The following is a 258,655-nucleotide window of genomic DNA, read 5'->3' as shown; positions in this document are numbered from 1 at the left end:
GTGTGGCCCCTACAGGACTGTTACGGCAATTTTAATGATTCTGTGAAATCATATTTAGCCAGAAAAGGATCATATTGAGATGATCTTGGACATGAGAAGCACTGATGTGTCTCCTCTCAGTGTTATTTTATGAAGGAAGTGGGTTGCTCTTCACACACACACACACACACACACACACACACAGTCTCTCTCATACACACAGTCTCTCACACACACACACACACACACACACACACTCTCACACACACATACGCACACACACTCTCACACACACACACACTACACACACACACACACACACACACATACATACATACACACACACGCATACACACACAAGCGCGCGTGCACACAGACACACGCTCACATAAACACTCTCACACACACACAAACACACACACTCTCTCTCACACACACACACACACACACGCGCGCGCTCGCACACACACAGACACACACACATACATACACACGTGCGCGCACACACACACACACACACACACACACACATATACACACATATACACACACACACGTACACACAAACACACACACATATACACACACACACACTGGTTTCCATGTATTATGAGGACTCTCCATAGACATAATGATTTTTATACTGTATGAACTATAGATTGTATCCCCTAAACCTAACCCTCACAAAAAACTTTCTGCATTTTTACATTTTCAAAAAAACATAATTTAGTGTGATTTATAAGCTGTTTTCCTCACAGGGACCAACAAATTGTCCCCACAACATCAAAGATTTCGGGTTTTACTATCCTTATGGGGACATTTGGTCCCCACAAAGTGATAAATACCCGCATACACACACACACACACACACACAAACACACACACACGTGTGCACACACACACACATACACACACATATACACACACACACATGCGCGCACAGACACACACACATACATACACATGCACGCACGCACACACATACACACACACACACACACACACACACACACACGTGCGCACACACAGACACACACACGCATACACATACACACATACACACACACTGCCTTCAGCAGAATGTCATCACAGCCCATGTGAGAGTCGAGCCAGGGGCAGCAGCCGACAATTAATTTCTCTAAAAAGTGCTCTTTTAATTAAACAAATGGTCCTGAAAAATGGTGAGCGAGAACTAATGTGAGAATTCCCACATGTAGAGAAGTTCATTACTGTTAACAGAGCTGCGAGTTAGACACACACACACACACACACACACACATAATAAAATCTAGACTTCAGAAGTGTTTGCACTGAAAATCTTTAACAGGAACACAAAATTGAACATATTGAGAATCAGAATGAAATGATCAAATGGGTTATTCCTACTATGCAGTACATTTGCATGTCCCCGTCATATATGTTTTAATATACTGAATAAAATAAAAACTCATTTTAAGATGAAAATCTTATTATTTAGTTGTTTTTTTTTTATCACAATATCACAATGAAGTGAATATGGGTGAATTTCTAATCATTTCACTGCTTTGGTTTGAGTAGATGCTGATTAATGACATCATCCTGCAGGAAGTGACATCATTTTTGGTGGGAAAACTACAGCACAAACATTGCACAGAATTAACAGTGGATTTGATTATTTCTGTGTTGTTTTGTGCTATTAGTTGGTTTGTGTCACTTTAAAATAGTCAATCCTGGTTTATTAAATTACAGAAACTGGTATGATAGCATAAAATATATATATATATATATATATAATAAAAGTTGACACGCTTGTGTAAGCTAACTGTCAGTCCCTCACTGAACAGTGGTTAAATTAAGCTCTTTATTTTCATTCTGTTTATTTTCTTGCCATTTGTGCAAATACATTTATAATCAGTGCTGGGTAGATTACTTTTTAATTGTAATCTGGTACTGATTACAAATTACATGACTAAAATTGTAGTCAGTAATGTAATCTCTTGGATTACATTTTTTAAGTCAAGTCATTTTTTATTTGTATAGCGCTTTTCACAACACACATCATTTCAAAGCAGCTTCACTGATTATTATGCTGTCATAGAAGAAGAAGCTGTAATATAGTAATGTCTTCTAGTCATGATAGTGCAGTTTAATTTAAAAAAAAGCAGTAATCTAAAATAAAGCAATTTAATCTGATTTATTTTGGATTACTTTTGGATTACTTCTAACCTAATTCTTGTTTATTTGATGTCACATGCATTTGAGTAGGATAAACTTACCAGTAAATGCATTAAAAGAACATTCGCTCTCTATTTTTTGTGTCTGTTTCTGAGTGAAATAAGGCACTAAAAGTGTTCTTGCTCTGACAGTTTTGGCATAACTAACGCCATACATGTGTGTTAACAGATTAGACAAGTTATACAGTATTTGTAAATCAACTTCCCCCAAAAGAGTTGCAAATATATATTCAATTTTTGAAGCCAAGTACAAAAGCTATTCGCGAAACTAAAACCAACTTTACCGCACTAATGCTATTGGTTTGGCATTTATGTGTGGATAATTATGGCTGGTGGCTAGTATCAGGTCTGTGTGTGCAATTCCACCCCAATTCGAAAACACCCGAAGACTTACCGAACATATATCAGCTGTAGGCTGATTTAGAATGAAGAATTAGAGGGATCAATACATTCATATTTAATCAGGTAATCCATAAAAAGTAACTGTAATCTGACTATGAGTATTTTAAAATGTAATTTAATATAATTACAAGTACTTGGGTTTAGTAATCTGATTACATAATCCAGATTACATGTAATCCGTTACTACCCAGCACAGTTTATAAGTGGCTGAGCCTGACCAGAACATATTTCTAAAACGTCTGCTGTACCCTTTTATAGAAATAATTCCTTCAATTACACAGCATCATATGTTTTTAAAAGTTACAGAGGTCAAAAGTGTAACAGGAGTGACCCTTACCTTATTATTCATTGTGAGAGTTTAAACATTTGACATCCATTTGTTATTTTTTGAATTCAGTTTGAAAGGTTATTTATGCCTAAATATAACAAAATGGATAAAAACTTACTTCCTTGGAAAATGTATATCCGTCTCACAAATCTATTCCACAGCAAAGACGTTGTTTGTGTGCAGAATTTCAGAATCCTTGGAGAATAGCGATGTAAAGGTGTCACATATGTCAAGCAGCTGTTGACCAGATATAGTAAGTCGAGTTGTCTGATAAAAGCCTTGTTAGAGTCCTGAACGCTTGCTGGCAGACGGTAACAGACGGTGGAAGATCTGTGCAGAGCTCTGCTGTTCTATGACTGAAATACTGGGGAATTTGGGAAGGATATTTTGTCTTGGAAGTTGTGCAGTGGACAAAAGAACAGGACAATGTGAATCTATATATACATACAGTATACAGTATATATCAAGTTCTTTCCATTACCATTGATATAGGATTCACCCTAACCCTAACGCATAACCCTATGTTTAAAAATCTTAAGGCTAAAAGTAGCTCCTAACGCAGAAATTTAGGAGCAATTCTTAAAAATTAGGGGCGTGTCACTCCTAATTTTAGGACTCATCTAAGAGTAAATAAGTTGCTCATGAAGGATTTTAACACTAAAAGTTGCTCCTAAACCCACGACCGCTTTGAAGTCCTCCTGAGTACTTCTAAATCCTTAAGAGTGACTCATAAACGATTCGAAGCAAAGCTGCTGTCGTCAATCCACATTTAAAATAATATATTAGAATATTATTATGACACTGACTCTTTAAAAAGGTGATTCACCACTGAGTCGATGTATTTTAATAATATAATGTTATAAATATTATAATGTTGACATTCAATCGTTTTTATTATTGTAAAATTAGAGATGCAGTTTCCTCTCCCAAAAACTGAAACTCTCTGTCTGTCTGTCTATCTATCTATCTATCTATCTATCTGTCTGTCTGTCTATCTATCTATCTGTCTGTCTGTCTGTATGTCTGTCTGTCTGTCTATCTATCTATCTGTCTATCTGGCTGTCTGTCTGTCTGTCTGTTCTATCTATCTATCTATCTATCTATCTATCTATCTATCTATCTATCTATATGTCTGTCTGTCTGTCTGTCTGTCTGTCCTATCTATCTGTCTGTCTGTTCTATCTATCTATCTGTCTGTCTGTCTGTCTATCTGTCTGTCTGTTCTATCTATCTATCTATCTGTCTGTCTGTCTGTCTGTCTGTCTGTCCGTCTATCCGTCTGTCTGTCTGATCTATCTATCTGTCTATCTATCTATCTGTCTGTCTGTCTGTCTATCCGTCTGTCTGTCTGATCTATCTATCTATCTATCTATCTATCTATCTATCTGTCTGTCTGTCTGTCTGTCTGTCTGTCTGTCTGTTTGTCCGTCCGTCTGATCTATCTATCTGTCTGTCTGTCTGTCTGTCCTATCTATCTGTCTGTCTGTCTGTCTGATCTATCTATCTATCTGTCTGTCTGTCTGTTCTATCTATCTATCTATCTATCTGTCTATCTGTCTGTTCTATCTATCTATCTATATATCTATCTATCTGTCTGTCTGTCTGTCTGTCTGTCCGTCTATCCGTCTGTCTGTCTGATCTATCGATCTATCTATCTATCTATCTATCTGTCTGTCTGTCTTTTCTTTCTATCTATCTATCTATCTATCTATCTATCTATCTATCTATCTATCGGTCTGTCTGTCTGTCTGTCTGTCCTATCTATCTGTCTGTCTGTCTGTCTGTCTATCTATCTATCTATCTATCTATCTATCATATGTATGTATGTTTGAACGAGAACTCCTAGTGGTAAGATAAAAATCGGCCCAGGTAAACTTGTGTTTCAGTGGGTGTGCTGTATTATAATGTGAGTTTACTTAGCTATAATTTGGGGCCAAAACTGTTTTTAGAAGTCAGCTAAATCTAATAAAACCTCCCTTTGGAGTAGTAATAAGTAAAGTAAATATTTTGAAATGTGATTCTAAAAGCTGTTTTCACTGAAGGTTTGGGTCAAGGTCACTCTGTAGTGATTATAATTATTTTTTGTATAAAAACAACATAGGTCAATTGCGTGTCCTCTTTCAATAGCTACATAAAAGTGTGTGTTCTCCAGGGTTTGGCTCAGAGTTCTTTCGTAATGTTTCTCTCACATTAGCAGCATAAGGCCTGAGGTTTTTATCACATTACAGGTCGCAGCGGTCTGGCGACCCTTAGGACCTCCAGCTGTCTGTCACCCTTACACACACACACACACACACACACACACACACACACACACACACATTGGTTTTGCTATACTTGTGAGGACCCTCCATAGACATAATGATTTTTATACTGTACAAACTATAGATTATATCCCCTAAACCTAACCCTCACAAAAACTTTCTGCATTTTTACATTTTCAATAAAACATAATTTAGTATGTTTTTTAAGCAATTTAAATTATGGGGACACTAGAAATGTCCTCATAAACCACATTTATAGCATAATACCCTTGTAATTACCAGTTTGTAACCTAAAAAAAGTCCTCGTAAACCACTTAAACCGAGGAACTGCCGTCTTACGTGAAGCTGAAAAGTAAGTGCAGCTTCTTCTTTCTCGCGATGTTTTCGAACCTGTGCTTGAGTGGAACATCATCCGTCTGTGCACTTTGGTCAGAGTGGAAGAAATGCGATTGAAGTGTTTACATGCCAGTATAAAGTAATTAAAATAGGAGTACTCCACATATTTTACTGCAATTATCATTACTCTGATTATTAGCATAATAGCAATATATACAGTTTAATCGCAGTATAATCGCATTCTAATCGCATCATGAGAGTGCATGTAAACATAGCCATTGACTCGTTATGGGACCATAATTCACATATTCTACATAAATAATATATTACAAATAAGCAGAACCCTATAATGATAAATTATATAATAAATTAATAATAAATTAATTGAAAGTCAGTAACTGTAAATGTAACGTATTACACTACTTTTTTACTAAAAAGTCATTAGTTTACAGTAACAAGAAAGAAATATAGTAAGGCTGTCAATCGATTAAAATTTGTAATCGAATTAATTACATGGTATGCTGATTAATTAATTGAATTTATTGCAATTAATCACATATATAAATATTTGCCTCAAATAACAATAATTCAATATATAATGATAAAATAATAATTATAAATAGTTATATTTAAATAATTACAAATAATATACAGGTGCATCTCAATAAATTAGAATGTTGTGGAAAAGTTCATTTATTTCAGTAATTCAACTCAAATTGTGAAACTCGTGTATTAAATAAATTCAATGCACACAGACTGAAATAGTTTAAGTCTTTGGGTCTTTTAATTGTGATGATTTTGGCTCACATTTAACAAAAACCCACCAATTCACTATCTCAAAAAATTAGAATACATCATAAGACCAATAAAAAAAACATTTTTAGTGAATTGTTGGCCTTCTGGAAAGTATGTTCGTTTACTGTATATATACTCAATACTTGGTAGGGGCTGCTTTTGCTTTAATTACTGCCTCAATTCGGCGTGGCATGGAGGTGATCAGTTTGTGGCACTGCTGAGGTGGTATGGAAGCCCAGGTTTCTTTGACAGTGGCCTTCAGCTCATCTGCATTTTTTGATCTCTTGTTTCTCATTTTCCTCTTGACAATACCCCATAGATTCTCTATGGGGTTCAGGTCTGGTGAGTTTGCTGGCCAGTCAAGCACACCAACACCATGGTCATTTAACCAACTTTTGGTGCTTTTGGCAGTGTGGGCAGGTGCCAAATCCTGCTGGAAAATGAAATCAGCATCTTTAAAAAGCTGGTCAGCAGAAGGAAGCATGAAGTGCTCCAAAATTTCTTGGTAAACGGGTGCAGTGACTTTGGTTTTCAAAAAACACAATGGACCAACACCAGCAGATGACATTACACCCCAAATCATCACAGACTGTGGAAACTTCAAGCAACTTGGGCTATGAGCTTCTCCACCCTTCCTCCAGACTCTAGGACATTGGTTTCCAAATGAAATACAAAACTTGCTCTCATCTGAAAAGAGGGCTTTGGAACACTGGGCAACAGTCCAGTTCTTCTTCTCCTTAGCCCAGGTAAGACGCCTCTGACGTTGTCTGTGGTTCAGGAGTGGCTTAACAAGAGGAATACGACAACTGTAGCCAAATTCCTTGACACGTCTGTGTGTGGTGGCTCTTGATGCCTTGACCCCAGCCTCAGTCCATTCCTTGTGAAGTTCACCCAAATTCTTGAATCGATTTTGCTTGACAATCATAAGGCTGCGGTTCTCTCGGTTGGTTGTGCATTTTTTTCTTCCACACTTTTTCCTTCCACTCAACTTTCTGTTAACATGCTTGGATACAGCACTCTGTGAACAGCCAGCTTCTTTGGCAATGAATGTTTGTGGCTTACCCTCCTTGTGAAGGGTGTCAATGATTGTCTTCTGGACAACTGTCAGATCAGCAGTCTTCCCCATGATTGTGTAGCCTAGTGAACCAAACTGAGAGACCATTTTGAAGGCTCAGGAAACCTTTGCAGGTGTTTTGAGTTGATTAGCTGATTGGCATGTCACCATATTCTAATTTTTTGAGATAGTGAATTGGTGGGTTTTTGTTAAATGTGAGTCAAAATCATCACAATTAAAAGAACCAAAGACTTAAACTACTTCAGTCTGTGTGCATTGAATTTATTTAATACACGAGTTTCACAATTTGAGTTGAATTACTGAAATAAATGAACTTTTCCACGACATTCTAATTTATTGAGATGCACCTGTATATATGTATATATATATATATATATATATATATATATATATATATATATATATATATATATATATATATACAGTATTATAAAACAATATTCAGATAATTAAAATGCATTAAATTAATAATGCACAAAACAATTGTTAATTATTAATGAATAATTAATGATAATTAGCAGAGGAGTTATGCATTGATAAGACAATACAAAAAGTGGCTTTAGAATTCAATATATTGTTTATTTCCATATTATTGAACATAAGCCAATCATTGGGCTACAGTTCACAGCAATCCATTTTACAACTGAATTTGTTAATCAGTCCGAGATTTATTATAAAGGCTTGTCTAAGAACACGTCAATGTACACCTGCATCAGACGAACACTTTTGGAGCCTCTCACTTTGGTTGCGTTGCATCATGAACATACCATTTTTAGGTTGCTGTGTCAAGTTAAACATATTTTAATACTTAGGAAAAACACATCTTGAGATCCCTGCATTCGGATTTGCGCTCCATTAAGCTTTGTTTTGATCGCAAGAACACGTCCTCGTCAGGCACGTGCCCTGGCCTTTGAGATTATTAAACGCTGTGCCCAAAACGTGTTATACGGGTGAGTGTAATGTTGCGGAAATGTTATTGTTGCCTTAGAACCAGTGGCGGAGCTAGGGGGTGGCCAGGGGTGGCCGTGGCCACCATGGACCAAACCCTGGCCACCCCATTGACCACCCCACTTCTGATTGGCTTACTCATTTGGTAAGCATGCTTACCTTGGCCATTTGTAGTAGCGGGTGTGACTTTAAATAAAGGAACAGTGTTGAATGAAAGGGTGGTAAACAATGGAATCAGAGAAAGCATAACATAAAGCAGGGGTGGGGCCAGAAGGGTGGCATGGGGTGGCAGCTGCCACCCTAAAAATGAGCTTTGCCACCCCACTTGCCACCCCAACTCAGACCCCGCTCGCGTCCTGGAGACGGTGCGCAATGTCTTAATATGCATACATTTTTTATGTAATTAATCACACTGAATTAATGCATTATATCGACAGCCCTAAAATACTGACATTATTTTACATTTGTTGAGAGTAAAAGTGTTTTATTAAGTAATTAGTAATGTGATTACTTTTTCAGAGATGTCATTAGATTAGTAATCTGATTACAATTTTAGATAATTAATTAGTCATTTGTAGTGGATTACTATTTTAAGCAACTTACCTAACTGCACGAGTTCTTGTGTCTGTCTGCGCCTTTTTGAAATAGTTTTTCTATGTAAATATACACTAGATGGTTGTCTTTGAACACTGTGCCGCATCATTCTGTCATTTCAGTGTTTTGTGCATGATCGGCACGTTTTTAAAAGATGCTATGCCAAGAAAGAAGTTTAATTTTAAAATGCGTCTCAAGATCCCTGAATGTTTTCCATTCCAGTGCGCTCGGTCTAGCTGTTTTTGAATGCAAGAAAGTGTGCTGTGTAAATGGTCGATTAGAAATTGGCCAAAATTTGGTATCTTAGAACAGTGGTTCTCAACCAGGGGGCCAGGGCCCACAGAAAACTTCAGAGGGTGCCTCAAGATGACGTAAAATTATTTAAAATTGGTTATATTTCACATTCTAATAATACAATAACTTCATTTAGATGATGTAGGCCTACAACATACAAACTGACAGGGGTCCAGAGTCAAAAAGATCTTAGTTTTTGGAACAACCTTCACCCATGATGCCTTAAAATGCTGTCTAGGTAGGTGCTCACTAGGTTTTGGAACAAAGATGTGTACTCACACATCAACACTCACTTACACACTACATTAATCCATAATAACCAAAGACACTGCCGCAACTCACTCTAACTAGAAACGAGCAGTGCTAATGTTAGCGGTGAGAGTCGCGCCAATGTTAGCGGTTTATGAAGCTGCTGGCCGTGTGAAGTCGTTGTTTATGCAAGCAGCTGTGAGTGAGGAAGGTGCTGCCTGAAGATGCTCAGATTTGCTTTCACACAGCCAGAAGTGCATCAGAGAGAAAGACGGAGATGTCAGACATGCCTTCGCCACGCTACCGCTAGCGGTCTCGATACACTCTTATACAGACCCCCCGCACGTGTGCACACAGCTCATGGAGAAGTGCCACAGGAGCATGCAGTTAAGAATAGCAGAAGTCATGTCACATCAGATGCAAGTGCTGTGCATGTTTTGGAGGCTGTTTGGTTGCGACGCATAACTCCTTGGGTTCTCCTGTAGTGATGATCATGCTGTCACTATTCCTCACCGCTCTGTGTGGGAACTTTAGCCCTCAGGTTGACATAATCCCGCAGAGGGTCCCAATCGCAGAGCCTTTATTAAACTGATTCCGTTACAGCACGGGCGATGCAGTACAGCTGTGCTGTTCCTCACGGACTTTACGCTTATTGTGCAGTGGAACCATCTCTTCTTGTTTTATTTCTGTGTCTTTCTGTAAAATGTGTTTTAGGTTTATTGACTAAATTAGAGAAAGATGTAGGAATGTTCAGGCATAATACAGTAGAGGAATTCAGAGCTATCGTTAAATATTAATTTGCTCTTTAAGTGTAACACATCACATGAGCGGTAGGTAATTTAAGAGAACATGCACTAGCTTTGGTCTTGAAACATTCATAGATGGCAACAAATCAACGACAACAGCAAAAATCAAAACAACACAAATGAGATCTCTTTAATGTCTTCACAAAGAGCTATTGTGTGACTCGAGTTGTTTGGAATACTTTTACAGTGTTTTTGTTTATATAAGTTTAGGTTTAGGCATAGGGGTGGGTTTAGGTTTTCAAAAATATCTATATTATAGTGATAAAATATAATAATTGTGACCTGCCTGTTTCATATTTTATATTGTTTATACTGTAAGGTTTAGGGTGGGTTAAGGGATCTAAAACATATATCTGGTAGTACTGTGTAACTAAACTATTACCTTTATAAGTATAATGCAACGTATTGTGGCTAAACATGTGCAATAAATCTGAAAATTGCCGAGCCTATGATGGAATCATCCGAAATGAGGTGAGAACGGAATGACGTTTGCTTCAGTCTCCTGCTTCTAATTTGTTTCTCCTGAGAAAAAGTAATTACATTTACTTTTAGTCATTTAGCAGATGCTTTTATAGTAACCAATGTGAATTACAAATTAGAGAGGCTAACAAATTTGTCACAGTCCTGTAGTTTGCTTAACAGTAGTTAGGCCTTATAACCTTAACTTCAGTGTTATAGGCCTTAACACTTATTTGATTTGGTGAAAATGCTACTTTGTGATTTAGCGTTTTGTTCTTAGTCAATTGAAAGTATGCTGAAGTGTTTGAAAAAACTGCATTTTGATGATCTGTTGTGATATTAGTACTGAGTTTTGAAAATTTACCAATTGTGAAAATAGTACCAAAGTGATATAAAAGAAAGAAACCTGTATTCCACTTTGTTACTTCTGTTGCGTTCCCGATTAATAATGACCTGCCATTGGAAATGAATGTATAAGATTACAAAATACAGAAATATTAAGTGTTCAGGAGCATCCTAATCCTTTATATGAGCACATATGTGGAGTCCTCGGACATGTGCACTAGTGATGGGTCATTCATGAACGATTCTTTCATTTTGAACGAAAATGTTATGTGACTCAGAAGAACGAGTAGTCTCAGAGAGTGATTCGTTCATTTTGTGTTGACTGTGCATGCGCATTGCGCAACCTCCATTCATTTGTTACGTGAAAACCGCATAGGCGCCGTACAGGAAACAGAAATGATTAGTTCACTTTTCAACTCTTTTGGTCCAAGTTGTTCGTTCTTTTGTCATGTGACAGCCACATATGGTATGCATTGCTCACACAGGAAACAGAAATTATTAGTTTACCTCTCGAGTCTTCTTGTCCAAGTTGTTTGTTCTTTTGTCACGTGACAGCCGTATATGCTATGTCATCTGGTCCGAGTCACTATAGAGCATACGGCTGTCACGTGACAAAAGAACGAACGACTCAGCGGACCAGATGACTCGAGAGGTGAGCTAATCTTTCTGTTTCTCATAATTTGTACTTGGCTGCATTATATTTTTTCCTTATTGGGACTATAATCAAAGTTTGTGTAAGTAGACATGTTGGGGGGGATTTGGCTATTGAAAATGTAACATCTTAATTGAATTCTGCTCAAATGAACAAAATGACTTGAATAAAGATTTGTTCATTTTGCTGAACGAGGCTCAAAGATCCAAGTCTGTAAAATGATCCGATCTTCTCATCACTAATGTGCACAAACACACACACACACACACACACACACACACACACACACACACACAGTCTGGCCTGACTGTGCCTCCTCTGACTATCTGTTTGTCTTGTCTGAGTGTTTGTCCTGTGTTTGCCTTGTCTCTTATGCCCTCTTGTGTCTTGCAGGTGCCACGTTGATTTTGCCAGCTTCAGTTGCCTTAGCAACGGTCATTACTCCAATCCGTTGATGATCCGCGGCACCTACTCTCCCAATTACCTTTCCCTATATAAGCTCTCCTCGTGTTGAGTCCTTTGTCAAATCATTTGTATTGTGATTCTGTTTGTATCCAGCCGATTTTGTCCTGTTCCTGTTTTTCACTTTGTTGGTTTCTGGTTTTTGTTCGTTTTTCTAGTTTATCTTTCTGTTTCTGTTTTTTTCCCCTGGCAGGATTTTTGGTTTGTACCTCTGTTTTGTAAATAAAGCCCTTATCCTCGCCTCCCTGCATTTGGGTCCTGCCTTGCTCTCTCTATTACTGCGATTTGACCCAGCAGAGGAGGTATGTGCATTTTTCTCCACCTAGCTCCTGGCCAGAAGAAGTGGATCTCTCATGGTACCACCTTGGGTATGATTTTGCAGAACAGGCGTGGCTTGGCATTTATGCTGAGGAGTTGGTCCATGAGCTCTACAGGCTGTGCTATGATGAGACCTGTCTCAAACATCTTTTTCTGTTGGGTCTGGACAACCCGTACAGTGTTGAGGAGCTGGTTGAGATTTTTTTGGCCTTTTTGGGATCTCGTGGACCATGTCTGCCGACTTGCTGAAGTGAAGATCATGCTTCAGACAAGGAACTCGAGATCCAAGGACTCCTCTCAATCAGTGTCTTGTTCTACCCCGGGCTCTTCTCTGGCTTCACGCCATTGTAGGAGGAGAAGGAGCCTGCTGGTGACCGGCAAGAGGCGAAGGAGCCCGCTGCTGACCGCCAGGAGGCGGCGGCCATTCCCACTGCCAACTGTCATGAGGTGGCAGTCATTCCCACAGCAGTGCTCCTAATCATCCGGAAGAGGAGGAGGAGGAGGAGGAGCCTCTGCCCTATTCCCCTGCCACTGTCAGCGCTCACGGCCATGGTGGCCATTCCCCTGCTGCTGCCAGCACTCATGACCACAGAGGCCATTCCCCTGCCGCTGCCAGCATCCACGGCCACGGAGGCCATTCTGCTGCAGCTGCCAGCACTCACAACTACGGCAGTCGCCGCACAGCTTGTCCAGTTCCTTGTGGTCACTGAATCTGTCCAGTTCCCTGAGGCTGTCGACAAGCCTGTCAAGTTCCCTGAGGCTGTCGACGAGGCTGTCCTGTTCCCTGTGGTCATTGACGAGCCTGTCCAGATCCCTGAGGCCACTGACGAGCCTGTCCAGTTCCCCATGGCTGTCGACAAGTTTGTCCAGTCCCCTGTGACTGTTGACGATCCTGTCCAGCCCCCGGTGGCCTTTGACGAGCCTGTTCAGTCCCCTGTGACCATCAACGATCCTGTCCAGTCCTTAGCAGCCATCGACCAGCCCTTTGTTCAGTCCATTAACAAGCACCTGCCAGACACCAGCTACCAATCTGTTGCTCAGTCTGTTCAGTGACCAGCGATCGCCCACTTCCAGCATGACCCATGTCCAGCGGCCACCGCACAGTATGCTGCAGTTGTCCACAGCCCAGCTGTTGTCACAGAACATCCTTACTGTCCAGGAGCTGCCATGGACCTCACCATCTGAGCTGTGGCCTCCACTGACCTCACCCAAGTCCCTGTGGTTGCTTCTCAGTCTGTCCAGCCCTCAGTGGTTGCTCTCCTGTCTGTCCAGCCTGCAGCGGCTGCTCTTCAGTCTGACCTCTGCCCAGTGGCCGCTCATGTCCAGTTTGACCTCATCCCTGTCCCCTGCCTGCCTGACCCTTCGCCAGCGGCCGCTCTGCCCATCCAGTCCCCTCTGGCTGCTGTCCAGCCTGTCCAGATTCTGACCCTGTATCCTATTGCCTTACAGTCTGGTCTCTTCTATTTGAGTACACACCCCATCCAGCTGGTCCCTACTCCTCAGTCTGTCCACCCTACCTGCAAACCACTCCCTAGTTCCTGTCGGTTCCCTGGGCCTGCTCTCTTGTCTGCCTGGTCGGTCCCTAGTCCCTCTCCTGAAGTGTGCCAATCCCCTGACCATCCACTCTGAATCATCATCGCTCCATCATTCCTGAAGCCTCTTCCCTGGTCCCTCCCACTGGTTCCACCTTGGACTGCCCTGCTGGTTCTTTCCTGGTTTGCCTCCCTTCCCTCCCTTTATTTTGTTCTTTTTGTTCTGTGTTAGTACCTGTTCTGTTTGTCTTGTCTGTTGTTTGATGTTCCCCTTCTGGGACGCCAGGAGGCATCCCTTTGAGGGGGGTAGTGTCAGGATCCTGTCACTCTTGTTTTATGTCTGTGTTGAGCACATGGCTCAGTATTATTCTCCTGGCCATGTGCTCTTTCTGTCTTTGTTCTTGTCTGAGTATGGGCGCACGGCTTCGGGTTTGGTTCCTTTGCTGTGCACTCTTCGGTTAGTTTTGTGTTTCATGTCCGGAGCATTGTGTCGATTCTGGTGTCAGGATCCGGATACTCATGCTCCACTTCCTGTCTGTCTTCCCTCCCTCCCTGATCAGTTCCTTTTTGTGTTCCTTTTTGCGCTCTTTTGTGCATCATCTTTCCATGTACACTCTTTGAGGAATATTTCAAGATCTACTTATCATATTATGCTGTGTTTGGTCTCATATGAATCAAGATATCGTAACTTACAGTAGACTATGTCATTTTCTATGTTATATGTATGTTTCAGGAAGTAATTGGGAGAAACGTGACAAAAAGACACTCCTGTTTGTTATATTCATGTGTGTCAGTGGGAATTTCATACACTAAAACTCACTGCAGTTTGGCCTCTGAGTGAAACAAATTTGCTCATTGCATTTTACTAATTGAGACCTTCCAACGATATATATAACACATGGCTATCTTATTTTTTTTAATGGTTCTACCAACAATGAATATAATTGCTGTGATAGCAAATTTGCAAATGATGCACAAAACAGAATTATTTAAGAATTGATAGGATCAGCTATATCCATTGTAAGTCCAGATTGTAAGCTTTAAAATTACACCTATATTGTTTTAGAACAAGCAAGTGGTTATTAATTTATTATATAATTATTATTTATTTATTTGTTTATTTATTTTCTGCAGGGAGTGCCCCCCTCCCCCCCCCGCCCCCCCACTAGCCCTGTATAAGCTCAGTTCACTAAATCCTTCTATCAATAAAAATATATACATTTTTAAAAATATGTTTGAAAAAGGAGTACAAAACCTGTAATTACTGCTAAAAAAGTTGGTAAGAAAAGATATAATGCAATATCTTGTGATAATATATGCAATATGAGATTTATAAACAATCTTAATAGATCCGGTCATTTTTGACCAGGAACACAAAATGTGTCAGCACAAATCGAACACAACACAAGGGTTGAGTACCATGTAAATCATATTTGTAAGTAAAAGTTACTGTATTTACTAAAATGTTTAATCTAAATTAACTCACTCATTTAAATCAATATTATGTCATATGAAGTAGATTTTTTGTAACTTAATACCATTCATATTTTCTTAGAAAAACTGTGTGCAAAAACTTGCAAAATAAAAATTAAGAAAATCTTACTAGTCAGTTTTTTCAGTGAACTAAATGTCAGAGATCTAAATATGAACTAATTTCTCATCAAAACACATTATCTGAGCTATGATATGCATATTAATTTTATAGCTCTATACTCTTACTGTGTGTCGACAAAATGCTTCAGTTATCTTTTCAGTTTTTTTTTTCTCCAATCTCCAAATGATTTTTAGTAGAAACATCCGAGACAACGTTGATAACTCATATAGCATATAGCAGAGAACTCCATTAAATTTCCTGAGCTATGAAAGAGCAACCTCTGAGCAATAAATTTTCCTCTGGACTCTTGTGTGCCTTTAGGTGCACAGACTACGGCCCATTTCACAAAGAGCAGAGGCAATCACAGAGGAAAAAGATCATATCCAAGTCAACACAGAACGAGCAGAAGAATTATCATTCTCCAGATGTTCTCAGAGCAGGAGGGGAGAGACAGAAAGAGACTAGACTAAAAATGTAGCATTTTTTGTGCCACACAGGGAAACATCTAAATATGGAGACGATTTAAATAAAAAAGTGCCAGACAGGATGTAGAATTGGAATGATAAGGTGAGGAATTTACTAAATTACCATTCAAAGAACATCAAAACAGTCACACAACACAAGTTTTGTGACAAAATTAAACTAAATTCATCCTTAATTCTATGTAATTACGCCTAATTTATTCCTTGATTTTTTTTCTTAACTGATTTAACATATTTCTCTAAGACTTTACTATAAGGTTGTATTGGTTAATATTAAATAACTATATTAGTTAACATAAACTAACAATGAACAATACTTTTACAGCATATATTAATCTTAGTTAATTTCAACAAATACTAAAACATTTTTAATGTTAAACATTGTATATGTTAACTTTATTTAATACATTATGAACTAACATGAACAATTTTACATTAACCTACATTAATGCTGTAAAAAATATATGGTAACACTTTACAATAAGGTTGCATTATTTAATTTTGGTTAACTACATTGGTTAACATGAACTAACAATGAACAATATTTTACAGCACTTATTCATCTTGGTATACAAACATTTTAAAAATGAAAAGTTGTATATGTTAGCTTTAGTTAATCCATTATGAACTAACAATGAACACTTCATAAATGAACATTAACCTATTAATAAGTGCTGTAATAAAATATTTTTCATTGTTGTTCATGATACCTAATGCATTTACCTATGTTAACAAATACAGTCTGTAACACTTTACAATATATTTTTTACCTCATTAATCTTTGTTAATGTTAATTAATAAAAATATTTTTGTTCATCGTCAGTTCATGTTAGTTCATAGTGCATTAACTAATGTTAACAGCAGTTACAACTTTTCATTTTAAAAATGTATTACTATGTGTTGTAATTAACATTAACTAAGATTAATAAATGCTTAATAAGTGTTGTTCATTGTTAGTTCATGTTAGTTCATAGTGCATTAACTAATGTTAACAACAGTTTCAACTTTTCATTTTAAAAATGTATTACTATGTGTTGTAATTAACATTTACTAAGATTAATAAATGCTTAATAAGTGTTGTTCATTGTTAGTTCATGTTAGTTCATAGTGCGTTAACTAATGTTAACAACAGTTTCAACTTTTCATTTTAAAAATGTATTACTATGTGTTGTAATTAACATTTACTAAGATTAATAAATGCTTAATAAGTATTGTTCATTGTTAGTTCATGTTAATTCATAGTGCATTAACTAATGTTAACAACAGTTTCAACTTTTCATTTTAAAAATGTATTACTATGTGTTGTAATTAACATTTACTAAGATTAATAAATGCTTAATAAGTATTGTTCATTGTTAGTTCATGTTAATTCATAGTGCATTAACTAATGTTAACAACAGTTTCAACTTTTCATTTTAAAAATGTATTACTATGTGTTGTAATTAACATTAACTAAGATTAATAAATGCTTAATAAGTATTGTTCATTGTTAGTTCATGTTAATTCATAGTGCATTAACTAATGTTAACAACAGTTTCAACTTTTCATTTTAAAAATGTATTACTATGTGTTGTAATTAACATTAACTAAGATTAATAAATGCTTAATAAGTGTTGTTCATTGTTAGTTCATGTTAGTTCATAGTGCGTTAACTAATGTTAACAACAGTTTCAACTTTTCATTTTAAAAATGTATTACTATGTGTTGTAATTAACATTTACTAAGATTAATAAATGCTTAATAAGTATTGTTCATTGTTAGTTCATGTTAATTCATAGTGCATTAACTAATGTTAACAACAGTTTCAACTTTTCATTTTAAAAATGTATTACTATGTGTTGTAATTAACATTAACTAAGATTAATAAATGCTTAATAAGTGTTGTTCATTGTTAGTTCATGTTAGTTCATAGTGCGTTAACTAATGTTAACAACAGTTTCAACTTTTCATTTTAAAAATGTATTACTATGTGTTGTAATTAACATTTACTAAGATTAATAAATGCTTAATAAGTATTGTTCATTGTTAGTTCATGTTTAGTTCATAGTGCATTAACTAATGTTAACAACAGTTTCAACTTTTCATTTTAAAAATGTATTACTATGTGTTGTAATTAACATTAACTAAGATTAATAAATGCTTAATAAGTGTAGTTCATTGTTAGTTCATGTTAATTCATAGTGCGTTAACTAATATTAACAACAGTTACAACTTTTCATTTTAAAAATTTATTACTATGTGTTGTAATTAACATTAACTAAGATTAATAAATGCTTAATAAGTGTAGTTCATTGTTAGTTCATGTTAATTCATAGTGCATTAACTAATGTTAACAACAGTTTCAACTTTTCATTTTAAAAATGTATTACTATGTGTTGTAATTAACATTAACTAAGATTAATAAATGCTTAATAAGTGTTGTTCATTGTTAGTTCATGTTAGTTCATAGTGCGTTAACTAATGTTAACAACAGTTTCAACTTTTCATTTTAAAAATGTATTACTATGTGTTGTAATTAACATTAACTAAGATTAATAAATGCTTAATAAGTGTTGTTCATTGTTAGTTCATGTTAATTCATAGTGCATTAACTAATGTTAACAACAGTTTCAACTTTTCATTTTAAAAATGTATTACTATGTGTTGTAATTAACATTAACTAAGATTAATAAATGCTTAATAAGTATTGTTCATTGTTAGTTCATGTTAGTTCATAGTGCGTTAACTAATATTAACAACAGTTACAACTTTTCATTTTAAAAATGTATTACTATGTGTTGTAATTAACATTAACTAAGATTAATAAATGCTTAATAAGTATTGTTCATTGTTAGTTCATGTTAGTTCATAGTGCGTTAACTAATGTTAACAACAGTTTCAACTTTTCATTTTAAAAATGTATTACTATGTGTTGTAATTAACATTAACTAAGATTAATAAATGCTTAATAAGTGTAGTTCATTGTTAGTTCATGTTAATTCATAGTGCGTTAACTAATATTAACAACAGTTACAACTTTTCATTTTAAAAATTTATTACTATGTGTTGTAATTAACATTAACTAAGATTAATAAATGCTTAATAAGTATTGTTCATTGTTAGTTCATGTTAGTTCATAGTGCGTTAACTAATGTTAACAACAGTTTCAACTTTTCATTTTAAAAATGTATTACTATGTGTTGTAATTAACATTAACTAAGATTAATAAATGCTTAATAAGTGTAGTTCATTGTTAGTTCATGTTAATTCATAGTGCGTTAACTAATATTAACAACAGTTACAACTTTTCATTTTAAAAATTTATTACTATGTGTTGTAATTAACATTAACTAAGATTAATAAATGCTTAATAAGTGTAGTTCATTGTTAGTTCATGTTAATTCATAGTGCATTAACTAATGTTAACAACAGTTTCAACTTTTCATTTTAAAAATGTATTACTATGTGTTGTAATTAACATTAACTAAGATTAATAAATGCTTAATAAGTGTTGTTCATTGTTAGTTCATGTTAGTTCATAGTGCGTTAACTAATATTAACAACAGTTTCAACTTTTCATTTTAAAAATGTATTACTATGTGTTGTAATTAACATTAACTAAGATTAATAAATGCTTAATAAGTATAGTTCATTGTTAGTTCATGTTAGTTCATAATGCATTAACTAATGTTAACAACAGTTTCAACTTTTCATTTTAAAAATGTATAATTACGTGTTGTAATTAACATTAACTTAGATTAGTAAATGCTTAATAAGTAGTAGTTCATTGTTAGTTCATGTTAGTTCATAATGCATTAACTAATATTAACAACAGTTACAACTTTTCATTTTAGAAATGTATTACTATGTGTTGTAATTAACATTAACCAAGATTAATAAATACTGTAAAAGAATTGTTCATTGTTATTAGTACATGCTAACTAGTGTTGTTAACTAATGTAACCTATGTAATATTTTGAGCTATAGCCGCAATCATTCTGGGAGGTCATGTGTTCTTCCACCATGGTCCACAGTAAATAATAATAATAATTAAAAGTATGTTAATTAAATAGAAATTCACATAGGTGGCATTTCAAACATTGATTGTTAATTTCATCAAATGTTTTGGGAAATACTCCATATGTTGTGTGTATTACAACCTGTGAATATGTGTAATATGATTACAAAATATTTAGTTACTGTAATCAAATTATTTTTTTTATCATAAAAAGGAGTGTTACACATTTTAAGTTTTTGTAGGCTAATCATATTACAGTTACTGACTTTTTAATTAATGTTGTTACTTTTAAAAGAATGACTTTGGTTATACATATTTCTAAAATAATATTATTTATGTATAATGCATTTAAAATGTAAATTCATATGTTCAACTGTCATAGAAAAGTGTGTACGACAATTAATCATGTGAAATTATAGACATTATTTTGAATTCTCTGAGTGGAAAAACAAACCTTTCTGTGAAAAGTGTTTTAGAAAGTTGCTTAAAAGTAATTAGTAATGTAGTTTGTAGTAGATTAGTTTTTTGAATAACTTACCCAACACTGATCATAATGTCTTTATGGTTAATTCATACTGAAAAATGAAATGTATTATTAAAAACTACTCTTACCACAGTTATATTAATGGCCATGAATGTATATTTCTATGAATTCTATGAATTTAATTTCATTTTAATTCTACGTCCTTAAATTTCCATTTTAATTCTGCTCACTTTCTCAATTCAAATTCAGAATAAATGCTGAGTTTTATCTCAAGCAACCAGACTATACTCTTCATTGTTTTGAAGACATTTTAACACATTTATTTGTTTGATGTTGATGTAATTAAACTTTAGCTTACATTTCTATAAGCTATACCTTCGCAGTTATATTTCTGTGATCACACCCTAAAGAAGAACATCCAGACTCTGATATGAATGAATGAGAGATTTTCATTGAGAGCTTGAAGGACGTCATATTTTGCTGAGTAGAGTGTGTCCTACGATGAGAGTGTTGAGTGATGTGATTTCTTTCTTTCCATCATGTGTCTTCGTAAGCGCGTGTTGTTGTGTCATGACACGTGGCCTTGTCGACAAGCAGCTATCAAGGCCCAAACATACTCTACAAAAGTACGCGAATGCAGATGCACCTTGCTACGCAAGCTCAATTTCACGCATCGATGCGTTGTGAAATGTGTCAGCGCTCAATTCATAACCCAACGCAAGTACGCGCTGCATTCTCTGCGTTGCCACAAGGGACGCTAGAGTGGATTTTCTTCTTTCAGTCAACAACTGTCATGGCGGACTCGAGTGGCAATCTGGACTGAATCTTTTCGAAAAAAAATATACGACTTTTTGTCCCCAGTCCATTCAATCGAACTTGTTTTTTCTCCGTGTCTCTCCCCATTCCTCAACTATCGACTCATCTACCACATCCGGTTTCGTGGTCACGCCACGCGGGACCACGCGTTGGCCAAGCACTTGCATCTGCGTTTGCATACTTGGTGAAGTATGTTTCGACCTATAGCCTCTGAGCTAATTGAGGCGCATTTGGGAAGGTCTAGGATGTGATTCGTTCTCTTCAGCTCACACTCCAGACACACTCAAAAACGGCCCGAGACATGGAGGAGTGCAGTGTGTGTGTGTTAGTTTAATCAAGTAAATGTATATTTCAGCTCATTTGAGTTTTGATTGCAGACTTTGGTATCATGGCAAACCTCAGCACAGTTTGAGGCATTGTTTAGATCTCCTCTAAACTCAGTTTTTTACTATTACACACTGCTCAGTTTTACTTGCTTTCATATTAGATCTTAAAATTAATATAGGAACGACATACAGATTTTTATTCTCATAACAGTAGTTATTGAGAGGCAGTTTGACATGTGTCGGTCTTTATGTCGCCTCTGTCCTATTTTCTCATGGCTTGATGTAGCTATATAAGACTTTTACGATGAACAAAAGACACTGAATCTTTTCAATTAAAAGACACTGATTGAAAAAAGGCCATTTCTACAAACTTCATTCTTCATCAAGAATCCAATTACCGTGTGAAAGTGTAAAGAGTTTTTATTGAATGTAGTTGGTAATGATGGACTTGGAATGTAATAACTCTGCCAATTAGCCCTTTTCATTTGGTTAGGACTGACATTATGATCTCTCTCAATATCAATTACACGGAAAGCTTTCAAAGAGCTCTGTCACTTTGAGAGGAGTAGAGAAGTCTAATTAATGCATTCTACACAGTTTTTTATTCACGGGGTTAATTACCAAATCACAGATTCTAGGTCAAACACACCATGTCGACTGTCAATCTTTGATAATGTGGCTATTTTATATATATATATATATATATATATATATATATATATATATATATATATATATATGGGGGGGGGGGGGTAATGAGTGATTAAGAGTCATTGACAAATAAGCTTGGTTGAGGTAATAAAATGAGAAATATTAAAAAATATATATTCATAGAAATATTTATAAATATTTTTTATAGAAATATAATAAAAACATTTATAAAATTTTGAACAAAGGCCACCCCACTCACAGCCGCACCTCTCCGTCCCAGGTGTCACTGTATCCACTCCCCTTTGTTTTTGTACCACGCGCCTCCGACAATGATGCCCGCCCACAACCAACCCCCAGTCGGACAATATGACAATGATGACCCTCCCCCCCCCCCCCAGGGGCCAAGTGTTATTAACCGTTCTTTTATTTTGTTCTAACCGGTTATCATTTGGAAAGAAGGCTGCGGAACTTTTAAATAAATAAATCAAATCAAAATCAAATCACTTTATTGTCACACAGCCATATACACAAGTGCAATGGTGTGTGAAATTCTTGGGTGCAGTTGAACAAATACAGTTTTTGCTCAGAACGAACCGACATTGAAAGACATTTCGTTTTTAGTCCCTGTTCAAGTGTTTTTACTTTGAACACAGAAATTGAAAACATGTTCATCAGAGATTTTTCTAATGTGAATTTCAATGTAATATATTTTTGAATAACTTTTGATAGTTCTAGACAAAAAAAAAAAAAATGGGTGATCACGTCATTGACCCATATGCCACATTTATTTTTTTTATTTTTTTCTAAGGTGGTGTAGAAAGATGCTAACCTAACACTCAAAAAAAAAAAATGACTATGAGTAGGTAAGTGTGTGATTAGCGTCTGATCAGTACCCCAGTGCTCAGACCCTCACTTCTGAAACACTGCTTACATTGACTGATGGCGGTGTGTGTTTTGCTTGTGGAGTCATTCGGTCACACACTCACTCTGTGTTTTTCTCTCAGGTTCTGCTGAAGAATGATTGTGCTTTGCTCTGATGTAGGAAAATAAACCTTTCCAAAGTGACATGCTGCTCTGGCCTGAGGAAGAGAAAGGCCAAACAGAAATCAACAGGGCCTCGGCATAGCCCCCTCAGCTCACTCCCCGAGGGGCTATATGGTTTACACCACTGGCCAAAAGGGCCTAAAACTTCTCGAAGAATCAGACCGCGCACTCGCTGAGACGGGACAGAGAGGGAAATATTTATATTCCCAAAGAAACTAAGCATGGAGCTGGACTCTCCTTGAGATTTACTTTGAAAACATTATTTGTGGTGAAACCTTTCAACAGATATCATTATCTATGATGATACTTATTCGAGAAGATTATAATATACAGACTATATTGTCTCCTTTAACACTTGTTTTGGTTTTAAATAACTAGTTCACCCAAAAATGAAAATTCCATCATCATTTTTTCACCCCCATGTTGTTCCAAACCCCTATGACTTTCTTTCTTCCATGGAACACAAAAGGTGCATTTTTGAAGAATGTCCTAGCTGCTCTTTTCTATATAATGAAAGTGAATGGGGACTTGGGCTGGCAAGCTTCAAAATGATAAAAAAGCACAATAAAAGTATCATTAAAGGAATGTTCCAGGAACGTTTTCAAAAGTATAGCTGCAAGACGTAAACATTATACATGTTAACATGATTTTAATGTGATAAAATCAGGGATTTGCCAGCGTTCCTGTGTATAACTTTAACCAGAAATGGTTAGTAAGCAATTTTATCACACTAAAATCAAGTTAACATACATAATGTTTACATCTTGTGGCTATACTTTTGAAATAGTATGTATCTTAGCATTTATGGACTGGCCCCATTCACTTCCACTGTAAGTGCCTCACTGTAACCGGTTTGTTTTAACAAACTAAAGAGCAAGTCGCAATTCATTTATGTGGTAATCAACAGCATGCCAGAAATTAGAGAATAACTTTTTATGTTTTGAACCAGAAATTTTCCTTTAAATTTACCATTTTTTTAGGGTCCACTGAGCTTATCTCATTTCACTGACATCCAAAATGCAAACTGAAAGTGCAAATGGTTGGTTTTGTTTATTCAAGCAAAAGGTGTAAAAATTTGATCCATTGGTGTGATGTTGTTGGTCCCGACACCTTTCGCTCATACCCTTTACAGTGTAAACGACTGGTTTATATCACCATTCTCACTGTCCTGTATTTTTGGTTACTGAGAGACAGAGCAGACCAGCAGAAAAGTGGCAAAAATAGTCTATAAAATCGATGTGGAGTTCTGATTGGATGAGCTGCTTTTGAAGCCATTGTGAAAAGTTATCACACCTGTGAAAGCAAATATTATATTTTATACGGCTAGTTGCCTAGAAACTGTAAACAGCCCGCAGTTAGGATTATGACTTTAAAATACTCACATAACTAATCACATTACTAAACCTACATGTTTGCAAAATTATTTTTACGTGGCTTGTTATATGTATCGCAATAGTTTTCATGTGAAATGAACACTAGAGGTGCTACAACAACGACTTTTATTTACTTCCACACAAATCACAAGTAAAATGGCAGATTATCAGTTCACAAACACTTACTTTTCACCCTGTTCCTCACTACATTTATAAGCTTTTTCAAGTGTGATCAAATTGTGTGGTAGCCCGATTGATGTAACTGTGACTTTGATGTAAAGGACCGGGGTATGAGTCCTGAAGAGCACGCGAGTCGACACGTGAGCCCAAAATGTCATAGAAGCACCACAAAATCACGTGGCTGCTTGAGGAATTGTGTTTTTCATCTCACATTTGCTTTTTCTGACACTTTGGTTTAAGTTTAAGGTTTAGGGTAGGGAGGTCGGTTTTGTTGATTTAAAACTCAATAGAGCATTAACCTTAAAAACCTCATCTATTTTGGGAAACAATTAACTATTTTAGCGCCACATGGTGGACATTTCAGCTCTGCAAGATGTGTAATGAACAACATAATATCATTTTGCAAAAATGAAGTCACCATCACATAATTTTTATTGAGATCATGCTGAATGTTGCTGAATGTTTTGATGGAAGTTTGCAAACAAAAACGCACCACAGAAGTAGTCCATAAGACTTGTACACCAAATTTCAAGTCTTTTGAAGTCCAACAGACCGAAATTTAAGCCATAATTCACTGAATCTCTCAAATCTTATTTGCTGTTGTGTACATTCAAATATGTTGCATGAAGGTGTTGGTTGGCAAATTTTATAAATTATGTCAAACATCACTTTTCTACCATGTCACGTGATCAAACGCGTTGTGCCAAGTTTGAATATACAGAAGTGCAAACTGGATTAATGAGCTATATTAAGTTGCTCAGTTGCTTGACAACACTAATTTGCCTATAGTTAAGCTAACGAAGTATATATATTGGCGGACGAATTGCTTGATCCAATTATAAGTGTTATTATTAATACATTTATCTATTTAAAAAAAAATGGATGACTTTAATCATATTGCTGTTCCCGCCGTTTCTAGCGACCAGGCTCAATTTTGCGTTAAGTAAGTCTATCTCAGACAAATTAACAAACTTGATTGCTGTGGACTGTAGGCCAGTGATAGGCTTATGTTCAATAGTACGTAAATAAAACAAACAATATATTGATTTCTAAAGCCACTTTTTGTAATACAGTAGCAAGAAAAAGTATGTGAACCCTTTGGAATTACCTGCATTTATGTATAAATTTGTCTTAAATCTGGTTTGATCTCAATCCAAGTTACAATGAGCAAACACAATCTGTTTTAACTAATAACACACCAATGATTGTATTATTATTGTACATATTGAATACATCATTCAAACATTCACAGCATAGATTGGAAAAAGTATGTGAACCCCTAGGCTAATGACGTCAACAAAAGCTAATTAGAGTGAGGAGTTGGCAAACCTGGCATCCAATTAATGGAGGTGTGGGTTAGAGCTACTTTGACTTATAAAAAGCACTCAAACATTTTGAGTTTGCTATTCACAAGAAGCTGACGTGGACCATGCCTCACAAAAAAGAGATCTCAGAAGACATACAATCAAGAATTGTTGCTTTGCATAAAGCTGGAAAGGGTTACAAAGTCATCTCGAGGAGCTTAGATATTCATCTGTAGACAGTTGGACAAAATGTCTATAAATGGAGATGATTTAGTACTGTGGGTACTCTCCCTAGAAGTGGCCGTCCAGCCAAGATGACAAAAGGACACACCACAGAATGCTCAATGAGGTAAAAAATAACCCTAGAGTGACAGATAAAGACTTGAAGGAATCATTGGAACTGGTTAACATCTCTGTTCATGAGTCTACTATACAGAAAACATTAAACAGGTATGGTGTCCATGGCAGGACACAACGAAGGAAGCCGCTGCTTTCCAACAAAAACATTGCTGCCTGCCTGAAGTTTTCCAAAGACCACCTTGACACTCCACAATGCTACTGGGAAAATGTTTTGTCGACTGATAAAATTAATGTTTAGGAAGAACATGCAGCACTACATATGGCGTAAAAAGGGCACCACATACCAACATGAAAACATCATCCCAACGGTTAAGTACGGTGGAGGAAGCATCTTGATTTGGGGCTGCTTTGCTGCTTCGGGGCCTGGACCGCTTGCCATCATCAAGTTTATCAAGATATCCTACAGGATAATGTCGGGGTGTCTGTGTGCCAGCTGAAGCTCAGCAGAAGTTACAGTAGGTGATGCAGCAGGACAATGAACCTAAACATCGAAGTAAATCCACTACAGAATGGCTTCAAAAAAAGAAAATCCACCTTTAGGAGTGTCCCAGTCAGAGCTCAGACCTTAACCCAATAGAGATGCTGTGGAATGACCTCAAGAGAGTCATTCACATCAGACATCCTAAGAATATGGCTGAGCTGAAGCAGTTCTGTAAGGAAGAATGGTCCAAAATTTCTTCTGAACGTTGTGCAGGTCTAATCCGCAGCTACCAGAAACACTTGGTTGAGGTTATTGCTGTCAAAAGAGGATCGACTAGTTATTAAATCCAAGGGTTCACTTACTTTTTCCACAGCACTGTGAATGTTTAATTGGATGTGTTCAATAAAGACATGAAAGATTATAATTGTTTGTGTGTTGTTAGCTGAAGCACATTGTGTTTGTCTATATTGTGACTTTGATGAAGATGAGATCACATTTTATGACCAATTAATGCAGAAAACCAGCTAATTCCAAAGGGTTCACATACTTTTTCTTGCCGCTGTATCTATTCAATGCTTTTCTTGTGAGCCAAAATAATGTAATGTACCTTTATTTCAGGGTTTTTCTCAGCCAATATTGATATAAGTGATTATTTGCGATTAATTTGGTAAAGCAATCAGTTTAGCATGTATTAATTAAATGACATTTTTAAAATGGATTTATAACCCTACTTTCATTGAACATTGGTGGCTTTTAGCATTTTGCTTTTATCATTTGCGTAACGCAAGTGATTTTACCACAGTGAAGGGGATTTTAGCCCCCCCCCCCCCCCCCCCCCACACACATTTTCCCCTGCGGTCACATCTGCATGAGTTTGTTTTATAAAGACTGCCTTCTCTGTCTGTCATTACCATCTCACCCCGGGTTAATGGCGCCCTTTTAAAATTAATGACCCCTAAAGATATACAAGCTCTCCAGGTTAAAGGCATGATATATGATTTTTCTCTGGTAATTACCTTTAGCTGAGCCGCCTCCACCTGTGCATCCCCGTGCATATGAAGAATAATGTGCAAATGTGTTTTCGTAGAGTCTGGTGTTGAATGTGCAGGGCATGTGTGTTGAAAGCTTCTTCGCAGACGGAATGTTTGCTCTGCACTTTGTGCCTCGGAAAAAAATTAAATATTTTAACAATTCGAAGGGCTTTTGAACAGAAGTGGTTCAGTTATTCGGTCTCATGTGGCATTGATTCATAATACTGTCACATTAAGCTGTGCTGTGATATTTACCAGTGTCAAGAGCAGCACTTGCCTTCAAAAAGCTCAAGTAAAACACTGATCACAGCTTAATTTGTGTCATCAACAAATTTAACTGATTAACGATATGAAGGTCAAGAGGTCAGCTGCAGAAAAGACATCAAATGCTGTACTGAGGTTCAATATCGTTCCACAGAGTCAGATAAGAGAAAGTCTCCTCAAACTCTTTTTCTTTTTCAAACTCCGTCTGACATGTGGAAGAAATGCGTGCAGGCATCGGAAACGTGCAACTCGCACTTCTGACGTGCAGCCGGATTGATCTTCCATAATGCTTTGTGTTGATGAGACAATGAAAAATGCCCTCCGCCACCAGCGTGTCAATATGAGCTCAGGAGATGCGGTGGGTTTTTATTTAACCCATTTTTTCCATGAGATGATGCCTCTTGTTACATTTTCAATGCCTGCCTGTCAGCTTGACGTCGCAATATTCGCCGTCTCCCGTGCTTCCTGTTCGGTTTCATTTATTTCAAAACACCATTTCACACACGACTGACTTTAACAAGGCGTTATACAGTGTAGAGGGCGAGTCGAGGAGATAGAATTGTGACAGATACAACATTTTTTACCGTGAAAATATAGAATATTGTAAATAGCAGACTGCATAAATGTGGCGGAGCTTTCTGAGAAATGTCTTTTTGTTGGGTGTGGTTTCTGATGCCTCTATGTAGCATGAAATAATATCAGATATTGTCTGTTTTTTTATGGTTTTGTTTTGTGTTTTGCCACTATGAAATGAGCAGGGAAAGTACTTTACAGTTTGACAACTCGACTTGATCTTCTCCAATGAGTTTGCAAACAGATATTTCGGTTGCCGTTGATATAAATACAAATTTCCTTGGTCTTTTGGAGTTCAGTGTACTATGTAAACATACTGTAACTTTCAGAACTCAAAACTTCCCTCTTCAGTCCAAAAATGACCATCCGAACATCCACAACTTTCTGATGGTAGAATCCTGAATACGCTAACACATCAATGGCCCTTATTCTTTGTTCAGAAACTTTGCCCACCCAGTCAAGGTGGGGTATTAAAGATCATTGTTGTGAAAGAAGTAGTTAGCTACACTACAAGTTACTAACAAAAAGTATTTAATTACACTGAAGCTATAAAAAGAAAATAATTCTGACTGCAGAATTAAATAATTTCACCTGACAGATATATTCAGTGTTGGGTGTAACCCAATTACAAAGTAATTATTTACTGTAATCTAATTACTTTAAGTAAAAAAGTAGTGTAATAGATTACATTTTAAATTCTTGTAATCGGATTACAGGTAATTACTTTTAACATATTATTTTCTAATAAATTATGTATGTATAATATATTAATTATGGCCCTGTCACGAGTCACTGTGAAGGAGAAATGTGATATGCTGAGTGTATGACTTGTGTGTAACAATGATCGAGAAATATAGACATTATTTTGAATTTGTTGAGTGGAAAATTTTGTAAGAAAGTACACACTTTAATGTAAAGTAATTAGTAATGTGGTTACTTTTTCAATGAAGTAATTAGTAAAGTAATTGGATTACAATTATAGAGAAATAATTAGTAATTTGAGGTGGATTACTATTTTTAAGAAACTTACCCCAGACTGGTTATACATTTAATTTTGTTGACATTCTTTCTTCTGCTGAACACAAACAAAGATTTTTAGAAGAATATCTCAGCTCTACAGGTCCATACAAAGCAAGTGAATGGTGACCAGAACTTTGAAGCTCCAAAAAGCACATAAATTCAGCATAAAAGTAATCCATACGGCTCCAGTGGTTTAATCCATGTCATCTGAAGTGATACGATAGATGTGAGTGAGAAACAGATCAATATTTAAGTCCTTTTTTACTGTAAATTCTCTCCTGCCCAGTAGGTGACGATATGCACAAAGAATGCAAATCGGCAAAAAAGAAAATGAATGTGGAAGTGAAAGTGGAGATTTATAGTAAAAAAGGACTTAAATATTGATCTGTTTCTCACCCACACCGATCATATCGCTTTTGAAGACATGGATTAAACCACTGGAGTCGTCTTGATTACTTTTGTGCTGCCTTTATGTGCTTTTTGAAGTTTCAAAGTTTTGGACCCCATTCACTTGCACTTATGGACCTACAGAGCTGCAATATTCTTCTAAAAATTATTGTGATACTAACTTTTTGTCCTTTTAGATGTTCACCAAAGCAAAACACTGACTGAGTCTAATGGTTTTAATTTGGATATTGATGTCTGATGTACTTCACTTTGCATTGGATACTGTCATGATTATTCCTTCCTATCTCTCTTTCTCTCTCTCTCAATTTCTTGTTCTCCCTCTTAACTGCATGGCTGCTTTGGGTGAAACACGGCGTGTCTGACATATCAGTGCTGTTTATTAAGACACGAGTCTATCAGGTCTCATAAGCGGCTCACAGGCAGGGCTCATCTTCTGTTGCTTCAGCGCAATGCCATCAATCTTACACTGCCTGTCCTGATGCATGAGTGGAGATCACAGATACTGCTCCCTCTCTGTATGGGACTCGACGGGAGAGAGGCAGGTATGAAGAGGAGACTGTATGCTTCACTGAATCCAGAGCTCAACACATTCACACTGGACACATAAAAGTACTTCACTCTTACAACCCCGTTAAATCATTATATTTTAACTAGCTAAAGCTTATATCACACTTAAGAAAGAATGCTGGATTGTTTTGAAATTCATACTTTCAGGGCTGAAATGTGTCCTTGTCATATTTAACCCCGAATAAAAATAATAACAATAATGCAAAACACATACAAAAAATGTATAAAACTATAGTTTGCATAAAGAAAATATAGCCTACATTTAGGACCATTAAGATTATTTTCCAGATGCTTGAGCACATTTGACCAGTTCTCATTACCGTAATGCATCAGGACATTTTATTTTTACTATTCCCATTGCTTTCAATGATGATTCTCATTACTGTAACACAGTCAACATGTCTTTTAGTAAAAAAGATGCTCTTGCACGATGATATTTTAAATGCAAATAAAAAAAAAAATTAAAGGCAGTATCAACGAATACTACAATGATGTGTAAATATTTAACAATTTCAGTAATTAGGGATGCACCGATGTATCGGCCGCCAATATTTATCGGCCAATTATTGACCAAATTAAAACCAATCGGCATGCTGATAATGAGCATAAACGCCAATATGAACATGCAATGCGTTATCTATAATTAATTAGTAACTTTGTAAAAACTTCAGAAATAATAATCACCACAATATGTGGAAGGGTTGGCACTCCTAAGAACATGTAATATTTCATTTTTATTCAGTCTCATTCTCACATTAATGCAGATAAAAACATCATAAACAGACGTTACGGTTGTGAAAGGCTACATGATGAGGGAAACCATCCAAAACACTTTGAAACCAGCAGACTTTGACTTCTGAGATATCGGAACGATATCCATTAATGCTGCATGATTGATTGAATTAAGACTGAAATATTTCTATATTTTTTCATATCAGTCATCATGTTATCATATTTAGTCATTTTTTGTATTTGATGACAAAATAAGGTGAGTTGCAAAATATCGGTATCGGCCTATAGTTTTTTGTTAAAATCGACATCGTATCGGCCAAAAATATTCATGTTGGTTAATCCCTATAAATAATACATAACCTTTTTTTCCTGCATTGCTGTAATGATAATCGGGAGGTAAAATGTCCATAACTGTCATAAAATTTGATCAGGACATTTTCTTGACAGGTTTTGTGAGAATCACTTAACAGAAATTTTGATTTCCTGTGGCTTTTTTTGGCATCTTAGCAGCATTACCTGATTTTTAAAATGCATTTAGTGAATTTTAGAACTCCAGCCCAGTCCTGTGCTCGAGCCCCACCATTATGGACAGCACGCCAAATCCATTTATCTTAATGTGCTTTATGACTATATTAACCAGTGAACTTGTGAATATGTATCTACACAATTTTGCCCAAACTGATTTATAGTTGCAATTGATTCTCTTAGACAGTGTTCTGTCCTGTGACCGACAGGTTTGGCTCAACTTTGCTCAGATACGGAGAAAACGTGGTGTGAAAATAGCAGAAAATACAAAAGTTTTGGTGTTGATGTAGTTACTGTGTTTTACCTTTGTAGGGCAGTATAGCTCTTATATAATGCCCAATATATCACAATATCTTGTTCAATTGTACATATTTTTTTTAGGGCTGTCAATTAAATAAAATAACGTTTTAAAAAATTAACACAATTTATCACGTCCCCGGACCGTAATTCAAGCTTGTAGTACCACTTGTTTTCTTCAGGGGGCAGTAAGTGAAACTCTGTGTAGGCAACGTGCAGCTTATTCAGAGAACAAACCACACTTATGGACAGCAGACAGCACAAGATCAGGAAGGACACGTTCTTGTGTTCAAAACAGCTTGATGGAGCTCATTTCTGAATGCAGGGACCTCAAGACGTGTTTTTTTATGTATTAAACTACGTACAACTTGACACAGCGACCTAAAAACTGTATGCTTATGACGCAGCGCAACCAAGACACTCCAAAATCATCCGTCTAATGCAGGTGTACATTGACGGGTCCTTAGACAAGCCCTTATAATAAATCTATTTCGGACAGATTGACGAATTCAGTTGCAAAATGGATTGTTGTGAACTGCAGGCCAACGACTGGCTAATGTTCAATAATATGGAAATAAACAATATATTGCATTCTAAAGCCACTTTTTGCATTGAATTTTTGGTTACGCTTTACAATAAGGTTCCATTCATTAACATGAGTTAATGCATTAAGTCTCATGAATTAACAATTAACAATATATTTGTACATCATTTATTAACCTTTGTTCATGTTAGTTAATAAAAATACAGTTGTTCATTGTTAGTTCATGTTAGTTCATAGTGCATTAAACAAACACAACTTTTATTTTAAAAATGTATTATTAATGTTAAAATTAATATTAACAAAGATTAATAAATTCTGTAAAAATATTGCTCATTGATAGTTCATGTAAAATAATGTTAATAATTGTAACCTGTGTTACTGTCTTTTTACATTTTTTAATCGATTGACAGTCCTTTTTTATTGTACGTTTTTTGAATGTATTTTCTTGGTCAGCTTGCGACTGTGAGAGAAACTGTAAATAACCCTGTTGTGTTGAGGTAAAATTGAGCGAGGGACAGATAATGCCTCTGAAGTGTCATAACGGCCATGTAAATATGCCCGCTCCCCTGATCCGGGGAAATTGAGCTTCATTAAGCAAGTCAGGGCAGATTTATGTAGTGATGTGGGCTGCAGTCGTTTGCGTGGACACTGTACAGCACACCGCATGATGAATATACTACACTGCTCTTTGGCTGGACGCCTGAATACTGCTCTCTGCTGTCTACACACTCCGGAGGAGAGAGAATATGCTTCTTATTATTGTTTTCTCTATAATTTTTTTAATCATTATTAGCCTCACTGATATTTACAATAACAGCACTCTTGCTTGTGTGATATTGCTTATAGTAACACACCAATACTGTAAATAACTCACTAAAAACTTCTCATGTAAACAGTAGCAGATCCTGGCATAGGCGATATAGGCAGGCGCCTAGGGCGGCAACGCTCTTTGGGGCGGCACGACAGCGTACCTGATCGATCGCCCCTGCACAGAGCTCACAAGATCGCGATGGGAGAAAGGTGCCCTGAATTTTGCCACCCCACCCCCGCACAGAGCTCCCAAGATCGCAACGGGGGAAAGGTGCCCCGAGCTGTTCCTGACAGGCTACTCAGGCTCTAAATGGTTAGGATTATAGATGTTCATAATGCATTATTACATTCAGAACAAACATAAGATAACCACAATCAACAGTATAGGTACACCGTGACACAGGATCGACTCAGTGGTCTTGAGAAAATAAGTATCAACCATGTGATTGCTGGGCAGATATGTCAAAGTCATTGATGGTTTTGCATCAATGAAAACTAGGAGGGGAGGGTTAAATTTGAAATGAGGAATTATGTGTAATAGCACAAGCAGCAATCTGTAAGTATTCTGCCATTTTTTTGATTTATTGACTCAATAATTTAATTGTGCAGTTTAAGTTCTGTATATATAATGTACATTTGCCTAATATATATATAGACATTTAATTCATTTCTATATTCATTGCCTAGTTATACCCAAAAATGAACATTCTCTCATCATTTACTCACCCACATGCCATTCCAGAAACATGGCTTTCTTTCTTTTGCAGAATGCAATTGAAGATTTTTAGAAGAATATTTCAGCTCTGTAGGTCCATACAATGCAAGTGAATGGTGGCCAGAAACTTGAAGCTCCATAAAGCACATAAAGGCAGAATAAAAGTAATCCATAAGACTCCAGTGGTTAAATCTATGTCTTTAGAAGTGATATGATAGGTGTGAGTGCGAAATAGATCGATAATCCCTTTTTACTCTAAATCTCCATTTGCACTTTCAGATCTGAAAGTGAAACAAAACAGGCATCACATGTGACTTTAAGATGTGAAAATGGAGATTTATAGTAAAAATGACTTAAATATGTATCTGTTTATCACCAACACCTATCATATCGCTTCTGAAGACATGGATTTAACCACTGGAGTCTTATGGACTACTTTTATGCTGCCTTTATGTGATTTTTGTAGCTTCAAAGTTCTAACCAACATTTTCTTATATTGTATGGACCTACAAAGCTGAGATATTCTTCTAGAAATGTTTTCATATGTGTTCAGCAGAAGAAAGAATGTCATACACATCTGGGATGTCATGAGGGTGATTAAATGATGAAAGAATAAGGGGGGCGCCACGTCGGATCTCGCCTAGGGCACCAAGTAAGCCTGAACACTCCATATAACACTAAACAACAAAAAACCTGCAGGAGTAGTGAAATATTTGAACTGCATATCTGCATCTGTAAATTGATGCATGATTTACATCAGTTGGTTCGAGTGAGCAGTCTTTATTGTAACATCACGTTCAGAGACGAGTACTGTTCTGTCTCAGGGGAAATAAACAGGAATGAAATAACGGCCTTCCACGTCTGATTCAGATCCAATCAGAGGAGAAAGAGAGAGAGAGAGAGAGAGAGAAAGAGGAATCTGCTGCTCTGGTCCAAAGCAAGCGAGAGAAAATTTGAATCAATATTTCCCATTAGTGTGGCTAATGCTTAGACCAACAATAGAGCGTGCTCACGGCAAAACAGGCCTTTGTTTGATCAGGTGTTCAGGATAATTGAATCTGTCTGTGCCACTCTGATTAAACTGAATAAGAAAAAAAATAAAAATAAATACAATCAGATGAAGGTTATGAGAAGACAAAATCTCACACGTTTGAAGTGTAGAAAGGCAATGTGAAGTTAACACTGTTTCACAAAGTAACTTAAGACATGTGGTGTTTAAGGCAAACATCACTATTACTTTTTGAACAAATCCATAACCCTAAATATTATAATTCTGTCACAAACTTGTCCCGGCCATATTTGTGCTACAGACATAAATGATGCCTCAAATAATGCAGCTTGTTGAGAAGAAGTGTGATATACATTTTTAAAGTGATCAATCTAATGGCTTTCACCTGGAAGGCCATAAAACAGCAGACATCTCTCCAATCAGAATGGAGTGCATGAAAAAGTTACCAGTGAGAGAACAGAACAGAAATTAGAAAAGGTGATTAAAGAAAAATGAAAAAGGCTCAAAGAAATAACCAACACTATCATGTATCATTTATGCAAAGTCATTTTTATCCCTCCTAAAGTGTTATGTTGAACACTGAAATGCTTTTTTGGCTGTAAAATGTGTGAATAAGGAAATACATTTGCCAAAATTGCAATTAAAATCACAAAATATAAAAACAAATCAATTTCCTTTTGGTCAATATTGCACAGCCCTACTAAGCAGCCACTCAGAAAATTTAGAAACCACCCAGAACACTCTAGCAACCACCTAGCAATGCCCTAACAACCATCCAGAGCACCAAAGCAATCGCTGTGTAACCATCTATTTACTCCATAGCAACCAGACCAAGATAACCACCTAGCAATGCCTTAGCAACCACCCAAAACACCCCAGCAACCACATAGCTCCACCCACAACACCCTACCAACTGCCTCCCAGAACACTCTAACAACTGCCTAGCACTGCCCTAACAACCACCATGAACACTAGGGATGTCATAAATTATTGATATATCGATTATTGATTGGCACATTATTTTATCGATATATTTTTGAGGCATCGATATATTAAAATTAGCTGACATTTAAATTAGAAGCCCAATTTGTGTGCTTTCCAGTTCACTCAGTTGGCCTTCTGTTTAACAGTCTGGCATAATAGCGTTGGGATATCCCATTTACTAAAGCCGGTCGCAGTCACAATCACACACACAGGATGAGCTGAAGCAGTGCAGATGGCAGTCCAAAGTTACAAAGGTTTTTGTACTTCTTCAAGAATTTAACAAAGTGAAGGTTAGTGAAACTGGTGTAACTGCATGACGTTTATTATGCAATTTCTCTATATGTAGCCTTGAATTTATCTTTCATTCAAGCTGTCAAACCACAAAACAACATACTTGTAACTGAAAATACATTGTGTAGGCTCTATGAAAGATCCAGTTATACTAGAGTAAATAATCTTTGTTGTTTTGATAATGATTTGGGTCGAGTTTAATGAGAAACTATGCAAGCTGAGCTCCGTGGCACTGCAGAATGTTGATGCTGAGAGTTTATGGTGTGGTGCGTACATAACTTTGTAGAAAATAAATAATTGTTTCTAATTTTAAAACATGCCATGTCTTCCGCCAGACACGTCCAGTGTGCGACCCCCTTTAATTTACCCTGCAGCTCACACTTTATTAAAGTTGTGTTGAGAAACATGTCTAAAGAGATCAATACTACTGTGCAACGAGCAGCCCTATTTATATCTAAAAAAATAAATAAATCACAATATATATAGGTAATCATCGTGAAAATCTTCTGATTATCGATCTCTTTTTTTGCGCATCGATCCCAAGCCTAAGGAACACCCTAGCAACTGCTGAGTAACAATCTAGTTACTCCCTAGCGACCAAGCAGAAGACTAAAATAAAAACCTAGCAATGTCCTAGCAACCAACCAAAACACCCTACCAACCGCCTAACAACCATCCATAACACTCTAGCAATCATCTAGCTCTGCCCTAAAAAATACCCAGAACAGCCAAGCATCCGCTTAGTAACCATCTAGTTACTCACTAGCAACCAAGCAGGAGACCAAGATAACCTAGCAATGCCCTAGCAAACAAGCAACCACTAACACCCTACCAACAGCCAAGCTACCACCTAGAAAACCTATCAACCACTCAGAATATCTTAGCAACCATATAGCAATGCCCTAGCAACCACCAGAACACCATAGCAACTGCCTACAAATGCATTAGCAACCACTCAGAACATCTTAGCAACCATACGGCAACACCCTAGCAACTACCCAGAACACCAGAGCAAAGTCTACTAATGCACTAACAACCACTCAGAAGATCTTAGCAACCATATAGCAATTCCTTAGCAACCATCCAGAACACCATAACAACGTCTACTGATGGACTAACAACCACTCAGAACATCTTAACAAACATATAGCAACACCCTAGCAACCACCAGAACACCATAGCAACCACCTAGTAATGTACTAAAAACCACTCCGAATATCTTAGCAACCGTAAAGCAATGCCTTGGCAACCACCCAGAACACCATAGCAACCACCAACCAATACACTAACAACCAATGAGAACATCTTAGCAACATATGAATGCCCTGGCAACCATCCAATACACCCTAGTACTGTAGCAGGAAGTTTTGCACAGGCAAACCCCACTCACTCATTTTCTTTAGAAAATCTAAAATCTAGAAAGAGGATGTGTGCTATTTTGTGCATTGCAGTTTATAAGCAACCAATATGTGTAGAGTGTGTAATGAAGGTTCTGTGTGTGTGTAGTGTTGCCAGGTGTTGTGTAGTGTAATGGAGAGCGTGATAGGGATCAGCCAGGAAACGGCCGTTATGACGTTGACCTCTACTTTACCTTCCCTCGATCTGTCATACTGTCCTTCGGCTGACTTTTCACCCCTGCACTCTGAGTAACAGGAAACAGAACTGCACTACTGCCGCTTATTTTGGCCCCGTGAACACACACACACACACACACACACACACACAGGCAGTCAGTTTATTCATTTGAATTTACTTCAGTCTAAACCGTTTGTCTACTATATTAACTGTGGGCTCCAAAATATGAAACCTCTAGTGAAAAATGCTTCTATTTTGCATAGAAGATTCTATTTTTTTTATTACTAATTATTTTATAAGCATGTCAATTTTGATGAAAAATTGATTTGGAAAATGAACATGAATTTCTTTAGTTACTAACTTTTTTGTATTTGGTTTGTTCCCCTTTTGCTCTTAAGGCAGTATGCACTCGCATTTTTTTCCAGGTTTTTGAATGTCAGAGTGTAAATGTGGTCTCTGACTTTTAAACCCCACTGTATATGATTTCTCAGGCAAAACATTCATGTGCTTTTTTGGGATATTGAAGCTTCTGTTTCACTGAAACTTTCTTTTCAACCAAAACATTCAAATGTAAAGTTTTGCATTGATTTAGATATTTACGAGATCTTCTAGGTCACCAAATTACCAAAACCAGATGTTAAATTACACTTTTCTATTTTGTAGGTAAAGTAAACATTTATACACCCGCAAATAAAAATGCTATCAAGAGGTGTATGTAAAAGAGAACGAAACAAAAACAGAATTTTTCTTTTGTCAATATGTTTCCTGTTGATTTCCCCTGTATCCTGTGAGAGGAACCGGAACTATAACAGGAAGAATATTCTGTCTATAAAAGTGTTCAGAATGGAATACGAGCCCACTGCATACTATATTGCCTACTAGTTTTAAAAAAAATTGTTTGTGAAACAAAAAGCATTATGCAGCGATAAACGTTTCAAAGAGAAACTTTGCTATAATGTCACCGCATTACATTTGTCACATGACCTCATTGCCTGCAAGCTTATTTAGCGAGAAATAAAAACGTAAATTTTGCCTTTTTAAATCTTTTTAAAACGTCTTGAATTCCAATCACATAATGAATCAAGAGAACAAATATTGGCCGAAATTACTTTGTGTTCATTTGTCATGCAAGGTCAAGGCGAGCGCATTTTATTCTCGCATTCTGCATCCCATGCCATGAGCTCTGATACAGAAATTCATACAGAAAATGCTTATACTGTGCACGTTATACATTCTAAATACTACAGAATTAGTGCTGAATTTTAACATTTGAGTTAAAGGTCAATTGACAGCATTTGTGGTATAATGTATTTCAACCTGTCCCTCCTTTTCTTAAAAATAAAAAGCAAAAATCGAGGGTACAGTGAGGCACTTACAATGGAAGTGAATGGGGCCAATTTTGGGGGGTTTACTGAACACCCTCCTAGGCTGTTCAGTAAAGGCTGACACCTTGACTGTTCGCAGTCATTTTTGAGGTGTAACTTTATTGTATTTTTTTAAAAAGTGGCAGATACTCTTACACCCCTGTTTAAATACTAACATACAGTATAGTGGCATCATTGCAGAATTTTGACTGTTTTTTTGTTGTCCCACAGACACCCTACACCAACCCCTACCCCTACACCTAACCTTCCCTTACAAAATGTAATCATGGTTTTACTACAGTAAACATAGTATCACCATGATATTTTTCTAGTAAAATCATAGTAACCACAAAATTAAACATGGTCACTATTAACTACTATTAACAACATGTTACTGTAGTAACACCATGGTTAGTACATCAGAACTATATAGTTTCCACCAAAACACATGGTTACTACAATATTACTACAGTAAAACCATGGTTAATTTTATCTGGATCAAATCCTTCTCTCAACTCCCCGACCTTCACTGTGACCAAATCACTGCGAGGAATCTCTTTTATTTATTGCTATAAGTAGTACTATAGGAAATACTAAGAGTATAAAAAAAGTATGTTAAGGGGCGGGATTCAAACCCGGATCTCCGTGTGACAACACATACACATACCATTGATACACCCAGAGCTACTACAGCTGGACATCAGGGTGCAGTTTGTCGTAAAATCCTGTGTTTCCACCAGACTATTGGAGCGCAAATATTCACTTAGTTATCCAATCTCTTAATCCACTAAATGTCTAACCCGTTAACCAGTTTAATGTATCTGCCCCACTGCGAAAAATTCAAATATGCCCGCCTTCATTTGATCAGCAGTTGACCCCAAATAAATCTGTCTGGCTGTCTTGAGTTTGGTCTGAGCAGTGGTGGGCGTAGTTAGTGTAAATAACAAGATGGGCTATTTGCACTTAGTGTAAATAGACACTCTGATAAAATAAACAAGATTATTTAGATAATTTTGCTTATTTACTTGTACATTTCTAAATAACACCATTAATTTGCATATGCAAATAAGCAAATTCATGTTCACTTCAGTAAAAACCCTATACTTCTATAAGTTGAAACATGAAGAAAATATAAGAATGTGTCATGCATTTGGGGCAGATTGCTTACATCTGGTGTAAAAAAAAGAACAAATACATGACTTGATAACAATAATAACCAGTAGACGTCTGTAGAGACTGTGAAGTGTAAGTTTTTGCAATAATGTGACATAACTCTATGTTTACTGTCAAACCTGACCATGGTGTTACAAAGAGAAGACATGAGAGTTTTTATAATGTAAATTAGTTTTTTTCCCCATTACAAAAAGATACAGTGTTTTGTCTGGAAGGTGCAGCTCCCACACCTAAACATACATTGGGGTCAGACTCAGACTTAGTTTTTTGTTCCTTGTTCTGTGTGTGTGTTTGTTCTGCGTTCTGTCTTCTGGCTATGTCAGCCATCCATTTGTGTGTGTGTGTGTGTGTGTGTGTGTGTGTGTGTGTGTGGTTGTATGTGCATATTCTGCACTGTGAGTGTATTATGGTCTCACCCCTTCAGGTCTGTGTGTGTGTCCTGTATTGTGGCTGATTTACTGATTTTATTTGACAAATAAATAAAAAAATTGCTCTGTGTTATAGTCTCACCAATTAATTTGTATGTGTGTGTATGCTTTGCACTGTGGATGTTTTATAGTCCAACCTCTTAATTTCTGTGTGTTTATGTTCAGCACTGTGGCTGTTTTATTGATTTTATTCAACAAATAAATTAAAAAATTGCTCTTTTTTTGGTCTCTCACATTAATTTCCTAAGGTCGGTCAATTTTGACCGTGAACAGCAGAGGTGTCACGTTTTACTTTACAACCACTTAGACTCATTGAATCTCATCCAATTTCTTTGGTATGTGCAGATTGCAAGTCTAGGAAAAGTCACAAAGTTTTGTACCACACAGATTGAGGGAACCATTTTTATTAAGAAAACAAAACTGAAATCGGTCAAAAATGACCGAACAGCGCAGGTGAGTGAAAGGCAGAAAGGTGAAGCTTACCATTTTATAAAAGCACTCACATGAATTATTCTGTTAAAACTTGTGAATTATTTGAGCTGTAAAGTTGTTTTACGGTCATTTAGGGTTTAAGGGTTTATGGCATTACATAGTCATGGCAACAAAGTTATACAATTGGATATATATACATATATATGGATATATATACTTTACACAGAAAAGGTTAGAAAGTGATTTTATTGCACTAAAATCATGTTAACATGCATATTGTTTTATATCTTGTTGCTATACTTATAAAACAGTGGGTATTTAAACGTTTACAGATTTGCCCCATTCACTTCCATTGTAAGTGCCTCACTACAGTATAACTTTGATTTTGGCTTATTTTGGAAATACATTTTTGTGGTAATTAACATTATTCCACAAATGCTGTCGATTGAGCTTAACTCGTATTGAACTCAGTTAAATATTCCTTTAATGCTGGAGGCCAGATTTTTTAAAACTGCAGGACATTTCTACCTTAAAATATTCACGGCAGATTTTAAAGGTGAGTTTATGCAACAATGATGTGCATAATCTAAATGGCCTTGGCAATCAGACAAACTTTGGCTGAATAGAATTTAAATAATGTTGTCTCGTTTGTGGCCAGAGTAGTTTTTAAATGAGTCGACCTTGTTTATAAAAGAGTTTGGTGTGAAGGTGGGCGACTCCACGGGGAGCAGCCAGCTGCCACATTACCCAATCAAACCCCTCCAGTCCGTACACATAACACTTTCCTAACTTTAAAACTTAATCACACACTTTATGCTGTTTTTTATTTGTATTTGCTCGAGTTTACCCCCCACTAGCAGTGTGAAGCAAGTTTGAGGCGGTTTGTTGTTTATAATCATTTTTTCTGCTATTTTAGCTGTTGCATTTATAACTGACTGAAAATGACTAAGGACATGAGTTGTGTATCCCTATATGAATGTCACGCAATGTAAAAACAGGGACTTCATTTGATAAATGTGAGTACAGCAAGAGTTCTCTGAAGTTTGTTGTCATTTATTTCACAATCTTCCTGTTGTCTTGTCAGCAGGGTGAGTGAAAAATATGCTTGACTTTGGTTTTGTGGCTTTGTTGGTATTCTCTGCCATTTCGAGCTGTGAATTGGACAATCATTGCTCACGTCTCCATAGAATCCAGCAGAAGATCCATTACATGGATTAGATAAAAACAGTCTGAATTTAGAGAAGTTCCTTGCCCCAGTACAGTAAATGTGTTCTAGCTTTCTACACAGTGTTTTTGTTGAGATTACATAGTAATTTTAAGTTAAGAAAACTCATTTCAAACATGTGGAACCACTGTCCACAATTAAATCAAGTTCAGCCAAAGAACGACTTTTTTTTTTTTTTTTTTTTTTGGTTGATCAATAGTTTTGAGGTCATTCCATGTCAACCCAACCAGAGGTCCCAAACTCAAAATGTTGCTATTTTTTTTTTTTTTTTTACTGGTGCAAGAAATACATAATTGATGATGATGCCAGAATATTAAATTCCATGGATCAATACTTACAGAGTAATCCATGGGTCAAAATGAAAATTTTCACCTTTGATTTTGGAGTAAAACTACAGGTCAAAAAAATAACCTTAGAAAGATGTCAGAGTCATTATTTTATTTTTACACAGAGAAAAGTAGGTCTAATACTAAAATAAGTTGGCTTCAGTGCCCCTTATTGCATTATATGCCAAAGGTGTGAGTCCAAAAATGGGAAAAAACACTTGTTGTTGTGTTGATTTTCTAAAGTTGGAGTGCTTATAACTCCAGAAGTATTAAAGATATCTTAGCATCCTTTTAGATTCTGGTTCAGAACAAGCTTTCATTTTTGTATCTTTATTTTTATGATATGGTTAAATCACAGAAAAATGGAGCTCTCGGTGTGGCTCCATGCGTATAATTTTACCCATTTTCTAAGGTCGAAAAGCCAAACGGTATGAAGCTAGTTTTTCTTGTCCAGCAAAACAGGTCTAAAGTACAAATAATGTGGAAACTAGAAATGCACCTTTATTTATTCACATAAAAAACAAAGCTGTCAAAATCTCGTCCAAAAATACACTATTATTAACCTTGCATGGACGTTGTATTTGGGCTATATGCAACACATAATTTAATTTCATTAAAACTGACTGATCTTAGTTCAGGAGACTCTGTGCTTTCAGTGAAGGGTTAAAATTTAAACGCACTGAGTCATGTGATAAAACAACATGGCGCCAATCTCAGCGGAGTTTGTCTTTGGGAGAAATGGCAACAAAACTACATCTGGTAAGAGTCCTAATTACGTTTTTACACTGAAACCTGTTTGAGTCAAAAGATTAGAGTCTCTAGATTCATCAGGTATGCCATTTTTAAAATTTGAGTGATTTTGTCGCGAAACGGCACACTGACCACGTACGTGGACTGTATGCTCAGTTTCAGTTAAAATATCCTATATTCACTGTGCATTTTCACACTGAGAATTAATGTATTCATGCAAAAGCTGAAAAATGTGTCTTTCAGAGGCTTTATATGGAGTTAGGATGAAAATAAGGTGCATTTCAAACTGTTCTGAGACCAGTGCAGACAGACAGCACACTGGAGGTTAAGTCATTCACTAAATAGGGAGCAAGGGAGCATCCTATAGCTCTCTATGCAGTTAAGTGCATTCACTCCTAAAATCTGATCAAAAGTTCAGTTTCAGGCTGCAGATGATGTTTGGATCACTCAGCATGTTTGACAGACGTGAGACAATGATAATCAGTACATAGATTCAGAATTTATAATGTATCATTTTATTTTAACATGGTTGACAGTGATTGGATGATGCTGGACATTACTTTGAATCAGAATTAATTATGCTAATTTCTGATGTAATGTCTATAATGTCTCAAAAACATGAATAATCAACACTCCTGGAAACATAATGAACAGTTTGATGAAAAAAAAAATCAGACTTTCTATAGCTTGGTATTATTTAAAATTATTTAAAAGTCCCACTGTCCACATATGAGGACATCAATTTTTGGTCTAATTTTTGCATGTTTCTTAGGGGCTAGTGGTTACAAATCAAAAAGGGTAATGGAAAATGCACACAACAGTCACACTCGGGTCTCAGGAGGTTAAAATAATGGCATGTATAGTTTTTGTATTTCAGAAATGTACATCTGCAAAGCTCTGAAATGTGTAATTAGGGGTCCTATAACGCAACAAGGGGTGCTGAAGTCAACTTATTTTAGTAGTAGACCTACCTATCTCTGTGTAAAAATAAAACAATGACACTGCCACAATTCTAAAGTGATTTTTTTGACCTGTAGTTTTGCTCCAAAATCATTCAGAGCCCCTCTTTAAAACAATGGATCACTCGGTAAATATTGATTCATGGCATTTTATATTTTTGCTTTCATCATCATTTATGTTTTCTTTCCTCAGCAAAAAAAAAGTATTAATAAAATCAAGAATTTCAGCTTAGGGAAGATTCTGAAATTTGGTTGTTTTGATATGGAATAACCCAATAGGGATGCTTGCTTTAGCAGACACCAAGTCTAGTAATCGTATTTAAATATCAACTGGTATAAATTCAGTTGAAAGATTCATCATTTGGCCCAGCTGCATAAGTCATAATTCAGAATAAACCCTCATTATAAACCATGTTTTCCATAAATCTCTGCTGCTCACTCACAGAGATCAGCTAATCTGACAGAAGAGGTGCCAAGTGCCATGACTGCATTATTCTGGAGATGCGCTGTTGATTCAAGCTCCCAAATCCTGTCAGTCCCTCTCTGCATCTCCCTCTCTCAGCCTCTCAGCACCAGTGCTCCCGGATCCGAGAACAATCCAACCATTCAATTATTCCTGGAGCAGAGCCATTCTGCACTGGGACCGTGTGTGTGTGTGTGTGTGTGTGTGTGTGTGTGTGTGTGTGTTTGGGAGGCCTGCGCGACATGGCACAGAGATATTCGCCGTGTCTCTGCGATCAGAGGGTATTACTGTGCACCAGTGCGGGACGGCAGTAGCAGTATTAACTCTACATGTGAACGCTCATGCAGTCATCAGACCAGTCGCTGAAATGCAGAAAGGCATGTCTTATCAAACACATCTGTCAGTCACAGGGATGTCAGCACATGTGAAAGTGATGTATTTGCGAGGAGCGGTAAATAAAACACTAGAACATGACTGTGTCATGCCAGCGAGTGTTCACCGGAGACTCGAGAATAGATCTGTGTGCCAGATGGCACCAGCGCAGGATGTGGCATTGCTGCTGGAGTATTTTACCTAAAGTGTGTAATTTTTTTGTCTTTAGTATCACTAAATGAAATTGCACAAATAACTAGAGAACTAGATGTTAGCTTGACAAGGCCTTTGAACTAGTTTGAACTAGTTTTAAAAGTTTGAAGTTTGACGGTTATAAAGACATTACAGTAAGACAAACAGCAAGATATACAATATAGTCAGACAGACTGTCACATAGATAGTCAAAGAAACCGTCAGATAGAGAGAGTGCAATTTAAAGCAGATCAAAGGCCTTTTGTGGGTTTGTTTACATTTGAATTTTTTACTCTTGAAGTTTGAATTCACGAACATTCTGTTGACCATTTGAACATTCCGTCAATCTGCACACTGACTTGTCAACAGACTACATTTAAAACATTAACCAGTGTTACATTAAAATGTGTTATCAAAGACTACATGCTGCATTAGAATCCACACGAGATCAGTCATAGACCACTTGATTATGATTTGAAGTAGTATATATATATATATGCAGTAGATAATGTTTACATTCTGCTTTCATGGAGCTAATGCTAATGATAACACGCTACATGTGGCCTTAATTTGCACCGGTTACAATCTGTTATAATGAATTTTGTAAAAAGAATCACAAGATCATTAAAGGCTCTTAAAGGGGTAGTTCACCCAAAAATGAAAATTCTCACATCATTTATTCACCATCATGCCATCCTAGATGTGTTTCTTCAGCTGAACACAAACAAACCTTTTTAGAAGAATATTCTGGCTCTGCAGTCCATACAATGCAAGTGAATGGTGACCAGAACCTTTAAGCAAAAAAAAAAAAAAAAAGCACATAAAGGCAGCATAAAATTAATCCATACAACTCCAGTGGTTTAATTCATGTCTTCAGAAGTGATATGATAGGTGTGGGTGAGAAACAGATCATTATTTAAGACCTTTTTTTTACTATAAATCCACTTCCACTTTCACATCTAAAAGTCACATGTGGCCTGAAGGTGAAAGTGAAAGTGGAGATTGATATTAAAAATTGAGTTAAATATTGATCTGTTTCTCACCCACACATATATCGCTTATGAAGACATGGATTTAACCACTGCAGTCATATGGATTACTTTTATGCTTCCTTTATGTACATTTGGAGCTTCAAAGTTCTGGCCACCATTCACTTGTATTGAAAAGACGTACAGAGCGGAGATAGTCTTCTAAAAATCTTCATTTGTGTTCAGCAGAAGAAAGAAAGTCATACACATCTGGGATGGCGTGAGGGTGAGTAAATGATGAGAGAATCAGATAAGGTTAGTAGGCAATTGTATTGCACTGAAATTGTGTTAACATATATAATGTTCACATCTTGTGGCTCATACTTTAGAAACCAAGTGTATTTTAGCATATATGGACTGGCCGCATTCACTTCCATTGTACTGTAAGTGTCTTACTATAACCGCTTTTTGTTTTTAATAGACGAGGGGCAAGATGAATAATTTTTTTTGCGGTAATCACCATTATGCCACAAATGCTGTCAATTAAGCTTTATTTGTATTGAACCTGAATGGCATGAAATAGGTGTAAGATTGTGATCGTGGCTGTTGGGGAGAGTTTTTGATTGTGGTGTTGAGCAGATGAAGTTAAATAAGCGTGTGAGATCAGTGATGATTCAGAGGAGCGAAGCGGGTTTAATGATCAGTGATATGATGAGGCCTGAGGAAAAAACAATGTAGCAAACTTTATACTCTGACCTTTATGATAGCCGTGTGGATTTCCAGAAGTGCCGAAACCACTGCTTCACAATCACACATGAGCAGAGAAAGAATTTATCCTCGCCCATCACAGCACATTACTCAAAAGTGCCTTTTCAGTACCATTTTGGACACTTGGTTCCCAAGAAAACAGAACAAATGTTCATTGTACTCAACAAAAATAGCTTCATATATGAACTAAAGTATGTAGTATTTCACATTTAAAAACATAAAAAGTCTAGTCATTTAATCTTAAGGTTAGTCTAAGTTAATTATAATTATAAATACAACATTTAATTAATGTAACCCATGCACTATATTTCAAGTCTTCTGAAGGCATAAGAGGCAAAAGATCAAGATTTGTATAATGAACAGACTAAATTTATGTTGAAAATAGAACTTATAATCAGTATTAACCAATAGAAGTGAATGGAAAGTCCCCACTATGATAGAAAATGAACTGTGTGTGTGTGTGTGTGTGTGTGTGTATGTGGGTGGGTGGGTGTATGTGGGTGTGTGTGTGTGGATGTGTGTATGTGTGTGTGTGTGTGTGTGTGTGTGTGTGTGTGTGTGTGTGGTGTGTATGTGGGTGTGTGTGTGTATGTGTGTGTGTGTGGGTGTGTGTGTGTGTGTGTGTGTGTGTGTGTGTGTGTGTGTGTGTGTGTGTTTGTGGTCTTTTTTTACTCTATCAGCTCTTCTGTAAAACACTAACAACTATATGCCCGAGGACAGACCACGAGTCTGGTGAATGTAGCCCATTTAACTAGCTCAGCTCAGGGTGTGTGTGTCTGTGGCACAGGTTTGAGCTGGTTTAAGAGATTCATGCCAACTTCCAGTCTCAGAATATCACAGTGCCCCCAGCAGTATTCATCAACAGCAGAAACAGTGGTTAAAGAATGAGATACAACATGGAATATTCTATTTCATAAAATGGAATATTTCAGGTTCTGGGTCAATTACTTGAATACAACTCTTCTGTGAACAACATGCTTTCAGTTTCTACGTTCAAAGTCATTTGGGCCTTAAAGTCATATATATCATGCGGTGTAACCATCTGGAGACAGTAAAAAATAATAAAAGTCTAGTTAAAAGCTGTAATTCTTGTAAAAATAAATGTTGACATGAGTAGTGTAGAATTATCTTTATTAGTATTTCTTAAAAAAAAGAGAAGTGAAGCAATTTTGTTTTAAAATATTAGATTTTTGTTGTTGTTGTTGCTGTTGTTGAAAACTTCCGCCCAATCAAAGTCAGGTGGTGTAATTAACATGTACCGTAGGTAGCCATTCTGGTATCATGCGACCAAATAAATAAATAAATGAATGAATAAATAACAGAGAGGAACCCTTTAAATCCTCATGACTGCGTGTGAAGTTTTTAAAATTTGACATTTTTTAGGAAAAGCCTAATTCTGTTCAGGTCAAATGGAGTAACCCTGAAAAAGTTTTGAAATTAATGATTAAGTTATTATGTATTATTTATTTTTGTATTATTTCATATAGTATTTATTCAATAATGCACAATAAAATAATACATAATAACTTTCATTAATTAAAAAAATAAATAAATTCACAATTATCATGAATTTTTGAGTCAAGAATATCAAGAAGTTTTCTCAGGTTTACTCCATTTGACCTGAACAAAATGAGGCTTTTCATAAAAATGGTAAATTATATCAAAATAACTGATTTTTTAATTTTTTTTTTATAAACACACAGTCAAAGGGGTTTAAAGGGTTCCTCTCTGTTTTTATTTATTCATTAATTTATTTAATTTTGATCATATGACAACACATATTAGTTGGAAACAACATGCGGGTGAGTAAATGATGACAGAATTTTTATTTTTGGATTACTATTTATTTAAAATGTGTTTTAAAGAAATAGTTAATCCATAAAAAAAAATAAAAAATAAAAATCTGTCAACGATTACAACCAGTATGACTTTCGTTTCTCTGTGCAACAAAAAAGGAGATATTTTGCTAAATGTCTGAGCTGCTGTATTCCATACAATGAAAATAGACAGTGATATATATATATACATTTTTTTTTTTTTTTTTTTTTTTTTCAACTGTCAAGCTCCAAAAAGCTAAAAAGTCACCATAAAAGTAGTCCATAGGGGTTTGGAACACTTGGGGGTGAGTAAACGATGACAGAATTTTCATCTTTGAAATAAATTTGAATGATCTTGCCAAAAATAAAAAATTGGCTTTGAAACGACATGTTGGTTAGTAAATGATCACAGAATCATTATATATATATATATATATATATATTTACTGTATATATTATTATCACTGTTTTATATTGCTTGTCTAGCGTTCTGAATTACAAATGAAGGTGGAATACTTTCCTTGAAAGTAGTTCGTCAGGTTTTGTTTTTCTGCAGAACAGAATGAAGTTGATAAACTACGCAAGTTTCATCAATCATTCGAAGAATGGCAGATTTCGGTCTGGTGGCTAATTTCAGCACAAATTAACGTGTGAAACAGGAGGAATTTCTCCCTGCAGCATTTGGTGCACAGTATCAAGCTGTTCACATCTGCACACACACACACACACACACACACACACACACACACACACACACGCTAAAGTAGAAGTCTTGCATGGCCTCAGGAGGGTTGAGTCGCATTCTGTCCATCCTTCCCTCGCTCGCAATCTCGCTGCACTCTTCGGGGACTTCTCCTGTTAGTTTAGCGTTTTTCTGCACAATGCGCGTCTGCTTCTCCATATGTGCCCTGTTTGAGAGAGAGCTGAACTGCACTCCATGTCATACTAGAAGTTGCTGAATTATTAAGTTCTCCAGATTTTCTGTGTACTGCACATCTTTGATCCATCTGTTGGAAAGACGCTCATCGCTGCTGAAGTGTGCTGTACCTTTCCTCTTGCTCGCAAGCTGTCGCCGATCAAGTTTGGAAGACGTAAATTCATGTTGCAGTGATCTAGAAGTTTGACATGCTAGCATGCCAACTCTTGCTCTGACCATCTATGGGTGTTCCTTCGAAGGATGGGTAAAAATATTGATTTTCCAATTAATTGTGATCTAAAAATCCAAGATCTATCTTTTGCTCTATGTGGCAACTCTCTACAATGCGTGTAAATCACTTGCATGTGCGACCAAATTTCGCACTATTTGAATAAATCATGTCTGTGATTAACCAGTAGCTGGTATATGTACAGATTTTACTTGCCAGTGATCGAGTAGTAAAGTGACGAAGAAGTTCAGCACCGAAATCCTTTCACTGCATGTTGAGAGTAAAAGTTTGGTTTGAATCGTTCCCTGTAATGTGCGTCCAAAGACAAAATGCACACATTTTATTTACCATTGAATAATGTCTCTTTTAATATGCTTTTTGTTTTTTCCGGTTAGTTGTTGATCAAAAATAGCAAATATAAAAACTTTTTTTTTTCCCAATCTGGAATGCCCAACTCACAATGCACTCTAAGTCCTCGTGGTGGCGTAGTGACTCGCCTTAATCTGGGTGGCTGAGGATGAATCTCAGTTGCCTCTGTGTCTGAGCCTGTCAATCCGCGCATCTTATCACGTGGCTTGTTGAGTGCATTACTGCGGAGACCTAGTGCGTGTGGAGGCTTCACGCTATTCTCCGCGGCATCCACGCACAACTCACCACGTGCCCCACCAAGAGCGAGAACCACATTATAGCAACAATGAGGAGGTTACCCCATGTGACTCTACCCTCCCTAGCAACCGGGCCAATTTGGTTGCTTAGGAGACCTGGGGAGTCACTCAGCACGCCCTGGATTTGAACTCGCGACTCCAAGTTTGTCAAAAATAGAAACGTAATTCTAATCACACATAGCACGGATGCAAAGCAAAACTACGTGCTTCATTACAGGGTTCCCTGCAGTTTCCCAGTAAAATGTCCAGTGAGGGGCAACAAAAGCAAGTGAAATGGTGTCGTAATCAGACAAGGCTTTTCAGGTGAATATTAGATGGAGGTTTTATGAGTAAAACGTACCTCCCTAACCTAAAACTTTAACCTAAACCTAACCAAAGGTGTACTAAAAGCAAATGAAAGGTAAACAAAACAGACATCTTTACCCTAAACCCAGCAAATTTTCTGAAGCAACCACGTCATTTTGTGTTGCTTTCTATAACACTTTCGTCTCACGTGTCTGCTTGCGCTAATTGCTGGGCTTGAATCGTCTCCCGAGTCTAAATTCCAACACTATCAGGTGAGCTACAGCACAGACAATTCACATTGGAATAAGTGTGTAAATGTAGGTGGGGCTGTAATACAAGTGGTAAATGTATCGTTTTTCAAATGATGCGTTATAAGTAAAAGTGTTTCGATATCATAACAAATTAGTGTGTGAGTAATAATGAAAAATACGTGTTTTTAAAGTCATAGTCAGCCGGTGTAGTCGTGATTTGTGTGAAAGTGAATAAAACACACAGTTGTTGTAGCATTAGCGCCTCTAGTGTTCATTTCACCAGGAAAATGCGGCGAAACTTTGTCAGTTTGCAAAAAAGTCGTGTGTATGTAAAGTCTTGTGAATGGTATACATGAGCACTTTTTGTGTGAATGGTTCCTAAGTCTATCTCAGAAAAACTTGATAAGCATAACCCAATTGGCACACATAGTGTTTTTCCTATTACCCCAATTTTGCTTTGCATGCAAACACCTTTACAAGCGTTCTTACCGGCTTATCCAATGTGTGCAAGTGTTGTGCACATGACAGTTTACTCCTTAACTTCTTTAGTTTAAATCTTGATACAAACTCCGAGTTGGTTTTCACATGCATAACCTAGCAAGAGTCGTGCTCATGGATAGTAAAGCGCAACATGAACTAACAACCGTTAACGTCACTGCAGAGGGAGTTAGTGATATTCACCGTGAAGCAACAAGCTGAAGATGTCTCGCTGCGTGAGTGTCAAAAGATATTTATCTCACCAGCAGTCATCAAACCATCTCAACAGGAGCATCAGTGTGTGATTACAGTTATTTTATGACATGGCAGAACTCATTCTGATGTGAGACCACAAATGAAGATGTTCATCTCTCAAACTGGCTGAATGCATGTTAGACTCAATTACAGCTGTAATATTTTAGGGTGCATTGAAGAGTGTTTCTTTTTGCCGAATGCATGAGACAACATGAAGATCCCCACAGTTTAATCGCTTTAGCCACAAACAACATCTGAATTTCATTATAAAGTTTAAACCTTGCTGTAAATGTGTGCTCTTTTGTGCTTCAGAAATGTAGGGTTACTTTTCATGGTTGTCAAGAGGGTCTCTAATACGTATGTCGAAGCCAGGGTGCCACTTTTTGCCACACTTGCCAATGGCATGAGAATTGAGAATATTTAACATCCAAGACACCGTATGTATAATGCATTGTTTTTATTCCACAAATGTAGTTTTTTCCAATGACAGTGTAATAATATAGCTGTTTTTCCTTGTGTACTAGTAACATATTTATTAGGCAGGTCATAAGTGTGGTTTAAGTGTGTCAGGGGTGTAAAAATAGAAACCTATTAACAGTTTAATCACATCTTATATATGGGCTACTCACAATGTAGAAGGGACTGTATATAACAATAGCCAAATGGGCTATTTTATATCCATTATTATAATGTGTCATTCTATTATCTCCTGTGCATTTAATTTAATTGCACCTGATAATTGATTCCTGAAGGTATACTCGCCGAGATATGATGAAAGTTAATGAGGACTGGAGCTTTCAAGCTACAAAATAACAAAAAAAAAGTATCATAAAAGCAGTCCAAACGACTTGTGTGCTATATTGTAAGTTTCCTGAAGTTTTACAAAAGCTTTGTGTGAGGAACAGAGAATTTAAGTATCTTCTTCTTCTTCTTCTTCTTATTTAATCTTGATGTATGCTTGAATTTTCTTTCCTGTGTTGACATATTTCCTGGAAGTTGGGGCGGGACACACTGACATTTACATTTAGTCATTTAGCAGACGCTTTTATCCAAAGCGACTTACAAATGAGGAACATAACAAGCAATTTGTTATACTTTTAAATAGCCAATAGCCTTTAGTTTACGTCACAGCCATGAACCCATGCTTTGCAATTTGCTAGTCAGAGGCAGGTGGTATCGGGGGAGGGACTTTCTCATTTTGGAGAGCATTTGATTGGACAAAAATTTTGATACTCCCATTAGTGCAGGATGATGTCATCATAATTTTTGCTGCATATTTCAGTAAGAAAAAACATGACAAGGTTTTCAAGTCATGTTATTTATATATATAAACCAGGCACCGCTCATCACCTGGCCAATACCATCCCTACAGTGAAGCATGGTGGTGGCAGCATCATGCTGTGGGGATGTTTTGCAGCGGCAGGAACTGGGAGACTAGTCAGGATCGAGGGAAAGATGAATGCAGCAATGTACAGACACATCCTTGATGAAAACCTGCTCCAGAGTGCTCTGGACCTCAGACTGGGGCGAAGGTTCATCTTCCAACAGGACAACGACCCTAAGCACACAGCCAAGATAACAAAGGTGTGGCTCCGGGACAATTCTGTGAATGTCCTTGAGTGGGCCAGCCAGAGCCCAGACTTGAACCCGATTGAACATCTCTGGAGAGATCTAAAAATGGCTGTGCACCGATGCTCCCCATCCAACCCGATGGAGCTTGAGAGGTCCTGCAAAAAAGAATGGGAGAAACTGCCCAAAAATAGATGTGCCAAGCTTGTAGCATCATACTCAAAAAGACTTGAGGCTGTAATTGCTGCCAAAGGTGCTTCAACAAAGTATTGAGCAAAGGCTGTGAATACTTCTGTACATATGATGTACATCGTTTTTTTATTTTTAATAAATCTGCAAAGATTTCAAACAAACTTCTTTCACGTTGTCATTATGGGGTATTGTTTGTAGAATTTTGAGGAAAATAATTAATTTAATCCATTTTGGAATAAGGTTGTAACATAACAAAATGTGGAAAAAGTGAAGCGCTGTGAATACTTTCCGGATGCACTGTATATTTACATGTGTTGTGATGTAATTTTTTTCCTTTTTAGATTATGGAATACACACATAGACTCTCTGTTTTGGTCTATTTTAGACGTACATCTTCAGCACACTACTTATCTTTTCAGTCTGTTTTGTCTTTTAATCTTACTGGTGTTTGGGCTCCCTTGCCGTAGTGTTGTGTCGTCTCGGCCCTGTTGCCTTGGTGACCTTTGCACTTGACATTTGCATGATTCGCATGTGTGGAGTGACATGCAGCCTGAGGGTCAGGCAAGCCTTTAGTTTAGAGAGAGAGAGACACTATTATTCATGGCGTTTCTGTGCATCTGAAATTTTGTACATTCAATATGAGTTCCATGTTGCCCATATTTTTTTTTTATTTTTTTTTTTTACAAAATATTGCTTTATTAATAGTAAACTGTTAAAATTTTCCACCATTTACAGGCGGAATATTTCAGGCAGTTAGTATGTTTCTTGCATGGCATAAATAATCGAAATACTGTAAATGTAAAGGAATAGCAGACTGTGGATTTGTATGGCTGCATGTATGAGGCTGCAGCTCAGCTGCTCTTTATAAATAATAGATATATAGAGTGAATGAGAAGAGCAGAAAGCAGTCAGAAGAGGGTTGAGTAGAAACTAGACGGGGCCCAAAGCATGACCATCACATGAGAAGAAATACAAGTAGGCCAGAGATGAAGGCATGTTGTGCAAATAATAGATTGTGTGTGCTCGCAAGGTACAGAATAAAGTGTTAACATGCATCTGTGTGTGTGTGTGTGTGTGTGTGTATTTAAGTGCTTTCCAGTGTGACCGGGAGACATGTGACATGACGTTCAAACATGAGAGAAAGCAAAAACTAGATTTTATAAGTTCCTTTTTGAACTCAGTCTCTTCTTTGCACTCTGGTTCTCTCTCAAAGTTTTGCTACAGTTCTGTTTCTGCTACATAAGAGACTTCAGCTGCAAGACTGTGTATATCATTATAAAAAGAGAGAGAGCCTGAGCTTTGGTTTTAACAAAGTGGACGATCAACGGTGTTAGCCTATTCCACAAAAAACCCTGACATTGCAAAAAATCATTTTCTTCATTGTCTTAAGCCCAAGCACCATTAGAACAACATTAATTTACCTTGAGAAACATAGCTGCAAGTGGCAGTTATCGGGGTCCAAGGCAAGCTGTGTGGAAAAGTAGTGAAAATTACCAAAATTGCTAGTTACTTTTGTAGGTATGGGGCTCTATTTTAGTGACCACGCTAGGAGCAGCACTAAGCGCAACATCCATAAACGCAAGAACCAAATTCTTATGAATGGGCTGTCTTCATTCATATCGACCTTGCTTGACATATATAATAGGATGCAGGCGGTGGAATAACTGGAGAAGAACCTCAGAATTAAATTGCACTTGACACATCCCATTAGTGCTTTGCGCAGGCGATTTCACCAACCTACTTACACCTAGAATTAGTGAATGCTTGCACAAAAACCTAAAAACTTTATGGCCATTCTCACTGACTTCACGCATGACGTATCGCATAGCACTGCACTTAAGGCATAGCGCTCTTAAAATAGGGCCCCTAGTGTTTGCAGACTTAGTGAAACAAAACGTGTATCTCCCATTTCATTTCCATCCGCCATTATGAGTTTTCCCGAAAAAACTACTTTTTCAAAATTCTCTTTGACCGTTTGTCTGATTTGCACAAAATTTTGTATTATCTAGAGACCCTTGTGACAAAAAATTAGCAAAATAATTTTTAGGCTACGTCCACATTAATCCGGATAAATTGGAAAAAGGAGTTTTCATTTGTCGAAACTTTTGCTCGGCCACACTGAAACATCTGAAAGCGCTTAAATCCCCTTACTGTGCATAAAAAAAAAATGTAAATGTAAGAATGTTGCACTACGTCATTTCCATATATGGTCGGAAACGCAATTGTTCCGCCGCTGGACAGCAATAGAGGGCAAAAGGGCCCGCCCACTTTTTCAGCCATCTGAGTTCCAGAAGTATTTTCTCCATTCATTTCTTCTATAGACCTTTTATAAAATCCTCCATAAAAGAGTTGAACCAAACCAACCAGCTCCGAGGTGAATCACAACATCACAAACTTTGTTTTGAGACAAAAAAGTATTTGAAAATTGGACATAAAGACAAAGGTACAAGGCTGTGTACTTACCGTCTTTCATAAGGGCACAAACTACAATCCCATGAAGCATTGCAAATGATGTCATCGAATATATTACAATGGGAATATATAAAACTATTGATTTTAGGTTGTTGATTATAAGTATAGAAACGATATATTTTACGTTTATTGCTAAATATTCCAATATGTACAAATATATAAGTAGTTTAAGGGTGAATGGAGACTCGATTACGTCATTCGCAGTGCATCAGAAGAGTACGCGGTCACTCAGAGGCGCGCTTTTGTGGGTTTCGTTGGCCGCGGTTCTCTGATTGGTAGATCTTTCTCTGCTGTACCATGGGTAATGTAGTTGTTTACCATGAATTCCGCTGTCAAACACAATTTTTAAACAATGAAGTTGAGATAACGCAGACGGATGGCTTTAACAGAAGCATAAACCATCGATAAACGACCTCGTAGCTCACGGTAGGTCTGTCTTTAAAGATTTATAATTTATTGCTGAAAATCAATTAGTCTATGGTATAAATTAATGGGATTTTTACTTCCGGAACCAGACTGTGGCACTCTATTCCAAGTAAAGTTCTCGTTGCCTTTGAAGGAATGCAATGTGAAGGTTCTACAAAGTAACGTTTATCTTAAAAAAAATAAAATAAAAATGTATCCCCTTTTCTCCCAAATTGGAATGCCCAATTCCCACTACTTACTAGGTCCTCGTGGTGGCACGGTTACTCACCTCAATCCAGGTGGTGGAGGACAAGTCTCCGTTGCCTCCACTTCTGAGACAGTCAATCCACACATCTTATCACGTGGCTCATTGTGCATGACACCGCAGAGACTCACAGCATGTGGAGGCTCATGCTACTCTCCATGCACAACTTACCACGCGCCACATTGAGAGCGAGAACCACTTAATCGTGACCACGAGGAGGTTACCCCGTGTGACTCTACCCTCCCAAGCAACCGGGCCAATTTGGTTGCTTAGGAGACCTGGCTGGAGTCACTCAGCATGCCCTGGATTCGAACTCACAACTCCAGGGATGGTAGTCAGCGTCAGTACTCACTGAGCTACCCAGGTCCCCAGCAACGTTTATCTTTAACAACGCTATTAAAGTGGATAGCAGGCACAACAACACTGCTACAACATGAGCCGTCATCTTGATTGTTTTGGATTGAATGGATCACATGACTGCGTCACATGACACGAAATACGTCATCGTTTTCAAATATCTCCGTTTTCCCAGTCCACACTACAACACGATGACAGCGTTTTCAGATTTACCCACTTGGGAGAACGTTTTCGAAAAGCTCAGTTGTCGCTGTCTCAGTGTGGACAGGAGGCTAAAATGTAGCGTAATAAAAGCGCTTTCAAATGAAAACGTATTTGGCCTTATTCGTCACATCGATTAGAAGATATAAGCCAATTAATTTTTTGCCAAAGCCCATAATCACTTATCAAACCCATCTTCCGAACGGTTAGACAAATCAAAACTCTTGATTCTAGCCCAATAATGTTGAGTAGATATTAGCGAAAACGTAAAAGTGCTTATTTTAGCGCCAGCTGTCCATATTGATATTCCTGCAATACTAGTATATTTATGTGGTGTACTATGGTAAAATACTGTATGTACACACTTTTGTGCATTGGATAACAACAAGGTGCGCATGTTGTCTGCAGTGGTTTGTACCAGAGCAAACTTGCGAAGTCATGTTACACAGAAACTGTGTATTAATTTACAAAGGAAAGTAAAATGCTTTCATTTTATAAACAGAAACACATGATGCTTTTTTTTACATGAAATAGCTAAATTCAGTTAACTGTGATCACTAGAATATTGGTTTATTCAGCAGTCTCTGAACTTTGGCAGGGAAATATCCCTCCCTACTGTTAAATCTATGCCCATGGTTACAAATGAAGATCTTTTGCTAGTTTTTCTCCTACTGTTGTAAAATTCCCACGAACATCAGCGATGCTACTGTAACTGCTCCATTCAGAGACCACAGAATCGCTCTATGGAAACAGCAGTCGAGATGGATGCCTGTCAGCAGAGCTGCACACACACGGTTCCCTAGGCCATTGTGTAATATCCTACACAGAGTACTTCAGGACGTATTGACCCCTGCAGACACTGTAAATCTGTGTGCTGACAAGCTGCCAGGAAAAGAGCGAGACAAAATCTGTGTTTCAGAGACCTGGATTATTCTGTTGTTGTGCTACAAAGCCATGGAGATGTCCGTCGCACACTGTTTGGCTTGCCAAGAACCCCTCGGGGCGCTCGTTTAGCCACTGCCATTTAGTCAGTGTCCAGTTGTAAACACCGAGGAGCTGAAATAGTTACGAGAGCATAAAATTTAGTAGTCCCCCTTAGAGAAGTTCCTCCACTGTAGGATTAATGGCTTTGTGTTTCTCTTGCAGTTTATATGACTATCACTTTGTCTTTTTCTTAACAGAGACCCTTAAAAGATGTCATAAAGAGCTTGTTCACTGGAGATGGATCATTTGCAACTGGAAGAGTGTTTTCATACTGTTGAGAGTCGTGACATAATGTTTAATGGGGTGAAACAGTTGTTTACTGTGGCAGGGCTCTGCTACGCTCTTTGTGTGAAATGAAAAAGCTCACTCAACATGTGAAGAGATTTTTGGGGGAAGCGTTCACACAGGACATGTTCTTGTGTATTTTTAAATTGTTGATCTACTGTATATACATGTCTCACTGTGTGAACAGCCTCTTAGAAAGGAGCTCTTTTTTTAGCTGCCTACTTAGACAGTATTTTAAGGCATCATAAGCACAATCCTGAGTCCTGAGGCAAAGGATGTTCAAAAAAGTTGGGTAACAGGGCAGTTTTAGGGTTAGTGGATATTTGGGGCTTCGCCCAGACGTCTGTGGATATGTCTGGAACCATCCATTGATTAAATATTGGAATATAATACAGTTTATAAGATAAAATGTAACATTTGTGAGTATGGATGTCCCAATGCCATTTTTTTTGGAAACTTCCTTTTCAGTACTTGCTTATATGATACCTGTTTTTTTTTTTAAGTTGCAATTTTTTAAAATAAAATACTGTGGGACTGATGGTTTGAGGACAGCGTGTTTATTATTTTTCAGCAACTATTACTCAAAAGACATCATCAAAAAAGTCATTTTTAGCTGTCATAAAATTATCAAAAATCACAAACAAATTTAACTGAAAAAAAAAATATATAAAAATAATCACTATATAATCATTTAACCAAGAGAGCTGATCTGCTGTCTTTATTGGTTTTAGCAACTGTAACTCAAAAGAAATTATTAGTAAGTCATTTTTAGCCCTCACATTGTCAAAAATGGTCAAGAATTTCAAAAAAAAAAAAAAAAAAAAAATAATAAAACATGGCTGCGTATCAATAAAGATTATTTTGCAAATGTAAGGGGCAGATTCTTTTTTTTTTATATATATAAACAGAAGAATCTCTGCAAGTTAACATATCCAATTCATTGTTATTATTTTTATTACATTTTTTCTGAATTGCATATTTAACAGTTGATTTTAATTTTATAAAGTGCTTCACAACAGAGCATCACAAATGTGAGATATTGCCTAAATATTATACAATTATTATTGATGTATTAATATTATTATTAGTAGAAATATTAGTAGTAGTAGTAGTATAGTGAATATTACATAACTATGATATATTTAGTGCTATATTTCTGTCATACTTTTTTCCTTTTATATAAAGCTTTTATTTTGGCAGCAGCTTTTATTTTAGAGTGAAACCCTTTCCGTTTCTGTGTGTTTTTGATGGTATCTTCTCACCTCCAAAAAAGTAGGTCGCTATGACCCAGTGTTGATTTTATTCAGTAAATATGTAGTCTGTATGTGCTGTGAATTACAAAGTGAATGAGCGCTCTGCTCGCTGTCATCTACTACACACCAAAAATGCACGTTATGCTCATAATATGTTTTAAGTGTAGTCAAGTCATTTTTATTTGCATAGCGCTTTTCACAACACATATCGTTTCAAAGCAAAATTATGCTTTAACAGAAAATGAAGCTGTAATATCTGTAATATCATGTGCGTATGAGCAGCCGACTTCACACATACACTTTGAAGCGTGCAGCACATGCAAACTATATACAGTATTTATCTAATTAAATCGCAGCCTTTGCGGTTTATTAACCACACTAGGACATATCACAATTTTAATTTGTGCAATGACATTTGCACCTCAGGCGGTCTCGGAGCATTTTTACAAGTACAAGTAAAAGTACATGAGTGTAGTATCGGACCCAATACTATTAGTTTAACCATGGTGTTTGTAGTAAAATCATAGTATCCACAAAATGAACCATTGTTACTATACAATATCACTATAGTAAAACCATGGTTGATTGTATCAAAACCAAGTTTTTTGCCAAAAAAACAACAACAACAAAAAAAAACATGGTTATTACCATCATGGTTGCTACAAAATTACTACAGTAAAACCATGGTTGACAACATTAAATTGAACATAAATTTATACTTAATATAATAAAACTAGAAAACACCCTATTGTATATAACAGAATTGGAATATAGTGATAAACAGCATAAATAAACGACTACTGGTAAATATTTTGCTTAAAAAAGAAAACAAAGTTCCTTTAAGGCTACGCGGGTCTTAAGTAATTCTGTGAATCATTTATGTGAACTAGTTCATTTATATGAACCATCCGAAATAACTTACTCACTAAAATGAATCTTGAGTTCCCTACGGTAAATAGAATGGAATCGTTTATTTCAACTGGTTCATTTACATGATTTGTTTTGGCCTTCCGTCCACACTGAAACACCATTTTTGTCCAACAGAGCTTTTAGAAAATGCTCTCCCAAGTGAATAATTTGGAAAATGCTGTCTTTGCTATGTAGTGTGGACTGGGAAAATGGAGACATTTGAAAGCGATGACATATTTGTTGTCATGTGATGCAGTCATGTGATCCATTCAACCCAAAACAATCAAGATGGCGGCTCATGTTGTAGCGGCATTGTTGTGACTGATATTCACTTTGATAGCATTGTTAAAGATAAATGTTACTTTGTAACGCCATTACATTGCAAGGCAATTCCTTCAAAGGCAATGGGAAGTTTACTTAGATTTGTTCACTGGCGGTGGAACAGTTGCATTTTAGCTCACACATGAAAATGACGCAGGGCCACACTTCTTACATTTTTTTTTTTTTTTTTGCATTTTCAGACGTTTTAGTGTGAACGAGCAACTTTTGGAAAAAGTTTGAAAATGGCAGTGTGGGGGTCCTGGGTAGCTCAGCGAGTAAAGACTCTGACTACCACACCTGGAGTCACGAGTTTGAATCCAGGGTGTGCTGAGTGACTCCAGTCAGGCTTCCTAAGCAACCAAATTGGCCCAGTTGCTAGGGAGGGTAGAGTCACATGGGGTAACCTCCTCGTGCTCGCTATAATGTGGTTCTCACTCTCGGTGGGGCGCGTGGCGTGTTGTGCGTGAATGTCGCGGAGAATAGCGTGAAGCCTCCACACGTGCTGTCTCCGCGGAATGCGCTTAACAAGCCACGTGATAAGATGCGCAGATTGACCGTCTCAGACGCGGAGGCAACTGAGATTCGTCCTCCACCCTCCGGATTGAGGCGAGTCACTACGCCACCACGAGGACCTAGAGCGCATTGGGAACTGGGCATTCCAAATTGGGGAGAAAATGTTCTCCGTCCATTTAGAAAATGATAACGCTGTTTTCAAATTTATCCTAATCAATGTGGACGTAGCCTAAAACATCCGTCTAACAAATGTTTACATAAACCAACAATAGAATATGGCCCCCTAGAGCGCCTACACACTAGGGAAACCTCTGACTGAGCATTTGGTGCATAGGAACGTGTCAAGAGCCGTGTCAGTTTTACATCAAGCGGGAATACAGAGAATTGTATTTCTGTAATCACAACTGGACCCGCCTCCTGAGATTCTCATTGGATGTCTACGTCAGAGTGTGTTGCGGCAAAAGTTGAACTTTCCTGTTCACTTTCGAAAACCCCTGTGTTAACTGTTAACTCTGGTGTGTAGGTGCCCTGAGAAGAAAGCTGCCTATGTAGACAGTAGTTTTGGAACAGAGCTAGGGTTGTGTTTTTGCAGGGTTTACAGGGCATCACATCTTAAGCTTGCTGTGTCATGTTTGCGAGAGAAACACCCCCTCTTTCACACCCAAATTCTTCTGCCTTGGGACCTGTAAAAGTTTGTTTATGTGTGGGCGGCACAGCAATTAGTTCTGATCACAGATCTGTGTTGTTCCAGGGGTGGGCCCGTGTTAATGGGTTTACGTTGGCTGTTCATGTTCAGTTCCAGTTCATGACAGCAGCACAGGTCTCTTTTTCAAGGTTAACCAAACCCAGCCCAGTGACATGCCGTTGGGGTTTACGAGACCCACGCCGCGGCGCATGCCATGCTAAAGAGCCCATAATAATGACACCAATTACAGCATTCCGCTCAAACTAACGGCAGGCTACACAAACCTAATCACGCTCGCATCTCATCGGCGCTAATGAGATAAAGACTCCAATTAATCCTGTGCTAATTGCTGTGGCTCATTTTCAGAAAGCGTTCAGATGCGAGCACGGTAATGAGAGGCAGACTGCGCTTTACTCTGCGTCCCATCGCCCAGAGCCGGATGGGCACAAATTACATTTATTACACAAATCAGTGCACTGCTTACAGTTTCGTTCATGCCACAGCTGCCAGTGTAGTGCGCATCAGTGCAAACAATCTCAAATGGATTTATACAAACGAGTAGACAAGTGTATGTACTAAAACTCACATGTGCATTCAAGCTCTGCACTCATGCTGTGTAGTCTAGAATATCTGTTTAGTTATTCACAATTTAGCTGACATTTTGCTCCCAGAACTGCAGGGACAGCAAACTTTGGTTACATGACTTACTTTAAAGACTACATAAAAACAAAATAGACCCAATGCACTTTAATGTTCCTGGTCTTACTGTACACATCAGTGCACATTATTCTAAAGAAAAAGTCTTTGTAATATTTCATTAAAATTTAATAACTGTCTCCTCCTCTGAATTGACGTTTCTTTACTAGTGACATAACCTACAGGTCGTGTGGGCGGGGACAAACAATATTAACCAATAATCTTAGAGCCTTCCTTTCACAATCCAATCAAACCCTGGTGGATAAAAATACATCCCAGCTTACATTATTTCCTGCTGAATATTCTGTTTTACTGGGAAATATATCACATTACATAAGGCAAAGGATTTGTGAAGAAGATTTTTTTTTCTCTCTTTTTATAATTTGTTTTCAAAATTTTCCTTTTTGCTTTTGTATTTCATGTTCACATGGTGTTTTTCAAATAGTTTTTCACAATTTTTTTGTTAAGTTTGAATATTGCCCTTACAAGATAAGATTTTTTTCCATTTTATTATTGTTTTCAAATAAAAAAATTAATTAAAAATTAAATCATTTTCCTATTTTTTCACTTTCTTTTTCATTTTTTTTTCTTTTCATTTTTTTATTTTTAGAATTTTTATAATTTTTTTCATTTTCATTTTCCTATTTGCTTTTGTAATACATGTTCATATGGTGTTTTTCAAATCATTTTTCACAAGTGCATTGTTAAGTTTAAATATTACGCACAAAAGATACAGGCCTATTAGTCATTATGGGCCACACCCAAAAACATATTGGCTTATATATTCCAAAAGATAAAAAAACAAAAAACAAAAACAACAACTATTTGACAATTTCTTGATAACATTTTTTTTATTTTCATTTTCCTATTTTTTTTTTATTTTCTTTTAAAAAAGAATTTCTTATTTTTTTTTTTCATTTTCCTATTTGCTTTTGTAATACATGCTCATATGTTGTTTTTGAAATCGTTTTTGAATGTTTTTTTAAGTTTGAATATTGTGCTTACAAGGTAAGATTTTTGTCATTTTTTCCATTTTAAATTTTTTCACATTTAAAAAAAAAAAAAATTATTTTCATTTTCCTACTTTTTCTTTTAATTTTTTTTTCTTTTTTTAATTTATTTTTTCTTTTAAATTTTTTTTTTTTACATTTTGTTTCATTTTTTTCATTTTCCTATTTGCTTTTGTAATACGGTGTTTTTCAAATCATTTTTCACAAGTGTTTTTTTTTTTGTTTAAATATTGCGCACAAAAGATACAGGCCTATTATTCATTATGGGCCACATCCAAAAACATATTGGCTTATCCCAAAAGATTAAAAAAATATATTTTATTTTTTTAATGTATTTTTTATTTTCATTTTTTTATTTTTTATTTTTTCTATTTGCTTTTGTTATACATGTTCACAAGGTCTGTTGTCCGTGTGTACTAAGTTTTGTTAAGTTTGAATATTACGCTCACAAGATACAGGCCAATTAGTCATCATGGCTTATATCTTTCGGAAGACTTAACTGATAATTATTGAAAAAAATCTCTGTCTTTTTTCTACATTGTTTTATTTTTTTTATTTTTAAATTGTGTTTCATTGTTTTTAATATCTTTTGATCACCTTTTGTCATGAGGTCTATACATGATCTGTACCAAATGTCGTGCGAATCGGACAAAAAACTAGGTTTTTAAAAAATCGATCAAATGTCTGCAGAGTTATGACAGTGTTTTAGTAGTAGTGCTACCTATGGGCAAAATGTTACAAAAATTTTAAAAAAAAAGAAAAAAAAAAAAGAAACGTTTATTAATCTTTCATCAAAATGTAATAACTTGTGCTACATTCTGGTATATAAAGCCCACTTTTTACAATTCTGACAATTCCGGATGGATAAAATCAAGTCCTACATTTTACCTAATTTTATTTTCAAAAGTCAAATGGGCTGTAAACAGCGTTTTGCATTGACTTGAAAATTATGCTATGCATTAAAGTTGTAGAATTTCTGCACCATTAATATCACTAAACACAACTGCAAGAATAACGACTCCTCCAGTCTGCCATTTTTCAGACAAAAAGACGAAATTCATGCCATATGAGAAGGTATTGTAAGACCCTTGAAAAGATGAGAGTGCACATGCATGCATGATTCTATCTTGCTGAATTCATTCGTGATCATTTTGTCCCATCCATTTTTGAATCTCAGTAAATGATCCCTCGTTAAACAGTAACAGATGAATGTGAGCAATTGTGTAAAGTGTGCGTGATGATGAGAGGTCAAAGGTTAAGAGGGTTTTCTTTGACTACTCGTCAATGTAACTGAGCAGGTCAGACTCTAATGGCCATGAACGGAGTCTCCATTGGCACAATGACATTCATAGTGACCTCATTAAGGTTACAGGTTATGATGCCATTAATGCTTCAGGCGTGAACCCTGCGGCACACGACAGGTCGTTCGTGAAATCACCAATATATCCCGATGTAAGCCGCCCATCACGAGTTCTCTGCCCTCTTTAGTTCTTCAGGCGTCTTCCGCTCATTTTTCCAGTGCTCTGTAATAATAGCACTCATATTTTTCCACTTTTTCTTCCCTGTGTTGACACGTTGTAATGGCATGTCCGCTCAGAGTGGACGCACGTTGCCTCTACCATTAAAGAAGCCATTTTCATCCGCTGTGACGGAACGTTGGTCATCTCTAAATCACCTGTTTATGTAATTGCTCCATACTTAGCCAAATAGCTCCGCTCTTCGCTCTTTGCCCGAGTGCATTAACTTGGGTGATCTGTGGAACTGTGGTAAGCTTTCAGGAAAATCTGTCAGAAAGAAAAATCAAAAATGACCATCATTACTCGCCCTCATGTCGTTCCGGATGACTTCCTTTCCTCCGTGGAGCATAAATTGAGATGTTTTGAAAAATGCTGATGCTGCTCTTTTAAATAAAATGAAAGCCTATAGTGACTAAACAAAAAGGCACCATAAAAAAGGGTCGTGTTTTATTTTCCAAGTGTTCTAAAGTCATACGATAGCTTAGTGTTGGGAACAGCAACTGCAAAACCAGAAAGAAAAATCACAGATGAGATCTTCTGCTGGTGGATGAGAAGATTCCCCTGTTCACTGTGTAAAGCGCTTTTAGTGTGTGTCGGAAAAGTGCTATATAAATGTAACATTCATTCATTCATTCATCTTTAAAGACACGGTAACATGGTTTGACGCAATGTTAATATGTAATTTTTTTTCGTTTCGTTTTCGTTTTCGTTTTTTGACGAAAATGTTCTTTTAAATGTACTCAGTATTTCATCTAAATGCCATATTAATGTCAGATAAGTTTAGTCAATGAAAACAACACAGTATTTTAGTTTATGAAAATGTACAATATGGAAAAAACACGTGCAAAACTTTAACAGTCCATACTTTAATCAAATATTTGGACATTTTGAAAAATGTGTAAACATTTATTAATTTAAACATGCATTTAAAACACAACAAAATACAAATGTCCTTGTTGTAAAAACCCAAGCTCCTGAAATAATAGCATAACATCAATATTCCAATATTCCAATATTCCAAAGTATTAGCTACTTTTCAAGCTGCTGTGTTCTGAATTCTTCATGCTTGTTAAAGCCTGACATTTGAAAGAATTGTTTTTAGTATCATTAGTCAAACTATAAAAAGAAATTGTAAAAAAATATATATATATATCATATTTGATACTTTAGGTTTTAAATGTCATTATCCTCCTTAGGCACAGCAATTCATTTTTGTGTAGGACATTTGTTATTGAAAGTGGTAAATTTTGAGGTATTATCAGAGGACTCTCTGGGCTTTTCAGAGATACCAAATGTTTGAGAGTTTGGCCATGACAACTCCCTCTCTGTAGTCTATAAATATGGATGGAAATGTATCACAGTTCAACTCAACATATCAAATACAAATATTTTATAAAAACAAAAATAAATAAAATAATATACAACATTTTAACCAAGCACAAGTTGCTTATATTCAGCAAATACTCATTTTAAAATATCAGTAACAATATAATCATTACTGTCACTTCAACTTTATTAAAATAAGCTGTCATTTATCCCAACATAAGAGTCACTTTTCATTTTAAATAGATCGATATAAACATTGAAACCACTTTTTCACAGATAACCACTAGATGGTGCCATAAGCATGTGAAACTTACATACCATAAGTTGTTTGACTCATCAGCTTGAACAGAGAGTGAAACAGGAGCCGTCAAACGCTGTGTATCATATTTGATACACATAGCGTTATGGGGTTACTTTTCTGTTTTTTAGACAGTTTAGGATATTGCATTGTGTGTAGCGCATGAAACATCATATTCACAGCGCAAATTACACATTCTAACTAGCACGTAACTTATTTCAACTTCACTTGTTCATTGGCTTGATTGTCTGTGCAGATGTAAATTGTAATATTGGTAATTTAAAGCCATTACCTTAATATAAGTAATTTAATGTCTTTAATTCAGATTAAGCCAGTTTCATTGAGCCAACATAATTTAGATGGATTAGGTCAAATTAATGTACTTTAGTAGTTTTAACTCAACTTCATTAGGTTTGTCAAACTCAAATTACTAAGGTTTATATTCTACATTTTCTTATGTTGGACCAACTTAATTTATTAATAATTACTAAATACCAGGTGAGCAAATAACCCCAACTCAAATGGATTAAGTAAACTTTGTTTTACAAATTTTAATGGACAGAATGCAATGAAATCAAGTTGTTACAACATGTTTTAGAATTGTGTTGTTTTAGTTCATTTTAACTAAGTAAATTGAACAAGCAGTAAAAATCATTTTTTTGAGTGTGTAAATAGGATGCGTTTGAGTGAGGTCATTAACTGTTTGTGAAGCGGGGATATACACAACATACTAGATGAATCAATTCTTTCTAGATTTTTCGGTACCACTTTCAGTGAAGCCCATATTTATAATCCATTGTAAAGGCTTTATAATGCATTAGTAATGTCTCATAATACACCTTATAATATGTTATAACTTCTCATGAATAATTGTAAACAATTATAATACATTTTAATACTTAACTATTAATAGTTATACTTTAAATTATAATGCATTATAACACAACCAGCATCCAATTTTATCTGCAGAAGTTATAATGTATTATATATTTGTAATATATATAATGGGTATGCTTTAAGTAAAGTGAGAAAAGCAATGTCTTCTTATAAACATCCATAAGATATTTTTAAGTGGTTATATGACATTATAAGTCATGCTGGAAGTTATATACAGTATATTACACATGCACAAAATACAAAATAAAACACATTCAATGTAAATTCTGAGATATTATGAAAAACACTTGTAAAGTTACAAGGTTAAAACATATCAGAAAACATACAAAAATATGTATGTTGATCACACATGCAGCTAAACTTGTTGGGTGTAAACACACCCAAGTATAAAAAAATAATTAAAACTAATTCTATACTGGACTCTATTTAATAGATTTGAATGTTTGTGCATCTTATTTGGAGAGCTATTTTATAAACTTCCATTATATAAGTTTGACTTGTAATCTATTGTATGATACAAGTTTATGTTATGACTGTTTATAAGACGGGCAAAGACCACTTTCTGTATAATATGATCACATCATAAAGTCTTTTGACTGTTTACACTATACAGCACTTATACCATTAACTTTATTGCTTGTGTTATAATGCATTATACTCTAGATTATAACTATGAATAGGGGAAGTCTTATAATGTATTGTAAATGTAGTTAAATTATTTATGAGATGTCATAACTTATTATAATGAGACATTGATGTTTCTCATTCTGTTAATATCATGCAGTATTCTTTTATTTGTCTTATTTTCATCAACAGTACGTTTGAATTAAAATAGTTTCATTATCGCCATGATGTGTATTATTCATCTCGTCTTCGCCACATGATGACACGTTTAACATCAATGGTGCCGAACACCTTTGGTTCTTGCATGTCACGTGACCGATCACAATGCAGTAACTGAATATGTAGACCAATATAAATGACAATGTAGTTAAGGACTGAGCCCTCCTAAGGCTAGAATCTTATAATCACCCCTAGTCATCTATATAACATCACTAAAATAGTTTAGGATGCCGTTTGTAGGGTTAATTTCTTATGGAGAAGCTTCGCTCTTCCTAAAGTAGTTTTTAATGCCCTTGAAGGATCGGTCAGTTGCACACACACAACACAGTTTAACTGATATACACAAACATGCATGAAAATACAAAAAAAAAAACTATACAGAATCAGTTAACCCTGACACTTAGCTCAGCTGGTTGTGTATGAAACGCCAGCAGCTGCTTGTTGGGTTCGTTCAGTAGATAGGCAGCTCTATCGATTTTGTGACAATTGGAGAAAATCAAGCGGGAAAACAAGGGAGAAAGTTTCAATTTGGCCTTTGTGACTCAAATTAAAGAGCACAATGGTTCTTTTGTGAGTTCTGGAGCAGAAAATGATTAAAATCAGAACGCTATTATCGGTCAGTCACATGCAATTTTGTAGTTTGTTCACTTTTCGCCACCCTTGTATCTTACTAAGGGGATATTATAAGGTTCAGCGGAACTTACAGATATTTAAGGGATAATATGAAAGGCCTACAGCTTGATGCCATAGGAGAACAGTTTTTAAAAGGGATAGTTATTCACAAAATGTAAATTCTGTCATTATTGACTCATCCTAAAGTCGTTCCAAACCCATGTGACTTTCCTTTTTCCGTGAAACATGAAAATCTTTACACGTCTTTTTGCCATGTGATGAAAGTGATTAGTGACTCTGGTCTGTCAAGCTCAACAAAGAACTAAAAAACACCATAAAACCACATTAAAAATTGTCTATACGACCCATGCACTATATGCAAGGGTGTAGATTTGGCTTGAACATAGGGGGGTTGCAGCGTGAAGCATTTACATGTTTCCGCTGATCATGGTATAAATAATGTGGGGGGGGGGGGTATTGTACTTACTTGTTGTGATTATTGGGGTGTTACCTCCCCTCCATCCCATACCAAGCTTTCTGAAGTCACACGATCACTTGAACAGACTGAAATTTTAGTCGATATTCACTTTCAAATTATATCATTTGTCAACTCTCGTAAACAGTGCCTGAATAAAATATGCCGACATGTCAGTAACATCAAATTACATACATTTGAGTATGTTCATCATCATCACTTGGAAAATAGGCATGTGGACTACTTTTACCATGCTTTAATGGTGTGTGTTTTTTTACCCTTTATGGAATTTAAAAAGGCCTATAATTACTATAATTACTATTCTACAGAGCCCCTTAGAGGACAGGGTGGGAAATTATTTTCTGAAATAGTTTGCATTCCCTTGCAATACGTTTTTCGTTTCCTTTGCAATAGTTTTGCTTTTCTCACAATAGCTCTATCCATCCCTTACGAACATGTACCCTCATTTTATTATAGGAACCATAGTTGAACCATGATATTCATATTAAAACCATATAATAATACAGGAAATCCAAAACTATGGTAGGAAAAAAAAAAACATGGTTGCTACAGCTTTACTATAGTTACTCCATGATTAATTTGTGGCACAAGTACCTCCACCAAAAAACATGCCCTTATGAAAATTAACCATAGTTTTTAAAACCATGGACATGTTCCACAAATTAACCGTGTTGTTACTATAGTAAAACTGTAGTAACCATGCTTTTTGGCAGAATAATAATGATTTTTATTACCATAGTTTTGTTTTCCAGTTATTACTAAGGTTTTACTATGAATATCATGGTTAATATATAGTTACTATAGTAAAACCATGGTACATATTCATGGGGATGTATAAAGTTATTGCGAGGGAACCCAAAATAATTGCAAGGTAACGCAAAACCATTTCAGAAAATAAATTTGCTCCCTTTTCTCCGTACTATTCACTTTTATTATATGGTGAAAAGATGTGTGAGGATTATATATATACGGTATATAAAGTCATATGGGTTTGGAACGACATGAGGGTGAGTAAATGATGACAGAATTTTCATTTTTGGGTGAACACTTACACAAAGAACATTTTATTCTTTAGTTCTTTAGAAATTTCTAAAATGTATGTGCTGATGTGAAGGACCTTTAATGTAACATCAAGAACATTTTTAAATTTCTGAAGAACCAGTGAAACAAAAGCAAAAGTGCTGCAAAGAAGCATTGAAGAACTTTTATTTTTAAGAAAGTGAGAGTTTTAGAACTGTTGTTTGTCGCTGTGTTATTAGATGGTATTTGTTGGAGGAGCAGGCGTGACTCCGTTCTGGCTGTCGGCTCTGCCAACGATCGCAGCAGCCCATTGGCTAATTACTCAGTCAGCGCGGTATTGGCAGCTGACCGCACACCTATCGATCCGATTCCCTCAAGCACAAATTAATCAAGCCATATTCCGACCTGAGAAAAGATGGATTTGAGCCAAAGCAGATACTTAACGGAGTTAGATGTTTTTGCATCGACGGATCTTATGGGAGAGTAAATGATGATATTTGCAGTGGGAACGAATGTGTAAGGATGTTATTGATGTAAAATAAACCTGCTGAGAATGAGAGGTGTGGTTAAAACAATATAAAAAAAATTCTATTTGTTAGTGCGGGTTAATACAAACATTTTAAATCTGCAATGTGTAATTTCTGCTCCTCTAGTGGCAACAAATGGAATAGAAAAAAATAATTGTTATTTTCAAACAGGTTTTCCAAACACTCCCTGTGTGACACTGGTCAGACAAGCAGATAGTCCCGCCCCAAACTCACGCCATTTGTTGAGCTGGAGTCCGACTCGAAATGAAGAACTGTGTAAGTTCTTCAGACTTAATTCAGTCATTGCACTTGTTCATATGACAATGTTAAAGGTACAAATTTGCAACAGTTTTTTTATATGAATATCAGTGTTGGGTGTAATCCAATTACAAAAGCATTAATTACTAATTACTTTTAATTACATTTAAATTACATTAAAGGGTTATGCTTATTTCTTATATATTATTTATGTAGAATACATGACTTAAGGCCCCATAATGAGTCACTGTGCAGGAGAAATGTGATGTGCCGAGTGTATGACGTGTGTAACAACGAACAAGAAATATAGACATTATTTTGAATTTGTTGAGCAGAAAAGTGTTTTAGAAAGTAACTTAAAAGTAATTAGTAATAGGATTACTTTTAAATGAAGTAATTAATAACGCAATCTGATTACACTTTTAGAGTAATAATTTGTAGTGGATTACTATTTTTAAGTAATTTACCCAATACTGATGATAATCATATAATGATAATGATAAATATCATATATTTACTAAATAACAATAAATGCATTACTGTGATTTCTCCACAGGTGAGGGGGTTTATCTGTGAAGGGAAGTAAATAAAAACCCATTACACATGGTAAAATCAACAACTGAATTGCAACTTGTAAAGATGCTCATTTTTGTATATCTGTAAATTGGTTTTCACTAGCGGCAGTGTTCATTTCAGATATCTGTAATGTGATGTAATTAGTAAGAAAGCCTTTTAAGATATCTGTAATTGTTCTCTAATTTATTGATATCTAAAATCCTTTTCCAGATATCTAAAATACCAAATCGAACATATTTAAATACATTTACAGATATCAAAAATTAGCATTTTTACTGGTTGTAATTCAAATGTTGATATCAGGAGTGGACATTTGTACTAGTAACAATGTAATTATTGATATGAATAATGCTTATTTTTACTAGTACTGAAGTTCATAGCTGATATGCGAAATTGCAATTTTAACTAGTAGAAAATTAATTATAGATATCTGTAATTGCATTTTGAACAGGAGTGAATGACAGATAATTGTGAAACTCTCCTAAATGCAGTTACAGATGTCAAGAATTATGTTTTTTTTATGCTGTGTTTGTCTGTTATAAAATTAAGAGCAAAGACACATCCCAAGAAAACGTTGTGACGTCAGGCTCCCAGCTCATGGACATCCAGGAGGTATTCCTCATTTCAGTCACGGCTGCAGTAAATACCACACTTTACCTGCGCTGCTCCTGTCATGACCTCTGACCTCCTCTACACTCCTGTGTTCCCCGGCTCAAGGCCAGCGGCCGTCAGTGCGGCAGAAAAGTGGCCGGTAATTCACAACTCTCCAGATCACCTGCCAGAAACTATTGATTTTTGTTTCCCCAATCACCAGCAGAGAAGCTGAGGAAAGATTAAAAACACTGTCAGTTTGCAGCTGAATAAGAGCAAGAGAGAGGTTGAGTTACACTTTTAAAGGAATAGTTCACCCAAAATAAAAAATATGTCACTATTTACTCACCCTCATGTCGTTCTTGGTTCCAGAAGTATTCTTCCCTTTCATTTTTTCCATAGGGATTTCATAAAATCCTTCATAAAAGAGTTGTAAGCCATGAACCAAACCAACCAGCTCCAAGGTGAATCACAACATTACAAACTTTCATTTGAAGCAAAAACTTATTTTTAAAATAAGACCAATTAAAAAACAAAAACAAAGGTACAAGACTGTGTACTTAACGTTTTTTATGAGGGAATAAACTACAATCCCATGAAGCATTGCGAATGATATAACTGAATTAAAAAGAATATAAAAACATAAAACTATTGATTTAATGTTGTTGATTATAAGTTTGAAATCAAGATTTTTTTAAGCTTATTGCAAAATATTCATATATATATCAATTTATAAGTGGGTGGTTGTATGGCTGGATTTTTTGGATTTGGATTTTTTTTATTTTTTATTGCATTTATTTTGAAAAATATTGCGATTGCAGATTGAACTGCGTTATGATCAGCGTTCTGTGTAATGCATTACTAAGTATTTAATTACTGTAATTAAATTAATTTTTCATTGAAAAAGTAAAGTAACGGATTACTCTTAATTTTCAGTAATTTAATTACAGTAACTTCTGATGTAATTGTGTTAAATACAGTTCATGGATAATTTATTTGATTTGATATGATTTATTTGACAGAATTAAAAGAACAGTTTCATGTCTATCCTTATATTTTTCATCTGGTCGAGGCTGACCAGGGTTTTACAAAGTAATTAGTGATAAGTAATGCTGTTACTTTTCAGACAGAGTAATTAGATTACTGTACTAATAGAAGATGTCATTATTAGTTAATAATTATTACTTTTTAGAGTAACTTACCCAACACTGGTTATGATAAAAAAATTAAAAAAATCCCGTGCTCTACTGCAAATGTAAATAATGTTCTAGAAAGGGTGTTCACACTTCAGTCCTCTTTAAAATAACCAAACTAAAAATAAAAATGAAACAGTAAAACACAGAGAAAAAACACAATCTTCGCATTCACATTGCACCTGTCCACTGTGTACCTTTTTTGTCTACTGTTTCACTTTTCATCATTATTTTTTTAAACCAAGTTGACCAACTTGAATATACTATTATTGTAATGTAATACTGAATAATAATAATACTATTTTTATTAATAATAATAATTATTATTATTAGTAGTAGTAGTAGTAGTAGCATTATTATTAATAGCAGTATATTCAGTATAATAATAATCATTTAATATTATAACAAATGTATGATATAATTAAATAAATAATTATTATTGAAATTATCATACAGTAGTAATATTTCTGTAATACTTTCTTAACTTATTAATAATTAACTATTATAATCATTATTAAGTTAAGAAATTAATACAGAAATATATTTGTATTGTATACTTATTTTAAAATAGTAATTAATTAATTAATTAAATTATATAATTCATTATAATATTAAATTATTATTATTATACTGAATATAATACTATTACTACTACTACTACTAATAATAATAATATTCACTAATAATAATAAAAAAAAGTTTTTTTTTATTTATTTACTTGCACGTGGCATTCCTATGCAGTCCGGTTAAACACTTAGCTTTCAGTTTAGCAGAAGCTTTTATTTTGGTGGAAAACTGAAGGAAAACATTTGTGTTTCTGTTTGTAGTTAGGTTTCCAACAGCCTTTTAATGCAATAAAATGCTCTCATCTCCCCTTCTGTCCACAAAAATGCAGTGTCATGGGGTTATTTTAGATTTGTAACATGGATCGGTCAAACATATGTGAAATTATGCAAATGTGCAATGTAAGTGAATCTGGAGCGCTTTAAATATAAGGTGCTTAGCGCACGTTATGGATACATTTGTTTGTATCCGGTACAGAAACGCTCTGAAACCTCTGAAAGCACCGTATTATGATCATGCGTGCTCAGAGTATGTATAAAACACACTGACACGTTTTACATGCACAGTGGGCAGAACTATGTATTTATTTAATTAAATTGTCGCCCTTCCAGTTTGATAATCGCACTAGCGGTTGCTGCAGAGCACTTTTGCCGCACTTTGCCGCGATTCTCTGATTGCTGGATTAAACGTGCTTTTTAAAAAATAAATTTGAAGCAACATGGACTGATGGCTTCAATAGAAGCATATACCATTGATGAAGAACCTTGGAGCTCACGGTAGGTGTGTCTTTAAAGGTTTATAAGTTAAAGTTAAAAATCGGTTGGCCCAAGGAGAAAATGAATGGGATTTTTACTTCTGGAACCCGACTGTTGCGCTCTGTTTAATGAGTAAAGAGTACTGAATTCTTATACAACAAAGAAGTGGCAGCAGATTATTTGATTCATTCTCAAGCGCTTTGTGTGTGTGTGTGTGTGGGGGGGGGGGTGTATTTGCATGTTCAGAACAAATGTTGTTGCAATGTGCCATTCTAATGTCTTATGGCGACTCATACACTGCTGATAAGTCAATATTTCATTGGAGGTCAGGGCCAATAAAATGGCGTTTCAGCAGCATCGAGATGAATCAGGCCTGACTGCAACATACAAACACACAGTGACTGTAACACATGCCGGCAGTACAAACAATCGCTGCTTGCCATTAATGATGACATTTCTCGTCCGAAGCAGAGACGCTGGTCATTACTGCTGATAAATGGGTGAAACCAGCACTGAACTAATCTGGTGAGCAATCAGTTTAACCAATAACACGTCCAGTATTCTAACTATATAATTAAATCCCCATACATGCTTTTGGAGGACATTAGGGAAATAACAAATGCAGTGCAATTTAGTTAAGGATTCTCCAAATGTCAAGTCCTGAATGCAATAACTCCATCAAGTCCATTGGTAATAATAAACATCTCTCACGTTGGCATTGACACATAAACAGTGCAAATGCAGTCACATCTGTGTGCATAGATAGATGTGAGTGTGTATTCAGGTCTCCGGAGAAATGAAAGATTTATGAGGGTTCAAGATGCAAAGGGTTAATGGGATAGTTCATACAAAAATAAAATAAAATACAAAAACAAAAATCTGTAATTATTTACTCACCCTCTTGTCGTTCCAAACCCATATGCTGTTATTTTCCTGTGGAACACAAAATGAGAATATTAGAAGTATCTTCTTTTCCATGCAACAACAGTTTGTAGTGAATGTATGCCAGTGTGGTTTTATTGTGTGCACTTGTTTACCCAACAGCTAGGGTATAGCAAAAAAAATACGATGATATTAGAATTTTAGTTTGGAGGAGAGTATTCACAAAAATAATTATTATTTTAACCTCCTGAGACCCCTGCATGACTGCTGTGTGCATTTTCCATTACCCTTTTTGATTTGTAACTACAGTGGTAGCCCCTAGGAAACACGAAAACAAACAAACAAACAAAAAAAAACATTCTTAGACCAAATAGTTTTCCTAAAAATTGATGTCCTCATATGTGGACACTGAGACTAAGTTGTGAAATGTAAAAAATAAATAAATAAATAAATAAATAAAAAACAATAGAAAGTTGTTGGTTAGTGTTGGTTATTCATGTTTTTGAGACGTTACAGACATTACATCGGTAATTAACATAAATAATTCTGATGGCCAGCATCATCCAATCACAGCCAACCATGTTAAAATAAAATGGTACATTATAAATTCTGATTCTATGTACTGATTATCATTGTCTCATGTCTGTCAAACATGTTGAGTGATCCAAACATCATCTGCAGCCTGAAACTGAACTTTTGATCAGATTTTAGGAGTGAATGCACTTAACTGCATAGAGAGCTATAGGATGCTCCCTTGCTCCCTATTTAGTGAATGACTTAACCTCCAGTGTGCTGTCTGTCTGCACTGATCTCAGAACAGTTCGAAATGCTCCTTATTTTTATCCTAACTCCATATGAAGCCTCTGAAAGCAAAACTTTCCAGCTTTTGGATGCATGCATTTATTCTCAGTGTGATAATGCACGGTAAATATAGGATATTTAACTGAAACTGAGCGTACAGTCCACCAATGTGGTCATTGTGTTTAACAGCGTGCCGTTTTGCAATAAATCGCTCAAATATGTAAAAAAAAAATGGCATACTGAATGAAACTAGAGACTCTAATCTTTTGACTCAAAAAGTTTTTGATGTAAAAACTTAATTAGGTTTCTTACCAGATGTAGTTTTGTTTCCGTTTCAACCAAAGACAAACTCCGCTGAGATTGGTGCCATGTTGTTGTGCCAAATGACTCTTGTCTGTTGAATGTTTAACCCTTTACTGACAGCACAGAGTCTCCTGAACTGAGATCAATTGGTTTTAATGAAATGAAATTATGTATTGCGTATACTGAAGCCAAAATACAACATCCACACATGTGGACGCAGGGTCGCACGAGGTTAAGAGAGTTACAACCAACATATAAAACCACTGCTAAAGCTACACAATCACACAGGAAATCAACATGTTGCTTCTGAAAACTCCTGTACCCTGAAATCGACCCCATTCTGCCGAATTACAGACAGTCGGCATCTCCCATCAGACATTTCAATTCACAGGTGAACATGTTTCCCTCTAGCGCTACTGATAACGCATTGTGCAAGAAACCTCAGAGACACAGGTTCTGGTCTTGTGAGAACCAGTAAGTAATTGCATTCATATAAGCAATGGTGAGCACGATTTGGAGGACATTTTTTAACTCTTAATGAACATTTTTACTCTTGATTGGAGTACATCATTTACAACTAAAAATACAACTTGCTTTTGGCACCACTCTCTGTCTGGTAAACTAGAGCGCACACATATTGTAAGTCCTTTTGACACTTATTCATATGTAGGATATTAATTATAGGTACAGTATCTGCATTGGAATTTTCATAAGTTAAAATGCTAATTCTTGATATGAAATTACTACTAGTAGTGAAAATGCTCATTTTTGATATCCATAATTATGTTTGCACTAGAATGTTTTTTTAATTCTTGGTATGAAAAATTATGTCTACTCGTTGGAATACCCATTCTTTATCAAAAATGGAATTTCAACTAGTAAAAAACTACTATTTATATCTGTAACTGCATGATTTACTACTAGTGAAAAAGCTCTTTTTTTTTCTCCCCCAATTTGGAATGCCCAATTCCCAGTGTGCTTTTAAGTCCTCATGGTTGCATAGTGATTTGCCTCAGTCCGGGTGGCGGAGGATGAATCCCAGTTGCCTCTGTGTCTGTGACCATCAACATCTTATCACGTGGCTTGTTGAGTGTGTTGCCATGGAGACATAGTACGTGTGGAGGCTTCACGCCACCCACTGCGGCATCCACGCTCAACTCACCACGAACCACATTATGGTGACCATGAGGAGGTTACCCCATGTGACTCTACCCTCCCTAGCAACTGGGCCAATATGGTTGCTTAAGGGACTTGGCAGGAGTCACTCAGCATGCCTTGGGATTTGAACTAGTGAACTCCAGGGGTGGTAGCCAACATCTTTTACCACTGAGCTACCCAGCCCCCCGAAAAAGCTAATTTTTGATATAAATAATTAGGTTTGCACTAGTAAAAATGTAAATTTTTATATAAAAAATGACAGCATTAATTGTGGAATTACGCATTCTTGAAATCACATAATTTTTTATATTACAGATGATCTATAATAATTTTCTTACTAGTTAAAAGTCCAAATACAAATATAATCTATATTCTTCTTAATAGTGAAAATAACAGTTAAATTGTTACTACTGCAAATGTCCATTCCTGATTTCAACAATTGAATCACAACAGTACAAATGCTCATTTTTGATATCTGTAATTTGGTTTTCACTAGTAGCAGTGCTAATTTCAGATATCTTTAACATAAAGATATATTTAATTACTCTCCAATTTACTGATGTCTAAAATCCATCTGAATCCTATCTGAAATACAAAATCTAACATGTTGAAATACATTTACAGTTATCAAAAATTAGCATTTTCACTTGTTGCAATTCAGTTGTTGATATCAGGAATGGATATTTGTACTAGTAGCAATGTAAGTATTGATTGAAAATAAAATATTATTTTTACTAGTAATAAGTATGTAGCTCAAATATGAAACTGGAATTTCAAGTAGTAAGAAATGAATTATAGACATCAGTGATTGTGTTTTTAACAGATCATTATGGAATTCTACCATGTAAAAGGCAGTTACAGATTCATTAAAAAAAAAGAATACGCATTAATTCCACAATTAATGCTGTCATTCTTCATATAAAATTTGTTACTAGTGCAAATGTGATGCTCCTGTTCTACCTGCTTTGTACGGGACTCGAACTGGCATTTCCGGCATGGGAGGTGTGTGCACTAACAAGGAGGCTAAAGCCCCTAGCGTCAGTTGCTAGTGCACCTCTTGAGGTCAAGAGAGCAAGGTTTATACACTTTGCACAGCTATCTATCAGCTGGCCACCGTTACACTCACTCCCCTAAACTTCACTCCCATCCGGGTCACGGCACCATTGTAACCGTTCCTGCTCTACCCGCTCCATACGGGACTTAAACCGGTGTCTCCGGCATGGGAGGTGTGTGCGCTAACAAGGAGGCTAAAGGCTACAGCCCCTAGCGTCAGTCGCTAGTGCACCTCTTGAGGTCAAGAGAGTGAGGTTTATAAACTTTGCACAGCTATCTATCAGCTGGCCACCGTTACACTCACTCCCCTAAACTTCACTCCCATCCGAGTCACGGCACCATTGTAACCGTTCCTGCTCTACCCGCTCCATACGGGACTTAAACCGGTGTCTCCGGCATGGGAGGTGTGTGCGCTAACAAGGAGGCTAAAGGCTACAGCCCCTAGCGTCAGTCGCTAGTGCACCTCTTGAGGTCAAGAGAGTGAGGTTTATACACATTGTACAGCTATCTATCAGCTAGCCACCGTTACACAAAACTAATTACTGATATCAAAATAAGCTCTTTCACTACTAGTACTCCCAATGCTGATATCAAGAATTAGCATTTGTTTTTAAAATCATCTCAGAACTTCAAGATTAATCCAGAACAAAACAAAAATCATTATATATATATATATATTTTGAATATTGGAAGCTTACAGAAAATTATGTTGCACCTAAAATGTTGTTTTTGTTCATATGTCATGTAAAATAAAAGTGCTGGTTAAATCTCTCGCAGTTATGCAGCTAATGTGCGTCTTCATTACATGCTTCAGATATTATAGAGCAGATATTTATTCGTCTCTGTCATTTCTTTCTGCAATAACTCATAAAGATGTCTTCTGTGCTAATGGTGTTTTATTTTCTCGAGCAAGTACACATCTACCTCGCCTTCAAATACTAAACAAATTCTTGTAAAAAATGGGTATGTTCCATCAGTGCTCTTTGTGTTTTAATATATCAAAGAGATCCAAATTAATTCTCCACTGGAAGGTGTTGGATAAATCTGCCCATTTACTCGATCACCTTGAAAGCACAGGGGCATATGTGAAAATATATGAACGCAATAATGCAGCTTGCATTCAGTAATGCATTTACATATTAAAATGATCTTATACGCTGCAAGCTGTAATTTCTTGTTGGACACACACACAGACTATGTGTTGAAAAGTCATATTAGTTTTGCTTTTGAATTTTAATTTATTCTGCCTTACAGCGTCCAGAATGACCACAACAAACCCTTCACAAACACATTATCACCACAGAGGCTAAATATTTCACAGTTCTCCATTACTGTGGCCGTGATTTTATCCATATTGAATATCCCACCATCCTGCTTCCTAGTGGGAAAGATGATGAGCCCCACTGGCTCGAATGCTTCTTCTTTGTTTATTTTTTATTTCAGAAATTCTGAGCAATCCAATAGTCATTTGTGGTACGGTGATGGTATCGGATGTAGTAGCATGGTATTGATTTATTACCATATTGATTTTATTGTCCAAATACATTAAATTACCATGGTACCACATCCAAAATATGTGTATTACCATAGTACAAAAAACAAAACACTCTTTTATCATGGTACATGGCCAAAACACCATGGTAATAGCCACTGGTTCAAATGTATGTACCTGTTGTGGTCGTTTGATCCCTAAATGCCTTCACAGGTGTGAAACATGCAAATATTACACAGTCACCACTGGGCCAGAGCTATATCGGTGTGTTTATTTAGTTGCCGAGCATAAGAGAAACTGCCTAGAGACTGAGAGCCTGTACGATCGCTGTTATCTTTAGAAGACATAATTACAGATGTACACACATTCATCAAGAATGTACACAAATGAAACACACCAACCAAATGTCCAAACAAACATTGTATTACCATGGTACCATGTCTAAAAAAGACATCTAGTAGTGCCATAGTACTATGATATATGTACCATGGTGCTGATTACCAAATTCATATACCATGTTTTTTCCTTCAAAGAATACCATTATATTACCATAGCCCTGCTGGGAAAAAACAACAGCTAAAACCAGCTTAAGCCTTTTTAGGAATGTTAGTTGGCTGGTTGTAGAGGAGTTCTGGGCAGTTTTGAGCTGGGCGGGCTGGGTTACCACCTTAAACCAGTTTAAAACAGACAACTTAGACTGATTTTCACTGTTTTTTTCAGTAGGGAGGACGTCCAAACACACTCTCAACTGAATATCCAAAAGAAATTGTATAATCATGCTGCATATCCAAACAAACATGGTATTACTATGGTACAATATCCAAAAAAAGGTACAAACAATATGGTAGTATGTTACAAAAAAGTGATATTGTGCTTTGATATATGTATCATGGTGCTGAATGATTACTATATCCAAAGACCATGGTTTATACATGGTACTTCAAGGAAAACATGTCCAAAGAGTGGTATTAAAAAATCAGCGACTGTATAATCACTGTTGTCTTTAGAATAATACAGATGTATGGTGCTGGGTGCATTACTTCTGAAATTACATGACTAAAACTGTAATCAATTACGTAATCTTTCAGATTACACTAAGGTAATCTAATTTGATTACTTTGGGATTACTTTTGGATTATTCATTGCACATTTTGATAAATCGAATAATTAATTGTAAGTGTTTTAAATATACTTCTGAAATGTAATCCGGTATTGATTACAAATTACACTTAAAATTAATGATTCGATTTATCAAAATGTGCAATGAGTAATCCCAATGTAATTAAATTATATTACCTAAGTGTTATAAAAAATATTAAATTACTGATTACAATTTTAGTTGTGTCATTTGTAATCAATACATGATTACATTTCGGAAGTACATTTAATACACTTAAAATTAATGATTAGATTTATCAAAATGTGCAATGAGTAATCCAAAAGTAATCAAATTACATTACTTAAGTGTAATATAAACAATTAAGTTACTGAATACAATTGTAGTCGTGTAATTTGTAATCAATACCGGATTACATTTAAGAAATACATTTAATACACTTAAAATTAATTATATAATATAATTGTACTTTGATATGATTACCATTTTCAAATACCATGGTACTCCAAGGTACTTTAAATAATACAATCATATACTGTATATTACCATAGGACATTTCCAAAAACATCATAGCCTATTATGAAAAATCAGAGACTCTCTTTTGAAGACATTATTACAGATGACACAAACACATACATAAAGAATGTACACAAATGAAGCACACACACACACACACACTCATCCGCATGCTGCCGGCACATCACAAACACAAACGTGAAGTCGAGGCCCAGGTGGATTTGAAGCAAGCTGTTTCTCAGTAGCCCCTCCCGGCCCAAACACACTCTCCAGCATGCCGAGCTGTCAGCCAGGACTCTGTCATAATGAAGGCTAAAATATTTTATTCAGATTTATTAATTTGAAAATGAAGCGTGCCTGTCGGCAGAGGGACAGCTCGTCTCAATCTGTCATCCGTGAGCTGCGCGCCGTTGACACTGCCATACATTTGTCTTGTCGTATCTGACAGTCGGATTCTCCCGGGCGCTTCTCCGCCAGGGATCACCCGGGGATTTTTTTTTTGTTTTTTGCGCGGAATAAAACACATTCTGACAAGGAACAGCCTCTTTATTAATGCAAATTAGGCCTGAAAAAACGCAGGCACTAGGCACTTGGCTTTAGACACCTGATTCTGTGTGTTTGGTTTTAATAAAAGCAGCGCGCCGGTGAGTGAGTGAGTGACTGCGGGTTTGAGTTCTCCCACACAAATCTGCCACTCTCGCCTGTGACAGACCCCCAGAGCTACAGGGGTCTTATCTCACCAAAGCACGTCCTGATACAAACCAACACAGCCACCCACTGGGATGCATTCACTCACTGTTTTGAGTGGTGTAAATTGGGTGACCAAAAAAAAACACTGGCATGAAAGTTGCATTCCTTTGCTTAAGGGTCAATAATGCCAAGATAAGAATTTTCATGAAAAAGAAAACTTCTAATTTATCTAGTTTACATATGTCAAATTCTTAGGCGGTTTTCTCTGTTTGTGTTTAAAAATAAAGTTTTATTCACATCAACATTAAAGGAACAGTTCACCCAAAAAATGGCAATACTGTCATCATTTACTCACCCTCATGTTGCTCCAAACCAGTTCACTTTCTTTAAGGTGCACTCAGTAACTTTTGTCTTTGTGTCATTTTGGACTTACACTGACACCTAGAGGCTTGGATGCAGTATCATTTAAAATCACTAGTTTTCAGTTTCAGACCCCATTGCAGAAATGTAGTATCCACAGTCAGCCATGATTACTTTAATCAATGAGTGAAAGTGTCAAATAACAGGACGGTTATTGAGATGAATAGAGTAGTATTCGGCTGGTCATGTGATTCTAACATGGCAGCCCCCATGTGCGGACCCTCTCCATGTAGAATAAAACAGCTTTTATAAGATTACTGATATAACTGGAGTCTTCATTTTAATGTGCTTCATTTTAATGCACATCATGCATTCTGGCATGATGCGATACAGAACATTGAAAAGCAAAGTATAGCTGCACACATTTACGTGCATATCACCACCTACTGGGCAGGGAGGAGAAAGAAAAGAAAGAAGGGAGAGATAAAGCAAAGGAAAAGAATTAACAAATCATATTTGCACAATAGCCCTGTAGGTGGCGATATGCACGAAGAATGCGAATCGCCGAAAAGCAAAAGAAGAAGAAAACGATCTGTGAATGAGCACAGGAGGGCTGGTCGAAAGTGGAGATTTATAGGAAAAAAGACTTCAATATCGATCTGTTTCTCAACCACACCTATCACGTCTCTTCTGAAGACATGGATGTAACCACTGGATTACTTTTATGCTGCCTTTTATATGCTTTTTGGAGCTTTAGAGTTTTGGACCCCATTCACTTGCATTGTGTGGACCTACAGAGCTGAAATATTCTTCTAAGAATCTTCATTTGTGTTCAGCAGAAGAAAGAAGGTCATACACATCAGGGATGGCATGAGGGTGAGTAAATGTGAGAGAATCTTAACATTTAAGCATTTGGCAGACACCTTTATCAAAAGCGACTTACACTGCATTCAACGTATACATTTTTATCAACTATTGCTTTAAGGCTAATTTCGGACACTTACCAGCTTGAAAATTCTCCAGGGATCGCTCTTGCATACAGTCTCATTGAAAAAGGTGCACTTTTAAAACAGTGTATGACGAGCTGTGTGTTAGCTGAAGGGCAGGACTCTCAGGTGTGTGTGTGTGTGTGTGTGTGTGTGTGTGACTCTGGTCTGGACGAGCACAAAGGAGTTGTAGCTTTTTTTCACCGAGCGTCCTTTGACATTTGTCTCTCCTCACCTGCTCTGTGATGAACATTTAGAGTGACGTTTGCTTCCTCTCTGCCTCTGTTTCTTTTTCACTGCTAAATTGTCCCACTTTTTCTTCTCTTGATGCTTACTTTATGTTTTTGCTTTCAATTCATTTATTTTTACCTTTGCTTAAACTTGAAGTGTGCAATTTTTTGATGTTAAAATAGATAGGAATGTCCCGATACCGATACTGGTACTTGTACTTGAGCTCGTAAAAATGCTTCGATACCAAAACCCGATACCATCAGACATATGAATGTTATTCTGTAAATATTCAGGGCACAAATTAAAGTCACGATATGTCCTAGTGTGACTATTAAACCGCAAAGGCTCTGATTTAATGAGATAAAGGGCTCTATTTTCGTTAGTGTGCAAAGCACAGAGCTACACGCTACAACGCAAAGTGCAATTTCCTTTTTCCTGTGAAATATGTCATTGCGCTAAGATGTTTCAATACCACCTCTTAACTATCACAACATTGCCTCAAACAATGGTGTGCATTTGGGTTGCTGATTTCTGTTTGTCCAACAATGAGAGATGGCAGGATTGTTCTGGAAACCTGTCATTATTTTTGCCTTTCTATTTGGTTACGCTTGTGGTGCAAAAATGACAAATTTAGCTTTTAAGTCAGCCTGATTCAGCATTTGCAATACATTTTACTGTAGTAATCCAACGGATTTCAGAGTTGAATAGGATATTTAAAATAAATGTAAGGGCTGAAGTAGGGCACTACTTGATTTTAACCATCAGGAATTATTGGATGGTGAAAGTGGTCTCTGTATGACAGGTGGTTAAAAAGAAAAGTTGTTTAACCCTTGTGTTGTGTTTGTTTGTGCTGACACATTTTGTGTTCCCGGTCAAAAATGACCAGCCCACTAAGATTGTTAATAAATCTGTCATATTGCATATACAGTATTATCCCAAGATATTGCATTAGATCTTTTTGTCAACTTTTTTAGTAAATAAGGTTTTATTTATTTACCAAAAAGAAGGTTTTGTACTCCTTTATAGAACATCTTTATAAAAAATATTGATAGAAGGATTAATTTAACTGAGCTTATATCGAGCTAGTGGGGGTATTCCCTGCAAAAAATAAATACAAAATTATAATTATTATGTCATAAATTAGTAATCACTTGCTTGATCTAAACAAAATAGGTGTCATTTTAAAGATTAGAATCTGGACTTTACAATGCATATAGCTGATCCTACCAATTCTTAATGAATGCTTTTTGATTTACTGACAAATTAGAACAGTTTCGTTCTCATCCTTTGCAAATTTGTTATCACAACAATTATGTTCAGAGTTGGTAAAAACATAAATAAGATGAGATAGTCATGTGTTATATATCGTTGGAAAGGACTCAATTAGTAAAATGCAATGAAGGAAATTTGTTTCACTCAGAGGCCAAATTACAGTGAGTTTTAGTTTTAGTTTTAGTGTTTTAGTGTAGGGCACACAACACATTGTGTGTGTGTGAATGTGTGTGTGTGTGTGTGTGTGTGTGTGTGTATGTGTGGGCAGGTTTAAGTGGTTTAAGAGGACTTTTTTTAGGTTATAAACTGGTAATGACAAGGGTATTATGCTATAAATGTGGTTTATGAGGACATTTCTAGTGTTCCCATAATTCAAATGGATTAAAAAACATACTAAACGATGTTTTATTGAAAATGTAAAAATGCAAAAAGGTTTCTGTGAGGGTTAGGTTTAGGGGTAGGGTTGGGGTTAGGGAATATAATCTATAGTTCATACAGTATAAAAATCATTATATCTATGAAGAGTCCTCATAATGATAGCTGCACCAACATATGTGTGTGTGTGTGTGTGTGTGTGTGTGTGTGTGTGTGAGTGTGTGTGTGTGAGTGTGTGTTTGTGTGTGTGTGGATGGGTTTGGGTGGTTTAAAAGGACATTTTTTTTAGGTTATAAACTGGTAATTACAAGGGTATTATGCTATAAATGTGGCTTATAAGGACATTTCTAGTGTCCCCATAATTCAGATCAATTAAAAAACATACTAAACGATGTTTTATTGAAAATGTAAAAATGCAGAACGTTTTTTGTGAGGGGTATGGTTAGGGGATAGAATCTATAGTTCGTACAGTTTTATTTCATGTTGACTTTAACTGTTCTTCTGTTCAACAATAACTTTTCCCCTCTTTCTCTCTCTCTCTCTCTCTCTCTCTCTCTCTCTTCTGAACAGTGTTCATATTCATCACTCCACCTTTCCTCCACTCTTTCTCTGAGGATGGACGCTCATACCACAATAACGTTAACTGAACATGGTGGGCACAGGAAAGCTGTCAATCAGAGAAGATTAAAGCGCTGTGGCATTATGGGATTGCTGGTACATGAGATCTGAGATGGATCCAGCGCAAAAATGGAGTCACTGTTTATTTTCTCAAACAAGATGCAGTCCAAATAATTCTGGTCTCGTAGAATCACGTTAATAAATCTAATTTTTTGCTCAACATTTTTTACGTGGCTTGTTCTACGTTTTGTGGCAGTTTCCTGAAATGAACACTAGAGGTGCTACAACAACAATGACTTTATTTACTTTCAAACAAATCATGAGTAAAACGGCAGATTATCAGTTCATAAACACGTTTCACCCTGTTCCTCACACAATGCTATCTTATGACATCTAAACACTTTTACTATAGCACATGACTCATTTTAACATTTGCGTTACATAACCAACTACATTTACAAGCTTGTTCAAGTGTGATCAAATTGCACGTTAGCTCGACTGACAGAGCATTGCACAAAGTTTTGTGAGGATTCAGCTTTACTTTTTATATTCTCTCTTGCACTCTTTCTAGCTTTGCTAGAGAGTTTTAGTGTAATTACAGAGCTGACCTGCATTAGTTCATTCAACCTTAATTCAAACAAGTCATTGTCTTGCCAAGAGACGTTCTGCCCTCCTAAAACCGGCCTGCTCATCCTCACTCTTTACAAACAGGCTTCTTAAATTTAAAAGCCTTTTTATGTTGTTGTTTTTCTCTCATATAGTAAATGGAGTCATAATTTAATATTTGAATGCATAGTAATGTGTTGTTCAACCTTTTCTCCACAATCAAGTGTCTCTGTTAGGTTAACCTTGAACATGGGACAGCCAAAACACACCGCACATTAACGCTCTCGAAAAACATTGCTGCCTAATGGATCAGTGCTTGACAATCTCATAGCAATTTTTCAGGCTATACACACGTTAAAGTCTCTTGACAGCATTTGTTCAATAATGTCGATTTATCCCCCTTGACTTGTGTTTTTGTTTTTTTTTTAAAGCAAAAATCATGTTTGCATTAATGCACTTACAATGGAAGTCTATGTGGGTTTTAATGCAGAATTGTAAAGCTTGTATTTTTGTTAAAGCACTTCTTCATGTGTATTATTTGAGCGGTAATGTTGTCTAAATCATAATTTTTGCAGTAGGACTACTTTTCTAGGTAGATGAACTTCTAGACAGGCCTATTTGTCACCAAAGTAATTCCTGTGTTTGGATTTTTCTCAATGCAAAAATTACTTTTCTGGTATTCTTGCACATATCATGCAAAAATGACCAGGTTTACTGGCTTTACATGGTAATGACAGGAGTTTACGATAAAATACCAGCAGCAGTGGTTGCCAGATATTTACTCTTAACAATGCAGTGTCCATGTTCCATTCTCTATGGGATGTAATTCTGATGCCGGTTCACTACCGTTTATGATATTAAATTATATAAACTTGATATACAAACCTTCTGGATTAATAAAAGGTTGCTTTTCACTTTAAAATGTATTGTTAATCTCTGTAATAACAACAAAAGGCCACATGAACTTAAAGTTTAACAAGAGTGACCCTTCCAGGAGCAATAATTAATTAAATAATAAATAAATGATTAATTATTAATAATAAATAAATAATTAAAATACCCATGTAGAAACAGTGAACAGTGTTACTCACACAAACACAAAACACCATCAGGGCAGCACATGTGACACTAAAATAATGTAATAAACAAGAACTAAACTACATAAAATATAACACACAAAACCCCAATGTACATAACTGACATTAAAAATAAGAAACATAACTATTCCCATAAAATATAATGAAACGTGATGCAGGGACTTCTTGGAATTCCGATTATTGTTTTTCATCGTAATTTTAACAATATTTTACTGTAAAAACTACACATATTTTCTTGTTAAACACAATATAAATTTTTACCGTTAATTGCACAGTAAAATCATACTTTTTACATCTAAAAATCACAAAATTACATGTATTGTCTTGTTATATATATATATCATAATTTTTATCATATAAGGTAACTACCCGTTAATCAATTAGCGTTTTTTTAATGTAGCATTTTTACATTTTCCAACCATTAAAATTATGGACATTATGGACATTTTTTATAGTGTATTGCAAGATCAGTAAGTGATTCTATCATACATAACATGTTGTTAACATAATATTTAAGTCTTGTAACTGTACTTTCAAAACTGTTTATTTTCAGGTTTCTTGCGTTTACTTTTATTATAAATGCACCACTGTAACTGTGATTTATGATTTATTTATTTATTTAAATCATCCCACAAATACTATCGATTAAGCTTAACTTGGCGGACAAACTTCTAAATATTTGTCACTAATGACATTCCAGTTTTAGGATTTTTCTCTATGTAAAAAGTACTTTTCTGGTATCCTTTCGCATATCATGCAAAAGCTACAGGGTTTACAGATATAAATTTAGCCAGAGAAGGTAAGCGATTCTAACATGCTACTCTAATGTTAACACTACAATTTTTAAGTCTTGTAACTATACTTTCGAAACTATTAAAATGTTTATTGCATTGTCCTGTTTACTTTCATCGTAAATGTGTCACTATTACCAACATTTTTGCCTTTAAAAAAAAACTAGAGGCGAGTCAAAATTATTTTCTGTTGTAATTGAAGTTATCCCACAAATATGGAAGCCGCCGAGTGCCAATTAAAAAAGAATGAAGAATCAATCAATCTATTAATTTAAAAATAAAAACGTGGATGAATAAACCAATTTATAAATGGACAAATAAATAGACACATTTAAATGTGTTTATTTAATTCATGTTTAAAAATGTAATTATATTTAACAATAAAATTGTGCATTAATAAATTATGTATTTATTTCATGTTTAAAATGCAATAAAATGTAACAATAAAATATCACATTAGTAAGTAATTTTTATGCAACTTTTAAATTGCATTTTAAAAAAGCATTTGGCAATTTTTTTCTTCATTCTTTTGCATATGGCTTTTCTTTTCATTTTACTTTGGCTTTTCTTTTTGTTTTATTTTGAAATTTTTTTTTTTTTTTTCATTTTACTTTGGCTTTTCTTTTCTTTTCATTTGACTTTGGCTTTTCTTTTCGATTTACTTTGGTTTTTCTTTTTCGGTTTACTTCGTTTTTCTTTTTGTTATACTTTGGCTTTTCTTTTTCATTTTACTTTGGCTTTTCTTTTTCAATTTACTTTGGCTTTTCTTTTAATTTTACTTTGACTTTTCTTTTTGTTTTACTTTGGCTTTTCTTTTTGTCTTCGGCTTTTCTTTTCATTTTACTTTGGCTTTTCTTTTTCAATTTACTTTGGTTTTTCTTTTAATTTTACTTTGACTTTTCTTTTTGTTTTACTTTGGCTTTTCTTTTTGTCTTTGGCTTTTCTTTTTCATTTTACTTTGGCTTTTCTTTTAATTTTACTTTGGCTTTTCTTTTTCATTTTACTTTGGCTTTTCTTTTAGTTTTACTTTGGCTTTTCTTTTTGTTTTACTTTGGCTTTTCTTTTTGTCTTCGGCTTTTCTTTTTCATTTTACTTTGGCTTTTCTTTTCATTTGGCTTTTCTTTTCATTTTACTTTGGCTTTTCTTTTTCAATTTACTTTGGTTTTTCTTTTAATTTTACTTTGACTTTTCTTTTTGTTTTACTTTGGCTTTTCTTTTTGTCTTTGGCTTTTCTTTTTCATTTTACTTTGGCTTTTCTTTTAATTTTACTTTGGCTTTTCTTTTTCATTTTACTTTGGCTTTTCTTTTAGTTTTACTTTGGCTTTTCTTTTAATTTTACTTTGGCTTATCTTTTTCATTTTACTTTGGCTTTTCTTTTTCATTTTACTTTGGCTTTTCTTTTAGTTTTACTTTGGCTTTTCTTTTTGTTTTACTTTGGCTTTTCTTGTTCGTTTTACTTTGGCTTTTCTTTTTCATTTTACTTTGGCTTTCCTTTTCATTTTACTTTAGCTTTTCTTTTTGTTTTACTTTGGCTTTTATTTTAATTTTACTTTGGCTTATCTTTTTCATTTTACTTTGGCTTTTCTTTCGTTTTACTTTGACTTTTCTTTTTGTTTTACTTTGGCTTTTCTTTTTGTTTTACTTTGGCTTTTCTTTTTGTCTTACTTTGGCTTATCTTTTTCATTTTACTTTGGCTTTTCTTTTCATCTTACATTTTACTTTGGCTTTTCATTTGACTGGCTTTTCTTTTAGTTTTACTTTGGCTTTTCTTTTTCTTTTTGGCTTTTCTTTTCATTTTACTTTGGCTTTTCTTTTCGTTTTACTTTGGTTTTTCTTTTAATTTTACTTTGGCTTATCTTTTTAATTTTACTTTGGCTTTTCTTTTCATTTTACTTTGACTTTTCTTTTCGTTTTACTTTGGCTTTTCTTTTTGTTTTACTTTGGCTTTTCTTTTTGTCTTACTTTGGCTTATCTTTTTCATTTTACTTTGGCTTTTCTTTTCATCTTACATTTTACTTTGGCTTTTCTTTTAGTTTTACTTTGGCTTTTCTTTTTGTTTTACTTTGGCTTTTCTTTTCATTTTACTTTGGCTTTTCTTTTTGTTTTACTTTGGCTTTTCTTTTTGTTTTACTTTGGCTGTTCTTTTTGTTTTACTTTGGCTTTTCTTTTCGTTTTACTTTGGCTTTTCTTTTCATTTTACTTTGGCTTTTCATTTGACTGGCTTTTCTTTTAGTTTTACTTTGGCTTTTTCTTTTCGTTTTACTTCGGCTTTTCTTTTTGTCTTACTTTGGCTTATCTTTTTCATTTTACTTTGGCTTTTCTTTCATTTTACTTTGGCTTTTCTTTAACCATTTGACAATTGAGTTTAAAAATGGCATTGGACAGTTGACTCGAGGGAGCAAACAATGAACTTTTGACTCAGTTTTAAGACACCCTCTCCCACGTGCCACTCAAAGGGGATGTAAGACGGACATTTTTTGTTTTTATTTTCAAATTAATAGATTGATAATTTATTTCTTCATTCTTTTTTAATCAGCACTCCGCGGCTTACATACACAAACGCTGTCCATAAAGCTTATTTGTATTAAACCCGAAACCTTCCTTTAAATCTTTTGCATTTATCAATTTTCACGATTTATGGATCACCATGACAGCGTTATACTGAATCAACTCTGTTTTTTTATGCTAGTGATGCAGAAATTAAACAATTCACCTTTAAATTCAATGTAAAAAGCATCCTGAGACATTCCCATATATGTTTAACCATTTCATGTTAAATATATTCAAAATACTTTTGTGTAATTCCATAACTGAACTGTGGACATACAAAGGGCAGGAGTTAAAGTCCATAGACTTAGACTTAATTTATCTCACTCTGTCCATAAGCTGTGAACATGATACCTCTCTGTACACGTGTAAGTGCATGTATGGAGTGTTTGATTGAATTTTCTCAAGTACTTATGTGCCTCAGAGGACAGTTTTCCAACTCCATGATTTTTTTATTTGTAACCCTGGCATGTGTCGGTGTGTGTGCTGCATAACATCAACTTCATGAGGTACAAAGGTCAAATGCAGTTCAGGCACGTTTTACAAACCTGGACTGCAGAAAAAGACTGTTCTGCTGAGTTTAAAGGGATAGTTCACCTAAAAATGAATCTGTCATCATTTACTCACCCTCATGTTGTTCTAAACCGTTTGACTTTCTTTTGACCATTGAACACAGAAGGATTTATTTTTTGCAGAAGATCCAAGCTGCTCTCTTACAAACAATAAAAATGAATGGTGACTACAGCTGTCAAGCAAGATTTTCAGTGAATAACGACTTAAATTTCAGTCAGTTTCTTATAGAAAGCTTTCACATAGCTTTGGATAATTTATAAGACTTGTAATATAGAGCACAAGTTGTATGAACTACATTTATGGCACTTTTTTGTTCATTTAGGTTTCCTTTTGTGTTCCATGGAAGGAAGAAAGTTCTCATAGCTTTGTGTAACAAACAATTTCTGTTGTTATTCACTAAAAATCTTCCCCTCCCATGTAGTTTTCAAATCTGATTCATGCTTGCGTTCAGTTCTAAACATTTAAACACGTTTTGCCTTTGTTTTGTCATTATGAGACCAGTGCGAATGAGCAATGTTTGACATCAAATGTATGTGGCATATTGTTAGCAAATATAATTTTTTAATTTATTTTATTTGTGCAAAGTGATACACAGATACAAATACTGAGTATTCTTTTTTATTTTTTATCTTATTTACCAGCGAATATTTTTAACATCCAAAAAATTACTTGAGAAGCAGAATGACATAAGACACAGTGGCAAGAAATGTATGTATAAATATTTCTCGAAATCTGATTTGATCTTCATCTAAGTTACAAAAATGAACAAACACAATTTGTTTTAACTAATAACACACAAATTATTGAATTGTTTTTGTACATATTGAGTACATCATTCAAATTTTCAATGTAGGTTGGAAAATGTATGTGAACCCCTAGGCTAATGATGTCAACAAAAGCTGATTAGAGTCAGGAGTTGGCAAACCTGGCATCCAATTAATGAAATGACATTGGAGGTGTGGGTTAGAGCTACTTTGACTTATAAAAAGCACTTAAGTATTTTGAGTTTGGTTTTCACAAGAAGCATCTGCTGACGTGGACCATTCCTCACAAAAAAAGAGTTCTCAGAAGACCTTCAAACAACAATTGTTGGTTTGCATAAAGCTGGAAAGGGTTACAAAGTTATGTCGAAGAGCTTAGATATTCATCTGTCCACAGTTAAACAAATTGTCTATAAATAGAGACGATTTAGTACTGTGGGTACTCTCCCTAGAAGTGTCCATCCAGCCAAGATGACTCAAAGGGCACACCACAGAATGATCATCGAGGTAAAAAAAACCTTAGAGTGACAGCTAAAGACTTGAAGGAATCATTGGATCTGGTTAACATCTCTGTTCATGAGTCTACTATACAGAAAACATTAAACAGACATGGTGTCCATGGCAGCACACCACAAAGGAAGCCGCTGCTTTCCAACAAAAACACTGCTGTGCTGGGTGTTTGTATGCCAGCTGAAGCTCAGTAGAAGTTACAGTAGGTGATGCAGCAGGACAATGACCCTAAACATTGATGTAAATCCACTACACAATGGCTGAAAAAAAAAGAAAATCCACCTTTAGGAGTGTCCCAGTCAGAGCTAAGACCTTAACCCAATAGAGATGCTGTGGAATGACCTCAAGAGAGCCATTCTCACCAGACATCCTAAGAACATGGCTGAGCTGAAGCAGTTCTGTAAGGAAGAATGGTCCAAAATTCCTTCTGAACATTTTATCTTTAGTAATCGATTCAGCTGAATAATTTATGAAAACGAACCAATTATGTCTAGCATAATCAAAAAAATTCTGTGTTCATTACAGTTTATATGTATTTTCAGGATGTGGGCATCAAAGAGGCTCATTTTAGACTTGTAAGTTCACAGAAAACAGAGGATTTCAGAATAAACCTCCATCGCTGTCACACTTCACAGGACCTCCAGGAAGAGCCCTGGAGCTTCAGCAGTGTGAGTGCAGTGGATTCTCCTCATTGTGAAGAATGACCTGTGGCACAGACGAGAGAGTACCGCACCAGAGAGAACCAACCGATCCACTGCACGACTGCATCGCTGTCAGCTTACATCCACTCATGCCACCGGTGCATAATGGCGGTAGGTGTGCATGCATGTGTGACAGCATAAAGAGTGTGCTGTTGTGTGTGTAGAGAGCGGTTTTAAGTGACTACTGTAAAGCTCTTTCAATGATGAGAAAATTACAGTAATATACTGTTTGGCATTAATTCACATCTTTATTGATATGCAACTGCAAAGACTCAGTGCTGACTTAAATTGTATGTACTGTAAATAGCAATTGTGGTTTGTTCTTTTTATGGAATTAAAACAGGACATTATGATTTTTTTATTTTATTTATGATAATATTTAGTGTAACCAGACCTGCACGAAAGTCCTTGCGGGTAAACTCAGCTCCAGTTTACCATATTTAAATGTAATATCTGTACCACTAGTGTCACCATATGGAATAGACCCAACAGTAAACTATAGCAGGATACATTTCTAGGAATGGGAGACCACAGCAAATATTATTTTTGCGCTCCCATTTGCTCCAACAGCAAAAGAAAAAATCCACTTTTACATTTCCTCCACTTTCCAAAAGACCAAAAAAATAAAAATAAAAATAAATAGATAGAGATGGATTACGACGGACTGAAGAGAGAAAGATGCCAAAATGAACTGTCTCTAAGCACAGCAGTGTTGACTAGAAGATTACGTAGGATATGTTGGATAAATATAAATAGACTAAGCTGTGTATTGCACATAATTATTGCTCAATGGGGCAGTTTTAACTGTTCATGAGATGGATAGACTGATGAAAAAACTGTTCCTGTGCCTGACGGTTCTGGTGCTCAGTGCTCTGTAGCGCCGACCATAAAGCAACTGTTCAAAGAGGTAGTGTGCTGGGTGAGTGGGGTCCAGAGTGATTTTTCCAGCCCTTTTCCTCACTCTGGAAGTGTACAATTCTTGAAGGAAGGGCAGGGGGCAACCAATAATCCGCTCACTGGTCCGAACTGTCCTTTGTTGTCTTCTGATGTCCGATTTTGTAGCTTAACCAAACCAGACAGTTATTGAAGTGCAGAGGACAGACTCAATGACTGCCGAGTATAACTGTATCAGCAGCGCCTGTAGCAGGTTGAAGTTCCTCAAGTGGCGAAGGAAGTACAAGCTCTGCTGGGCCTTTTTCACAGTGGAGTCAATGTGGGTCTCCCACTTCAGGTCCTGTGAGATGGTAGTGCCCAGGAACCTGAATGACTCCACTGCTGCCACAGTGCTGTTTAGAATGGTGAGTGGGGTCAATGTTGGGGTGTTCCTCCTAAAGTCCACTATCATCTCCACTGTTTTGAGTGTGCTCAGCTCCAGGTTGTTTTGATTGCACCAGACAGCCAGCTGTTCAACCTCCCTTCTGTATGCAGACTCATCGTTATCCTGGATGAGGCCGATGACAGTAGTATCGTCTGCAAACCTCAGGAGCTTGACAGAGGGGTCTTGGTGATGCAGTCATTTGTGCACAGGGAGAAGATTAGTGGGGAGAGCACACATCCCTGGGGGGCACCAGTGCTGATCGTACAGGTGCTGGAAGTGAATTCCCCCAGTCTTACTAACTGCTGCCTATCTGTCAGAAAGCTGGTGATGGGAACAGAGAGTTGGTGTAATTTAGTCCAGAGAATAGCTGGGATGATGATGTTGAAAGCCGAACTGAAGTCCACAAAAAGGATCCTTGCATATGTCCCTGGTCTGTCCAGATGTTGCAGGATTAGATGCAATTCCATGTTGACTGCATCATCCACAGACCTGTTTGCTCGATAAGCAAATTGAAGGGGATCTAGAAAGGGTCCAGTGATGTCCTTTAGGTGGGCCAACACCAGTCTCTCAAATTATTTCATGACCACAGACGTCAGAGCGATGGTTCTGTAGTCATTAAGTCCTGTGATTTTGAGTTTCTTTGGGACAGGGATAATGGTGGAGCATTTGAAGCAGCAGGGAACTTCACACTGCTCCAGTGATCTATTGAAGATCTGTGTGAAGATGGGGGCCAGTTGGTCAGCACAGGATTTTAGACAAGTGAGTGAAACACCATCTGGGCCCTGTGCTTTCCTTGTCTTTTGTTTCCAGAAGAACTGGCACACCTCATCTTCACAGATCTTAAGAGCAGGTTGAGTAGCAGGAGGAGGCAGGAGGGGGGTCACAGGAGGTGTTAATATTTGTGTGAAGTGAAGGTCAAATTGGGTGTGGGGTGTGGGGTGTGAGACTCATGACATTGAATGAACTGCTTTTCGTGATGAAACAGTTCATAAGTTAATGAACTGATGACTGTCTGCTAATCTTAAACATGATTTACACTAAATAATCTATTTGGTGTGAACTAAGAATTTCATATGTTAAAATTGCAATTTATTAAGAGAAGCCACAGAATATTTTATGACATATACAGTTGTGCAAATTTTGGCATTGATTTTGAAAATATGACTGATCATGCAAAAAAACTGTCTTTTATTTAAGGATAGTGATCATATGAAGCCATTTATCATCACATAGTTATTTGGCTCCTTTTTAAATCATAATGATAACAGAAATCACCCAAATGGCCCTGATCAAAAGTTTACATACCCTTGAATGTTTGGCCTTGTTACCGACACACAAGGTGACACACACACAGGTTTAAATGGCAATTAAAGGTTAATTTCCCACACCTGTGGCTTTTTAAATTGCAGTTAGTGTCTGTGTATAAATAGTCAATGAGTTTGTTAGCTCTCACGTGGATGCACTGAGCAGGCTAGATACTGAGCCATGGGGAGCAGAAAAGAACTGTCAAAAGACCTGCGTAACAAGGTAATGGAAATTTACAAAGATGGAAAAGGATATAAAAAGATATCCAAAGCCTTGAAAATGCCAGTCAGTACTGTTCAATCACTTATTAAGAAGTGGAAAATTCGGGGATCTCTTGATACCAAGCCAAGGTCAGGTAGACCAAGAAAGATTTCAGCCACAACTGCCAGAAGAATTGTTCGGGATACAAAGAAAAACCCACAGGTAACCTCAGGAGAAATACAGGCTGCTCTGGAAAAAGACGGTGTAGTTGTTTCAAGGAGCACAATACGACAATACTTGAACAAAAATTAGCTGCATGGTCAAGTTGCCAGAAAGAAGCCTTTACTGTGCCAATGCCACAAACAACAACAACTTGACATGCCTCACAGCTTCTGGCACACTGTAATTTGGAGTGACGAGACCAAAATAGAGCTTTATGGTCACAACCATAAGCGCTATGTTTGGAGAGGGGTCAACAAGGCCTATAGTGAAAAGAATACCATCCCCACTGTGAAGCATGGTGGTGGCTCACTGATGTTTTGGGGGTGTGTGAGCTCTAAAGTCACAGGGAATCTTGTGAAAATTGATGGCAAGATGAATGCAGCATGTTATCAGAAAATATTGGCAGACAATTTGCATTCTTCTGCACGAAAGCTGTGCATGGGACGATCTTGGACTTTCCAGCATGACAATGATCCTAAGCACAAGGCCAAGTTGACCCTCCAGTGGTTACAGCAGAAAAAGGTGAAGGTTCTGGAGTGGCCATCACAGTCTCCTGACCTTAATATAATCGCTTAATATAATACACTCTGGGGAGATCTCAAATATGCGGTTCATGCAAGACGACCAAAGACTTTGCATGACCTGGAGGCATTTTGCCAAGACGAATGGGCAGCTATACCACCTGCAAGAATTTGGGGCCTCATAGACAACTATTACAAAAGACTGCACGCTGTCATTGATGCTAAAGGGGGCAATACACAGTATTAAGAACTAAGGGTATGAAGACTTTTGAACAGAGGTCATTTCATTTTTTTCTTTGTTGCCATGTTTTGTTTTATAATTGTGCCATTCTGTTATAACCTACAGTTGAATATGAATCCCATAAGAAATAAAAGAAATGTGTTTTGCCTGCTCACTCATGTTTTCTTTAAAAATGGTACATATATTACCAATTCTCCAAGGGTATGCAAACTTTTGAGCACAACTGCAGGTGTCAGATTACGGCTCTCCCTGTTCATTTGTATGGTATCCTTAAACAGTGACTTACTGTTGTAACAGGCTAGTTGACCATTACTAGCTATTACGCTCTCTTCCAGCAGCGTAGCAAGACCCTGGCTGATAGGGCTGAAACCCCAGATCTTTTGTTAATAGCCCCAAATGTTTTTTTTTTTTTTTTTGTGATTAAAAAAAAGAGAGAAAAAAGTAAGGCTTAATGTTCAGTATATCAGGGTACAAATGCACCAAGGCAGGATGCAATTCTGGCTTCAAATGTAAATTAATTAAGCCCAACTTGCCTTAATTGACAGTTCACAATTGTACTTTTATCGCTGTTCGTGCTCAAGTTCATCAGACACGTTATGAACACCTCGTGTAGGAGCTTTCTATTTTCTCTCACAGGGGTGCAGCTATTCTGTATCAGAGGTTTTATTATGCAAGCTTTATTTCTAAATATATAAACTATAAGTCTCATTTCTAATCTTCATTTGTTCACAATCCACACACCGAGTAGAACTTAATGCATGCGCCAGTCAACTTGTTCTGAGCATCTCTTCTCGCTCCCTAAGATGGACTATGGATCCATAATCAAATTAGCAGCTAGTTCACTGAATGGTGAACCAACCAGACTTTATTTAGCATTAGTCGATCAGAATGAAGAAGGTACTGTATGTCAGTAACAATACCTTCAATACAACAAAACTTTATCAAGGATAAGATTTGTCTGATGTATGATTCTTATGCCAGTAGCCAGCCACATTAACAAGCTAAGAGCTGCTAACTGGTTAAGTTACACATGAGCTGAAAAAATATCTGGATTTATCAGTATCCATTGATAATTTTTAGTAGGGATGTGCACGTTTCCTTTTTTACCATTCGGTTAACCACAAGGTTTCACGAACGATTATTCGGGTTTTCGTCGGGAGTCGGTATGTGGGAATAATGTTTATTGCAATGGAATTTCCTCAAACCAACTCAGAATATCAGCACAGTGAGCTATGAGTCTGAATAGCACAATACATAGGGCTTAAAATGATAAAATCTCACATTAAAGTCAAACAAAAATGATCCAAAAACTGGTTCACGATTCCATGTCATGTGTGTGGAGTTAAACCGCTGCGTTTAAATATCCTCTTTGGGGTGCCTTGATTTTTAAATAGTTTAAAATCAAATGATATTAAACTTGTCTAATTATTGTATTTAAGTTTGCACACCAGAGCAAAAGGGGGAAAAAAACACTGTTTTACCATTAAGTTAAAACTTTGCTTTGTTAAAAACAACCTGGAAACATGAAACCCAACACAGGTGTTTCGAGATGTGTTTATAAAAATGAAAGTTATTTTTAACTTTACTCGGTGATCCCATGATGGCGTTTTATTGCCACGTTAAATAAAATAGAAAATGAAGATTTCGAGACAAGTAAAAATTACGAGAATAAAGTTTTAGCATTATGAGATTAAATTCATATGAGAATAAAGTAAAAATTACAAAAATAAAGTCGTAGCATTGTGAGAATAAAGTAATATTGTGTGAATAAAGAAATATTTAAAGAACAAAATCTCAATATTAGGCTAAACAGAGCATCATTATCATAACGATAGAACGGACGACGAGCCAGCAGCTTCATTAATGCAAGAGATGGATGTGGAAGATGTAATCATATTTAGAATAGGATTTAGCAATAAAGAAATCCTTGGTCTTTTGGCACATCAGCACAGAGTTATTATTAGTTTCTGGGAACTTCAGCGGTAATGTAGGTCATTTAATTTTTTCAGGAGAAAGAACCAGACAGACATCCAACTGTCCCGCTCGGCGTTGGTGATGCTTGGTCTGCTTTTTTGTTGAGTTTTCCTCTATAAACAATTCTGTAACTGAGGGGATGTTACCACATACAATGTCTTGATATGGACTTATATAATTCACAGCAGTTCCAATTATTTTTCACTTCACTTGAGTGTGAGCCTATATCTCGCACCTCCCTTGACAGGCGCCCACATGTTGAAAACTCCTGTACTAATGCACACCTCAGTCATGAACAGAGAGCTTGCAAAAACTTCCCACAAATTCAGCTGGGTTGCATAGACAAGTTATCTCCCCGGTTAGTGGTGTTGTATTTAAAGACCAGAGATTGTTTAGTAGAGACGGTCCACTTTTATTTAAATGAATGGGAGAAATTGGAACGCCCAACCAAGATGCTCTAGTGCCCAATGGTCAACCGATGTAGAAAGGAAGTCCCACCTTACATGTGAAAGAGCCAATCACCTTTTAGATACAGACATCGCCTGCCAATTAACTCTAGAACGTGCATGCACATTACAAGCCGGGAAAATTGTGTGTTTTAGCGCAATATGAGGTAAATAAGCACCATTTATGAATCCAATATTATCAAATTTTTTTTGCTGATTTGAAATATGTTCTTTGATCGTAATCTCGACCAACCGTTCTAGAGATTTCGGTCTTTCTCCATTCAAGTAGATAGGAGCTGCACTGGCATGACTGGAAATGGCCGCCTGAGAGCGTGCCAACAATGCCTGACAGTGGACTGACTTGCTAGAGAGACTTTGGTAAAGACCCTGATGCTCAACTTTGCTTTTGTCCACCACATCACTTTGACGTTACTTTCCTTTCGATTTATTCTCAAAATATTACGACTTTAATCTCATAATGTTTCGACTTTATTCTTGTAAGTTTTACTTTATTCTCAAAATAATATGATAAATGACAATTGCAAATTTAAATGACATTGATTTTATTGTTAGTGTTAGTTTCTGCACAATGAACAGTGAGACGACAAGTTCTCACTTTGATCCGCAATTTAAATTAAAAACGTGTTTGATCCGTTTATTGTGTGACTGACGTTTGCTCATATAAAGTTCTGAACCGGTATCAGTGTTGCTAAATTAAGGCGGAAAGATGTCATCACAGTCTGAAAAGTGTCTCTTGCAAAAAATCGGTTTTCAAACAGGTTTCCCAAACACTTTCTGAAGTCAAATGACAATGCATGTTACAAAATCTATTAAAAGTAAAGACATTTTAATATGTCAGGCAGCTAATCCAGTGGTTTTCCATATGGACGTATAGATGAGGAATGTAGTTTTGTAGTTTCTTCCGCCACTGTGGTGTTGCATTTGACAAGGTGGTCTGAAATGGCATCTGTTACTGTTAATAGCTTTTAATATGCTACATGGAATTGCAATAGAGTGACAATATTGTGCCTTATCATACACATGCACATTAAATCATATTTAGTTCAGGTTGGTTGCCATAACCAAAGCTTCATCAGAATTAATAACATTAATGAAAACATTTTTAACTAAATAAATAAATAAAATAAAAACTTAACATAAGTGACAAAAAAACTAAAGAGGCCAGGCTAGGTGAGCTCAATCATCAGTACATCTAAATGTATTTATATTTACTTTCATTTTCAATAGGACATAGGCACTTTATTAATTAGAGTTTAAAATAAAATAAAATCCGCTAGTAATAAACAATATTAATTACATCTTAAATATAATACTTAAAAATAGTAAAGATAATAGTGAAAATAATAAAACATTTGATAAAGTGCAATACATTTATATATTTACTATGTTATGTTTTTATCTAGTTAACTTTATATAGAAAATCCACTTTTAATTAAAGTTAATTAAATCCACTATTGTTATAAAAATCCACTTCTCCACTAAAAATCCACCATTATTTAAAATAAAATCCACTTTTGATAAACAATATTAATTAAATTATAAATATAATGCTCAAAATAAAAATAATGAAAAATAATTGTAAAAATAAATAAATATTTTAAATATTAAAACATCTGATAACTGCAGTACAGTTATTTATTTACTATTTATGTGTTAAGATACGTAGTAAATATTATGTTTTAAACATATAAATATATTTTAAGCTATATAAATATTTTATTTAAAATATGAATTAAAAACTTAACATAATTAGAAGTTAAACTAAACTAAAATACATTATCATGTATTCAAGGTTATCAGTTAATAACGATTTAAATTTCATATGGAAAAGAGCTGCATAAAGATTCATCCAAATTTCTTCTTTTGTTTTCCAAGGTAAGATTAACAGTATACAGTACAGGTTTGGAACATCATGAAGGTGAGTTAATGATGACAGAGGTTTTTTTATATTTTTGGGTGAATTATTCATTTAAGGGACATAAAAACATACTTAAAAAGAACTGTTATAAATGCGTGCTGTGAGAAAACAAATCTACATTTTGTGGTGATTCTGAAAGCTCAGAGATTTCAAAACACATCAAATAAGGCCCAAAATTCTGACCATGAACCCATATTTTTAGTATTCCACCAAGTGTGGACTTTGAAAGTGATGTCTGAAGGCTTGTTAGAATCATCTGATGAGTGAATATGTTTGTTGTGTGCTGAAAAAGACAGATGTTTTGGACAGTGTGACGGTCTCTCATGCTACTACGTCAAGGATCTCTGAGGGATTTACGCTTGGCAGATGGCATGATGTACACTACAGAGACGCCATCGCACACTTGCCAGGTACAGAACTGTCCTTTCACAAAGCCAAACAACGGATAAACAGTGCAGAACCAGGAGGGGACTGTCTGCAAAGTCATTTTGAATACATTCCAAGAAATGCGTCTTTCAGCAAGAGGGTCACTGCTCAATTTGGAATAGGGAAACTGGCCCAAAGTGTCTGCCATTTATTTGTGCTCGGGGAATTCTGGGATGCCCTCAGTTGAGTTAAACAGGCATCTCTCAATCATACACATTGGATCGAGTGTGTGTGTTTGTGTGTGTCGTCCCCCTCTCTCCCTGTGGCAGGAGTGCTGGAGTGGATGCTTCAGACCTGAGGGCACTTTTCAGCCTGATCACACACAGTGGGGCCCTGCTGCTTGGTTGCGCACCATGGGTCACCAACTTACTACATTAGAACAAGACAGCCAAACACAGTGAAGCGTGCTGCTCCAACATACCTGGAAAAAACATACAGCAACTGCATTGTGCACCAAAAACAGAGCAACACAACATGATCAAACATTACATTTTAATGCAACTTTGATTATTTTAAGAATTGAATTAAAAAACAAATGCATTTAAAGGAATAGTTCACTGAAAATGGAAATCCTGTCATTATATACTTACCCTCATGTCGTTCCAAACCCGCATGCTGTTAATTTTTCAGTGGAACACAAAAGGAGAATTCTGAAGCAGCTCTATTTACCATAGTGACAATGAGTGTCAAGCTCCAAAAAGGACAAAGAAACACCAGAAAAGCACCAAAAAAAGAAAAAAAGTCCATTCGACTCACATGCTATATTCAAAGTCTTCTGAAGACATAGGATAGCTATTTTAGAGTCCGGATGCTGAATATAGGCTACATGCGCGCTTCGGTTGAGGTGAAAATAATTAGTGAATAACGACTTAAATTCTGACTGTTCCTCCCTTAAAACTATTGTATGGCTTCAGAAGACTTGGAATATTACACAAGTCATATGGACTACTTTTATGGTGCTTTTTGCGCTTTTTAAAATAAAAAATCTGTTCCACAGAAAAAATAATAGCATATTGATTTTGAACATCATGAAGATGAGTAAATAATGACAGAGTGTTCATTTTTGGTGTGTTCAATAGGAAATCACAATGTGCAATGTAAATATTCTGCTAATTGTGATGTCACAAAACTCATATTAATTCAATATTAATTAGGTTATGCACATATAATTTCAAATAATATTTTAATGTAAATAAATATTTTAATGACCGAAGAACTGGCAAAGTTTCTTCTGCATTAGACACTTACCTGATGGAAGCTATTTAAAAAATGGTGGGACAAGTTGGCTAAGGCAAAAAGTGGTAGGGACATGTCCCACCTGACCCACCCTTAAATGACGCCTATGAGAGTGCCTATTACCTGAGAAATGTATTAGAAATATTTTTTATTTTTATAATATAAAAGTATTCGATTTATTTAATATTTAATTATAATAGCCAATATTATAATTGAATAATAATAATAATAATATAATTTTTATTGAATAATGAATTCATAAATAAACAATAAATATTTAGAGATTTTTCATTCAGATTTTTCAGTATTTTTTATTTTTAAAAATCATACTGTTTTTTGCATATTCAATAAGAAACATTGCAATTTTTGTTTTATCTTATTATAATATTTTTATTTCTGATATTTAATAATGGAAGACAATAATAAATTATAGTAATGTAATTAAAACATATACTGTATTATAAACAGTATAAATTAATCATTTAAATTATTATGATATTATCTTAATATTATAAATAATCTTTATCACAGACAATATTATTATCATATCATATATATATTAAAGATATATTACAGATATAAAAGCAAGATATATTGCTTTTAAAGCACTTAAAACTTGTGTATTATTTGAGCTGTCCTTTTAAATAACCACCAGCACTCAAAACAATGTTATTTATTCTCTCATATATATTAACAAAACAAACATGCCCCCACTACAGTGGACAAAAATGAATAGCTGCCTCTCAGGAGGGCATGAAAGCGCGTTCCCGCGTCTCATCTTCACATGCGCAATGATTGACGTGCGCTGAAAGGCATGTGTGGGCGGAGCCAAATAGTCTCCGCGTCCAATCAGATTGCGCGGGCGGAGCCAAAGCATCCTAGTCAGCGCTGATAGTGTTTCAATGTAACAAAAGCAGCAGGATGAAACATTGAAATAATGCGCGAGTGTATCAAACGCAGTGTTCACGCGGGAACTGATTAATAACACACAACAAAGCGCAGACAGCACACACACGGGTCACTTTAGTGTTTAAACTCTAGATTGTGGGTCAAGGCGCAAAGTGAGCTCAGAACTGAGCAGAGAGCGCGCAAGGAACGGGACGGGTCCAGACGTTACCGACAGAACCAGAGCAACCTCCGCCGCAGCTGTACCGGAGCGGAGCGGCCCGACATGGACGAGCAGCCGCGCCTGATGCATGCTCATGCGGCCGTGGGGATGAGCGGACACCCCGGGCTGTCTCAGCACATACCGGAGAACACCGGAGCGACGGACGGCGACGGCAGAAAGCAGGACATCGGAGACATTTTACAGCAGATCATGACCATCACAGACCAGAGCCTGGACGAGGCGCAGGCCAGGTGAGCTGTCAATCATCGTCATATCAATGTATTAGGAAGTATTTATATTGACATCTTCAATAGAGGCACTTTATTGATTTGAGATTGAGTTAAAAAAGAAAAGAAAATCCACTTTTAATAAACAATATTACTTAAATTATAAATATTATACTCAAAATAAAAATAATAAAATAGTATTTTTTTACACTTTTAATACAGTGTAATAACTTTATATATTTACTATTATTTATAGAAAAAATATTGTATTTTTATAGCAAATATTATATGTATTATATATAAATGTTTTATTTAAATATAAAACACTATGTATTTTTCACTGTACATCTTTAAAATCACTTTTAGTAGACTAATAAAGATTAACTTGCTCAAAAAAAATTATTTTTATATTTCACATTGGATTATCAATAATCCTTATAAAAAAATACCATAGTAGTCAGTTTATGCCAAAATACCATCCATTACTACATTTAGAGTTACTACTGTAAAATCATAATCAGTTAATTTGGGATAGCCTTCAAACAGTTTAAGAAGCTTTATGAATGTCATTTTGTGCATTTTCTGTTTTGATGATAGCTGTCTTATAGCTACCACAATTTTACTGCAGTAACAATAGTATTTCGAAAACTATTTTGTAGATGTTTGGCTAATTGCTATCAAAACAATTGGCGATTAGTACATTTATGCATGTAAATCACGAGTTATTGACAATGTGAGCAGAACTGGACTGGTAACACAGTTGCTGTTGTCAGTGTGTCCAAACACAAACGCTGTGCAGTGACGGACATCAGTGGATTTTTCTGACATGCAGTGCTCATTTTTTGTCAATAGAAATAAACAGATGCCAAGATGGAACTTGACAGACAGCACTGAGACCGATATTGCACATGTGATGTCCCTTTAACAGAATCAGAATGAGCTTTATTGCCAAGTGTGCTCACGTACACAAGGATTTATTTTTTTAGTGATAGGAGAAACAAGCAATCAAGTTAAGATGTATTGTCCAAACCGGAGGTTTTTAATTTATAGAAAGCAAAAGTTGTTTTTTCTGCATATGTAGAACTATTTGCAACATTATACTGTATATGTTCCTCTTAATTTACAGTTTAAAGCATATTTTAAAGATACAAACATCACCATTCATGCACTAAAAAAAAAAGTTAAATGAACTTAATAAAATTGAGCAAAAACTATCCACACAATTAATTACATTATTTCAACTTAAAATAATTAGTTTGAATGGATTTGATATAGTCTTGTTGAATGAACTTACATTTATTTTGTCATATCAACCATTAAAAAATGTGTCGAAAGTCATCATTTGAATTATGTTGAGGTGACAGCAAATGAACAACTAGTTTGGCCAACAAAAATTATTTATGTTGTCCCAACACAAATGGATTAAGTAAACTCCCATTTGACAAATTTAAGTGGATTGCATGCTATGAAATTAAGTTGTGGCAAAATGTTCAGGAATTGTGTTGGATCAGTTCATTTAAATTAAGTAAATTGAACAAGTGGTAAAAATTCTTTTTTTGAGTGTGTATTTACTGTATTAATACATTGATTAGCATGGACAAGTCTTTTTTTAGCATACTATATTTTTTTATCATACTGTATATTCAATCATGTTCAATCAAGTATGCATTGTTATGTTTATTTCAAAACAGTAATAGGTTTTTAGATAAATTGAATCCTTTAAAGTAGTTTTTGGTTATCTTAAGTAATTAAATAAATAAGAAATAATGGCTTCTATATCAATAATGGTAATTACCAATGGATTGTTGTTAATATTAAGCATGCAGAATATGAAACTGGGAGACCGCCTGGAGTTTTTGCTGGTCAATTTGTGCGTTTCATAACGCCAAGATCATTTTAGGCAACAGGCAGACAAATAACTCTTTACTAGGAGGGGGATATACTGCGCTATTGAAACGCTCACCGCGGCCTTTTGTTGTGTTTCAGGAAACATGCACTAAACTGCCACAGAATGAAACCGGCGCTCTTTAACGTCCTGTGTGAAATCAAAGAGAAAACAGGTAAATGTTATGCTTTTTGTCTTTCTGTTTTAAAATGTCACCGTCTGTTTAGCATTATATTTCTAAAGTGAATGCTTCATTATTTCAACTGTGCTTCATTATTCAAGTGTCCAGTCAAATCTGTAAGAGAAACCTTTGCATTTTGAATGTTTGCATATGCCATGACATATTTAATAATGTCAAATACTCTCAATAACAGCAGGAAAAGATACGTTTTGCGTTTTCTGCTTTTTTCTATACTCTGAATTGAATGTGGATACATTAGAATGGGGATTTTACAGGGTTAATGGAGGTTTGTGGCAGTCTCATAGTAAAGAAATTCAGTTAAATGTCTTTAAATGTGTCATTGGTAAATCATAGGACTCTGTTAAGCGATTATGCACTTAGACTGCTGAAATATTTAATTGTGTTTAGCTTAACCCTGAATAATGAATTTAGTGAATTTTTTGGAGTGGTCCGATCTCAAAAAAGGAAATGTATATGTTTATATGGAGTTTTGCTGCAAAAAAGGTGCAAAAGGCATGTTTTTGTTTTGTTTTGAAAAGATATTATCATTGTAAACACAGTGTTGTGTTGTATAGATGCATACTGTTTTTATGAAATGAAAGCTTTTTTATACATTAATATGGATTATGTAAAATACTCTCAAAAGCAGCAGGAAAAGATATTATAATTGAAAATACAGTGTTGCGTTTTCTGAAATGAAATGCTTTTTCCTACACTGTGAATTGAATGTGGATATATCAGAATATGGATTTTATCTTAATGAAGAAATGCGGTTAAATGTCTCTAAAAGTACTGCTTTTTTGATCTGTCATTGTCAAGTCATCATTACTACTATTGGACTTTATCAAGCTTGTCTTTATACACATAGACTAAAAGCCTAGCTATGTTCTGGTAAAGAGAGTGCATGGTTAAATTACAAACTACCACAACTTGCGTAGCTGAAATGGCTATTTAGTCATGTTTAGCTTAACACTGATGAAGGACGTTTGTGCATTTTTGCATGTCAGATCTCAATGAAGGAAATCTGTGTTTAATTCATCAATAATATGGCTGTGTGGCGTCATTTTGGAGCCCTAAAATTGTTATTTCGCTGCTGAGGTCTAAAGTCACATTTTCTACATTTTGCTTTTCCGATGGATTTGTGCTTGTGAGATATAGAGACACTATCTCTCTGCGGTTTGATGTGCAAACATTTCCAGCGTGTTTCACAGCCATTAGTGCATGAAATATAAAGGACTAGATGAAGGATAAAGAAGTGTTTTTTTATCATTATCTCTTGGACGGCTCTATTCCAGCTGTGCAACCGTGGGTGGTTCCTATTTCTCTGTTTGTTCTATCTTGTCCACTGGCTGTGATGGTCCACTATGATGTTTTCATTGAGTCGCGGCCGCCGTGTCTGCAGAGCGAGGAGGGGGTTACTGCGGCCTGCTGCTTCGCTCCTGCTCTGCGTCCGCAATGGGAGTGACAGTTATGCGTGGAGTGTAACTCCCTGCCGTTTCGTTTTCTGTTTGTTTTTCTTTTTGGAGTTCACTCAGAGTTCGAGCTCGCGTGAATCACAGAGTGACATGGACGGATCCCAGACTTTCTTCAGCAGTACACCAAAAATACGAAGGGGCCAAACTTGACCCTCATCTGCACCCGAATTGGAGCTTTGGAAGGCAAGGCAGGTCAAAACGTTTTAAAAATGTTTGCGTTAGTTGTTGTGAAGAAAATACAAAATTAGAAAACTGTGTTCCTATTAGATTTACAAAATGACTTGGTTAAAATGTATGATTTGTTTGTGTTAACCAGCAAGTTAAAAGAGTGTAGAGAAATGCCCGTTATTGTGCGTTTTAAATTTGTAGTCTTGTGGTTGAACAAATGCTTTATGATATCTCATTGGTTTAGAATAGCTCTAAAGGAATGTGTTTTTTAATGGTTGTTAGTTTACACTAGTATAACCGTGTACAGTCAGAAACCCTTTTAACATTTCAACCTTACGCACTGAAAAAAAATATATTTTGTGGTGGAGTAAACAGCAATTAGTTTAAGTGTGAACTTGAAAATATTAAGTAAATTCTAAATTTGTACTCAATTCAAACATGTAAATATTAATGCTCTAGCTTATAAGTAAATATTATTTACGCTTGTTTTTCATCTGGCTAACTGTTTTAGATCTTGAAAAATTTCAGCTTTTATCTGCTTTAAAAAATTCAACATTTAACAGTGTTAATGTAAACATTTAAAAACAAATATTGTCATGCTGATACTTAAACAAGTAAACATAATGGTACAACAATGAAAGGGACAAAAAGTGATTGTGTTAAAAGTAAAGAAAAGTGTGAAGCAATTCTTTTAGTTTCAAAGTTCATCTTAAGATCACTTGCAGTACTTTAGATTGTATGTGTTTGTAGCATGTTTTTTTTTTTTTACAGCTCCTCTCAGTGTGCCAATTGACACCTGCAGGGGAGGACACAGACCTAGGTCACCACCTGACCTTTTGACCCCACTCTATTTTTACTGGGATATACAGAACAGAGACACGGAGGGAAATCTAAACAGCCGCAGTGTTCTTAGGCCAGAAGGAGGAAGCAACACTTTGTTTTAGTCAACATTGAGACATGGCCATCTTTTCTTAACGCTCGTCACTACTCGCTTTTATTCTGCTCATATTTTCATTCTCGTATCAGGAATGTCTGTTTGCAGTGGTGTGTGTGTGTGTGAGAGTGAGCACAAACACGGGTTTGTACACACGTGTGTGTTTGTTTAAAGATGGATTTACAGTCTTTGTGCATTTTCACACTGTTTTGTTACCATAATCTGTGTGTTGAAAGTTTTTTGTTTGTTGTAATTTTGACAAATTAGAAAATTAGATGAAATGTGTTTTGAAGCCGTTGTAAAATGCGATAAACGCACACCTGTGACCAAACATTCATATATTAATTCTATATTCTATATTAATATATAATACAGAATAATATTCTATATTAATGCGCCAAGTTACTGCATTGTTTGATATCTGTAAGCAGCTTAGAGTTGGGCTAATACACTCGATTAGCAAAATAATAATTATTATTAATAAATTTAACTACCTATTGAACACTGGTTTCTTTTATCAGTGTTTTTTAAAGCATTGAGCCACTTGAGGTCTTGTGTTACAGTAGTTTTACTTTGGTTAAAGGGGTTTTCGGTAGAGACACACCGATATATCGGCCAAATATCGGTATCGTATGATAAAAACAAATAGACACTGACAACAATGTTCTTATTTAATTTCTTTCAAAGTTCTGTGATTAATTATCAAATAAAAATACACCAAACTTTTGGTATCGGTATCGGCACATGTTGTTCTAAAAAAAATTGGATATCAGTATCGGCAAACAAACTTTGTGCCTTTTTCAATCATCTGTAGCAAAATAATGCATTACATTCATCCTTTGTTGCAGTTAAAGTTTCTTTTTTACTGCCTACATACAGATTTTATGGAATTATTTGCTTAGAATGACTGTTTATTAGTTAGTGCATGCATTAAGCCACTTGAGGTCTTGCGTTACAGTAGTTTTACATTGGTTAAAGGGGTTTTCGGTAGAGACACACCGATATATCGGCCAAATATCGGTATCGTACGATAAAAACAAATAGACATTGACAACAACGTTCTTATGTAAATTTATTTCGAAGTTCTGTAATTAATTATCAAATAAAAAATAATAATAATAAAAAAAACACACCAAACTATTGGTATCGGTATCGGCACGTTGTTAAAAAAAAAAAAAAATCGGATATCGGTATCGGCAAACAAACTTTGTGCCTGTTTCAATCATCTGTAGAAAAATACTGCATTACATTCATTCTTTGTTGCAGTTAAAGTTTATTTTTTACTGCCTACGTACAGATTTAATGGAAATATTTGCTTAGTACATGCATTAACACTCATGCACCTAAATGCATTTTATCACTGAAGCTAAATGCAGTTTGAATTGTAATTAGTGATGAGATTCTAAATGGAAATGGAACAGTACGCTTGTTAACACGTTCATGAAAACAATGGCAGAGTCTTGTCCAAGCGTTTGTGATCAGGCCGGAATCGTGTTGGAAAGGCTCTGGCACCAAATGGCTTTCCAAAAATGCACTCTTCAACAATTCCAGCTAGAGCAGTTGGCCCATATGGACTCGATACCATGCAAACTGTCGCTTCATTATTCTTCACATTATAACCCAGCCAACACTTGAAAGGAGCACTGCAAAAGTCTTTTTTCCTGTGTTGGTTTTGTCTCAGTGTTTCTGACGCATGAGGACTCTTTATGGAAGCAGAATTCTTGGATCTCTCGGCACTTCAGAGCACTGTCGAGGCATCTAATTGCAGAATGTCATACTGTGTTCTGTAACATCACCTTGAACCTTCAATGTTGACATAGACACTGTAGCGGCACTCTACCGTTGAAGAGTACGAGGTTTTGAGCGCCTGTCAGAGACTTTACGTTGCGCACAAATAGTCGTTAACTTCAGAAACCTGCAAATAAAGCCCTAATGGATGTTTAAACACTCAGTGGGTTTGTTTTTTGTTCGTTTTTGTCTGTTTGTTTATTCCTTTCTGAATAGATTCTGAACACGTTTTTGAGCGTATAATCAGTAAAATGCTTTGCACTTTAAGACTGTACAAACTTGTTTTGCACAAACACATGACCAAAAAAGAAAAAGAATTCAGAAGAGCTGATTGAATTATTGGTTCTAACGTAAACAAGATATTTGCAGTGTTCTAACAGATTCAATGTTGTGTTCAAATAAAAAAGCTCCCAATAAAGACCTAATAGAAGATGTTTATACATTCAGTGGGTTTTTATTCTTTTTCTGTTTGTTTGTTTGTACTTTGTTTGTTTATTATTTTTCGAAAAATGTTTCTATTTAACAAACTCATTTTTTAGGATAATTAGTAAAATACGTTGATCTTTAAAACTGTAGAATATTGCGTTGCTTTATCATAAACACAAGACCTATATTTTCTATACAAATATAGTACAAAATAGATTCCTTTCAGAATAGTTTTTTTAACTTTGCACATAATTATGCGCATTAATTAACACATGTTGTTCTGTTTTTTCTATAATCAGTAAAATGTTTTGCTTTTTTTTAACTGTAGAAAATGGCTTTTCTAAACTCATGCCAGACCAAGGAAAAAAAAAAATGGAAGAGCTAAGCTAATTTAGTTCTTGGTTCAAATGCTGTACAATGCAATGCTTTTATTGCAAACATCTATAAACATCTAGCAACCATTATAAATGTAATTCTTCGAAACCTCTGTCAAATCTCACAAATCTTGACTTGCAGTGTTTTTTTTCTCCCGGCAAACCTCAACAATAGGCTAGTATTCCTGTGGCATGTGTTTAAATGGTGCAAGGTTTAGCGCCTGGGGGTTCGGGTGATGTAATGTTATTTTTTGATGGGTGAGAATGAGGTGAGGAGAGGGCAGGGCGCGAATATTTGACAGGGTTGAAGTGAGCCAAAGATATGATTACTCAGTTTGTTCAGCACGACATCACCGCGTATGGAGCTCGCTCAGTCCTGTGGGAAGCTCGAACCATGACGACTCCTTGCGCTAAACACACTGTTGCTCGCACTATACACTCCTGTAGCTTATTAAAGACACAAAAAATAATTGATGGAAGCTTCTTTAGTTCTAAACAAGCAATTTTAAGAGAATGTAACATTAACAATGACATGTTTGGTGTCACAAAATGCATTCATTGCGATTATCAAGAAAAACACAAATGCATATAACGTTTTGTCAAAGAAAACATATTACGATCAAAGATTTTTCAAATGTTGTGCATTAAATGTATTAAATAACATTTTGTGCAATATGTTTAGAGCAGCAGATTTAAAAGAACCATCTAATTAGTGTTATTTGTTCGGGGAGTTGGTCTATACCGGAAGCGTTGTATGTTCTGAGTTGTAGATTCAAAAGAACTGGCTTATTAGTGTCATTCGTTCAAGAATCAGACAGTACCGGAAGTGGCGTATGTTCCGTGTTGTAGATTCAAAAGAACTGGCTCATTAGAGTCATTCATTCGGGAATCGGACTATACTGGCTCATTAGAGTCATTCGTTCAGGAATCAGACAGTACCAGAAGCTGCATATGTATTGTGTTGTATATGTAATTTGTGTTGTAGATTCAAAAGAACTGGCTCATTAGAGTCATTCATTCGGGAATCGGACTATACTGGCTCATTAGAGTAATTTGTTTGGGAGTCGGACTATACCGGCTCATTAGAGTCATTTGTTCGGGAATCGGATTATACCGGCTCAATAGAGTCATTTGTTCGGGAGTTGGACAATACTGGCTCATTAGAGTCATTTGTTCAGGAATCAGACTATACCGGCTCATTAGACTCATTTGTTCAGAAGTCGGACTATACCAGGAGCACTGTATGTTCTGCATTGCAGATTCAATAGTACCGGCTCATTAGAGTCATTTGTTTGGAAGTTGGACCATAACGGAAGTGGCATGTGTTCCGCGTTATAGATTCAAAAGTACCAGCTCATTAGAGTAATTTGTTCGGAAGTTGGACTATACCGGAAGCGGCGTATGTTCTGCGTTGTAGATTCAAAAGTACCGGCTCATTAGAGTAATTTGTTCGGGAATCGGACTATACTGGCTCATTAGAGTCATTTGTTCAGGAGTCGGACTATACCGGAAGCGGCGTATGTTCTGCGTTGTAGATTCAAAAGTACCGGCTCATTAGAGTAATTTGTTCGGGAATCGGACTATACCGGCTCATTAGAGTCATTTGTTCGGGAATCGGATTATACCGGCTCAATAGAGTCATTTGTTCGGGAGTTGGACAATACTGGCTCATTAGAGTCATTTGTTCAGGAATCAGACTATGCCGGCTCATTAGACTCATTTGTTCAGAAGTCGGACTATACCAGAAGCACTGTATGTTCTGCATTGCAGATTCAAAAGTACCGGCTCATTAGAGTCATTTGTTTGGAAGTTGGACCATAATGGAAGTGGCATATGTTCCGCGTTATAGATTCAAAAGTACCAGCTCATTAGAGTAATTTGTTCGGAAGTTGGACTATACCGGAAGCGGCGTATGTTCTGCGTTGTAGATTCAAAAGTACCGGCTCATTAGAGTAATTTGTTCGGGAATCGGACTATACTGGCTCATTAGAGTCATTTGTTCAGGAGTCGGACTATACCGGAAGCGGCGTATGTTCTGCGTTGTAGATTCAAAAGTACCGGCTCATTAGAGTAATTTGTTCGGGAATCGGACTATACCGGCTCATTAGAGTCATTTGTTCAGGAGTCGGACTATACCGGAAGCGGTGTATGTTCTGCGTTGTAGATTCAAAAGAACTGGCTCATAAGAATCATTCGTTCAGGAATCAAAATACACTGGTAGTGCTGTATGTTTCACACTGTACATTTAATAGAGGGCAGCGCTTGCCGCTGAATTTCACTACAGGAAACACTGTCAGAGAATTTTGCTACAGTGTTCGGTCCGCACCGGCGGAAGTCATGAAAATCGTATGGTTCCGGTATTTTTTTAAAAATGGAACCGGTTCTCACTACCCAAACATATTTGGCACATCACGTAATTTATTTGATAAAAAATGTCATATGATGGCCTTGGTGTTGCTAGCACCATGCTCTACCACTTGAGCTACGGGAACTTTAAGGTTTGTATTAAATATAAATATTTAAAAATAATTAGCCAAGTTGCAAAGGTCAGTTCAGATATACTAGAAGCACTCTGGGTACGGTTTGTCTGTCCAACCCAGTCTCTGACACATGGCTGGCCCGGTCTCTGTGCTAATATGTGCTGCTTTGTCTTTCATTTGGTGTCTTTTATAAACGTGCTGATGCAGCATCTCTCCACAGAGAGCGAATGAGCAGGATACGAGAATCACATCTGTTGGACAGGCTCATCATCCGCCAAGCGGAAACACTAAAGCCTAATCCAGCACATAATAGAGCCGCACGCACACTGACTGGCAGCGCGCGGCCGCCGTGGCGTTTTTTGGAACAGCTCCTTCAGGCTTTTGCAGAAATAAGATTACGAGAGCACGCAATGGCAGTTACTGAGAGATCTGTCATCGTTTTCTTCTCTGAGTATACACCAGAGCACAATCACATTACCTTATGAATTATGCAAATTGTCAGTGGCCTAATTGAGATGTGTTAATCATATTAAGAAGCTTAATAGCTGGAATTTAACTGTGATGCTATTTGGTAATTAAGCACGATGGTGAGTTTGCCGTGCCGTTGATTGAGCTGTGGAAGAATGCATCAGTGTTTATATGTCTTGTTTGTCTGTCTGCTGGGTGATATAGCTAAAACAATCATTTCTAATATTATCTCGATATTTATGTATTTCCTCAATAATGGTTTATAAGGATGATCAGATGAACCATCATTTTAACCAAACAGCCATTGTTGCAAAGTATATTCAAATATTTATTGCAAGATGTACAATATAGTGAAAATGTCAATAAAATTAATCAATGCATAATTTCACCAAATAAACACAAGGAAGATTTGCTCCCATATAACAATACATATATTTTTAATAAGACATTTTAAAATATGAAAAATGCTACCTGTTTTCTGTAATTTCCGTGAATATTCTGTGTTTTCTATGTGATCACGCAAACAAATCGCTGAGTTTTGAAACAATTCATTTAAATTGACAGTTTTGAACTGATTCACGGATATGAATCACACTTACCAACTCTAACGCTATTTTCGCTTTTGTCATTAAAATGAGAGATGCTATTAAAACATTTGTCTTAACGTTCTTATACTCACGAGTTGCAACCAGACAAGGAAATGACAAAGTCTTTCATAAACATAATGTGACCATTAAAAAGCGCATTTAAATCATCGCAATATTCACAATGTTGTTTAATTTGATATTTCCAGTAAAAAATCGTGAATATTCCATATATTGACCATTTTCTTTTTAAATACACATCTATAACAATACCTATTTTTATAAAGACATTTCAAAATATGAAAAATGCCACATGACTTCCATGAACATTTTGTTGCGATGACGCAAAAAAATCAAATAGTTTTTATTTAAGTGCACTGATATAACAATTAGGGCTGTCAATTTAACATTTTAATACAGTGCGATAAATTCGATAAAAAATAATGCATAAAAAAAATTTGCAAAATTAATCATATCCCTGGTCCGTAATAAGGAATATTCCTGAGAAATTCAAGCTTGTAGTAGCATCTGTTTTCTTCAGGGGGCAGTAAGCGAAACTTCAGCTGTATAGGCAACGCGCAGCTTATACAGAGAACAAACCATACTTACTGACAGTCAGGGTTGGGAGAGTTACTTTTGAAATGTATTCCACTACAGATTACAGAATACATGCTGTAAAATGTAATTTGTAACATATTTCGTTAGATTACTCAAGGTCAGTAATGTATTCTAAATACTTTGGATTACTTCTTCAGCACTGGTAGATTTTTTCACTTGTTTTGACTATAAAAACTCTGCCAGTACAGTAAGACAAAATACACATGTTAAAAATACATTCTCTGAAAAAACCTAAATATCTTATGCAGTGTTGTTTCTGAAACAAGATAAGAAAATTGATCTTGTTTTAAGGATTTTTAGATATTTTTACAGGAAAATAATACAAAAATTATTATCAAGAATATGATTTTTGTCCTAATATCAAAGGTCTTACTAGAAAAAAAGAAATTATAATCCAACGTGAATTTTCTTGATAAAAAAATATGATTGTGCGTGGTAACGTGCATGTATAATGGCTAGAAATAGTATTTTAGCTTAGCATAAAGCTGACAATTTCCACAAGGTTTATTTCTATTTCTTCTGCTCCAAACTTACTTCAAACTTACTTCTCTGTCTGCTCGTATGAATGTAACACATCATAAGAAAGTGTTTCACCGCTGTTCAAATGCACTTTGGATCGCATCATTTATATGTATAAATGTAAATATTAAATAAAACAAATGACAGTAAAATGCAAAGTAATCTCTTCAGTAATCAAAATACTTTTTGAATGTAACTGTATTCTAATTACCAATGATTTAAATTGTAACTGTAGTGGAATACAGTTACTTATATTTTGTATTTTAAATACGTAATCCTGTAACATGTACTCCGTTACTCCATAACCCTGCTGACAGCAGACAGCACAACACGAGGACGCGGTGTTGCATTCAATCACAGCTTGATGGAGCACAAATCCGAATTTAGGGATCTCTAAGTGTTCTTCTAAGTATTAAACTATGTTTAACTTGACACAGCGACCTAAAAACTGTATGTTTATGACGCAACGCAATCAAAGTGAGACGCTTCAAAAGCATCCGTCTGACGCATGTGTACATCGACGTGTCCTTAGACAAGCCCTTATAATAAATCTCCGACTGATTGACTAATTCAATTGCAAAATGAATTATAATATATATATATATATATATATATATATATATATATATATATATATATATATTATTTTTTTTAAATTATTATTATTATTTGTAATTATTTAAATATAACTATTTATAATTATTTAATCATTATATATTGAATTATTGTTTCTCAGCAAATATTTATATATGCGATTAATTGTGATAAATTAAATTAATTAGTCGGCACAATGTAATTAATTTTATTAGAAATTTTAATTGATTGTCAACCCAAATAACAATACATATATAATTGTACTAAGGAATTTTAATATATACGAAAAATGCCGCACGTCTTCTGTGAACATTTTTGATTGATGATTCAAACAAATAGTTGAAATTGTGTTTTGAATTGATACATTCAAATTGACCATTTGAACGGCATTTTCACAACTGACGTTTAATGAGAGATGCAATTAAAACATTGCAAAGGGACAAGGAAGAATCGGCAAGAAAACGCATTAAAATCATCGAATTATTCACAATGTTTAATTGAATATTGCCAGCAAAATAATTGTGAATATTCCATATATTGACCATTTTATTTAATATACACAACAATAACAATATTTTTTTTTTCAGACATTTTTTTTTGGGGGGGGGGGGGGATTTTTCCCCTTTTTCTCCCAATTTGGAATGCCCAATTCCCAATGCGCTCTAAGTCCTCGTGGTCGCATAGTGATTCGCCTCAGTCCAGGTGGCGGAGGACGAATCCCAGTTGCCTCCGTGTCTGAGACAGTCAACCCACGCATCTTATCACGTGGCTTGTTGAGCGCGTTGCCACGGAGACATAGCGTGTGTGGAGGCTTCACGCCATCCACCGCGGCAACCACGCTCAATTCACCATGCGCCACACCGAGAACAAACCACCTTTATAGCGTCCATGAGGAGGTTACCCCATGTGACTCTACCCTCCCTAGCAACTGGGCCAATTTGGTTGCTTAGGAGACCTGGCTGGAGTCACTCAGCACGCCCTGGGATTCCAACTAACGAACTCCAGGGGTGGTAGGCAGCGTATTTTACCACTGAGCTACCCAGGCCCCGGTTTTCAGACATTTTAATATATAAAAAATGCCATGTGATAACATTTTTGTGTGTTAATTCAAACAAATCATTGAATCAGACATTTAAATTAATTCATTCAAATTGACAGTTTGAACTGATTCACAGAAATGATTTGCACTTACAAACTCTAAAGCCATTTTTGAGACTGACGTTTAAATGAGAGACGCTATTAAAACATTTGAACGTTTATCACTCTCATTAGTCGCAAGAAGACAAGAAAGAATTGGAAACTTAACTTATGAAACATAATATGGCCAAATGAAAAGTTATTTTTTATTTTGCTTAATTTAATAATAGCAAAATAATCATGAATGTTCCATATACTGACCGTTTTACTCTATATAAACAACTATAACAATACTTATTTTTATTAAGACATTTTAATATGTAAAAAATGTGTGAACATTTTAGAGCAATTAAGCAAAAAAAAAAAAAATAGAATCATTTTCATTTATATGTGCCAATATAATGATACATATATTTTAACGAAATATACAAAAATTGAATTATTATTTAATTATTTGTGAACACAGTGTTTTCCGAGTGATACCTGAAAACAAATCGCTGAATGAGAGTTTTGGATTGATTCATTCAAATTGAAAGTTTGAACTGATTCACGGAAATGATTTGCACATACCAGTTCTAACAACGTTTTCAGCACTGATGTTTAAATTAAAATTTGATGCTATTAAAACGTCTCATTAAAACAAAAAAAGGAAGAATTGCGAAACTAATCTAAAGACACAGTCATAGGGCCTGCTTATGCGTTTTCACCATGGAGCTATAAAATACCTGGAGAGAGCTATCCGTTAGCATCCCTATTCATCTCTGTGCTCAGCTAGTGCAGGGTTCCCAGAAAATTAACGAAATGGAGGCTGCCATCTTTGCTCATTGGCGCTCAGTTCCGGGATTGGGTGTCACGTGACTGATCACCTGTGAATGGGAATAGATAGGGAAAAATATAAAAAAAAATATCATGCTTTCAAGAGTCCTTCAAAAACAATCCATCACCGGATGACGATGTGCTATAATGTAATTAAATCATTTAAATTTAAATGGTTCTTGGAGAATTTTTATTTCGTAATAAAACACGCCTACATTTGAATGGTTGTCTGTGGAGAAACATGCTTTTTGCCATTGGGTGGTGCAGTTCCAGCATCTACCAGCAGGTGCTAACAGTGACCTGCTAACCAGCTGATTCCTGACCCCCTGTTTTTCATTGATCGAATAGCTATCCAATCATGAAAAGCCAGGTGTAAATGCCCTCCGAAACGCATTCGAGACGGATTGCAATCCGATCGCTCAAACCACTTCAGGAGGTGGTTTGAGATGCATTCCATTCGAAACTGGTCAAGTCTAAATGTATCTGGCTGTTCAAGTCACATATGTAAACTTTACGGTGCCCAAACAGCGCTACATCAGCATAGGAAAAAAGTGAAACATAACAGCTATTACCGAATATTTGCAGTGGGCTTGCTTCGCACATTTTTGATTGATGATGCAAATTGACAATTTGAACTGATTCACGAATATGAATCACACTTACAAAATCTCAATGACATTTTCGCGAATAACGTTTAATGAGAGATGCGATTAAAACATTGCGAAGGGACAAGGAAGAATCGCCAATGTATTTAAAGGTGCTGTAAGTGATTTTAGCCGGTCTACTTCCACGAGACTGAGCTGTTGAATTAGCAATGCCCCTCTTTCCAAAACCCTGCTGCACTCCAAAGATACCAAATGAGCTTTATAAAGACCATCATCATGCAGAAACGGTTGTTAAAAACAACAGCAGCAAAATAGCGCTCTCAAATGACAACTGTTATGAGCAACATGGCATAAAAATGGCATTAAGCCTCAAAAATTCACTGCAACTACAATACTATGCGAACGCACAAAACTATTGCCAGGTCAACAATAATTTTGTCCGTGGCTCGCGGAAACATTTTTGTTAGCTGTTTACAGAGTCTCAAACTGTCACAGAGACCGGTGAGATATCTCAGGACACTTATTGCATTAATATCTTTCTGGGAGCTGCAACATTTTTTGCATACCTTTCCATGTAAAAATCGCTTACAACACCTTTAATTACATAACATAATATAGCCAAATAAAAAGCGCATTCAAAATAGTTTCTTATCTCGCTTTTCTTAGTTTGATATTGCCAAAAAACAATTGTGAATATTTGATATATCACCAAACCTTAGCCACAATGTCTGTTTTTTTATATATATATTGTATATGTGCTTTTATGCTATACAGTGGCAAAGCCATTCCACAATGGCAGATTTGCAATCGCCAATGCAATAAAACCTATTGAATGCGCCGCACAAACTGTATTAGAAAGCCATTCTACACGGCCGCTATTCTTTGGTCAATAGATTCTATCTATAGCCATTCTGATCAAACGTTCTGCGCTCGCCGAGATAAGAACGACCGCCGCTCACTCACGGACTGCTTATTGTAGCATCGCATTAGTCGAGACGGCGCTCAGTACATCAGACAGAGATTCAGTGGGGATTTTATCAGCCCGTTCGCTTTGTGTCATCCGTTCTCATAAACCCCTCAGCAGCCATTCGTAAATCAGGTAGATGGAGACACGCACGCCCTGTTACTGCTGGCTTTCTTGATATCTTATGACTTTAATCAAATCTGAAAATTTGTAATGCACATTAAAGTGCACGTGAAGTGCTTCTTGGGAGCGCCGTTGCCATACCAACCCGGAGGAGTCGTCTCTCTTTAATGGAGGGTTCGGAATCTCATCCCCCAACATCCCCCCCACCGCTCGCCATCGCCGCCACTACAGGCAGTAACCACATCGAGAGAGAGAGAGAGAGAGAGAGAGGCCTCTCTCCACATAGTAGAAATGACACAAATTAATATACACTACTTAAAGCAGAGCAAGATTAATGGTTGCCTTTCGCTGCAGTTTAGTGCCACTGTCAGTTGCCGCGTGTTCGTTGGACAAAATCAACACTAATCAACATTTATCCCACTTTTTGCCCTGGGCTCTCAGGACAGCCCCCACCTAGATCCAAACCCCCCGTTTCGCTTTTCACCTCTCATCTAGGTCGTCCATACATCACCCTCTCGCTCTCTCCCCATACGCATGTCTTTGCAGCACGTCGCATTACAGACATGATAGATTTCCTCTTTTTATTTGCATCTTTGCATCTGAGAGTTAACAAGGTAAAACGCTGAATCTGACACGTCAATCTCTTGGGGTGCGTGAATGTGTGTATGTGCGCGCACTTTTGTATTTTGTTCTTGGTGCAACGTAGTATTATATGTGTTCAGTATCCTGTTAAAACCTGTTATGTTCATGGTATATTAAATATAATTTGTGTAGACAGTCATTTTATATCTTGTCTGGCTCTTTGTTCCTGTTACAGACCTGTGTGTATGTGTGTGTGTGTGTGTGTGTGTGTGTGTGTGTTTGATCTTATTTAGACATTAACATAAATACAGGAATGTTCCAGATTCAATACAAGTTAAGCTCAATCATCTGCATTTGTGGCACAATGTAGATAAGCACAAAAAACTATTTCGACTTGCCTCCTGTTCAAAAAAATAAATGGTTACAGTAAGGCATTTACAATGGAAGTGAATGGGGCCAGTCCATTAACAATAAAATACACACTATTTCAAAAGTATAGCCACAGTTGTAAACATTATACATGTTAACATGATTTTAGTTTGATAAGATTGCCTATTTACATTATCTGTGTAAAGTTATATCCAATACCGGGATTACAGGGTGTTGTTGTCATGACAACGTAGTTGTAATGTTGGATATAAATTTACACAGATAAGTGATTTTATTGTACGAAAATTATGTTAACATGTAAAATGGTGTCTATTGTAGCAATTATGGACTGGCCCCGTTCACTTCCATTGTAACCGCCTCACTGTTACCTTGATTTGTGCATACACAAAATTGAAGGCTTAAAAAAAAAAAAAAAAAGGGTCAAGTGTTTGGTATCATTTTAAAGAAAATGTTTCAAATATTTTAATGATATAGATTATGATACATTATTTGACTCTCAGCCTAAGAAACTGCTGAAAAATCACCAAAAAACTCAAGCCAAACGTATTTTTCTGATTTGACATATACAGCATATCTCAGTGCGTAAATAAGGTAGTTCCGGAAAACTGCTTTTGTTTGGTTTCCAATAGGGCTGCCACTAATGATTATTTTGATAATCGATTAATCTAACGTTTATTAGAATAATTATTCGACTATTCGTCAATTATTGCAACAATTAATCATTAGCTCTTAACCGATTATTCAGCTTGTGCACTGACTTAAAAAGTTGTATTAAACGTGCTTACTAACAATAAAGAGGACAAAATCAACTTTTAAAAATACCTCTAAATGACATTCACTGAATTAAAGGAAAAATACTTTTTATTAAGTTTAATTCAGTAAAGAAATTCACTGCAAAAAAAATCCTCTTGTTATGAAGTGTTTTTTGTTGCGGTGTATAATGGGGTGAAGACTACCCTCTCTCACCTTTCTGTTCACTTCAATCCATCTTTAACTCACAAAAAACAAACTCTCTCTCTTGTTAATAAAGCTGCGTATTGAGTTGCGTGAATGTCCCGATCTAAGGGGGAGAGATTGAAACTGCACCCGGCTGATGAGGGGACGCTCATCTCTCGAGCGCGTACGCTTAATGCAGCTAGATTATAACGTGATGGCTCGCGACTTATTCATAATATATATGTCACTGTGCATTTCTTATCGTGAAGAAAATTGGCAATATGCAGCTTTATTAATAAGAGAGAGTTTGTTTTTTTTGTGAGTTAAAGATGGATTGAAGTGAACAGAAAGGTGAGAGAGGGTAGTCTTCGCCCCATTATACACGGCAACAAAATATATTTTTGATTTGGTTTTGTTTTGGCTTGTTTTCCAATATAAATATCTAAAACTCCTTTAAAAAAAAAATGCATTCTCCTGAGAAGCAGCATATAAGATATTTAGACTTGCTTTTAGAGAATACATCTTGAACAGAAGTATATTTTGTCTTTACTGCACTTGCAGAAGTGAAAAAATACACTTATATACAAAATACTCTTATATTTAAGATACATTCTCTTAAAGCAAGTCTAATTATCTTATATGTTACACTGTAAAAAATAAAACGTTGAGTAAACTTAAAAAAATAAGGCAACCAGCTGCAAAGCATTTTTGAGTTTACTCAACTTCAGGCAAATTAGTTTTACCAACTTAACAATTCAAGTTGGATTTTAAGTTCCATAAACTTAATACAGTAAGTTCAGCGAACTTAAAAACATGAATGATCATTAAGTTCAATTAACTTGAAATTTTAAGTATAGCTGTCCATAATTTTCAATATTTTTGAAAATAATATAATTTAAGTAGATATATATTTTAACATAAGATCATGTATCAGCCCCACCAAGAGACCAAATAGTTGTTCTAACTTAAATGGTGGTGTAGGTTACAAGTCCTTCAAACTTTTGAAGTTGAATCAACTTCATAAATAAAGATACTTAATCAAAGCAAACACTAATTACCCTGATGGTGACTTTAAACAAAACACAACTTTTTACAGCAAAACATAATTAAAAACACATAAAGAGCAAAAACATCTATTAATTCAAATCAGATTATTTTAAAAAATATTTATATGTCGGCACGCTTTGACCAAACACACTTAAATAAATTCAAGAGCAGGGGATTGTGGGTAGTGTCTTCAGCCACAAAGCTTCTCCAGTGGGCATGCTCAGTAGCAGATGCAACAATGTGAGGTTCATAGTGCTCAGCCTTACAAGGTTCCCCAGATTTTGACCCATGAATTTAAGACCTTTCCATGACTTTAACAAATGGATAACATCATTAAAGATATGATGATCGAAATCAAAGATTTAAAATCCCACATATTTTCTGATTTTCTGTGGTAGAGCCTGGCTTTATAGACTTACAACAGTGAAATTTAAACTTCCATTTCACAGAGGTGCACAAAGTTTCAAATAGAGGGGTGTTGGAGGGTCAGTGATCAAACTGAGCATGCTCAAAAGCCTGTATATTCTACCTTCACCACCAAACATGATATTGTATGTGCTCACTGTTTAAAAATGTAAGTTGCTCTGACTTAAATGGCATAAATGTTCACTTAATTGATTGTTTTAAGTAAACCACTTTTTTCAAAATTAGATAGTTCAATCAACTTTTAAAATTGAGCTTGTCTGACAAAACTGAAGTTGGATTTTTTACAGTGTGCTTCTCAAGTAAATGTATCTTGTTTAAAGGATTTTTAGACTATTTTAAATGGAAAACAAGACAAAAACACTTGATAACAAGTGTAATGTTATATAAATAAATAAATGTTTTCTGCAGTGAATTTCTTTACTGAATTAAACTTAATAAAAAGTATTTTTCCTTTAATTCAGTGAATGTCATTTAGAGGTATTTTTAAAAGATGATTTTGTCCTCTTTATTGTTAGTAAGCACATTTAATACAACCTTTAAAGACTATCACTACTGGTTGCCGCAGTCTGAACCCAGTCCGATTGGTTTAGCGTGCCATGACGCTACAGCATTTTCAATGATGTCATCTGATCCTGGAAAGCTAACTTGTTTGTAGCCAGATAGCAAGATGTTGTGTGCACAATGTGCTTTGTGTAATGATCTATGATCTCTGCTTTCGATTACTTTGTGTGTGGGCTCGTTTTAAAGATAATCACCTCTTCTAAGTATTGGTATGTGATATTTTAATATCTGTTTATTTTTCATGAAGTTATAAGTGAAAACATGGCATATAAGCCACACCTGTTCACATGAAACATGTATGTGAAAGACATATACTTAGCTGTTACTTGCTATATTTTTGTCTGTGAGTAAAATAAATAGGCTGGTTGTATTCTACTCTTTGAGAGCTTTCCAACAACACATGAGACATGGCTATTTGATCAGTTTTTACAGATTTAATAATATGTACAGTGCAAAAGTTTTTAATAAATGATCAAAATGGAACACTTCTGAATTGTCTGCAAATTTCAAAGCACTTGTTCAGTTTTATGGTGTTTTGCTAAAAAACATGGTCAATATGAAGCTGGTAATGTCCAAAATGTCATATATTCCAAATGAGTTCATAAATAAGTGTGTCATCAGTTCAGAATATATTGTTCATCCACATATACACTGGTGGCCAAAAGTTTGGAATAATGTACAGATTTTGCTGTTTCGGAAGGAAATTGGTACTTTAATTCACCAAAGTGGCATTCAACTGATCACAAAGTATAGTCAGGACAACACTGATGTAAAAAACAGCACCATCACTATTTGAAAAAAGTCATTTTTGATCAAATCTAGACAGCAGCCATCACTCCAACACCTTATCCTTGAGTAATCATGCTAAATTGATCATTTGATACTAGAAAATCACTTGCCATTATATCAAACACAGCTGAAAGATATTTGGTTCATTAAATGAAGCTGAACATTGTCTTTGTGTTTGTTTTTGAGTTGCCACAGTATACATTAGACTGGCATGTCTTAAGGTCAATATTAGGTCAAAAATGGCAAACAAAGAAACTGCTTTCTCTAGAAACTCATCAGTCAATCATTGTTTTGAGGAATGAAGGCTATACAATGCTTGAAATTGCCAAAAAAACTGAAGATTTCATCCAAAGGTGTACACTACAGTCTTCAAAGACAAAGGACAACTGACTCTAACAAGGACAGAAAGAGATGTGGAAGACCAGATGTACAACTAAACAAGAGGATAAGTACATCAGAGTCTCTAGTTTGAGAAATAGACGCCTCACATGTCCTCAGCTGACAGCTTCATTGAATTCTACCCGCTCAACACCAGTTTCATGTACAACAGTAAAGAGAAGACTCAGGGGTGCAGGCCTTATGGGAAGAATTGCAAAGAAAAAGCCACTTTTGAAACAGAAAATCAAAAAGAAAAGGTTAGAGTGGGCAAAGAAACACAGACATTGGACAACAGATAATTGGAAAAGAGTGTTCTGGATCTTAACCCCATTGAGCTTTTGTGGGATCAGCTAGACTGTAAAGTGCGTGAGAAGTGCCCGACAAGACAGTCACATCTATGGCAAGTGCTACAGGAAGTGTGGGGTGAAATGTCACCTGAGTATCTGGACAAACTGACAGCTAGAATAACAAGGATCTGCAAAGCTGTCATTGCTGCACGTGGAGGATTTTTGGATGAGAACTCTTTGAAGTAGTTTAAGAGACAATAGAAATGCCACCATCTCTCTTTCTTTCTTTCTCCTCCCATAGGTATCACTTGTATATGCAAGTCACTCAAGATTAGACAAACTAATATATGGCAGTAATAAGCCGATGTATCTCTTTCTGTCTGCCAGTCTCTCCATTGTGTCCAGCGAAAAATGTGTCTTTAAAATAACATTTCCTACAGTTCTCAATCATTTCACATTGCACAGATAACATAAAAGCCATCAAGCAATCCTCAAAAATTTAAGTGAGATATTTTTGGTTTTAGGCCGTCATTCAGACCATCATCATTTTTCATGCAGTTGTTGAGCATTATGTGCGTGAATTCAGTAGCGAATCAGAGGCAATTGAATCAATCTATACCATATTTTTGTCTGTTTTTCAGTTAAAATATCTAGACATTCATTCAACAAGATACATTTACTTGAGAAGCAAAATGACATTAGATGTTTTGTCTTGTTTTCAGAGAAATTCTTCAGATTTCTCTGAAAACAAGACTTAATATCTTATGTCATTCTGCTTCACAAGTCATTTTTTTTCTCATTCTAAGGATTTCAGTATTTTACTGATTATCTAAAAAAAAAAGATAAAATCTTTATCTTTTACATTCTAGGCCTATCAGCAACAAAAATGGTCCAAATAAACAATTTTTAAGCTGCCGGATCCACAGATGCTTTAAGTTATAATATTATAAAAAGAACACAAAAATAAATTGATAAAAAAATACAATAAAGCGAAAAAAATCACAATAAAGTAATTTAGGAACACAAACACGAACAAGTTCTTAGATTGTTTTGAATGTGTACCCTACATAGAGAATATAACCCACACAATTGATGTCAATTCTATTAATCAAAGTTAATAATCACGTTTACAATATCAAGAGAGATCAATTACATTCAGGTTTTTTATTAAAATCATGCAGCCTTATTTGAACAATTTAGACAAATATTGCTAATTGTAAATTTATCGAAACTGATACCAGTAAGCAGCCCGGTTCATTGTGTAAATGCCCAGTCTCATGTGTGTGTTTTAGCATCTTAAAATAGTCTCTGTGACAGTGCTCGTGGCACGGAAATATTCTTTTAAGGAAGCATGTGGAGCCTTGTGCCCCCTGAAAGGAAACAAATGTTTAGGAGAAGCAGAGGGTGGCGGTTTTGGCTGCTTTCCCAGCACAGACGCAAGTACCATCACGGGTAGCTTTGAGCTCTGGAAGAAAAGGCCTGGAACAGAACTTCCCACTGCACATTCAAGAACCGTCTGCAAGCCTTTCAAGTGGTGGCAAGAACCTAATGTGATGCATAGTCGGCGGAACCCCATAAAATGGCGTAGTCGGCGGAACTGCATTTGTTGGCTTTAGGGCTGCACAATTCATCGAAATAAAATCGAGACCGTATGTGATTATTAAAACGCAAAGGGCTGCGATTTAAAAAATAAACGTTACCATTTTATTTATTTATTTATTTTTTGGGTCTATTGTAATCACAGATCACATCACAATCGCAATACTTTTTTTTAAATAATCAAAATATGACTTTTTGTCAAAATTGTGCAGCCCTAGTTGGTGTAGTCGGCAGAACCGGATGCAATGGTGTAGTCGAAATGATATTGAATGCTCAAACCCAATGGTCCATAACCCCATCTCAACTATCTTACATATGATGATGTGATGAGCTATTTTCTTTACAGTCTTGTAAGAAGATTTGGCGAGCAGCTGTTAAGCTCAGTTAAGTCCTAGATGTTTTCGGTAAATGGAGGACATTTTCGTCTGGCTAACTCAGCATTTCAGAAGACATTGTCCTCACGCAAACCTCAGTGCTGTCAGGAATGGTGAAGATGAAACAGGTGCTTGTCATTTGACAGGTCATCTCAGGACCAGAAGGTTATGATCGGAGAAAGGCAGGTTTGTGTTCAGTGAAACCGCAGCCTTCTCAAATTTGATCTACAAACCACTCTTCATAAGACTCTTTCAAAACACTTTTTAAGGTAAAACAAGTTTCCTAGATCAGTGGTTCTCAACTGGTTTTGCTTCAGGAACCAGATTTAACTTTGGACATGAAGTGGCGGCCCAAAAAATTTTGATGTTATTGAAATCAGTCCAATAATAAATTTTTTTAAAGTAAAGTTGCTACCCTAACTAGGCACAGTTATATTGGACGTTGCATATTTTTATTTGCATTTATCATTTTTCCCCACTCAGAACAGACCTGTAACCCATTTTTCGGTCTTGACCCACCAGTCGAGAACCACTGATGTAGAGTTTTCTCTGAAGTTCTAGACATGCAGTTAAGGTTTGTTTCTGTACATTTACTGTACATTTACTGCACATTTACTGGGGGGGGGGGGGGGGTTATGACTGGTGGCCTGAAATACATGCATGAGTCATCTGGAGTGATATCAAGATCAGGACTAACAAACACACTGCTCCTCTCTGCTCCATCATGCTTCATTAACTGCATCCAGCATCACCAAATTCAGCTCAAACTGAGTTCCGCTTTATGACTAATGCATTTAGGATTTCACCCTGAATGTGAATGCAAGCAAACAGGATTTTATTTTTTAAAAAAACTCCCATTTTCTAGTTCAAACTTGAAGGGTTTTGATGCAAACCTGAGTCCGTTTGACATCAGAGTTTGGTTTGTTTGGTTGGTGTGAAAGCTGATTTCCAAATTCAGGTGAAGTGTTGGAGAGTAACTAACTACTGTAAAAGTAGTGACACTACTAACTTAACACTATTTTTCAGTAGTGTGACTATAGCTCAGCTATTTTCACAATAGTGTATTTTTACCAGTAACAAGCTACTTTTTCCAAAGTTGTAAAGCATAATAAAAACTGTACATTTGTCACATAGTATTGCACATGGAGCAATGAAGTCAAGAAAAACTGTCCACTCTTTTTAGAAAATGTAACATTGGGAAGTTCAAAACATTTAAGCTAATTGTTTTGTTCGGAGAGTTCATGTACATGAACCGGTTAAAGTAAATGATTCAGTGATTCACTTATATTTAGCATTGGGAAGTCTAATTCATTTTAGTGAAGTGCTTCATTCGGACAGTTCAAATAAATTATTCACTGATTCACAGTCCCTGCACAGAGTCTTCTTTTTGAAGCGAAATAATTGTAAAGCTGCCGATATCTAAATCTTTCATTATTGACAATATTCATCAATATTTTTGTCCTCACTTCAATGCATGTTTTGTTATTTTGCTCAGATAATCAAGTGTTCTAAATTGAAGCGAGGGCATGCAAAGAAAAATGTGACTATATGGAAACTTGCCCCCTCAGCACATACATTGGTTCTCCAACTTCATATCTTGTAAATTATAATAAACCTAAAGGCCGAAACATACTCTACAAAAGTATGTGAATGCAGGCGCATCTTGCAATGCAAGCTCGATTTCACAAGTCGTTGCATTCTGAAATTTGTCAAAGCACAGTACATAACTTAACGCAACTACGCATTACATCCTCAACATTGCCACAAGGGGCGCTATAGCGAGATTAGTGTGAACTAAGTTTCTTTCAACTCAACTACTGTCATGGTGGAGCATCAGCTTGAAGAGAATATTGCTGAGCAAGTAAGTTATAGTCAATATATTTATAGCAACTTACCAGAATAACAGTAGAGTAAACAAACACAGACGTTTGAAGGGAACTCTATCGCCCCCTTAAGTGCTGAGATTTGTTCCCGCTACGGTAACGCAAAAACGCACATAAAGCATGTTCAACCGGATCGCGCGCTGGCAATGCGGTGGCCAAAACCATTCATCTGGTGAATAAACAGGCTATAAAAAGCTTGATTTGGTAAATACAGAGCATTGTAACTGAGCCAAGTCTCCTTCATTTCAAAATAAGAGCCTCTTGTGTGTTTTGAGCTTGTTTACTGTTAAACGTCCCACATTCTCCACAAAATCTTTTTTATTATTATTATTATTATTGGGATTTTGGTTGAACAATAAACTGCATCTGGGATTTTATTCATTTTGGACTCTTGTAGTCTTTATGTCTGTGCCCGTCATAGTAAGAAAAGTTTAATCCACTATCGGTTGACCTCTTTAAGAAAATAGGGTTTTGTTTTGTTTTATCAGTTTACATTTAGTATAAATGTATATGTCCAATTTAATTTTGTCACCCTGATTAAGATTTGTATTGTTTTTGTTCCACATGATGCTGTTCGGAATAGATTGGAATAATATTTATGTGTCACAAAACATAACAAAAAGTTAATTAATGATTGCACTAATAGCAGAATTAAATATTATATATTTATACATTTAAAAAAAAAAAATCTTCCTTAAAGTTTCAGTGTAGTAGCTACATTTTGGTATTAACTTGTGTAGCTAACTGCTTTTCCAAAAGAGTAGATTGACTGTTGTTTAAGTAGTTTAATTATAGCATAGAAGTCACTTCCCCAACACTGCTGCACACTCGTGAACTGTATCGAAGTCCACTTGAACCATAGTACATTTCATGTATGGCTCGAAATCGGTATGATGTAACGAATCAGTTATGCTTGCTGTATCGCCGTAAATCGCTGTCGGTGTGAACATCCATTACGGCACTAGAAATGAACATTCGTAGTAAATTGAAGCATGCATGGTCGCTCATTTGCATGATTGTACACGATTCTTGCATCTCGAATCAGAAGTGCCAGTACATTTGGTAGAGCACCATACAGTGTTCTTAATGAAAATGCCAGTTAACATCATCGTCATAATCTTCTGCAACGCTGACTCTCAGAATCATCAGACTGTTGATGGCTTCATGTGTTTACTTCTCATAGTGTACTACACTACTAACTTCATCATCTGCAATTGAAGGCGAAGAGTTTGGAGGTTAACGCAACCTTGATAAAACGCTCATCTCAGTGAAGCTCATCTTCAATCCATCTTTTGCCATCATGGAATATGAAAATGAAGCTGTCGAGACCAACACAGTACCGAGCAGTTAAATGGGCCAATTCAGATGCTACGAAAATCTCCCCCCAGTCCATTTTCTGCTGGTTTCAGTTGCCTGTTATCTCCTGTAGTCTTGTTATCCATCACTCCTCTGCTCTCTCCCCTCCTCATCTCGTTTTTTTTTTCAACACACAACCCATTTGTGTTGCCAGCCAGCAACGCAAATTAGGAATATACAGCCTTGTGTCAAAACGAGTGCTCATAAAATATTAACAGCGTGTAGGAAATTTTACACGGCAACATTCTTTTTCATTTTTAGGTCTGTCAGCACAAGCTATGGTGCACATTTATCTATTTTAATGCCGCTTATGTGAAGCCGTTTTCCCTCGCCATCTTTTTTATATCGTCTCAGTGTCGTCAAAGGTGCTACCCAGAGGAATGTGCAAAGCTTTTTTAAGATGTCCATTAATTCACCTTTTTATTCTGCAGCATACAGGTTTAGTGATTGCTGTGCTCTAAATGCCCCTTAAGTATTTTTGTGTAGCCAAACTTTATGCCAATTATGGCAAAAAATCATCCACTTAGACAGGATGAAAGCATCACACCGCCATGAGTTTCCTGTATAACATGGACATTTATGAGACATCAGGCTGTTCAGATTTATCCTCCGATCCTCTGATGATTGATTGTGCGGCTCTTTTTCTGCATGCATCATGACGCTTCTCAGAGTACGTCCCTCCAAGTAGGCGGAGGTGAAACCTAAACTCGCCTTTTCATGGGACGACGCCAATCAAGAACGAGATGTCAATCATACGTGCGTCCATGGTGTCTTGGAGCCTGTCCAGCTGTCCTTCAGTTCCTCAGACTGTCACTCAACATCACACCATCCAACCTCTCAACACAGATGACACAATCTCGATGATGCTCTTAAGAAGTCAAATTCGCTCTGATAACACGTGAATTACGGCCGTCTTTAAGTAGGTGCTGAGGACTCCGCACTGACAGTACATTATTAATCAGCGCTGACATTCTTCATTGTTATTCTTGTCCTCTGACATGTTTCGTTGTTTTGATTGGTCTTCCGCTGCCAGTTTTGCGACAGATGGATGAAATTCAAATAGCATCAAGTGGCAAACGTCCCTTTGAATGTATATGATCTCTGGACGGAAACACACCAGAAATACAAAGTGTCCTATAAACAGTATGCATAACCAATTTTTAATTTTTGTTTATTTCTGCTTTTTACAACTTAATCATTTATCACTAACCTCTGAAGGTGAACTGCTTTACAAAACGACTGGTTATATTGTGAACAAAGTAATATTGTGTTTGCAAATAATTAATTTAAGTCCTTTTAGTTGCAATACAGGTGCATCTCAATAAATTAGAATGTCGTGAAAAAGTTCATTTATTTCAGTAATTCAACTCAAATTGTGAAACTCGTGTAATAAATAAATTCAATGCACACAGACTGAAGTAGTTTAAGTCTTTGGTTCTTTTAATTGTGATGATTTTGGCTCACATTTAACAAAAACCCACCAATTCACTATCTCAAAAAATTAGAATATGGTGACATGCCAATCAGCTAATCAACTCAAAACAACTGCAAAGGTTTCCTGAGCCTTCAAAATGGTCTCTCAGTTTGGTTCACTAGGCTACACAATCATGGGGAAGACTGCTGATCTGACAGTTGTCCAGAAGACAATCATTGACACCCTTCACAAGGAGGGTAAGCCACAAACATTCATTGCCAAAGAAGCTGACTGTTCACAGAGTGCTGTATCCAAGCATGTTAACAGAGAGTTGAGTGGAAGGAAAAAGTGTGGAAGAAAAAGATGCACAACCAACTGAGAGAACCGCAGCCTTATGATTGTCAAGCAAAATCGATTCAAGAATTTGGGTGAACTTCACAAGGAATGGACTGAGGCTGGGGTCAAGGCATCAAGACACAGACATGTCAAGGAATTTGGCTACAGTTGTCGTATTCCTCTTGTTAAGCCACTCCTGAACCACAGACAACGTCAGAGGCGTCTTACCTGGGCTAAGGAGAAGAAGAACTGGACTGTTGCCCAGTGGTCCAAAGTCCTCTTTTCAGATGAGAGCAAGTTTTGTATTTCATTTGGAAACCAAGGTCCTAGAGTCTGGAGGAAGGGTGGAGAAGCTCATAGCCCAAGTTGCTTGAAGTCCAGTGTTAAATTTCCACAGTCTGTGATGATTTGGGGTGCAATGTCATCTGCTGGTGTTGGTCCATTGTGTTTTTTGAGTCACTGCACCCGTTTACCAAGAAATTTTGGAGCACTTCATGCTTCCTTCTGCTGACCAGCTTTTTAAAGATGCTGATTTCATTTTCCAGCAGGATTTGGCACCTGCCCACACTGCCAAAAGCACCAAAAGTTGGTTAAATGACCATGGTGTTGGTGTGCTTGACTGGTCAGCAAACTCACCAGACCTGAACCCCATAGAGAATCTATGGGGTATTGTCAAGAGGAAAATGAGAAACAAGAGACCAAAAAATGCAGTTGAGCTGAAGGCCACTGTCAAAGAAACCTGGGCTTCCATACCACCTCGGCAGTGCCACAAACTGATCACCTCCATGCCATGCCGAATTGAGGCAGTAATTAAAGCAAAAGGAGCCCCTACCAAGTATTGAGTACATATATAGTAAATGAACATACTTTCCAGAAGGCCAACAATTCACTAAAAATGTTTTTTTTATTTTTTATTGGTCTTATGATGTATTCTAATTTTTTGAGATAGTGAATTGGTGGGTTTTTGTTAAATGTGAGCCAAAATCATCACAATTAAAAGAACCAAAGACTTAAACTGCTTCAGTCTGTGTGCACTGAATTTATTTAATACATGAGTTTCACAATTTGAGTTGAATTACTGAAATAAATGAACTTTTCCACGACATTCTAATTTATTGAGATGCACCTGTATACACTTGTGCAAAGCTTAATTCATATTTAAGATCTTAAGTCTTTTGTGTCTAACTTTATCGATAACCCGATATTATGAACCGATAACTGATTATGTGGAAAAGTGTAAATATCGGTTAAAAATATCGGTCAAACCGATTATCTGTCTATTTGTATTAATTATGATCATTGTAATACATACAGTACATACAGTAATTGGCCGTCCTGCTGTCTAGATATTGGTATCGGCATTAGCCGTTACAAAACACTTAACAGGCAACCACTATTCTGAAGTTCTTTAGTGAACTAAACTTGAATATTTTATAAGTCCAGCCTGATCTCATGAAAATTATGTTAGAATGGTGACATTTTTGCAAAATGATATATTATGGTTCATTACACATATTGCGGCAGTTCAAAGGTGAAATATCCACTGTGTGGCACTAAAAGCGAGTTAAATGTTCTTTCAAACAGAAGAAGATTTTAAGATTTATTTTGAGTTTTAAATCAAGAAAACTGACTTCCCTACCCTAAACCTAAAACCTAAACCTAACCAGTAGTGTCAGAAAAACAAATGTGAGATGAAAAACACAATTGCTGAAGCAACCACGTCATTTTGTGAGACTTTCGGCTCATGTTTCGACTCGCATGCTCTTCAGGACTCCTACCCCGGTCCTTTGCATCACAAGTGCAACGCACTATCAGTTGAGTTGCTGCACAATTTGATCGTGCTCAAACAAGCTTGCAAATGTTAAAATGTATTGCTTTACAAGTAAAAAAACCCCCACACAAAATCACAAGATTTCCTGTTGTGTGACGGTGTTGCTGTTTATTCTGATTTGTTGTCTGGTGAAGGTGAATTGCTGAATTGTGTTGGGTGAGTTAATTAATAGAATCCTCTTCTATCACAAAGTTCCCCAGCACACACACTCACACAACCTTGCTAATGATGTTGCCGAGCTCAGGTAGCTGTCAGGACTGTGATTAATTAAATCCAAAACTAGGCCAATTTGTCACTTTCTTTGGTGTGGTCGGATAAAGAGACTTGTGCTGCCGTCTCTTCACTCTTCCATATGTTACTCTTTCAATACAGGGGCGGAAGATTTTTCACAACATCTTAATTGCTGTATTGGAGGCGTTGGCGAATCCGAAATTCTTTTTGAAACACGTAGAGTCGTTGGAGCAGCCAAGCCAAATGTTTCATTGAAGTGCCTGACCTAGACCGTTTGCATTCTGAGTTGACTGTTTGCCAAAATGACTTTTTGCCTAATAAATCAAAAACTAACTCCTGATTTACTAGGAATGTGAATGAGACGGTTGGAGATATTTTTCTAAATGTCACAGCCAGTACTTTAAGACATTGTTTGATCTCCCTGACAGCGATTTTATCACTGGAGGTTGCTGGGTTGCTGTACTGTTGGTTGCTAGTATGCATTCATACTGCTGTATAATTCTACAGTATACTGTATAGTGAATATACATTTGTCTATTACATATTTCATCTGTTAAAAATTGTGATAGAGAGTGCAATCTCTAGAAAATTATTTTTTAAATCCTAATCCAGTAATCACAAGCGGGAAAAAAATCATGAAAATGTATTGGTCAAAAGGTGCGGGGACACTGTTGAACGCCCCTCAACTTGCGTTTAGTTATCTATTCTCTATCTTGGTCTCTGGCTCAGTTAAATCTGTCAAAGGTCCTTCCTGACAGCCAATAAACAAACTCCCCACGTCATCCAGGAGGTCTCGCCGTATAAAGACAGGTGTCTGCTTTACAATGTCAATCAGCCTCCGACCCAACTCGCAGTCTGGTTTAGTATTACCGGCAGATGACTGTCAGGACCGTTCCTTCAACATTTGGGGATGAGACATTCAGAAACAGGGGTCATCTTCCCTGCCGACCCCCAAAATGTGTGTCAGAGAGCTTAGTGCGCTCTTTCATCACCGCAGTCAGATTGTGGGTTTAAAGGATATTGTCTTGCTGACAGCTGAATGCTCATCCATGGAAATCTATGTCCATCCGCCGTCTTGTTGGAAGGAGTCTTTGATTTTCTAAATTCCTGTAAATGACTCATTTGCAGGCCCACACGGAATCTGCAGCCACAGATATCCAGAGAAAGCTCTGCAGATTTCCGTCGAATCAAAAGGCCTGTCATTCACAAAGTTTCACACTTTCCCTGGCCCATTCACGTTTGGTTATGAACTATTTTTGGATCATTTGATTATGTTTTTAGCTACTAATAATAGCAGTGTACTCTCAGCTATGTTTAACATATTTTAGCATGTTTAAATCCATTCCTTAGATTGGAGGTTGACATTTATTTTTTGATGATAACTGACTTTGGAACAATGGGATATTGGCAAAAATGAGCACTTGTAAAGGCCGATAGATTAGAACTATTTTACATTGAGTAGGATATTGTCATTCAATAAATGAATATTGATAATGGCTGATAGATTAGTCCTGTTCTACATTGAGTGGATTTTCATTCAGTATATAGATTTTAATTGATTTTAGCCAAATTATTCAGCTTTTGGAACTTTGCAAAAGATATTGGCAAAAATGAATGCTGATAATGGTGATAGACTATTTTACATTAAGTGGGATATTTAAATTCAATATATATAATTTAATAGATTTGATATAGATTTTAGATTAAACTATGCCAATCTCAGCTTTTGAAGCTCTGATATCGGCAAAACTAAACACAGAGAATGGCCAATAGATTGTTAGTATTTTACAGTGAGTGAGATATTTTCATTCAGTATATAAATGTTTATATATTTGATATAGATTTTTGCAGATTAATCGGAACTGATGTCATCTTTTGGACTTGTATATCGGCAAAAATGAACGCTGATAATGGCTGATGGATTAGTCCTGTTTTACATTAAGTGGGATATTTTCATACGATATATACATCTTAATAGATTTTATATAGATTTTTGCCAATTAATTGGTGCCGATAGCATCTTTTGTAATCGGATATTGGCAAAAATGAATACCGATAATGGTAGATAGATTTTTACTATTTTACATGGAGTGTGATATTTTCATTCAATATATAGATTTTAATATATTTGATATAGTTTTTTGCAGATTAATCAGAACTGATGTCATCTTTTTGAACTTGGATATCGGCAAAAATGATCACTGATTATGGCTGATAGATCAGTCCTATTTTACATTAAGTGGGATATTTTCATTCAATATATACATCTTAATAGGTTTTATATAGATTTTTGCAGATTAATCGGTGCCGATATCATCTTTTGTATCGGATATCGGCAAAAATGAATGCCAATAATGGCAAATATATTTTTATAATTTTACACTGAGTGGGATATTTTCATTCAATATATAGATTTTAGTAGATTTGTTATAGATTTTTACAAATTAATCGGAACCGATATCATCTTTTGGACTTGGATATCGGCAAAAACAAAAGCCAATAATGGCTGATATATTAGTCCTGTTGCACATTAAGTGGGAGTTTTTCATTAAATATATACATCTTAATAGATTTTGTATAGACTTTTGCTGATTAATCGGTGCCGATATCATCTTTTGGAACTCGGATATCGGCAAACATGAACACTGATAATGGCTGATAGATTATTACTATATTGCACTGAGTGGGATATTTTCATTTAATATACACTGATCAACCACAACATTAAAATCACTGACAGGTGAAGTGAATAACATTTATTATCTCATTACAATGGCACCTGTCAAGGGGTGGGATATATTAGGCAGCAAGTGAACAGTCAGTTCTTGAATTTCATGTGTTGGAAGCAGGAAAAATGGGCAAGTGAAAGGATCTGAGCGACTTTGACAAGGGCCAAATTGTGATGGCTAGACAACTGGGTCAGAGCATCTCCACAACAGCAGGTCTTGTGGGGTGTTCCCAGTATGCAGTGGTTAGTACCTACCAAAAATGTTCTAAGGAAGGACAACCGGTGAACCGGCAACAGGGTCATGGGTGCCAAAGGCTCACTGATGCACGTGAGGAGCAAAGGCTAGCCCGTCTAGTCCGATCCCACAGAAGAGCTTCTGTAGCACAAATTTCTGAAAAACGTAATGCTGGCCATGATAGAAAGGTGTCAGAACACACAGCGCATCGCAGCTTGCTGTGTTTGGGGCCGCGTAGCCGCAGACCGGTCAGAGTGCCCATGCTGACCCCTGTCCACCACCGAAAGTGCCTACAATGGGCACGTGAGCGTCAGAACTGGACCATGGACCAATGGAAGTAGGTGGCCTGGTCTGATGAATCACGTTTTCTTTTAGATCACGTGGACGGCCAGGTGCGTGTGCATCGTTTACCTGGGGAAGAGATGGCAGCAGGATGCACCATGGGAAGGAGGCAGGCTGGAGGCAGTGTGATGCTCTGGGCAGTGTTCTGCTGGGAAACCTTGGGTCCTGGCATTCATGTGGATGTTAACTTGACACGTACCTCCTACCTAAAAATTGTTGCAGACCACGTACACCCCTTCATGGCAACAGTATTCCCTGATGACATTGGCCTCTTTCAGTAGGATAATGCGCCCTCCCACACTGCAAAAATTGTTGAGGAATGGTTTGAGGAACATGACAAAGAGTTCAGGATTCCTCAGATCTCAATCCGACTGAGCATCTGTGGGATGTGGTGGACCAACAAATCCGATCCATGGAGGCCCCACCTCGTAACTTTCAGGACTTAAAGGATCTGCTGCTAACGTCTTGGTGCCAGATACCACAGGACACCTTCAGAGGTCTTGTGCAGTCCATGCCTCGACAGGTCAGAGCTGTTCTGGCGGCATGAGGGGGACCTACACGATATTAGGCAGGTGGTTTTAATGTTGTGGCTGATACACCAATCTACACTGTAGATTTTAATATATTTGAAATAGATTTTCGCAGAATAATCGGAACCGATATCATCTTTTGGACTTGGATATCGGCAAAAACGAATGCCAATAATGGCTGATATGTTAGTCCTGTTTCACAATATGTGGGATATGTTCATTCTATACAGTATATACATCTTAATAGATTTCATATAGATTTTTGGCAATTAATCGGAACCAGTATCTTCTTTTGGAACTTGGATATTGGCAAAAATGAACACCAATAATGGCTGATAGATCATTACAATTTAACACTGAGTGGGATATTTTCATTCAATATATAGATTTTAAAAGATTTTATGTAGATTTTTGCTAAGTAACCAATGCCGAAATCAGCTTTTGGAACTCTGATATACTCAAAAATATAGTGACGAAATCTGAAATTCTGTCATGATTTGATTATTTTGAAACGATTCATAATTATTTGTAAAAATATGACAATTTGCACTATTTGGGAATATATGTATTATAGCCTATGTAATTCAAAAATACACCTTGCTGTACATTCACTGGCTTAAAAAAGTAATATTGAATAAGAAATAAATGCATGATACATGGGATAAAAGAACGCAGGTAGAAGATTCAAAATCTTTACTGAACATTCTTTGCATTTAGGGATTAGGCACAGGGTGCTTTGGTTTATCTGTGACTGCAAATATAAACCGAAAATAATACTGATGTTACATTGATTACTGAGCCAATATGAATAAAGGATAACATGTCTGACTTGATACAAACTAACAAACAGATGGTAAGTAGACAGTTGATCATGCATAAAAGATACTATCATAATGGGAACATGGAGCTACTGAAACAATAAATAATATTTAAATGAAATCTGTCATGTATACAGGCAGATAAGTGTCATCTTTAAATCAAGCAGGGTCACAGAATTAATAACTTAATGGTGCATGCCCGAACACATAAAGAACAAATAATAATCAGGCAGTACCTCTCCCAATGCGTTTCCAGATATTTCAAAAATATGCATAAATATAGTGATGAAGAACAACAAATCACTTATTTTACTTAAATGGACACACGCAGTTAAAATCGGCGCAGGCAATGCGATTCTGTCTGCGCCTGCTCGTCAGAAATGCAGCAGAAGTCTAGAAAATGTTCGAAATTGTTTCTTCGTTCATGTAAACAGAAAGGAAATGTCTAACAGAAGTTTAACTTGTCACTTTATGGGCAATTTCAGTTGTCACTCTCCCGCTGTTATGGCTGCCAGAATATGACACGCTTCCACTCAGAGGTGACGCGCTGGTGAGAGCCAAATGACTAATGCATAGTCGCATGTAGATTGCACCTCTCTCTTTCCGCAGCCAACGCACACATTTTATTTTCCCGCATGTGTGTTCTTTTAGTTGGCATTTCAGTTGATCTGTAGTGAAGCAGACAAAGATGCCTGTGTATTTAATATATTCCAGCAAGTGCATTAACAGCGGAGTCTGGATGGAGGTGCTTTGACATTAATAATTTAATTGCAGACGTGTATGTAGACGTTGCTGGATTGCCAGAGACATATGATGATGGATTTTTCTTGTCTTGAATATGGCGTTACACAATCTCACCTAGGGGATATGTATCACAATATGGAATTCAACAAAATTATTATTCTTTTTTTAATAACCACGAAGAAGTGCCAATTAGTATAATCAAGTGAATTAAATAATTTACAAATTAAAAGTACTTCTCATTTGATTACTTTCTTTTTTATTTATTTATTTGTATGTGTCCCACTCTATATTTTATGTGTGTAAATAAGTTATGTTTCTTAATTTTTTTATCACTTTTTGCCTTCATTAGGTCATTTTAAATGCTTCTGCAGTTGTTCAATGAATTGTTTAAAGTAAAATGATTCCATGAAGTCTCAATTAATATAAGGCATAAAAAAACTGCATGCTAGCGTTGTACCAACATTTCAGTAGTCAGTACCGATACCAGTAAAATTCCACATTTCTTGATACCAATTTCGGTACCACAGAACAAAGATATGCTAATGAACAAACTTTTTGAGCCTATTTAAATGTAAAATTTAAATGTAAATAATAAATTAAATTAAGTTTCCTTTGAGTGTTTCTCAATTAAGTAAACATTGCTTCAAGTTTTTTAAGTAGGACTCTATCATTTTATTTTTTCTAAATTCCATGTTTTATTTTTTTATTCCATGTTTCAAAGTTTAATTCAATTTCATCATCAAAATTGTGTCTAATCAAATGAATCCAAACTTTATTCAAATGAAAACAGAACAATTGCTTTTAAAAATACTATTACATTTTTTGTATTAAGTGAAGTGATTTTGTAAAGATCCTCACAACATGATCTAAAACCCAAAATTGTTTTTGTCACATAAACATTGATACAAATTATATTCAGTACAACAGTACTCTTGCTTGTGAGATATAGGTTCAATATGATAATAATAATAAAATACATTTTACTAAACACTAGTAATATATTTCTGTCACAGTTTTTTACATTTCACATGTTCAGCTTTTATTTTGAATCAAACTTTTATTTTGACGTGACAGCTTTTCCGGTTGTTGTTTTTTTTTTTTTACGGTAATTTCACACTTCCAGATAAGACGTTGGTTATATGAAGCGCAAAATGGTGCGATTTAATTATATACTGTAAATATATTATCTGCAGGTGAGTCACAGTGAATGAGTGCTCTGTCATCTATTACTAAAGGTCGACCGATAGTGGATTTTGCCAATACCGATAACAGGGGTGTTTTAATAGGCCGATAACCGATTAATCGGTCGATCGTTTTTTTAAAATCAATTTATACAATGTAAAAAAAATACTTTGATGGGCGGACAACAAGAGTCCAAAATGAACAAAATTTCAGATTCAGTCTATATTTGCAACCAAATCCCAATTATAGCTAGAAAAAATGAAAAACATTTAACTATAAAAAAGCCAGAAATACACTTACTTATTTCAGCTTTTATAGCCTATATTCACCCGAATGAGGATTTTATATATCGCCAGGTGAGGTTTTTAATTATCATTCACAAGAAAGGTTTTATATAGTCGCATTTTTCTTTGCATGCTCTCGCTTCAATTTAGAACACGTTGATTTATCTAATAAAAATAACAAAATATGCATTGAAGTGAGGATAAAAATATGGATGATATTATCAATGACGAAAGATTTAGATATAACAAATCCCCACAAGGTGTCAGTGATTGCTGTTAGACTGTAGGAATAAATAAAATAAAAAAACTATCTGCAACTGTAGGTGTAGATATTTGCCGATAACCGATAGTTCCAAAAAGCAACTATCAGCACCGATTAATCGGTAAAACCGATATATCGGTCTATCTCTATCTATTACATGCACAGTGCACAATGCTCATTAAATGTGGTGTATTGACACATTCACTTAGCAGCAAGCAGTACATGCAGACTGTATATTTGTTTAATTAAACACATCTATTTGCTGTTTAGCAACCACACTAGGACATATCACAATTTTTATTTGATTAAGTGTCCATTTCAGTGTAAAGTAGTCACGGAACAATAGTCAAATGTAGTCATATGAGAGTTTCACACCACAGGACATGTCAACTTCCCAAAATCTCTACTGGTTGACACATTTCTACTGTCATATCACCCATCCCTACTCTCTTACACATTTTTCCATCTACAAATCCTCTTTTTTTAACTTTCATCAGCCAGTAATAACATGCATCTGAATCACGCCGAGGGTCCTGCAGGCATCTGCTGTGATCTTTTGAGGGCTGGAGGCCTTCAGACCCTTAGCTCGCTGTCCCTTTAGCCCGAACCCCTCACTGCTGACAGCGCTCATGTTTATTTCATCCTGGTGTCTGGGCTGTCTAGCTTCTCTGTGGCCTCCGATGTCATTAACGGCAGGGAGAGAGGACCCTGCAGTGGCGCGGCTAATGAATTCCACTGCGGCTTCTCTCTCCGCACCTCGTTACCCCGGCTCAGGGTGTCAAATTAAAGCTGCTGGAGAAAAGAGAGAGCGTGTGGGTGGGTCGTTGTGGCTTCAACATTGTGGTCAATAATCAAGAGCTTGTGGTTGCTAGGGTGGAAATTGTGGTCGCATTTGAGGAATCTGTTAGGTTGAGGGTGGTAGTGGGCACAAAATTTATGATTTGTCTGCTAAAACTAATTTAGAGATGCTTTGAGGATATCACAGTGAGACATTTGGACAATCACTGGGCTAGCCTGGGTTTCACTGTTAAATTAGCCTTGCAAATAAGCATTGTAAAATTTTTGCAACCCTGCCAGAAAATACTGCTCAAGTTCGTAGCTGTGTTCTGGAACATGGTAGCTGGTTTCTAGTTGGTCTAAGCTGGTGATTAGATGGTCTACAATCCCAGCTAACAAAACCTGGTCTCATAGAATCACGTAATTATACCTACATTTTTGCTAAATGTGTTCTAAATACCTTTACTATTGCACATGACTAATTTTAACGTTTGCATTACATAACCAACTACATTTACAAGCTTGTTCGAGAGCGTTCAAATTGCACGCTCAAACTTGAGTCGACGCGTGAGCCAAAAGTGTCAGCACCACAAAATAATAAGGTTCCTACACCTAACTCAACTGCATTTTCCATCTCGCATTTGCTTTCAGTTAGGTTTAGGTTTAAGGTTTAGGGTAGGGTGGCCGATTTTGTTTATTTAAAACTCGATAGTGCATTAACTTTAAAAACATCATCAGTTAGGGAGACCATTTAACTCGCCTTTAGCGCTACACAGTGGACATTTTACCCTGACACTGCCGTGATATGTGTATATTTTTACAAAAATTGTGTTTGTGCATCCTTTGAAACTAGATTTCTTTTAAATAATGAATGAATGTAAAAACTGATGAAGAAGTTGGCCAGTTAAATTTAACAGGGAGTTTTCATGAATCTTATGCTAACCTTTAAATAACATTCAACTCATGTTAAGAAACACTGATATTTTCAGGGTTCCCACAACCATATCCATCTCATGAACAGTTGAAACTGCCCCATTGAGCAATAATTATGTGCATTACAAAGCTATTTATATTTATCCAACATATCCTACCTAATCTACCATTACATTCCCTTGCACTATCTGTATATAACAGATTTGTATTTGTAAATACGTATATATATATATATATATATATATATATATATATATATATATATATACACATGGACTGGCCAAAAGTTTGGAATAATACACAGATTTTGCTGTTTTGGAAGGAAATTGGTACTTTAATTCACCAAAGTGGCATTCAACCGATCACAAAGTATAGTCAGGACATTACTGATGTAAAAAACAGCACCATCACTATTTGAAAAAAGTCATTTTTGATCAAATCTAGACAGCAGCCATCACTCCAACACTTTATCCTTGAGTAATCATGATAAATTGATCATTTGATACTAGAAAATCACTTGCCATTATATCAAACACAGCTGAAAGTTATTTGGTTCATTAAATAAAGCTTAACATTGTCTTTGTGTTTGTTTTTGAGTTGCCACAGTATGCAATAGACTGACATGTCTTAAGGTCAATATTAGGTCAATACAGCTTTCTCTAGAAACTCGTCAGTCAATCATTGTTTTGAGGAATGAAGAATATACAATGCTTGAAACTGCCAAAAAACTGAAGATTTCATACAAAGGTGTACACTACAGTCTTCAAAGACAAAGGACAACTGGCTCTAACAAGGACAGAAAGAGATGTGGAAGACCAGATGTACAACTAAACAAGAGGATAAGTACATCAGAGTCTCTAGTTTGAGAAATAGACGCCTCACATGTCCTCAGCTGACAGCTTCATTGAATTCTACCCGCTCAACACCAGTTTCATGTACAACAGTAAAGAGAAGACTCAGGGGTGCAGGCCTTATGGGAAGAATTGCAAAGAAAAAGCTACTTTTGAAACAGAAAAACAAAAAGAAAAGGTTAGAGTGGGCAAAGAAACACAGACATTGGACAACAGATAATTGGAAAAGAGTGTTATGGATCTTAACCCTATTGAATAGTTTAAGAAGTTATGGAAAAAAAAATCAAATTGTAATTTTTCACGTTATTAATGTCCTGACTATACTTTGTGATCAGCTGAACGCTACTTTGGTGAATAGAAGTACCAATTTCTTCCGAAACATCAAAATATGTACATTATTCCAAACTTTTGGCCGCCAGTGTGTGTGTGTGTATATATATATATATATATATATAGTGTTATTGTGTATTTCTATATATACTTATATTTTCTGTTCTATTTTTATTCTATTTTTGTAGAAAATGTCTTGTTGTTGTATTGTTTGTGCACTAGAAGCTTCTGTCACCAAGAGAAATTCCTTGTATGTGTAAGCATACTTGGCAATAAAGCTCATTCTTATTCTGATAATATAACCTTTGTAAAACATTTAAGAACATATTGTTGTTAGCTTAGATGGAACACAGCCTTTGGAATGGCAACAAACTATGCTACTAGATATTTGGACTGTGATGGCTAGTCAACCAGCTAATGACCAGTTTGGACAAGCTAGAAACTCCAGCAGGGAATTTAATTTGTTTAAAATAGCAATTTAAGTCAGATTACATTTTGGAATATGTACCCTATACATTGTTATAAAAGAGAGATGCTAAGGCTCTTTATACAGCATAATCTAGGTCATTTGTTTATTAGCAGGCCATGCTAACTGCAAATTGATGAAATAGTTAGCGCTTAGCATGGCCTGCTAATTACCGTTTGTGTTGATTTAGTTGTCATAAAAGAAGCGTGACGGATGTGGATGTGTTATTGAGTTGTACAGTGACAAGAGCCTCATTTCCACCAGAAATACACAAACAGCACTACAACAACATTTAGTAAAGAACGCTGTAGCATGCTGTGTAATGCTTGTTTTACAGGGACCTCGTATTTATATTCTGATGATAATTTGAATGTTTTGAAGCAGGTAGAATAGGTGTGGTGTGTGTTTTGTTCATGTGATTCCAGAACTATAAAGCGTGCGTGTGTGTGTTTCTTGAAGAAATACAGCAGAAATGGCCCCTGGATCTCTTTCTCAATATCTCTCTTTCTCTCTCTCTGATAGCTCTGGCAGATGGAAAATGGTGTCAATCAATTAATCAGAGCTGTGTGTGTCTCCTTTGGGAGTGTGTGTTCATGTTGAAGGGGGCGGGGCTTAGAGATCTAGAGAAATTCTTCTCTCAGGCTATGTTCGGAATACAAGCTTACAACTTACTGTAGTACTGTATACTGCCTACTATTTTTAACATTTCAAACAACAATATGCTACATTGTTGTCACATGATAGTATATAATTGTATATAAATGTCTTAACATTTGGCAGTCCGACCAAATATTGAGTCAAGAAAGAGATGTTAAAAATCAGAGTTGATATTACCTTAATTAACTATATGTAAATATCCTTGAATGGGATTCATTTTCACATTCAAAATTATTTGCTGCATCGAAGGTGTGATATATTTAATTAAGGATTAATTGAAAAGTAATGGTGATGTGATTTTGAATTCACATGGTAACATATGAAGTGCGTGTGCCCTTTCGGGGTCTTCACTAAACAAACGGCCCTTCGACACGCATTCAAACACTCAAAAACACATCACGAGTGGCCTTCATTTGGCTATTGAAATATTCCCCCTCTCTCGCATGCGCGCGTGGCAAGGCCGCTCACAGGCACTGAGACACGCAACACTAGTTGTGTTGGCAATTATGGTAATGGGATGCTATTAGGCCATGATTCCGTATGAGTGATCCGGGAGTGCTGAGCCCCGGCGGTGGAAACGATAACAGAGCGTGTGCTGCTCCTTGATACCGCTCTAGCAACATCATTTGCATAATGAACCCTCGCCAGTTACCCTCGTACTTATGCCAGACTTATTATTTATTTTTTATTTAAATAATCTATTATTTGTGTCTATCAAGTTGAAAATAAATAGAGAAAATAATCAAGTGAAATGAAGTACCTTTCATTTGTATTTCATGCATTAGATTATACAAAAATAGGCATTACTACAGGGTAATAAAGATGTAAAGGGGTGTTTCTTTAACTTCGGGCACTTTTAATAGAAATCTGTGCTGGAAATGATGCGGATGGAATTGACATTTTTAACATTTTTTAAATAAAATGACCGACTTCTTTGTCTTGCTGAGGCTAAATTCATAGTTAACATTTTATGTATCCTAAATACACAATTAAATAATATTTTTGACACTTTTTGCGTAACTTGGTAAAAGTACTATTTGATTGGAAATAATGGCCAAAAAAAATATTCTGTTCACAAGTGATATCTACCTTGATTTTTCTTTGTGTTCTTCAAACATCACTTATTTTTGAACAACAATAACTAACTTTTGAAAAAAAAAAAAAGAAAATGTTTTATTTTTTTATTTTTTTATTAGGTGCAAAATTGTTTGGTGTGATGGGAACTAACAGTTGTCTGTTGAGGGCACTATTTTGCTGTTGTTGTTTTAAACAACCGTTTCTGCACGACGTCGGTCTCAATAAAGCTCATTTGGCATCTTTGGAGTGTGGCAGGGTTTTGGAAAGAGGGGGCATGGCTAATTGAACAGCTCAGTCTCGTGGAATGGCTGAAATTGCTTACTGCACCTTTAAGTTGTATTATGTTTATCTTCCTTTATATCGGCCATCCTGTTCTCTAGGTATCGGCCTCGGCCATTGAAGAACCTGTATCCGTGGACCACTAATTTTGACCCTTTGAAAAGGAATGAATGAATACATTTTAATAATCTATTTTGGGTCACTCCAAACTGTTTTGGTTTCCTAGAAATGACACTTTTCCTAGAAAGAGAAACTCAAGTGACTGGTGTTCTTGTAGTTTGGTTTCAGATTTTACAGTTCTCTATTAATTTGGCAGAGCTGCATAGCATTCCTCTCTCTCTCTCTCTCTCTCTCTCTCTCTCTCTCTCTGTTTCATTTTTGTTAACCATACTGTGTGTGTTTATAGTGGAAAGGCCTGTCATCTATACCCCCTTTTCAGTGGATATAATCATAACCTCCTGAATTCTCACGGGGAGATATTTAACGCTCTCAAACCCCCTGCGCTTCTATCCGTTTGCTTTTTTCAGTCTCCTTTAATGAGATATGCTCCTAATTATTTCAGTGGCTGTATTGGGGATGGAACAGGGGCTGAAGGACGTGACTGTGGTGCTGATGAGGGTACACGATCAATAACTGAGGTGTGAACGGTAATGACAGGACCAGCAGAAGAAAACACATCAGAGACAGAGGTTAAACCTCAGTATTAAACCAGCAACCATTCTGCCTCAGGAATATCACTGTTTTTAGCTCAGTTTTTTCCTTTATTGTGATGGAAGGTTATTGTGTTATGAAAGACGACAGAGGCAATGCATTGTTTAAATTTTTCTGTCTTTTTGATCAAACTTATTCTATGGCCTTTTTGAGCTTCTATGTGTTTCAAAACTATCTAACATGCTAGCAACACCTAGCTTCATGCTAAACATGCTAGCAACATACTAGCAATGCCCAGCTATATGCTAAAACATGCTAGCAACACCTAGCTTCATGGTAAATATGCTAGCAACATGCTAGAAATGCCTAGCTATGTGCTAAAACATGCTAGCATCGCTTAGCAACATCCTAAAAAATGCTATCAACTTGCTAGCAATGCCTAGCTACATGCTAAAACATGCTAGCAACATGCTAGCAATGCCTAGCTACATGCTATCTACATGCTTGCATTGCCTAGCTACATGCTAATACATGCTAGAAACACCTAGCAACATGCTAAAACATGTTAGCATTGCCTAGCGACATGCTAAAACATGCTAGCAATGCCTAGCCATATCTTTGCATGAGATCATCTCACAAACATGGGGGTGGGCTCTTTCAACTTGGGGTAGTTGGTAAGACATTGTGGTGATGAGTTTTAACACGGCAAGTACCACTCACATTTTATTCAGGTAATGTACCTATCTAGTTATTTCAATTTTGTTTGGTGGTGTTAGTGGCACCAAATTTACACCCCGCAACTTTTCAGTCTACTTGAAATCAAAATCGACACTATTTACCTTCTTTATACAGATTATTTCATGTAAAATCAACCAAATTGCAGAAATCTCCCCTGGCTGATATTTTAGATTTTGTTAGTACTTTTTGTGAAAAAAGGTAAACAAAAATGATGATGAAAGCCAAATTATTAAATGCCATGGATCAATATTTACTGAGTAATCCATTGTTTTGTTGCGGGGGCCAAAATGAAAATGTTAGCCTATTTTGGAGCAAAACTACAGGTCAAAACAAATATACTTAGAAAGGTGTCAGTGTCATTATTTTATTTTTACATAGAGATAGGTAGGTCTATTACTAAAATCGTTTAACTCCAGCACCTCTTGTTGCATTAAATGCCAATGGTGTGATTCCAAAAATGGAAAAAACAACAACTTTTATTTTGTGTTTTTCCAAAGTTGGAATGCCTGTAACTTCAGAAGTATAAAAGATATCTTAATATCCTTTTATATTCTGGTTCAGAGTAAACTTTCCTTTTTGTATCGTCATTTTTAAGGCTCTATAAAGTTAAATCTAAAAGATATGGTGCTCTCAATGTGGCTCCATACGTAAATTGCGTAATAATACACATTTTCAACGGTCGAAAACCAAATGTGGGTCACATAGTATGAAGCTCGTTTTTTTAAAACAAATGTCTGAACTAAAAAAATTACACATAAAAACATCACATTACAAAAGAACATTGGGCTTGCGAATGTGTGATGTTGGAAAACGTTTCAAGGTTTTCAGGTTCATCTCTTTCTCTCTATCTCCAGAGACATACATCTTTTAAAGGTACTACCCTTCAGAAAGGCCTTGCCTGTAGCCTTCCGCTCAATTATTAAAGTCTGTTTCCTGCGTTCTCTGCATCTCAGCCTCTTTCTATGCAGGATAAGAACCGAATGTGCTGTATAGTTCAGTACTCAAACCCAAACTCCCTTCAGCTGCACTTCGAAATCAAGGACACACCAAAGATGGTAATAAAAGTTTAAAGGAATTTGTGTGTTACTCACCCTCATGTCGTTCCAAACCTGTGTGCTGTTATTTTTTCTTTAGGAAACAAAAGAATATTTATCCAACTTTTTCCTGTCTGTCATGCTCCAAAAAGGACAAAAACATAAAAACAGCTGTAAAGTAGACCACACAATTTATGTTCCACTATATTCCAAGTCTTCTGAAGTCATACGATAGATTTATGCGAGGAACTGATCAAAATTTGAGTCAGACAAGAAACAGTTTCAATTCTTGTGCATATAACAACCGAATGTGATGCTCCATTTTTTTTATTCTGGACATAAACGTGTGCTAGTCACAAGTTTTTGTGGCATGAATAACGACTTAAATTTTGGTCTAAAATTTTGCTCTGCACTGATGTAAAAACTGCATACATTTTGTGACGGCATTTTTTAAAATTCTGGACACAAACGTGTGCTAGTCATGGGCTTTGGCGGAGGGGAAGATTATCAGTGAATAACGACTTCAGTTTTATTCTGATCGTATGACTTAAAAAGACTTGGAATAAAGTGCATGTGTCATATGGACTACTTCAGTGTTTTTTTATGTTTTTGGAGCTTGACGGATGCAAAGAGCTGCGTTAAGATTCTTAAAAACGTTCTACTTTTATTTTCCACTAAAAATATAAAGTCATACAGGTTTGGAAAGGCATAAGAATGAATAAATACTGACAGAATTTTTATTTTTGGGTGAACTTTTCCTTTTAAATTGCAGTCTGAGAAAGTGTATGACCTGTAAGTGAAGTTAGTGAACCATGCATCCTTCCTGGAAGATAATCACACCAGTTTCCACTCTAACCCAAGACGTTACGCTAATGATTTTAATAAATCCAGCACTGTAACTGTTGCAAATTTAAACTGTTGGATTAACTTGGTCCATAGTTTGGAGTGTGGTCCATATGGATTTAATGTGGTTGACGTTCCCTCTTCAAACAATATGAGCTTGGGTTGAGCTACAGTTTTCCATTGCATGTGCATGTGTGTACTACATGGGAAATGTGATTTTGTGTCGAATGTAATATGAGAGACACATTTGTGCCTGATGTGCTTTTTGATAAATGTGTGGGGTCTTGACTTTTTCCACTAATTAAAACCAAATGTTTTAGATTGAAACGTTAACTACTGACTGCATTACTAACAGATTCATATCAGACATGTCTGTCGTTTTTACATTTCAGGCCTTGAAAAGAATTTACATGACGATGCAAAAGAAATGCAATATGTTGAAGTCAACATGAAACGACATTTGCAGAGATAGAAGATTACTAATATAATTAATAATGTTTACTGATAAATTATGCACAATAATGCCACGTTCCATTCAACTGGGAAAGTCAGATTTTCCAACTTCCTAATGGGAAAAGTGCAATGGAACTCCACTTGAAGTCGTAATTCCAACTTGAAAAGTCATGCTGTAATTTTAAACTCAGATTTCGCCGAGATGCAGGTGCGTGACATCACACAATCATGTCGGCACCCAGGAAGATGTACAAAATAAGTGATAAACATTCACTTGTAGTAAATAATATCGATAAATGACTCAAAGTTCCTATATTACATGATATTAAAGCATGTTTAACAAAAGTTAGCAGAGTAGCAAGTGTTCAAAACATGGTAAATTATACTCTCTTTTGATAATCGTATACCTGTATGAATTGGGTTGCTAGGAGACGTCACTGGTGACAGTCAAATACCTGATAAACTAACGGGAGCATTGTAGTTTTGCATCTGGCAATGGAATGCATTTTTGGTTGGAGATCGCAAATATCAAGTAGGAATATCCCACATCTGATTTGAATGGAACGCATCATAAGATCAGTGTATTTGGAAGTAAATTAGTCAACATGAAATTGACCCTAAGTTAACTAATTAAGTTCTTAGAGCAACCTTAGGTTAAGAGCAGTGTTGCTAGATGTGATTAATCCACTGCTAGATGCAGTGTTGCTAGATGCGTTTAATCCAGCCAGACCTCAGGAAAATTATTTGACTAGGGATGCTCCAATCAGGATTTTTACAGCCAATACCGATCACTGAACTTCTTGTCACCTGATCGGCCGATCCCGATCATTTCACCTTTTATCAGGATCTCTGTCATAACTGGCTTTATGTAAGTTTTCTGCACACTGTCACTATTAATTGACTTTTCCTCTTCCCAGTAATATCACTTTGCCTAGTTTTTGCTGACAAAAACAGTTTAAAAAGTATAAAGGCTTTAAAAAGCTTTTTTAATAAGACTTTAAAACAAGTACAAGCTAACAAAATATTCTCTATATTAAGATAGTTAGCCCTATAAAAAATGAAGCTTAGTGCCAAACTGAAGACAAGCTGATAACCCATAGGTGCAATTAAACTTAATGTGACATTTTTGATTATTGATTCATTGTCATTGTTTCATATAATTATTATTATTTCTTATTTTATTTCTGTTTTATTTTTGAATTATATTTAATACATTATATTATGGTATCTTAATATTGTATAAAGAATTATTATATTTATAAATTCCATCGCTGCCTTTTCATTTAGTTGGATGATTGTATTAATAGTTGATTTTTCTCTTGCTTGAACTTTAATGAGGGGAACACGTGCTCTCTCATGGCAAGAGATGAAAGAGCACATGTTTCTGGACTCTACAGGTGCTACTAATGTAATGCCATTTAATCTGGAGATATTTCATCAAGATGTTTGAATTACACCACATCTTGTAGCTCGCATTATTACTGAGATGCCTATACCCGGTGGAGACTGAGCAGCTGCCGCCATGAACGATAATGTTTCGCCACATTAACAGTACAGTACACAAACGTTTCATATTCGCCATACCTCTCCCACTGCATCATTCTTTACTGCCGAATCAACACTCATGACGGGATGTCATGACAGTGCTGCTGGTGTCTTAAAGGAGCCGTGTGTCTTTTGCGATGAGCGATCGGTTTATGCGATCGGCCAAATTACCAATCACCGATCAAGTCATATGACATGAATGTCGGTGGCCGATCGATCGGAGCATCCCTATAACTTGACTGTTGCGGCATTAGAGCCTTCAAAATGAATAAAATCCAAGATTACGTTTATTCACCTTATTCAGGCTAGCGCCATCTTTGATTTTTATTTATACATTTTTTATACATATTTTAGCTCCTTTTCTCCCAATTTGGAATGCCCAATTCCCACTACTTAGTAGGTCCTCGTGGTGGTGCGGTTACTCACCTCAATCCGGGTGGTGGAGGACATGTCTCAGTTGCCTCTGCTTCTGAGACCATCAATCCGCGCATCTTATCACGTGACTCGTTGTGCATGACACTGTGGAGACTCACAGCATGTGGAGGCTCATGCTACTCTCCGCGATCCACGCACAACTTACCACGCACCCCATTGAGAGCGAGAACTAATCGCAACCACGAGGAGGTTACCCCATGTGACTCTACCCTCCCTAGCAACCCGGCCAATTTGGTTGCTTAGGTGATCTGGCTGGAGTCACTCAGCAGCGTCAATACACGCTGAGCTACCCAGGCCCCCCCACCATCTTTGATTTTTAATGGGAATGACAATGAGGCTGTGAGGGATAGACTTACTATCTCTTCAATGGCACAAACGGTATAAAGCTGTAAAAAAACTCCTTGATCACATCTGATCAAGTTTTGAGTTTTTTGTCTACTGAATGTTCTTAGAATTATATTTTTTCAATGTTTTGTCTGCGGAACGATCCAAAAACACTTTAAACTGCAGTACAGCCCACTGAAGAGATGGTAAGTCTATCCCTCACAGCCTCGTTGTCATTCCCATTAAAAATCAAAGATGGCGCTAGCGTGAATAAGGTCTATTGGGATTTTGGTTGAACAACAAACTGAATCTTGGATTTTATTAAAGCATGAAGTACCATCTGTTTTCTCCAGGGGGCAGTAAGCGAAACTTCAGCTGTATAGGCAACGCACAGCTTGTACAGAGAACAAACCACACTTACTTACACCAGACAGCATAACAATGTGCTTTTAACTGTAAACAAGCCCAAAACACACAAGGGACTCTATATTTAAGTATTTACCAAGTTAAGTTTTTGTAGCTTATATATTCACCAGATGAAGAATTTGTATATGTATTTCACCAGATGAGGTTTAATGAGGAATAAGGTTTATTATTATTATTCACAAGATATAAAGTTGGAGACACAAAGGATGTGCTTCCATATAGTAATTTTTTTCTTTGCATGACCTCGCTTCAATTTATATTACTTGATTATCTAATCAAAATAGCGCCGCCACAGAGAAACTTGGAGAAATAATAAAAAACTTTCGGAAACTATCGGCATACATTTTTGCTGACAACCTATAGTTCCAAAAAGCAACTATCGGCACCGATTAATCAGTAAAATCGATATATCGCTCTTCCTCTAATTGTGACACTTTCGGCTCACATGTGGACTCACGTGCTCTTTAGGACTCGTATCACAAGTGCAGTGCTCTATCAGTTGAGCTACCGTGCAATTTGGTCACACTCGATCAAGCTTGTAAATATGGCTGGTTATGTAATGCAAATGTTCAAATGAGTCATGCACTATAGTAAAAGTGTTTAGATGTCAAAAGATAGCATTGTGTGAGGAACAGGGCGAAAAGAACATGCTTATAAACTGACAATCTGCCATTTTACTTGTGATTCATGTGAAAGTGAATAAAAGTTATTATTGTTGTAGTGCCTCTAGTGTTCATTTCACCAGGAAACTGCTGCAATAGCCACGTAAAAATAATTTTGCAAAATGTATGTAAAGCAACGTGATTCTATGAGACCAGATTGTCTTTCAAAGGTTTGAATAAAATATTAATGTAGACCATAGTTTCATATTGAGTAGTTTATTTAAAGTCACAGAGTTCACTGCAAAGCTAGACAAAAGAAACGGCTATTAGATTGAAAAATCGTGTCTGTGTTGCTCCTCTGTTGTGGTCTGTTGCCATGACTCATTCTGACAGACTTTAATATTCAAACACTGAATTAAAATAGATGTTGTTGCTCGACATGCTGTCAATATGCTGGCGGGCGTTGGATATACTTGTGAGCATTGGAAGTGGATGTGTGGTGTCTGTACACTCGTCTACAATCAGATAATTGACAGCAAGGCGTCTGAGACTAACAAATCGACTGCTGCTGTTAATCAATGCACGGTGACTTCATGACTTGTTGTCATCAGAAAGAGATACAATGGTTCATTGGTGCCTCCTCCAAAAATCTGCAATGATTTTCCACACTGTGGCTGTGGGGCTGTCTTGGGTTTTCGTCTTCAGGAAGCTGTTGACAGTTTTGGAATCAGCAACCAACGTTCAGCAGAACAACTGCTGCTTGCGTTGATCCGAAAAAGAACATCAGGTGATTTCAGAATCTTGTTACTAGCATTTACATGCATTCCAATACGCTGACAACTACCAAAAATCAGCTTATTAAAAAATCCAACAACACAAGGAAAAACATGTTTATGAGATTTGAAATCTACAAACAGGGCAAAAAGTAAGTGTTAATGAATTGATAATCTGCCGTTTTACTCGTGGTTTGTGTGAAAGTGAATAAAAGTTATTGTTGTTACACTGAGGCTGTCTTGGGTTTTTTACTTCAGATTTGAAATCACTGAATTATTCTGTGCTTTTAATTAGGGCTGCTCGATTATGGCAAAAATCATAATCACGATTATTTTGGTCAATATTGAGATCACGATTATTTAACATGATTACTCATTGACTTTGGAAACATCATGCGTTTATTGAACTTGAAATGTAAACTGCACTGGGTAGGGGAGGAGGCTATTGTCATATGATAATTATTTTATGTTACGTATGATAGTCAAATAAAGGAAAGCCTCCATCACCATCATTAACAGCAGGTGCGCTCACACTTCTGTGGATTGAGATCTACTTTTCATCATGTTATTGCAGCAACATCTACCGTGTACAATAAAGTCTATACATTATCACAATACCAACAACCACAACAAATAATAACACTAATATGTTAATTATGGAAGAATGGTATAATATTACTTAATAATTACTGACCGCACAGAGAAATGCCAGTTTCGGAGTTTATTTTCATAACCCGCTTCCTTATTATTTGAACTTTAATAAAGGATGCTTTAAAGATTTAACACCGGGGTGTTTCATTGCAAAACGGAATGGGGCACAATAATCGTTTTATCTCGATTATCTTGTTTTCATAATCGTTGGAGGCCAAAAATCGTGATTGAAAATAAAATTTGATCAATCGCCCAGCCCTACTTTTAATGTCAAAATGTAAACAGGCATGCGCACATTGTATTAGCCGGTAAAAACACCAGAGATACACCAATACCATTTTTTTCTCTCCCAATCTGATTCTGATACCTTAATTATCGGTATCTCTGATACCAGTGTTGTTGTCCACTTTTTATTCACCCAATTATTTTTTTGGAACCCAGTCAACTTATACAGTATATTGTTGTAATTTGTAAAAAAATAAATAAAAATAATAATAATAATTAAAAAATATATATTATTATTATTATTATTATTATTATTAGGGCTGTCAATCAATTTAATGTCAACATGGTGTGCCAATTAATTAAATCAATCGCAGTTAATCACATATATAAATATTAGCTAAGAAAGCCCCTCAAATAACAATAATTCAATATATAATTATGAAATAATTATAAACCGTTATATTTAAATTATTACAAATAATATATACAGTGTGTGTGTATATATATATATATATAATTTAAAACAAGTCAGATAATTCAACTGCATTACATTATTGTGGCAGAAGAGTTAAGCTTTGATAAGACAATACAAAAAGTGGCTTTAAGATTCAATGTATTGTTTATTTGCATATTATTGAACATAAGCCAATCATTAGCCTACAGTTCACAGTAATACATTTTGCAACTAAATTTGTCAATCAGTCCGAGATTTATTGTAAGGGCTTGTCTAAGGACCCGTCAATGTACACCTGCATCAGACGGATGATTTTGGGTTGTCTCATTTTGATTGCGTTGCATCATAAACATAAACACATTAACTGTGTCAAGTTAAACGTAGTTTAATACTTAAAAAAAAAAAATACGTCTTGAGATCCCTAACTTCGGATTTGTGCTCCATCAAGCTGTGTTTTGAATGCAAGAACGCATCGTTGTCTTGTGCTGTCTGCTGTTGGTGAGTGTGGTTTGTTCTCTGGATAAGCTGCACGTTGTCTATACAGCTGGAGTTTCGCTTACTGCCCCCTGGAGAAAACAGCTAATATTTCAAGCTTGAATTGCTCAATATTTTAGTCGGAATTTATTAACTTTAAAACCCTCAGGCTTTTATTTTGGCGGAGCACTCCAGGAAGGTATTTGTGTGTGAATGTAGGCTCCTGCACAGTACTTAATTCGCTTATTATTAACAATCTGGTGAAATTCTCCTCCGGTGCCGTTCTCAATGCATGTTATAAGTGCATTTGATTGAGTTTGTGAGTAGCGCTCACATATTGCGAGCTGAAAATAGCCGCAACTCACAAGCATGCTTTGAGTGTGTGATCAGAGCAGCGCTCATTTACTGAAGTGCGCTACACATGCCGAATATATATTTATTCATCAAATGTAGCCTTTTGCGATTCACAAAGCTAACGTACATCTTCAAAAGACTTTGAATAAAATGCATGAGTCATATTGACTACTTTAACGGTGCTTTTAAGGTTCTTTTATGTCATTTTTAGACCATAACGGTAACGATCATTACTGACACACAGAATCAGATTTGGATCGGGCTCGTCGGACCGATACACGATCTGGTTAAAAACGTCAGTATCATAGCTGATACTGATCTAGGGATCGGATTGGTGCATCCCTAGTTTACATGCAGAGCGAAGTCAGAGTAATGAGCAAAAATCTATATATGCCATTCGGTTTGTGTTTATGAATTTACCGTGATAAAGGAAAACCATTTAAGGCGTTTGCTTGACCACACGTTGTCGGCTTATTAAGCATAATCGGTTTAAGAACTTACATGTAAACACGCTCGGTTTTAAAGGAATAGATCAATGGTGTTCATGCGATACTTGCATTTTTTCATGCTAAAAATGACACAAGAACCACTGTAAACGAGCTTCTTGCATAGTGCTCATGAATGTGGAACGGACGTCAAGATTTTCTGTAAAATGGCTTAAATTTAGGGTTGTATGCCCTCAGAAGACTTAAATAATCATGCACAAGTCTCATGGACTAGTTTTATGCACTTTTGGGTTCATTTTTATGCTTTAAAATGCGGCCATATCCGCTGCCATTGTTTTGAAAAGACAGAACGGATATTCATTTTTTTTATTATTTCCTTTTGTGTTCACATAAGAAAGAATAATTGTTGGTATGGTAGATAAAGGTAGACCGATATATCGGTTTTACCGATTGATCGGTGCCGATAATTGCTTTATCGAACTATCGGTTTTCTGCAAAAATCTATTCCGATAGTTTTTTTTATTACTGCGTGTACCTCTGATGATTATGTTTTTTAAAATGAAGCAAGTGCATGCAAACAAAAAATGCGACTATGGAAACGTCCCTCATCAGCACATACATCATGTCTCCAACTTCATATTTTGGGAATAATAATATATAGGCTATATAAGAAATAATAAAAGAAATAAAAGTAAAAATAAGAATCTCTGGTGTGTTTCAGACTTGTATAGTGTTAAAAGTCTCACGTTGTGCACCCATTCTTCTTTTTTCAGATTTTTATTGGGCTTTTGGTTAAAAAATAAACTAAATCAGGGATTTTATTCATTTTTTACTCTGACCTTTATGTCTGTGCTGACTAAGAAAATGTTGTAACAGTCTAAGAATTGTTTTTAAAAACTATCGGCCGATTAATCGGTTATGGGCCTTTTCCCCACACCTTAGTTATCCGTATCGGCAAAATCCACTATCGGTCGACCTCTAATGGTAGACACTGGACATACTCTTGACAGTTTGCATGAGATTCACCTGTATAAGTCTCTTTCAAGCACCGTAATGCATTTGTGTGAATTTTCAACTGATGTAGCACATTATTGTGGCATCACTTACGTTATCTGCGTTTTGAAGTTTATGGCACAGAAGCGTGTTATATGGGATCAAAGCAGCCTGCTGTGATTAAACCTGTTACACTGTGAGATGTGTTTCACATGATTTATACAGGGCTCGACATTAACGCTTGTCCGGGACAGTGGATTTTTGAAGGGGAAGTGAAAGAGAACTTTACTTGACCGACTGGACAAGCAAACTGATTAAAACGTCAATAACTAAAAAATAACCGGCTATATTTGTGATAGCCTAGGCCTGTGTCACTTATTAGAAAGTTCTTATTCTTATTCTGCTGTTGAAAGTAATCCAAAGCATGTAATTTTATAATTCGCTAGTGATCTAGTAACAGCTGCGCACTGTTTGATTGACAGGCGGCGTATGTGTGTGTTCTGAACATGTGTGTGTGTGTGCTGAACATGCTCGTGCTAATGCGCACCTGAATGGTCAAATACATTTCAAAATTCTGCCAAAATGCCCGTCTTGGTGAGGTATTCATGTAAACACAGAGAGTGATGTCTAAAGTGAACATAAACATCGGAGAAAAAAGCGGATTTGTATTAAAATGTCGGACTTGTAAGTATAAATGTAAGTTAGTGTGTCATTATAATAATCAAACAACCAGAACAAGAAAATGAGAAAACACTCACTGCTCTTGACTGAGTAACTTTAGCAGCTTTTAAAAGTATTAATGTATTATGATCATATAGTGAAGACCAGTAGTAGTTTTATGTTGCATTTCATTCTGAATGTTTCCTTGAATACTTGAAACTGCTGTTAAAAAAAGCAATAATATGATGAAAAAGTAGATCTCATTCCATAGAAGTGTGAGTGCACCTGCTGTTAATGATGGTGATGGAGGCTTTCCTTTATTTGACTATCATACGTAACATAAAATAATTATCATATGACAATAGCCTCCTCCCCTACCCAGTGCAGTTCACATTTCTATTGCAGAGAATTGAGTTGATTGAATAGGTGCACTGTTAGGTTGGGCATCGGTCGTAATTTTAGAAAACACTTTGTTAGTATTTAGTAGCATTGCCTTTAAGTTGTTTAACTTGGGTCAAATGTTTTGGGTAGCCTTCCACAAGCTTCTCACAATAAGTTGCTGGAATTTTGGCCCATTCCTCCAGACAGAACTGGTGTAACTGAGTCAGGTTTGTAGGCCTCCTTGCTCGCACACGCTTTTTCAGTTCTGCCCACAAATTTACTATCAGATTGAGGTCAGGGCTTTGTGATGGCCACTCCAATACCTTGACTTTGTTGTCCTTAAGCCATTTTGCCACAATTTTGGAGGTATGCTTGGGATCATTGTCAGAAGACCCATTTGCAACCGAGCTTTAACTTCCTGGCTGATGTGTTGAGATGTTGCTTCAATAGATCCGCATCATTTTCCTTCCTCATGATGCCATCTATTTTGTGAAGTGCACCAGTCTCTCCTGCAGCAAAGCACCCCCACAACATGATGCTGCCACCCCCATGCTTCACGGTTGGGATGGTGTTCTTTGGCTTGCAAGCCTCACCCTTTTTCCTCCAAACATAACGATGGTCATTATGGCCAAACAGTTCAATTTTGTTTCATCAGACCAGAGGACATTTCTCCACAGAGTAAGATCTTTGTCCCCATGTGCACTTGCAAACTGTAGTCTGGCTTTTTTATGGCAGTTTTGGAGCAGTGGCTTCTTCCTTGCTGAGCAGCCTTTCAGGTTATGTCGATATAGGACTCGTTTTACTGTGGATATAGATACTTGTCTACCTGTATCCTCCAGCATCTTCACCAGGTCCTTTGCTGTTGTTCTGGGATTGATTTGCACTTTTTGCACAAAACTACATTCATCTCAAGGAGACAGAACGTGTCTCCTTCCTGAGCGGTATGATGGCTGCGTGGTCTCATGGTGTTTATATTTGCATACTATTGTTTGTACAGATGAACGTGGTACCTTCAGGTGTTTGGAAATTGCTCCCAAGGATGAACCAGACTTGTGGAGGTCCACAATTGTTTTCTGAGGTCTTGGCTGATTTCTTTTGATTTTCCCATGATGTCAAGCAAAGAAGCAGTTTGAAGGTAGGCCTTAAAATACATCCACAGGTACACCTCCAATTCAGTACACCTCCTATCAGAAGATAGTTGGCTAATTGTCTAAAGGCTTGACATAATTTTCTGGAATTTTCTAAGCTGCTTAAAGGCACAGTTAACTTCTCTTTATACTAAAAGTCAGGTATGCTGATTCACAGTAATTGACATAATGTTAATCTGTAATTATTCAGCAAGGTAAACTACAATAACACATGAAATGAATGCTAGACAATGTTTAAGATAATGAAAAAAGCTCCATTCATTAGTGTAACGTAACATGGTTATACAGAAAATATATACATTCTATGATTATAAAACAATAGCTCATCGATATATGAAAATGACACTTGTGATGGAATCACATCAATACTGAATTGTGTCAACATATTTATAATGTACAGTCTATTTTATAAACAGCTACTGTCATCATCCACCAAATTTAGCTAACAGCAATTGATAAAGCTGGTTAGCTAGCTAACGCCGACATAGGCTATCATATAAATGCAGTCAATGTATCATGCAAAGAAAAGTGATTACTTCAAACTACACTCTCGCATAGTCAGACCTATATCCACACTTTGTTTTAGCCCTTTTCCAGCACTGGAGAGTCAAATATAATATACAGTCTCAAAAGTTTGTAGTAAAACAATCATAACTGTGTCATTTTAATTATGCTACCTCATCTGTCAGCATGATGCCGGTGAATCACGGACAGTCTCGTGACTATGGAGTCATGCTCGCTCGCGTCCCTATACAGTGTGTGCGCGATCACGAGCAACAGGCTGCAGTTCACTGAACGGCCACAGGTGTCATTAATAACAAGGGTTTCTGAATCTTACATACTGCACCTTTAAAAATAAATGTATGAATATTTAGTTTTTCTGAAAACACTTCTTAAAGCTGAAGTGTGTAATTTTCTGCGCCACCTAACAGAACTGCAAAATAAACATAATATTCAAACAGCTTTATACACCCCCGGTCTGCTATTGAGCAAACAAATAAATAGTCCCACCCCCAACTCATGCCATTGGTTGAGTCAGAGTTGTTGTGTCTGGCTGGATGGGTCACTTAAACAAAACGTTTTAAAGCACCACAGAGACACAGTGTTTACAGTTTTTGAGAAAATTATCCTGCAAATGATTTACTTACAGTTGTCTCATTAACCTCCTGAGACCCCCACATGACTGTGGTGTGCATTTTTCATTTCCCTATTTGATTTGTAACTATTAGCACCTAATAAACAATCAAAAAAATAAATAAATTCTAGACCAAATAGTTTTATTAAAAATGTATGTCCTCATATGTGGACAGCAGGACTAAGTTGTGAAATTTTAAACAATATCAAGATATAGAAAGTCAGATTTTTTTAATCAAATTGTTAATTATGTATCATGGAGTGTTGGTTATTCATGTTTTTGAGATGTTACAGACATTATGGCTGATTTTCGTAAAGCTGAATAATTAATTCTGATTCAAAGTAATGTCCAGCATCATCCAATCACTGTCAATCATGTTAAAATAAAATGATACATTATAAATTCTGAATCTATGTACTGATTATCATTGTCTCATGTCTGTCAAACATGTTGAGTGATCCAAACATCATCTGCAGCCTGAAACTGAACTTTTGATCAGATTTTAGGAGTGAATGCACTTAACTGCATAGAGAGCTATAGGATGCTCCCTTGCTCCCTATTTAGTGAATGACTTAACCTCCAGTGTGCTGTCTGTCTGCACTGGTCTCAGAACAGTTTGAAATGCACCTTATTTTCATCGTAACTCCATATAAAGCCTCTGAAAGCAATATTTTTTAGCTTTTGCATGAATACATTTATTCTCAATGTGACTAATGTTAATAAATAGCACCTTCCAGTGTTAACAAACAAAAATGTAACAAAATGTAGATTTTATTTTTGGAACGTCTGTCAGAAACCGCTCCACAGCACTCATCTGAGTACTTCATGTTTATGAGCGCACCACACAAAAAATTAACGAAATCTTTAAAGCAGCATATTAAACGAAACTAGAGACGCTACTCTTTACTCTTAACATTTCTCCTAAGACCTATCTTAATGTTTATCTTAAGAACATTTTCATATTCCAGTTGGGAACCACTGCTCTAAATGGACAACATGATCACACATGAAGTCAGCATGATGTTTCCGGTAGTTTCGGTACCCTAGGATTGGCGACTGAATGCCGACGCGGTTTCAATGTATTTACCTTTCCACCTGGAACGATCGGCAGCATGTTGCATCAGCTGCGTGGGAGACTAGGGTTCAAAGCTAGGCAGTAACCACGTTTGAATAATCAATGACGAGCATGATTCTGAGGTTTCACTTTTCCCTCTTACACTACTTTTTTTCTCCACTAATGGTAAGGTAAGGTAAGGTTTGGGTTGGGGGATAGAATCTATAAATAAATGCTTTTCTCTTCATTGTATAACGTCCTATAAAGCTGAAAACAACTTGCTTCACTACTAGCTTTTGGTGACCTCTCCTGGACATAAATGGAGCTCACACGTGCCCATATGCCCTACAACACTTACTGCTTTGGCCACTGGGAGCAGTGTTACGAAATGTCGGTCAACGTATACCGATTTTGACAAAAGAAAATTCGGTCTACTCTTTCTGATTTCACTGTGAGATCAGGCTGAAATGGACAGTGATGCAGGGATAGGAGTGAATTTTTAACAGGGAAAGAGGGAAACTCTGTCCGTTAGTGAGGGTCACGCTCTCTGGTCAGAATGGTGAAAGTAGAACTGGCCCCTTGAGAGAGATAATAATGACAATAAAGCATCAATTACTTTCAGGGTGGCCATTTTAAAAGCATTTTATTGTAGAGTCAAGAATAAAAGACTTTATTGGTACGTTTAAAGTGACGGTGCATTGTGCTGTGTCCATTTTATGACTCTGTGGTGACAACTTAAAACTTAATAGAACAAGACTGTCATAGGAAGAGCATGAAAGATCATATATTTATCTCTTTTAGTGTATTAGTGTGCTTGACATGGCTATGTCTTTACTGTCAAAATGTTTATATTTTGATGATTTGAGAGATATTTGTATGTGATTTCTGTGTTTTCAGCATTATGGTGAACCACACAGATTTTTAGATGTGATTGATTACGATACATTTTATTAATCCTTTAATTGTCTTATAAAACCAAATTCAGATATTCTCCTAATGATTGTGTGACACCTCTTTAACTAGTGTTTCACAATAAAGTTCAATAAAGTTGCAGTGTTATGCAGAAATTACACTATACCGGTGTAACTCGCACCGTATTAGTGTAATTGTACACTACTATTACACCAATACATTACACTACATTAGTTTATTTCACTGTATGTCCTTTAATTTATATTAAAACATACTGTATCATTTATATTATAAATACTTTTTATTTAGATCAATAAAAACAAAAATGTTTATACAGTTCATTTGAATCCATTCAAGTGTTTTCTTTTTCTGATAAATCTTTCCTTCAGTATTTTTTTGTCCATTTAAATAAATGTATGACCTTAAATAATTTTAAACTTTACTTGTAAGTCTGTATATTTATTATTTTCTTTATGTCTTGGTAAAGCATTTTGAATTAAATATACAGTATATATATATATATATATATTGCAAGATAATTTATTTAATATATAATATTCCTGGCAAAATGAGGATTTAAACAAATTGAAATTAGACTTATTTAATATATATATATATATATATATATATATATATATATATATATATATATACACATATTAGGGGTGTAACGGTTCTCGGTAAAAAAAACGAACCGTACCGTTCGCCACCCACGGTTCGGGAAGCTTTGGCACCGCGGTCGGTTCACCTCAAGTTTAATGATGCATCTGGAGCACAAGTTTTGGTCAAGAAAACAAAGCATCAAACAGACAGGCACAGTTACAACCTCCGCTAATGCTCCTGAATGGATCTATAAATGGATCTGTGTTTCACGTGGGTCAACTTGATGACATCACTGTTCTGCACGCGTTGTGTGTAGTTGAAAATGGCAAGTGGAGAAAACGATTCGCTGAGAGAGAAGCCTCTTGCGTTTCTCCTTTCTGGGAACATTTTCTTTTTGCAGTCAATTACAACAGCGATGGTCAAAAAATTTTTACAAAACAGGCACTGTTTGCAGACATCGCTCGGTGTGAGTGCCGTATACTGGTAATATATGTCAATAATGCGCGTGAAGGTTTAAAATGCTCACGCAAGTTCTTCTTGTTTCCTCGCTTGGCTGTAATCTATCATGAGTGTCAATAATGCGTTTTGATTAATGGCATTAAAATGCCATTATAGTAATACATTAATACATGATTAATAACTTACGGTGCCATCACCCAGGGAAAGAGCCGCAGGTGAGCCGAAACTGCGCACACTCCCTTCCGTTTTTAAGCAGGCACTCAGTGTTAATTTGGACAGACATGAAACAATAATTCATGTGGGATTTCCACGTATTATTAAAATACTCGAGCAGCATTATCACAACATCCCTTCTCATATGCATTTTAATAGCAAGGTTTTTCCTTTTATAGTGATGTACAGCTTCCAAATATTGAATATATATATATATATATATATATATATATATATATATATATATATATATATATATATATATATATATATATATATATTTTTTTTTTTATAGTAAGTGAAATAGCAGGCATTACACAAAGATAAACACTGTATTATGCCACATTGTGGTCACTTGACTATTATGTGAGTGACATCCAGTTAATATCTTTAAAATCTTTTAGCAGTCTGATCAAGGAATGAGTCAAAATGGTGGTGTTAAGATATAACTTGCGGTTTATTTATCACACTGGAAAATAAATTTCTAATTATACACCAGCATGTCCCAAGATCAAAACATATGAAAACAGGATTCTGTACATAGAAGATGATGCTCTCCTCTTCTTTTTCCTCCTCGTTAAGCATGTGCTGTTGTTCCAGTGCAAGTTCAGTTGAATGGTAAATTAGTTTGGGAGGTAAAACTGTGCAGAGTAAACCAAACCAGGAATTCAATAACTCTTGAATGTTTTATGAAGGCTGAGATATTCAGATCACAGACTGACAGTAGTGCAGGAGACAGGAGAGAGGAGGAAGATGCTTTTCTGTAAATCCTGCACTCATTAACACTCAAAACATCTCTCCATGCTTCATCATTACCGAAGAGTGTGAACATATTTCCAGAGTTGCATCTGCCACGGAATTCCACTTGAGCTCTATGAAAATGTAGGAACTCTTCTAGACATTGGGATGAAACAAACCACCCATCTTCTCAAACCTCATATTTGCGAATTTGTCCAAGGGGTGTAAATACAATGCCATCCTGAAAGTTTCTGGTGTATGTTTCTTCCGTCCTGACTCAAGTTGACAGTTTTATCCCTCTTGTGTCATTAATCTAGAGAGAAAAGCCATTTTTAATGTCGCTGTTGAAGCTCAGAGAACAGGCCGCTGTAGGAATCTAGCATAGAAAGACCAAGGTGACCTCAGCACTGCTCAAAGACGTCTCATCAGAGCTCCCTGGAGTCAAAACAGACACCTTCATGCTCGTACTGATGCTGGTGACAACACACACACTCACACTAGGAGTTGGCAGCATGACCAGAATTTGGTATCATGGTATGCTGTGTTAATCTCGTCAACGATATTATTGACGAAGATGAGGATTTTTTCATTTTGTCAATTTGGCAAGCAGGGCGGGGCCGAGCGGCGCCTGGGCAGAGCGAGGCGGGGAAGATAAGTGTTGAATGAGTTCTACCTGTGTGCCACACCGGTCTCGCGTTCCTGTGAGGGGCAGCGGGAGTATTTAAGGAGAGGAGACAGCGGCAGATGGAGAGAGAGAGAGACACACGGAGCTGTGTGTGTGTGTGTTCGCCGTGTCTGCGGAGAAGCAGCATGTGAAGTAGTTTTATGTTATGTTTAAGAAATAAATGTCTTCGTGTTTGTCAAGCCGGTCCCAGGTTCCTCCTTTCCCATCCTTGAATCGTTACACTGGTGCCGAAACCCGGGAAGGAGGAAGGATGCGCTGTTGTGGTGTCTTCACTGCTGCCATCCGCCAGGAGAAGAGGGAGACATTGCTGTCTGCCAGGGGACTGAGGAGTCGCTGCCATCCGCCAGGAGCCAGAGGAACCGCTGCATTCCACCAGGGGACAGAGGAGTCACTGCCGTCCGCCAGGAGCCGGAGGAACCACTGCCTTCCACCAGGGGACGGAGGAGTCGCTGCCGTCTGCCGGGAGCCGGAGGAACCATTGCCTTCCACTAGGGGACTGAGGAGTCGCTGCCGTCCGCCAGGAGCCAGATGAACCACTGCATTCCACCAGGGGACAGAGGAGTCCCTGCCGTCCGCCAGGAGCCGGAGGAACCATTGCCTTCCACCAGGGGACTGAGGAGTCACTGCCGTCCGCCGGGAGCCGGAGGAACCACTGCATTCCACCAGGGGGCGGAGGAGTCGCTGCCGTCCGCCAGGAGCCGGAGGAACCACTGCATTCCACCAACGGACAGAGGAGTCCCTGCCGTCCGCCAGGAGCCAGAGGAACCATTGCCTTCCACCAGGGGACTGAGGAGTCGCTGCCGTCCGCCAGGAGCCGGAGGAACCACTGCATTCCACCAGGGGACGGAGGACTCGCTGCTATCTGCCAGGGGACGGAGGAGTGGCAGAGGACCAGTCGAAAGCGTGTCCGGGGCCCGGTGGTGGGGGTAGGTCACAGCCCGGAGAATTCCCCGGCCTGAGTTTGGCGATGGGGGTATGTGGCGAGCCTTTTTGCACATTATCATCAACTAAAATGTTATTTTTGGCAACTAAAATTATATGCTATTTTAGTCCATAATATTGATTAAATTTAAAGTACATTTTCATCAAAGGACACAAAATATTACTTAAATAAAAAAATAAAATAAAAATTAACACAGAAGTTATGATTCATTTTATATATTGGCAGGGGCATACATTCTTGGGGGGATGGGGAAAGGTAACCCCCCTCACGCAGCAACCCCCAATGTTCATGCCAAATATACGCCGTTGTATATTGGTAAAGGTATAGTATATCCTGCTGTCAAAAACAGCAAAAACATTTTTAAAAGTTGGACTATTTTTTACTATAAAAGGCATCTTTAAGGTGCAACACTTGGGTTGGATGCTCAAAAAACAGTGCGAAATGGAATGCAACACCCAATGTGTATGGTAGGGCTAGTCAACTGGCGGCCCACGGGCCAAATCCAGCCGGCCAATCATCTTTGTCTGGCCCTGCGACTGATTTTTCATCAAATTGTCTCGCCATCTGAAATACTAGAGCTCTCTCTGTGCAAAACTCAGCATTCATAGGCGCGAGACTCAGCAATCAGTGGTGAGTTTAACAACGCTCATTGGCACGTGCAACAGCTTTCATCCATCATCAGTTGTGCGTATTTAAGCTTTTCTGGTGATAGTTTAGTTAAACTGCTTTGTTAAATGTGGAGCACACCGTTTTGGTGAGCATTTGATAGCGTCTTTTTCAATCAAATGTATTTATTTCAAATTGCTTAGCCATGTGGAGTGCGGTCAAATCTACAGATGTAAAAAAATGATCATCGTGGTTGTGACAGAAATGTTGTCAGCACATATGCACATTAGGCAACAAAAGCAATCGATTATGAAAACTGAACGTTCAAAGAAAATGCGCCGAAAAGGTTTTTTCTTTTTTCACTATTCTTGAAGTGTCAAACGATCGTGTCTCAAAATGATCATGTGAAACTGAACCTGCAAATATCCGGATTATATTTGGTTCTATACAGAAAACACAAAAATCTGGCTCCAGCACTGGCTATTGTGTGCTAATTCACAATGTTTGCAGAACTTATTTTTTCCTCACTGAATAGGATGATACTTTACAGAAAAAAAAAATGGAAGAAAAGACATTTTATCTCTTTTTTTTCCAAAAACAAAATGACATATAAAAATATCATGTTAACTTAAGAATGCTTTTATATGACCATTGATTTCATATGTGGGTTGATATTGTGAGAGGACTTTAGCAGGTCTAAATGTTTCTCCTCATTTTAATAATTTGTAAAATGTTAAAATGATTATTACTTATAATTATAAGTAATGTTTGTTCTTCAGCCAGAACTTAAGAAGGAATTTATGGCCAGACATTAAAAAATTATAATTCAATATACAATATATATACCCTGTGACTATTTTAATATGAATAAAACACTGTATTAATTATTATTTTTTTTTTTTTTAAAGTAACGTTACTTGCGATGAAAGTGTCAGCTAAAATAAATGCGGAAATAATTTTGGCCCCCACCAAGTTTTTATCTGGATAATCTGGCCCCCACAAGAAAGTAGTTGAAGAGCCCTGGTGTATGGCTATAGTCGGGATGCTTTAAAGGGAATGTATTTTAAAGAAGCAACTTTTTCAAGAAGGTTTTACTAAGCCAACTGTTGGACTGTTAAAGCAAAGAACAGTAGTTTAGCACCACGGATCAAAACAATGTTTAAGAAAAAGTCGACTGTTGTGATTCTTATTAGAATGTGGACTTGTGCATATATACAGTATGGTCTGACCAACTTCTAACTACTGATTTTAATTACTTACTAATTAGAAGTGTTCAGTTTCATAATTTATAAAATATAATAATAATTATAATAGAAGAAATTAGTATAAACATCAAGATCGGATTCATGTGTTGTACATCGTTGGAAAGGTCACAAACAAATGGGTGTTTCTTCAAATTTGGGCACTTTCATGTCCCATTTTTATAAAAAAAACAAAAAACAATCATATATATATATATATATATATATATATATATATATATATATATATATATATATAAACACACACAGTACTGTGCATAGGTTTTAGGCACTTGTGAAAAATGTTGCATAGTGAGGATGTCTTCAAAAATAATGCCATAAATAGTTTTCATTTATCAATTAATGTCATACAAAGTCCAGTAAACATAAAAAAGCTAAATCAATATTTGGTGTGGCCACCTTTGCCTTTAAAACAGCACCAATTCTTCTAGGTACACCTGGACACAGTTTTTCTTGGTTGTTGGCAGATAGGATGTTTCAAGCTTCTTGGAGAATTCACCACAGTTCTTCTATCTATTTAGGCTGTCTCAATTGCTTCTGTCTCTTTATGTAATCTCAGACTGACTCGATGTTCAGTGGGGGGCTTTGTGGGGGCCATAACTGTTATCTGTTGCAGGGCTCCCTGTTCTTCTATTCTAATTATTCTATTTGCAAAAGTAATGTTTGGGAGTCTAACATTTATATTTCCTATTGACACACTAAAGCTGAAGATATAAATAACCATCTTAAGACAAATTATTTTGTGAAGCATCTTATGTGCCTAAAACTTTTGCACAGTACTGTATATATATATATATATATATATATATATATATAGTTATATTTTGTTATATGAAGGTCCCATTAAAAATGTGATACTTTGATAACACTATATTTTAAGGGTCCACAATAATGCACTAGTTGTGAATAAAAAAGTAATTAATATTTAAATATAATTATTATATAATTAAACGTCTTAATTTTGTGTGGAAACTAATGCTCCATTTCAGAAATACATCATATCAAATACATCAAGTTTACTAAACAATAGTAAGCCAGTAATTAAGGCTTTACAAATAAATTACTAAAATCTAAAATACTAAATACTAAAAATGAATTACTTTTTTGCATTTATTAGGTGGTATTCAAGTTTATTTCGATATATTAAGAGTAATTATGACTAATTATTACTGATTTTACTAAATTGCTAAACTCTTAAAATAAAGACAGTTTTACTCCCTGCTCTATAGTGAAACATTTACTTACACAAGGTATTAATTTGTTTGACATTAATTAGGTGTAAACAGTATTTGAAGTAAACTTAAATTACAATAAATCTCTCTGAACATTTTTAAACATGTGCAAAACAAACCAATAACTTTATTGTTTAGGTTAAACTTTCACTTTAGAACAGGGATCAAGTTGTATTTAGAGAAGATTTTGGTAACACTTTATATTAATATTCCATTTGTTAACATTAGTTTACAACATTAGTTAACATGAACTCACAATGAATAACACTTTTACAGCATTTATTAATCTTAGTTAATGTTAATTTCAGCTTATACTAACACATTTTCCAAATCGAAAGTTGTATATGTTAACACTAGTTAATGCACTATGAACTAACATGAACTAACAATGAACAATTGTATTTTTATTAACTAACATGAACAAATATTAATAAATGCTTTAAAAACATATATTATTCATTTTCAGTTCATTATCTCTAATGTTATCAAATGGAACCTAATTGTAAAGTGTTTCCAATATTTGACTAATGTATTATACTAATTAGCATTAATTACTGCCTTAATATTGTTTAGTAAACTTGATTTATGATCTCTGAAATAGAGCACTAACTACATTACTTTCTACACAAAAATAAGATGTTTAATTAAGTTGTAAATTAAGGCTAAAATCGCCTTAATTGTCATGCTTAACTAGTGCATTATTGTGGACCCTTAAAATAAAGTGTTACCGAAACTTTTTACCAGGCCTTCATCGTTTATTTTGGCTACTTTTCAAATGCCTTTTACATATACATTATGTATAGAAGTAAACACGCTTGTGGTTATGTATGTGTTTTGCGCTGCAGTCTGCCCATCAGAGGCTGTGATGTGGTGTGTGTGTGGCCCATATGTTTAGGTGCTGATAGAGTGTGGATTTGTGTGTTTGTGTGGCAGATAACAGGCTGTTTATAACCTTGGCAGAGTGTTGAACTGTAATCTGGTGCCGGCATATTTCCCCTCACCATCCGATAAAAGGCTGCGAGTGACTTTATCACACCAGCAGATAGAGCAGCCACACACATACAATACACACACTGTTCGGATGCTTTATTTTTAGAAAGTGGCGCGCTGCCCCCCTACAGTCCCCTGGAAAGAGCAATCAATTTCTACATCTGCCTTTCCAGGCTACATGGGGACAATGCGACAAACCGAAATGCCCTGGTGGTGTCATTAAAGGGGTTTATGCTCGGACTCTTTTGTTTTTATGGAAATATGTTCATCTTTAAAGGCAAATGAGCCATTATTTTGCAAGCTCCTGTCAGTTCTGGGCTTTCGTTATTTGAATGTTTCACATCTAAATTAAGTTCAAGTTTAATTCAAATATGGCACTTTAGAAATGTCACGCTAGGTTTCACGTCATTTACTGGATGTAAAACAGCATTGGTTTTTGTGTGTTTAATAACAGAGTACATCGGTTTGAATATGTGGACTGAGGTTTAAGAACTGTGACGGAGGGGATGATTTTTGTGAATACTTTCAATATGTTCCTCACTAAAAGCTCTTGTATGGCATCAGAAGACTTGAAATATAGTGCTTGAATTGAGTGGACTACTTTTATGGTTCTTTAGTTGTGCTTTTTTCCATTTAAAGCTTCACAGCCTTTGTTTACTATGAACAGTGTTGTATGAAAAATAGCTGTGTGGGTAATTCATTTACCACCAAATCAAGATTTTTTTTTTTATGAAAATATAGTATATTTTTGCATAAATAAAATGAAGTCAACATTAGGGACCGTTAAGAGTTTTTGCACTGTGACACTAAAAAAGAGGTAGACCGATATATCGGTTTTACTGATTAATTGGTGCCGATAGCTGCTTTTTGGAACTGTTGTTGCCGATGTTTTTTTTTTTTTTTTTTTATCTCTGTGGCTGGTGCTTGAGGATTCTATGTAGCATTTTATTTTACAGCACTGTTCTACATTTACGTACAATATAATTACAACAGCTATAGTAATTACTAACCCTAACCCTAACCGTAACCATATTAAGTACACGTAGTTACCTAATATTACTATATACTTTCTTGGGTAAGTACACTGTAAGTATACTAAAAATACACATACTGTAAAATAAAGTGCAACCGGATTCTACATTATTTAACTAAATAAAAACGATCCCAGACTGACAATATTCATCCATATTTGTATTCTCACTTCAATGGAAATTTTGTTTTAAAGCGAGGGCATGAAAATAAAAATGTAACTATTTTGAAATGTGCCTCAGCCATTTTGTCTTCAATTTCATATTTTATGAATAATATGAATAATAACAAAAAACAAATCTGGTGGAATATATATATATATATATACACACACACACACACACACACACACACACACAAAGTCCTTAATCTGGTGAATATGTAAGCTATAAAAAGCTTAATTTGGTAACTAGTTAAATATAGAGTATTGTTACAGAGCCAAGTCTCCGTCATTTCAAAATAAGAGTCCTGAAATAAGAAATTGTATTTTGGGCTGGTTCATAGTCCTGCATTATGCTACATTGTTTTCAGGACACTGAAGTAGGGGAAGACTGATAAATCGGTTTTACAGATTAATCGGTGCCGATAGTTGCTTTTTGGAACTATCGGTTATTGGAATAAACTTCGCCGATAGTTGCAGGTGTTTTTTATTTTATTCCTCTGTGGCTGGATCTGGAGGATTCTACAGTATAACAGCGACCTCTAGAGGTGAAATAAAAACAATCGCGGACTGATAATATTCATCCATATTTTATCCTCACTTCAATGCAAATTTGGTTATTTTGATTAGTTTATATATATATATATATATATATATATATTAGAGCCCAACCGATATGGGACCGATACCGAGAGGGGGAAAATTCCCAGATTTTTGAGCTGGAATGAAAACAGACCTTTTCTATGTGGATTGTGCACCGATATGACTATTCAAAGGTACTTAGAAGGCTGCTTTCTTAAATATTTTTATCAAAGAATATTTGACATTATTATTATACATTCTCAACAAATTCTTGAAATGAACACTGAGAAAATAAAGAATAAATACAAATAAAAAAATAGCTAAATAAACATCAGTACTGTATGTTCTGTATCAGTCAGTTAATGACCATTTAAATAAAGAATAAATTAAAATTATAGCTACATAAAAATCAGTACTGTATGTTTAGTATCAGTCAATTGCTGACCATTTAAGTTAAGAATAAAAAAAAGCTAAATAAACATCAGTAGTACTGTTTAGTATCAGTCAAATGCTGACTATTTTAATACTGCCAGTCAGTTATTGGCAGGTTGTAAAACAACAAGCACAGCTTCTCTGCATTTACACCTGCCGAGTCAAGAGATAAACAGTGGCAGTGGTGTTACACCGTATTCTGCTATACAAGTTCAGGGGAAACTTTCAACGGTGGAAAACCAGACTTTTAAATATTACGTTTTGTAAATGCAACGACTGGAATTGTTCAGTTGAAGGGAGTACCAAACAGTGAATCCTGAACAAAACAGTTTGGTGAATTCATGTTTACACATTAGCTGCCACTCAGCTGACAAGGTATGAAAGTAGCTACATGGTTAGCTAGTTAGCTATAAGCTCGTTGTCACGGAGAGTGTAAGATGGACGTTGTTTATTTACTTTCCAGCATTGTGTCTCACCAACTTGTAAATCAACACTCAACAGACACAATCCACCACCACACCGTTGTCTGCTGAGCTGCAAAAAGATGCTCTGATGTTTACCTTTCAATCTGCTACATTACTGACTGCACTGACAAACTATAGCTGGCGAACAGCAAACAGATGTGACAAACATGAGTGACATGGTTGTCAGGGACAGGGTTAACATTATATTAGTTATATTGAAAAGGGAAAATGATGGGGTCATTGTTTATTAACTTTCCAGTATGTATTTCACAAATTAGTTAGCAACTTACCGTGAAGACACCGCTTAACTCTGCACCGCTCAACGCCCTATTTGAAGAACCACCAGCAGCTCAGAGTCAGCTCTGTAAACAATGGAGTCTGAGTGCGCTCTGCTGGACAAACTACATTATGACACCAATTGTAAATCACCCCAAGCATTGTTTTCTGCATTATGTGTTCTGAAAAAAATGTTTTCATATCTGCGCATATCAGAAAACATATACGCCGATACCGATATATCTGTGAAAGACCGATAAATCGGTCGGGCATTAATATATACACTACCGTTCAAAAGTTTAGGGTCACTTACTCATTCTTTTTTATAATTTTTAAAAAAATTTTTAATTTTTTTTCACATTTTAGAATAATAGTAAAGTCATCACAACGGAATAATATATTCCCATATTTCCATTTCTATGTTATATTTTAGCATCTTCAAAGTAGTCACCCTTTACCTAGAATTTGCAGACATGTACTCTTGACATTTTCTCAACCAACTTCTTGAGGTATCACCCTGGGATGCTTTTTAAACAGTATTGAAGGAGTTCCCATCTATGTTGGGCACTTATTGGCTGCTTTTCTTTATTATTTGGTCCAAGTCATCAATTTCAAAAATGTTTTTTTTTTTATTAAATTTTAGTTTTATAATGAAATAAATTAATATGGTGGCACAATTATATTTTTGTCTACAAAACTAATTTCAATCGTTTAAGCATACGCCTTCAGATCAAAAGATTTTTAAGATCATGAGAAACATTTCTGTCAAGTGACCTCAAACTTTTGAATGGTACTGTATATATATATATATATATTAGGGCTGTCAATTTAATGCGTTAATTTAGTGTGATTAATTATATAGCAAATAACGCATAAAACAAAATAACCCAATCAATCATGCCCCGTGACATGTATGTAAATTCCGTAATAAAAGTACGGATTTTCCTACCATACGAGCCGCAAGTGGGCGGAGAGATTTTCCAGTGTTCATGACCTACGTGAGACTGTTGTACAGGTGACGTCAACAAAAATCATCGACTTTTTCAAGCTTGAAGTACATCTGTTTTTACAGACCGTGTGAATTGGTGGCTTCACACCTCCAACAAGCTTCACAAGCAGTGCAGCTATACTGCAGCACCACAACAGGTGGGCTAAACACAGAAGAAAACAGGAACCTTGAGATATAATTTTCAAAGTTTCCACTACTTTACATTTGACACAGCATTCTAAAAATGCAGCATTTATGATGCTAAATACCAGCGAGACGCTCCAAACACGTCCGTCTAAGGCATCCACATGTAAATAGAGCGACAATTAAAAATAGCGCAGACAGAACACAACGTGTACTGTGAGAACTCTCCTTTTGTATTCCACAAAAAAATAGAGGGTAAGTAAATAATGACAGATTTTTGGGTGAGCTATTCCTTAAAAGTAGTTCGACTATTGCCGTAGCCTGCATAATTGTCAGGCTGCGTGTGCAACACAATACGACAAATAAATAAAATAAAAAAGTAGTGTTTTTTTGTCACAACACATGTAACTGCTGTTTTGAAAACAGTTTAGCTATTGTGCTATTAAAACATTTAGGTAAGTTAGTAGCATTAGAGGCCAAAAACGTCTGCCTAGCCTAGCACGTTTACATCGACCGACAATTTAAATATAGTACAGACAGAACACAAAAACGTGTGAACGGCCCCTTACTCCACAATATTGGATGCTTTATTCTGGAACTGAATGAACTTTATACGGAATTCAACTCTGACATTTTACACTTCGTTTTTTGTAATTCTCGTAAAATGGTACTTGCGGGTGATTGTTTATCACTGTTAGGTGCTCTTTCTTCCTCTGAGGTGTCTCCGTGATAGAAATTCGGCTTCGGCCCAATTATAAAGTGCTGTTTTAACACACATACTCGCTCTCGTGCGATCATTCAAGCGCTGTGCGCACTTAGGGATAAATACAGGCCGTCAGCATTAACGTATGATTATTCCAGGGACTGTCAGACTTGAGAAGCAAAAGCTTTCAGCATGAGTTTTTATTCATATTTTTGTGCTTTAACACAATGAGTGAATCCAAACCAATTTTTTCTTTTCAAGCCGTACGAGGACGGTCAGTTTTTCCTGGGAATTTTTTTCCGCCAGCACCGTTATACTTTTTCTACAACCATCAAGGTTTTGTTAAAGGAGAACAACACTGGGGAACACAATGATTGACTAGGACAACAGCATACATGTATGCTTAGAGGCATCAGCGTGTATTTGTGTGTATTTTTATATATATTATTATCACATACTGGCTGCTAGTGCTTGCTGCTACTTCATAAATTAGAATTACGTATTCTTAGAGCACGGCGGCAGAGAGAGAAAGAGAGTCTCGGGAGAGCTGCAGCATCTAGGTCAGAGTGATTTTATCATTCAGCCGGTAGCTCCAGAACGCTGGAGGAATTCTTCAGAGGCGACTGGAGTGGTTACTAGAGAACCTGGTAAAGTTTCTCAGAATAAGACAAAAACATCTCAGGACGTTTTTAGCCAGCTGCTTTTGAGCTTTTTAATTCACGCACATAATTCACGAATTTTGTGCAGTGCAACTAAAAATGTTTGCCAGAATATTATATAAACAATCAAGCAATAGGGTCCTCATCTCCATTGCTTGTTTGTTTATTAAATATTTTGGCTATCTGATTATGCTTTCTGCTACCAGTAAGTAAGGTTGTGCAAAACTATATATTTTTCAAAATTGACTAGTCGGTGGGCCGCCTGAATTACTAGACCAGAAACATACTTTACACAAATACACATATGCAGATGCGAGTGCTTTGCCAATGCATTTTCATACTTAACATGCATTCTTGTGTTACTGTGGCAGTTACGGCTGGGTATTGATATAGATTTCCCAATACACAAACATTCTGAATCATTTGGGTATATTTCAGTTATAATGTCTATTTTGCTTACATGAAATACATTCTCTCTTTGCTAATGCTGTTAATTATAGATGAAGTTACTGTTTACAAACAAGTGCTCCGCCCCGCCACTTCCAGGTTCTTTTGGTAGCCCAGAAAAGAACTGCTGTCTATGGGCGTTTCACTCAAATTGCGCTGAAACTGTCCAAAAAGTGCTGTTTGTAGGGTTGAAACACCCCGTTTCCCGGCTGACTATCTCAGAAGCGGAGGCAACTGAGACTTGTCCTCCGCCACCCGGATTGAGGTGAGTACATTTTGGCCGGGAACACCACAAGTGTGACTTTGTGCCATTTTGTACAAAATGAAAGCATTTCAAAACAAACTTCTTGGTTAAACATTAAAGCACACTAATATGATAAGTAGTGCAGAATGTTTTAATATTTTATTTAATATTGTCAAAATTATCCACAAATAATGCTTTTTTTCACTCAAAAACGGAAGTGCATAAGCTCAGGTCAGTAAGCTCCAAAAAAGAAATACAAAACCTGTGCGAAAGAAATTGAAAGAAAACAAGTTGATAAAAAGATCGAATCCAATATTTGGTAATAATATAGCATAATGAGAGATTTATAAGCTATTTTTATAGGCCGGTCATTTTTGACCGGGAACACCAAAGATTTCAACACAGCACAAGGGTTAAAATTTGAACTATTTTTAACTCAACAGGCTATTGTAAAAGCGCAATGCTCATTGCAAAAATAATAGCACAAGACACAACACAGCATCAAAAAACGTCTGTATGCATATGTATGGCACTAGTGGCATAGAAAGTGCAAGGAAAACGTAGTTTTCCATGATAAACCCCCTTTAAAATCCCATCATGGGACAGAAGCATGTGAGATTTTGTGTTTTGGCTGTAAATGATGAATCACAGGAGATTTGCTTGATCAGAGATTTGCCTCCCCCTCATCTTGTCATCAAAGACGCATGAATACTGATGCGTGAACCCCCCTAAAATGTCCACAGTCTGAGCGGGTGGGGATATTTTTTTCCAGACCCCAGACAGCATAGGCCCTGGGGACAACTCCCATCAACAGCAGGAGAACTCCAAGACGAGGAGGAGCCGGACACTCATTACACAAGCACTATCTGGGTCACAGAGCAGATGCAAATGTAGGTCACAAGAAACTCCTGGTGTCAATCAACACACAAGAAACGGCCTCTCGACTGGATCACAGGCATCAGAGAGGAGACAACAGGAATATTAGGAAGCCATGCAATATGTGAGCAGGGATCAAAGGTCAGAGCGGACACCTCAAGCAAATTATAACGTCTATGTGAAAGTCATTAACACCTTTGATTCGTTTCCAGCCCATTAGTAAATTGCTTGTTTGGTCGAGGTTAGATTTGTGTAGCTAGAGTGTTGTCTGAGGTTGCTTTGGCATTGCTAGGTAATAGCTATGCAGTTCTGGATGGTTGCTATTGTGTTCTGGGTTGTGCTAGGTGGTTGTTATGGTTTTCTGAGTAGTTGCTATGGTGTTCTTGTTGGTGCTATGTGGTTGCTATGGTGTTCTAGGTAGTTGCTCTGCTGTCCTGGGTTCTGCTAGGTGGTTGCTAATTAGTTACTATTGTGTTCTTAGTGGTTGCTAGGTGATTGCTATTGTTTTCTATGTGGTAGAAAGTGGTTGCTATGGTGTTTTATGTGGTTGCTATAGTGTTTATGAGCTGTTAGGTGGTTGCTATGGTGTTTCGGGTGGTTGCTAGGTAGTTGCTATTGTGCTCTAAGTGGTGCTTGGTGGTTGCTATGGTTTTGTTGGTGGTTGTTGTTATGGTATTCTGTGTGCTAGGTGATTGCTATAGTGTTTTGATTGTTACTTAGTGGTTGATAAGGTGTTTTTGGTGGTTGCTAGCTAGATGCTATTGTGTTCTGGGTGGTTGCTTGGTGATTGCTATGGTTGCCATAGTGTTCTGGGTGGTAGCTAGGTGGTTATTATGGTGTTTTGGGTGCTTGCTAAGTAGTTGCTATTGTGCTCTAAGTGGTGCTAGGTGGTTTCTATGGTGTTCTGGGTGGTTGCTAATGTGTTCTTAGTGTTTTTATGTGTTGCTATATGGTTGTTACTTGTTAGGGTGTTCTGAGTGGTTGCTAGGTGGTTGCTGTTGTGTTCTGGGGGCTTGCTATGGTGTTTTGAGTGGTGCTAGGTGGTTGCTATGGTGTTTTTGGTAGTTGCTAGGTAGTTGCTATTGTACTGTAAGTGGTGCTAGGTGGTTGCTATTGTGTTCTGGATGGTTGCTAATGTGTTCTGAGTGGTTTTTTTTATGTGTTGCCATATGGTTGTTACTTGTTAGGGTGTTCTGGGTGGTGCAAGGTGGTTTCTATGGTGTTCTGGGTGGTTGCTAAGGTGTTTTGAGTGGTGCTAGGTGATTGCTATGGTGTTCTAGGTAGTTGCTAAGGTGTTCTGAGTGTTTTTATGTGTCTCCATGTGGTTGTTACTTGTTAGGACTTTCTGAGTGGTTTCTATGGTGTTCTGGGTGGTACTAGGTGATTGCTATTGTGTTTTGGTTGGTGCTTAGTGGTTGATATGGTGTTTTGGGTGGTTGCTATGTAGTTGCTATTGTGTTCTTGGTTATTGATAGGTGATTGCTTTTGTGTTCTGGGTGGTTGCTAGGGGGATGCTATTGTGTTCTAGTAGGTGCTAAGCGGTTGCTAGGATGTTTTGGGTGCTAGGTGGTTGCTAAGGTGTTCTAAGTTTTTACTTTTGTGTTACAATATGGTTGTTAGGGTGTTCTGGGTTGTTGCTGTGGTGTTCTGGGTTGTGCTAGGGGGTTGCTAATGTGTTCTGGGTGATTGCTAGGGGGTTATTCACTGGTTCAAGTCAAAAGAGCTCAGCGCCAAGTCTCTGATATTCTGGTCTCTAGATATGACTTGGGAACTCCTTTAGTAAGTCTTGCGGTGGACTCTTGACTTAAGCCAATAAGCATCCACCTACTAACCACCCTGAACACACTAACAACCACATAGCAACACACTTAAAACTTCTCAGAAGACATTAACAACCACATAGCAAAGCCCTAGCAACCACTCACAACTCCATAGTATTGTGGTGGAAAGTTTTGCACAAGCAAGCAGGAGAATCTATTTTATTTATATCAGTTCACAATAATAGCATTGCAGTTCTTGCTGGGAGGTGTTTGGTTGTTGTCGTCGTGGTATTTCTGGTCATTTTGAAGTCTCTTGTGTTTATGTGGAGGGTTGTGTGTTAATGGAAGGTGACATGTTTTGATGTGTCGTGTTGTGTGTCTGTGAATGGCAAGAGTAAAGTCGCTCTGCCAGTGTCTCCCGCACAAAGTAATCCAAATGGAGGACCCGCGGGACTCTCATTCACTTGCTCTTTCTCTCCGCAGCTGTAAATCTCATCTCAGAGACACTATCAGACAGACGTAGACAGAGCTTTCTGGCAAACACAAAGAAAAAGATATTTATGTACCTCCAAATATGCACAACAATAGCTCAATCCAAGAGCTCAGTGTGCAGATATCTCAGTGCAACTTCATGCAGTTCTCTGTTATGAAGTCTAAAAAATGCATTTAAAGTTTTTCGTTATACTCCTTCAATGTCAGCTGCATTTTATAAGATTGCATTTATATTTGCTCCTGCCAACTAGGTAGGTACTTAAGGCTTAGCTTAGAAATGTTATACTATTCGTTCTCAAAGAACACAGTAATTAAAAGGCTCCAGCTGATATGGGCTACATGGAATGAATTTCAAGTCCTGATTTCTTTTTACACTCTGTTTTCTTAGAAGTTATGCTAAATTTAAGCGGATGTCTTCCAGGGTAGTCTAGCCTTTCAATGTGGTACTTTTGGAGTTTTTAGGGCAAATTTTTTTTAAATTCCTTGTCTTTTCTTGTTCTTCCCTCTTGTATCAACTAAAATGTGCTTGTTGTTTCATAAATGCCTTAAGGAAAGATTCAAGCCCCAGGGTGGTCAACCATATTAGGCAATAGTAGACAGATGACCACATTTACACTGTCAACCAATTCCTGTTGTCCATCTGGTACAGACTGGATCTTGATGCATGTTTTTAAACAACAAAAACACTTACATGATTGTATTTCAACTGATTTAGGCCACTTTCAAATGTGTTTCTAAACCCAATATGTATCTGGTCATCTGACCTGCATCTAAGCAATAAGATGCGAGAGCGATTTAATATTATTGCTGGGTAGGGATACAATTTCCCTTTTCAATTCGATTTTTTGGTTTTCTCATTTCTTGTTTTTTTTTTTAAAGGGGTCATGAAATGCTCTTTTTTATAGTTTATTATCTTCCCTGAGGTCTACTGATAATGTTATTTTATTATTATTATTATTATTATTATTATTATCATCACACACATTACAAAAAATAAACAAAATACAGTTTGTCTTAACTGAATAGAGAAAATAGTCAGATAAACAAAAGGCAAAAAACAAAGAGAGAGAATCGAGAAGAGAAGAAATTTTTTTTAAATAAAATAGAAAAAAAATACTGATAACACTGATAATGTTAGTAACTTTTTTTTTCTTTTTTGCATTAAAACAGTCTTAATTTAGTAATATATGATTCTTTTCCACCATGCCTCTGGCCCTCTGTCTGAAACACTCAGTTTTGGCCTAAGCATCTCCTTTAAACTTCAATGTAAGCACTCACTGTTGTGATTGGCTAACATTGTGCAGCCCCATTAAAATACAGCCATATTTAAAACTCAATCTGAAGAGAATGAACAAGCTCCACAACATTATAAAACTAAATTTCAGGGGTTACACATAATGCACATCAACACATTGCATCTGAATATATTAAACTGTTCATCTCAAGCACAGCTGTTAACACTCACACCCTGTCTACACTAGACATGAGAGTCGTGTTAAAAGCAATAGAACCCATTATAATCAATGATGCTGTGTACCATGGAAGCGTCCGTTGCGGCATGTTGCTCTGACAGTAAACGGATGTCCCGTTCCATTTTGTGCTGCATGCGCTGGTGCTACTACTGCCAACAACACAAATAAATGGTTTAGACAGTTTGTGTCTATGCGCCCGGTGTACTCAGCCTCAAGCCATTGCATCGCTTCAGCGGACGCGCCCGGTGTCAGGGTGTCAGCACCATAAACTATCAAACAGTCATGAGATTTGAAATATTCATGAATCAAACGGTTTACTTACTGATTTGCATCGGGTCCAAGAGTTTTTAACTGCCCCAATCTTCAATAACGGTTCCTTTGCAAAGCTGACAGGTTCACACACAGTCCACAATGATCGCCGAAATAACATACAATCCACACTGAAATGCGCTGAAGACACATCCAAATGATGCACATACATAGTCCAAAGCACAGTGCATAGACGCACACACTTCCAGTTCCAGTATCATCCTGCACTGAAATGCACATCACCAGAAACGCATCTAAACGGTCAAAAACGTCCATTCAGCGCATGTTTTTATACACCAACAATTAAAAATAGCGCAGATGAGTCGAAATAAAGTGTCTATGATGCGTTTGTGTTTAAAACAGCAAGAGGCAGCAGCTGAATGACTGAATGGATTCTCCTCTTCAGAGTTGTAACTTGACACCATGACTTTTAAAAGTGGCATGAGATATGTATCAGGCGGTCAAAAACGTCTGTCTGTGCATGTTTAAATACAAAAATAATTGAAAATAGTCCAGATGGGTCCCCTTTGGTGTTCAGGAATAGTTAGGCCACATTGTTTGTTGTTCTCTCTATGTTTACAAACTGAAGCGCGAGTGGGCGGGGCCACTCGTGTAAAAGTAGGCGTTAATGTTTTTGAGCTGTAGAGGCGGTCATGAATTAATGTACCCCAAGTGATGTAGGGAAGTTGCAGAAGTAGAGAACGAGGCGTTTTTGCAACTTGGTTTCAATAAATGCTTTTATTACATTGGGGATCAAGTTTTGAGTTCTGAAATTTACAGTATGTTTTTATAGATGAAAGACCTCTTATATTTTAAAATATCAAGAAAAATTTGATTTTTCATGACTTGACCCCTTTAAGAATTGATATTGGAATCGTTCAAATGAAGATGAAGAAATATTTTTTCCCCCCTAGTACTAATTAATGTAATATTTATTTATTTAAAAGTCCCTCACATCAGTCACATCAGCAGCTTTATGTATTGTTATGAACTGTATGGAAAGACAAATGGTTCAAAAGTGGGATGAAACTGTTCTACTCTACTGAAGTTTGAGCTGGTTTGACGAGGAATACTTTGGGTACTTTCACATTCGCCCCATCTTATTTTCATTTCTGAGTTTAAATTGTGTAGATGTTGTTTTAGAGGCAGTCATGGCTGTCCCACTAGCCCTGTGTAATGTTTTAATGAGAAGTAGGAGCTCGTAGTGCAGCGTGCTCCACTGCGCTTCCTTAAACTGCCAAGTAAGAGCCCCATTAATAATCCAGCTCATTAAAGTGTGTAATTAATCGGGAGTGGGGGGGTGGGGGAGGCGCAGAGGAAGTCGCAGTGCTTCCCGCAGAGAGAGGGGCTGCAGCACCCCCATCCCCCTCATCCCCCCCCCCCCCCCGATGCATTATTTATATGCCAGAAGAGAGGAGCCAGACTCAAATGAAATGAGATAGATTTGCTCAGCATCAGTCACTGCTGGCATGCTCTGAGACTTCTGATGGTGTTCCGACCAATTGAGAATGCTGTAGGGGTGCAGAGAGCAAAGTGTGTGTGTGTGTGTGTGTGTGTTTGAGTGAGTTTTCTACAATAAAACACCAGCTTCCATTCTGCAGACCCTGTGTAGACTGGAAAGGTCAGTGTCTTGGCTTGTGAGTGTTTTTTCCACAATTGTGAAATCGTGGCAGATGAGTTTGAGGCACTGGCTTCCTCCACCTCAAATAAAAGTCAACATGAAATCAAAATTGACCCTATTTACTTTTTAATACACATTTGTAGGCTTATTGTGGACCTTTATTATGTCATATATTTGAACAATTGCACTGCAGCTTTAACCAACAGACAATCAACTATCAAGGCATTGTTTTAGGCTACTATTTTAGATAATGAAATAGTAGCTTCAAACAGCAAAATTCTTGCAAATATTCAACACATAATTTAATGGCATACAGTTATTGTGTAATCTCAATAAAAAAAAGTGGAACAATTTACCTGAATTCACCAAAATAAAGGTTACGACAACAATAGCAAATAACTAGGGCTGTCGATTTAACACGTTAATTCGTTGCGATTAATAATATAAAAAATAAGGCCGTAAAAAAATTTACACAATTAATCATGTCCCAGGACCGTAATAAGGAATATTCCTTACATCTGAGCAATTCAAGCTTGTAGTACCATCTGTTTTCTCCAGGGGGCAGTAAGCGAAACTCGCTGTATAGGCAACGAGCAGCTTATCCAGAGAACAAACCACACTTACTGACAGCAGACAGCACAAGATGAGAACACGTACTTGCATACAAACACAGCTTGATGGAGCACAAATCCGAATGCAGGGATCTCAAGACGTGTTTTTCTAAGTTTCAAACTATGTTTAACTTGACACAGCGATCTAAAAACTGTATGTTTTTGACGCTACGCAACCGAGACACTCCAAAATCATCCGTCTGATGCAGGTGTACATTGACACATCCTTAAACAAGCCCTTATAATAAATCACTGACTGTTTAATGAATTCAATTGCAAAATGGATTGCTGTGAACTGTTGACCAATGATTGGCTTATGTTCAATAATATGGAAATAAACAGTATATTGCTTTCTAAGCTTTTTGTTTTGTATTTTTTAATGCTTCACTTGTGTGTCAAAATAATGTAATGCATTTTAATTGTCTGTGTTATAATATATATATATATATATATATATATATATATATATATATATATATATATATATATAATGTATTTATAATTATTTAAATATAACTATTTATAATTATTTAATCATTAGATATTGAATTAATGTTATTTGAGGGGCTTTCTCAGCAAATATTTATGTATGCGATTAATTGCGATCATTCGATTAATTAATCAGCATACCATGTAATAAATATGAATAAAATTGTGAATCGATTGACAGCCCTACAAATAATGATAGATTTGGAAAAGAATTGTTACCAATCATCCCCTTCCTCAAAAGTGATTAGTCCTTCACAGTCCGCTGCAAACTTGCATTCAGGTCTGGACCCATTGTGGGATGAAACACCCATATTCCGATACAGGAAGTCCAGCCCATTTTTTTCTTGTTTCACTGAGAAATGCATCAGGTAAAATGGGTTGCAAATGCCTTTTATGTTGACTTTAAAGCGAGTGTGTCCCCTTGTCTTGTTGTTACCTCTTAAAGGTGCCGTCAGTAACTTTTGTCTTTGTGTCATCTTGGACTTACAAATGTGGCTTGGATGCAGCATCATTTAAAATCACTAGTTTTCAGTTTGAGATGTCATTGTAGAAATATAGTATTCAAAGTCAGACATGATTACTTTAATCAATGAGTGAAAGTGTCAAATAACAGGACGGTTACTGAGATTAAATGAGTAGTATTCGGCTGGTCATGTGATTCTAACATGGCAGCCCCCATGTGTGGACCCTCTCCATGTAGAATAAAACAGCTTTTATATGACTGGAGTAGTGTTGTCAGTAGTACCAATACTTTAGTACCAAGTCGGTACTAAAATAAAAAAGATGTAACAATACCAGTGATTCTACACTACTGGTAGTACCGAGTACCGACTTAATTCAGTACCCGCACACTGACACATGACTGCTTTTAAATGCTCACACACTTATTTGAGCGTGTGCGCTGTTGCTCCTTTTACACTGAAATGCACAACTAATCAAATCATGATATGTCCTAGTGTGATTATTTAACAGTGAAATGCTGCAATCTTAGTCTGTATGAGCTGCGTGAGCTTTAAATGAATGTGTGAGCAGACCGCTCATACACTGGAAACTCCACAGACTATGAGAATCATTCACGTTGTATGAGAGATGACAGAGCAGAGCAATAATCCACTCTGAAGCCTTATTTTTATATAATTTATATAATTCAATCACAGCATTTGTGCTTTAACTATCACACTGGACCATGTAGCGAACTGTTTATCCGGAGCAGTTAAACTTCCGTCAAAAATACACGTCAAAATAAAAGCACGATTCATAATCAAAGCTAAAAAAATTGAAGAAATTGCAACAGAAATATATATAACTGTATAGTAAAATGTAATCCTCACTGTAGAAATAATAATAAATAATGATTAATGATTGTAATAATAATAAAAAATTAAGCAATATATCACAAGCAAGAGTGCTTTTGTACTGAATAAAAGTTTGTTAAAAAAAATGCAATGCTATGTTGATAATTAATTGTTCTATTTTTTACTTGTTAAAAGTTTTTAAAAGTTTAAGGGAAAAATAAATAAATAAATACAATTAAAATAAAAAGTAAAACAATTAAATAAAATACATACATTTTGTAAACCAAAGTTAGGTCATTCCAAGGCTTTCTACTAAATTAATTAATTTTGTAGCGTTCTTCTTTTTCATACATCTCAAAAACTGAAAAACACTTGTACTCCGAGTGTACACAGCTCTCAAAAAGGGTTTCAAACACACACACACACACACACACACACACACACACACACACATATCTATACATTAAGTTTTCTTTAGGTTACTCCAATTGACTTGAATAAAATTTGCCTTTTCATAAAAATGTCAAAGTATCTGATTTATATTTTAAAAGGGTCCTCTCTGTTTTTAGTTTTTAGTTTTTTTTATTTATTTTTTTATGTAAATTGGATACCCATAATCCCACTTCATGACACTTATCCCTCAAACAAGGGGATTAAAACTTCTTGGGAATTCTTGACACATATTTCCACACCACAGAGCATGAATTGGGCAAGTGTGTGTGAAAGAGAGAGTAGTGCATCTTGGGTAAAGAGGTCTGGCTTTATAAACAGGTTCATCTTACCCACCGCTGCCATTCATGCGAGATGTGCCGCGCCATCGCAAACACACGCCTCTCCAGAGCTGCTCACCGTCCCTCCAGTGCTTCACTTGTGCTGCTGTAATTAACTGCGACTTGCCTAATCAGAGTAATTATGGCTTAATTACGGTTAATCACTTTTACATAAACTTGTTGGCTGAGAGAATTATGTTTTATGTAATGTGCCACACACTGACTGTCGGTTCAGACCAGACGGGATAGCCTTCATTGCCCTCGCGCAACACCCTGTCGCCGGTTTGTAGTTTGCCTTCCTTGGACCACTGTCAGTAGGTAGTCTCCACTGCCGACCGGGAGCGCCCCACAAGCCATGCCGTTTCAGAGATGCTCTGACCCAGTCGTCTGGCCATAACAATTTGGTCCTTGTCAAAGTCGCTCAGGTCTTTACTCCTGCCCATTTCTCCTGCATTCAACACATTGACTACAAGAACTGATTGTTCACTTACCATCTAATCTACCCAGACTTTGACATGTGGCCTTGTTAGGAGATGATCAACATTATTTGCTTCACCTGTGAGTGGTCATAATGTTTTGGCTCATTGGTTAGTTTTAAATAGTCAAATTTCTTTACAGTTCATTCAGTTGACCCTTACTGCTTGAAATGAATGACTTTTCAGTAAATTCAAAACTTCCACTTACTGTAAAAATAAATAAATAAAAAAAATACAGTTTTGCATCCCTGAATGCCCAGCTTTGCAATGTTGCAGCGTTTTTACAAAATGAACCCAAAACAAAATCTGGATGGATCAGTGATTGACAGTCACGTGATTCCAGTTCTATTGAGTTCTTTGTCATTGATCCGCGAAGAACAGGACAGGTACAGTACAGCGACATGTCAAAAATCTTAGGACAAAGAACACTCTCAGTGTTCCACTGACTCACTCTGACAATGTAGAAGACCACTGAGTGATCAATGCCTCCCCCTCGTCTGGGCTGATGGTGTCATTGGTCACCCTGCCCTTTGTCTCTCTCTGTTTGTAGCTTGATGTGTTTGCTGGCATCCCGGAGGAATGACTTTAATAAAGAGCTGCGGGGCAGGTTTTAATAACACACTTATCTTGGGGCTTTCGGCCCTCGAGGGGACGCTGAGAAATGTTTGCTTGATCCTGTTTGAGGGGGGCTGGGTCTTCATACAGCTCAGATATATATCTCACCCTGCACTTAACACAGATGACCTTATATTTAAATAAATACACTAGGGTTTCACAATATACTGTATGTATCCACAGCAGTATCAGTTTTTTTTTTAAATATCAGCATGTGTGCGATTAGGCCGATATTGGAGGCAGATAATATCAGTACTTGTCTACATTTCAAAACGTCATTTCACTTGAAGCTTGTAAATTGTAGTTGTGTAAAAGAGTTTTCTTTCAATAAAAAGGCAAAGAAACAGTATCAGATTTTAATACTGTCCCCAATATACCATATGGTTTATCGGCCATAACAACAACAATTTTTTTTTTACATTCTCTGAAGAAAATGTGAGAGGTGTTTGCCCGTGAATAACTCGCAGCCATAATGTTACGGTATTGTGAGTGGTTGCCAAAGTGTTGCTATGTGGTTGCTAGGGTGTTGCTAGGTGTTTGCTAAGGTGTTGAAGGTGGTTGCTATGGTGTTATGGGTGGTGCTAGGTGGTTGCTAAAGTGATCTGGGTGGTGCTAGGATGTTAGGTGGTTTCTAAGGTGTTCTGGGTGGTTGCTAGGGTGTTGTTAGGTGGTTGCTAAGGTATTCTGGGTGGTTGCTAGAGTGTTGTTAGGTGGTTGCTAGGATGTAAGGTGTTGGAGTTCTGGGTGGTTAATTGGTGGTTGCAAAGGTGTTCTGGAGGGTTGTTAGGGTGTTGTTTAGTGGTTGCTAGGGTGTTCTGGGTGATTATTAGGTGGTTGTTAAGTGGTTGCTAAGGTGTTCTGGGTGATTGCTAGGTGGTTGCTGGGGTGTTGTTAGGTGGTTGCTAGGATGTAAGGTGTTGGAGTTCTGAGTGGTTAAATGGTGGTTGCAAAGGTGTTCTGGGGGGTTGTTAGGGTGTTGTTTAGTGGTTGCTTAGGTGTTCTGGGTGATTGTTAGGGTGTTGTTAAGTGGTTACTAAGGTATTCTGATGGGTTGCTAGGGAGTTGTTAGGTTGTTGCTAGGATGTAATGTGGTTACTAAGTTGTTCTGAGTCATTGTTAGGTGTTTGCTAAGGTGTTCTGGTTGGTTGCTCACTTTAAAAACTGAGCCTTAAAAGCTTTTTCCGCATCGAAAGTGTCCCCCCCTCCCCCCCATAGCTTTAGTCATACATGTACAGTGCAGTGATTAGCTGCAGCTCATAGATCACAAATATTTAATATATCTGGAGGAATATGTGTGGCCTGAGGCTCAGGATGCTTTGAAATGAGGAATGCTATTTTCCTAATGAATGACTTCACTCTCTCTCTATCTCTCTGTCTATCTGTCTCTATCTCGAGTCTCCAGCTCAGGCTGTGTCATTACCAGCTACCCTCAGGCCTGGCCACCCTCTAATGATTATAATTACCATTATTAGAGTCGATTCAAGAGGTGCCTGCTTGGGCCAAATGCAGAGCCACGTCTCGTGCTGGTCTCGGGCTGTAGGGACAGTTCTCTTCAGAAACACACACACAGCACCTGTCAGCTCTGTTTAAGCGGCTTGTCACACCTGCACACATACACTGGGGCTTATTCTTTTAATTGACTTTCTAATTTGTGATTTTATTCAATTTTTGATTTGTTTAATTACCCTCATGGCACCTTTTCACACGTCACCCTTGTGATCTGTTTCATGCACAAGAAGATATTTGTTTATTTTGTGCATTTAATATTACAGATCATCAATACATTTTGTTAATTTACTAACAACAAAGTGCCAAAAAGTATATGGTATTTTTTGGAGTACCTTGTGGTTCCATATAAATATCATGTGAATAAATGTGGTAGTCATTCAGTAACATGGTAAATGTCCTATAGAAGTATATTAATTGCCAAAAAGAACACAGAACTGCACAAATTAAAAGAAATTTAAAAAAGCATTGTATTAAAAGTGCTTGCATTTTTGGGGGCTTCAGTTTGACTTGGTTGTATATTTAAGCTGTGAATATATTAATTGAAAACATTTTGCACAAAATGTCATCATTAAAATGACAATAATAAATATTCAGCTTCCAAAGTTCAGTTCCAAAATATTCTGTTTCTTATAACTACATCCTTTTTATTCCACTGAATATTTAGGAATACATCAGATATACCGTATACATTCTTATAAGTCAAAGTACCATGACTTCACTATGATATCAATAAATTAAAACCCAGGGCCAGGGCCAAATCATTAACCAAGATTAATAAGTGCTGAAAAAGTATTGATCACTGTTAGTTCATGTTAACTAATGTGGTTAACTAATGTTAATGAATGCAACCTTATTGTAAAGTGTCAACGTATGCAGTAGGCTATATTGGGTTTATTATCAGCCATCAGTCACCCTGCTCTGAACATATGGGTATCTGCCATTCAAAATCCATATATGCTTTGAGGTCTTTATCTACTTTAAAAGATTAAAAATATATATATATTATTATTTTTGACATCACGTAAACAAATTTCCCAGTATTCCAAATGTCGAGGGTCGTGAAAGATGTAGCCGGGTTTTAACAGATCGAGTCCTGTCGTGCTCTTCTCGAATGTGTTGGTTTCTTTCCGTTCTGCTTCTCTTGTGACTGTATAATAAATAATACTGCTGTTGAATTAGCATGTAGCTGTCGCCTCGACTCTGTTGCCTGTGTTGTGATGGGACCACCACTGCACACGCCAGCATCGACCCGCCCTGATTTATCAAATGCTGCAGCCACACTCGACTGTGCCCACTGAATCACCAATGCAAACAAACAGGGCCAGAGCTGTCAGTGTAGATCTCCGCCTATGGCTTCAACCCAACCCCGCCAGAAAGGGTTAATTATGCAAAAGCAATCCGAATCCAGCACCTGTGTTTTTATTCTTGGAATGAAAGATTGTTCCCCTTTAGTGTTGTCATGTTTCTGAAATGTTTGTAGTCGATACCAATACCAATGAATATCCACAAGCTAATATGCTAATGAGCACACTCCTTCATTAAAAAGTTAAATGATAATATAAATTATAACACATTAAATTAAAACACTGGCATGTAGCCTTAAATTATTTCTCAATTAAGTAAACACTGCTTAAAATTTTAAATAATTATTCAAGTAAACAGTAATAAAATAAAGAAAATGAAAAACAATAAGTAAACAAAAATAATAGAACAAAGATACAAATTAAGTAAACATGCTTCGTTTTTTTTTAATTATTCAAGTAAACAATAATACAAATAAAGAACAAAGAAGTAAAGGAAAAACTATAGCGCAAATAAAAAAGTTCTAACAACAGAACAAAGATGCAAATTAGGTAAATATAGTTCACATTTTTACATATTTCATTTATTATTCAAATAAACAGTAATAAAATGAAGAAATTAATTACAAACAATAGCACAAATAAACCATAGAACAAAGATACAAATTATGTAAACATGTTTACATTTTTAATTATTCAAGTAAACAATAATAAACAGAAATAAATGACAAACAGTTGCCCAAATAAACAAAAAATAAAAACAACAGAACAAAGATAATTAATAAACATACTTCAAGTTTAACTATCTATTCAAGTAAAAACAAGTAAAAAAACAATGAAATAAAGGTCAAAAATAGCATGAGTAAACAAATGAAAAAAAATAGAACAAAGATGCAAATTAAGTAAACATATTTACTTTTTAAGTAATTATTCAAATGAACAATAGTAAAATAAACAAAGAAATAAATGACAATGTCACAAATAAACAAATAAATACAATAGAACAAAGATGCAAATTAAGCAGGATTGCAAGTTTAAATAATGATTGAAGTAAACAGTAAAAAATAAACAACAAAGGAATAAATGACAAACAATGTCACAAATAAACAAAAACAATAGAACAAAGATGCAAATTAAGTTAGAATGCAAGTTTAAATAATGATTGAAGTAAACAGTAATAAAATAAACAACAAAGAAATAAATGACAATGTCACAAATAAACAAATAAAAACAATAGAACAAAGATGCAAATTAAGTAGGATTGCAAGTTTAAATAATGATTGAAGTAAACAGTAAAAAATAAACAACAAAGAAATAAATGACAATGTCACAAATAAACAAATAAAAACAATAGAACAAAGATGCAAATTAAGTAGGATTGCAAGTTTAAATAATGATTGAAGTAAACAGTAATAAAATAAACAAAGAAATAAATGACAAACAATGTCACAAATAAACAAAAACAATAGAACAAAGATGCAAATTAAGAATGCAAATTTAAATAATGATTGAAGTAAACAGTAAAAAATAAACAACAAAGAAATAAATGACAATGTCACAAATAAACAAATAAAAACAATAGAACAAAGATAATAAAATGAAGTAAACATGCAAGTTTTTAAGTAATTATTGAAGTGAACAAATAAATAAATAACAAAAAATAGCACAGATAAACAAACAACAAAGAAACATGACAAGCAAAAAACAAAACATAAAAATAAAAGAACAAAAATGTAAATTAAGTGAACAGGGCACTTGCATTTGTCTGCTGCGAATGCGCTGCAAGAGATGCGAAGAATGTGAGCTGCTCTATAAAGGCGATTAATTCAGAGACTCAGAGATGAGCAAAAATGAAAAATACAATATACCATATTAATTGCAAACCTGAGCATGCAATAAATTATACGTTATTATTAGCGGTTCACTTCCGCAATTTACGATTGAGTTCATAACAACTGCGAACCATAATGGAAAACAAAATTGCTTTCAAAATTGGTCCATTATTGAAAGACTGATACTAAATTGGTCCCATCAGACTGATACTAAAAACTTTTGACTTTTCAAATTTCTTGACCAAATGAAGTAATAGAACTTTTCTGTTGCTCCGAACTCACCCTTGTCAGTCGTCCATGATTTTACGTCTTTAATCTTCCCCTTCCGTTAAAATGATGGATAATGATTATTTGTAGCACAACCTCTAAAAGTGTCTAAAAATGCAGCGTACGTGCATGAGACACTGTAAAAACATCAAGACAGGGCCCGACATCTGTTTAGCGCAAGTTTGCGTAGGAAACCAACTAAAAAACAGCGTGAACTGACACAAAACGCGTTCAATGTAAACAGCCTCCTAGACAACTGACAACTTCACGTGGGCCACTGAAAATTTTAAACGGGCCGGATTTGGCCCGCGGGCTGCCAGTTGAATAGGCCTGCCCTAGACCACATTTTCAAGCGTATGCTGGTTCGGACCTGAGTTTGCAAAACAGCTTTCACAGCAAACAAACAGACTATCAAGTGTGAACATGCTCTCAGTATTGACTTGATACCGCTGTACCTGTACTTTTGACATCCCTATTCACCTATAAAGATTAATTTGGGTTAAGTTTTTTTTTTTTTTTTTTTAAGTAAGTCTGATTTTATGAAAATCTGCGACTTCTATAGCTGCATACTGTAAAGCATATTTCTCTTATGATGATTTGGTACACTGTTTTGTAAATTCGAGCGAGTACAACTTGCATTCATAGTTGCCCTCAGTGTGTATGTCCTTTTGTGTGCCTTTGTCCATGTGAAACAAAGCAGATGTGGTGTTAGCTACACATTTACCAGAGACTGACAGAAAACTAAACATCATTCGTTCAACATCAGCATCTCACTCCTATCCGAGCATCACCATGACGACCAGTCATGCCAACCGCCTCTGTTGACACAACGACATAAATTGGCAGAGGATTACGTGTTCTTCCAGCAATTGATAGCCATGTTTTATCCACAGCTAATCAGACAGGATAAGAAATGTGAACTGCGGGGCAGATTTTATCATTCTCTTTAGAGCTGAATTATCTTGGTGGAAACATATCCTGCAATGGATATGAATATAATCTCATGCATGTTTTACTCTAAGCTCACATAAAAATGTGTGTATTGATTTACAGAACGTATAATATACACTGACTGTTCACAATAAAAATGTTGTTCTTATAAAACAAAACACATTCATGTCATATCACATATCTCATTTCGTGGTTCATGACATAAATTGGTTCTTAAGGACTAAATTCTGTCCTGGACCATTTTTTATTTTCTTGCTCTTTTAAATTAAAATACTTTGATGTAATATGTATGTTCACAACATAGACACTATATCTGACATCGCTAACTAATGTTAATATATTTCAAGCGTCATTATATCTAATACCACTATTGTTACTTTATCTATCGCCACTATACCTAACACCATCATATGTAACGTTACTATAATGTTACTATATTTAACAACAATATATCTAGCGTTATCACATCTAATGCCACTATACTAATGTTACTATTTTTAACGGCTCTTTATCTTACGTTACTATATTTAACGGCACTTCATCTAACGTTACTATATTTAATGCCAATATATCTAATGTTACTATATCTAATGCAATATTTCTAACATTTCTATATCTATCATAACTATATTTAATGCCACCATATGTAACGTTACTATAATGCTATTCTATTTAACGGCAATATAGCTAACATTACTATATCTAATGCAATATTTCTAAAGTTTCTATATTTAGCATAACTATATTTAACACCACCATATCTAACGTTACTATAATGTTACTATATTTAATGCCAATATATCTAACATTACTATATCTAATGCAATATTTCTAACGTTTCTATATCTAGCTAACTATATTTAAAGCCACCATATCTAACATTACTATAATGTCACTATATGTAATGGCAATATATCTAGCATCATCACATCTAATGCCATTATACTGTTACTATATTTAATGGCTTTTTATCCAACGTTACTATATTTAACACCACCATATCTAACGTTACTATAATGTTACTATATTTAACGGCAATATATATCTAGCATTATCACATCTAATGCCACTCTACTGTTACTATATTTAATGGCTTTTTATCCAACGTTACTATATTTAACACCACCATATCTAACGTTACTATAATGTTACTATATTTAACGGCAATATATCTAGCATTATCACATCTAATGCCACTATACTAATGTTACTATATTTAACGGCTCTTTATCTAACGTTACTATGTTTAATGCCTCTTTATCCAACGTTACTATATTTAACACCAATATATCTAACGTTACTATATCTAGCTAACTATATTTAACGCCACCATATCTAACGTTACTATAATGTTACTATATTTAACGCCAATATATATAGCGTTATCACATCTAATGCCACTCTACTGTTACTATATTTAATGTCTTTTTATCCAACGTTACTATATTTAACACCACTATATCTAACGTTACTATAATGTTACTAGATTTAACACCAATATATCTAGCATTGTCACATCTAATGCCACGCTACTGTTACTATATTTAATGGCTTTTTATCCAACGTTACTATATTTAACGGCACCATATGTAACGTTACAATAATGTTACTATATTTAACGGCAATATATCTAGCATTATCACATCTAATGCCACTATACTAATGTTACTATATTTAACGGCTCTTTATCTAACGTTACTATATTTAACACCAATATATCTAACGTTACTATATCTAATGCAATATTTCTAACGTTTCTATATCTAGCTAACTATATTTAACGCCACCATATCTAACGTTACTATAATGTTACTATATTTAACGCCAATATATCTAGCGTTATCACATCTAATGCCACGCTACTGTTACTATATTTAATGGCTTTTTATCCAACGTTACTATATTTAACGCCACCATATCTAACGTTACTATAATGTTACTAGATTTAACACCAATATATCTAGCATTGTCACATCTAATGCCACTCTACTGTTACAATATTTAATGGCTTTTTATCCAACGTTACTATATTTAACGGCACCATATGTAACGTTACAATAATGTTACTATATTTAACGGCAATATATCTAGCATTATCACATCTAATGTTACTATATTTAACGGCTCTTTATCTAACGTTACTATATTTAACACCAATATATCTAACGTTACTATATCTAATGCAATATTTCTAACGTTTCTATATCTAGCTAACTATATTTAACGCCACCATATCTAACGTTACTATAATGTTACTATATTTAACGCCAATATATCTAGCGTTATCACATCTAATGCCACGCTACTGTTACTATATTTAATGGCTTTTTATCCAACGTTACTATATTTAACGCCACCATATCTAACGTAACAATAATGTTACTATATTTAACGCCAATATATCTAGCATTATCACATCTAATGCCACTATACTAATGTTACTATATTTAACGGCTCTTTATCTAACGTTACTATGTTTAACGCCTCTTTATCCAACGTCACTATATTTAAAACCAATATATCTAACGTTACTATATTTAACGCCAATATATCTAGCGTTATCACATCTAATGCCACGCTACTGTTACTATATTTAATGGCTTTTTATCCAACGTTACTATATGTAACACCACCATATGTAACGTTACTATAATGTTACTATATTTAACGACAATATATCTAGCATTATCACATCTAATGCCATTATACTAATGTAACTGTATTTAATACCTCTTTATCCAACGTTACTATATTTAACGCCTTTTTATGCAACGTTACTATATTTAATGCCAATATATCTAACGTTATTACATCTAATGCCACTATATCTAACATAACTATATCTAACGGCACCATATGTAACGTTACTATAATGTTACTATATTTAACGCCAATATATCTAATGTTACTATATCTAATGCCACTATATCTAACGCCACAATATATACCTAATACAAATATATCTAACGTTACTATATTTAACACCACTATATCTAACATTACTATATCTTAAGCCACCAAATCTAACATTACTATAATGTTGCTATATCTAACGCTAATATATCTAGTATTATTACATCTAATGCCACTATATCTAAATTTACTATACATATCTAATGCCACTGTATCCCATGTTACTATATCTAATGCCACTATTTCTAATGTTGCTATATACAGTATGATGGCACTATAATTTTATTGTATTTACCTCCACTATAATGTTATATTTAACGTTACTATATCTAACTTTGCTATATTTTATGCCACTATATCTAATGTTACTTTAATGCCACTATGTCTAAACTACCATTTGTGTCTTGCGCTTGTTCAAATAAGACTGGCCCAAATACAGTAGTAGGGTTCAGCTGGAGTGATCGCTGTCTCCTTTTATAGAATATAAATTAATATTTTAGCAACTGTGGAGCCCTGGCTTGAAACAGAGCCACTCGGATGTTCAGTTGATGGAAAACACACAGGACATGGAGTACTAAACATCCTTCAGTGAACAGCTATGCTGGAAAAAAAAGAGAAAAAACACAAGGCTTTTGGAGAGTAGCCACCTTGAGTAAAGGTGCATAAATCCTGCATGTGCCTTCCACCAATAACACGACAGCGTCCAGAGCAGTTTCTCGGAAATTAAACGAATCGTCTCCGATAAACAAGCCGAGAAAAAAAATCCATTGTCCATTCAGCATGTGGCCTTGGGTTTTTATTAAATATTGATTTGATTTGTAAAAGGCCACACGCTGAGAGGTTTAGCAAATGTCATGAAATCCCGTTTGTTTTGTTTTGGTTCTAACAATCTCTTGAGTAGAAAATTGGATGTTTTGGGTTGGTGGCTAATATAAAAAGTGGCCAATCTTGTTGACTTTCAAAACATAAATCTAGCAACGTAAGCCTCATTTCGCTATTTGCAAATATACTTTCCATTGTGCATGTGGGAAATAACTCTCGATGGCTAAGAAAGCAAGTGTTAGTAAAGCAAATTTTCTGTAATATCAAGTCAATGTCTAGGCTGAGTGTCAAAGAGAACTAGCCTAAAAACTGTCTAATCAGTTACCAAGAACACAATGTAGTGTTCCGAAATTAAAAACTGCATTTTTGATTGTTGGTTTCAATGCCGGGGGAAAAAATCCTTAACCAGTCTAAGTTAGTTTGCTGGTTTTAGCCGGTTTAAGCCCAGCAAACCAGGTTAGGCTTGTTTAAGCATTTTTATCTGCAGGGTGTTTTTGTTGTTGTTGTTTTATTTCATCCCTATGGAGAAAAAGTGGGCGGTCTTTATTGTGATGTTTTCCAGCCTGTTTAACAATAAATTGACGTTGAAACGATTTCAGGTGATGAATGGGCTTCTTTTAGAGATGAAGTAGAAGGCTTGCTAAAGCGAAAACAATGCTAACAAGGGTAGGGAGCGCTTTACTCAGAGATGCTCCACAGCATTACCCTGCTGGAAGGAATTACACTGTTCCAACGCTGGAAAATATAAGCAGGAATCAATTAGCCTGCCATTACTGAGTAACGTGGCCTTCAGTGAATCATGTAATTATGACCCACAGCCAATTCTGTGCATGCAAGACCCCTTTTCCTCATTCTGCTTAATTGTATTTATTTAAGATAATCCATTCAGTGGTTTTAATTATGTGCTCTAGTTTACGAGAGAGATAAATAAATCATCATTTGTCTCTGTGAGATGTGGTCTGTAGAATATTCCTTAGCCGTGCGGTTCGTAGAGTCTCTTTAGCCAAGTGTCATTTGAGAGTAAGTGCATAAAAGGAATGTTATTTTACATAAAATGCTTCAACAGAAAGGAAATAAATGAAAGAATTATAAATAACTAAAGAAAATTGAAGTAATTTAGCAGAACACTATTTCATTGGTGAGTATTGTGTTACCATGGAAGTGAATGACAATCACTGGCTTTGTTCAGAATGGAATTTTAGTGTACTACTAACTGAATACTGATTACGCATCTTATGTAAATGGGACCTAAGGAACATGTCTGATCAGGGTGAGGTGAACCCAAAACCAACCTAATTATTAGGGCTGGGTATCATCACAGATTTCCCGATTCGATTCACAAGCTCTCGATTAGATTTTGATTAGATTAATATGCGTATATTTCACTTATAATGTAACTTTTGCTTGCATATGAAATAAATTATCTCCCAGCTAATGCTGTTAATTATACAAGGGACCTTCTAACTAGGTACAATATGAAAATATACATTTTACTAAGTATAATTGATTCTTTTTTCGTCACATTTTGGTCACATTTTAGCTTTTTAAATCAATGTATTTAATCAATAAATATATTATATTGCATATATTATATTTTGTTACATTTTTATTTTTTAATTTACATTGATTTGTTGAACACATGATAAAACCCGGTACTGTCTCTTTAAGAAAACCGGCATTTCTGTAAAGATCATCTGTAAAGGAGCGCATGTTAACAAGAGAGACCCGAATGGCTTTATCTCATCAGTGCCATGCCTGATTAGAATTAAATGTTTATTTTTTGTTGTTTTTGATCAACAACTGACTATAAAGATTATTTAATGACAAATCGATTGCATGGATCTCGTCTTTGGATGCACTTTACACGGAACAACTTTTACTCTCAACATGCAGTGAAAGATCCCACTGCTGAACATTTCACCACTATAATACACAATCACTGGTGAGTGAAATATAAACATTTACCAGCCAGTTGCCAAAATATGTACATTTTGTTGCATTGCGCAACATTTGGTTGCAAAAATGAATGATTTCATCTCATTGTATTAGAGGGTTGTGCATAGAGTAAAAGATCAATCCATGGCTTCTGAGAATCGATATCGAATCGACCAAATTTTAAAAACATTTAATTGGAAAAAAATAAATAAATTGTCCAGCCGTACTAATTATACATGCTTAAGACTGATTAGTCAACTAGTCATTCAGTTAACTCAGCTAGTCGATTTTGAAAATGTAGTTGTTTTGCATGCCCTGACTGTATACTGTCTAGTAATTTTTTTAGTAGTAAGTCAAACAGTAGGCATAATTGCATTATTTTGTACATAAGTACAAAAGAACCATTTTCATTTATTGTAAAATAATGCCTACTGTTTCACAATGTATTTATTTTTTTATACTAGGCAGTATACAGTCGAAATTTTCTAAATCAACTAGTCAGTCAGTTACCTGAAATGACTAGTTGACTAATCAGTCTTAAGGAAGCCCTGTTCAGCTGACCCTGAACGGATATGTTTCTTTGGGGCTATTTATGTAAGATGCGTTCTTGCGTTAAAAAACAACTAGACAGTGCGCAACAGAATGGGGTTTCAAGGCGCATTTTTTAAAAGTTGAACTATTTTAATAGAGTCTTAACACTCGTGACGGGACACTACAAAAACAGCGTGAGATGTTGCAACGCAACACCCAAAGACATCAGTCTGAATTTGTATAGATGGAGCTAAACCACAGCACACAAAAGTAAAAAAGTAGGACTGCCAATTAATTAATACATTTAAATCAAAATAATTACTTGATTGGCCGATTAATTAATTGAATTAATAGCGATTAATCGCATAACAGTATTTGCTGTAAAAAGCCCCTAAATGAAGATAATTCAAAATATAATAATCAAAATAATTATAAATGCACAAATTATTACAGAATTTGCATACAGTCAGGGGGCATGATTAATTGTAACATGGTAATTAATGTTTTAGTAATATACTGTATATATATGTATATATAGTCCTTAGAAAAGCCATTATAATAAATCTATTTCAGACAGATTAAGGCATTCAATTGCAAAATGGATTGTTGTGGACTGTAGGCCAATGATAGGCTTATGTTTAATAATATTGAAATAAACAATATATTATCGTCTAATTTAAATCATTGGTAATCAGAATACAGTTACTTTCAAAAAGTATTTTGATTACTGAAGAGATTACTTTGCATTTTATTGTCATTTGTTTTATTTAATATTTACATTTATACATATAAATGATGTGATCCAAAGTGCATTTGAACAGCGGTGAAACACTTTCTTATGATGTGTTACATTCATACGAGCAGACAGAGAAGTAAGTTTGAAGTAAGTTTGGAGCAGAAGAAATAGAAATAAACCTTGTGGAAATTGTCAGCTTTATGCTAAGCTAAAATGCTATTTCTAGTCATTTTACATGCACGTTACCACACACGATCATATTTATTTATCACGAAAATTCACGTTGGATCATAATTTATTTTTCTCTAGTAAGACCTTTGATATTAGGACAAAAATCATATTCTTGATAATAATTTTTGTATTGTTTTCCTGTAAAAATATCTAAAAATCTTTAAAACAAGATCAATTTGATTTATCTTGTTTTAGAAACAACACTGCATAACATATTTCGGTTTTTCAGAGAATGTATTTTTAACATGTGTATATTGTCTTATTGTACTGGCAGAGTTTTTATAGTCAAAACAAGTGAAAAAATCTACCAGTGCTGAAGAAGTAATCCAAAGTATTTAGATTACATTACTGACCTTGAGTAATCTAACGAAATATGTTACAAATTACATTTTACAGCATGTATTCTGTAATCTGTAGTGGAATACATTTCAAAAGTAACTCTCCCAACCCTGTATATATATATATATATGTAGTACACTAGTCGATTATCTCGAAGCATCCCTAGTATACAGTGAATACTGCGCAGTATTAAGTAAGTAGTAAGACAGTATTCCATTCTGAACATCCCCTACTGTCAGTGCTGGGTAGATTACTTCTGAAATGTAATCCGGTACTGATTAGTAGAATTACAGTTTAGATTACACTTTTTAAGAAATCTATTCTGATTAGTTTTGGATTACTTATTGTATGTTTTGCCAGATCTAATCCTTAATTTTAAATGTATTTAGTACCAGTTAACACTTTTATTAAACATTCGTAAATATAAAATCAAACACTACACTACATTCATAATTACTAAATTACTGTTTACTGTTGCTGTTGGCTAATTGGTCATGTTAAAAAATGTCGATTATTATAATCATGTAATCCATAAAAAGTAACTGTAATCTGATTATTTTAAAATGTAATATTATCCAATACAAGTACTTGATTTTGTAACCTGATTACATGCCATCTGTTACTACTCAACACTGCCTACGTTATATCAGAGCAGCTGTGCTCGTGTCGTTGATATTTTGCGCTGTGAAACAATGAACTGTCAATGAGGGGTGACAGTCGAGCCCAAACGCCTGTCACATCATTCCAACAGATGCCGTACCAGCGCAGGATCTGCACACATGCAGAGAGGAAGTCTCACTCTCTCTTCTGAGCACGTGCAGAACTATAAACAGGATCAGATTCCACGCCAGATCACATTGCCAGATCACCGCTGAGCGTTGTGTTACAGCACGCTTGTAAACCTGACGTTTGATTTTATTGTACTTGAAGCTCAATATAACCTCATGAAAATGCTATGGCTCTTTATAAAGCTGTTTATGGTTGTATGTACAGATTATTTGTGCTCTTTCCGTTGACTTTTGATTCGTTGCCATTTTTTTCTCGTTCAAACAAGTATATCGTATTGCGTCTGGCTGGGGCTTTCTGTTCTCTGTCCTTTACTGGCTAAACAGCTTTTCGTTTTAACAGACTGATGGTGGAGATGCTTTGAGCCAAGTAAAATAAACACCAGCGAATGTGAAAGCGGGTCTTGGCAGAGGGGAACCTAATCGCTTCGTGAACGGGGGGATTTTTATGTTCCATTTTCGCTTGACAGTCTAGACGTTTTATAGCGTTGGGAGGAATTCTGTTGGCCTTGAGTTTCCCTGAAGCCTCCCTTGTGCTCACAGTCTACGGTTTTACTTCACCTAAAAGTGACGTTAAACGTGATAGTTGCATGATTGGCACTTATGATTCCTTATTCTCGGTTTTTGAAAATCAATATATGTAACAAGCACCACTCTTGTGTATTTACTTTGATGTTTATTTGTGTTGTGTATTTCAGAATCTTGTTTATAATGTTGACTAATACAGTTGACAGTTGTATCAAACCAACAACAATAGATGACATCAGTAAACAGAAAAAAAAGATACTGAAAACAAATAATTATGGAAATGAGGCATTCAGTAACTTGCCATAGAGTTGGACAGGGTTTAGCTGAGAATCTGCTCCTATGAATATAGAATTTTGCTATTAAAATCCTAACCTAATTAAATATTTATTAAAAACAGACACAACTGTGTGTTTTTACTTCATCTAATAGTGGTATTAAACATCTGCAACTTGTGTGATAGATGCATTTGATTTCTTATAGTAAGTTTTTAAATATCTATATAATATGCACAAGAAGTACCACTCATTCATTTACTTGTTTTGTTTGTTTTGTCAATTTTTTATTGTTTATTTCATAATCTTTTTTGTTTTGTCAACTTATACAAAAGTTGACAGTTATATAAGAAAAGCACATTAAACAAACACTTGATGCCATCAATAGACCAAAAACATTAAAAACTAAATAAAATAATTATGCATATGAGGCATTTAATACATTTACATTTACATTTATGCATTTGGCAGACGCTTTTATCCAAACTTTTACCAGTTATGTGCTTTAGCCCACTACACCACCACCACTCCATAATAACTCGTCATACAGTTTCAAAGTTTTTATACATTCTTTGTCACTTTATATTTTAAAAGTCAACATTATTGAGGCAAAATCGTGCATTCTCCTTGTGCAACACTGCGTTCACAAGCGTGGACGTTGCATTTTGGCTTCGCTATATGCAGCGCAGAATTTCAATTAATTTAAGCCGACTGAATACTGTTCACAAGACTCTACACTGTCATTTAAGCGTTAAACTTTTGATGCACCGAGTCACGTGACACCACAATATGATATTGATTTCCGTGAAGCGCTTCTACAGGCACAGAGCCAATAAAAGTGCCTCTGGTAAGAAACTTCTTTAAGCTCTTTCACTGAAACCTGTTTGGTTTTTAAAGATTAGCGTCTTTAGTTTTGTTTGATATGCCACTTTAATAAATTCATTATTTTTTTCCGCACCGGCACGCTGATAAACATGATGTCCACATATGTGGATTTTGGGACATTATTCCCTCAAAAGTTGAAAAAACATTTACACATCTGTGGGTCATTTCACTTCATTTTAATATCAATTTTGTTATATTTTATTTTGTTATCACTGTACACTAAGGTGTTATTCATTAACATTAGTAAATGCATTCCTATATATTTACGGTGCATTATCACATTGTGAATAAATGGGTTCATCCAAAAGCTGAAAAATGTGTCTTTCAGAGGCTTTATATGGAGTGTGGATGAAAATAAGGTGAATTTCAAACTGTTCTGAGATCAGTGCAGACAGACAGCACACTGGAGGTTAAGTCATTCACTAATAAGGGAGCAAGGGAGCATCCTATATCTCTCTAAGCAGTTAAGTGCATTCACTCCTAAAATCTGATCAAAAGTTCAGTTTCAGGCTGCAGATGATGTTTGGATCACTCAACATGTTTGACAGACATGAGACAATGATAATCAGTACATAGATTCAGAATTTATAATGTATCATTTTATTTTAACATGGTTGGCAGTGATTGGATGATGCTGGACATTACTTTGAATCAGAATTAATTATGCTAATTTATGATGTAATGTCTGTAACGTCTCAAAAACATGAATAACCAACACTCCTGGAAACATAATAAGCTATTACCAAGGGGGAAAAAATCTTTCTAAAGCTTGGTATTATATAAAATGTCACAACTTAGTCCACGTATATACATCACTTTTTAGGAAAACTATATGCTCTAGAATTTTTTGTAAATTATTTTTATTTTATTTTTTTTTTTTTTTTTTTTTGTCACACTCGAGTCTCAGGAAGTTCAAGATTTCAAACTTGTGTTTAGCTAGGAATCTGTCATTTGCCATTAAAATTATAAGATCATTATTATTTATTAAAAACAGACACCCTATGTGTTTCTACTTTCTCTAAAAGTGTGATAGATGCATTTGATTCCTTATTTTTAGTTTTTGAATATTAAAATGTAAAAAGTATTGCACAAGTTCTCCCATTATCTGTACAAACTGCATGTTTTCATAGTAGACGGCACAAGAATATTCTGTCACACTGCCACTGGAATGATTTTTGTTGCCTGCTTCCTTCAGTTTGTTAACGTTTAGTGTTTTAACAAGCTGTGGATGTTTATGAGTTGTTAACTACATGCAAACGATGTTAGATTCCACCATGTGTAATAAAGTGAACTTACTTGGGTCATATCAGAAAATAACCACCTGCTTTTGATTTTGTAGCATTGTAATGAATTGAGTTTATTTATTAAACCATTACTATTACCATTGTACATACATGGGGTTAGTGGTTTTTAATTTTTTATATACAAAAAATAAATAATAAATAGTGTAAATCATTTATCCACTTACAAGCCCACTTATAATGTCACTCAATGCCTCATTTAGCTTTTCAGGACCATTTCCAACCCACTTTCTGACCCTTAGAATTTTGTTCTGCTGTGACTTTAACACTTCTATATGTAAATGGCCCCTTCACATTATTTATTTGGACTTCCAAATGCATGATAGTTAATCCATGTCATCTGCTAACACATCTGAAGCCAGAACAGCTTTTTAAGTCGAAAGAAATTTGTTTCTTTAATGAAACAGGACGTTCTTAGCTCTTTAAGCCCGTTAAGCTCAGCAACACTTAGTCGTGCTCCCGCTGGGCGCGAGGCGTGAACCCTTGACCTCTCCTGCTCGCCAGCAGTCTTTGCATTTGTATTTTGACTTAAAGAGGAGGTCAGAGTCAGCGTCGAAAACCCTCTCCCGCTGGCCACACAGACGGCCTGTTTCTCACCGCTGTGGCGTCCGAAACCGGGCCGCAGCGGTCTGGGGTTAATGCACCGGTGCACGGGGGCTTTGTCTCTGCATTAATGTGCGCCATAATCAGCGTTAAACATGGTAGATGACCATCCAACCACAACCTTAATGTCTGAGAGACATTTTTGCCTATGTGTCAGAACATGTGAGGAAATGACTTTGTCTACCTTGTCAAATGGATCTGACGTTGGATAAGAGAGGAGAATGTCACTGATAATTAAAATGGACGGATGATCAAAATAGACAGCGGGGTTGTGCACCACTCACAACTGAATTGAATAGGCCTTTTAAATTCTAATTCAAGTCCTGAGTTTGAAATGTGGTAACAAACAGGAGGCAGAATTGAAATTCAAAGAAGGGTGTTTCTTCCACTTTGTGCATATTTAACCATTTCTAGAAAGTAACGTCTCGATAAAACATTTTTCCACACTCTCACTAGTTTATTTAATTTGTCTACTAAAAATGTCCAAAAGTGTATATGCATGCATCACAGGAGATTTATGTCATTTAATAGAATTCTGTGCTGGAAATGACATTTTGAACGCTTTTGAAATAAAACGCTCGACTCCTTTGTCTTGCTAATTAAAGGCTAATTTCATTTTATGTAACTTAAATATGCACAATTAAATAATATTAACTATTTGCATAAAGTGGTAAAATTACACTTTGATTTGAAATGATGCCTAATAAAAAGTGATATTTCCCTTGATTTTTCTTTGTTTTCCCTCAAGCATGCTGTTCACTGGGGGGGGGGGGGGCAATTGGTGTGGTGTAAATAATGTAATTAAAAAAAAAAACAATTATAGAAATCATTTTCACACAATACATATTGAAATGGTTTATTTTTGTTTCACTCTTTGTTTAAATTGTCATAGTTTTAAACGTAATAATTTGCATTTTTATAATGTATTTTCATAGTTTAATATTGAAAGTCAATAATACAATTAAAATAAATAAAATAAAAATAAAACAATTACATATGACATTTGAAAAGTATCAGTTTTAATTGCTTCATATAACAAAAAGAAAAAAGTTAAAATCTGTTTTTATTAAAAATCAACCCCTGGATAGCTAATGAAACACCTAGAAATTCATGTTATATATATATATAAATATTAGGGCTTTCAATCGATTAAAATTTTTAATCGAATTAATTACATGGTATGCTGATTAATTTATCGAATTAATCACAATTAATCGCATATATAAATATTAGCTGAGAAAGCCCCTCAAATAAGAATAATTCAGTATATAATGAGTAAATAATTATAAGCAGTTATATTTAAAGAATTACAAATAACATTTATATAGATATATACTAAATCTGTTTTGGTTTTAATAGTATTGAACTTAGTTTAGAGAAATATGCCTTCTACTTGATGATAATAAGAGATTGGGGTGTCCTGTGGGATGTGACCAGTTCTATTCTCATGAATTGAAAGGGAGACTACACTTAAATTCAGAATTGACAGAACATTATTTGAGCTTGTTTGCTTTTGAATGTGTAACCGTGTGTAAGTGAGAGTGTGTCATTGTGTGAGTGTTTGTCATAGTACTGAAGATCAGAGCTGTCCTGAGTCAGTTTCACATCAAATATAAACATAAGGCCCTCTAGTGTCGAACCAGGAGAGCGCAGGGAGGCTCATACAGAGATTTACAGCCAGTTGATGAAGTTTAATTGTTTCATCATGAAACTTGGCCTGGTTAGCTGCAGCCTTTGCCATTTCTTGTTTCATACTCGAAGACGATTTATCCGAAAGTGGGTGATTTTCTGCGGATAGTCTCATAGAAACTCAGTATATTTAAAGTCTGTGCTGTCCATCTGTCTCACAATGCATTCGGCGTTACTGAGCTGTTCGAGTAACCTTTCCTGCTTTTTTCTCATTGCAGTGTTGAGTATTCGTGGCGCCCAGGAGGAGGAGCCTCCCGATGCCCAGCTGATGCGATTGGACAACATGCTGCTGGCGGAGGGCGTGTCCGGGCCGGAGAAAGGGGGCGGGTCTGCAGCAGCAGCAGCCGCAGCGGCAGCGTCCAGTGGAATTGGAGCCGATAATTCAGCAGAACACTCCGATTACAGAGCCAAACTCTCTCAAATCCGTCAGATCTACCACACAGAGCTGGAAAAATATGAACAAGTGAGATCACATGACACAAATGCATGTGTTCACCCAAAAATGAAAATTCTGACATCATTTACTCACCCTCATGTGGTTCCAAATCTGTAATACTTTCTTTCTTCCATGGAACACAAATGAATGAAAGTGAATTTTTAAATAATATTCTGGCCATTTTTTTCCATAGTTAAAGGGAATGAAGACTGGGCTATCAAGTGACAACAAATGATAACAAAAACAAAAAAATCACAATAAAAGTGATTCAGTTCACAAAACCAGTCTGAATTATTTGTTCATGAGTAATTTCAGCTGTTTTTTTTTTTTTTTTTTTAACTTCAGGCAATTTCATGTTACATGGGTTGATTTTTATTAAAACTAACATATTTAGGGGGGCCTGGGTAGCTCAGCAAGTATTGACGCTGACTACCACACCTGCGAGTTCGAATCCAGGGCGTGTTGAGTGACTCCAGCCAGGTCTCCTAAGCAACCAAATTGGCCCGGTTGCTAGGGAGTGTAGAGTCACATGGGGTAACCTCCTCGTGGTCGTGATTAGTGGTTCTTGCTCTCAATGGGACGTGTGGTAAGTTGAGCATGGATCGCGGAGAGTAGCATGAGCCTCCACATGCTGTGAGTCTCCGCGGTGTCATGCACAACGAGCCACGTGTTAAGATGCGCGGATTGACGGTCTCAGAAGCGGAGGCAACTGAGACTTGTCCTCCGCCACCCGGATTGAGGCAAGTCACTACGCCACCACGAGGACCTACTAAGTAGTGGGAATTGGGCATTCCAACATTGGGAGAAAAGGGGATAAAAATAAAAATAATAAAAAAATAACATATTTAAACTTTAGGGTTAGTTCATTTTTAGTTCATCGTCTCATTAAAACTGAATTGGAAACATAATTTATTTTTGGAACTTTTCAAATGTCTTTTATGTAGGGATGTCCTGATACCGATACTGGTATCGGAATCGGGTCCGATACCGCACTCATGTAATCGTACTCGTGCTTGCAAAAACAGATAAAATCTGACATTAAACAAGAATGTCAGAATGTCATTAAACATTCAGCACACAAATTAAAATGACGTTATGTCCTACTGAGATTATTTAGCCCCAAAAGCTGTGAATTAATGAGATAAATATATAGTTTGCAAGTGCAGTGTGCTCCAAATGTGAGTGTTTGTGAATATGTTGTGCTGACGTCAGCTGCACGTACCTTTAAAAGCTCTCCCTTGACTCATCTGCTGTTTGCAGAGCACTCACTTTGTAGCGTGAGGCACAAACAGAGTACATACTTTAATTAAATAGCAGCCTTTTGTGGTTTAATAATCATTTTGAGTCACATAATGGCTTTTCCGAATTGAGCGTCATGACACAGAAACACTTCAAAATAAAAGCTCCGCTAAAATAAAAGCTTAATTTAAATGAAAAAAGTACAACAGAAACATATGACTACTGTATAGTTATGTAATATGCACTAGTAACTGTATTATATTTGAGCAATATCTCACACCTGTGATGTTCTGTTGCGCAACACTTTATTTGACAAAATAACTCCAGTGTGGTATTTTGGATTGTGCCATGAGGTTCTGTATAAAATCACTTCATTTAATAAAAATAATACAATATTATGCTGAATATTAATAATTTTTTCATTTGATTGAAGTTTTTATGTATTAATTTATTTAAACACCATTTTGATGATAAAATTGAAATAAACTGTTGATATGGAATAAAAAAAAAATCTCTGTATCGGCGAGTACCAAAAAAGAAGTATCGGTACTCGTACTCATTCTCAAAAAAATGGTATCGGGACATCCCTACTTTTATGTATAGATTAGACTTTTTATGCTTTATCCTATAGACACATATAGACAAATAAATGTAAAGATATTAACAAAGACATAGACAACTGAAAGGACATTACAAATGATTTCTGGGCATTGTGAAATGTAACCTATATTCATACTTTAGAGGAGTACAAAGCCAATTAGCAATTATTACATGGTATTTTTTCTTCCCAACACCCTCCCCCTTTAATTATTACATTTTTTTTAACTATGATAATGTAAACAATGAGCAAAATGGAACAAAATTAATATTTAAATATTTATTGTGTTAATAAAATTACACCTGTCCCACAGTTGTGCCATCATTTCCACCACATCAAACAATTTTGCCCCTTCATAGTTTCTTCATAAGTTAGTGTTCTTGTTAACCAAGTGGCAACAGTGTCAGTGAAGAGCAATTAATTGAATTTATGTTTCTCGCGATCTTAACATTTTGTTCTAAAGTCTGTTGGAATCTAGACAAAGACTGTCTTCTTTAAAGAAACTCAGATATAGTCTTGATTTGTTGAACATACTTGATTTGTTTACATACTCCCATTTGTGTTAATTCGTAGTTTTGACTAGTAGTGAAGAGAAGTCACGCTCTCTTAATGGCTGCCATAGGTTTTCAATACTCAAGACCGGAGGAATTTATTGGTTGAAGTCCTCAAAATCATCAGGAGTATCATATTTGAAGTAGATTTAAAAAATGGTTCCCTCCTGTACTCTTTCTCAGAAGGAAAGTAAATCCATCTCTGATGATGAACGGGAGAAAGAGAGGAGAAGTAATGTACTGAAACACATTCTGGGACAGGGCTAGGTGTCCTCTGTTTGTTTGTTCACTAAAGGACATTCATAGCTGTCACAAACACTCATGCTGCTCCAAAATCACACACATACACATGGGCCACCCTACACATAATCAAAAACATCCCTCATCATCCTCCTGGAGTGTTTTTGCTGTGTTCTTCCCATGAGCTCTGATTCTCCTCATGCATCTGTTTGTGTCTCACTACAGTCTGAGTAATCAGAACTCCAGTGCCAATAAGGACATTTCGGAATTAAGTTACAATATTGAAAATCTAACAATTCTATGCATGATAAATCTAGTGAAAAATAGCTGTTTTAAGCCTTTAAGCTCAGATGGGCCCGCGAGAAAAAAAGTAAGCCTCAAAATATTAACAACAACAGTCTTGATCAACACAAAATAGGTATCGTTTGAAAGTTTAGAAGCTGTACTTTAAAATGCATGTAGGCGGGGGCCTACATGGTAAAATACACTGGCTACCACCCCTGGAGTTCGCTAGCTCGCTAGTTTGAATCCCAGGGTGTGCTGAGTGATTCCAGCCAGGTCTCCTAAGCAACCAAATTGGCCTGGTTGCTAGGGAGGGTAGAGTCACATGGGGTAAACTCCTCGTGGTTGCTATAATGTGCTTCGCTCTCAGTGGGGCACGTGGTGAGTTGAGCGTGGTTGCCGCGGTGGGTGGCGTGAAGCCTCCACACGCGCTATGTCTCCGTGGCAACGCACTCAACAAGCCACGTGATAAGATGCGCGGGTTAATGGTCTCAGACATGGAAGCAACTGAGATTCATCCTCCACCACCCGGACTGAGGCGAATCACTACGCAATTGAGAATTGGGCATTCCAAATTGGGAGAAAAAGGAAAAAAATAAAAAATAAAAAATGCATGTAGGCATTATGACCAAAACTGAACAAGTGCTTTGAAATTTTGCAGACAAATCAGAAGTGGTCTGTTTTGATCATTTATAAAATAAAAATGGACCTGTACATATTATTGTAATCAGTAAAAACAACAAACTCATCAAATAGCCATGTGTCATATTTTGGAAAGCTCTTAAAGAGTAGAATACAACCAGCCTATGTGTTTTACTCACAGACAAAAATATAGCGAGTTACAGCTAAGCATATGTCTTTGACAATTATGTTGGTGTTGCTTATATGCCGCATTTTCACTTATAACTTCACAAAAAATAAACAGAACATAAAATATTAAAATATCACATACCATTACTTAGAGGAAGTGATTATCTTTCAAACAAGCTCACACACAACGTAATCAGATGCATAGATCATTAAATAATCCACGTGAAGCACAATGTTACATATGACCACCAGGAGATGGCGCCAATTACATGACACAGACACAATGATGCAGACTCATTGAGTAAAAAGGCACTTATTATGTGAATTCTCATTACTAAGTTCTTGTAATTAGTAATTGGTTCTTATGTACAATTATTATGTTTTATTTGTTTGGAGAGGCTTTTGGACACATGGAGATGTTTTTGAACACTATGATAAATTATTTTTGTTATGCTATAACTTTTGATTGCTTTGTCATATCAACACAAAAATTTTCTCAGATACAGTTGACATGATTGGGAACAAAACAAAAACAGTTTTTCGGAGCCACCTTATTTACTCCCAGAAATATATAATGTCAAATAAGAAACATAAGAAAATAAGTTAGTTTTTGGCTCAATTTAGTTTTTCATTAGTTTCTTAGGCTGAGAGTCTCAGCATGTATCATAATCTATATCATTAAAAAAGGTGAAACATTATCTTTACAATGATACCAAACACGTGACCCTCCTTGTTTTTGTTTTTTGTGGGGGTTTTTTTCAGTTATAACCCTTTAATTTTGTGTATGCCACTTAAACAGGAAATCTTTAAAAACACCTTCAGAGCTTAAAGGGTTAATAAAACATTTATGAGTGGTGTGGTGTTGTGTTTAAGATATTTACACATTAGGGTCATTTTTATGCATATCAGTAAATTTGACAACATCCAAAATGCTCATGCATGTTTATTGTTTCCATGCACAGTTTGCATTATTTACAAGTATTTGTATTGACTTGTAAAACACATGCTAAAACAGTACTGCCTCTTTAAGAATAGCGTCAGTTCAGCGAGTGTTTCAGTTGAGCTCATATTAACAAGAGTGGAGTTGCCCAACTTCTATGTGTGATTAAAATTAAATGTTTCTATTTTTGTCATTTTTAATCAACAACTGACTGTAAAGAACAGAAAGCATTTTAAAAAGAGACATTATTCAATGACAAATGGATTGTTAATTAAAGGAAATGTAGCAAACTAAATTAAATATGAGAGAGAAAAAAATGTAGATAAACCAGTCGACCTTACTATTCAACCAGTCAGTTGTTGGACAACTAGTCAAGTGGTCCACCATTGTGACCTATCCCTACTTTGTGAGGAACAGACCTAAATTTAAGTAATTATTCTATTTTGTTTTACAGAAGAAGGAAAGTCATATGGGTTTGGGAATGACATGAGAGTAAATGATACTCTCTTTTAATCTGTTCTGCAACGTGTGTCTATGTTTGTTTCTCTCTGTCCAGGCGTGTAACGAGTTCACAACTCATGTTATGAACCTGCTGAGAGAGCAGTCTCGCACACGGCCCATCTCGCCCAAAGAGATAGAGCGCATGGTGAACATCATCCACCGCAAGTTCAGCTCCATTCAGATGCAGCTGAAGCAGAGTACCTGCGAAGCCGTCATGATCCTGCGATCTCGCTTCCTTGACGCCAGGTCAGTGCTCATGCTATACTCCGTCTAAAATGTTTTTAAGCCATTAACCATGATTTGCTAATTGCCTTGGAGTGCAACAGTCTGGTTCCTGAAGTAAAAATCCCATTCATTGTTTCCATAGGGGAATAGATTTTTTATGATATCTTATAAACCTTTAAAGACAGACATACCATGAGCTCTGAGGTTGTTAATTGATGGTATATGCTTCGGATGAAGCCATCAGTAAAATATTTTGTTTAATAGCAGAATTTCTGGTAAAACAAAACTACATTACCCATAACCCTCGTCACAGATCCACCAATCAGAGAATTGCGGCCAATAAAGTGCACCAAAAGAGCTCTGCAGTGACCGCCCACTCCCATGCTGCACTGTGAATGACACAATCGAGTCGCTCTGCCTGCACTCTCAAACTACTACTGTATTAGTTTACATCTGAATATTTTGCAATACACTATATACCATTTCTAACCTCATAATCAACAACTTTAAATTGATATTTTTCCATTGTTTTTTTAATTTATGTCATTTGCAATGCTTTATGGGATTGTAGTTCATTCCCTCATCAATGACATTAAGTCTGACTGATTTTCAAATACATTTGTGCTTCAAATCAAAGTTCGTAATGTTGTGATTACCTCGGAGTTGACTGGTTCGGTTCAAAGAACGCTTTTATGAAGTATTTATGAAATCCCTATGGAAAAAAACACTTCCGGAATCAAGACGGCTAAAAAAAAGGGGGCAGGCACTATTGCCAGGAAGTACTATGGGAAGGGACTTTCTCATTCTAGAGAGCAATTGATTGGACAAAAATTTGAACATGCCCCCGAGTTCAATATTTTTGGTCTGTTTGGCTGAAAGAGAAAGACTGTAAATTTTAAGTGCATAAAAGTTCTTTTTGTCAACTTTTAGGAGTACACTATCATATAGATGACAGACATGGACTAAAAGCCACAAAACTCGACAAAAAAAAGTTTTTTTCCTTCTCTGTTTTCCTCTGATAATTACGTTTTAAAATTGAAGCAAGGACATGCAAAGAAAAATGCAACTATATGGAAACGTTCCTCGTCAGCACATACATCGTCTCCAACTTCATATATTGTTAAAAATTTATAATATATAGGCTATAAAAAGCATAATTTGGTAAATATTAAACATTTGTTTTGTGCGTTTTAACACAAATCCATGCATAACGAAACCTCACATTCCCATTCTGTTCCTCTCTGTGGATAAGCCCGTAACTGCCACATCCATGTAAATAGACGCGCCTGCAGTTTATTTGCACAGATTTGAACTCATTTCCGCAATGCATTTCCCTGTTTCTGATCCCCCTCTCACTCCCTAAGGGAGTCAAGGTCCCCAGACCTGCGCTTTCAGGGCCGCGTCCAAACCCACACACGAGTCCATCCCGTTTTCAATCTAATCACTTGTTCTCTTTGAAACATGCCTGGGATTTGCATACATTTCTTGGAGGATAAATCACGCTGCGAGCCTTGAGTCAGAGGCATAACATTTAAATAAGGCTCATGTTTGCTTGGAGCATGCTCACTTCCTCCGATTAATCCCCTCTCCGGTTGAGACCACGCTGTGTTTCATTTGCATATTGTGAAGAGGGTTTTGGGAAGAAATTGGCTCACCCTCTGTTCCGGCCCTTAAGTGCTGCATGTGTAAAACCCCCTGAGATGAGCTCTGTACCCGCAGATGAGTAATGCAAGAGCAGGTTCAGTTCACTGGCATAAAGCGCTTCTCTGTCTAGTATGTGTGGGGTCTGCTTTATTCCTTCTTTTCAAAAAATAAACCATCTGCTTGCAGAATTTGTCTTTGCTCATTTGAATGCCGATGGCACATTCCACAAATATGGTACAAAATATCACCTAAAACTAAAAAATGAATAAAAAAAAAGATGCTTAACCTTCAGAAAATGTTGTTCATTAATCTCAGAAAGTCTAAATTACATATTAGATGTTTTATTTAACATTTATTTATGTGAGGTTTTCAATTTTTAGTCCTGTTACCAAACTCTGAGACGTGTCTGAGTATGGAGCTAAAACAATGACAAAAGTATTTGAATCTGAATTCTAGAAATGTGGCAATTTACAAAATTCAAGATTGTTGGCATATTTTATACATTTGTATTTTTTAACTTTTTTAGAGGTGGAATTAGCTGTTAATATTCAGATTATGAAGTTACAGGTGAATATTTTCAGATTAAGAAGAAATTCAGGACTCTGAATACAAATCTCTAAAATTCAGATCGTAACAGACTAGGCCAAAGGTCAAGCTTTCCCATAACAAAAATCTGCTGTTTAAAATTAAAGATTTATAAAATAAGCCACAAAAATCTTCACATGTTAATTTCACATGTTTAGAATTCAAAGTAGCAAAATTCTAATACTTTGTATTTGTATACTTGTTCTAGCTCCATTTTTGAGTGCCATTAAAACTGCAATTTGTTTAAAAATTGACCAAATGAAATATAATTATTGTCATCCCAACATGCAGTGAAAAGGGTCCCAATGATGTCACTTTTTGAGTGTCACAATTTTATAGAATCTTCTCATTTTTTTTAAAGGGTGGCAAATCATGCCATGACAGGGTTGCACAAAATCATCAGACATTTGATGTTTTTTTAAACTATCTACTTCTCATGCTATGCTAATTTTATGTTAGATATTTTTTTTTTTAGAAATACAGTTTCAAAAATATCTAATAGTTCTTACTACACAAAAACATGCATTTTCATATAAAAAATGAACAAAACTCTTTTTTGTGTCGTTCTCTCTGCACAGGAGAAAAAGACGAAACTTCAATAAACAGGCCACAGAGATCCTGAACGAATATTTTTACTCTCATCTCAGTAACCCGTATCCTAGTGAGGAGGCTAAAGAGGAACTAGCCAAGAAATGCTCCATCACAGTCTCACAGGTAAGACATTGCAATGCCTTACAAACCATTAATTATTTACTGTCATCCCTGTAAACTTTAAGTGCCCAAATATTACACCCTTACAAGAAGGTACTATGGTGGTACCATTGTTCAGTAATATTTTCCGATGCTAATATATATATATATGTGTGTGTGTGTGTGTGTGTGTGTGTGTATTATATAATGGTGTTTACTTGCTACTTAGAAGAATACTATGGAATTACCATAGTACATTTAAAAAATGTCGAAACAAAACTATAATAATGCCTTTACACTTTTTTTTCTAAATGTATTTGTCTCAAAACCTAGTGAGCTGACTACACAGACAGCATTTTTGGGAATCAAAGACACTCTAAAAAGTTAAAACATACAACTGTTACTTAAAGGAGCTATTTTGAGCTTTAAAAATACTTTTGTTGGTGTAACCTAAAGTATTTAGGTTTTTCCCATCCTAATTGGGTGTTTCTGTAACTTTGGGCACTTTCATGTCCCAGGAGTTAATTTTTATTAAAAAGCTCAGATTTAAAAAATAAATAAAAATATATATATAAATATTATACGAAGGTCTAATTAAAACTATCAAATGCTTTTTATGAATAGATTTTACTGTTTTTGCTTTGTCCCAGACCCAGACTTTCCATATTAAACTATGAAAATCCATTATTAAAATACAAATTATTACATGTTTAAAACTATGATCATATAGTTTTAAAACAAGATTGAATCTATTTTTAAAAATCGCACAGTTGTTACGTCATTTCCACCACACCAATATATTTTGCCCTAATAAAGTGTTTTCAAAAGTCAGTGTACTTGTTAGCCAAGTGGACAAAAAGAAAAATCAAGAAAAATATAACTTTTTATTGGATGTTATTTTTTTTAATTTTTTTTATGCAATTTAAAAAATATATATATATTTAATCGTGTCTATTTAAGATACAAACAAAGGTTAGCTGTGAAATTAGCCTTAGTAAGACAAAGGAGTAGTAAGACATTTATTTTAAAAAAACATTAAAAATGTCATTTCCATCAGCGTCATTTACAGCACAAAATAATATTAAACACAATACAGAATTTGAGATGTGCTGAAAATGACACTGTGGTGGGAATTTTCAAGATATTCAGAACAATATCTTGTGTGTTATGCATGTACATACAGTGTTGGACAGTATTAGTAGACAAAAGAAACAAACTAGTGAGAATTTGAAAAATGTTTTAATTGAATTTTACTTATTAGAAATTCACAGGGCTAAAAATGCCCGAAGTTCAAGACATTTTTAAGTTACCTGACAAATATTTTGTACAGTGTGTTTTTAAATGTGCCTATGAAGCACAAAAATGCTGTCTAGGTTGGCAGCTCACTAGCATTTGAGACACTGTGAAAAATTTCAACCTACTAAAATTGAAAACGTCAATTTAATCGCTGTCTTAAATTTGTGTTGCTAGTAACAACTTGTTAAAACCTGAAAATATAAGTACATTGCACTCTTTAATTACTGATGAAGAAAATCAATTTGAAACTATAAAAACTTAAAAAGTAGAAATTACAAAAATTATTATTAAATAAGTAACATGGAACAGAAGATGTTTTTATAATAATAAAAACATATTTTACACTTTATAAGTTAATTTCTACATCTATGTTTTGCAAGTGAAATATAAAAGTTATACAGGCATAAATGAAACCATGTGTAACTCAAAAAGAAAATCAAGTAAAACTAAATTATTTGCAGCATGGCGCTAGATGGCTCTTAGCATTTTTTATCTGCTGCGCTACATGCATAATACGTTCTGAACTATTTAATGCATTTATCTGAAATTATTGTATGATGCATTTGGGTCTGTATCAGTTCAACGCTGCGAGTGTGAGTGATGACTGCTATGGGTTTGTAATATAGAAACACCTTTTGCCTCTCGTGGGAACAGCAGGTTTACCCGCAGGATTGATTAGCTTTTAATTGTAATAACTTTTATCATTAGCACAGAGACTCATCCACTGGGGTATTAACAGTAATGAACATTAGTGTGTGTTCAGTGATTCTGTCAGTGTGTATTGTGATCAGAGCTGCCAGCTAATTTCTATAGGCGATCATTTTATATTGCAGCTAATGACATGTTTGTAGTGTGTATGTTTGTGTCCATCATGATCAGAACTCTGTTTTTTGTGTGCATCACAAGCTTTGTTTGTTTGGTCAATGCTTTTGTGCTTATAATAGTGATAGATGGATGTATCAGTCTGGCCGAGAAAGTGGACCCTTTTTACATACTGTGATGCTGCCTTAATTTAGCAGTGTAAATCTAGCAACTTTTTAACTTTTTATATATTTTGTGTAAATGTATAACATTATTCTTTGTGTTCAATTACCCTGACTTTAAAAATGCTATGATGGGGTTTCAAAAACAGCTACTCCGTTTTTGGAAATTTTATCATAGGAAACATAATAGTGGATTTGTTTTTCTTTTGCTGTTGAAGCAAATGGGAATGCAAAAATGTCAAACCCCGGAAATGTTAAAAGGGTCCGTATGATGTTGGTGGCTATGTTTGGAATTAAATATTAGCATATTGCTTACTGCATACTGTTCAAATGTAAAGTGTATACAGCCTACTATTTATGAAAAAAATAAATAATTATGTGGAACAGTGTGGTGTATGTTATCACAATTGTGTCAAACAATAATTTGCTACATTGTTTTATACATGTTTTTGTTATTTTGCAAATAACTGTCAAGTAAAATATGTTGTTTTCGTCGACTAAAATTATATGCCATTTCAGTCCAAACTGACTAAAATGATTGAAAATTACAGGATGAAATATTAAAGGAATATTTCGGGTTCAATACAAGTTAAGCTCAATTGACAGCATTTGTGGCATAATGTTGATTACCACAAAAATTAATTTAGACTCATTCCCTCCTTTTCTTTAAAAAAAGCAAAAATCGAGGTAACAGTGAGACACTTACAATGGAAGTGAATGGGGCCAATTTTTGGAGGGTTTAACCTCCTGAGACCCACGCATGACTCCTGTGTCATTTTCCATTACCCTTTTGTAACTAGGAGCACCTAATAAACAAGTAAAAGAAAAAGAAAAATAATTCTAGAGCAAATAGTTTTCCTAAAAATTGATGTCCACATATGTGAGACTATGTTAAATTTTAAATAACACTAAGCTACAGAAAGTTTTTTCATCAAATTGTTTATTATGTTTCCAGGAATGTTGGACATTCATGTTACAGACATTACATCAGAAATTAACATAATTAATTCTGATGGCCAGCATCATCCAATCACTGCCAACCATGTTAAAATAAAATGATACATTATAAATTCTGAATCTATGTACTGATTATCATTGTCTCATGTCTGTCAAACATGTTGAGTGATCCAAACATCATCTGCAGCCTGAAACTGAACTTTTGGTTGGATTTTAGGAGTATATGAACTTAGCTGCATGGAGAGATATAGGATGCTCCCTTGCTCCCTATTTAGTGAATGACTTAACCTCCAGTGTGCTGTCTGTCTGCACTGGTCTCAGAACAGTTTGAAATGCACCTTATTTTCATCCTAACTCCATATAAAGCCTCTGAAAGCAACATTTTTTCAGTTTTTGGATGCACCTGTTGATTCTCAGTGTGATAATGCACAGTGAATATAGGAATGTATTTACTAATGTTAATGAATAGAATTGTGTTGTACGGTGATAACAAAATAAAATGATCTTAACTCGTATTAAACCCGGAATATGTCTTTAACTAAATCTAAAGGATATTTTCATCAAAAGACAAAAATGTAAAAATTAACGCTGCATTCAGGTATCTCAAAGACTTCAAAAATAGTACGAGTAGTATGCCATTTCGAACACATCCCATAACTGCCCACCATGTCATGTTTGTTTTTGGGCTTCGTCCATCATGGTAAGTAGCCACAGAAATTAAGATGTAAGTGGACATTGTATTTGGAAACACGTGCCTTGATAATTGTCTTTAATGGCAGGTGTCCAACTGGTTTGGAAACAAACGAATCCGATATAAGAAGAACATCGGAAAGTTCCAGGAAGAAGCCAACATGTACGCCGCCCGAACGGCCGTCAACGCTGCGAGCGTGTCGGCACATGGCAGCCAGGCCAATTCCCCGTCTACTCCAAACTCAGCAGGTGAGAAAATAAACTGCTCACAACCAATCAACTGCCACAATCACTCAGACTCACCACACTGATTCACATGCAGATTATTTGTTCTGAATCCTGATACGTTTGGTTGTGATGCAGCTGTAAAGGCAATCTCTTTGCTGTCGGGTCACACTGGGGAAAAACGTCTTTTGTTAGTATATTTGTGACGTGAGGAAAGGTTATGTTGATTTCTAGGACTCTTGAGTCACTGTTAAACTATTTGATATGTTTTCACTTATAAATGGAACGAGGCGATCTAAGTCTCAGGGTTTCTGGTCATGTCATGTTCTTGTCTCATTATGTTTATCGCTATTTTGTGGTCCTTGCTCTGTGTCAAACTAAAAACTGTGAGGAAAAAGGACTACAGACCTGAATCAGAGCAAACACTATATTTAATTAGGCATGAATGTTCAAAGGGTTGTACTGTTTTGCAGCTGGGCATTGATCATTAAGGCGGCGAAACATTGAAAATACACCTTCAAAAAAAGTTTTCAGTGGGGAAAAAAAGTTTCAAAATTGTAAACATTTGTTAGAATATTAGAGTAAAACACATTAGAAAAGGACTGTACGTCTATTCCTCACAGCTTTGTTCTTGTTTGTCAAAATAATGGGTTAGTTCACCCAAAAAAGAAGCTTATGTCATCATTTATTCACCCTCTTGCTCTAAAAATGACAACAACAAAAAAAGCACCCTAAAAGTAGTCCATTCAACTTGTGCACTTGTTTTTTGTCCATGTGATCATAAATGAAATGGCCCGTCAAACATCATAATCACTCTATCGCTTGAGGGGTGCATTAAGATACTCTGGGGCCCTGGGGCTTACTGTTTCGCTTCAGTCGTCAAACCGTGAACGTTGGCGGAACGTTGTCACTCTATGACCATGCACAACACGGACAGGTTAAGCTGTTGCGCAACATCTCTGTGTTTATATCAAGGTCCTTGAAGTGCTTGAATTTAGTTTTTCGAAATTTAAGAACTGGAAAACCTGGAAAATCACCTTGTTTTTATTAAAAGTTCTTGAGATTAAAACGGATCGTTTCCTCCGTGTAATGTGTGTCCATCAAAGATGAGGCGACTCCATTTCATTGAATAATGTGTCTTAATATCCTTTCTGTTCTTTACAGTCAGATAAAAAAGTAAAAATAAATATTCATCTCACGTAGCATGGATGCGCTAAAGAAACTGAGAGATTTGTGTTGATGTTCGCTGAACCGGAACACTGAGGCGCTCGTTGAAACCTTTAAAGTGACAGTAACCTTTTTAGCATTTCTTATATAAATGAATGTAAATAACAAATGTTATTACTTGTAAATTATACACATTATTTCAAACAATGATAGCTCATATACTTTATTATATATACAGTTTCATGATATAATATTAATTAATATAATGTAGAATTTTTGTATTTTTACAAAGTTAAATTTTTATTATAATAATGATGACAAATAAATTATTAAAATATAAATATACACTTTCACATACTTTTTCAGGACAGGTTCTGTTCAGTTTTATTGCTTGTTCTGCACATGATCAGCCTGAATGTACCCCACTATTTCTGAAAACTTATTTGTTTGTGATCTTTTCTTAAAGAGAAACTCTTATTATTGAAACTTTGTGCATTTATGTTGTGTATTAAAGAACTTTATTTTGATGAGAAACTATAATGAGCATTTTGCTCATACATTTTCTGTAATATTTTGTCATTTAAGTGTTATTATATCGAATCGAGATTATATCGAATCGTGAACTTCATATCGTGTATTGAAACCGATTCGTGAGATAACCATATCGCCCCATCCCTACTAAACACTTTAACTATAATGCATCATTTCAAAAGCGCAACATTTTAACGCTTGTATTACAGACCCACCTACATTTGCACACTTATTCCAAAGTGAATAGCTTCTGTGGTAGCTCACCTGATAGAGCGTTGGACTTTGGACTTAGAAGACTGAGGTTCAAACCCAGCCAAGGATGCAAGGTGACACGTGAGATTAAAGTGTCATAATAGAGACACAAAATGACATGGTTGCTTCAGAAAATGTGCTTTTCATGTCGCATTTACTGTTAGAACACAATCGTTTAGATTTAGGTGTCGGATAAGAGTAAGGATGTCTGTTTTGTTTACCTCTCATTTGCTTTTAGGGAACTATTGGTTAGGTTTAGGCTAAAGTTTAGGTTAGGGAGGTTTTACTCATTTAAACCCAAATCTAATATTCACCTTAAAAACCTTGTTTGATTACATCACTATTTCAGTCTATTTTGGCGCCCCCTGCTGGACATTTCACTGGGAAACTGCAGCGAAACGTGTAATGAAGCATGTCATTTCACTAAATCACCTTTGTGCAGCCCGGAAGAAAAAGAAACATTGGGATTTGGAACAAGATGAGAAGCGTATATGATTGGTTTGCCTAAAAGTCATATCTTTCCATACGAGCCAAGTCATACGATATCTTATGATTCCGCAATATCGTACAAATTATTACGAGTTGCCATGAGACTGTGTTGTCCAAATTTTCTGGAGTTCATTCTTGAAAAAAACTAATTTTGTGTTCCGTGATCATGGTAGAAGCAAAAGTCTGGGTTTGGGCTGACATGAGGGTGAGTAAAGGATGACACTGGATTTTATTGGCACGTTCTACAATTAGGTAAAAATGACAAGACAAACATATTGCACTATATATCTGTGGCGTCATTCCTAAAGAAAGCTTTCTTCTGCTCTCAGCTCAATCTCTCATGCTTAGCAATGATTCTTAATGCTTGTCTTTTAATGCTGCTTGAACTTTAGGCTCTGTAAAGCATATCTAATTATAACTCTGCACTTTGAAAATTTTCCTTTCTCATTTCTCTTTCTTGTTCTGTCTCTCTCTCTGTGTCTGTGCATCCTCTGCTCTCTCAGGTTCTGCTGGTTCTTTTAACATGTCAAACTCTGGCGATTTATTCATGAGTGTTCAGTCTTTGAATGGGGACTCGTACCAAGGCTCTCAGGTGGGAGCCAATGTGCAGTCACAGGTATAGTGCTCAGAACACTCTGAAATTGACTACAGAAAGATCAGACCAAAGCAAAACATTTCCTCTGCTCAAACAAACTCAAATACTCCAGCATATTTCATAGGTGTTTGTAGTAACACCCTGAAAACTACTATAGTGACCTATGAGCTGACTTACTGTTGCACTGCCTACTCAAGGCCAAAGTGTACTTCATTTTTCAGTGTGCCGCATCTCCCAAGCAGAGTGCACATGATGCAAATTCCGTCATCTGCACAGCACATGCGGTCTGTCCCCATGTCTAGAAAAACTGGGCTGCAGGCATACTGTGCTCATGATGAAATTTGTGTTGCGCAAGAGACTTAGCGCATGTGAACAATTCTTTGTGCGTTGTCTGCAGTGTTGTGTTTAATCTGTAACAAAGTAATTAGTTACTATAATGTACAAAAAGTAAATTCTTGAAATCAGATTAGTTACTGACTTTCAGTTAAGTTCATTACTCTTAAGTACATATATTTATAGAATACTTTTAAAACATGAATTGTGTTAATATGTACATATGTTTGCATTTCTGTGACAGCCGAGGACTGAATGCTCTTTCTAACGAGTCATTGTAAGGGAAAAACTAGCGGAAAAACAAAACAATTCTATGTAAAGTGTTTTAAAAAGTATCTTAAAAGTAACTAGATTGATTTGATGTTGGCTTGACAAAAGTTGACTTAAAGTTTCAACTAGTTTTATCATTTTGAAATTTGATGGATATACAGACATTACAGTAAGATAAACAGCAAGATCTAGCAGTCGAACAGACTGTCACATAGATAGTCAGATAAACCGTCAGATAGAGAGAGTGCAATTTAAAGCAGATCAAAGGCTTTCTGTGGGTTTGTTTACATTTGAATTTTTTACTCTTGAAGTTTAAATTAACAAACATTCCATTGACCCATTTGAATTCCATCAATGTAACTAAAAAACAAATGACAAAAATAATGATTTTTCTGATGTTTGACTGCTGTGCAAAAACCGTAAGTCCGATCAGTTAGAAAAGACAGAGCACAATAAGTCAGAACAGTCTGAAGGTCTGTACCAAGTTTGGTGGGTGTAGCTTGAAATCTTCAGGAGGAGTTAGTGTTAGAAATTTTGGTCAAGGTTTAGGGATTTTGAAAAAACCCTAAACAAAGTTTGTAGAATAACAGTATGTCGGCTTCGTCAAGTTGACATAATTAGAAATGTGTCAGTCATCTGATTACAATTTTAGATAAGTAATTAGTAATTCATAGTGAATTACTTTCTTTGAGTATTGACCCAACACTCGTCGTCTGTGTACTAATAGAGAGTATTACAAAGCACTGTCAAAAGAATATACTTTGAAATGCTGATCGCTCGACTGTACGCAAAACTGAACATCACACGGAAAAACTAAGTATACACTAGCCTTAAGATAGCTGCCTTCTAAAGTAGCATCCTTACTAAAATACATAGTCCACACACAAATTAGGTAAAATAGTTTATTTCTATTAGATTGAACTATATTTTATGAATGCTATTATCAATATTTTCGCTTGGCCCATTTTGAATGAATTTTTTTTCACCAAGCTCAGTGGAATTCAATGCAATTGTCTTCTATATGAAGGATACATTGCGACACTGCTTTAGGGGCCGTTCAGACCAAGCGCATCCTTGCGCAAAGAAAAAAAAGGCGCGGTGCAACAAATAGAACAGAACACAGGTGTCTCGAGAGGCGTTTTAAAACCTTTTCGTTTGACAGTACATTAATAGTAATACGTTTACGCCTCTCATTCACACTAGAATGGTGTTATCGTCCACCGAAAATGGAGCATTTGAAAACGCTCATTATTACCCCATACTTTAACCCTTTAAGCTCGGATGGGCTCAAGGTGGGCCCAAGAGAAAAACTAAATCTTCAAAATATTAATAACTACAGACTTGACCAACACAAAATAGGTATCATTTGAAAGTTTAGAAGCTCTACTTTACAATGCATGTAGGCATTATGACCAAAAACTGAACAAGTGCTTTAAAAATTTGCAGACAAATCAAAAGTTGTCTGTTTTGATAATTTATGAAAATAATGGCCCAGTGTATATTGTTGCAATCAGTAAAAACATCAGACTGATCAGATAGCCATGTGTCATATGTTGTTTGAAAGCTCTCAAAAAGTGTAATAAAACCAGCCTATTTCTTTTACTCACAGACAAACCTATAGCAAGTAATAGCCAAGTATATGTCTTTGACAATTATGTTGGTGTTGCTTATATGCTGCGTTTTCACTTATAACTTCACAAAAAAAGAAACAGAACATAAAATATCACATTCTGTTACTTAGAGGAGGTGATTATCTTTAAAACAAGCCCACACACAAGGTAATTTGATGCATAGATCATTAGATAATCCACACGAAGCACAATGTTAAATATGACCACAAGGAGATGGCTCCAAATACATGACACACACTCAATGATGACTCAAATGACACAGAATGAAACTCATTCTGTGAAATCTCATTACTAAAATCATGTCTGCATGCTATGCAAACCTTTAGTCATTGATGTGTTTGCATGTATAATTAGTTCTTATGTACAATTATTATGTTTTATTTGTCTGGAGAGGCTTTTGGACACAAGGAGAAATTTTTGACACTATGATAAATTATTTTTGTAATGCTATAACTTTTGATTGCTTTGTTGTATCAACACATTTTTCTATTTTTCAGCAGTTTCTTAGGCTGAGAGTCTCAGAATGTATCATAATCTATATCATTAAAAAATTTGAAACGTTTTCATTACAATGATACCAAACACTTGACCCTCCTTGTTTTTTGTTTTCGAGTTATAAGTCTTTAATTTTAGGAATGCCACTGAAACAGGAAATCTATAAAAACACCTTCAGAGCTTAAAGGATTAAAAAACAATGATGTTTGGAAACTGAAAACAAATTAGTGTGGATGTGGCCTAAAAGTTTAAGTTCTTTAACTTGATACAGCGTCTAAATATGTGGCATTCCTGCACAAAAAGCTGATAACACAGCAGGACGCACAACAGACAAAGACGATTGAGAAAAACAATTGAATTACAGCAAAGACAGACGCAAAGACTCATTCGGTGTGATAAACTCCAATAGAATGTGGCCAAAAACGAGGTATCTTAGAAGTTTTTGTAAAAGCTGTCAGGAATGCACCTCAAAATTCTGCCTAGATTTTGGAACGGAGCCACTATTTGATTTATTGTTTGCATGTCATCGTCACATGTTTGTCTGCGTGTGATCGCAATATTTCTAATGCAAAATGTCCTTTGACTTTGTGTTGTCTTGTTTCATCATTTTGTCTTTGCATCTCTTTGTGCTGTTTGTTTTGTTCAACCTTGCTTTCTTCTTTGTTTGTTTGCGTTGATTCATCTGACCTTGCGTTTACACGTTGTTCCTGCGTTCTGACCTTGCCACGTTGTTTTGTGTTTCAGGTGGATACCCTTCGCCATGTTATCAGCCAGACAGGAGGATACAGTGACGGCCTCGCGGCAAACCAGCTGTACAGTCCACAGGGCATCAATGTAAGGCGAGAAAAAACACTTCTTTGTTTCCCATTCCTGTTGTTTTGCCCTCTACCAATTATTTCAAAGCCATAGGGCTCAGAATGCCAGTTAGTGGGACTTGTCTGGGAATCCGTGGTCACTTAGTTGATTTCTTGTGTGTTGCGAACGCCACGGGCGCCACACTGCCCAGCGAGACGTGGACATGAGTCTGGCCCCCTCGCGCCCGGCATCTGTCGGAACCCATCACATTCAATTAGATCGGCCACGGCACCTTCAGCCACACACGCCGCTAATGGAAAGGAAGTTGGGTAAACAGGTGACATAGGATGGCTGCGAATGTACAGCCCCAAGTCACGTGATCCTGATTATCACCCAAAGGGCAACGACAAAAACATTCCATGGAAAATCTTGCAGCTCAGTGCTAAAAATACATGTGTACGCCGATGGTAAAACATTTGTAGAAGGACATCCTATGTTTTTTAGCGATTGAGAGGGGGGAAACGGGAGGGGAGCTGATGGCAACTTGGCACAACACAAAAATTTGCAGCGACAAGCCGTATGGTAAAGGGTAAAATCAATACGACAGACACGTAGGGAGCGAAGTGTGGACTTGGGACAGCAATCCAAGCACATTGCTCAGATCAGGTTCCCGCTGAGCTAATGGCCTTGACAACGAGCTGGGACGAGCACAAGCGGAGCGGGGGGGGATGGGAGGGTGTCAGCGGTAGTGTTACAGTGTCTCGATCCTGCTGTCGCGCTTCAGCAGCCGTATGTTAATAAGATCAAACAGAGGGAAAGCACGGATGTGTTCGGTCCTGCTCAATCCTGCTTTTTTCACATGGGGATTGTGGGTTTGATATTGATGAAGCTTGGAGAGTATTAGCCTAAAGAACTCAAACACACTTTGCATTCAGATTAATAATTATGCATTTAATTACACTACCAGTCAATATTTTGAACACACCTACTCATTCTTTATTATTACTGTTTCCTACAATTATGTAATAACACAAATGAATGTATGGGAAGTATGTAGTGACCAAACATTTTCAACAAATCAAAACTATATCACACTTTATTAGGTGTCTTTAACTACTATGTACTAACATAAAAATACATACAATACAGTGGATTTATTGTGTAACTACAGTTCTCCCAAGATTAGGGTTAGGTTAGGTTAGGTTAGGATAGGATAAGATAGGTTAGGATAGGTTAGGGTTAGGTTAGGTTAGGATAGGTTAGGGTTAGGTTAGGTTAGGTTAGGTTAGGATAGGTTAGAATAGGTTAGGGTTAGGTTAGGTTAGGATAGGTTAGGATAGGTTAGGGTTAGGTTAGGTTAGGTTAGGATAGGATAGATTAGGTTAGGATAAGTTAGGTTAGGTTAGGGTTAGGTTAGGATAGGTTAGGTTAGGTTAGGTTAGGATATGATAGATTAGGTTAGGATAAGTTAGGTTAGGATAAGTTAGGTTAGGGTTAGGTTAGGTTAGGTTAGGATAGGATAGGATAGATTAGGATAAGTTAGGTTAGGATAGGATAGGTTAGGTTAGGTTAGGTTAGGATAGGATAGATTAGGTTAGGATAGGTTAGGTTATGTTAGGATAGGTTAGGTTAGGATAGGATAGGATAGGTTAGGGTTAGATTAACAGTGTAGCTACAGATGTAATTTAATGCAGTTACTTTAAATGTAAGTACAATGCAGTAACAATAAAAATAAGTTTAAGTACATAGTAGTTAAAGACACCTAATACAGTATAAAGTTTTTATTATTTAAGTTTCATTATTTTAACTTCTTCTGAGTAGCCTGGGATGCTTTTTAAACAGTACTGAAGTTCCCATGTGTGCTAGACACTTGTTGACTGCTTTTCCACAACTATCAACTAAAACAATTAAATTTAATCTATTACAAATCTATTTAAATGTCAAATATTTTGTAAATAAATTAATATGTAATTCCAGCATTAAAGTATTAATTCTTAGATCACTTTTGACTGGTGGTGTATAAACTGTATTCAGTTATGTGATCTCAGTTATACCATATCTTACACATTTTATGCAAATTTAGTATATTCAGAACATATTGAAAAATCAACATGTATGTATACACTATAGTTACCATATTGTCATAGTTAGTACAATTATTGTTACTCTTGTAAAATTGTAATAAATTAATATGGAATCTTACTCAAGGTGTAATAAGCTTTCTAAATATTTCATTACATTTTTATATTCTTATTTATTTAATTAATTATTTATATTTTGGTGACAGTGGTGGTTGATACCATGTTACCACCATTTCATTGTAATAACAATTGACAGTTGAAAGTAGAAACCATGTTTTTATTTAGCAGTGGTCTGGCCACCATAGTCATTTTTGTTTTATTGTGTCTGAGTTCTCCTCACACAATATATTCATCTGTGTTTAGGAAGCAGGAATGGCTTTCGATTGTTCTAGTACCCTGACATCGGCTCAGCATGTTTATCTTCTCCTGTGGTGCGACCAGATGCACATTGTGTCAGATGCATGGGAGAATTGGTTTCTGTTTTTAAAATCAGTGACGAGCGTTCCATTTTCCTTCTAAGAATACATTTTTACTCCACTGACGGTTAGGTTTAGGGTTAAGGTTTGGGTTTGGGGGTAAAGTTTATAAAATATGCATTCCTGTTGACTGTTTTACATAATAAACTGGAAATCACACATGCCCTTACCTTCAAAAAACACTTCCTGCTTCAGCCACTGGGGGTAGTGCTTCGAATTTCGGTAAGCACAGCCTGAGTTTAGCTCAAGAAAAGTCAGCCTAGGCCCTGTCCCAAATGGCACCCTCCGGCCTTGTGGTGATTTTGGTGATGTAAGCGAGTGTAGACCGATGGGGCGCTAGTCAGCAAGTCCATGAGGGTACATGAGTGGTAAAAGTGTGCATTGTCTTCAATCAGATGATGCATTTTTTTACATTATGTTTTTATATACATGCAGTTTTACTAATTATTATTTGAAAAAGTCATGGAATTGATAGATGAACTCCATCATTTTAAATCTTTAGAGAACAAATAAACATGATTCAGACACATGGATGGTTACAAGCAGGTGCTTAGAACACAGTAAAATGTATAGAAAAACATACCGCCATATATTCGCAAAAATAGTTATAAAATACACACAGCCACACTTCTGCAGGTTTAAATATCACTGTTAGACCGAATGTTGCTATATCAATAAATATAAGCAATATTACAAGCTACAGCCATGTGCATTAAATTATTCTCTCCTGTCTTGGTATTTTAGAGACTCACAATAATTCTAAAATCCTCTTTGAAACAACAGCAAAGGTTTAATGTTATGTTACTTACTTTAATGAACTTAAAACTTCCCCAATAAAAACTATTTAATAAACTGAAAAGGAGTAAGTCCATATCTCTGGAAAATTGAATAAAGTTTTGAACCAGTTCTACACATCAGACTTAAAAGTGATACTTTATACACGTGATAAACAAGTGATCCACCGTTGACAATTAGTAAAATACTACTTTTAAAATACATTTTTAATCCACGATTGACATCGCTTTGTCCGCCATGTTTTTTCCTCCAGCTCAGAACCTCCACTCCGTTGTGATTGGTCGAGAGGATCAGTAGCCAGGACTGTTGGGTAATAGTCCGCTGTGGAGCCCACACTGATGCGGGCTCAGCCGAAGGGCGCACTGAATGTCAAACGAGACACTCTACGGTCTCGTGGAATTCGCGGGAACGCACAAATGAAGGGCGTGAGACCACAAGTCCACATCAAGTGTGCCATTTGGGACAGGGCCCTAATGATTTCGATTTCACTGTGAGATCAGTCTGGTTCAGGAGAAATATGTCATAAACAGCAGTCATTTTCCGTCATTTTCTTTTAGAGTGTTTGAATTCAGACAGCATCAACACTAAATAACAGTCTTAATTGTGTGCTAACACGCTGGTGTTTACAGCAATTTCTGAGGCATGAAATTCACTGTTAATACCCCAAAAGCTCTTTAACGCTCCTGTCTTTGAGATTAGGGATGGCTTCTGATCCGTTGTGTGTGTTTAGTGAGTCGTTTTTCACATTTGATTCTCCGAATGTTCTTCCACTTATTCTTGTTTGTTTTTTTCTCTCAGTCACGATCCTTTCCCCTTAAACACAGACCTGTTTGAAATCTGCTTTCCGAGGAAATAATTTCAGTTCATATTTCAAGCAAATGTGAACTTGCGCTGTGTTTTATGAATTTGAACCCACTGTGGTGTGTGAGGAGTAGTAGAATTTATCAGCTTTTATCAAACAGACAGACTCCGCCTCTAAATTCTGATTGAATGAGGCATGTTTAAAGCTTTTGTAACAAGTCATTATACACTTACCTGTGATCAGCTGAATTCTTTATTAGTGTGCCAACTATTAAACAACCTACAGGGCGGCTAATTTACTATATTACTTGTCAGATTATTGTTTTTTTATTATTTTTAATAAAATGTATTTTTATAATATTGTAACATTTAGTGCTGTCAGTTTATTAAGATTTTTAATCGTGATTAATTGCATAATTTTCATAGTTAATCACGATTAATTGCAGATTTTAAATGTGCTGAAATTTTACATATATAGTATATATACAGTATGATGTGTGTGTCAGTGTAATGACTCCAGGTGGACACATCGCAAAGTTTCCGCCCTTTTCCGACCAGGATTTACACTTAATTAACAGTAAATGCGTTAATCATGATTAAGAAAAATTAACGCGTTAAACTTTTAAAAAATTAATCACATTCGTTAATGCGTTAACTTCGACGGATCTAGTATTAATATAACATTTTAAAAGGTTAATGTTCTATCGAGTTTTATATCAACAAAACCAACCTCCCTATCCTAAACCTAAACCTAACCGACTGAGTCATAAAAAGCAAATGTGAGAAGAAAAACGCAATTACATAATTTTGTGGTGCTTCTATGACACTTTCGGCTCACTTGTCGTCTCGCGTGCTCTTCAAAACTCGTACCCTGGTCATTTGCATCGCAACTACGCAATTTGATCACGATCGAACAAGCTTGTAAATGTGGCTGGTTATGTAATGCAAATGTTAAAATGAGCCATATACTATAGTAAAAGTGTTAAGATGTCATAAGTTAGCATTGTGTGAGGAACAGGGTGAAAAGTAAGTGTTTATGAACTGATATTCTGCCATTGTACTCGTGATTCGTGTAAAAGTGAATAAAAGTAATTGTTGTAGCACCTCTAGTGTTCATTTCACCAGGAAACTGCCGCGATACATATAACAAGCCACGTAAAAATAATTTTGCAAGACCAGGTTGGATTCAACGTCATGGCTAACAAATCCTTTTACTATAGTAAAATCACTGAAATGCGCAGCCTGAAGTTTATTACTGCTTTAATTCATGTGTATTTATCTGGTTGAAAGATTTCTCTGGTGTCGTGCTTAAAACAATTGCTAACTCATCATTTTTGTTGGTTGTTTTCACTCCGTCAGGCGAACGGTGGCTGGCAGGACCCCACCACCCCCTCCTCCGTCACGTCCCCCACAGAAGGACCAGGAAGCGTTCACTCTGACACCTCCAACTGATCTCAGAAAGGACTCTCTCCATCACGCCAGACAGACTAAACGCACCTCACGCTTTACAGTTCATTGAACACACACATGCACATGCTCTTCTCTCCAGTGTGTAAATTAAAACACAAAAGCTTATATTCATCTTCACAATAATGTTTCCATGCTACCTCTCAGACATATAGACGTGACATTAAGAAACAAATAGTGACAACAAATGGAACAAGAGTTTTAGAATAGATAGTTCTATACATCAGCCCTGTTACAGAAGTGATCATTCAATGTCTTCATTAGCAGAAGAAACATTACGTTATGTTTGAAGCATTTTGCAATTTTACCATAGTGCCAAAGTACTTTTATACGTAAACATTTTTCAGTCACATTACACATCTTTTACATTTTTACTTTATATGTATTATAGGCTTATTGTGCTTTATGAAAAACAATTGATTGGGTTTACACTGCCTCACAACTTAAATGAACCTTTGAATTGCGAATTGCAAATAATAGAAGGTTATAATTTCGCAATGCAGCTTATAAAGTTTAATAAGATTTGGTGTGCCAATTTGCATATTATTGTTTTGCATCATAAATGAATTCTAATATGGATTAGAGGTCGACCGATAGTAGATTTTGCCGATACGATAACTAAAGTGGTGGGAAAGGCCGATAACTGATTAATCGGCCGATAGTTTTTCAAATTAATTTAAAGAATTAAAAAAAAATGCTATTCTTTATTTACTATGGTAGGCAAAGACAAAGAGTCCAAAATGAATAAAATCACAGATGCAGTTTTTGGTTCAACCAAAGATCAAGATTTTTGTCGATAACCGGTAGTTCCAAAAAGCAACTATCGGTACCGATTAATTGGTAAAACAGATATATCGTCTACCTCTAATACTGATATAATGTTGCTGAATTTTCATGAGGCATTCGGTAAATTCATCCACAAATACACAAATCTATTTATTGAATTTCATCACCCCACATTAGAATGCAATAAAAATCAACTAATACGAAATGTGAATTATTTTTTCACAACGCCGTTTCATTCAGTTTCGTACCATGCCTGCTCATTGGGCGACCTTGATACCAAAAACCACAGACATGTCCATTCTTTACGTTGACATCACTTTGTTCATGTTGTAAATTGTGTAATATCAGCACTGGGAAGGGTTAAGTGCGTTATACTCAAAACCAAAAATTCATCTTGAATTCTGTCACGTTTCTTGAAAAAGTAAAAACAAACGATGGCACACAAATGCAGAAATCGTTCGGATATATTTTTTAATGCCCTCCTCCTATTGTGAATAGCCAATTCTCGTTTCTTATTTCATATTCGGCTTGTTTACAGGGCAACCATATATTTTTTTCATCTTGCGAGCATAATGTGAATTAGTCCAAGAATGCACGCTAGCTTCTATATGTAGATATGCACCTTTACTCTTGGTTTGCTTCTTTTGATAACAGTCGCATCCATGTTCATGTCAGATTTTGAGAATTCAGCAGATTCTAATGCTCCTGAAAATATCAAACAATAAATCCTCCAATGGTAAATAAAAAATCAAGCCCACAATTATTGCATTTAGAAGTTAGGTTCCCTTTACTCACAACATTTGTATCACTGCCTGCACAGCAGCACCGTATTGAGAAAAGCCTCATATAATGATGCTTTTAGTTTTTGCATATAAAGCAGTCTGTAAAACATCAGATGTTTACTTTGTTGCATGTCTTTTGTTCTTTAAAATCCTGCAGTGTTTTTGAATGTTTCTTTTTTATATCAAGCGTGGAGACATTCTCTTGTCAAGTTTTAACTTTGAAGATCTCTGCATATGTATAAAAGGAATAAAATGGAACAGAAACTATTGTCTTTTTGATTCCAATTTGTTTTTGTGAAGAAAAAAAAACTAACAAGGGTGTAGGTTTTTTTTGTTTTTTTTTTTGGCCTGTTAATTTGTACTGGTAATGCATATTCCGAATAAATAGTTTCTTTTGTTGCAATATGTTTGGAATTATTGTGTATTGAGTATTTCATTTTAAAATGTACATTTCATTACATTTAAACACATATTGGCATCAACATGCTCAATATTTCAACTCTGTTATTGGTAGAAAAAAAAATTCTTGGCACAAAGTATTCTGAATTTAACAAGTTGAATGGCTGTTTCACAAAACATGTTTTGAAAGAGCAACGTCATGTGTTATTTATATTATTTTTCAATTATAAGGTGATTTATTACAAGGGACGTCAAAGCTGAGTGATACTACTAGAAAGCATCAATTAAAATTATACGTTTCTTTTGTTGCAATATGTTTGAAACTCTTGTGAACTCGTGTGTAGGGTTGGGAACCGAAAACGTGTTCTTGTTCAGAACTGGTTCCATTCTTTTCAAAATACCAGAATCGTATGATCTGCATGACTTTCGGTTCCATTAACCCTCGGTCATTTTTGACCAAAATAAATTTTCCTCATTTAATAAAAATGGTTTCCTTTATCTGAGCAGTACAAGACTTGGTAACATTTCTTCCATTTGCCATCTGAACATACCAAAACAAACTGAGTTTGTTTTGATAAGTCTAAGTGGTCATAAATAAAAAAGCGACACCTTTGGTATTCACGGTCAAAATTGACATTGTTTAAAATGAATGGGAAAGACAAAAAAAAGCATTTTTTTATCTGTCAAATACAATCAATAAATCAGTCACAACGCAGAAAAAACAGACATAAATTACAGGGTGAGACTCTAAAACATCCTCAGTGCAAAACATACACACCCACTCACACACAAACACACTTACACACACACACACACACACACACACACAAACGAACTGGTGAAACTATAACACAGAGCTTTTTTAAATTTGTCAAATAAAATAAATAAAAAAATAAATAGTTGCAATGCTAAACACACACACACACTCAGAAATTAAGAGGTGAGATGATAACACACTCACAATGCAGAACACACAAACACACACAGAACCAGGGCAACAATAAGCGGTATTTTGGAAATTGTTTCCATTACAAGTCATCTGTTGTTTTCCAGCTGATGACAGCAATCTGACACACACACACACATACACACACACACACAAACACATATGTTTGCAAAATAAATGTTTTACTATAGAAAGTTTGAAATTGCAAAATGTTTACTCTGATTCTTTTATTTAATACTCTAATTTTCAGAATTTTGCAGTTCGTTTCTGTTTCTTGATGTGAATTTTCTTGACATTATTATGCATTTACTTTGAGTTATTACATTTTTACGTTTGAAATAAATTATTGGTAGAAACATACTTATTCTGTGTCTTCTCTTTGTAACACCATGGTCAGGTTTGATTGAAAGCATAATGACATTAACTGCAAAAACTGACACTTCAGATCAATTTAAACAGCTAAATTTTGACAAATACAAGTTTGATAATGTCTATATATATATACAAATGCAGGTTCTGAATTTTTTTTTTTTTTTTTCCACAAATGTGCTTATTTGTATATGCAAATTAATGGTAAAATTTAGAAATGTACATGTAAATTAGATCAAAATAGCATAAAATACCAAAAGAAATGCATAATTTTATTTTTCTTATTTTAGGGGGGGGGAAATGGTATTATTATCATCATCAAAAAAAAAGGGTTACACATCTGACCCTTCCAGTCAAAAATAACCACAAATACCAAGGGGAGGTGACATTTTTCAATACGTTAGGAGGGTTAACGGTTCTCCTGCATGAATTTTCTGCCGATACGGCTGGAACACCATACTGAAATACTCTGACAGTGATTCCAGCAGCGCATTTGAAATCTTACACTGATGTGCAAGTTATGAATGTCCAACTTGAAATTAAATAAGAATTGTAGAAGTCTTACAAGCTTGAAGTAAAACATTAGACAAATGAACACAGTCTAAACTGTCTCTGGAACTGTTACTGTTATGTCAGGTGACTTTACACCTGTGAGACTTTAATCAAGCAGTGCAGTTACCATATGACAATGTTTAAATAAAGATACACAAGTTTTGTAATAAAAGAAATTTTATATTTTAAAAAACAATTAATGAATTAAATATGCCATCACATTTCTTGTTTGTTTGGATACAGTCCAGATATAGCCTAGTTAGGATCAATTGTTGGACTGGATTTATGTCTCTAAAAAGTCAGCAAACACACCTTTTACAAGAATTATATTAAATTTATATCTGATTTGTTATATCTGCTCTGTAGAAATCTTAAAGGATCTCATCATTTGGCAACAGACTGCAATAAGAATTGCATTTCTCATTTTCAAATAATTCTTCCTCAAAAGTACTAAAATAATAACTGGAATTGTTAAGAGGAATCGGATCCGGAATCATTAAATTCCTTACAATTCCCATCCCTACTCTGTCTGATTTATTTCTGATATTTCATTTTTGATGTAGTAACATGGTCTGCTTTATTTCTAAATGTAAATATCATTATGTTTACACTTAGATTGGTCTCAACAAGCTCAATATTTCAACTCTGTTATTGGAAAAAATTCAGTGATCAGTTTTTTCACAGAATATTTTAATGTAACAGGGTTGAATGGATGTTGCACAAAACAACTTTTGAAAAAGCAATGTCAAAGGTTGTTAATATTTTTTCAATTATAAAGTGTGATTTATTACAAGATGTAAATAACTGAGTTTTACTACTAGAATGTATGAAATTGTACGTATATGAATTCCAAACTTACTGTGACAGGGTTGAAATAATGTAGCGCTTTGGGGTTAGGCTTAAGGTGTTTAACAATAAATAACTATTAGTACTTTACAAAGCTATAACCACATATTTAGGATTGGGGTAAGAATCAGAAAAAAATATAAAATACCCATTTGTTGACTAATGTTCTAAATATTTGAGGAGAGCCACATTCTGGTGTTCCCCCAATGTCTATAGCGGTTACGGGCCTTATAGGAAAATATGTTTTCTTGAAAGTTAAACAGTAACTTTTTCAGAAGAAATGTTAATTTTTTTATAGATAAATACAAAAATGTCACCTGAGGATGACCCTTATTTTCCTAGAAGATGCAATTTTACCAAAGCAACAATTATAAACAGTGTACAAAGAAAAAAGTCCAACACATTGTGAGGAGTAGTTATTGTTCGGTGTGTAAAAGCAGTCCGTGTTAACATTATTCCACTCTGTTGAGATGGAGTGCTCTACGGTTAAGTGTGCTGTGATATTTCTGCAGTGGGTTCAGTCTATTCTCTTACGGGCTGCACTTCATAAATAAATGAGCTTTCAGAAGCAAGCGTTCTCACTCTATCTGCTGTCTCAGGATGCTCTCTGTGAAAGGTCAGCTGCCCAGGGACTGTTGTCTGGAAAACAAATTAAGGGAGGAAGATGAATGCAAAGCAAAGTGCCACACATTTATTGATGGCCACCATTTAGAGTATCTCTGTAGTCCATTTTTCACTCGCTGTGAGTGAGACCTTGTTCTAAAATTGAATTCAGAGCAGAAACCTTTGGGTGAAGTCACACTGCAGGATCGGGTTTCATAAACACCAGTGCAAATAAAACCTCTAAAATCGAGAGAGAGAGAGAGAGAGAGAGAGAGAGAGAGAGAGTGAGAGAGAGAGAGAGAGAGCTGGAAAGCTCTCAAAGAGTAGAATACAACCAGTCTATTTGTTTTACTCACAGACAAAAATACAGCTAAGTATATGTCTTTGACACGTTACATGTAAACAGGTGTTGCTTATAAGCCATTTTTTTCACTTATAACTTCATGAAAAATAAACAGAACATAAATAACCAAATAAATAACCAGATTCTCGTTAAAACGAACCCACACACAACGTAATTGGATGCATAGATCATTATATAATCCACACGAAGCACAATGTGCACACAGCACATAATGTGCTACCTGGCTAAAAACATGTTAGCTATCCTGGATCAGATGACTTCATCGGAAATTACGTAGTATGTTATCCAGTGTCATGGAATGCTAAACAAATTGTATTAGGATTTAAATCACTGCGACCAGAGGTGGAAGTCATCCAAATATGGGCAGAGAGGGTCATTTACTGTAATTACATATGGCCACCACTGGATGGCACCAAGTACACGACACAGACTCAATGATGACTCAAATGACACAGAATGGAACTGAATGAGATCTTGTTACTCATGCCTGCATGCTTTGAAGAGAGAGAGCATACCTTTAGACATTGTTGTGTATTTAGTTCTTATGTACAATTATTATGTTTTATTTGTCTGGAGAGGCTTTTGGACACTTGGAGATGCTTTTGGTCACTATGATAAATTATTTTTGTAACGCTATAACTTTTGATTGCTTTGTCGTATCAACACAAAATTTTACTCAGTTACAGGTGACACGATTGAGAACAAAAGAAAAGCATTTTTTCAGAGCCACCTTATTTACACCCAGAGATATATAATGTCAAGTAAAAAAAATAAGTAAGAAAAGTTTAACATAAGCGGAGTGATAGAAAGAGTGAAGCGTCCAAGTGCTGATTGTGTGAGACATCAGTACTCATGGAACGTCTCTCATCCAATCAGATTCGAGGACCGGAACTAACTGTTGTATATCATAATTTAAATAATTTTTAAAAAAATTAAAACGTTTTCTATAAAATGATGGTGATGGTGATCACTTTTGGTGTACTTTGTAGTAAAACACACAATTAGAAATATTATTAACCCATTAGATTTACTGTTCAAAACATGTTTTTTGCTACATTCAAAATAGTTTCAGGGTTGAATGTAACAGAGTTGAAGGTCAGTGCTAATATTGCTTATAACAGCCATAATTCAAATGCAACTGCTCCACATCATATTATTTACATTCAGTATTCTGGTGCTTTGATTTATTTTTTATTTTTTTCCCAAAACAGAGTTGAACTATTGAGCCTGACAAGGCCAATATAAATGTAAATATAATGAAACACTGATAAATACTGTGGGAGAAACTTATGTTGAACCATGTGGTCAAAAAAGTTAATCACTACCTTAAGTTGGATGTTGGAAATATCAAATGATCCCTTTTAAAGGGGAAATGCCACAGCATAAAAGGGTAAAAAAAAAAAAAAAGAAGAAAAAAAACAAGAAGAAGTAAGGGTTAGAGTTAGGGTTAGGGTCATCACATTTCCTAGTTAAGATAAAGGCCCAAAAAGAAAATCAAACACAACACCATCTTGAAATAATTTAGTATTTTCTTGTTTTTACCCCCAAATAAGTGTTCACATTTGTACAGCAAGACAATATTGTTTAAAGAAAAGTTTTGAAATGAAATGACATCCTTCCCCAAATTCTTTTTCAGATGTTCACAAACTATTTCTTCTGAAAATAGTGCAACATTTCTTGACACAGAAAAATAAATTCATGCTTTTATGATGCATTTGTCCTGTAAAAACAATGCAGAACCATCAGCGCATGTTATCTCTTTTTGCATAATTCATGTATGATGTACCATATCAATGCCAGTACAATGCACACAAATCCGCCCCTGTGTGATCATCTGTGCACTGGAGGGGCGGATGAGAGAGATCTCCCAGGTCTGCAGGGCAGGAATTAAAGCCTGAGCTGATAGGGCGAGTCTTTGTTCCCGTTCAGGCATTACAGAACAGGGAGGATCTCATGTGACTAAAGGGAGGATGAGCAACGTCTTATCTCCTCTCGTTTAAATCGAGCAAAAGATTAAATTTGTTCTTCATGTGGGGTTTATCATATTGACACACTGGATGAGGGTCATGAATTCTGCATAGCTGCAGGGGTTTCAGCTCCATCAAAACAAGAACATAAAGTTCTCCCCTATTGACTCTGGTTGTATGGGACATTCCTGTTCTGCAGAACCTTTTCAACTCTGTAACTTTTATCAAATGAATATGCTTGTCATGAAGTATTTTCAATAAATGGGTATCCAAGACTTTCAGAAGCATAATCTGGTTAATCTATTAATTAAAACTTATTTGATTAGTTAAACAATGCAGGGCTCCAGACTGCGACTAAAATGGTCACAAATGCGACCAAAAATAATTGATTTCGACAATATTTTAAAATCTAGTCGACACTGGCGACAGTCGGGTTGTGTGCGCTCATATGCGTTTTCGTCAGATATCATCTTGTGAGTTATTGAATACATCTTTAGAGCATGCACCACCAGGGACTGTTTTTTTGTTAGTTAGTTAAAGGGATATTATTAAATATATTATCAAGAAAACATGTTATTATAACTTAAAGTATTTAAACTGAAGCTATTTAAAAAAAAAAAAAAATTAGCTACACTACAAGCGACTGACAGAAAGTGGCTAACTGCATTTACGCTACTTAAAGAAGTACATATTTTAGACATATGAAGCTCTGATTGTCTGATTGCAGAATTCAATAATATTACTAGATGGTTATATTTTTAATTGGTGACATTTCATTTTGAAAATTAACCAGGGTTTTCCTACAGTAACCTTTGTTAAACCATGGTATTTATAGTAAAACCCTAGCAAGCACACACACAAAAATATGATTACTACAGTCATGGTTACTATAATATTTCTATAGTAAACACATGGTTAATTTCGTAAGGGTTAAACAGAGTGACAACACTAAATTGAACATACATTTATACTTAATATACAATAAACAAATGAGAAAACACCCTGTTTTTTTATCAAACTGAATCAAAATATAGGCCTAGTGATAAACAGCAGCAAATAACTAAATATTTCACTTCAAAAAAGAAGGCAAAGTCCCTTTATGGCCACATGATCTCAAGTGAATCAATGGTTCCAGAAGTAAAAATCCAATTGATTTATCCATAGACTAATTGATTTTCAACGATAACTTATAAAACTTTAAATACAGAAATACCGTGCGCTACGAAGTTGTTCATCGATGGTATATGCTTACGTTGAAACTATCCATCTGTGTTATCTTAACCTTATTTTTTAAAAATCGTGTTTGATAGCGAAATTCATGGAAAACAACTACATTACCCATGGTACAGCAGAAAACGATCCACCAATCAGAGAACCGCGGCCAACAAAACCCGCAAAACCATGATGCACTGTAAATGATGTAATCGAGTCAGTCTCCCTTCACCCTTAAACAACTTATATATTTGTACATATTGGGATATTTTGCAATAAACGTAAAATATATTGTTTTTATACTTTGCACAACAACCTAAAATCAATAGTTTTATCTATTTCCATTGTAATATATTTGATGACATCATTTGCAGTGCTTCATGGGATTGTAGTTTGTGCCCTCATGAAAGACGGTAAGTACACAGCCTTGTACCTTTGTCTTTATGTCCAATTTTCAAATACTTTTTTGTCTCAAAACAAAGTTTGTGATGTTGTGATTCACCTCGGAGCTGGTTGGTTTGGTTCAACTCTTTTATGAAGGATTTTATTAAAAGTTTATGGAAGAAATGAATGGGCAAAATACTTCCAGAACCCAGACAGCTGAAGAAGTGGGCAGGCAATGTTGCACTTTATAGTGAAAATAGCTGAGCTACCGTCATGCTACGGAAAATATTTGGTTAAGATATAAGCATTGTAGGGTGTCCTAGGTAGCTCAGCAAGTAAAGACGCTGAATACCACACCTGGAGTTGCAAGTTCGAAACCAGGGCGTGCTGAGTGACTCCAGTCAGGCTTCCTAAGCAACCAATTGGCCCGGTTGCTAGGGAGGGTAGAGTCACATGGGGTAACCTCCTCATGGTCGCTATAATGTAGTTCTTGCTCTCGGTTTGTTTGCGTGGTGAGTTGTGCATGGATGCCACAGAGAATAGCATGAAGCCTCCACATGTCTCTGTGGAAATGTGCTCAACAAGTCATGTAATAAGATGCATGGATTGACAGTCTCAGACATGGAGGCAACTGAGATTTGTCCTCCACTACCTGGATTGAGGTGAGTCACTACACCACCACGAGGACTTAGAGCACATTGGGAATTGGGCATTCCAAATAAAGAAAAAGATACAAGCATTGTTTTTTTTTTTCTTTCTTTTAGTTAAAAGTATTGTTCACCCAAAAATAAAATTATTTCATCCTTTACTCACCCTCATGCCATCTCAGATGTGTTCCCTTTCTTTCTTCTGCTCCAGTAGTTTAATCAATGTCTTCTAAAGCAATCTAATCAGGTTTGGATGATAAAAGACCAAAATACTCCTTTTTCACTGTAGATCTTGCCATTGCAGATTCTCTAGGCACGATCATGATTTCAAGCTTGAATACACTTCCTAGTGCTTGGCACATGTGCAGAGCGCTAGACACTGATGTGCACAGAAAGGGGGCCCCTTCATTCACAAATCTAAAGGTGCCCTTCACAAATGTAAAGGTGCCCTTTTAAGCAGAGATGCCTTTAAGAGCATGGAGATTTCTTTATTTATTTTATTATTATATTTATTTATCACACATTATACATTTGCACATATACAGTGAAATTCTTTTTTTTTTTCACATATCCCAGCTAAGCTGGGGTCAGAGTGCAGGGTCAGCCATGATATGGCACCCCTGGAGCAGTTAGGGTCAAGGGCCTTGAACCCCCAACCTTCTGATCAGTAACCCAGAGCCTTAACCACTGAGCCACCACTGCCCTGGTGGTGATTGTTAGCATCTGGTTACTACAGCATTACATATTACATTTTGTACATTTTGGTCTGTTCTCATCCAAAACTGATTATATCGCTTCAGAAGACATGGATTAAACCACTGGAGTCATATGGATCACTTTTATGCTGCCTTTTATGTGCTTTATGGTGCTTCAAAGTTCTGGCCACCATTCACTTGCATTGTATGGACCTACAGAGCTGAGATATTCACCTTACATTGTTGTTTGTGTTCTGCAGAAGATATAAAGTTGTACACATCTGGGATGGCATGAGGGTGAGTAAATGATGAGAGAATTTTCATTTTTGGGTGAACTATCCCTTTAACTACTCCCCAAAATGGATATCAAGACATAATGGGGACATAAAAATAAATAAATAAATAAATAAAATAAAAAAATAGCTACTGCATGACATAAATAATCCATATTGTCATATTGGTGTTTAGGGTATAGAATAGCTATATCAGTGGTGAAGTTGATGTTGATTTCACGCTTTAATATATGATGACGTACATAACAGGGGCGATGGATTTGTTAAGCACCGTTGCCTCCACCCTGACACCTCTAGGGTGTGTTTGCATCCGTCAGGCGCACGCCACCCACAGAGAGATAATATATTCCTCTGATCTGTCTCAAACAGCAACTTTTCCTGAAAGAGTCACGTTCACTTCCATTTGGGGAAGATCCACGCACCTCGCCGCGTGTCACTGACGGGTTTCATGTTGATCAAAACGTAGAACGCTTCTGAAATTTTGGAAATGGTGCCAGCGCTCACAAGATGAACTTTTGCAATGTGGGTGTTCGAAGTTAAACAGTGTCGCTTTGTGATATTCGCCTAAAGCGTCTTGTGTTAATGTAAAAGATGCGCGTTTGTGCATTGTAATAGAGAGGATCTTTGAAAACAACGCCCCGAGACGAACAGGCAACTTATCTCTTTGAAACACAAATTCAAAACAAACTCCAGAAAGTGATGAGAGAGTGGGAAGTGTGGATAAAATCAAGATATTCCTTAAAAGACGACAGCAAATTGTCATATTCCTGGAAGAGATTGAGGCAAACCTGTGTCCATTCTGTCTGTCTTGTCAAACAATTACTAAAAAGAGTTGAAGGATTAAAATGGAAAACAAACTGATGTAAGACGTTTGGCGCGGCACAAAAAAAAGTGTGATTTGCAATTGCTTATATATATATTTTTTTTTTGACACATTCTGTCTGGATTGTTAGGTCGGGTTATGTTGATAGTTTAATAAATAGGATAGTTCACGGAAAAATAAAATTTCTGTTGTTAATTCGCCTCTTAGTTATAATAACTTAAATGTAGTTACAGCGTGATCTCATGAGAATTTGTATGTATTCTTACGTCAAGTTTGGTTCTAGCAAACGTACATTCTCTTACGTTTGCATAGACACTGAAACAATACTAATGTATTGACAGCATCTAAACATCATCATTTTACATATTAACACCTATAGAAACGTACAAATGTTTACGTGTGCTGTTTGAATTGATAAGTATTGAATAATTCATAGAACTAATCAGTTAAATACATTTAATTTATAATCAATGAGATTAGTTAAATGCCATCACAGACATTATAATATGACATTTTAACGGTTTCATTAAGTTCTGTGTGATTGCTGCTGCCCTATACAATGTTTTATATCACTTTAACCAAGACTACGCTTTAAAATATTAAAATGAATAAAAACTCTGTAATCATTTATTCAGCATTTAAATTTATTTTTGTTTTCCACAGGACACAAAAGGAGTTTTCAGAATATGCCAAAAAACAAAATAAACCACAAAAAGCACCATAAAACCATAATAAAATGAATCCATAAATGTGTTATCTATAATCCAAATCTTCAGACCCAAATTCAAGCCTTTTATTCAACGATCTCCGTCTCCATCCATCGTAACAGTCAACCCACGTTGGTTTCGTTTTCAAAATTCAAAAACTGCCTCCTCAAGCATTACGACCAGCGGTTTTACAGCAGTGATGTCTCGTGACCGTTTGCGACATGCCGTATTCTGCGACGTATATGTTTGAATAAGATATCACCGCGCCGTTCTGGAGTGCATCAGGAGAAGATTTATAGCGATTAATAATTTAAATTCTACTCTCCACCTCACACAATGCTATTGTATACCATCAGGGAGCACATCGGATGCAGCGCATCGCCCTTTGGACTACTTTTGTACTGAGTTTTACCATTTTTCTGAATAAATTATTGTGATTAATTGATGTGTTTTATATGTTTAAAAAACGGTTATGGTTAGGTTTAGGAGTAGGTGTGGGATTAGCAGCCGTAAAATATACTGTATATAAATTAATATATTGAAACAAAAATGATTTCTACTGTAAATTAATCTACTTGTTGCATGTTTTTATATTGTTGAAATGTGGTTATGTTTAGAGGTTGGGTTAAGGGATCTAAAATATCTATAAAACAGTAAAAATAAAAAATTAATATTTATAATCGATTTGTGTATTCAAAATATATTTGTCATGGATTCGTCACTATTGTACGTTTCTAAAGCTGTAAATACGTAAAAATGTTTGCGTTTTAGATGCTTTCAAACATCCATATTCTACATTTTAGTGTCTATCCAAACATACGTTTAAATGTTACAAATATTAACATACACATAGCTACGTCTATTAATGAGATCAGGCTGAAAGTTTAATTGACCTTGTTGAGATAACTCAATTATTCAAGTTTTTGGTTGGCTGAACTAGTGATAAGTTATTGAACTTCGTCAGACATATCAAAAATATATGTCGAGAACTACGCACATCACGCTCATTATGCAAATTGCAGTGTCTTTTCTTTTTTTATTGTTATCTGCTTTTATTTATGCTATTGGTTGTGTTTGTTGTCACTTTCAGTTATTTGTCATGTAAAAATAATTCAAAGCTCATCTTTTTACTCGATGTGTTTGATGATTGCCACCATTATTGTGATTTGCGTGTGTAAAATGTTGAGGCCCATGCGTGTCTTTTCATTCACAATCTTAAATCTGACTATGATAGAGAGAATAATCATCGGTCTCTGATCACCAACTAGCCATATATCATCATATGGCAGTTAATTTGGGGGTTTAAGCCCCTGATCTTTCATAGGTACATATGGACCGATGGCAAAAACCCGGGGACCCTCTCTCCCCCCCCTGAGCTAGCCACATAATAATAATAATAATAACTTAATTTATATAGCACCTTTTAGCAATTTTGCACAAAATATAAAATCAAAACACAAAAAATTACAAAGTAGTGAAAGCAAGTTTAAGCAAATGAGTTTTTAAATGAGACTTAAAAACAGACACAGATTCAGCAGATCTAATATCCCATGGCATGGGACGTTCCCTACAAAAGCTCTATCACCTTTTATTTTGTATCTGGATCTCAGAACAGCCAACAGTTCATGACAAGAAGATCTAAGAGGTCTAATGCTTTCATTTGGTCTAAAAGTTCTGCTAAATAATCTGGCACCAACCCATGCAATGCCTTATATGTAATTAATAAAATCTTCAAATCAACCCTAAAATGAATTGGTAACCAGTGCAAAGAACTGGAGTAATATGATTAAATGACCTAGTTCGTGTTAAAAGTCTAGCTGCAGCATTTTGCACTGATGTAGCCGTGCTAAAGTGCGTTGATTTAAAGTTGAAAACGGCATTACAATAATCTAGGTGAGACCAAATAAAAGCATAAATAAGCTTCTCTGTATCCCTAAAACTAAAAACCTATCTCACCTTGGAAATGTTCCTTAACTGATAAAAACAAGATTGAACTAACTTCCTGGCATGATATTCAAAATTTTAATTTGTGTCAAAATAGACTCCCAAATGTCTCACCACCTGCTGAATATTTGGGACCTCCTGATTAAGTCCTGACTCAATCTGCCTTTTTTTAGAATCATGACCGATTATGACAACCTCTGTTTTATCAGAATTTAACTGCAATGTTGATCATTGGGATTCACGACAAATATAACTGTAGGTCATCTGCATAGTTAATGTTGTGTTTTCAAATCACAGAACCAAGCAGTAACATATTTAGAGAAAACAAAATTGGCCCTAACAGGGATCCTTGCGGAACACCAGAATTTATTGTTGAAGAGGAGGACATCTCATCTCCAACAGACACTACAAATTTCCTATTCGACAAGAAGGAAACAAACCAGTCTAATCCCAGGTATTACCACCCACCTCTTTAATGTATCAATTAAAACGGAATGATCAATTGTATCAAGCACTGCAGTTAAATCAAGCAACACTAAAATGAAGCACTTTCCAGCATCCTCCGCCATCATTAAGTCATTGTTCACCCTAAGAAGGCAATTTCTGTACTGTGGTTTTCTCTAAAACCTGACTGAAATTTCATAAAAATATTATCTTACACTACGTCTAACAGTTGCTTCACTACTGCTTTCTCTATTATTTTAGAGATGAAAGGTAATTTTGAGATTGGTCTAGTTATTTGCAAACGAAGGATCTAATGAAGGATCTTCAGAAGTGGTTGAACTATCTCTGTCTTTAACTCCTTTGGGACACATCCTGACACAAGCAAACTATTTACTATTTCCAAAGAAAGGCCTAAAGTCCCAATAATGTCCTTGAAAAGTCTTAAAGGAACAACATCTATACAACAACTTGATGGTTTCAACTGTTGAACAATTTTATAAAGATCCCCCTCTGAAATAGGCAAGAAAGAATCCAACAAACCCTCCCTACAACCTGATTTTTACTCACATGTTAACGGAGCAATAATTGATGCCCTTATGTTAGAGATGTTACAATCTATCTGACAAAATGCAGCACTAGACACAAGGTTGATCAGATTAGTAATCGCATTGAATAAAAACCAAGCTTTAAGGCTGTTATCAGTTATTCTGAAAAATAAGCAGTTCTAGCAGCTATAACTGTCTTATTGTACAGCACTAAGATATCCTTCATGTGCTCAAAGTGAACAATAAGTTTAGTTGATTTCCAAGCACTTATACAATGCTAGCAGGGCACCTGAATTTAATTTTTGTGTGAACAAACCCTAATGGTAAAAGTGGTATATTTTGCTGTTAATTTGGTATCAGCTCAGGAGTGATGTGTTATTCTGATTATTTTTGTGTATGCATGGTCTTAAGGAGACTGGGTCATCTTATAAGCACCATATTTCTCTGTAACAGCCAAGTTTTCAGAAGAACTCAAGTCTGAGACTCCAATGAGACTCAAGGCGGGAGGCGGTTGTCACGTTGAGTTCCTTTGTCGTCCTAAATGCATATCTGCTCATGGCCTTTAAACCAAACGTCCCCTGCTTTACGCTGCTGGCTGAACACTGACAAATTCCCTATTATATGACAGCAGTAGACACCATTCAAATCTAGAGACTTCATTTTTAAAATCATAGATGATAGAATTTACAGTGACCATGACAACAACAACAATTCAAATTATTTAATTGCCATGACAAATAAAAATATGATATACTAAATGAGTTAGTAACTAGAAAGCAAAAGTTGCGCCATGATGCTAGGGTGTTGCTATGCAGTTTGTTCCCACACTGTACTGTAAAAAGAGAATATATATATATATATATATATATATATATATATATATATATATATATATATATATAGAAAACGCCACTTTCTGTGCTATTGATGCTATCCAGTTAAAGGGATAGTTCACCCCAGAAATGAAAAATCTCTCATCATTTACTCACCCTCATGCCATCCCAGATGTATATGACTTTCTTTCTTCTGCAGAACACAAACAATGATTTTTAGAAGACTATCTCTGCTCTGTATGTCCATACAATGCAAGTGAATGATGACCAGAACCATAACCAAAATTTTGAAGCTCCTAAAGCACATAAAGGCAGCATAAACATAATCCATACGACTCCGGTGGTTTAATCCATGTCTTCTGAAGCGATATGTTAGGTGTGAGTGAGAAACAGATCAATATTTAAGTCATTTTTTACTATAAATTCTTCTCTCTGCTCAGTAGGTGGCGATATGCACAAAGAATGTGAATCGCCAAAAACAAAAGAAGAAGAATGTGAAAGTTAAATTGGAAACTTACAGTAAAAAAGGACTTAAATATTGATCTGTTTCTCAGTCATACCTATCATATCGCTTCTGAAGACATGGATTAAACCACCGGAGTCAAATGGATTATTTTATGCTGCCTTTATGTGCTTTAGGAGCTTCAAAATTTTGGTTATGAGGGTGATTAATTATTTTGACTTGTCCCTCGTTTATTAAAAAATGTAATTCAATTAAATGCAGTTACAGTACGGCATTTACAATGGAAGAGAATGGGGCCAGTCCATAAACTTTAAAATACACAGTTTCAAAAGAACAGCCACAAGACACAAATATGATACGTTAACATGATTTTAGTATGATTACTGTGAAAAATCACATGATATTTAATCAAAACAAACTTTTACACACATTTTGTTGCTCCATCAATATTCAAAGTAAATATTATATAAAGAGGGCCCTTTAGCCCTGTTTTACTGCACTTTTCATAAAAAAACTTTGCAGATAATGACTATCTGGATTGGTTGGTGAAAGTATGAAACTCAAATCAGTTAATGTTCAGCAATTATTTTCTCATATGTTTTCATTAACACCCACAAAACACAAAAGGGAATGGAATTTTAATACCTAATTTATGTGCAAATTTAGGAATGTGATTACATTTAGGAATCCTCTGAGAAGATTCGTGTATCACCCTGCAATGTTCCTGATGTGCTAATTGGATGCTTCGAATCCGAAAGCGTCCCAAACCACTTTCATTTTCACTTTAAGATTTATCATTAAACACCCCCATGATGTGAAATGATACTGAACATGTGTGATTTCATGGGATTAGTGAGGACTGGTTGTAAGGTTTCGATCTATGAACTGGAGAGTTATAGAGTTCCTCATCATCATTGTGCCCATCAGGTAGACACCAAAACCTCAGTTTTGGGACAGTTCCTGCAATAAGTGTGGGGTACAATGGGCTCAAAGGACCCCTGTGCTCTTTCTGGTCCGAAAGTTTATAACAATATTAAAAAAAAAGGTATTGGGTAGACTGGGGCTAGTTGTCACAGGGGCCATATTTCAGTATTGATGAGATTTGGAGTCAAAAGATTAAATGTGCAAATGTGTTTTATTTATTTATTTATTTATTTTAAGCAAAAAAAAAAAAAAAAAAGTGAAAGTGGAGATTTGTAGTAAAAAATGACTTAAATATTGATCTGTTTCTCACCCACACCTATCATATCACTACTGGAGTCGTATGGATTGCTTTTATGCTGCCTTTATTTGCTTTTTTGAGCTTCAAAGTTCTAGTCACCATTCACTTGCATTGTATGAACCTACAGAGCTGAAATATTTTTCTAAAAATCTTTGTTTGTGTTCAGCAGAAGAAATAAGTCACACACATCTGGGATGGTATGAGTGTGAGTAAATGATGAGAGAATTTTCATTTTTGGGTGAACTATCCCTTTAATTACAATATTTGTTGGCCAAAACAATGTTATTGTAATAGTTTGTAAGCTACATTACCTTTTCCATTTTTGCGGTTTAGTGAATTGTTTTTGTGATTCATAATTGTTTTACTTTTTAAACTTGGCTAAAAAAGAGAGGTGTAGATTTTGTTTTGGTGGTTGTGATGGTTGGGACACAAAATGCGCCGCTATTGGGGCATGTTGTCACAAAAGGTCAACTTGTGTTTAATGAACTGTATCTTTTTTTTTTTTTTTTCTTTTTTTTTTGGCAAGAACGGTAAAAATGTTCAATAGCTTTTTAGTAGCTTTGACTTAAAGGTATGTGATTATGCAACAATTAACTTTGAAAAATAAAACCTATCCTGAAAAATATTGACTGGCGTAAAATGTGACAACTTGCCCCGGTCTCAATACACATATTTCTTTGTATTGACTATTGATGGAGCAACACAAACTGTGAGAGAAAGAATAAATAGAACTTGATTTGATTAAACACCATGAAATATAAAGATGGAAGGGGAAGAGTTATGATGATAAATAGAAGAAAAAAAATATTTAAAACATTTTCATTCGACTAAAACTTGTAACCCAAAAGAAACTATAAAAAAATTCAATAAATAAGCCAGTTTAATTATTCTGCATATTTTGACGGTCAGACTTAAGGCAACATCTAAATAAAAAAGTCAATTTTGCCATCTAGTGGCCACATTCCACTGCGGTCCCTTTTTTTTTTTTTTTTTTTTTGTATCTGTGCTAAATGTCTTTGAAATCTTAAGTCTTGATAGAGATAAAAGAAATGTGAAAAACACTAGACTATGTCAACAAACAAATTTATTGAAAAATGCACAATACAATAAGCTTTTTAGCCACCAAACGTACTCATTATCACAAAATGCACCATTAATGCAGGGAACTCATCAGTTGGATGCATAGACGCAGATGCAGACTTGATGTTAGTCTTGATGTTGCTGGGCATTTTCCCTGAAGAAGGAAAAATAACTTTAATGACAAATGATGACTTTTAGGCTTAAATCTGTTAGTGAATAATTGATAAGCAATGTTACACTGTACCTGGTTGTCTGTGTCAGGTTTGGTCCTCAGGTGATCTGGCACAGTCTCATGACTGAACACAGGCACTCGTTGCTCTGTCAGTTTCTGGATTAGAAAGAGTATCAGGATAGTAAATGTTACATTTCTCCCTTGTGTGTTGCAGAGTAAATTATACGTAGAACAAAAGCACAGGCAAACCCTGCTATAATGTGGCGCTTTATTGAGGATAAGAGACACTCACGGCTAGCTCTTCATCTCGATCAGGAGACAACAGCAGTGGTATGATGACCTGTGTAATGGAGTTTTCTCATTTCTTAACAGCTTGTTGATGGCGTTTAACTTTCCAGATAGAAGGGCAAAATTATCCTGCACAGAGGGCCTGAATTAAAAGAGTACATGTTAGGAATAAATTAAATGTTATAATGGAATAAATATATAATGGAAAATGGATTGTTCTGACTCTTTTGAATGAATGAATCCAAATGCAAAAATGGCTTGTTCAGATATTTTCTTAGTTATGATGTCACAGTGTGTGTGTGTGTGTGTGTACACTGTATATACATATATTAGGCATGTTATGATACACACATTTCATGATACGATACAATATGATACAAGCACCCACTTATTCAAGGATTCAACATGAATGTCTTTTAAATCATAAATGCCACAAAAGTGTCTGACATTGGCAACAAGTAACTTAACAGCACTGCATTTATTTTGCTTGATTGTTAAGAAAAAGTAATATGAACTCACAATTTTCATGTTTGAAAACATGAGCAAAAATCAGCACACGTAATTTCATAACTTGCTGTGCATGTCACGCTCAGTTTCGGCTGGGAGAGACGGGTGTTAAACTTACTGCTGCTGTTTCTGCCTCACAAATCCACCGATTTGCATGGTGATGTCAGCGTAAATAAAACGACATGTTTGATGTACTGTAACACCGGCACACGACACCATTGTTTGGCAAATTCGACAAGCTGTACCACTATGGTACAATCTACTTGCCGTTTGCCATCGATCTTCTCACCTGTAGATACAGTATGTTACTTTGTTTCTTGTGAGCACTCAGTGCCGCCTCTCCGGGGAGGAGACTGTTCCGCAGCTCTCAATATTGAGCTGCTTGGTTTTAGTTTAGTTAGTTAGTTAGTTAGTTAGTTAGTGATTTTACACCATGCCAGCTTCCAAGGCTATTTTCATGGCAAAAAAATAAACAAGTTAAAATATATTAAAAAGTAGAGTGATTAAAAAAACCATATAAGGTTTTTACAATTTATTTTTGATAAGAACTGTAAAACTGGCTCAGGGTTGTTAAAAATCTCTTCAAAAGTGTTTGCTGAGTAAAATAATTTCCTAAAAGAAATAAAGCCAGCACAATCCAATAAAATATGTCTCAAGGATAGTGGATTCTGGCATGTGGTGCATAATGGTGGATCTTCATCTGATATTGAAAACATATGAGTGAGTCTGGAATGTCCTATTTGGCAACGGGTGTAAATGATCTGATCCCAGCATTTACTGAAATTAAAGATGCGTCTTTTGCCCACTACAGGGTTAATTTCATGCAATTTGTTTGTAATGCATTGCTCCTATTCAGTTTGCCATTTGTTGATGATGTAAGAGATTATGGTAGGTTTCAGGTCTGAGGGTGGTATGGAGCATTTTTTAAGATCTGTAGTAAGTGCTTCTTTAGCAGCCGAGTTTGCTTGTTCATTTCCTCGGATTCCACGATGGCCAGGTACCCAGCAAAAGTAAATATTAAATTTCTGTGCCTCCAGAGCTGACAATTTGGTTAAAATCTTTACAAAGGCTGGGTGGTCATTTCTGAGTGATGCAAGAGCTTGAAGGCATGATTTTTAATCTGTTATTATTAAGTAATGTTTCTGTCGGGTGGTCCTAATGTGATCCAGTGCTAGAATAATAGCATTGGCCTCTGCTGTAAAAATTGAACTCTGATTGGGGATCCTTATTCCACTTTTTTGGTGATTGATCACATATGCAGCCGACACATGATCTCCAGACTTTGATCCGTCTGTATATATAGGTGTGTGTGATGGAAACATCTCTTTGATATCCAGGAGTTGTTGAAGGTATTCATTCAGATAGGTTTCAGATTTTTTTTTTCTTGTTAAATCCAGGATTATTTTTTGTTTTTTTAGGTTCCAGGGTGGGATATTGCAGAAGTATGTCTGTTCCAGTATGCTTAAGTCAACTTTTATGTTTTCTAGGCCAAGAGGCTGGATATGTCTTGGTTTTCTCTCATACAGATATGAATACTGGGGTGAGAAAATTGCATTATATGCTGGATTTTTTTTGTTGGTCTTTAATTTTGTTGTGTATTGCAGAGCTAATTTGAGACTTCTGTTCTCTAGAGATCGCTGCTTGGTTTTAATTACATTACAATGTGTTTGTTTATGTATTGTATGATACATATGGTATTGTATAGTGAGCGTCATATGGTACAATACAATATTTGTTACACCCATATATATATATATATATATATATATATATATATATATATATATATATATATATATATATACAGACCGATCAGCCACAACATTAAAACCACCTGCCTAATATTGTGTAGGTCCCCCTCTTGCCACCAAAACAGCGCCAACCCGCATCTCAGAATAGCATTCAGACATGATATTCTTCTCACCACAATTGTACAGAGCGGTTATCTGAGTCACAACAGACTTTGTCAGTTTGAACCAGTCTGGCCATTCTCTGTTGACCTCTCTCATCAACAAGGCGTGAGAAGTGCCCGACAAGACAGTCACATCTATGGTAAGTGCTACAGGAAGTGTGGGATGAAATGTCACCTGAGTATCTGAACAAACTGACAGCTAGAATGCCAAGGATCTGCAAAGCTTTGCCCACTAACCTTTTCTTTTTGTTTTTCTGTTTCAAAAGTGGCTTTTTCTTTGCAATTCTTCCCATAAGGCCTGCACCCCTGAGTCTTCTCTTTACTGTTGTACATGAAACTGGTGTTGAGCGGGTAGAATTCAATGAAGCTGTCAGCTGAAGACATGTGAGGCGTCTATTTCTCAAACTAGAGACTCTGATGTACTTATCCTCTTGTTTAGTTGTACATCTGGTCTTCCACATCTCTTTCTGTCCTTGTTAGAGACAGTTGTCCTTTGTCTTTGAAGACTGTAGTGTACACCTTTGTATGAAATCTTCAGTTTTTTTCCAGTTTCAAGCATTGTATAGCCTTCATTCCTCAAAACAATGATTGACTGATGAGTTTCTAGAGAAAGCTGTTTCTTTTTTTGCCATTTTTGACCTAATATTGACCTTAAGACATGCCAGTCTATTGCATACTGTGGCAACTCAAAAACAAACACAAAGACAATGTTAAGCTTCATTTAATGAACCAAATATCTTTCAACTGTGTTTGATATAATGGCAAGTGATTTTCTAGTATCAAATGATCAATTTATCATGATTACTCAAGGATAAGGTGTTGGAGTGATGGCTGCTGTCTAGATTTGATCAAAAATGACTTTTTTCAAATAGTGATGGTGCTGTTTTTTACATCAGTAATGTCCTGACTAATGATGACTTTGTAATCAGTTGAATGCCACTTTGATTAATTAAAGTACCAGTTTCCTTCCAAAACAGCAAAATCTGTACATTATTCCAAACTTTTGGCCGCCAGTGTGTGTGT

General features: G+C 35.9%; 1 protein-coding gene across 2 annotated transcripts; it reads left to right on the top strand.

Moving 5' to 3' along the window:
* Positions 1-106,525: 106,525 nt before the first annotated feature.
* Positions 106,526-236,717, top strand: LOC127445906 (pre-B-cell leukemia transcription factor 1-like). 2 transcript variants are annotated; one of them, XM_051706382.1, is made up of 9 exons: positions 106,526-106,961; positions 108,924-108,997; positions 210,996-211,240; positions 216,430-216,620; positions 219,407-219,542; positions 223,534-223,693; positions 226,612-226,724; positions 230,177-230,266; positions 235,740-236,717. In XM_051706382.1, the coding sequence occupies exons 1-9, from the start codon at positions 106,774-106,776 to the stop codon at positions 235,830-235,832; spliced, it is 1,290 nt and encodes a 429-aa protein (XP_051562342.1). In that variant the 5' UTR covers positions 106,526-106,773; the 3' UTR covers positions 235,833-236,717. The 2 variants fall into 2 exon arrangements, with proteins under 2 accessions (XP_051562342.1, XP_051562343.1); XM_051706383.1 differs by lacking the exon at positions 226,612-226,724.
* The last annotated feature ends 21,938 nt before the right edge of the window (positions 236,718-258,655 follow it).

Source organism: Myxocyprinus asiaticus, chromosome 9 (genome assembly GCF_019703515.2).
Source record: "Myxocyprinus asiaticus isolate MX2 ecotype Aquarium Trade chromosome 9, UBuf_Myxa_2, whole genome shotgun sequence".
NCBI classification, from domain to species: Eukaryota; Metazoa; Chordata; class Actinopteri; order Cypriniformes; family Catostomidae; genus Myxocyprinus; species Myxocyprinus asiaticus.
This window is presented reverse-complemented; position numbering and strand designations above follow the sequence as displayed.

What these genes read in the sequence shown, in the direction of transcription:
- LOC127445906 (XM_051706382.1), top strand. Translation starts at nt 106,774, where the DNA reads ATGGACGAGCAGCCGCGCCTGATGCATGCTCATGCGGCCGTGGGGATG. An exon ending in AGCTGGAAAAATATGAACAA is followed by an intron (nt 211,241 to 216,429) that starts GTGAGATCACAT and finishes CTCTCTGTCCAG; the next exon opens with GCGTGTAACGAGTTCACAAC. An exon ending in TCTCGCTTCCTTGACGCCAG is followed by an intron (nt 216,621 to 219,406) that starts GTCAGTGCTCAT and finishes CTCTCTGCACAG; the next exon opens with GAGAAAAAGACGAAACTTCA.